The sequence below is a fragment of the Triticum aestivum genome, chromosome 6D, assembly GCF_018294505.1.
Source record: "Triticum aestivum cultivar Chinese Spring chromosome 6D, IWGSC CS RefSeq v2.1, whole genome shotgun sequence".
NCBI lineage: Eukaryota > Viridiplantae > Streptophyta > Magnoliopsida > Poales > Poaceae > Triticum > Triticum aestivum.
Genome location: NC_057811.1, coordinates 272846035 through 273134392, shown reverse-complemented (window position 1 = coordinate 273134392; position 288358 = coordinate 272846035).

Sequence of the window (288358 nt, the reverse complement as noted above, 5' to 3'; positions counted from 1 at the left end):
TGGGAGAGACACACATGAATCGGAATTTATTAGAATACTCTATGTGATTCACTTATATCTTTTGAGCTAGATAGTTTTGCTCTAGTGCTTCACTTATATCTTTTAGAGCACGGTGGTGGTTTTATTTTGTAGAAATTATTGATCTCTCATACTTCACTTATATTATTTTGAGAGTCTTTTGGAATAGCATGGTAATTTGCTTTGGCTATAAAATTAGTCCTAATATGATTGGCATCCAAGGTGGGTATAATAAAAACTTTCATATAGAGTGCATTAAATACTATGATAAATTTGATACTTGATAATGGTTTTGAGATATAAAGGTGGTAATGTTAGAGTCATGCTAGTTGGGTAAATGTGAAATTGAAAAATACTTTTGTTAAGGTTGGCAAGTCCCGTAGCATGCACGTATGGTAAACGTTGTGTGACAAATTTGAAGCATGGGGTTCTCTTTGATTGCTTTCCTTATGAGTGGCGGTCGTGGACGAGCGATGGTCTTTTCCTACCAATCTATCCCTCTAGGGGCATGCGTAGTAGTACTTTGATTTGAGGGCTAATAAACTTTTGCAATAAGTATATGAGTTCTTTATGACTAATGTGAGTCCATGGATTATACGCACTCTTACCTTTCCGCAATTTCCTAGCCTCTACGGTACCGTGCATTGCCCTTTCTCACCTTGAGAGTTGGTGCAAACTTCACCGGTACATCCAAACCCCGTGATATGATATGCGCTATCACATATAAGCCTCCTTATATCTTCCTCAAAACAGCCACCATACCTACCTATTATGGCATTTCCATAGCCATTCCGAGATATATTGCCATGCAACTTTCCACCGTTCTGTTTATTTATGACACCCTCCATCATTGTCATATTGCTTTGCATGATCATGTAGTTGACATCGTATTTGTGGCAAAGCCACCTTTATTTATAATTCTTTCATACATGTCACTCTTGATTCATTGCATATCCCGGTACACCGCTGGAGGCATTCACATAGAGTCATATTTATTGCATGCACCGATGACAACTTACTTGAAGGATCTTACTCAATCCATAGGTAGGTATGGTGGACTCTCATGGCAATACTGGTTTAAGGGATGTTTGGAATCACAAGTAGTATTTCTACTTGGTGCAAAGAATTGGCTAGCATGAGGGACAAAGGCAAGCTCAGCATGTTGAATGATCCATGACAATATACTTTATTTCGGATATAAGAAAACATAACCCATTACGTTGTCTTCCTTGTCCAACATCAACCTTTTAGCATGTCATATTTTAATGAGTGCTCAAAATCATAAAAGATGTCCAAGATAGTATATTTATATGTGAAATCTCTCTTCCCTCAATATTCATTCATGAATTGTTCAAGTGACCAATACAATGTTTGCTAACCTTCAATAAATTTACCACCTCTACTTCTTATATGTGAAGTCATTACTCCCCATGGGATAAGCATATAAAACATATATAATTTCAGATTTATGATATTCATATCATTCAACTATTTACTCATAGGATATAAGTGAAGCACATGAGTAAATGACAAACTACTCCAAAAAGATATAAGTCAAGATCAATGAGTAGTTAAATAATTATTTAGCTATGTGAAGACTCTCCCATTTAATAATTTTAGATCTTGATACTTTATTCAAACAGCAAGCAAAACAAAATAAAATGACATTTAAGAATAGCAAACATCATGTGAAGAAGCAAAAACTTAGGATCAACCGATACTAACCGGTAGTTGTCGAAGAAGAAAGGTGGGATGCCAACCGGGGCATCCCCAAGCTTAGACGCTTGAGACTTCTTGAAATATTATCTTGGGATGCCTTGGGCATCCCCAAGCTTGAGCTTTTGTGTCTCCTTAATTCCTCTCATATCACAGTCTTCCTAAATCTCAAAAGCTTCATCCACACAAAACTCAACAAGGACTCGTGAGATAAGTTAGTATAAACCAATGCAAAAACCTTACCATACTATATTGTAGCAAATCACTAAAATTATTATTCAACATTCCGCATATTTAATAGTCCTATCCTCAAATAAAATCATTAAACAAGCAAACATATGCATCGGAAGGCTTGGAACATAAAGCGAGTCCATCAACTCCAACGGCATCACTGAGTGAAAGACAACGACCTATGGCTCCACTCGTCGTGTGAAAAGTCTGCAACATGATATGTTGCAGCCCGAAAATGGGTCAGCACATGGAATATGCTGGCAATGTAACACAAGAGAATAATGAACAGAATAATGGCTATCACTACATGCATATATGGCTGGTGGAGGCTGTATTGGTTAATATGTTTTGCGAAAAGCCAATTTTTCCCTACAACAAAGGAATAAATTTTATTTAACTATCATGGTAGTTGTTAAACATTGAGAAGGTTCCTCCAACTCAATCCCAATTAATCATCATCATTAAACCCAATCAAATTATATTATGAGTGATGAGATCCACATGATAATCCAAGAACTAGATACTCAAGATGTCCATAACCGGGGACACGGCTAACGACGATTAGTTTGTACACTCTGCAGAGGTTTGCGCACTTTTCCCCACAAGACTCGAATACATCCAGGGTCGGAGATTTGAGACACAGTCTTTCTGAATCGTTAACTCACTACTCTGGATAGACAGTACCACCTACAACCCACTACATCTGCTAGTCTACCTCTTCAACAGCTTCACGCAACTTACTCAACTATGCCACAGCCCATAATTGTTTGTGGCTGCACGCGGAAGTTTCTAGCATGAATAATCTAATGATCCCTTTGAGCCTGGGTGGCAGGCCGTAGGATGATCACACGGGTCCTCCGGGATATCCTAGAACAACACTGGATTCTCCAGGTGCCCAAAAGTAATCCACCCAGATGTGTATTTAAGTAGCCACCTTAAGTTGAACCATTAGTTAACAAACTCATATCCGTCATGAATACACTCAAACCCAATCCACGTCTACGAGCATAGCATAGCAATATAAGCAACGTAGAAGTAACTCCCATAGGTTTGATAATAAACAGGTGAATAGGTACTACCTCATCTACTTCCCGAAACCCACAATTTCATCAGATCCTAACCATGCAATTGTTTGAAGATTGTTCTAATGCAATAAAACTGGGTAGTAAAGAGGTATGATCAAAGTGTTATTTGCCTTGCTGATGATCCGCGAAACCTAGAGACTCGTGGTAGCACGCTTCGCACTCCGGGTACTCTATCGCAAACAAACAAGCATACAATAAGCACTTAACTAGAAGCACAGGTAAAACTTCAAATAAGAGATCTAACTAGAATGTTCAACTTAAGAACTCCGGTTTGCAAAAAGAATCAAATCGAACGAAGCAACGAAACTCAAACTGCGAAGGAAACAAGATCCGTTTACTATTCTGGACTAAAGTCAAATTTTACAGTACCAAAATCTTGTTCAAGTTTGTTAAACAGAAAGAGGGCTTCGAGACAAAGATCTAGGCGCTTGAATCGCCTGATTCCGATAAACGAGCGAAAAGTTATACTAGAACGAAAATTAGGGCAGAAATCACGATCGAAAATAATCGCGGAAAAACCCTGGAAAAAGAAAACTGACGAACAGGCTAACGAACAAACGTTCGATGTCTGCGGTTAACCGGTGAAAACCGTTCGTTAAAACAAACGTTCGGATGGGCGTTCGCTAAATAACTAAACCGAAAAAAATCGATCTAATAAAAAAATGAGATCTAGGGTTTCGGGAAAAATATGATCGGTTTTCTCGCGAAAACCACCGGCGGCGGGAGGGCGGCGAGGCGGTGGCGCTGCTCCGGCAGGGCTGCGGTGAGGCGACGGCGGGCTGCGGCGGCGGCGGGGCGCGGCGGCGGCGCTTTCGGCGGCCGATCGGGGCGGCTGGGCTAGGGTTTGGTGGGGCTGGCGGCTCAGGCTCCCCGGGCTTTAAAGGCCGGCCGGGTCGGAGTCCCAGGCAGACACGGCCCGGTTAGGTCGGTTCGTTTTTTTAAATAATTCCGCTCAGAAAAACGAATAAAAGAAATACTAAACGGACTGCAAAAATCCTGAAATAAATTTTTCCCTGTCCTCTAAAAATCTACCGGACTAGGTGAACATTTATTTGGGCCTCTAATGCAATTTTGGAAAACGCATATTTTGCCTAACTCAAATAAAATGGTGATAAAACTCCGAATAAAAAAATCTTATTTGATTTTAATATTAAACCTCCAATATTTCTTTATTTTTGGGGAACTCATTTTATCCCCTCTCTTTTATTTTCATAAAAGAAATATTCAAAGAGAAAAATAATTAAAATCAAATGATCCTCTTTTCAAAATTTGAGAAAACTCAAATATGAAAATAACGAAATCCCCAACTCTCTCCGTGGGTCCTTGAGTTGCGTAGAATTTCTAGGATCAAGCCAAAATGTAATAAAATATGACATGCAATTATGATCTAATGCATAACATTCCAAATTGAAAATTTGGGATGTTACAAACCTACCCCCCTTAAGATGAATCTCGCCCTCGAGATTCGGGTTGGCTAGAAAATAGTTGAGGGTGATCCTTCCGTAGGTCTTCCTCTCGTTCCCAGGTGGCTTCATCCTCGGTATGGTGGCTCCACTGAACTTTGCAGAACTTGATAACCTTGCTGCGTGTGACTCGGCTGGCAAACTCAAGAATCTTTACTGGTTTCTCCTCATAGGTCAAGTCGGTATCTAACTGAATCGCTTCTAGTGGCAGTGTATCTCTCAGAGAAATGTTAGCCATCTCAGCGTGGCACTTCTTCAACTGAGAAACATGGAACACATCATGAACTCCTGACAATCCTTCAGGCAATTCCAACTTGTAAGCAACTTCTCCCATACGCTCCAAAACACGGTACGGTCCTACAAATCTCGGGGCTAACTTTCCCTTAGCTCCAAAACGCTTCACTCCTCGGAGTGGTGATACACGAAGATACACTCTGTCTTCGACTTCGTAAACTGTCTCCTTGCGTTTAGAATCTGCATAACTCTTCTGTCTGGACTGGGCTACCTTGAGTCTATCACGAATCAGCTTAACCTTCTCTTCAGACTCTTTAATTAAATCTAGTCCAAACAACTGACGGTCTCCAACTTCATCCCACAATAATGGTGTCCTGCACCTCCTTCCATACAATGCTTCGAAAGGGGCCATCTTCAAACTGGCTTGATAACTGTTGTTGTAAGAGAACTCTGCATATGGCAAATTGTTGTCCCAACTAGATCCATAGTCTAGCGCACAAGCTCTCAACATGTCCTCCAGAATCTGATTGACTCTCTCAGTCTGTCCATCCGCCTGCGGGTGAAAAGCCATACTGAACTCTAGCCTGGTTCCCAAAGTCTCATGCAACTGATTCCAAAACATTGAGGTAAACTGGGTTCCTCTGTCTGCTACAATGGTCCTCGGAACTCCATGTAGACATACGATCCTGGTCATGTATATCTTTGCCAACTTAGCACTGGTGTAAGTGGTCTTCACTAGGATGAAATGAGCTACCATCGTAGAACGATCGACTACAACCCATATCGAGTCATAGCCTGAACGAGTCCTGGGCAATCCCGTGATAAAGTCCATGGTAGTTTATCCCACTTCCATTCGGGTATCGGCAATGGTTGTAGCAATCCAGCTGGCTTCTGATATTCTGCCTTCACTCTCTGACATACATCACAAACTGCTACATACTCTGCAATATCCTTCTTCATTCTGGTCCACCAGAAACTATCCTTCAAATCCAAATACATCTTGGTATTTCCTGGGTGAATCGAATATGGCAAATCATGGGCCTCTTGCAGAATCAACTTCCTAATCTCCGGATCATTTGGCACATAAACGCGGTCCTCAAACCATAGGGTATCATGCTCATCCTCATGAAATCCTTTAGCTTTTCCTTTGCTCATTGTTTCCTTTATCTCAGCAATCTCCTTGTCCGTCTTCTGAGCTTCCCTGATCTTATCCATCAAGGTGGACTGAATCTCCAAAGCTGCTACATAACCTCTCGGAACTATTTCCAAACATAGCTAACGAAGATCCTCCCCTAACTCCTTGGGTAACTCTCCGGTCATGAGTGTATTGACATGACTCTTGCGACTCAATGCATCGGCTACGATGTTAGCCTTTCCGGGATGACAATGCAACTTCATATCATAATCCTTGATGAGCTCCAACCATCTCCTCTGCCTGAGATTCAGCTCCTTCTATGTGAAGATATACTTCAAACTCTTGTGATTCGTGTACACCTCACAGTGGTTTCCGATGAGAAAATGTCTCCATGTCTTCAACGCATGCACTACGGCTGCTAACTCCAAATCATGGGTAGCATAATTCAACTCATGGGGTTTAAGCTGTCGCGAGGCATATGAAACAACTCTTCCCTCCTGCATAAGCACTGCTCCAAGTCCTCGACGAGAAGTGTCGCAATACACCTGGTAATCCTTGCGTTGATCTGGAAGAATCAACACTGGAGCTGTAACCAAGCGTTTCTTCAACTCCTGAAAACTGGCCTCACATTCCTTAGTCCATTTGAACTTAGTGTCCTTTTTCAACAACTCCGTCATGGGCTTTGCAATCTTCGAGAAATTCTCAATGAACCTTCGGTAGTATCCTGCGAGTCTAAGAAAACTCCGGATCTCTCCAACTGACGTGGGTGCTTCCCAATTTGTCACATGACAACCTTGGTAGGGTCTACTTCTATTCCTTCTCCGGATATCACATGTCCGAGGAATCCAACTTCCTTCAACCAAAACTCACACTTGCTGAACTTGGCATATAACTGGTGTTCTCTGAGCTTCCCAAGTACCAAACACAAATGCTCCTTATGTTCCTTTTCATTCTTTGAGTAGACCAAAATATCATCAATGAACACCACGCCGAACTTATCCAAAAACTCCATAAACACCTTGTTCATCATGTTCATGAAATAGGCAGGTGTGTTAGTCAGACCAAATGACATAACGGTATACTCATATAGCCCATACCTTGTGGTAAAAGCTGTCTTAGGTATATCCTGCTCTCGAATCTTCAGCTGGTGGTACCCTGCTCGTAGACCGATCTTGGAAAACACCTTAGCTCCTTGAAGCTGGTCAAACAAATCATTGATCATCGTCAGTGGGTACTTGTTCTTGATTGTCACCTCATTCAATCCACGATAGTCAACAACCATCCTCAACGATCCATCCTTCTTCTCCACTAGAAGCACTAGTGATCCCCAAGGTGACGAGCTTAATTTCCTCTAAATCCTTTGCGGGCATCCTGTACAGTCTCTTAGATATTGCCCTGTGCCTGGCAAAAGTTCAATCCAGAACTTCAAGTCTCTATCCGGTAGCTTTCCTGGCAACTCTTCTGGAAATACATCCGAGAAATCCTTCACCACTGGTACTTCCTCCTGTACAACTCCTGATAAGGAATTTACTTGAGTCTTGTTCGGCACGTGCCGGGATACATACTTGATCCTTCTTCCTTCTGGCGTGGTTAGCAAAATCAACTTACTGGTGCAGTCAATGTTCCCTCCATACTTCGATAACCAATCCATGCCTAATACCACATCCAGTCCTTGTGACTCCAATACTATTAGGTCTGAGGGAAACAGGTAGTTACTAATCCTTAATGGTAACCGATCACACCATAGGCTAGCCATATACTCTCCTCCTGGCGAGGTTACTAACATGGGTGACCTAAGGCTTGGGTTGGCAGTTTAAACTTATCCACAAATCCCCTTGATATGTATGAATGCGATGCACCAGTATCAAAAAGAAGGATTGCAGTAAATGACTTAACCAAAAACTTACCTATTATTGCATCGGGTTGCGCTTCAACCTCCTCCACGCTAACGTGGTTCACTTGTCCCCTGTTGAAAGGGTTGGGCTTCTTCCCAGAGCTTCCATTGCCATTCCAATTCTTTGCTTTAGAACACTCCGTGCCATAATGTCCATTCTTCCCGCACTTGAAACAAGTAATGTGACTTAGATCCTTCTTGGCAGGCGTTGCTGGGTTGGAACAGTTCTGGCCGTTGCTTCCTCCGTTAACATTCCCGTTCTTGGGGCCACTATGGTTGTGCGACATCCCTCCATTGTGATTGTGACCTCCATGGTTATGCTAAAGGGGTCCTCCCGAGTTCGGGGTAAAACGGGGTCTCTACTGCGCTCCAGAATTGTACTTCCCTTGTCCATACTTCCTCTTGCGGTTGTCAATCAGCTGCTGCTTCCCTTCAATCATGAGAGCTCTATCTACCAACTCCTGGTAGTGATTAAAATTTTCCACCATCAACTGCATGCTCAGCTCATCATTCAGTCCTTCCAGAAACTTCTCCTGCTTAGTTGCATCCGTAGCGACGTCATCTGGGGCATAACGTGCTAGCTTACTAAAGTCATCCACATACTGGCCAACTGTGCATCCTCCTTGGCGTAAGTTGCGAAACTCATGCTTTTTCATGGCCATAGCTCCTGTTGATACATGGGTAGTGCGAGAAGCCTGCTGAAACTGGTCCCATGTAACAGTGTCGATGGGGTAAGTGGCTGTGAAATTCTCCCACCATGATGCTGCGGGTCCCTCAAGCTGATGTGCGGCAAAACGCACTCTCTCCGCATATGTGCATCCTGCAGTGGTCTACTCCCTTCCAATCTTGTGGAGCCAATCATCTGCAACTATCGGCTCAGTGCTACTGGAGAACACCGGCGGATTCAGCCTTAGAAAACGGGCTAAGTGATCAACAGGTGGTGGTGGTGGTGGGTTGTTGTTGTTCCCCTGATTCTGATTCTGGACTAGTAGCTGCATCAATGAATTCTGTTGTTGGATCAACTGAGTGAGCTCCGGTGGGAAAGCAAATCCATTGTCGCGTCTCAGAGGCATCTGCTGGGTTTAGAAGAGGTGAGAAAACAGAGTAGAATGAGGTCTAGGGGGAAAACACTACCCATATGCACATGAGACAAACACAAACATATCACTTCAATCAAATCAAACAAGGGCATACAATCGGTCTAACTATCGTTGCAAAAGTGCTCGGACTATACTATATACATGGGTGAATACTACTACTGATATGGTGGTCGACTAGAAAAATTGATTGGTGGAAGACTCCATAATATCTGCTCCAGCTTCATCAACAAAGTCATCATCGCTATCATCGGGGTCCGAGTCGGTGTCGTCGATGATGATGTAGTTCTCCGGGCAAGTGGAATCGTCGTCTTCTCCTCCTGGCGCGGGGTCTCCCATGAATACTCCCAGCTTCCTTGTCAGTTCATCATTCATCTCCACTAGTACGACGATTTCCTCCTCATAATCTTTGCGAGTAGCCTTGAGTTCTTCCTCCAGCTCCATGATCCTTGTCATTGCTTTCTTCAGATCCATCATACCTGCGCTCATTTGATTCTCCTGGCGACGAATGTGCTGGTTTAACTCCTGGATGAAAGCTGTAATAGATCTATCCTTCCTGGTGCTGATCATCTCCCATTGCTCATCTCAGTGCCCACAAATTTGTTAAATAGTATCCTTGAGATCCTTGTGGTAAACTTCTCCAATGCGTCCCATGGTGATGTGGGCTGCCATGCTCTTGCCTAGACTCCAGGTTGGTGCATCAAAGGAAAACTCTATGCGCTCAATGACTGGCGTGAAGGTCCTTCCTGGAACTTGAACTTGGATCATCCAGCACTCCTCTTCTAGTAAAGTGGCGTTGTAGGTCCCGGTGAAGCTTGGTATTCCGATGTTCAGGTACCTAGTGACTTCCTTCAAGTGTCGTCCAAAGGGGGTGTCTTCATCCGGTTGTGCAAATCTGTTCCTTGCATCCGTCATCCTAATGAGTAGAAAATGGGGAGAGGTCAAAAATGAGAAGAGAGTAGTGATCTAGGGCTTTAGCTTAGTGGTCGTGTCGTACATTCAGCGTGTGCTCTGATACCATCTTGTAGCGACCAGACCTCAAACAGTCTGATCTCTGTGCATCAGTGTCATCCCTGGATCGGTAATGCTGACACGCACAGTACTTGATGATTTATAACAGAGTAGCAATCACACACTTATTACAATGAATGTCTCAAAAGAGAACTTATTACAATAAATATGGCTTGAGGCCATCTAACACGATAACAACGGAAGGCTTGGAAGATAAAGCGAGTCCATCAACTCTAATGGCATCACTGAGTGAAAGACAACGACCTATGGCTCCACTCGTCGTCTGAAAAGTCTGCAACATGATACGTTGCAGCCTGAAAACGGGTCAACACATGGAATATGCTGGCAATGTAACACAAGAGAATAATGAACAGAGTGTGGAGGCTGTTGTAACGCCCATGACGCGGCTATATCTCCGACGTGTCGAGGCACGACTTAGAGGCATAACCGCATTGTAGGTATTGTTGCAAGAAGGGTCATCTTCACACAATCCCATGTAATGAACAAGAATGGGATAACGAGAGTTGGCTTACAATTGCCACTTCACATAATACATAAATTAATTCATACATCATCCAAAATCCACACATAGACCGACTACGGTCAAATCCAAATGGAAGGAAGATAACCCCAAATGCTAGATCCCTGATCGTCCCAACTGGGCTCCACTACTGATCATCAGGAAACGAAACATAGTAACGACCACGTTCCTCGTCGAACTCCCACTTGAGCTCGGTTGCGTCATCTGCACTGGTATCGTCGGCACCTGCAACTGTGTTGGTAGAATCTGTGAGTCACGAGGACTCAGCAATCTCACACCCGCGAGATCAAGACTATTTAAGCTTGTAGGAGGGATGGGGTAATGAGGTAGAGCTGCAGCAAGCACTAAGCATATATGGTGGCTAACATACGCAAATAAGAGCGAGGAGAGGAGCAACGCAATGGTCGCGAAGCTAGAAATGATCAAGAAGTGATCCTGAAACTACTTACGTTCATACATAACCCGAACCGTGTTCACTTCTCGGACTCCGCCGAAAAGAGACCATCACGGCTACACACATGGTGGATGTATTTTAATTAAGTCAAGTGTCAAGTTCTCTACAACCGGACATTAACAAATTCCCATCTGCGTCATAACCGCGGGCACGGCTTTCGAAAGATAATACCCTGCAGGGGTGTCCCAACTTAGCCCATTATAAGCTCTCACGGTCAACGAAGGATAAACCTTCTCCCGGGAAGACCCGATCAGTCTCGGAGTCCCGGTTTACAAGACATTTCGACAATGGTAAAACAAGACCAACAAAGCCGCCCGAATGTGCCGACAAATCCTGCTAGGAGCTGCACATATCTCGTTCTCAGGGCACACCGAATGAGCCGGACGTCGGGTTGGCATAGACCCTGGTTGCCCAGGGGGCGCCGGACATCGCTCGGTTTGCGCCAGCACTCGAAGGAGCACTAGTCCGGGGGTTTAAATAAAGATGACCCTTGGGCTCGCGAAAACCCAAGGGAAAAAGGCTTAGGTAGGCAAATGTAAAACCAAGGTTGGGCCTTGCTGGAGGAGTTTTATTCAAGGCGAACTGTCAAGGGGGTCCCATAAATCACCCAACCGCGTAAGGAACGAAAACTCCAGGAACATAACACCGTTATGACGGAAACTAGGGCGGCAAGAGTGGAACAAAACACCAGGCATAAGCCCGAGCCTTCCAACCTTTAACAAATATATAGATGCATTAATTAAATAATAGATATTGTGATATGCGAAAATATCCATTTTCCAATATGGAACCAACTTCAACTTCACCTGCAACTAGCAACGCTATAAGAAGGGCTGAGTAAAAGCGGTAACTTAGCCAAACAACAGTTTGCTAGGAAAGGATGGTTAGAGGCTTGACATGGCAATATGGGAGGCATGATATAGCAAGTGGTAGGTAGCGCAGCATAGCAATAGAGCGAACAACTAGCAAAGCAAAGATAGAAGTGATTTCGAGGGTATGGTCATCTTGCCTGCAAGGTTCTCAGAGTTGTCGAAAGCTTGATCCTCGTAAGCGTACTCAACAGGTTCCTCGTTCACGAACTCGTCTCCCGGCTCTACCCACAGCAAGAACACAAGCAATGGAACCACAATCAATCACGGGAAATGCACAAGCAACATGATGCAATACATGCATGATATGCGAGTTGTGATATGCGATGCATATGGGTGCTCCAGAAGAAAAAGGATGAACAAGGCATCAACTTGGCAAACCAAGTATGCCACTGGAAATATGAGATGATTTCGGTCGAAATCGATATAAAGATCACCGGAAACGGATACACGGTTTGCAAATGGCAAGCAAAACAAGAATGACACAATTCTGCGATTAACAGCATGATAGCACTTAGCATACATCAAGTAACTATGCTACAGCACCCCAACATAGCAACAAAGCATATGGCAGTGATCTACAAGAGATGCTTGACAAAAGACGAACACTGAGCTATGGCTAGATCACATAATAACTGGCTCAAACAAGCATGTCAAAAGTGCAAAAGATATCAGCTTCACAGACACAGTGAAACTACTGAACATGCCAGAAATAACATCAGGAAGCAATGTTCAGAGCAAGCCAAACACATGCTACAGGAACTTAATATAGAAAAACAAGGCATGGCATGAATGTAATAAATGCATAGAACAAAAGTCTCTTACTGATCATGAGCCAAAAAGGAACAGAAGATATGATGGCACCCATGTAAACATAGCAAGTTTCGTTAACAGGTTTCAGACTTAGCAGAAAATAGAGCATGGCATTAACAGAATTATGAAGGCATCTTCGTGAGCTCGATTCACTCATCACAAAGCAATGCATGACAAAACAAGCACACCTACAGCAAGATGGCATGTTCATGAAGCTAACCATGGCAAGATCAAGTTCATAGCATGTATGGATCAACTACAACAACCTTGGCAAAATTGAATATCACGTTAACATTCTGCCAGGAACATTTTATAGCAAAAGTAGAATAAGATTAAGACATGCTAGGGCACTCCATAATTGCAAACAGAGGCATGCATAGATAGAGCATAACCATATGTTCAAAACATCCTTACCTAAGTCCTTGAAAACAGAAACATCACGAAGCCTAGTTTGCATACTTGTGCTAGTCACCACATAGATCACAAAAATACATGGCATACACCCCTATAAAGATAGCATGGCATAGTTCAAAACACATGTAGAGCTCATGCTCATAAGATGCACACATCAAATGCAAAAAAAACATCAAGTTCTGATAAGTAACAGCAGTAAACAACATATAACACTTTTGCACCAGAGATTTGGGCCTCAAGATGGACTCACACGAGCATGGCACAATCGAACAAAATGAAGAGCATAACCTGACGAAAATTTCGATATATCGTGCGCATGAAACGGAGCAATATGCAAGGAGATATGGTGCGATGAACAGAGCCATGTAATATTAGAATTCCGGGGACTTAGAGGAATTTCACCTCACGGATCTGGGTTGACTTTGGCACGAATGCCGAGGCGGGGCTGGATCTCGCCGGAGTTGGAAGGAGATGGCCAGAGGGGACGAGGACGGGCGCCGGAGAGGGAGGAGGCCGCCGGGGTCCGTCGGAGGCGGCGGTGTGGAGGCGCTGGGCGGCGGCGGGTGCGGGCACGGGCGTCGGCGCTAAGTGCGCGGCGGCGGCGGTCGGCGGCGGCGGCGAGGCGCTGGCGCAGGCGGCGGGGGCACTGGCGCGGGCGGCGGCGTACTGGCCCGTGGGGCCGGAGATGGGCGTCGGCGGGCTGGCGGCGCGGGAGGCCGGGGTGCTGACGTGGCACGCCCCAGTTGGCTACGGGCGGCGGCGCGGGTTTGTCCGGCCGGACCGGACATGTCCAACGGCGGAGAGGGAGCAGGCTAGGGTTTCGGGACCCGGATTTGGAGGAGGGTGCATATATTTATAGGTAGAGGGAGCTAGGAGACTCCAAATGGACTGCGGTTTTCGCCCACACGATCGTGATCGAATGACCGAGAGCATGGAGGGGACTTAGATGGGTTATTGGGCTGTTTGGAGGGGTGTTTGGCTGCAACACACGAAAGGCCTATGCGGTTACCCGGTTAACCGTTGGAGCATCAAACGACCTCCAAATGGAACGAAACTTGACAGGTGGTCTACCGGTGGTGTACCAAGGCCACTTGGCAAACCTCGGTCCATTCCGAGAACGTTTACCACCCGCTCACGAAAAGAGACAAGAGGGGTGCGCCGGTGCGTGTGGGAGTGTCGGATTGCAAAACGGACAATGGGGAAAATGCTCGGATGCATGAGACGAACACGTATGCAAATGAGATGCACATGATGACATGATATGACATGCATGACATGAACAAAATGCAAAATGAAAGACAAAACCCGACCACGAATGGAATATCATAACACATAGCCGAAAATGGCAAGAGTTGGAGTTACAAATATGGGAAGTTACATCCGGGGTGTTACAACACTCCACCACTACGAGAGGATCTCGTCCCGAGATCTAGGACTGAAAGAACTCCGGATATTCGGAACGGAGGTGGTCCTCGCGCTCCCAGGTGGCTTCTCGATCGGAATGGTGCGACCACTTCACTTTCAGGAATTTGATTGACTTGTTGCGAGTCTTGCGTTCGGTTTCTTCAAGAATAGCAATGGCGTGCTCATGATAAGACAGACCTTCTTGGAGGTCAATCTCTTCAAAGTTGATGGTGTGCTCAGGAGTCTTGAAGCACTTGCGAAGCTGTGACACGTGGAACACATCGTGCATGTTCACGAAGTTGGAGGGAAGCTCAAGTTGATAGGCGAGGTCGCCTCTTTTGCCAATGATCTTGAAAGGACCCACATATCTAGGGGCAAGCTTCCCTTTGATACCGAAGCGACGAGTGCCTTTCATTGGAGAGATGTGGAGGTAGACATGGTCTCCGATCTCGAAAGCCAAGTCACGGTGCTTGCTATCATAGTAACTCTTCTAGCGCGATTGCGCGGCTTTGAGATTTTCACGGATGACTTTACACATTTCTTCAGCCTCTGTGATTAAGTCATTGCCAAGAAGTTGGCGTTCACCAGTCTCTGACCAATTGAGAGGAGTACGGCACTTTCTGCCATATAGAATCTCGAATGGGGCCTTGCGCAAACTCGCTTGGAAGCTGTTGTTGTAGGAGAACTCGGCATATGGAAGACAATCTTCCCACTTCATGCCAAAGGAAATGACACAAGCCATGAGCATATCTTCAAGGATTTGATTGACTCGCTCAACTTGGCCACTAGTTTGAGGATGGAAAGCTGTGCTGAAGCGAATGTTGGTGCCCATGGCCTTCTGAAAAGAGTCCCAGAACTTAGAAGTGAAGATGCTTCCACGGTCTGAAGATATCAATTGTGGAATGCCGTGCAAGGAGACAATCCTAGAGGTGTATAGCTCTGCCAGCTGAGCTGCTCTGATAGATTCTTTGATTGGAAGGAAATGAGCCACTTTAGTAAGCTTGTTGATGACAACGAAGATAGCATCATTTCCGTGCTTGGACTTAGGAAATCCAGTCATGAAGTCCATTACGATATGATCAAACTTCCATTCTGGAATACCAAGAGGTTGGAGGAGCCCAGCTGGTCGTTGGTGTTCTGCTTTCACCCTTCGATAGACATCACATTCATTCACGAATTGAGCGATTTCTCGCTTCATTCGAGTCCACCAATACGACTGTTTGAGGTCATGGTACATCTTTGTACATCCAGGATGAATGGAAAGAAGAGAATTGTGTGCCTCGTTCATAATGACTTTCCTTAGATCACCTTTAGGAACCATAATCCGGTCCTCGAAGAATAAAGTGTCTCTGTCATCAATGCGATAGCACTTGTATTTGGAAAGACCCTTGTCAATACCACGTTTCACCTTCTTCACCATGGTATCCAGGAGTTGTGCCTCACGAATTTTATCTTCCAAAGTAGGAGAGACGAGGAGCTTGGCAAGAAAGCCTTGAGGAAGAACTTGGAGATTGAGTTTGCGGAAAGCTTCACAAAGGTCTGGTTGGAAGGGCTTGAGGATTAAGCTGTTGCAGTAAGCCTTCCTGCTCAAAGCATCTGCAATGACATTGGCCTTGCCTCGAGTATATTCAATACTTGGATTGTACTCTTGAATCATTTTGACCCATCGAGTTTGCCTGAGGTTGAGGTTGGGTTGAGTGAAGATGTATTTGAGATTCTTGTGATCGGTGAATATGTCCACTTTTCTTCCCAACAAGAGATGTCTCCATGTTAATAATGCATGGACAACTGCCGCCAACTCAAGATCGTGAGTGGGGTAGTTCTTTTCGTTGGGCTTCAGCTGACGAGAGGTATAGGCCACAGCTTTCTTCTCTTGCATTAACACAGCACCGAGACCTTGAAGAGAAGCATCACAGAAAACTTCGAATGGCTTGGATTCGTCAGGAGGAGTTAAGACAGGAGCTGTGACGAGTTTCTCTTTGAGAGTGTTGAAAGCAACGTCACACTCAAGAGTCCAGACATACTTGACATGCTTCTGGAGGAGGTTGGAAAGAGGCTTTGCAATCTTAGAGAAATTCTCAATGAATCTTCGGCAATAGCTTGCAAGCCCAAGAAAACTGCGGAGCTGCTTGACATTCTGAGGAGGTTCCCAATTCACAATTGCAGACACCTTCTTGGGATTAACAGCGATGCCCTTGGCAGAGATGATATGACCAAGGTAAAGAACTTCATCAAGCCAAAACTCACATTTGGCAAACTTCGCATAGAATTGATACTCTCTGAGCTTGTCGGGCACCAATCGCAAATGTTTGCCATGATCCTTCTTATTCTTGGAGAAGACCAAGATATCATCGAGATACACCAGGACGAATTCATTGGTATAGGGGTTAAATATGAAGTTCATCATTCGAGAGAATGTTGGAGGAGCATTGACAAGGCCGAAAGACATGACAGTATATTCATAAGAACCAAAGCTTGTTCTGAATGTTGTCTTGGGAATATCTTCTTCACGAATGTGAATCTGATGATAACCCATTCGAAGGTCAAGCTTGGAGAAAACTTTAGCACATTTAAGTTGCTCGAATAGCTCATTGATGTTGGGAAGTGGATACTTGTTCTTGATTGTCTTCTTGTTCAATGGACGGTAGTCGACACAAAGTCGTTCCGTGCCATCCTTTTTCTGGACAAAAAGAACACCACAACCCCATGGAGATGAACTCGGTCTGATCAAACCCAGACGCTCTTGTTCATCGAGCGGTTTATTCAATTCTTTCAGCTCCTTGGGTCCAAGCTTGTAAGGACGCTTGCAAACGGGTTCAGTGCTAGGCTCAAGATCGATAACGAACTCGACTGGCCGGTGAGGAGGCATACTCGGAAGCTCTTCTGGAAAAACATCTTGGTACTCACAAACGACTGGAATCTCAGAGATTGCGTCTAGCTCACCCTTCTCATTAAGAGAGAATAACCGAATGGTCTCATCACGAGCGGCATATATGATAACATCCTCAGAAGAGTGTGTCAATTGAATTTCCCTGGCAGCACAATCAAGTTGAGCCTTGTGCTTAGAAAGCCAGTCCATCCCGAGAATTAGATCAATAGATGACTGTCTAGGCAAATCTTGAAAAACCAACTCATGCTTAGATGCAAAAGGTCTAGAGATGAAAGAAAGCGATGCACCAGTATCAAATAAAACTTTTGCAGGAAAATCGTTAACTGAGAGATTACCCATTATCACATCAGTAGATTCCTCCGCTTGAGCTGCATTCATCATGTTCACCTTAGCAGACTTGGGATTATGCTTGACCACTGCATTGCTGGAAGATCTCACAGGAGGAGGAGGCAGAAGGCGCCTTTGGTTGAAACACTTGTTAGCATAGTGACCTTTCTGCTGACACTTGTTGCAAGTCACCTCTGAGAGTGGACGATGAATCGACTTTGGAGCTTGATTCTGAGACTTGTTCTGATAGCCAGAGTTGGGTGGGTGGGAAGATCCATGGCCACCTTTGTTCTTCTGCTGGAGGAGGAGGAGGCAACCAAAACTTCTGTTGCTTAGCAGCCACTAGTGAGGAAGAAGAAGACTGAACTGCGTCCCTGACTCTCTTCTTAGAAGCCTCACACTTGAGCTGAGCAGCCTTTTGCTTCAGTGCCATGTTGTAGAAATCATCATACTTGGTCGGCTCAAAAAGAACGAGAGGTAATTGCAGATCTTCTCTGAGGCCACCTCTGAATTGATAGATCATACTCTTTTCATCAGGAACGTCTTGCTTAGCGAAGCGAGCGAGTTTCTGAAACTGGGTATTGTATTGATACACGGACATCCTGCCTTGCTTGAGATTGCGGAACTCCTCACGCTTGCTCTCAACAACACTTTATGGAATGTGGTGAGCTTTGAAGTCTCGGCAGAAATCATCCCAGGTAATCACACGACTTCCTCTGGAATCTTTGTATTGTTGATACCACTCGGATACTTGATCGTTGAGTTGAAAAGAAGTGAACTTGACAAAGTCCTCAGGCCTGACATTGCTACATTCAAAATGCTTGTTGATGTCCACGAGCCAATCATCGGTGTCTGTGGCCTCGGCACAGTAGCTGAAAGACTTCGGCTGATTTGCGAGGAACTGGTTGAGGGTAGCGAAGTGAGGCTGATTGTTGCCTTGGCCTTGATTTCCTTGGTTGCCTTGCCCTTGGGTGCGCTCTCGCAAGAGTTGCAAAATCATCTGAGCATTGGCGTTGGTGGCTGCCATGATAGCTTGCCATGCCTCCGGAGGCGGAGGTGGTGGCGGAGGGTTCGCCTGACTCCCATCATTGCGTTCCGGATTCTGATGCATTGGCGGAGCCATCCTGAAGAGGGTGACATCCGTTAGCATCTTGATAGACAGATAGACAAGTTGAATCAACGGATAGAAATTGCAACATATAGTCTTCACAATAAACATTCGAACAAGGATGATCGAATGAATTCCATAGTAAATCATCACACTTCCATAAGGTGAGAAGCCACTTGATAAAGGTTGATGAATAAAATAACAAGGTACGACTGGAACAAATAAGTGGTAAGGATTACCCAATCACAAACCAAATATCTGCGCGAAGAAATGCTAAGAGCTACTTGAATCCCAGCTATAAACTCCTGAAACTTTCTGGTTATGCAATCTGGTGTTGGGGATACAGGGGACACAAAATATATCACCCAAACTAGCAATCCCTATATCCAGCTGTATCCATCCGTCAACACATAACCAAGAAACCTTCGGAAATCGTGTACCTCAACCTTTGAAAAGCATCCGTTATGCGAGTTATGGCAATACTCCCGAACTCCCGCCCCAATACTGGGTGGCGTCGAGGTGATCTCACCAACAAATGCATAAAAGAGATTTTCGATGACGGCGAAACTCAGGTATTCCAGAACTGCAACGATAAAATTGTGACGCAACACCTCGGAGCTCAACTCCCCGGGACACTGCCACAACCCCTAAATGTTAGGAGGCACCAAGAACAATGTTCTCATCACAAAACCATCGGAACGATTCCAAGATACCCGCGTGATCCTAAATTTTTTAAATTAGAGGAGAGGAGAGTCAAAACTTCTACGTCAGGAGGCCTCACCAAGCGACGAAGGGACTGAGGAGTAAAAAGAATCCTACTCTCCGATATATATAATCCTAAGACTCAAAACATTTTTTTTCTAGACTCAACAATGCCAGCGATTCGATAAAGCAGGGGGCTCCTAAGTCGGGGATGGCTCTGATTACCAACTTGTAACGCCCACGATGCGGCTATATCTCCCACGTGTCGAGGCACGACATAGAGGGATAACCGCATTGTAGGTATTGTCGCAAGAAGGGTCATCTTCACACAATCCCATGTAATGAACAAGAATGGGATAACGAGAGTTGGCTTACAATCGCCACTTCACACAATACATAAATTAATTCATACATCATCCAAAATCCACACATAGACCGACTACGGTCAAATCCAAATGAATGGAAGATAACCCCAAATGCTAGATCCCCGTTCGTCCCAACTGGACTCCACTACTGATCATCAGGAAACGAAACATAGTAACGACCACATTCCTCATCGAACTCCCAGTTGAGCTCGGTTACGTCGTTTGCACTGGTATCATCGGCACCTGCAACTGTGTTGGTAGAATCTGTGAGTCACAAGGACTCCGCAATCTCACACCCGCGAGATCAAGACTATTTAAGCTTGTAGGAAGGATGGGGTAATGAGGTAGAGCTGCAGCAAGAACTAAGCATATATGGTGGCTAACATACGCAAATAAGAGCAAGAAGAGGAGCAACGCAACGGTCGCGAAGCTAGAAATGATCAAGAAGTGATCCGGAAACTACTTACGTTCATACATAACCCGAACCGTGTTTACTTCCCAGACTCCGCCGAAAAGAGACCATCACGGCTACTCACACGGTGGATGTATTTTAATTAAGTCAAGTGTCAACTTCTCTACAACTGGACATTAACGAATTCCCATCTGCGTCATAACCGCGGGCACGGCTTTCGAAAGATAATACCCTGCAGGGGTGTCCCAACTTAGCCCATTATAAGCTCTCACGGTCAACGAAGGATAAACCTTCTCCCGGGAAGACCCAATCAGTCTCGGAGTCCCGGTTTACAAGACATTTCGACAATGGTAAAACAAGACCAGCAAAGCCGCCCGAATGTGCCGACAAATCCCGATAGGAGCTGCACATATCTTGTTCTCAGGGCACACCGAATGAGCTAGACGTCGGGTTGGTATAGACCCTGGTTGCCCAGGGGGCGCCGGACATCGCTCGGTTTGGGCCAGCACTCGAAGGAGCACTAGTCCGGGGGTTTAAATAAAGATGACCCTCGGGCTCGCGAAAACCCAAGGGAAAAAGGCTTAGGTAGGCAAATGTAAAACCAAGGTTGGGCCTTGCTGGAGGAGTTTTATTCAAGGCGAACTATCAAGGGGGTCCCATAAATCACCCAACCGCGTAAGGAACGAAAACTCCAAGAACATAACACCGGTATGACGGAAAATAGGGCGGCAAGTGTGGAACAAAACACCAGGCATAAGCCCGAGCCTTCCACCCTTTAACAAATATATAGATGCATTAATTAAATAAGAGATATTGTGATATGCGAAAATATCCATGTTCCAACATGGAACCAACTTCAACTTCACCTGCAACTAGCAACGCTATAAGAAGGGCTGAGAAAAAGCGGTAACTTAGCCAAACAACAGTTTGCTAGGAAAGGATGGTTAGAGGCTTGACATGGCAATATGGGAGGCATGATATAGCAAGTGGTAGGTAGCGCAGCATAGCAATAGAGCGAACAACTAGCAAAGCAAAGATAGAAGTGATTTCGAGGGTATGGTCATCTTGCCTGCAAGGTTCTCAGAGTTGTCGAAAGCTTGATCCTCGTAAGCGTACTCAACAGGTTCCTCGTTCACGAACTCGTCTCCCGGCTCTACCCACAGCAAGAACACAAGCAATGGAACCACAATCAATCACGGGAAATGCACAAGCAACATGATGCAATACATGCATGATATGTGAGATGTGATATGCGATGCATATGCGTGCTCCGGAAGAAAAAGGATGAGCAAGGCATCATCATGGCAAACCAAGTATGCCACTGGAAAGATGAGATGATTTCGGTCGAAATCGATATAAAGATCACCGGAAACGGATGCACGGTTTGCAAATGGCAAGCAAAACAAGAATGACACAATTCTGCGATTAACAGCATGATAGCACTTAGCATACATCAAGTAACTATGCTACTGCACCCTAACATAGCAACAAAGCAGATGGCAGTGATCGACAAGAGATGCTTGACAAAAGACGAACACTGAGCTATGGCTAGATCACATAATAACAGGCTCAAACAAGCATGTCAAAAGTGCAAAAGATATCAGCTTCACAGACACCGTGAAACTACTGAACATGCCAAAAATAACATCAGGAAGCAATGTTCAGAGCAAGCCAAACACATGCTACAGGAACTTAATATAGCAAAACAAGGCATGGCATGAATGTACTAAATGCATAGAACACAAGTCTCTTACTGATCATGAGCCAAAAAGGAACAGAAGATATGATGGCACCCATGTAAACATAGAAGGTTTTGTTAACAGGTTTCAGACTTAGCAGAAAATAGAGCATGGCATTAACAGAATTATGAAGGCATCTTTGTGAGCTCAATTCACTCATCACAAAGCAATGCATTATAAAACAAGCATACCTACAGCAAGATGGTATGTTCATGAAGCTAACCATGGCAATATCAAGTTCATAGCATGTGTGGATCAACTACAACAACCTTGGCAAATTTGAATATCACGTTAACATTCTGCCAGGAACATTTTATAGCAAAAGTAGAACAAGATTAAGACTTGCTAGGGCACTCCATAATTGCAAAAAGAGGCATGCATAGATAGAGCATAACCATATGTTCAAAACATCCTTACTGAAGTATCTCAAAATAATCATGGATCTCACTGTAGCCACATGGAAACATGGCAACAAAATAACAACAGATTGAGGACTCAGCAAAATACTGTCCCTGAAAACAGAAACATCACGAAGCCTAGTTTTCATGCTTGTGCTAGTCACCACATTGATCACAAAAATACATGGCATACACCCGTGTAAACATAGCATGGCATAGTTCAAAACACATGTAGAGCTCATGCTCATAAGATGCACACATCAAATGCAACAAAAATAACAAAACATCAAGTTCTGATAAGTAACAGCAGTAAACATCATATAGCACTCTTGCACCAGAGATTTGGGCCTCAAGATGGACTGAAACGAGCATGGCACAATGGAACAAAATGAATAGCATAACGTTATGAATATTCTGATATATCATGCGCATGAAACGGAGTAATATGCAAGGAGATATGATGCGATGAACGGAGCCACATAATATTACAATTCCGGGGACTTAGAGGAATTTCACCTCGCGGATCTGGGTTGACTTTGGCACGGATGCCGAGGCGGGGCTGGATCTCGTCGGAGTTGGAAGGAGATGGCCGGAGGGGACGAGGACGGGCGCCGGAGAGGGAGGAGGCCGTCAGGGTTCGTCGGAGGAGGCGGTGTGGAGGCGCTGGGCGGCGGCGGGCGCGGGCACGGGCGCCGGCGCTAAGTGCGCGGCGGCGGCGGTCGCCGGAGGCGGCGGCGGTCGGCGGCGGTGAGGCGCTGGCGTGGGCGGCGGGGGTGCTGGCGCTGGCGGCGGGGCGCGGGAGGCGCGCTCGGGCGCGGGCGGCGGCGTACGGGCCCGCGGGGCCGGCGATAGGCTTCAGCGGGCCGGTGGTGCGGGAGGCCGGGGTGCTGACGTGGCACGCCCCGGTTGGCTGCGTGCGGCGGCGCGGGTTTGTCCAGCCGGACCGGACGTGTCCGGCGGCGGAGAGGGAGCGGGCTAGGGTTTCGGGACCCGGATTTGGAGGAGGGTGCACATATTTATAGGTAGAGGGAGCTAGGAGACCCCAAATGGAGTCCGGTTTTCGCCCACATGATCGTGATCAAATGACCGAGAGCATGGAGGGGACTTAGATGGGTTATTGGGCTGTTTGGAGGGGTGTTTGGCTGCAACACACGAAAGTCCTATGCGGTTACCCGGTTAACCGTTGGAGCATCAAACGACCTCCAAATGGAACGAAACTTGACAGGTGGTCTACCGGTGGTGTACCAAGGCCACTTGGCAAACCTCGGTCCATTTCGAGAACGTTTAACACCCGCTCACGAAAGGAGACAAGAGGGGTGCGCCGGTGCGTGTGGGAGTGTCGGATTGCAAAACGGACAACGGGGAAAATGCTCGGATGCATGAGACGAACACGTATGCAAATGAGATGCACATGATGACATGATATGAGATGCATGACATGAACAAAATGCAAAACAAAAGACAAAACCCGACCACGAATGGAATATCATAACACATAGCCGAAAATGGCAAGAGTTGGAGTTACAAATATGGAAAGTTACATCCGGGGTGTTACAGCTGTATTGGTTAATATGTTTTGCGAAAAGCCAATTTTTCCCTACAACAAAGGAATAAATTTTATTTAACTATCATGGTAGTTGTTAAACATTGAGAAGGTTCCTCCAACTCAATCCCAATTAAGCATCGTCATTAAACCCAATCAAATTATATTAAGAGTGATGAGATCCACATGATAATCCAAGAACTAGATACTCAAGATGTCCATAACCGGGGACACGGCTAACCATGATTAGTTTGTACACTCTGCAGAGGTTTGCGCACTTTTCCCCACAAGACTCGAATACATCCATGGTCGGAGATCCGAGACACGGTCTTTCTGAAGCATTAACTCTCTACTCTGGATAGAAAGTACCACCTACAACCCACTACATCTGCTAGTCTACCTCTTCAAGAGCTTCACGCAACTTACTCAACAATGCCAGAGCCCATAATGGCTTGTGGCTCCACACGGAAGTTTCTAGCATGCATAATCTTATGATCCCTTTGAGCCTAGGTGGCGGGCCGTAGAATGATCACACAGGTCCTCCGGGATATCCTAGGACAACACCGGATTCTCCAGGTGCCCACAAGCAATCCACCCAGATGTGTATTTAAGTAGCCACCTTAAGTTAAACCATTAGTTAACAAACTCACATCCGTCATGAATACACTCAAACCCAATCCACGTCTACGAGCATAGCATAGCAATATAAGCAACGTAGAAGTGACTCCCATAGGTTTGATAATAAACAGGTGAATAGGTACTACCTCATCTACTTCCCAAAACCCACAATTTAATCAGATCCTAACCATGCAATTGTTTGAAGATTGTTCTAATGCAATAAAACTGGGTAGTAAAGAGGTATGATCAAAGTGTTACTTGCCTTGCTGATGATCCGCGAAACCTAGAGACTCGTAGTAGCACGCTTCGCACTCCGGGTACTCTATCGCAAACAAACAAGCATACAATAAGCACTTAACTAGAAGCACGGGTAAAACTTCAAATAAGAGATCTAACCAGAAAGTTCAACTTAAGAACTCCGGTTTGCAAAAAGAATCAAATCGAACGAAGCAACAAAACTCAAATTGCGAAAGAAACAAGATCCGTTTACTATTCTGGACTAAAGTCAAATTTTACAGTACCAAAATCTTGTTCAAGTTGGTTAAACAGAAAGAGGGCTTCGAGGCGAAGATCTAAGCGCTTGAATTGCCTGATTCCGATAAACGAGCGAAAAGTTATACTAGAACGAAAATTAGGGCAGAAATCGCGATCGAAACTAATCGCGGAAAAACCCTGGAAAAAGAAAACTGACGAACAGGCTAACGAACGAACGTTCGCTGTCTGCGGTTAACCGGTGAAAACCGTTTGTTAAAACGAACGTACGGACGGGCATTCACTAAATAACTAAACCGAAAAAAACCGATCTAATAAAAAAAAGAGATCTAGGTTTTCGGGGAAAAAACCGATCGGTTTTCTCGCGAAAACCGACGGCGGCGGCGGCTACCTCTGGCGGCGGGGTCGGCGGCGGGACGGTGGCGAGGCGGTGGCGCTGCTCCGGCGGGGCTGCGGCGAGGCGGCGGCGGGCGGTGCCGGCGCTGGCGGCGGCGGCGGCGGATCGGGGCGGCGGGGCTGGCGGCTCGGGCTCCCTGGGCTTTAAAGGCCGGCCGGGTCGGAGTCCCAAGCGGACAAGGCCCGGTTAGGTCTCGATGGTTTATACCCTCCGATACTACTCATAGATTCATCAAAATAAGCAAACAACTCATGGAAAACAGAATCTGTCAAAGACAGAACAGTCTGTAGTAATCTGTATCAAACGTATACTTCTGGAACTCCAAAAATTCTTCCAAAATAGAACGACCTAGATAATTTGATTATTTATCTACTACAATTGGAATCAGTATTTTATCGCTTTCTGGTGATTTTTAACAATTGTTTTCGTGAGCAGAAAGTTTCTGTCTTTTTCAGCAAGATCAAATAATTATCATACAAGAAGATCCTATAGGTCCTACTTGTCACAAACACTAATTTAAACATAAAACCATATCTAAACAGAGGCTAGATGAATTATTTATTACTAAATAGTAGCAAAAATCAAAGAACAAAAATAAAATTGGGTTGCCTCCCAACAAGCGCTAACGTTTAACGTCCCTAGCTAGGCATGATGATTTCAATGATGCTCACATAAAAGATAAGAATTGAAACATAAAGAGAGCATCATGAAGAATAAGACTAGCACATTTAAGTCTAACCCACTTCCTATGCATAGGGATTTTGTGAGCAAAGAACTTATGGGAACAAAAATCAACTAGCATAGGAAGGCAAAACAAGCATAACTTCAAGATTTTAAACACATTGAGAGGAAACTTGATATTATTGCAATTCCTACAAGCATATATTCCTTCCACATAATGATTTTAAGTAGCATCATGAATGAATTCAACCATGTAACCAGCACATAAAGCATTCTTTTCATGATCTAATTGCATAGAAATTTTACTACTCTCCACATAAGCAAATTTATTCTCATCAATAGTAGTGGGAGCAAATTCAACAAAATAACTATCATGTGCAGCATAATCCAATTGAAAATTAAAATCATGATGACAAGTTTCATGGTTATCTTTATTCTTTATAGCATACGTCTCATCACAATAATCATCCTAAATAGGAGGCATGCTTTCATCATAATAAATTTGCTCATCAAAACTTGGGAGGCTAAAAATATCATCTTCATTAAACATAGCATCCCCAAGCTTGGGACAAACATTAATTGCAGCAAATATATTCTCAAACTTTTCATTCTCATCAAACATAGCATCCCCAAGCTTGGGCCTTTTCATATCATAAGAATAATCACTCTCATCATTAATAGTATGGATAGCACCAATAGTATAGCAATTATCATCATAACAATGAGTAATAGGAGCAACATCATTTGGGAGGGATACCTTTCTAACTTTGCTTCTCCGTCTTTTCTTTTTCTTCTTCACATCATGTGTGGGTTTAACCCTTTTTTTTAGCTCCTTATTAATGAGATTGGTTGAATAGAAGGCTCCTCCTCGTTACCTGATTCATCATAAGAAATAATAGGAGGATATTGGGAAGCCTCTTCCCTTTCATTAGTATTCTCTTCATCCTCTATTTGTTTTCTTTTGTTTATGTAATTGGCAATATAAGGATTTTCAATGCAATTCACCTCACAATACATAAAAATTTCTTCCAGATGAATATCGAGGAATTTCTCTAGGTTATATTCTGGAATATGCTTAGTTATACGTTTCATTTCTTCATAACCCAAAAGCAAACTAAGTTCATTATGATGTGCAAGGGAAATCAAATCATCACAATTTTTGTACACGATACGATCATGAAACAATTTTCATTGGAGATTTAAATGACCATGTTCATTGCAAAGTTCACAAGTATGGCGAAGAAATTTTAAATTTTCAGCACAAACATCTAGCCTCTCTTCCAACCATTTAGTTTCTAAATACTTATGCCTCTTGCAAAATCTATCTCCCCTATTTGGTGTGTACTTGCAAACTCTATGCACTCCACAAAAGTTGACATGCTTATAAGAGACATTTTCATCATGACTAGTGCAATCATCATTAGTACTATGGATATTTAAGGAGTTCATACTAACAACATTGCAATCATGCTCATCATTCAAAGATTTAGTGCCAAACATTTTATAGACTTCTTCTTATTCTAGCACTTGAGCACAATTTTCCTTTCAATCATTCTCACGAAAGATATTGAAAAGATGAACCGTATGAGGAAAACTCAATTCCATTTTTTTGTAGTTTTCTTTTATAAACTAAACTAGTGATAAAACAAGAAACTAAAAGATTCGATTGCAATATATAAAGATATACCTTCACGCACTCACCTCCCCGGCAACGGCGCCAGAAACAGCTTGATGTCTACTACTCAACCTTCTTCTTGTAGACATTGTTGGGCCTCCAAGTGCAGAGGTTTGTAGGACATTAGCAAATTTCCTTCAAGTGGATGACCCAAGGTTTATCAATCCGTGGGAGGCGTAGGATGAAGATGGTCTGTCTCAAACAACCCTGCAACCAAATAACAAAGAGTCTATTGTGTTCCCAACACACCCAATACAATGGTAAATTGTATAGGTGCACTAGTTCGGCGAAGAGATGGTGATACAAGTGCAATATGGATGGTAGATAAAGGTTTTTGTAATCTGAAAATATAAAAACAGCAAGGTAACTAATGATTAAAGTGAACGTAAACGGTATTGCAATGCGTTGAAACAAGGCCTAGGATTCATACTTTCACTAGTGCAAGTTCTGTCAACAATAATAACATAATTGGATCATATAACTATCCCTCAACATGCAACAAAGAGTCACTCCAAAGTCACTAATAGCGGAGAACAAACAAAGAGATTATGGTAGGGTACGAAACCACCTCAAAGTTATTCTTTCTGATCGATCTATTCAAGAGTCCGTAGTAAAATAACACGAAGCTATTATTTCCGTTTGATCTATCATAGAGTTCGTACAAGAATAACACCTTAAGAAACAAATCAACCAAAACCCTAATGTCACCTAGATACTCCAATGTCACCTCAAGTATCCGTGGGTATGATTATACGATATGCGTCACACAATCTCAGATTCATCTATTCAACCAACGCAAAGAACTTCAAAGAGTGCCCCATAGTTTCTACCGGAGAGTCAAGACGAAAACGTGTGCCAACCCCTATGCATAAGTTCACAAGGTCACTGAACCCGCAAGTTGATCACCAAAACATACATCAAGTAGATCACATGATATCCCATTGTCACCACAGATAAGCACATGCAAGACATACATCAAGTGTTCTCAAATCCTTAAAGACTCAATCCGATAAGATAACTTCAAAGGGAAAACTCAATTCATCACTAGAGAGTAGAGGGGGAGAAACACCATAGGATCCAACCATAATAGCAAAGCTCGCGGTACATCAAGATCGTGTCAAATCAAGAAAACGAGAGAGAGAGATCAAACACATAGCTACTGTTACATACCCTCAGCCCCAAGGGTGAACTACTCCCTCCTCATCATGGAGAACGCCGGGATGATGAAGATGGCCACCGGTGAGGGTTCCCCCCTTCGGCAGGGTGCCGGAATAGGGTCCCGATTGGTTTTCGGTGGCTACAGAGGCTTGCTGCGGCGGAACTCCTGATCTATTATGTTCCCCGATGTTTTTAGGATATATGGACATACATAGGTGGAAGAAGTCGGTCAGGGAAGCCACGAGGGTGGGGGGCACGCCTTCCTGCCTCGTGGCTTCCTCGAAGCTTCCCTGACGTCTACTCCAAGTCTCCTGGATTGCTTCCGTTCCGAAAATAACTCTCCCGAAGGTTTCATTCCATTTGGACTCCGTTTGATATTCCTTTTCTTCGAAACACTAAAATAGGCAAGAAAACACCAATTTGGGATGGGCCTCCAGTTAATAGGTTAGTCCCAAAAATAATATAAAAGTGTTTAGTAAAGCCCATAAACATCCAAAACAGATAATATAATGGCATGAATACTTCATAAATTATAGATACGTTGGAGACGTATCACCTGCAAGTCATGTACACTATACTGACAGTGGAACCCACAGAGTACTTAAAATACAAGATTAAGGATGCAATTAACTTTTTATAGAGGGAGAATCATACACGCAATTAACTCAAATTGATTGGACGTGACTCTATTATTCTCCAACGGCAACCCACAAATTTCCTCCCACGGGCCGGAGTAGGTTTCTCGGTTTGCATGCGGGTTTAACGGAGGGGTTTGATGGAGGCGAGGAGGCGTGTTCAGCCAGGCGTGCAGTGGACGGCGTAGTACTATTCGATTTGACAACTACAACTAGTATATTATAAAAAACAAAGAAGAGTAGTAGAGATAGAGATAAGCATAGAGACTAGGGAGGAGCACCATCTACTTCTTCGTGGGCTACTCCTGCGCTCCATTCGGAGGCCGCAATGTCCCCTACATCCACTCCCTCCTGCGCTCCATTCGGCGGGCGATGTTGAAATTTGGGGGGTGCACTCTCGCGACTGCTAGCAGCAACGACTTCACCGACGACGACTTCTTCCCCGACCTCGGCAACCTCTTCCTTAACGACATGGGCGACAACCTCAATGCCAATGGTACTGCTCCCGTTGCACCGTATGTGTTTATGTCCTTCCTGTTCGAAATCATGGTAGAATTCATGTTTCTAGTATGTGTCCTAGATTCGATCTGTTCATCTACTATGACAGTCCACATGATTAGTTTAATCTCTGTTATAGCTGTCATGATTTATTTTGGTGCTTATTCGGACTAAATCTCATAGTAACTTGCTCATATATTCAACTGGCGGAACGTCCCCTACAGCCACTCCCGTTTCATGGACAACCTGGTCGATGCCTCCAAGGAGCCCTTCGTCTACTGCTATGAGTGCCCGGTGCCGTTTTGGGGCTCGCCGACGGACATCGTGCATCACCTCACGCAGGCGTGCGGCAATCACTACTGGCCCTTGCCGAAGAACATCAAGTACAAGACGTGCTACCCGTTCACCATGCCGGAGTCGCTAGAGGATCACAGCCGCCTGCTAGTCTCGGAGGAGGACGGCAGCGTCTTCCTCTTGATCGTGGGCACCGGCGAGGCCCGTGCAGGCCGCCGCCCCGTCTCTGTAGTGTGCGTCAGGGGCGACGCCGTTGACGCTGACACTGACACGAGGCCGATGTACGGGTGCGTGCTCACTATTACTACCCCTCGGAGGTACGTGGGCGGCGACACTAGCTACGTCAAGCTGACTTGGACTCTGCCGAGCTGGGACCTTCCCGCCGATGTGGACATGGAAGACGCACGGTATTATTTGATCCCCAACAATGTGCACGGGGACTCCAAGGAGGTTCACCTGGACATCTGCATTATCAAGTTAAATGTTGATCATTACTCTTCGCTCAATGTAATCCGCTGTCTAAGCATGTGGAGACTTCCATGCATGATCTTTCTCTATTGGAGTATCGCGCATGAATAAAAGTGTATCCATTTATGGTTTAGTCTAGAATCTTCCATGTGTGATTTTTTACTACAGTACTGGTGAAAGACTTATGATGAACCATTTCTTACATATCCTCTGCCCCCTTCCAAGTCATCCTGATTTAATCCCTCTGTCTAGGTGTATAAGGGCATGGTTAATACTTAAATAGTATAGCCAACTGTTGACTATAAGAAAGTGCCATGTCATCTGTAGCCAACATGTATAACAATGGATACTCAAAAACTAATTCTTGAAGATCATTTCTTGCAAAGCACAATAAGAGTTATTTCTTCACAAGTTTTGGATGCAGGTTGAACAGTTGAATGCTTTTGTTTGCAAAAGATACTTTTTTATCTATTTCACCCGGATGTTTGTGAGCTCTAGATATGAAATAATATCCGAAGAAACCTATCGATACCCGTTACACATGAGATGACCCCCACATCCTTTGTCAAAATAAACAACTCCCCGATCAATGCATTTCACTCTTCCGTGCAATGGACGGGCACCTTACAATAGATTAGTACGACCAAAAATTGAACTAACATTATATATAGTACGATAAATGATGATGCATGTCACCTAAAATTATATCATTGAAAACTATGTTCATATACGAATCCGACGATATTGTTTTTGTTGACATTCACTAACATTTTGTCAGTTAAATCTTCAGTCAAATTCAATGGGGGATAAACCACGACCGATGTAGTACTAGTGTAGAGGGCGGTGCTGCACGGGAGTCTCACCCCGCTCGTGGCACGGCAGTAAAGCCGTCATATCACAAAACCCAACCACTCCCAGTAATAAGTGGCCTGGTAAAATAAACGGACAAGCAACCATCACATCCCTCCGTCTTTTTTGCATTTCATCTCTCTGCATTTACTTTCTCCGGTTCATCTCGCACACTCGATCCCTAGCTAATACTCCTAGTATCCCTAGCTACTACTCCTAGGGCCAGTTCTTTTGGCGGCTTCCCTAGCTTTTCCCATAAGACTAGTCACAGTGGAGAGTAACATTAAGGCGCCTCACACATTTATTTGGGCTTCTAAACTACTACTAGTACCTCCGTCCTGGTTTATTCGTCACCATTGTAATTTGTGCTAAATTTTGACCAAAGATTTAACTGATAAAATGTTAATGCATGTGACCTGCACTAACATTTCATTAGTTAAATTTATGATCAAAATTTGACACAGATTACAATGGGGACCAATAAACCAGGATGGATGTAGTATTTATGACATACTTAATTAAGGACGCTAATAATTCCTGAACATACGGGATTTATCATTTGCTTCCCAAAACTAATGAGATCGCCTTACGAAACAAAAATTATACTCCTACTAAAAGCCACGGCGCTCACAGGAGCGCTTGCGGCTTGCCACGAGTGCCCTGGTGCACGGCCGTTTCCCAGCGCACCGACACAACGCCTCTTCCTCAGCCTCGCAACTCGTGAGGTGCTGATTGGCGGCTTGCCGGCGGGCGAGCGCGATCTCATCGGTGTGGTGATCCGGCGCCAACTGGTACTCCTCCTCGCTGGAAGCGTGAACCCGGTCCACGTACCGCCAAGCGTAGATGAGGCGCTTGGGCCCGACTGCACTCAGGGCTTTGGCACGGGCGTCCTCCACCACCCTCACGGCCCTTGCACGAGCCTTCTGCCAAAGAGCCAATTGCCTGACTCTCTCGGACGCGACATAGACCTGCCAGGCAGCTTGCCCCATGGCGCGCTTCTCTTTCTCGGCCTTCTTCTCCGCCTCTATTTTGGCTTTCTCTGCCGGCGGCAAAGCCTCCCACATGGAGACATCCATTTCTTTCCAAAGCTCCTCAAGGCTGGGGGGCTCGGCGCGCAGCGCGGTGTTCTCCATGTAGCGGGAAGCTGACGCGAACTCCAACAAGCGTGCTGGCGAGATTGGGAACGCCGACGCGTCCACCTCGACGCGTCGCGGCGAGGAGTGGAACACCGACGCGTCCTCCTCGACTAGTGGCGGCGAGGAATGGAACGGCGATGCGTGACCGTCTAGGCGGTGCAGCGAGGGGCGCCTAGGTCTTGGGAGGGGCGATGCCATGGTGGTCGACGTGAGAGGGAGGGGGAGGAGATAGCGATGAACGTGAGCATTCTTCCGAATGCGATGGGAGGCGCGGTATTTATAGCGAGCAATGACACACCTACGTAAGATATGGACTGAGCTGCACTGACTTAACTTCAGGTCCAGTTGCGTCACTGACATCTGGGCCAGACCCCTGTTGGGCCCATATGTCAGTGACCCAATGCACCTGCAGTTAAGTAACTGAAGCAGTGTCCCGAAAGATATGTTGCGTGATAAACGTAACAGCTACGTGGGCATATTTGTTGGAGTAAATTACGGGGGAGGGAAGGGGTGGAAATATTGCTGGTCACAACGGATTGGACGAGCGCAGGGGGAGGAGAGTCATGCATGCTTATTTTTTCCGCACGGGGTGGAGTTGTGGGACCGCCGGAGGGAGAAGGAGAGTTTGGCAGGCATATTGTTTCCACACATGGAGAGGAAAAGATTTGGAGACGAACAGGCTTCCTGCAGGTATGGGGAACGGTGCATAATAAGTCTCATCTTGCATGCCGGGCTAGGTATAGTCTCAAGTCATTAAAAACATACACGCCCCACACATGTTCATATTTCAAGGTGCACTAAATTACTGCATGCGATGATTAAGGCTGGCCATAATGGTGGTATCTTAGCTGGTATCATGCACACGGGAATAGCAAACATGCTGATGTGGCAAAGAATTAAAGAAGAGAGGGGGGTTAGAGTAACTAGTGTTCATGCATGCATTGGTAAACACATTTTTTTATGAAGAACGACAACATTAGTTGAGTACTTTTGCAGACTACAAAAACTATTCCACCGCCTCTATCTTGCTAAGAGTAGGTGAAATTTTTGTTTGCGTGTGTCGTGTGGCCCTGTTTGGATCCATGTGTTAGAGTTAGTTTGGGTTAGTTTGAACTCAACAAACCCAAAAATATCCAAACAGGAGGGTTAGTTTGGGTTAGATGCATCTAACCCATTCAAAAAATCTAACCCACCCAAGAGGTGCTTATTTGGGTTAGTTCTTCTCGGGACACTAAAAAACACATTTTTCTCTCGCTCTCCCCGCAGAAGATCCCTCCCCACTTCCTTGAAGCTTCTCGTCATGTCCCTCCCTCCCTCCCTCTCGCACGGCCCATGAAGGCACCTCGCCGTATCCCGCTCCATCTAACCCTGTCATCCAAACACCTCTTTCGCTAGAGTTACTTCAGGGTTAGTTCAGGATTAGAATCTAACTCTAACCTTTAACTAAGTTAGAGTATCCAAATAGGGACAAGATAGGACATGGCACGCACCTGGACGGAGGAACTAGTCTGCATTGTGCATTTAAGTTTTGTCTGAAGTCAATGTACCTCTACTTTGACCAAACTTATAGAAAAATGTATCAACATTCACAATGTCAAATCAATATTTTTATACTCATTATATAACGTAGTTCTTATACTCATTATAATCAGTATTGTAGATATTGATATTTTTAGTATAAATTTGGTCAAACACTTTGCAAACGGTTGACGGAAGTAAAAAGGACCAGAGGGAGTATCATGCATGCGGAGTAGGCAAAAAAATTGCTCATTTATAGCCGGTCGAAGTCTCAAAGGGCGCGACCGCACGAGGGAGGCGAAGGTCGTGGGAGGCGCGGCGGTTGACGGAATTAAGTGAAGTTACCCACGTGCCGGCATGGCATGCGAACAGGCAGAAGCTATACCGTTAGGCCTACGATATGGGTCTAGTAGACATGACATCTAGTGGGTCCTGCATAGTTCTCGAGATCTCTTTGGGGGCTTGCAGCCGTTTATCCACCAGGCAAGCCAGCAACCCCACGCCGTTCGCACGCCCTACTCGTCCCTGTCTTCTACTAGTACAGTACCTTACAACAGTTCGCTCCTAGTCGTCCCGTCCTTTGACATTACACCAATTCAACTTCTCCTAACCCTCCTCCAAAATCCATGGCCTCCCAAATCTCCATGGTCGTCGCTGAGTACCAGGTTAGATCCATCACCAGCGATGAGTTCATCGTCATCTACACACATGGATCCGCGACGGTGAAAGCATGCCTTGCTCGCTTCCTACGCATGTTCAACAGTTCAACTGATGAGTGGGTCGCTGGGCTAGATGTTGAGTACACCACAGTCCTGCAAAGAGAGCAGATTCAAAAGGAGGCAGAGAAGAAGAAGCCCGCCATGATCCAGGTTTGTGAACATAACGTGTGCTTGGTCTACCACAGATGCCATGCCGACGTTGAGTGCCAGGATTTTAAGAACTTCCTCAAGGACGAAAGAGTGAAATTCGTTACTGTAGACTTTAGGAACGACAGGGATGTCCTGGGTCGGATAGGCCTCATTGTAGGCCAGCCCTTCGATCTCCAGAAGGCAAGCCTGGTGTCCTCCTCTAAGCCTTCAATGCTGACCCTGGAAGCAGCCATGATTGATCCTTCGTACGCTAAACTGAAGAAACCTCACCACGAGTTTCATCATGCATGGGAGTCGAAGACATCAGATGAAGATCACATCATGTACGCAGCAATGGATACCTACCTTTGTTTAAATATCTACAAGGGTTGGATGAAGAAGCAGAGCCAAGTGTCCGGTTCAAGAAAATAAGCGTCGGCGAAGAGGAAGAGGAAGAGGGACGAGGACGAAGTCGAGGACGTGGACTCGGACTCCGAGTAGGTGGCAGTGTCATTGCTCATGCTGGTTCTACTGCAGTGTCAAGCGGACTAGTTGCTTAGTTTATTTTCAAGGGTGTGTTGCGCTGAGGCCCTAGCAGAACTATGTTTATGTTCTTTCTCGTTATTTGAACTCTTTAGTACGTACAGTAGTACTAGTACTATGTCTTACTACTGTTCTTCTTGCAGTTGGTACTACTGCTCGTATCTTCGTGTTCCTATTGTACTTAATACGTTCGTACTGGTAGTATAATTTGGGTCAGTCGATTTGTGAAAGAAGTTCGACGAAGCGAATAAAGAAGACGGCAGAGAAGCTACCCCAGTATTTACATTAGGGTGGTGGGGTGCCCATGATCTATCTTATGAGTGTTGGGTGTGGAATGCAGTTCGCCAAAAAATGGATCGTGCTTGGGGTTAAACGGATGGTGGGGGTGGGGGGAGCATGGCGGTGGCAGGCGGTTCAGGGGAGGGCGCGGCGGCGGCGGCAGGCAGTTAGGCGTGCGGCGGGCTGAGAAGATGAACCGTGCATCAATTTCGGAGGTCGAAGAAGCCCTTCTAGCCATCCATGTTGCATCAAACGGCTCACAAGAGTCGACTGGCCCAAATTGCTCCTTCAGATTGCAGGATCCACGTGGCATTCAAGGTCTCGAAGGTAGATTCCGCGTCAGCACCCAGTTTGTGGGCTCGACGCGCGCGCGACCGGCTTCCGCCGCGACAGCCACCATGCGCGCCTCCTCCGCGCGGGCTGAGACGACAATGACACACTAGTTCCTCCTCGTCGGCGTGCTGGAGCACGCGCTCGTCCTCCTCTTCATACACTGCGTGCATAGACGCGGCTCCACCAGCTGCTCGCGTGCTTGGCAGCGCGACGGCATTGCGAGGAGGGACTGCAGACAACGTGAGCGGGCAAGCCTTCGGCTTCATGGCACAGGGATGGCGGCAACACGGCGGTGATGGGCGAGAAATTGTTGGCCGGAGCAGGCGGGCGCCGGCATGCGCAACGGCGGTAGCATATTGATGAGTGCGCATATGGGAGCTTAGTTTAGTTTTATATAGGGTTGGTCAAACTTAAAAGAAAACCGTACTAGTACACGTAAACATTAGACTTAGGCAGCGCTTTTATTAGTTACTACAGCCATGATACGGAATCCTGTGCAAGCGCGTGAACCGTGGCCGCGCGGTCGATCGAACGGCGTGTCACCATGTCGCGCTCGAAGGACATCCACCGAACCTTTTTGTGTGTGTGAAAACAAAATCCCCGAATATTAATCAACTTTTTTTCCTGGAAAAGTTCTTGACGCTACAATATTTCCATATATTTGAATTTAGCTCCAGTTCGGGTTTATTTGGATTTGGACGTTTTAGGTGCGCCCTAGTTTTTTTTAATAATGATTTTGTGTGTGTGACTGAGAGAGAACGTGTGTATGTGTCCATATGTGTGTTGTCGCGGAAGGGCAATGTGGAGACGGTGTGCATGTGATAGAGACATAGAGAGGTGTGAATGTGCAAATGATCATGCATGAGTGAGGCATAGACAGATGCCGATACGTTGTGTATACATGAGAGAACGGTCTTCTATTTTACTTGTGTGTGTGTGTGTGTGTGAGAGAGAGAGAGGAGCATCCGTAACACAACAACCATCTCTCTCGATTCGTCCGTTCCTCGCATGATCGCATGTAACACATGCATCAACGCGCACATTTTGACACCCTCACCCGGCCCCTGCCCACCTCAAGGCCCGCAAATCGCTCTCTATCTCGCACGCACAATCTCTTCATGAATACCCTGTTTAGCATGTAGCTTTCCGTCACATACACACACATTTCTCTCCTTAGGTTTCTTTTCTCTCAATATCTGACACACACACACACAGCACACAGCACACACACCCCCTCCCCCGAGCACACAATTGATCCCCATCCAAGGTTATATGGCGACCACTCTCGCTTGTGCTTCTCTGCACCCCAGCATGCACAACACCTCAATCTTCAAAGAGGGCATCGAGGAGATCGAAGACGGCGACCACAATGCGCTAGAGAATGTGGGGCCATTTGGAAGTAGGATGATGTGACGATAGCTGACTGACTCCTCCCCCACCCTCCCTCTCTCACACAAAATTACCAATCCCTCTCTCCCCCGCACAAATTTATCAATCCCTCAACCCACGAGATCCTTCCCCTCTCGTCCATGTTTTTCCAGCTCTCCATCAAACCTGTTGTCTCTTCTCCTTCCACGTGTACAGAATCCGGATGCACACGCATCTCACGTATAACATGTCTCCATCTTTCTCACAGACCTAACTTCTTCCACTCTCTTTCTCTCTCTATCTCTCTCTCTCTGTATCGTTAGGTTTGTCTCCTACTCTCTCGTCCACATACATACAATCTTTTCCCGCCCTATCTGCTCCATCTTCGCAAGCTCTCTCTGCATGTTTCATTCACACATTGGGATATGTTCAAAATGTTGCTTTTATAATGGCTGATGTAGAGTTATTGTTGGTTTTGTTGCATCCTACAAAGTAATAACTATGAAATGCATTTTGATTGTCATTTGACTGGGATTATGTGAGTTTGAGCATGTTGTGAAGTACTATAGACCTCGTATACATCTTGGAATTCGACAATGATTGTAACTATTGAATTGTATAGACCATTACATTCGAAGTCAGTAGCCTAATATATTTATTTCACAATTTCAACAAATGATTAATTCACTACATACTAATAAGAAAACAAATGTGTACACCCTACGTTTTTATTTAAGTCCGCGTATTAGCATTGGTCAAAGTCAAGTTTTGTAAACTCTCAGAAAGTTTATAACAAAAAATATTAACATATACAATAGCAAATAAATACGATTAGATTCATTATTGAATGTACTTTCACATCATACATATCTGTTATGGTAAATGTTTATATTTTTCTATAAACTTGGTCAAACTTTAGAAAGTTTGACTTCGGTCAACCCTAATATGCAGAGTTTACAAGTACTACTCGCTAGTTGCTTAGCCGAATCACCCAACACGCCACACGGGGAGTTCAGTGTCACAAAATTTTGAGGTCGGCGGGAAAATCTCCCGCGACCCTGATTCGAGTAGTGGGAAGTTACCATCATAGCCTTCGGAATAGGCCTATGGATGACGGTTGGTAGGGGGCTGTTTTCATAACTTCAGGTTCACCCTACCAAGCCAACCCACCCCGGCACCCAGAGTAGTACACCTGAATACTCCCCATTTTTTATCCCCACCGCAAAATAGACTTCTCCACGGCACCGCAGCCTTCGTGCTCCTCCCCTTCTACATCGGCGCACTTGTCCACCGCAACACATCTGCCTCATCGACGACCTCGTACGCCGCACTAGAGCCGGTCCACCGTCGTCATCGTACACGGAGCCTCTTCCCCGGCACCGTCTTCCACGGTCTCGGATCTACTTCTGGGAAGCCGACGCCAAGCGCAGAATCACCACCGTCGTGGACAATGAACTGACTCCCGTTGCCGACCATGACTCACAGAGGCCGCTGCAACCATCGTTCTCCTCCTCGATTGGTAATGTGTGTATTGAATCACTTAGCAGTACATGTGCAATTCCAATTTTGTTCATACCTACCCTTCAAATTTCCTGGGTGCTATTGTTCCCCTAAAAGTAATTGGTTATAGCCTCCATTATCCAACAGAATATCAGCTTGTAATTGTGCGTCGCTCCTGTATCGCGTTGTGCTTGGGTAGGTTTTTCATCTGCAACCAGTAGTGTGGCAAATGATGGAATTTTTTTAGAACTAGCAAGATGCCCATGCGTTGCACGCATCAAGATGCATTTGTATGAGTAGTTTATCTTGTGGGAGAAAAGGATGAACGAGGGAAGGCCTTATTTGCAAATCTGGAGAGGGGTGTGGGTATCTTTTTGAAAAATTGCCATTGTTTGCTTCCTATCTATCAGATATAAATCGGACGGCCTATATTGCAGGATGGCAGGCACACCATCATCACCAACTCTGTTTTTATAAGAAAACTAGCAAGATGCCCATGCGTTGCATGGAACATCAAGATGCATTTGTATGAGTAGTTTATCTTGTGGGAGAAAAGGATGAACAAGGGAATGCCTTATTTGCAAATGCGGAGAGGGGTGTGGGTATCTTTTTGCAAAATTGCCACAGTTTCCTTCCTATCCGCCGGATACAAATCGGATGGCCTATATTGCAGGATGGCAGCAACACCATCATCACCAACTCTGTTTTTTATAAGAGTAGAGAAAAAGTAGAGAAAAAAGTAGAGAGTAGAGAAGTAGAGATAACTATTAAATATAAAATAAATATAACAGTAGAGAAGAGAGTAGAAATAGGAGAGACGTCAGGAAAGGATTGCGCGCGCGCTGGAAAAAGCGGCCGGGCGTGCGCAGTTTTGGCGCGCGGCGTCCGGCGCGCTTTATAAAATCCAATGCCCTCCCACCGCTCTGTGCCTCGCCACTGCTCTCTCCCCGCTCTGTGCCTCGCCACCGCTCTCTCCCCGTTCTTTCTCGCCTCACCGCTGCCGCAGCATCATGCCTCCGCGTCGCGGGGAAACTTGGGGATACCGTGGCGTGCGCGCGCGCCCCTCTGGCGGCTTCTCCGCCGAGATCCGGTTCCGCGGGATGCGCCTCAGCCTCGGCAATTTCGACATCGCCAACGAGGCCGCCCGCGCGTACGACGCGGCGGCGTGGCGCCTCCGGTGGCCTCATAGAACATTGACCTTCCCCAACGTGCCGACGCGGGAGCGGGCACAGGAGCTCGCTCCTCTGCCACGGCTTATCACCGACGAGGATCATCGCGACAGCCGGAGGCGGGAGCAGTGTCTCGGCATCGCCGAGATGGACGAGGAAGCCATGGCGCTGTGGCGCCAACGCTTCCCGCAGGACATCATCAATGAGCGTGAGTTCTACGTGCAAAGGAGGGCAGAGAGGGATAAGAGGAGGGCGGAGCTAGCCACCTATCGCGAGGACAAGCGTAGGCGAAAAGCAGACGCTCAATTCAACATGACGCTAGGAGCAGCGTTGCCCTGGGAATCCGACGACGATCGGTATCTTCACGCCTATAGTCAGACGTCGGAGGAGGACATCACCGAGGAGGAGTCGGACGACGAGGAGTAGTTGAATAATCTATTTTTTTATCTATCTATGCTGAGAACTATCCTCTACTCTCTAGTCTCTACTCTCTATCTCTACTTCTCGATCTCAGCACTGTAAACGCTTTTTTAAAGTGCCGCGCGTTGCGATTTTGTTGGAGATGCTCTAACATGGCAGACGAGTGCTTTAATGTTGCCACAAAATGCACGAGTATTACTAGTAGTATATTTTTCTTGCCATGTTGAGATTTTAAAACCACGAGTGCGAACATGCAGAGGAGCAATGAAGACCAAACACGGGATATTGGGGACATCTTCAAGGAGCGTGGCAAGTTAAAGAGGAGCTGCACCGAACCTGTAAAACGAGCTTTGGTAAGTAACACCCTTTCAATTACTTTCGTTTAGCCTCATGTTCTTCGATGTGTATATGTTGTAGTTTCTGTTTCTCTTAAGCCTCGTGTTCTTCGATGTGTAATAAGAAGAGTCTTAATCGTCCTAATGCTTTCGTTTTTAGCTTGATGTAGGAAGTGGGTGTTCTCACCTTGTAGTCTGTTTTTATATTTTTTTTCCTTTTGAATTCACTTCTCCCAGTTCTGTTTATCTGGCTTCTACTAAATGGATCTGGGTTGCTCTGAGTATTGATCTAAAAAAGAAGTAACTTCATGTCAGGATGCAGTTCCTGCGAGGAGGGAAGTATGGTCAACCTCGAGATCATGTTTCCAAAATGAGGCTGGATTACACACAAGGTGCCAGTTCCCTAATGATGCTGGATTAGACACAAGGTGCAAATTCCCAGATGATGCTGGATTACACACAAGCCAGGTGGAGTCGTCAGCTGTTCGTGTCCTCGTGGCTCTAGTAAAGGCTGAAAGAAAGCGTGCAGCAGCCCTTGAGAATGTAGCTGAGTTCCTGAAGAAGCGAAAAGAGCAATCAGATGCTCTCTTCACCCATGCCAAAGAAGAGATGGAAGAAGCCAGAAATAAGCTAGCAGAGGCAGAGCAGGCTAGGCGTCTCCTGCTATCTAAAACTGTTGTCAATACAAAATTTCCTTCATAGTAGCTAGGTTCAAATGTTTATCCAGTCAGCATGCCTGTTGTGATGTCCGTGCATCTACTGATGTGGCACAAAATATATTTTTTCGGGTCATGTAATAACAGCAATTACTTTCCAAACAATAACAGACGAAGCATTGGACATGGTATAGTTCACGCGCAAGCCCGACATTCCAAGTTCAACTTCCACATCAAACTCATGTTCACAGATATCTGCACATTCATACATAATGTCCACAACCATGATTCACTTCAAAGCCAAAAAAATTGAGGAGAGTTATGAATAAAGAAAAACCTCTAGTTCCTGCTACCAGTGCGAGCACAACAAGTCAAGACCATGCGTAATTAATTATATTTTGGTCATTTTTTGTGTTCTAAAATGCCGGCCGGCTCGCGGAAGGACGTGTTGCCGGCACACGTGCGGATTCAATGAAGGCAGGCGGGGCAGTCTGAAGCCGGTTGCATGCGGCGAGGAGGCGTGTTCAGCCGGGCCTGCAGCGAGTGGGGCCCTCTTGGCCGGCGCGCCGGTTCAATGCCTGCGCTATGAGAGGTCGCGTCCGTGTCAGAGCAATCACTCCCTCCAGTCCTTTTTTGTTTGGGTATAACAAAATCTCGTTTTCCATTCACATTTTACAAGTAAAATTCGTGGACAAACTTTGACCCAAAATACGATGGGGACTAGTAAACCAGAACGGAGGTAGTAGTTTTTTTAATCAAAGAAGGGTTTCCCCCTTCCGATTTTCATTACTGAAAACCAACATCTAAATCTAAACCATAGTATTTGCCCTAGAACTACCAGGTTCAACATCTCGCAACATAAACCCATACAACCATACGCCAAGGAGGTACGTAGTACTATGAATTCCATTTTCGCTCCATACCAATCGTTCTAAAAACTACTTAGTACTTATAACGCGCCATTGAAAATCGGAACTCTTAACCCCGCTAAAAATGATATTTTAAACGTGGCTACTCGATCTGTGGCAACTGGCGAGCCACCGCCTCCAAGTCGTTCACCTGTGGTCCCGACCATCAACTCCTACGGATCAAATTATCACGCGAGCTGACTATTCCTACAAAGGTGCGCTCCACCACGTACCCGGTACCCGCGAATGCAGCAATCGTGCACCTAGGGTTTTAGGGTTTATTTGTTAACGTTGCCTTTACGTAACACTCATGTGTGCGAGACAGCGAGAGACCGACTGCGTGCGTGCGCCTCTTCTCTTCGTATATGTACTCCACCGTTTGTCTGGTGTCCAAAAAATTATAATAACTACTAGCAATGTGCCAATGCGTTGCCACACGATCAGAGTAGATTAATACATATTCACCGATTTGATAGAAAAAAAGTCTAGTTTTGAAATACGTATATCACTAAAAATATGTTATGTTTCACTCAAAATATATTCCTTTGGCGGTTTTGATGAGATAAGGGAGGAATGTTGTTGGTTTCAAGATTCGAGAAGTGGTATATGTCTAATTTCTACTCTTACTAGCAAGATGCCCGTGCGTTGCACGGAACATCAAGATCTTGTGGGAGAAAAGGATGAACGAGGGAAGGCCTTATCTGCAAATGTGGAGAGGAGTGCGGGTAAATTGCCATAGTTTCGTTCCTATCCGTCAGATATAAATCGGACGGCCTATATTGCAGGATGGCAGGCCCACCATCATCACCAACTCTGTTTTTTATCCCTACTCTTATAAAAAGCATAGTCGGTGATGATCGTGTGCCTGCCATCCTGCAATATAGGCCGTCCGATCTATATCTGACGGATAGGAAGGAAACTATGGCAATTTTGCAAAAAGATACCCACACCCCTCTCCACACTTGCAAATAAGGCCTTACCTTGTTCATCCTTTTCTCCCACAAGATAAACTACTCATACAAATGCATCTTGATGTTCCGTGCAACGCATGGGCATCTTGCTAGTTGTTGCAAAAAGCCCATGTGTGTGTGAGAGAGAGAGGGAGAGAGGAGGAGGACGGAGTGCATGTGTGACAAAGACACAAAGAGTGTGTGTGCGAGAGGTATCAGCTTAAAATGAGGCGATAGTGTGTGTGTGCATGATTGAGAGGGCGTGTCTGAAGAAGGGAAGAAAATCTACATAGATACAAGGAGCGGGAGAGAGACATGTATGCGATAGTGGAAGCACGAGTGTGCGGGTGTATAAACCTATCTAGAGGCTAGTCGATAAATGTTTGTGAGAGAAATACGAGTCAGGGGTGCGAAAGCGAGAGTTTTGTGTGTGTGAGAGAGAGATGGTAGTCGGGAAGGGGAGTGGAAGCAGGAGTTGTGTGTGTGTGTGAGAGAGAGAGAGGGGGAGTTTGTCTAATCGGTAAACAAATGAATAATGTCAGTCTGGGATGGAGACGAAAAGGAGACCGCAACAAATGTTGTGTCTACAGGAGAGAGAGAGAGTAATTTTAGTGGTATGATTCATATCTAGAGACATATAGGGTGTGTGAGAGAATCCCATAGAGAGAAAGACAAAGTGAAAGACGAGTGGAGACTGTGTGTGTGGCGGTGAAAAAGAAAGCTTAGGTACCTAGTGATACGAGAGAACGGTAGAGACGTGAGAGATAATGAAAACCGTGTAATGTATAATGATAGGGAGAGTGTGACACTTCTCAAGGGAGACGTCGAGAGACCATGTTTGCGAGGATAGGAGAAACATGAAGTGAGCGTGCGGGTGAGCTGGAGAAAAGAGAGTGATAGCTACATGAAGGAGCATGCATGCGAGAGAGATGGGCGTGAAAGGAGTGAACATAAAAGGGATTCAAATATTTGAATTCGAGATGATGATACATGTAATCCATACTCGAACCAAAATTGATCTATCAAACATGCATACTCATATGAATTCACGCGCATCTATGTTATTTAATATGTAGATATTACTGATCCATACATTTTAGTAGAACATAATTTGGTTTAATTTTTTGAATTCAACCTTATGATTTTGAGATCATTGTATTTGTAAATCATATTATACATATAAAGGAGCAGAATTCTTTGTTGTGCTTTTGAAAGTATATATAAAAAATGATGTATATAGAATTTTATTCCAATCGAAAATGGATCCCGCCCGAAAAAATAGAATACAAACGGGATTCGAATTGAGTTGGCACGGTAAACGTGCACTCTGCAAAATTTGAACGAAGCGGGGAAAGTCGCAGTAACCGCCCGAAACCAAAATCTGCGAGATGGAAATTACTACTGCCTATCCCTGCCACGCAAAGCCTATCTGCTCGATTTCTATAGGTTTCGATAGGGGTAGGTTTGTAATTTCACTCAAACGTGACATAACCGCCTCTCACCCGGATTCATACACGGTGGGCGCCAAAACACAGTGTGTCCTTGGCCGAAATCGACTCCCTCCCCGATTCATACACGGTGGGCGCCAAAAACAAACTCTCGTCGGCAAATATTCGGTGTATGCGAGATTACCGTCCTATCCCCAACCGACTAATTTTGCTGTGATGTAGGAAATTTGAAACGGGGGCTAAGTTTGTAAATTTCCTCGCATTTGAGACAAGCGCGCCCTGAAGACATGGTTCCCCCTTCCTCTCCACCTCCATTTCCCCATTCGTACTCCATGGGCGCCAAAACACCCTCTCCACCCTAGCCTCCTCCGTCTGCCACCCCATCCACCGCCGTCCTCCTCCACCATGCCGGAGCTGATACCCCGACGCCGCCGTCCATTACAAGAGATCGACCTCTCTCATCCACGGCTTCGGACCGGGATCCTTGAATCCCGTCCTCTCACTTCATCCCCGCGGTCGTCCATGTTGCCGGCGCCGCTCCTACGACCGTCTCGTCCACCGCGCCCCGCCGCTACCGTCTACCCTCCTAGATCTGCTTCCACGCTGCCGACGGCCATCGCGACCGCAGCACCGTCAAATTCTCAGCAGATGCATACACGGCGCCGCACCAGAGGCGGTACTCTTTCGTATCTGCTCAACTTATTTATCGCAGCAAGAAAATAGATCGCCACCGCTTTACTCTGATTTCTTGTCCATCACTTACTTGCTAGTTGAAATCAAACATTGGTTGCGAAGTTGCCTTTGTCCGGTATGCACCTTCAGATCTGCCATGGCATGCTCAACACTATACTCCCAATGCTTATGGTTTTCCCCTTTTATATTCCCTATTAGTTAAATCACAGTAGACTAAATTTCAAAATTGGGTCAGTCGATTTTTTAGAGCTCGCCGGAGTTCGCCGGTGCGAACGAAGGGGCTCGGGTGGGGACGGTGGTTGTGGGGGGGCGTTGGTGGGGCCTCGAGAACGAAGAAAACTTGACGCGGGTGGGGGCGGGGGTGGGGATGGGGGTGGCGGAGGAACACATGCGGTGGGGGCCGGTGGTCTGGCCGGCGGCCCGTGCGGTGTTCTGTATGGGAAGAATCAGAGATGAGGAAGAAGAAGGGTTAGGAGACGTAGGATCTTCATCCAACCGCCTGAAATGGTTGACTGACCCAAATGACAAAAGTCACGTGACTTGCATGCAGACATGCCTTTATATTCAGTACCATCATCGTACCTGCTTAGCACCTCTCCTGAATCCATCAAGCTAAACAACGTGCCACTCATAATTCCAAACTTGTTGCTCAAGTACGAATCTGATATGATGCTAATATTACTAAAAAAGATAACATTTAATTGGTCAGCTAATGTTCCTACTTTACTTTTGAAAAAGCACGTGCACCACATATAGAGAGACAGCAGGGAGTTGCTTTCTTAATGCGCTCTGGTTCATCATGTGTGGGCACTGCGCAATGAACATTTTATTATCCAAAATCTGCTTGCTCTTCTTTAGCATGTTCCTCTTCCATTCTTCTTTAATAAGTACTCTCTCCGTTCCTAAATACAAGTCTTCGTATAGATTCCACCATGGACTACATATGGAGCAAAATGAGCGAATCTACACTCTAAATGTATATGGATACATCTGTATGTGATCCATAGTGGAAATCTCTACCAAGACTTATATTTTGGAATGGAGGGAGTATGATAGTAGTACAGTATGTTCCTTGTAGTGAAGATGAGCAGGGACATTTGCAGTGTAGAGGTCTATACGGTCGGTTGTGATGGACACTTTGAACTCTTCGGGCCTCTTTGATTCGTAGGATTTTGTAAACATGGGAATAGGATTTGTAGTGGCCTGCCCACTTGAATCCTATAAGAATAGCAAGGAAATGCGGGGAGCTGTGTCGCCTTTGAGAGTTACACTGATATTAACAGTACCGCACCTTCAGTTGAAGAGAGCTGGTATCCGAAGCCTTTCTAGCCGTACCGGCAATACTAGCACATATATTCCAGCAAGTTCCACTTTGCTGATTTTACTCTGATGCTTACGGTTTTCCCGTTATATCTACACTATGATCTGTGTAGCTGCTTTGTGTCGCACTAGCAGCAGTCCACTCTTGAAGCTAAACACTGCAATGACTTACAAAATTGGCACCAAGGCATTGAGTGCCATTCTGGATGCAATGAAACTCATACGCTCCCCACCTGTTGATTCTTGTTCAGAATATGATCCTAATGACTATTCTAACCTCGAGGAGTCAAAGGCAGATGGCCTGTCCTGTTCACCCATCAAGGTGCCTGTTCTAATTTGGCAAGGTTTTATTGATTGCGCGTATCTTGCATATGTTGTCTTGCATTTCTTCTACTTTGTTGCACCGCCATCTGCTTAGTTTACTCATCATATATGTCGAGATGCCATGCCCATCCATTATCAATACATATTCCATCTGTCATCATACCATGTTTTTCCACTCAAATGTTGTTCTTGTGCATCAGACATCAAAAAGGAAGAGGGTGATTGCCGAACCTGAAGGAGCACCAGCAAAGTCCTTGAAAAACGTGGTGGTGCCGGAGAAATCAGACAGCACCCCACTTATATTGGCTGTACAACCAGTGACACAAAACGTAGGACCGACTCCAGCAGACTGTACCCATACTTCACTGGCCACACCACTAGCCCCACCACACAGGACCTACACTCCAGCAAAAGGTATACCGATTTCAGTTGCCATAGCACCAGCCGTACCACAGAAAAATCCCACTCCAGCAAAAAGTACGGCAAGTCCACCGGCCAAAGACCTATCCCAACTGCAGAGACGGCCAATTCCTGCAGATTGGAACCCCATTCCAGTTATTCCCAGTTTAAAAGACAATGCTTTCAATGTTGTTAGGGACTACGTGCATATATTCCCATCATGGGAAGATTATAGTGAAGACAAACACCATTTTCACATCTTCCTGTCCAACTTACGTGTAAGTGCTATTATTCATGGTTATTATTTTCCTGTTTTCTGCTTATTGAACACATCAATGATTTACATTACATTGTTGTAAGTGGGCGACGGTCAATCTCGATAGTCATGACGAGCAAAGCTTGCTTGTGCTTTTCAAGGAAGCATTGCAGCAGTATCGGTGTTATCTGAGGAAATCACACTTTGATGGCAAGTCTATAAACGAATTTCCGGTGAAGTCTCTTGTGCTAAATTTAGAAGACATTGAATGGAAAAACCTTGTTATGCACTGGCCTCGTTCCTAGGATGAGGTACTGTCTATGAAACCACATGACAATTTGAACTTCTACTTTTCCGCATGTGCCTTACGGATCTTTTTGCAGGAAATCTGCTCGAAGAAGAATTCCGGTTTGAAAAGAACGACAGGATATCGCAAATATGCTGCCCGCTGCTTTGCTCTTGTTAGTACCTCTTGTCCTGTATCACTGTACTTGCATACATACCTGGTTCATTATGTGACAGCAGTATGCATGATAGCTTGCTTATCAATTGTTTGCCCCAAATGATCTGATCTGTATAAATGGTTACATTAGTGTAGAATATATCCAATGCCAATGAATTTTTTTAGCTCTGCATTGTTCTTGTAAGTACTTGCTGTCCTTTATCAGTGTACTTATATTGACAGGTAGTTGTTCATGTACCATCACTCTGCAGCTTATTTTAAATTGCCCTCCATTTTCTACACATTAGATCTATATTTACTCTTACCATAAGGTTGGATAACACCGATGGTACTGAAGAAGTTTAGCTGTGCATTGCTCTTGGCTGTACCTTTTGCTTGTATCGTTGTACCTACATTTATAGCTACTTGGTTATGTAGCATCACTCTTCATCTTATCTTAAATATTCTCCATTTTTTCTTATATTATCACATCTATATTTACTCTTAACAAAATGTAGAATAAAGGCAATACTTATGAAGAAGATTTTGTGGTAAACTTCTTGAATTGCCCCCCCCCCCCATCAGCATGGACAACGGCTTTATAGAGCCTGTCTTCACCAATAATGTAAGTTTGTCCTTCTCAAGCCTTCAAACTTTGTTGTGTATATTTGGTTAGGCATGACTGCAACAGCTGTTTATTTTTGGTGTTTGCGTCAAATTGCATGTTTAAAGTTTATTATGTAGTTAATAAACAAAAGCTTGTCCTTCTCAATTAAACTATATGGAGCAAGCTTATGTTCTTGATCTGTAATCCAGTGGTGTGGTGAACCTACCCACTATAGCACAATGTCATATTCTGCAATACCTTAACTATGAACAATGTCATATCATTCTACTATTATTTAAACCGTCTCTTTATTTGGCAATCTGAAATGGGATAAATTGACAGCACACTAACCATTGATACTTATGACTTCTTGATCTGTAATCGAGTGGTGTCGTGAAGCTGCCAACTCCTTCACAATGTCATTTCCTGCCATGTCTTGACCTGAACAATAACATATTGTGTTAATGTAATTTTAAACTGTGTCACTTTATTCGTCAGTAAGAAATGTGATGAATTGTCAGCACTGATACTTTTATGTGCAAAACTTGTCATCCGTCTGCTTGTTTATCTTTCAGAGTGAGGAGGATATAAGTGTTAAACAAGCGCAGTCTCATCAGCTTGCTCAGCTGCTTGCACTGCAGCTCCCCGACAGGGCTAACCTTTCTTGAACTCTATTGAAGTGCTGTCGGTTTTGTATATTATTTGGTCGGCGTCTTTAGTTGCACTGGTGGCGATCTTTGATGCCCAGTGTATGTAATCTGCTGTCTGCTTGTGCTTTATTATCATAGTGGCGAACTTTGATGCCCAGTGGATGTGATATGCCGTCATTTGTTTATTGTATAGTCTAGGTTTTTTCTTATTCACGATCCTGCAGTTATTTTACTGGATATATATCCTGTCTTCGCAGTAAACAGCCAAACCGTAAAATTACGGTACATAATCGGGCCGTCATGCAATCATGATGTATGATCCGCATCATGGGCCCGTCATGTTGGTCCGTTAAAAGGCCTAAAAGTAAACTGGCCCACTAGTAGATTCGGGCCTTTAATAGGCCGAGCAAACCGACGGGCCTCTTTTCGCAAGAAAACTCAATGGGCTTTTAGGAGGCTAAGAAGTAGGTTGGGCTTGAAACGTGCCGAACAGCTCACGGGCCGACAGCAGCCCGAAATGGACCCTGGCCCATGATTGTGCCAATCAAATCACGGGCTTTTAATAGGCCAAAATTGTCTCGGTCCTTGTTTGGCCCAATCAGATTATCGGCTGCGAGCAGGCCGGATGCAATCCGGGCCATAGATAGGCCCAACTATATGATGGGCTTTTAACAGGCCAAAATTAATATAGGGCTGATGTCTACTACCTAACCTTCTTCTTGTAGACGTTGTTGGGCCTCCAAGTGCAGAGGTTTGTAGGACAGTAGCAAATTTCCCTCAAGTGGATGACCTAAGGTTTATCAATCCGTGGGAGGCATAGGATGAAGATGGTCTCTCTCAAACAACCCTGCAACCAAATAATAAAGAGTCTCTTGTGTCCCCAGCACACCCAATACAATGGTAAATTGTATAGGTGCACTAGTTCGGCGATGAGATGGTGATACAAGTGCAATATGGATGGTAGATATAGGTTTTTGTAATATGAAAATATAAAAACAGCAATGTAACAAGTGGTAAAAGTGAGCGTAAACGGTATTGCAATGCTAGGAAACAAGTCCTAGGGTTCATACTTTCACTAGTGCAAGTTCTCTCAACAATAATAACATAATTGGATCATATAACTATACCTCAACATGCAACAAAGAGTCACTCCAAAGTCACTAATAGTGGAAAACAAACGAAGAGATTATGGTAGGGTACGAAACCACCTCAAAGTTATTCTTTCCGATCGATCTATTCAAGAGTCCGTAGTAAAATAACACGAAGATATTCTTTCCGTTCGATCTATCATAGAGTTTGTACTAGAATAAGACCTTAAGACACAAATCAACCAAAACCCTAATGTCACCTAGATACTCCAATGTCACCACAAGTATCCGTGGGTATGATTATACGATATGCATCACACAATCTCAGATTCATCTATTGAAACCAACACAAAGTACTTCAAAGAGTGCCCCAAAGTTTCTACCGGAGAGTCAAGACGAAAACGTGTGCAAAACCCTATGCATAGTCTCATGGGCGGAACCCGCAAGTTGATCACCAAAACATACATCAAGTGGATCACGTGATATCCCATTGTCACCACAGATAAGCACGACAAGACATACATCAAGTGTTCTAAAATCCTTAAAGACTCAATCCGATAAGATAACTTCAAAGGGAAAACTCAATCCATTACAAGAGAGTAGAGGGGGAGAAACATCATAAGATCCAACTATAATAGCAAAGCTCGCGATACATCAAGATCGTATCACCTCAGGAACACGAGAGAGAGAGGGAGAGAGATCAAACACATAGCTACTGGTACATACCCTCAGCCCCGAGGGTGAACTACTCCCTCCTCGTCATGGAGAGCGCCGGGATGATGAAGGTGGCCACTGGTGAGGGATCCCCCCTCCGGCAGGGTGCCGAAACAGGGTCCCCATTGGTTTTTGGTGGCTACAGAGGCTTGCGGCGCGGAACTCCCGATCTATTCTGCTCTATGATGTTTTTAGGGTATATGGACATATATAGGCGAAAGAAGTTGGTCAGGGGAGCCACGAGGGGCCCATGAGGGTGGGGGCGCGCCCAGGGGTCAGGCGCGCCTCCCTGCCTCGTGGCCACCTCGTTGCTTCCCTGACGTACACTCCAAGTCTCCTGGATTGCTTCCGTTCCAAAAATAACTCACCCAAGGTTTCATTCCGTTTGGACTCCGTTTGATATTCCTTTTCTTCGAAACACTGAAATAGGCAAGAAAACAGCAATTTGGGCTGGGCCTCCGGTCAGTAGGTTAGTCCCAAAAATGATATAAAAGTGTAAAGTAAAGCGCATAAACATCCAAAAAGGATAATATAATAGCATGGAACAATCAAAAATTATAGATACGTTGGAGACGTATCAAGCATCCCCATGCTTAATTCCTACTCATCCTCGAGTAGGTAAATGATAAAAACAGAATTTTTGATGTGGAATGCTACCTAACATATTTATCAATGTAATTTTCTTTATTGTGGCAAGAATATTCAGATCCATAAGATTCAAGACAAAAGTTTAATATTGACATGAAAACAATAATACTTCAAGCATAATAACAAAGCAATCATGTCTTCTCAAAATAACATGGCCAAAGAAAGTTATCCCTACAAAATCATATAGTCTGGCTATGCTCTATCTTCATCACACAAAGTATTTAAATCATGCACAACCCCAATGACAAGCCAAGCAATTGTTTCATACTTTTGGTGTTCTCAAACTTTTTCAATCTTCACGCAATACATGAGCGTGAGCCATGGACATAGCACTATATGTGGAATAGAATGGTGGTTGTGGAGAAGACAAAAAAGGAGAAGATAGTCTCACATCAACTAGGCATATCAACGTGCTATGGAGATGCCCATCAATAGATATCAATGTGAGTGAGTAGGGATTGCCGTGCAACGGATGCACTAGAGCTATAAGTAGATGAAAGCTCAACAAAAGAAACTAACTGGGTGTGCATCCAACTCGCTTGCTCACGAAGACCTAGGGCATTTTGAGGAAGCCCATCATTGGAATATACAAGCCAAGTTCTATAATGAAAATTCCCACTAGTATATGAAAGTGACAACATAGGAGACTCTCTATCATGAAGATTATGGTGCTACTTTGAAGCACAAGTGTGGTCAAAGGATAGTAGCATTGTCCCTTCTCTCTTTTTCTCTCATTTTTTTATTTTTTTATTTGGGCCTTTTCTCTTTTTTTGGCCTCTCTTTTTTTTAGTCCGAAGTCTCATCCCGACTTTTGGGGGAATCATAGTCTCCATCATCCTTTCCTCACTGGAACAATGCTCTAATAATGATGATCATCACACTTTTATTTTCTTACAACTCAAGAATTACAACTCAATACTTAGAACAAAGTATGACTCTATGTGAATGCCTCCGGCGGAGTACCAGGATATGCAATGAATCAAGGGTGACATGTATGAAAGAATTATGAACGGTGGCTTTGCCACAAATACAATGTCAACTACATGATCATGCAAAGCAATATGACAACACTAGTAGAAAAAGGGTCAAATGTCAAGCACATTAGTGCCGGTTTGCTTTTGCGCCGGCACTAATGCGTGCATTAGTGCCGGTTCCAACGGCTAGCCAGCCACTTTCATTAGTACCGGTTCATGGCCGACCTTTAGCACCGGTTCGTGCCATGGACCGGTACTAAAGTGAGTGGTGGCAGGATGTTGTCAGTCCGGGGACCCTCCAGCATCTTTAGTACCGGTTCATGGCACGAACCGGTGCTAAAGGTCGTCCTACATAAGCCCTTCGTCCACCCGAGCTCGCTCTGTTCTTCCCCTCTTCCTCTCGAGCTCATCACACATTTTGCCCAAAATTTGTCAAGATTTGAAGGCCCCATCCATTCAAATGATCACAAAGGTTAGCAACTTTGTCCTTTCATCTCTCATTGCTAGATTAGCTCTTGCAATGCTTTGTATAGTGATTAATTTATGAGTTTAGTAATTTGGTAGAAAATATAGGTGCTAGTATTTGATTTATATGCAACTTGTGGTCAAAACTAACACTTAGTTTGCATATGTAGGTGTGGTTTACTTAGTGCCTTCTAAATCTCCGTCGTAACCACAGTCGATCGCCCGCACCGTTCCGTCGCCGGCACCACCTTGTGGTGAGCCTCTTGTTCATGAATGTTTTACATTACCAAATTGATGTTTGTGTGATTTGGATATATAGTTACTCGTATAATTATCTTACCCGTACGTTGTTTGTTATACATAGTGCCATGGTTTTGATATCCGTCCCCGTCGGTCCTCGTCCTTGTTATGATTCGGATGTGGTATATTCTCTTTTAAAACTAGTTGTTGCATTTCGTGTTTATGAAAAATTATGCCCATCAAGTGAACATAGATATTTTTGTCTAGGAGGTTTGTGAACCGGAAATTCCAACCGACCCTATTGTTGAGAGGTTAAATTTAGTTGAAAGAGAAAACGAGTATTTGAAAGAAAAATTGAAAAGAATTGAGGGGGAGAAGATGGAATTGGAGTTGCATGTTGCCGATGTCGTCGATGATCACAAGATCAAGATGGAGAAAATGCGCTTGAAGATTAGAAAGATTAGAAAATATGCCATTGATAGTGAGGCTTGGTACCATTATGCTGTTGGATCAATTGTTACCTTAGTTGCGATCTTGATCGCTGTTGGATCAATTCTTTAGTTAGAGAGTTATTTGTTTGTTGCATTTAAGTCTTGTATGAACTTTATGTATGAACTTGTATTAATTTGGTCTATTCGGTGTTGTGTAATGAAGATGAGCCGACAATGGATGTACGATGACCGATGCTCTCCCGAGTTCATTAATGGCATGCAAACTTTTCTGCTTGCGGCTGAGGCAAACAAGCGGGCGGATGGTTTTATGCCTTGTCCATGTTTAGTCTGTAAGAATGATCACAATTACTCTACGTCAAGAACCATTCACGTCCACCTATTTAAGTCCGGTTTCATGCCCCACTATAATGTTTGGACCAAGCACGGAGAAAGAGGGGTTATGATGGAAGACAATGAAGAAGAAGAGGACGACGACAACTATCCTGGCCATGGGTTCCCTGAATACGATGATACAACAATGGGGGAAGAAGCTGAGCCGGCAATGCGGGAAGAAGCTGAAGAAGAGGCATCAAATGAGCCCGCTGATGATCTAGGTCGGGCCATTGCCGATGCAAAGAGAAACTGCGCAAGTGATTTGGAGAAGAAGAAGTTGCAGCGCATGTTAGTGGATCACAAGAAATTGTTGTACCCGAATTGCGAAGCTGACAAGAAAAAGTTGGGCACCACACTGGAATTGCTGCAATGGAAGGTAGAGAATGGTGTATCTGACAAGGGATTTGGAAAGTTGCTGGTAATGATAAAGAATATGCTTCTGAAGGACAATGAATTGCCCGAGAGTACGTACGAAGCAAAGAAGGCTGTCTGCCCTCTAGGGTTAGAGGTGCAGAAGATACATGCATGCCCTAATGACTGCATCCTCTACCGCGGTGAGTACGAGGATTTGAACGCTTGCCCGGTATCTGGTGCATTGCGCTATAAGATCATGCGCGATGACCCTGGTGATGTCAAGGGCGAGCGCCCCAGGAAGAAGATTCCTGCCAAGGTGATGTGGTATGCTCCTATAATACCACGGTTGAAACGTTTGTTCCAAAACAAAGAGCATGCCAAGGCAATGCGATGGCATAGAGAAGACCGTAAGAAAGACAGAAAGTTGAGAGTACCCGCTGACGGGTCGCAGTGGAGAAAAATTGAGAGAAAGTACGGGAAGGAGTTTGCAGATGACGCAAGGAACGTATGGTTTGGTCTAAGCGCGGATGGCATTAATCCTTTTGGGGAGCAGAGCAGCAACCATAGCACCTGGCCTGTGACTCTATGTTTGTATAACCTTCCTCCTTGGTTGTGCATGAAGCGGAAGTTCATTATGATGCCAGTGCTCATCCAAGGCCCTAAGCAACCCGGCAACAACATTGATGTGTACCTAAGGCCATTAGTTGAAGAACTCTTACAGCTGTGGAATGGAACAGGTGTGCATGCGTGGGATGAGCACATGGGGGAAGAATTTGACCTAAAGGCCTTGCTGTTCTTGACCATCAATGATTGGCCTGCTCTCAGTAACCTTTCAGGACAGACAAACAAGGGATACCGCGCATGCACGCACTGTTTGGATGATGCCGACAATATATATTTGGACAATTGTAGGAAGAATGTGTACCTGGGACATCGTCGATTTCTTCCGAGCAGGCATCCCGTAATAAAGAATGGCAAGCATTTCAAAGGTGAGGCGAATCACCGGATGAAGCCTCGCCACCGTACTGGTCCTGATGTACATGATATGGTCAAGGATTTGAAGGTAGTCTTTGGAAAGGGTCCTGGCGGACAACCTGTTCTGAATGACGCTGACGGACGCGCACCCATGTGGAAGAAGAAATCTATATTTTGGGACCTGCCCTATTGGAAATATTTAGAGGTCCGCTCTGCAATCGAAGTGATGCACGTGACGAAGAATCTTTGCGTGACCCTGCTTGGCTTCTTGGGCGTGTATGGGAAGACAAAAGATACACCTGAGGCACGGGAGGACCAGCAACGTATGCATGGAAAACACGGCATACATCAGGGTCATGCCAGCTACGCTCTTACCAAAGAAGAGAAGGAAATCTTCTTTGAATGCCTGCCAGTATTAAGGTACCGTCTGGCTTCTTGTCGAATATAAAGGGAATAATAAACATGGCAGAGAAAAAGTTCCAGAACCTAAAGTCTCATGACTACCACGTGATTATGACGCAACTGCTTCCGGTTGCATTGAGGGGGCGTCTACCGGATAACGTTCGATTAGCCATTGTGAAGCTATGTGCATTCCTCAATGCAATCTCTCAGAAGGTAATCGATCCATAAATCATACCAAGGTTAGAGAATGATTTGGTGCAATGTCTTGTCAGTTTCGAGTTGGTGTTCCCACCATCCTTATTCAACATCATGACACACGTCCTAGTTCACCTATGCGAAGAGATTAGCGTTTTGGGTCCTGTATTTCTACACAATGTGTTCTCCTTTGAGAGGTTCATGGGAGTCTTAAAGAAATATGTTCATAACCGTGCTAGGCCAGAAGGAAGCATCTCCAAGGGCCATGAAAATGAGGAGGTCATTGAGTTTTGTATTGACTTTATTCCTGACCTTAAGCCGATTGGTGTTCCTGAATCGCGGCATAAGGGTAGACTGGATGGAAAAGGCACGCTATGAGGGAATCAAAAAATATGTATGGACGGACATTCTCTCACTGAAGCACACTACACAGTTATACAGAATTCCGCCTTGGTGGCTCCGTATATGGACGAACACAAGAATTTTCTACGCTCCAAACACCCGGAGCGGTCTGATGACTGGATTACACGTGAACAAACCAGGAGTTTTGCCGGTTGGTTGCAGACACGTACCATGCATGACGCCTCTATTGAAGATGACCTGTACTCGCTGTCCCAGTTACCATCTTCGAATATAATGACTTTCAAAGGGTACAAGATAAATGGTAATACATTTTACACGATCTCCCAAGATAAGAAGAGCACCAACCAAAACAGTGGTGTCTGCTTTGATGTAACAACCAAGACGGGAAAGGAAACATATTATGGTTACATAGAGGAGATATGGGAACTTGACTATGGACGTGATTTGAAGGTCCCTTTGTTTCGGTGCAAATGGGTCAATATGACACGATATGGGGTAACCGAAGACCCGCAGTATGGAATGACAACAATGGATCTCAACAATCTTGCGTATGCAGACGAACCATTCGTCCTAGCTAATGATGTGGCACAGGTTTTCTATGTGAAGGATATGTCTACCAAGCCGAGAAAAAGAAAAGATAAGGAAGCGAATGCATCATACGATGAGCCAAAGCGCCACATAGTTCTTTCTGGGAAGAGAAACATCATGGGAGTGGATGACAAGACAGACATGTCAGAAGATTATGAAAAGTTTGATGAAATTGCTCCATTCACAGTGAATATTGACCCGAGCATCCAGTTAAATGATGAAGATTTTCCATGGCTACGGCGCAAAGGGACATACGCGAAGAAAAAGTTTCACACCCAAAGATCTGGGATGTGATCGGCTTCACTATCATCACTTTCTTCTGTGTTTCACACCCAGGAGGGAATCTCTGTAATAGTTAGGGTAGTTATGTGTTTTGGCATTTGAAACGCGAAGAAATTTTATGTGCAAACAAATTCTTTCATGCATTTACTGATTTTTCAGCTAAACGACCCTGAAATTGAAAAGCATTTCAAATGAACTCAGAAAAGGTTGAAAGTTGGCATGGTATCATAATTTCACCCACATAGCATGTGCAAAATATTAGAGAGGGTTACCGCAAAAACTGGATGCACTTCGTGTATAAAATGGACAACCTCTTTCGAAGTATCAGGGTTTCGGACGAAAACTCATCCGTTACAAAGGGATTTCATTTTTTAAATAACCTAAGCATTACCAAATTGAATATAATGATAAAACACACTAATATTAAACATAAGAAAAAAGAATCACTGAAAATCTATTTTCAAAGTTAAGTTATTCACAAACTAGTGATTCACACAAATTTCAAATAATTCAAAATGTAAACTATTCAAATTTGTAAACTACCGACACTAACAGAAAGTTTGTAATTTGTTGTACCTAAAGCAAAAATATTCCCAAAGAAACTCTAAATACAGAAAAAAAACAACTCAAAAATAAATAAACCAAATATAAATAAAGCAAAAAAAAATAAGAAAATAAAAAAGCCCACCTACTGGGCCAGAGCGGCCTGCATACGACTAGAAACCCAACCTGTAGTTGGGCCAGGATGCAGGCCCACAAGCCCAGTAGGCCCACAGATAGAGTAGGAGAGGTAGGCCCAGAAGGCCTGCTATTGAGAGGAGCTCAATGCAGTGCCCGCGTCGGGGCTTATAAACTGGTCCTGGCGCTCCTCAACTAGCGAGGTGGGACTAAACTTCTGCGCCCCTCGCCTGGCAGCGCACACCCTTTAGTACCGGGTGGTGGCACCAACCGGTACTAAAGGGTGGGCCTTTAGTACCGGTTGGTGTCACCACCCGGTACTAAAGGTGGGCGCTTCTCGCCGCTTGGCCTGGCCAAAATCGACCTTTAGTACCGGTTGGTGGCTCCAACCGGTACTAAAGGACCATCCTATATAAGAAACACTTACAAAAATTTCGTCAGTTTCCTCCCACTTCTCTCTGCTTCATCGCCGCCGCCCCGTCCCGCGTCGTCGCCGCCGTCATCGCCCCGTCCCCGTCGACTCCGCGCCGTCCCCGTCGACTCCGCGCCGCCCCCGTCCTCGTCGCGCCGTCCGCGTCGCCGGCCCATCGCCATCCCCGCACCGGCCCGCGTCCCGGTCCCCGCACCGGCCCGCGCCGCCGCCGCCTCGACCTCGCCCGCGCTGTGAGCCTCTGTCCCCCCTCTCCTCTCCCTCCAATCGAAGCCGCCGTGCGCGCCGCCGGCGACGTCGCCTTGGCTCGCCGTCGCCGTCGCCTGCACACACAACACATGCACACACACACACACACACCATACACACACATACACAATTTTTGTTCTGTTTTTAGTTTTTAGTTTTTCTGTTTTTAGTTTTTAGTTTTTTTGTTATTAGTTATTAGTTTTTAGTTTTTTCAGTTTTTTCTGCATTAATGTTATAGAAATTTTAGTTATATAGAAATGTTAGTTATATATAGAAATGTTAGTTTTTTCTGTTTGAAATATGCCCTAGAGGCAATAATAAAATGGTTATTATTATATTTCCTTGTTCATGATAATTGTCTATTGTTCATGCTATAATTGTGTTATCCGGAAATCGTAATACATGTGTGAATACATAGACCACAACATGTCCCTAGTGAGCCTCTAGTTGACTACCTCGTTGATCAACAGATAGTCATGGTTTCTTGACTATGGACATTGGATGTCGTTGATAACGGTATCACATCATTAGGAGAATGATGTGATGGACAAGACCCAATCCTAAGCATAGCACAAGATCGTGTAGTTCATTTGCTAGAGCTTTTCCAAATGTCAAGTATCATTTCCTTAGACCATGAGATTGTGCAACTCCCGGATACCATAGGAGTGCTTTGGGTGTGCCAAACGTCACAACGTAACTGGGTGGCTATAAAGGTGCACTACGGGTATCTCCGAAAGTGTCTGTTGGGTTGGCACGAATCGAGACTGGGATTTGTCAGTCCGTATGACGGAGAGGTATCTCTGGGCCCACTCGCTAATGCATCATCATAATGAGCTCAATGTGACCAAGTGTTTGGTCACGGGATCATGCATTACGGTACGAGTAAAGTGACTTGCCGGTAACGAGATTGAACAAGGTATTGGGATACCGACGATCGAATCTCGGGCAAGTAACATACCGATTGACAAAGGGAATTGTATACGGGATTGATTGAATCCTCGACATCATGGTTCATCCGATGAGATCATCGTGGAACATGTGGGAGCCAACATGGGTATCCAGATCCCGCTGTTGGTTATTGACCGGAGAGTCGTCTCGGTCATGTCTGCATGTCTCCCGAACCCGTAGGGTCTACACACTTAAGGTTCGGTGACGCTAGAGTTGTAGAGATATTATTATGCGGTTAACGCAAAGTTGTTTGGAGTCCCGGATGAGATCCCGGACATCACGAGGAGTTCCGGAATGGTCCGGAGGTAAAGATTTATATATGGGAAGTCCTATTTTGGCCACCGGAAAATGTTCGGGATTTTTCGGTATTATACCGGGAAGGTTCTAGAAGGTTCCGAAGTGGGGCCCACCTGCATGGGGGACCCACATGAACGTGGGTAGTGGGGGCAAGGCCCCACACCCCTGGTCAAGGCGCACCAAGATCCCACCTTAGAAGGATTAAGATCATATCCCGAAGGGATAAGATCAAGATCCCTAAAAAGGGGGATAACAATCGATGGGGAAGGGAAATGATGGGATTTCTTTCCCCCACCTTTGCCAACGCCCCAATGGACTTGGAGGGCAAGAAACCAGCCCCCTCCACCCCTATATATAGTGGGGAGGCGCATGGGAGAAGCACCCCAAGCCCCTAGCACCTCCCTCTCCCTCCCGTGACACCTCTCCCTCTCGCTGAGCTTGGCGAAGCCCTGCCGAGATCCCCGCTGCTTCCACCACCACGCCATCGTGCTGCTGGATCTCCATCAACCTCTCCCTCCCCTTGCTGGATCAAGAAGGAGGAGACATCATCCCCAACCGTACGTGTGTTGAACGCGGAGGTGCCGTCCGTTCGGCGCTCGGTCATCGGTGATTTGGATCACGACGAGTACGACTCCATCAACCCCGTTCACTTGAACGCTTCCGCTCGCGATCTACAAGGGTATGTAGATGCACTCTTTTCCCTCTCATTGCTAGAAGACTCCATAGATTGTTCTTGGTGATGCGTAGAAATTTTTTAATTTCTGCAACGATCTCCAACATTTTCTGTATTAATGTTATAGAAATGTTTGTTATATAGAAATCTTAAAGAAAAATTAGTTATACAATTTTAGTTATAGAAATGTTAGAAATGTTAGTTTTAGATATGGTCGATTTTTTTTAGTTTATTATATTTTTAGTTATAAAATTTAGAATTTGCATATAAGAAATCACAATCCAATCATTTAAAAAATGTTACTTTACTTTTGCGGCATATAGTATTTGTTGTCGACGATGCCCGGCCCGCATCCTCGCCATCGACCCGTTCGCGACGACGTCCTGCTTCAGAGGACCCATGTCCGGGATTGGGCTCCGCCGGGCTGGCACTGGGAGGTGCTACCTAGAGGGGCGCGACGCTTGGTGAGGAACCCGGCCTCGGGTCCCGTCGTCGACCCTGATCTCCTTTGGTGGCGTTCGCGTGGGCCACATTCGGTGCAGAGGGAGCCGACCCCGCCGGAGGTGGTGCATCGTCGTGTCAGGGAGGAGGACGAGCACGTCCATCACTACATGGCTGCTATGGACGTCAGGTTCTCCAATACCTGGCAGGTTCTTTGGGCAGATGACCGGAGATATGATCCTCTGATGGTTGCTTGTCTTTGGGTGCCCACCGCCCGCGCCCCAGGAACCGCGAGTGGCCTAGATTCTTCTATAGTATTCGATCTTTATTAGCTACCTAGCCAGTGATGTATTCGAGATTATATATTATTTGAGACGATGTATTCGAGATTATATATTATTCGAGACGATGTATTCGAGATTATATATTATTCGAGACGATGTATTCGAGATTATATATTATTCGAGACGATGCATATTATGTACTATATGATTCAGTTTTTCCTTATTGATTGCATCCATGCATTGTAATTTGAATACTAAATTGTTTTATATTTCTTCTATATTAGTTAAATAAAAGCTATGGCGGACAATACCGGCAGAGAGGGAGAAGAGGCCCTGTTCGAGATCATACGCAGCCCTAGCAGGCCAGATGATCTGAATGAAGCAAATGACGGCTCCCAATATCTGAACAATACCGGGGAGGGTGATGATAAGATATTCGATCTCGACGACCGAGCTGATGAAGTCATGAACTATGATTATGATTATGATGACGCAGACAATGATTATGATGACGAATACAATGTTGATCTTGAAATAAAAAAGACTACTGGCGAGGTATATTTATATAAGCAGGCATCTAGTGATCATCACATGTTTTTTTATTTGAAGATATATTAACGAATCGATCTTTCTTCTTTCAGCCCTCCGGATCGAGCAAATCTGCTTCTACAGACAGCAGGACAAAGCGCGGCCCGAGCAAAAAGTTGAAGGAGGGTGTAAAGTACAACATCGATTCCATCAAAGCTAGTGGCGAACCCCTCACGCCTAAGAACATTGCGAGCAAGTTCGTTCGTCAGTGCGGAGTTCTTGTGAAGGACCAACTCCCGATCTCCATTCAAGAATGAAAAGAGCCAAAAACTAAACGCCCAGATGTTACTTGGGTCGACGACAGAGCAAAACAAAAGCTTTGGGAATCTCTAATGGAACATTTCACCCTACCAGATTATTTCACTGATGTAGATGTGCAGAAAGTCAAGGACGCTGCTCTTAAGAAGATGTCAATTGCATTCAACACCCACAAGAAAACTGTATGGGCCAACTACCTCGCTGCAGAAAGGAAGACTCCAGAATTCAAGGGAACACTGGAGAAGCAAAGAGAACACTGGCCCGCTTTCGTGAAATTCAGGGAATCAGAATTATCTAAGGAACGGTCGAGAAAAAACAAGGCCAATGCCGCAAAAAAGACGCAGTTCCATAGGCTGGGTCCAGGTGGCTACGCGGTGGCAATGCCTAAGTGGGATAAGTCTGAGCAAGAGATGGAGGATGCAGGGGTCACTCCGGTTACTAGGAGCTGCCCCCCCCAGGTGCAGAACTTGGTTCTATGCGCATGGGGGGGCGTTGGACCCGAAGACAGGCCTGGTTTCAAAGAAGGCAAGTCTAAAAGGAGCAGAACAAAAGTTACTTGACGCAATAGAAGATGCTCGAAAGGGGGTGTTCACGCCCAACAGAGAGAACGACGAGCTTACGCGCGCCCTGGGAAATCCTGAACACCCGGGAAGAACACGAGGCAAGGGCGTTATTCCCTGGCATGAGGGCTTTTCGGAATGGAACAACGACTACAGGACCCGTGCAAGAAAGAAGATGGAGGAGGAGAAGAAGAGGAAGCTGGAGGAGGAGCAGAGGAAGCAGGACGCGGAACGCCTTCAAGGACTAGAAGCAAGGCACACGGACTTGGCACTCAAATTCCAGCAGCAGCAGCAGCAGATCGACTCACTTAGCCAGGAAAGGGGGTCTCAGCAGCGGCAGCAGCAAGCGGATGATCATCCAGCATTGGATAGCACTGTCCCATCCATGCCGAGAAGCAGTGTTGCTTCCGCCCCGGGCGACGCACTGCTGGATACATACCCTGTGGATGACATCATAGAGAACACTAACTGTGAGCTACACTTCAAACTGAAGAACATATCCATGAAGGTGGCGAACGTCGTTGCTTTTACAATTACCCCCGAAGCAACCTTCCATTGCGCCCCGATTCCAGCGGGCTATGCTCGTGTCTTGGTTGATGAGGTGGTGGGCCCATATTCGGGGCTAGAGCTTCACATTCCTGGAGGTGACGACGAGCAAACACTGGGAGAGGCCATACATCGTTCTATCCTATGGAAAAAGGATTGCGTCATCTTTCGAAGTCCACCGACACCGCGTCTGCCGACTCCTCCTCGAAGTCCGCCACCGTGTCAGCAGACTCCCGCTCCTCCAAGTCCATGAACACGTGAGCAGACTCCTGCTTCAAGTCTGGCACAGCGTCAAGCCACTCCTCCTGTTTCAAGTCTGACACCGTGTCAGGCCACACCTCCTGCTTCAAGTCCGGCACAGCGTCAGGCCACACCTCCTGCTTCAAGTCCGACACCGTGTCAGGCCACACCTCCCGCTTCAGGTCCGGCACAGCGTCAGGCCACTCCTCCTGCTCCAACTAAGCCACGTTAGCCGTCTCTGCCGCCTAAGCAATCGCAGAAGAGACACGCCGCAGCTATGGTGCATAGCGGTACGAGTCAAGGTAGTACAGAAAGTACAGGCGGAGACAAGCGATATAAATATGGTCCAAGCAGCCTCACTCCTCTTCCTCAGAGGCCTTACGACATGACAGAGGAGCAAAACGATTCAATAGTGCGGGCCAAAGTGGACGCTCATTTTCGACCGAAACCGGCAACGCCGCCGAGGGAGAAAGTGCCTGAGGAAAAGATTGACCACTTCATTCGTATGGCTAGACCACCAGCTCCCAAGCCTGTTGACTCAGACTATGAGCGCCAAATCAGGAAGGCACATCGAGCACGACTAACGAAAGAAGCGAGCTCGAGCTCGAGCCAACAAGCAGCGGTCAAAAAATGCGGGAAAACCGTTCCCCAGCTGGGAGAACAGGCGGCGCAATCGACCCCCCCCCCCCCCCGCTTGTTGTGCCAACAACACATGAGAGTACTCGCGCCGAATTTTATTGTGGGCAAACCATTTACGTTCCCGAGCTGGGCGATGTGGTAATAACTGAGGAGCATATAATGCAGGCTGAAATGCTCAAGATCACTGTTGGACAACTCCTCGATATCGAGCCCATGCCTCCGCTTAGAGAGGAGGAAATAAAACAAAAATATGTCCGCGGTGAACCTTTGGTCGAGCCCGAGGAGGTCAAGAACCTTCCAACGAGAATGTATGAATTGCATGATTGGTACATGAAAATTACCAAGATTTCCAATCAAGAGTCCCTCATGGTGCAAGTCGAGGAAGATCATTACTTCCATAAGAAAGCTCTCGCCGTTGAGTATTCAGAACTATTTCAGTTATTCAATCAAGATGCACTCGACAAATCTATCGTCAGTTGCTATTGTCTGTAAGTGATTTCTTTCTGGAATATAAGTCTCAAGCTAGCTCTAGTGCTCATTGATTGATCATTAATTACCTGTAATTATATATCCTCACTATATATTCTTTTCTGTGTTATTATGTAGGATGAAGATGTATGAAATGAAAAAAGCTGGACGCTATGGCATTGGGTTCATTGACCCAAATACCGTTAATGAACACACATGGAAATTGGAATGGTGTAGACAAGATGTAGAGAAAAACATGGTAGAGTTCTTGAAGCGCCTCAATAGCAATCAAGATATACTACTTCCTTACAACTTCGAGTGAGTCACACTGTCTTGTACTACAAATTCTGTTTTTGCTTACTAGCTACATGTTAATAAGTGTATAGGGTTTAGGGTTATAGTTGATTAGTGTTATGCACATGACCGCTTAATTTATACATGCAAACGTATGCGCATGCAGCTTCCACTGGATCTTGTTAGACATTAAAGTTGACGAAGAAAAAGTTGAAGTACTGGACTCACTACTTAAAAAAATAGTGACTACAGCATCGTGAAGGGGATAGTCGACAGGTTATTTCAATCGTTATTAACTATATCTCGGCCTATTTAGTTCGTCATTTCCTGATATGAACTATTTTTAATAACTCCTTTATTAATTTTCTTTGCCGGCGGGTAGGGCTTGGGCAAAGTACATCAAGGTGACTCCAGGAAAATGGCGACAAAAGCTATGTTGGTATCGACCCAAGGTATGTAATTAAGTAGTACTAGCTAGCTAGCTACCATCTCTTTAATTCTTGTTTCAATACCATTAATTAATTAACATGCTTGATTAATTATTATCTGATTAAATTCTATTGTCGTAAAGGCCCTGAAGCGGGCGTCGGGGACTGAAGTGTGTGCATACTACGTTTGCGAGAACATTCGCTTGATGGCGTCCGAATGGAGCAGATCTGATAGACATGACTGGGTACGTTTGCCAGATAACTATTCACAAATCTTACATGATTGCCGATATCTAGTCAGACAACTAATACACATGCATATTGATCTCCTTCTTAACAGTTCAAAGAGGTGCGGGACAAGCTCCTATCAGAGGAGCGCATACAAGCACTTCAAGAGGAAATAGCGGGATTTTTGCTCGATCAGGTCATAGATCCCAAAGGAATGGTGGTAAGTTGCATGGCAATATATCTCGGAATGGCTATGGAAATGCCATAATAGGTAGGTATGGTGGCTTTTTTGAGGAAGATATATGGTGGGTGTATGATACTGGCGAAAGGTGCGCGGTATTAGAGAGGCTAGCAATGGTGAAAGGGTGAGAATGTGTATAACCCATGGACTCAACATTAGTCATAAAGTAACTCGCATACTTATTGCAAAAATCTATTAATTATCGAAACAAAGTACTACACGCATGCTCCTAGGGGGATAGATTGGTAGGAAAGACCATCGCTCGCCCCCGACCGCCACTCATAAGGAGGACAATCAATAAATAAATCATGCTCCGACTTCATCACATAACGGTTCACCATACGTGCATGCTACGGGAATCACAAACTTTAACACAAGTATTTCTAAAATTCACAACTACTCAACTAGCATGACTCTAATATCACCATCTTCATATCTCAAAACAATCATAAGGAATCAAACTTCTCATAGTATTCAATGCACTTATTATGAAAGTTTTTATTATATCCCTCTTGGATGCCCATCATATTAGGACCAAATTCATAACCAAAGCAAATTACCATGCTGTTCTAAATACTCTCAAAATAATATAAGTGAAGCATGAGAGTTCATCTATTTCTTCAAAATAAAACCACCATTGTGCTCTAAAAGATATAAGTGAAGCACTAGAGCAAACGACAAACTACTCCGGAAAATATAAGTGAAGATCAATGAGTAGTCGAATAATTATGCAACTATGTGAAGACTCTCTAACATTTAAGAATTTCAGATCTTGGTATTTTATTCAAACAGCAAGCAAAGCAAAAGAAATAAAATGACGCTCCAAGCAAAACACATATCATGTGGTGAATAAAAATATAGTTCCAAGTAAAGTTACCGATGAACGAAGACGAAAGAGGGGATGCCATCCGGAGCATCCCTAAGCTTAGGCTCTTGGTTGTCCTTGAATAATACCTTGGGGTGCCTTGGGCATCCCCAAGCATAGGCTCTTGCCACTCCTTATTCCATAGTCCATCGAATCTTTACCCAAAACTTGAAAACTTCACAACACAAAACTTAACAGAAAATCTCGTGAGCTCCGTTAGCGAAAGAAAAGAAAACACCACTTCAAGGTACTGTATTGAACTCATTCTGTATTTATATTGGTGTTAAACCTACTGTATTCCAACTTCTCTATGGTTTATAAACTATTTTACTAGACTCATCAAAATAAGCAAATGACACACGAAAAACAGAATCTGTCAAAAATAGAACAGTCTGTAGTAATCTGTAACTAACGCAAACTTCTGGAACTGAGAAAAATCTACCAAAATAGGAAGACCTAGATAATTTGATTATTGATCTTCTTCAATTGGAATCAGTATTTTATCACGTTCTGGTGATTTTTAACAATTGTTTTCGTGAACAGAAAGTTTCTGGAATTTTCAGCAAGATCAAATAACTATCATCCAAGAAGATCCTATAGGTCTTACTTGGCACAAACACTAATTAAAACATAAAAACACATCTAACCAGAGGCTAGATCAAATATTTATTCCTAAACAGAACCAAAAAGCAAAAACCTAAAATAAAAATTGGGTTGCCTCCCAACAAGCGCTATCGTTTAAAGCCCCTAGCTAGGCATGATGATTTCAATGATGCTCACATAAAAGATAAGAATTGAAACATAAACAGAGCATCATGAATAATATGACTAGCACATTTAAGTCTAACCCACTTCCTATGCATAGGGATTTTGTGAGCAAAAAACTTATGGGAACAATAATCAACTAGCATAGGAAGGCAAAACAAGCATAACTTCAAAACTTTAAGCACATAGTGAGGAAACTTGATATTATTGCAATTCCTACAGGTATATATTCCTCCCTCATAATAATTTTAAGTAGCATCATGAATGAATTCAACCATATAACCAGCACCTAAAACATTCTTTTCATGATCTACAAGCATAGAATTTTTATTACTCTCCACATAAGCAAAATTCTTCTCATTCGGAATAGTGGGAGTATCATAAGAGACTCGAATACTATAAATTGTTTCCACATTAAAAGAGTAATATTCAGAAAAAGGGTAATCATAATCATGACAAGTTTTATAAATATAATCATCACTACTTTTTATAGCATAAGTTTCGTCACAATAATCATCATAAGTAGCAACTTTGTTCTCATCATAATCAATTGAAACCTCTTCCAAGATAGTGGAATCATTACTAAATAAAGTCATGACCTCTCCAAATCCACTGTCATAATTATCATAATAAGATTCAACATCCTCCAAAATAGTGGGATCATTACTTCCTAAAGTTGACACTCTTCAAAACCCACTTTCATCAATATAATCATCATGAGTAGGAGGCATGCTATCATCATTATAAATTTGCATATCAAAACTCGGGAGACTAAAAATATCTTCTTCATGAAACGTAGCATCCCCAAGCTTCGGACAAACATTAATTGCAGCAAATATATTCTCAAAAACATCATCTTCATCAAACATAGCTTCCCCAAGCTTGGGCCTTTTCATATCATAAGCATAATCACTCTCATCATTAATAGTATGGATAGCTCCAATAGTATAGCAATTATCATCATCACAACGAGTAGTAGGAGCAACCTCATTTGGGAGAGATACCTTTCTACCTTTGCTCCTCTGTCTTTTCTTTTTCTTCTTCACATCATGTGTGGGTTCAATCCTCTTTTTGGAGCTCCTTACTAATGAGATTGATCGAATAGAAGGCTCCTCCCCGTTACCTGATTCATCATAAGAAATAATAGGAGCATATTGGGAAGTCTCTTCCCTTTCGTTAGTGTTCTCTTCATCTTCTATTTCTTTTCTTTTCTTTATGTAATTGGCAATATAAGGGTTTTCAATGCAATTCACCGCACAATACATATAAATTTCTTATAGATCAATATCGAGGAATTTCTCGAGGTTATATTCTGGAATAAGCTTAGTTTGACGTTTCATTTCTTCATAACCTAAAAGCAAACTAAGTTCATTATGATGTGCAAGGGAAATCAAGTCATCACAATGTTTGGACACGATTCGATCATGAAACAATTTGCATTTGATATTTAAATGACCATGTTCATTGCAAAGTTCACAAGTATGGCTAAGATATTTTAAATTTTTAGCACTAACATCTAGTCTTTCTTGTAAGCATTTAGTTTCCAAATACGTATGCCTCTTGCAAAATCTATTTTCCCTAATTGGTGTGTACTTGCAAGCTCTATGCACTCCACGAAAGTCGACATGCTTAGAAGAGACATTTTCATCATGACTAGTGCAATCATCATTAGTACTATGGATATTCAAAGAGTTCATACTAACAACATTGCAATCATGCTCATCATTCAAAGATTTAGTACCAAACTTTTTAATGCATTCTTCTTCTAACACTTTGGCACAATTTTCCTTTCCATCATACTCACGAAAGATATTAAAAAGATGAAGCGTATGAGGCAAACGCAATTCCATTTTTTTGTAGTTTTCTTTTATAGACTAAACTAGTGATAAAACAAGAAACTAAAAGATTCGATTGCAAGATCTAAAGATATACCTTCAAGCACTCACCTCCCCGGCAACGGCGCCAGAAAAGAGCTTGATGTCTACTACACAACCTTCTTCTTGTAGACGTTGTTGGACCTCCAAGTACAGAGGTTTGTAGGACAGTAGAAAATTTCCCTCAAGTGGATGACCTAAGGTTTATCAATCCGTGGGAGGCGTAGGATGAAGATGGTCTCTCTCAAACAACCCTTCAACCAAATAACAAAGAGTCTCTTGTGTCCCCAGCACACCCAATACAATGGTAAATTGTATAGGTGCACTAGTTCGGCGCAGAGATGGTGATACAAGTGCAATATGGATGGTAGATATAGGTTTTTGTAATCTGAAAATATAAAAACAGCAAGGTAACAAGTGGTAAAAGTAAGCGTAAACGGTATTGCAATGCTAGGAAACAAGGCCTAGGGTTCATACTTTCACTAGTGCAAGTTCTCTCAACAATAATAACATAATTGGATCATATAACTATCCCTCAACATGCAACAAAGAGTCACTCCAAAGTCACTAATAGTGGAAAACAAACGAAGAGATTATGGTAGGGTACGAAACCACCTCAAAGTTATTCTTTCTGATCGATCTATTCAAGAGTCCGTAGTAAAATAACACGAAGCTATTCTTTCCGTTCGATCTATCATAGAGTTCGTGCTAGAATAACACCTTAAGACACAAATCAACAAAAACCCTAATGTCACCTAGATACTCCAATGTCACCACAAGTATCCGTGGGTATGATTATACGATATGCATCACACAATCTCAGATTCATCTATTCAAACCAACACAAAGTACTTCAAAGAGTGCCCCAAAGTTTCTACCGGAGAGTCAAGACGAAAATGTGTGCCAACCCCTATGCATAGGTTGATGGGCGAAACCCGCAAGTTGATCACCAAAACATACATCAAGTGGATCACATGATATCCCATTGTCACCACAGATAAGCACGGCAAGACATACATCAAGTGTTCTCAAATCCTTAAAGACTCCGATAAGATAACTTCAAAGGGAAACTCAATCCATTACAAGAGAGTAGAGGGGGAGAAACATCATAAGATCCAACTATAATAGCAAAGCTCGCGATACATCAAGATCGTATCACCTCAAGAACACGAGAGAGAGAGAGAGAGAGAGAGAGATCAAACACATAGACCCTCAGCCCCGAGGGTGAACTACTCCCTCCTCGTCATGGAGAGCACCGGAATGATGAAGATGGCCACCGGTGAGGGATCCCCCCTCCAGCAGGCTGCCGAAACAGGGTCCCGATTGGTTTTTGGTGGCTACAGAGGCTTGCGGCGGCAGAACTCCCGATCTATTCTGCTCTCCGATGTTTTTAGGGTATATGGACATATATCGGCGAAAGAAGTCGGTCAGGGGAGCCACGAGGGGCCCATGACAGTGGGGGGCGCGCCTCCCTGCCTCGTGGCCACCTCGTTGCTTCCCTGACGTACACTCCAAGTCTCCTGGATTGCTTCTGTTCCAAAAATAACTCTCCCGAAGGTTTCATTCCGTTTGGACTCCGTTTGATATTCCTTTTCTTCGAAACACTGAAATAGGCAAGAAAACAGCAATTTGGGCCATAATTTAGCCCAACGCCTCTTAAAGGGCCGGACCTGATCTGGGCCGTAATTTGGCCCAGAACATGGTAGGATTTTAACAGGCCGGATCTCATATGGGCCATTGTTAGGCCCGGAACATGGCAGGCCATTAATGGACCGGATCAAATATGGGCCGGTATTTGGCCCAAAACATGACAGCTAGTTAATGGGCCGGCCTACTAGGGTCCTCAAAATCTTGTGGGCATACAGCTGGGCCGGCCCATTAATGTCGGCGAAATCTCTTGGGCCTTTAGCTGGGCCGGCCCATTATGGTCCACAAAAATCATGTGGGCCTTCACCTGGGCCGGCCCATTATGGCCCACAAAAATCTGTGGCCTTTACCTGGGCCGGCCCATTATGGCCCGCAGAATCTTGTGGGCCTTTAGCTGGGCCAGCCCATTATGGTCCACAAAATCTCGTGGGCCATTAGCTGGGCCGGCCCATTATGGTCCGCAAAATCTTGCGGGCCTTTAGTTGGGCCCGCCCATTTAAACTTTATGGGCCACTTTTGGGCCGGTCCACGTGTCAACATTTCATAGGCGCATCTCGCCCATTGGATGAGTGACACCTGTGCCAACGCGGAGCTGACACGTGTTTCCTCCAGCCAATGATGATTTTACACGTGGAAAATCCCCATTGGCCCAGGCTATTAACGGGTCATCGGATCCAAAACCGGACCCGATAGCTTAACGGCGTTCCGTTACGGTGGATGCCACGTGTCGGTCACCCTTGATGAAAGCACTTCTGTGACGAGTGATTTATCGTCATGGAAGTGGACACTTCCGTGATGATAATTTTGGTGATGTCATGGAACACTTCTACGACAGCACAGGTATGACTATCTTGATTCTGTCATAAAATCGTCATGGATGTACATGCATGACAAAAAACGCGACCTACTGTGACAAACACATATCATCACGGAATTGTATTTTTTTGTAGTGAATCCAGGAGACTTGGAGTGGACGTAAAGGAAGCAGCGAGGAAGCCACGAGGCAGGAGGGCGCGCCCCCCACCCTCCTGGGCCCCTCGCAGCTCCACCGACCTACTTCCTTCGCCTATATATACTCTTATACCCTGAAAACAGCCAGGGGAGCCACAAAGCCCTTTTTCCACCGCCGCAACCTTCTGTACCCGTGAGATCCCATCTTGGGGCCTTTTCCAGCGCTCCGTCGGAGGGGGAATCAATCATGGAGGGCTTCTACATCAACACCATAGCCTCTCCGATGATGTGTGAGTAGTTTACCACAGACCTTCAGGTCCATAGTTATTAGCTAGATGGCTTCTTCTCTCTCTTTGGATCTCAATACAAAGTTGTCCTCGATCTTCTTGGAGATCTATTCGATGTAATTCTTTTTGCGGTGTGTTTGTCGTGATCCGATGAATTGTGGGTTTATGATCAAGATTATCTATGAACAATATTTGATTCTTCTCTGAATTCTTACTAGGAAAATTGCCCGTGCGTTGCAGCGGGTAAAATTATGTAGCATACACACCTAGGATAATAATACACAAGATCAAATGAAGGAAAAGAGTGAGAAGAAAAACATAAAAGAATTACATACCATGTGGTCATTTAATAATTTATTCAATCAGTTTTTTCCTGCTTGTCTTATACTTATGCAAACATATGTAGACATGATACAACAACACATTCCCCGCAAAAAAAATACAACAACACATTAATTATTGCAGCGTTATTTCTCCGGCATCCGAAATTTTGTGGCAGTCATGATAGGGTCATGCCTCCCGCTCCACCTCCTATCACTTCATTAATGTATTGTCATGAACCTTTGGCCTGCATGAGGAAAAAACATTGTCATACTAATTTCATGATCCAAACGTACACATGATTGATCTAGGAAAATCTAGTTTAATGTTGGATTCATGATTAACGAAAAACTCTTCTGGTAAAACTATTTCATTTAGCTTATAAATACGTGTTAAAACTAAAATTGCTAACCCTGATTTGATTTGCTCGTACTAGTTTACGTTTCAAGTTCAACGCGTGCTACGCCCACAACCCAGATCCATCTCCTTCTCCTATATCCTACCTCTTATATCCATGTCTTATATCCTACATACCTACCTACTTTTAGCTAAGCATATAAGAAATATATACTACTCTACATTGTAAGGCTTGAAAAACAATTCGATCTGAATTTCGCATCCAAAATAAAGTTCAGTAACCAAACACATGCATGCAGCAATTTGCTAGCTTTAATTAACGAACAAACTACGTACCATGCATCTAGCCATCTAGCATGGCGTCGTGAAGCAGCCGGACCGCCAGCAAGAGCAGCAGTACAAGTGAGCCGCGCAGGCGCAGCAAGCGATCAGTGCTAACAGCACACTGGCGATCACCCACACCGAGCCGCAGGCCACAATCATGCCCTGGCCGTGGCTGAAAGCGCCGCGGGTATCCGTCACCGTAACCATGCCGCCGTCTTCCAGATTCATGCACGTACATAATCGATCGCAGGGCCAGCGAGGTGCGGTGCTAATGTACGTGAATTGCTCAGCAGCCCCAAGCCCAGCCGGTCCTCGCGAGTCTTCATGATGGCCCTGCCGGCACTGTCCAAAGCTCGTAGTACCCTGCTATGCATCCTGGTCCCGTGATCTGAACTCTGAACGGCCCTCAGGAATACAGGGCTGGTGCTGGGCGACAACGATGGGTTCAAGGGCCTGCCCTTGCAAGTCCTCTGGCCAGTAACATCTCGTGCTCCTACGAGAACATGATGCCGCTGCCGGCACCGTCCAAAGCTCGTAGTGCCTTGCTCTGCGTCCTCATCGTCCCTTGATCTAGCGCCCGCTCAGGAGAGGTGGCCGGTGCTGGGCTACAGCGATGGGTTCAGGGCCGATTGATTCTCAGCCGATGCCTCATGTACAGTTCCGGCGATTAAATTGACAGGTTGCAGTAGTATTCAAATCAGTATGCGGCATCGTGCCACCAGGTACATCTTGAGACATGGGACGTCTATTGGGATCCATGGTCTTATTTTAGATGAGGAACTCAACGTTGAAGCCCACACGAACCGTCAACTGCTCCATGAGGATGATGGTCCAGCACACCTTGTCGTTCGCCGCACGGGCGAGGTGGCTGCCAACGCATCCCTCACGTACTCGGTGCGGTACACCTGCACGGTGACGTGCATGTCTTAGTTGGACGTACATTGCAAAGCGGACCTCCAGGGCCGTGGTTCGACGTAGAGGAAGACTATTCGGATCGAGCATGTCGCGTAAGTGATGTCAATGATGTCGGAGCCATGGATTCCTAGCATCGTGTGAAGTGGCCACTCGTGACAAGGCAGGGTCGCTCCAGCTGGAACGGCTCGTTCAGGAAGACTGTGGCACAGCTTTTGGACGCGATGGTGGCCATGATGTTGTATCGTTAAATCACACATGTCGCTATTTATGGATGATAGACTTTAAAACTTCTAGACACCCAAGGCTTGTCTTGATCTCAGATACGATACGAGAGAGACATACAAAGCAAATGATTTTTCTTTTGGAAGCAAATAACAAGCATTGACCACATCGTTTGGTTTCTTTTTTCTTTCCTATATACACGTGTGTATCAAGTGTGGCTGCACAAGACGATTGTGTTATTCTGGTCTGAACAGTTATGTAGATCTATTTCTAAATCTCAGCCGTCAACCTTTATAATAAAATAAAATAAACTGATATCAAGAGGTGAGGTATGGTGAACTATGAAAGTCTCCATCCTTTAATATTAGGTAAAGATATGCATGATTTAATATCTTTGCAAGTCTCTTCGAATTATCAGTTTGGTTTGGCCTACTAGATTGATCTTTGTTGCAATGGGAGAAGTGCTTAGCTTTGGGTTCAATCTTGCGGTGCTCAATCCCAGTGACAGAAAGGGAAACGACACGTATTGTATTGTTGCCATTGAGGATAAAAAGATGGGGTTTATATCATATTGCCTGAGTTTATCCCTGTACATCATGTCATCTTGCCTATTGCGTTACTCTGTTCTTATGAACTTAATACTTTAGATGCATGCTACATAGCGGTCGATGTGTGGACTAATAGTAGTAGATGCAGAATCGTTTCGGTCTACTTGACACGGACGTGATGCCTATGTTCATGATCATGCCTAGATATTCTCATAACTATGTGCTTTTCTATCAATTGCTCGACAATAATTTGTTCACCAACCGTAAAATATGCTATCTTGAGAGAAGCCACTAGTGAAACTTATGGTCCCCGGGTCTACTTTCCATCATATAAGTTTCCGATCTATTTTATTTTGCAATCTTTACTTTCAATCTATACCATAAAATACCAAAAATATTTATCTTATTATCTTCATCAGATCTCACTTTTGCGAGTGGCCGTGAAGGGATTGACAACCCCTTTATCGCGTTGGTTGGAAGGTTCTTAATTGTTTGTGTAGGTACTAGGGATTTGCGTGTAGTCTCCTACTGGATTGATACCTTGGTTCTCAAAAACTGAGGGAAATACTTACGCTACTTTGCTGCATCACCCTTTCCTCTTCAAGGGAAAACCAACGCATGCTCAAGTAGTAGCAGCACAACACCTGGCTCCTCTCCAGGAGCACCCGCGCCACTTGTGGGGTCCCAAGGGCGAGGAGAACGACCTCCGGCTGTGCCCGGAAGGCTTCACGGATGAGGAGTTGAGCAAGGCCTTGCGCACCTTGCTTGGGAAGGACCCGGAGGCCCACCTCTCGTTGTACTACCGCGACAACGGGGCGGAGGTGGCCGCCGCCATGCCTGTCTTCATCGAGAGGGGGCTTGTACAGCTCCAGCACCCCAACTCCCTGGTGCTGGTGTCCTCTGGCGAGAACTCCTGGAAGGAGGGGGAGGAGGACTCGAAGGCGACCATGGAGGAGGTGGGCGAGACCTCTCCTCCGCGGCAGAGCGAGATCCTCCGTGGTCTCTCCGATGATGATGACGCCGCCGATTATCTGGCCGAGGGTTCCCCGCGCTCCACCGGGGTCGTCATGAGGTCCGGGGATGACATAAGGCAACTCATGAAAAGGTAAGGCCAGTTTCGATATATGTGAAAAATAATACATGCAGGGATGGACCCATATGGCTTGGGGATAATGCAGCCCAAGGGGCGCCCCCAACTAAACAAACCAAAAAGTGTCACCTGGCACCATTGCTGAAGAAGTGTTGGAGTAGCTGAAGACGCATGCCGCAGAAGTCGTTCCTCATGAGCAGTTCAACTCCCGAACCTCGTGCGGCTCCGGGGACCCGGGGGGCTCGCGAGGGTCTGTCACCTCCTCCGTCTGGACCGCCTCGCGTGGGCCTCATGAGTCTCTATAACGGCCCGCATGTGGAGTTGGTGTGCAGTAGCCACGCTCGGCAGACCGAAAGGCATGCTAACGTAGCCGTGAGGGGGGCCTTGCACCGGCCAATGTGGGATGGCCAGAAAAGATCCTGAGACGCGGCTCTGTCGAGCCCTGGGATGTTGATGCAGGCGCGCAGCTCACTGCCCTCGCTAGGGGAGGGAGCTGTGCTGGGTGGAGCGGGGCGACGCTCGCCCCACATGGATCTTGCTTCCTGAAGCTCCTTGATTGCCTTGGTGATGAACTCCTGAGCTCCTGGTGCCTCGCTCCCTGCACTCTCCTCACAGAGGCACGCGTTGAAGCACACCTCCAGATGGTGCCCGGAGGCAGCCTCCCTTGTGACGCTGGCCAGGACGGAGGCGGAGAGGGGCGCTGGGTGCACCTTCCTATGCGAGAGGCCAAGGCGCCCCGTCAACGGGCGTGAGACTAGGGGCACGATCTTTAGACGTCCCATACTCCTGAGATCCTCTGCGGAGCAGCTACTTCTTCTTCTTTGGAATGACCTCCGGGGGGTAGACGGTGCCTTCGTCATCTGGGTTCTCAACTACCGCAGCCTGGTAGGCATGCTCAAGGGAGCACACCATGTCCTTTTCATCGCAGGCGACCGTGATGATACCTCCGCTCACAGGCATCTTGAGAATGTTGTAGCCATGGTGATTCACGGCCATGAACTTGGCCAAGGCTGGATATCCAAGGATGGCATTGTACGGGAGGCGGATGTGGGCGACGTTGAAGTCGATGAGTTCAGTGTGGTAGTTGTCACGCTTGCCAAAGGTGACAGGGAGGCGGATCTGCCCTACGGGGACAGTGGAGCCGTCGATCATGCCAGAGAAGGGCCTGGTAGGCTGGAGCTGGTCGTACGGCACCTGGAGCATGTCGAACGTCTCGACGGAGAGAACGTTGAGCCCTGCGCCGCCATCGATGGGTGTCTTGGTGACAAGGACGTTGCTGATGGGGGGTGAGCAGAGCATCTGGAGCGTCCCGGCAGTGGCCACGAGCTGAAGGTTATGGTGTACTTGGACCACTTGAGCAGACGCGTTGCCTCGAGCTTGGGGAGGGCCGCGTTCACCTCACGAGCGAACTGCTTGAAGATGTGGTGGGAGGCGGGGGCCTGAGCATCGCCTAGGATGCAAGCAATGGGACGAGGCTCTTGGAAGCACCCAACCCCACATCTTGGTGGTGGTCGTCATTCCTCCTTGGTGGTGGTGGCAGTGGTGGAAGGCCAGCATTCCCCTGAGGGCGGTCCTCATGAGGCTGATCCCTCCAGGGGCCCTCATGAGGCTGGCCTTGCCAGCGATCCTCACGAGGCGGATCGCGCCAGTCCTGGCTGGGGTCGCGGTTGTCCCAGCGTCCCCCACCTCGGCCTCCTCTACGGCTGTAGCCGCGGTTATTGCGCTCGGGGCGCCGGCCAAGGCGCCCGTCCCGGATGGCCCTGAGCTCTTTTCAGTTGTTGGTTTTGTGGCTGTGCACGTTGTGGAAGACGCAGAACGGGCCGCTGCCCTTGGAACACTTCGGGTGGTCACAGCGCGCTTCATCTCAGGTTTGGCCGCGAGCACACTTGGGCCCTTGCGCTTCACATATTTGGCCTTGGCCTTCTTGTCCTCCAGGTCGGCCTCCGGGAGCTCAAGGAGGGATAGGCGTCCTTCCTTGGCCCTCGCGCACCTGGATGCCAGGTTGAACATCTCCAGAGCCGAGCACAGGTCCTCGTGTATGGTGAGCGCTTCCTTCATTTTGATATCCCAGACGCCATCGGTGAACGCCGAAATGATGGCCTCATCCGACACCTTGGGAGTCTTGAGGCGAATGTTGGTGAAGGGTTGGATATATTTGTGCAAGGTCTCCCTGGCTTCTGCTCGTAGGTCACCTGGAGCAGGAGCGCGGTCGCAAGTGCCATGGAAGTTGGCAATAAAGCGCTCTCGCATTTCATCCTGAAGGAGATCGATCCCACGGGGAGGTTCAGGAGCCATGAGCGTGCGCCATCCTTGAGGGCCATGGGGAACTAGTTCACCATGACCTTTTGTCGCTGCTGGCCGCCTCGATGCTCTGCTCGTAGAGCTGGAGGAACTCGGCGGGGTCAATGGTACCATCGTAGCATGGAGGCAGATCTGGCTTGAACTTCCTAGGCCAGACGACGCGGTGCAGCTCCGGGGTGAACACGCGGCAACCCACCGTGCTCACGGCAGCCCGCCGTAGAGGGGGGCCTCGTCTTGGTGCTCGCGCACCGCCACCTCGGGCGGCACGCGGTCTTGATGTGGCGGTGTTGGTAGTGCACGCGCTTCTCCTTGGGGCCGCTGCACCACCTGGCAGCTTTCTTCGTCGTGCGCTGGCGCCCTGTGCGGCGGGTCGCGCCGAGGGGCCTCACGCCTTGGCTCGAGGATGGCATCTTGTCTAGGAGGTTGAGGAGGCGCACCTTGGGCCACATTGCCCTCAAGAGGCGGCGGGGGTGGCAGCGAGTGAGACGGTGCAGGGGCCTCTCCAGGGGCGATGACGGAGTCGGCGATGCGGTCTAGCCAGTCCTCATAGAGGTCATCGGTTGGGCAACAGTGCAAAACCTCACGTGCCATGAGCAACGCAGCCTTCGCGTTCGCTGGCCCGCGACGAGCATGGGAAGACAAAGCAGCCACGGCGACGGAGCGGCGGTGCATCCATCACGCCGCACAGAAGGCTGCAGCAACGAAGCCTACTGCTCTTGGGCCACGGGTGAGGGAGTCCTGGACTAAGGGGTCCTCGGGCGTCCGGCCTGTTATGCATGGGTCGGACTGATGGGCTGTGAAGACACAAATACCGAAGACTGCACCCGTGTCTGGATGGGACTCTCCTTGGCGTGGAAGGCAAGCTTGGCGGCCAAATATGTAGATTCCATTCTTTGTAACCGACCTTGTGTAACCCTAGATCTTCCTGGTGTCTATATAAACCATAGGACTTAGTCCGGAGGAGGAGAGGGATAACCTTAGTCATACAGGCTAGACTTCTAGGGTTTAGCCATTACGATCTCGTGGTAGATCAACTCTTGTAATACTCATATTCATCAAGATCAATCAAGCAGGAAGTAGGGTATTACCTCCATAGAGAGGGCCCGAACCTGGGTAAACATTGTGTCCCTTGTTTCCTGTTACCATCGACCTTAGACGCACGGTTCAGGACCCCCTACCCGAGATCCGCCGGTTTTGACACCGACATTGGTTCTTTCATTGAGAGTTCCACTGTGCCGTCCTCAACAGGTTCGATGGCCCCTTCAATCGTCAATAATGACACTGTCCAAGGAGAAACCTTCCTCCCCGGACATATCTTCGTGTTCGGCGGCTTCATGATGTGGGCCAACTCGTTTGGCCTCGTGGAGCAGATTGATAGCTACGCCCCTGGACACCAGATCAGATTTGGGAGCTTCAACTATGTCGCGGACATCCGTGGAGATTTGATCTTAGCCGGATTCGAGAGCCGCGGCAACCGCTCCTGGTCACCTTGATGAATATGACCTAAATCTGTCGTCAGACCGCATCCAGGAGATAGCTCCTGTAACAGCTCTGGCCTTAGATCTGGAGCATACAGCGCCATCCAAGGATTGGAGGCTCGACCCCACCACGGAGGCCACAGATTCCCCGGCGTTGGAGTCGCACATAGACTTAACCTCACACAATATTTGTGTCACCGGAACTCCGGACTTGTCTCTGGGTGTAAGTTCCGAACCACGTGAGCCCGCGGATGCCGAACTTGATCGTTTATCGATCTTCGAGTTCAGTGCCGCAGACATCTTCCAACATTCGCCCTTTGGCGATGTGCTGAACTCATTAAAGAGCCTGTCCTTGGCGGAGGACTCACAGCCGAACTATGTTCGGTTCGAACTAGGGGCTGATGATGGAGAATCTTGCTTCCCACCCGCCACCCACTTCATAGCCACAGTCGAGGATTTAACCGACAGGCTTGATTACGACTCCGAAGACATCGACGGTATGGATGACGATGCTGATGAGGAGCAAAATCAAAGTCCACCATTCACTGGAGGCTGGACGCCCACTTCTTCGTATCATGTGTACAGGGTGGACACACCCAAAACAACCAACGACGATGACAAAGAAAATCCAGTTGAGAATAAAACTCCTGAGACACAACAAAAACACCGGCGTCCTTGGTGCCGCTCTAAGTCACGTCGTTCCAAAGACAGCAATACTGGCACTGGAGAAAATAATACTCCGGACGATGCCGAGAACAATGAAGACCCTACTGAGGTCACATCCGAGCAGGAGGATCAAGAAAACAAGCAAACTAGCCCCGACGAACAGGCCAGGCCCAACGACTCAGAGGACGGTAGTTATCGTCTGCTCTATGAGGATGAGGAAAGCCTCGGCAACGAAGATTTTATCATGCCTGAGGAACCTATTGAGCAGGAGCACTTCAAGCGCCAGCTAATAGCAAGTGCAAGGAGCCTGAAAAAGAAGCAACAGCAGCTTCAAGCTGACCAAGATCTGCTCGTCGACAGATGGACTGATGTCCTAGCAGCCGAAGAATAAGGCCTCAGACGCCCAGCAAAGAGTTACCCAAAGCGAAGGTTGCTACCTCAGTTCGACGAAGAGGCGCCGGAGCCCATACCTCCCTCGCGTAATGCGGCTGACCGAACACTACGCGGTCGGGACAGTGCGGCGGACTGACCACCTCGTGGTCAGGATAGAGCGGCAACTCAAGCCGAACAGCAGCCCGCCCCACCGCCACGAAAAAATAGAGACAAAACAGTTCGGGGTCATACATACGACCTCCCGCAAACCCTGGATAGCATAGCAAGATACACCCAATCGATTTACGGATCACGGGGACATTCGACACATGATGACGGCTATCTATTCGGACGTGACAAACCTAGTCATGCCCGGGCCAAAAACCGCAGACGGACCCCATCAGAGCTATATCGCGATGCGGCCCGATATAGAGGCACCACACATCCTCTTTGCTTCACTAACGAAGTAATGGATCATGAATTCCCAGAAGGATTCAAACCCGTAAACATCGAGTCATACGATGGAACTACTGACCTCACGGTATGGATCGACGACTTTATCCTCCACATCCACATGGCCCATGGAGATGACCTCCATGCTATCAAATATGTCCCACTAAAGCTTAAAGGACCAGCTCGGCACTGGTTAAATAGCCTGGCTAAAAATTCTATCGACGGCTGGGAGGACTTGGAAGAAGCGTTCCTTGACAACTTCCTAGGTACATATGTCCGGCCATCAGACGCCGATGATTTAAGCCACATAGTCCAACAACCTGGAGAGTCGGCCAGGAAATTCTTGACTAGGTTCCTAACCAAAAAGAACCAGATCGTCCACTGTCTGGATGCCGAAGCCCTAGCGGCCTTTAAACATAGCATCCGCGATGAATGGCTCACCCGCCACCTCGGCCAAGAAAAACCAAAATCTATGGCAGCCCTTACGGCACTCATGACCCGCTTTTGTGCAGGTGACGATAGTTGGCTGGCTCGTAGCAAAAACATAGCGAGCGAGGTAGGCCCCTCTGAGGTCAAAAACAGCAACGACAAGCTCCGACGTAACATACACAAACACCGAAACAATGGTGATAATACCGACAACACCACAGTCAATGCCGGATTCAGTGGCTCCATGTCTAGCCAGTGGAAGAAACCGTACAAAAGAAACAATCAGGGACCATCCAGCCTGGACCGCATACTTGATCGCCCGTGCCAGATACATGGCACCCCAGACAAACCAGCCAATCATACCAACAGAGATTGTTGGGTTTTTAATAGGCCAGCAAATGAAACGCCAAGAACAGGGAAAAGGGATCACAAAGCAAGGACGATGACGAAGAGCCCCGGCAACCGAACATAGGGGGACAGAAGAAGTTTCCCCTCAAGTGAAAACATTGAACATGATATATGCTATACACATCCCCAAAAGGGAGCGCAAGCGCGCACTAAGGGACATCTATGCGATAGAGCCAGTCACCCCAAAATTCAATCCATGGGCGTCATTCCTGATCAACTTTGATCGTCGGGATCATCCGACTAGTATCTGTCACGGCGGTTTAGCCGCACTACTCCTCGACCCAATCATTGATGGATTTCACCTGACGCGCGTCCTTATGGACGGAGGTAGCAGCCTCGACCTGCTTTATCAGGATACAGTACGAAAAATGGGCATCAATCCATCACAGATCAAGCCCACAAAGACTACCTTCAAAGGAGTCATACCAGGTGTGGAGGCCCGTTGCACGGGTCAATCACACTAGAGGTTGTCTTCAGATCTCCGGACAATTTCTGAAGTGATGAGTTAATCTTCGACATCGTCCCCTTTTGTAGTGGCTATCACGCACTGCTCGGACGAACCGCATTCGCGCGATTCAATGTAGTGCCACAGTATGCTTATCTCAAGCTCAAGATGCCCGGTCCACACGGCGTCATCACGCAGTCCACACGGCGTCATCACGGTCAACGGAAATACAGAACGCTCCCTCCGTACAGAAGAGCGCACAGCTGCCTTAGCAGCAGAAGTACAGAGCGGCCTTCTCAAGCAGAACCCTAATTCGGCTGCCGAGCCCACGGACACCGTTAAGAGGGTCCGAACTACCCTGCAGCAGGACAGCTCGGCTCGTCAGGAGCTCTACTAGCAATCCGGCCTCCGTCTCAGTCCCGATCAAGTGGTGGCATTCGTGTCGCGCGTACATAAGTACGCACTCAAAATTCCATGGGCATCGACGAAGGCATGGCTAGCTTGTGATCCACAGTGCGGCTCAACCGGCACCGCATACACACATACTTTGACTTTTACTTTTTCCTTTCAGGTCTCAATCCCGCAGGCCCCATCCGGTGGCCTGATCATGGGTCCTCTCGAAAGACAAACACACCAAGACGGCAAGAAATATAGACATATGGGGGACTTCTCTAGGTGGTTTCGTTAAACGATCACTCTACCTATTTTTCAGGACCCACATGCAGCTCTCTCTTGGTGAAGGCATAGTAAATAGCCTTTCTGCTTATTGCACTACTTGTATAAATGCGCTTTAACGCACCAATGAAATTATAATAGAAACAGTTTGCGGCCCAAATTTCCACGGCTCTAGCTTACCACTGGTTCTTCCTATTTCTTTCTTTTTGCCTTTTCCTTCCTGGTAATTTTATCAGATAACACCCGTACACTCGGTGTGTGCCACCTTGCCAGGGGCTTCATAGCGCCCCACAACATGGCAACAAAAGTCTGAACACTTTTACAATATAGTTCGGCATCCCGAATTTAGCACTATATGCATTGGCTCCGAATCATGTCTTTGGTCAATAGTTGGGTTGCCCGGCTCTTGTGCTTGCTACCTTACGTTCCGCTATATCGGCTAAGGTAGTAAAGGGAGAACTACTGCGATTGTGCCCTGGTTTATCCAAAGGAGCACCTCAGTAGAGAAAGCCGAAAACTGACTGTCATGATACGGCGAGAGCCGGTCAGCTATTCGGAGGTTGCAAATCATTGGAGGTTTCTCCCGCATTACGCGAAAGATCAGTACTTCCCGATCAGACGATGATAGCACTCTGGTTCAGAGATTAGGGGCTGCGCCCATGTTTTATTGTAAAACTCCTATGGCTAAGTGAGGGCATTCAAGTCGCATAGTATGATTGCCTGGTTCGTTGCGCTGAACAACTCCTTCAGGGACCATATAATCGGATCAAGATTGTTTAGATTCCATCCCGAACACCCCCGTACTACCTACGTGGGAGCAGAAGCCGACGATTGGCCAACCCTCAGATTTCATACAACACGGCCGCACAGGAGGAAAAAAATTAAAACATAACAAGCATTATACTAAAAACCGACTTTGTTTGGTCGTACAAGGCAAAGACAACATGAATGTATTCATTCAAAAATAATGTGTTGCCCACACTGCGTTGCTACAATGCGAGACCCCTCCAGGACGTCTCCAAAATACCGCTCGGGTGTGCGGTGCTCCTTGCCCTCGGGTGGCTCTTCGGTCGCTAGCTTGACGGCGTCCATCTTCACCCACCACACCTTGACATATGAGCAGGCTAGGCGCGCGCCCTCGATGCACACGGACCGCTTGACAGTGTCTAGCCGAGGACAGACATCCACCAGCCGCTTCACAAGGCCGAAGTAACTGCTGGGTATAGCTTCGGCTGGCCATAGCCGGATTATTAAATCCTTCATGGCCAGTTCGGCCACCCTATGCAGCTCGACCAACAGCATTAGCTGATCGCTGAAGGGCACCGGATGTTCTGGCGCAAGATATTGCGACCAGAACAGCTTCTCCGCGGAGCTCCCTTCTTCAGCTCAGAAAAACTCCGCGGCGTCAGACACACTACGTGGTAGATCAGCAAAGGCTCCTGGAGAACTCCGAATCCAGGTTAGTAAAAGATACTTCCTCTTCACATATTTGCTTTACATACTGAATGCCTTACCGGCCACGATCTTCCTGGCCTCCTGGATCTCTTAGAGGGCGCCCTGGCCTCATTTCGGGATGTCTCCGCGCTCTGGCGAGCCTTGGCGAGTTCGGTCTCTCAAGCCGACGCGTCGCCCTCCAAGGTCTCGCACTTCCTCACCACACCCTGGAGCTCTTGTTGGACCTCGTTGACCCGGGCCTTGAGCTTCTTACGGGCAGCCTGCTCCTTGTCGGCCTTCCCCTCGGCCTCGGCCAGGGCCTTTTTCAGGGTCTCGACCTCGGTCGTGGCTACTACACATATCATGATGCCCCGGTCAATACACATCATTTTACACTTTTCGAATATATAGCGGGTTATCACATACCTTGCTTCTCCTCGAGCTGTCTCCTCACCTGGCCGAGCTCCTCCTCGGCCCGCTCCAGTTTCTGCTTCAGTCCAGAGACTTTGGCAGTGTGTGACGCCGTGGCCAGCAGCGATGCCTATGTAGTCATTTAATACAAATTTCGTTAGTTCCCTGCAATAAAGGATTGATCCTCTATCCGGCCTTTCCGAACACTAGACAGTGTCTCAGGGGCTACTGACTATATTGGGATTTTTTACGTCGCTTACCTCAAAACCTGTTAGCAGGCTGCTGCAGGCTTCGGTCAGTCCACTTTTGGCGGACTGGACCCTCTCAATAACCGTACCCATAAGGATATGGAGCTCGTCCACAATAGAAGCGCCTCGAAGCACTTCCATCAGATTATCTGGTCCCCCTGGTTGGACAGGGGTCACCGGTGGAATTGGCGCACCCCCCTCTTTCGAAGGAGGTTGCTCGCTGGATTCCGGAGCCGTATTGGTCTCCAGAATCGTATCCGGCTGAGGACCAAGCTGAATACGACCCTCCTCGCCCATCTCCATGGGGATCTGTTCCCCCATGTGTCCGGCGGCAGACGTCTCGCCCTCTAGCGCCTCCCTGATAGCGGCCTGAGCCTATCGGACTGGAGTGGCCCTTCGGGACAACACCTCAGTGTCGTCCTTGGCCTTGGGAGAGTCAGCGGCCGGCGGAGACTCACTGGCCATTGCCTTTGAATCCAACGAACCTCCTGATGAGGATCGCTGGAAGTTGTCATGGGCCGGACTATAATAGCACAATTAACCATGTCAATACTTTGAAGAGGAGAGGCTGGACATATGGGTATGTGGGAGTCATAGCACTTTACGATGCAGCTTGAGGCTTAGTGCGGGGGCGTCGCTCCGGACTGCTGTCGACGTCCCACGCGGGGTTATCCGCGAAGGAGCCATTCCCTTTCTTGGACGCCCCCGCCTCCAGGTTCGTGGAAGCCGCCCTTTTCTTCCTTCCCTCATCAGGGGGAGGGTTGTCCTCCTCCTCCTCCTCATTGTTGTCATCTTCGGCGACGGAGGAACGGGTCTTGTCTTCGGACGTCGCGTCCAAAGCGCCCTTGCGGCGGGGGCCACTCCGGACCCCCTTGGCCTTCCCCGTGGCCTTCTTCGCCGGTGCCGTATAGGGCGCCGGCAGCAGCATCTTCGCTAAACGCGTAATGAGTGGCTCTTCAGGCAGCGGAGCCGGACACTGGATCTTCTTCGACCTCTCCATCCATTCCTGAAGAAGCAATGACATTAAAAGTCCAGATATCCTCCTTGAAACAAACAAGTAGAGGATGCATTAAAAACTTACCTCGCTGGCGGGGTGGTTAATATCGTGCCCACAGTCCAAATCCGTGGCTGGCGGTATCTCGTTGCCCTTGAAGAGCAACTTCCAGGCGTCTTCGTTAGTGGACTCGAAGAGCCTCTTCGGGGTATGGTGCTTCTTCCGATTGAACTTCCATAGCGGGGGGCTTCGGCTTTGGCACGGGAGAATCCGGCGAACTAGCATCACCTGGATTATATCGACAAGTTTGACATCCTTGTCCACCATGCTTTGACCGCGCGTATGTAGCGCTATCAGCTCATCTGGCTTACACCAGTTCAGGCTCTTCTCGACCCAGGAGGCGAGTCGCATGGGAGCGCTGAAGTTAAATTCGGTAGCCGCGGCCCAGTTTGTGTCGCGGGGTTCTGTGATGTAGAACCATTGTTTCTGCCATTCCTTGACAGTCTCCACGAAAGTCCCTTTTGGCCAGGAGACATTGGTCAGCTTACTCACCATGGCTCCTCCGCACTCCGCGTGCTGGCCATCCACCACCTTCGGCTTCACGTTGAAGACTTTGAGCCACAGCTTGAAGTGGGCTTGGATGCGGAGGAACGCCTCACACACGACGATGAACGCCGAGATATTGAGGAAGGACTTCGGGGATAGATCATGGAAGTCTATCCCGTAATAGTACATCAGCCCACGGACGAAAGGGTGGAGTGGAAACCCTAGTCCGTGGAGGAAATGAGGGATGAATACCACCCTCTCGTTGGGCTTCGGTGTGGGGACGACCTGTCCCTGGGCCGGAAGACGGTGGGCAATTTCCTTCGCCAAGTACCCGGCCGCCCGAAGCTCAGTAATGTCCTTGTCCTTGACGGAGGAGACCATCCACTTGCCTTGGCCTCCAGATCCGTACATGGTTGAGTTCTAACTTGAGTGGGAAGAAGATGAGAACTTGGGCGCTGGAGCACAAGAGTGGAGGGGCAGAGGAAGAGAGAAGGCGTGGGAGAAGAAGGGGGGATCCTTATCCCCTTATAAAGGCAGTGAATATCGAACGCCTCCCCACTCGCCCTAAAACTCGCCTATTCCCAAGGGCGGTGTAAACGGCACGGTTGGGTTACCCACGCCCGCATTGATGAAAATCCCGCAATAAGGGGACACGATCTCTGCTTTGACAAGACGTACCAATAGAAACCGCATCTCGAAACGCAGAACAGCGGACAAAAACGGTTCGATATAGTGACCAAACAGATGTGATGTCATCTTGCAAAAAGTTGTTAGCAGATGGGACTCGTGGGATATTATATTCCCTCTACCTTTGTGTGTGGTGCATGTGTTACAGGTCCGCACAAGATCAATACGTCCGAAGACTATCCTGGAGTTCGGAAGGAGGAACCCGCCTTGCAATGCCGAAGACAATCTTCGCGCCGAACACCTTGTCATTGAAGCCAGGTTCAGGGGCTACTGAGGGAGTCCTGGACTAAGAGGTCCTTGGGCGTCTGGCCTGTTAGCCATGGGCCGTACTGATGGGCTGTGAAGACACAAAGACCGAAGAATGCACCCGTGTCTGGATGGGACTCTCCTTGGCGTGGAAGGCAAGCTTGACGACGAAATATCTAGATTCCCTTCTTTGTAACCGACCTTGTGTAACCCTAGATCCTGCTGGTGTCTATATAAACGAGAGGACTTAGTCCGGAGGAGGAGGGGGATAACCTTAGTCATACATGCTAGACTTCTAGGGTTTAGCCATTATGATCTCGTGGTAGATCAACTCTTAAAATACTCATATTCATCAAGATCAATCAAGCAGTAAGTAGGGTATTACGTCCATAGAGAGGGCCCTAACCTGGGTAAACATTGTGTCCCCTGTCTCCTGTTACCACCGACCTTAGACGCACAGTTTGGGTCCCCCTACCCGAGATCTGCCGGTTTTGACACCGACAACGGGGCCGGTGGTGGCATTTGCCGCGGGCGACGGGGAACGGCGTGGGCGCCGTCGCTCGCAGGCGATGTCTGGGCAACATGGGCGGCGAGGGCAGCCCAGCGCTCAGCACGGCCTCGACGAGTGTCCGCCATGAGGACGGCGGAACGGTGGTGACTCGACCGATGAGAGAGAGGGTCCGACGCACCCCTACCCGGCGTGCCAAATATCGGATTCAGGGCTCCACAGACCCAAGAAAGATTTGAAATCTGGGGTCCACGCGAAGAAGTCAACCTCCCCAGCCTATTGACTCGTTGCTACCGCAGCCTAGCTCGATGAACGGGAAAGGAAAAGGACACGGCAGTTTGCCCAGGTTCGGGCCACCCTGTGGTGTAAGACCCTACTCCTGCTTTGTGGTGGATTAGCCTCGACGTGGGATGAAGATGAACTAGTACAGGGGAAGAACAGCTTCAGGAGGTCGGTTCTTATGTTGGTATGAGCTAGTGAGGGTTCGGATCGCTCGATCCTCCGATCCCCCCTATGGCGGTGGCTACGCTATATTTATAGTGGCCTTGGTCCTCTTCCCCCAAAATGGAGGCGGGAAGGGATCCCACAATGGCCAAATTTGAAGGGAGACAAACAGTACATCTTATCCTGACGAAAGGTGGTCTTTGCCTGCAAAGCTTCTGGTTGTGACGTTGTGGTGGGCTCGGCGATGACCTCTGTCCTGCCGTCATGACTGTCTTGGTCTTGTAGCATGGAAATGGAAACCTTTGGTTGATTCCTTGGGACGCCGCGCCTGTGCTTGCCTCTTTAGCACCAAAGAGGAAACATGCTGTACCGCGCCCACAAGTGCTCGCCTGGCCATGGTCGTCATGGCTTGTATCATCTTAACCTCACAAGGTGGGCACTTGGATTGGAATCTCCGCTCCTCGGGAGCCAGCCTGGAGAGGCCACTCCCTCGGGAGGTCTTGGTGTCGTCTGCCTCGTTTGGCTTGGCCCCTCGCGAGGGGCTTGTGTTGCCGATGCCGAAGATGGCCCATGCCAGGCCGCAGATGAAGCCACACCGCGGGCCTGTCTGGGTAGCCTAGTTCCCAGAACGCCGACAAGCTCGTTGTCTTCCTACGGGCGAATATCGATGTGTTTTCCTGGCAACCATCTGATAGCCCTAGTGTTCCCAGGGAGGTAATCCAGCACCACCTTGTTGTCTACCCACATGCTCGTCCTGTCAAGCACAAGGTCTGAAAGCAAGCTTTGGAGTGGCAGCAGTTCATTGCCGAGGAGATCAAGAAACTTGAGGCAGCTGGTCTGGTCAGAGGAGTACTGCATCCAACGTGGTTAGCAAATCCCGTGGTCGCATGCAAGGCTAATGGGAAATTGAGGCTTTGCATAGTTTTACAGATCTGAACAAGGCATGCCCGAAGGACCCATTTCCCTTGCCGCGCATCGACCAGATTGTAGATTCCACCTCCGAGTGTGACATGCTTACTTTCCTGGATGCATACTCTGGATACCACCAGATCTTTATGTCCATGGAAAACAAAGAGAAGATCGCGTTCATAACCCCGTGTGGCACGTACTGCTTTGTACGGTGTCCCTTCGGGTTGAAGAGCACCAGATCCACTTTTGCAAGGGCAGTCCATATTGGCTTTGAGTCCCAGCGGCACAGAAACATCGAAGCTTACATGGATGATATTGTGGTCAAGACCAAGGACAGATCAACCCTCATTCAGGATTTGGAAGAAACCTTCTCTAATCTGCGCAAGATTAATTGGAAGCTGAACCCATAGAAATGTGTGTTTGGTGTACCTTCCGGCAAGCTACTTGACTTCTTTGTATCCCATCGGGGGATAGAGGCCAACCCCAACAAGATCAAGGCTATCGAGCGGATTCAAGCACCCAAGACAGTTAAGGACGTGAGGCAATTGACTGGATGTGTTGCCGCGCTTAGCAAGTTAATTTCCCAGTCTACCGAGCGTGCCTTGCCGTTCTTCAAAATCTTGAAGAAGGCAGGACATGTGGAGTGGACCCCAGAGGCAGACGCTGCGCGGCAAGATTTGAAGGCCTATCTTTCTTCTATGCCCACTTTGGTCACTCCCAAATCACAAGAGTCATTGCTACTATACTTAGCGGCAACTAATCAATTGCTTAGTGTCAGTGTACTAAAGTTTGGGCTCTTTAGCACCCCATACTTGTGCACGGGCAGCGGTAGCCACTCCCGCGGTAAGGCCTGAAGGGGGCGATCAAAAACAAGATACGACGCAAAGAGAAGCTGCCGAACTAGAGACCAGAAGACAGAGGACGAGCTGGACCCCCGGCAAGATTCTTGCCGGGACGGCTTGCAAGACCTCTTGCTAGGACGATTAGCAGATCACTCGCAAGGGCACCCTTGAGGATGAGAGCTCTCACACCATCGACAATGTTAAAGCCAAGATCCAGGGGCACACGCGTCCTTGTATATCTTTGTAAAGGCTAGAAGACGAAGTACTTAGCAAGATCCTTGTCGGGGACGTCTGCGAGGCCCCGGCAAGATCCTTGCCGGGGACATCGGCAAGATCCTTGCTGGGGACATAGACAAGGCCGCGGCAAGGCTCCGCCATCCCATCACCGCTCCAGCACAGTGGCCGGCCCGCCATCCTGGGAAGCACCTGTGTGGTGGCATGCAGATCTTCATGAAGAACCTGCCACCTCTCCAGCGCAGCAGCTGGCCAGCCAACTCGGCACTGCATGCCTCGTCGGCATGGACGCGTGTGAAGACGGGGTGAGGCGGCAATGGACGGGACGGGCTCTCCTCCCGTCCCTGATAAAGCTAGAGGGCACGTAAGTAGCGCATTTATGGCCTTTGTCCTAAGACGTCGGCGATAAACATAGATACTGTAGCTACTTTACACCTCCCATGTGCCACTGTGGCAGCCCCTCGGACATATAAAAGGAGGCCCACGGCATACTCGAGGAGGATTCAGACTTTTGAACGGCTCAGCTTGCATGTGAGCAGCTAGCCAAAGCTCAAGAACACAGAATACACAATAAAGCAGGACTAGGGTCTTACGCTTCTTAGCGGCCCGAACCTGGGTAATAATCTGTCGCGTTGATCATTAGATCCTCTCTTTGCTCTACCCCTCATCCCTGCCGAACCGTAGAAGGGATCGACGTGATCCCAAAGGTGTCGTTTCGCCAACATCTTTGGCGCGCCAGGTAGGGGAGGGCTAGGGTTCTACAAACCCGATCTAGTGGTTAGAGCGTCATTTCCTCGATCACCATGGCTCCAAAGAATGTTAGAGTAAATGACCACGGGTAGCCTCATCTACTCCCCATGGTGATTCAAGACATCGGGGCCGGCTGCGCCCCTCAAGCCTCAAAGACGAAGGGCCGCCTTCTTAGGGCCGGCTCGACCTAGTGGGCGGCTGCTAGAGGGCGGCAGTTCCTAGAAGACAGCCATAAGGTGGGCCGACTCCTAGCAGGCGGCCTCCAAAGAGGCTGGCTCCCTTGAAGATTGTAATGATGAGACGGGGCATGGCTACAGTACAGACTGCTACCCTCGAATCCAGGACGGAACGTGGCCACAGTGCAGCATACTGGGCGGACATTCCTCGCCCGGCACGGCACTGTTGCCACGCAACCCATGACATCACCCATGGCAGAGGAGGCCATGCTCCCACTATGGGCTGTCCGTACGGCCCACAGGCGGCGGGCCCTATCTGTCTGTGAGACGCCAGAAGACAGCAAGCCCTGACCAGCCGGCACAGGGGAGGCCAACTCGAAGCAGGGGGCCCTCCCCCTCCCTCGGAGTCTGTGCACCATTAATCAGAAGAGAAGGGGAGTGGCTACAGTGAACGCCCACCAGGCGGAGGCATTGTAGCCATGCTGTCCCCGACAAAGCATGCATCATCAATGGCGTGGCCACAGTACTTAGCAGCCGGCAGGACCCGCAAGTAGCGGGTGCGGCCTGTCGGTGAAGTACGAGACAGCCAGCGGGCCCCAGCGGCCGGCGGAGAAGCCGGTGACCGTAGACACAGACAGTCGGGTCCTACACCCGGCATATGTCCCACGACACCCCCGACATTTCGCGCCCACCATGGGGCTAGGTGCACCGTTGTCCGAAGAACTGTTCTGGACGGGAACCCTTTTCCTCCCTAGCGAGCGCAGCCAGCCCGGCACGCCCGATGGCGTCTGCGCTGACGCACTGCATGGCGCGGAAGTCGCCTGCGCGGCGAGCTACCTCGCTGGTCTCATTGGTGTGGTCCGCCTCTCCGACGAGCCCGCGCCCAACGCCGGAGCAGCCAGCTCCGAGAGCTGCCTCGTCAACCTCCTTGGCAAGCTCGACATCACCAATCAGCCGGCCTTCGACCTAGAGTCGATCGGCTCCACCGACCCGATGCTTGTCAACTCCGACACGGCATCCCTCGACGCCTTCCGCACCAACGTGGTGATCATCGACGACCCGCTCCCTCGCGCGGACAGTGGTAGCAGCACCATCATAGAGGTGCTCGTCATCAGTCACGACAGAGCCTCTGGTGTGGTGGCCCAAGACCCGCTGCAGGCAGCACTTCGAGACCTGTCTGTGCCCATCACAGAAGTCACCAACGCCGAGATGCTAGAAGCCTGCCGCGTCTTGCTCGTTGAGAGCGCCAAGAAACTGGCCAGCATGAGACGCCTCTCCAAGGCCTAACAGCGCGAGATCAGTCGCTCTGTTGGCGGCACGCCGGCTGCTGGCGGGCCCAGCTGCATTGGCACGGTCCGATAGCGCGACGCTGATGTTGCCAGCATGTTTAGGGTAGACCGCCATGTCTATGCCACGCCCATGGAGAACATACGAGCTGCCCAGGCGGCAGCAGACGACCTGGATCGCCTGGAGGGTGACGAGCGACGATGCATGATGGAGTGCGTTCAGCAGCTCATCGACGCGGCTGCCGCACAGCAAGAAGCCGGCTGCCGCGTAGAAGAACCCGGCCAGCGGGTTGAGAACCCGCCCCCTCGCCGAGAGCAAGGCGCGACCTCCCGGACGCCGACAGGCGGCGTCCGCGATGGACGAGACCGAGAGCCGGCTGCTAGCCGCAGCTGCACACGCCTCACCATCGAGCGCGACCAAGATGGCCGCCCACGAGCAGTGGAACGATGGGACGACTTTCCGCCTCCTCCTCCTCCTCACAGGGAGAGGCGCGCCTCCCCGCCGCCTGTTGAGCACCCGACTCTCGGCAACTGGCTGGGCCGCCGAGGAGTCGGACAGAATGATGCCCGCCATCGGATCGACCGCGTCGCTCGATCCCTAGCGTTAGAAGAAGAAGACGCGATGGGCCCGCCATGTTTCGGCCCCCGCATTCGCGATGAGCCCTTCCCCAAAGGGTTCTCGCTCCCACGAGACATGCCCAAGTACAACGGCTCCGTGAAGCCGAAAGATTGGCTGGTCGACTACTCCACGACCGTCAACATAGCAAACGGCAACAAGCGCGTTGCCGTGATGTACGTTCCGCTCATGCTCCAGGGCACGGTCTGGACATGGCTGAATAGCCTGAAGCACTACAACATCAGGAGATGCTTGGGAGCCAGCATTATCCTTACCTCTCACAACGGCAACAAGCTCAGATACACACTGCAAATTCATTTTGCCGCCTCCAACAATGTGGCTGAGTATGAGGCACTAGTACATGGCCTCCGGCTGGCCAAAGAGATCGGCATCCGCTGGATCCTATGCTATGGCGACTCCGACTTGGTGGTCCAACAGTCGTCTGGTGACTGGGACGCCAAGGATGCAAACATGGCGAGTTACCGTTTCGTTGTTCAGCAACTCAGCGAATATTTTGAAGGGTGCGAGTTCCTTCACGTGCCACGGAACAAAAACGAGCCAGCTGACGCTCTGGCAAGGATCGGCTCCACCAGTCAAGCAATACCAGCCGGCGTCTCGCTTCAGTGCCTCCGCAAGCCATCAATAAAGCCTTCCTCAGAGTCCGAGTCCATCTTCGTGCCGGCTGCTCCCGAAGCAGTTGGATCCGACTTGGGGGCTGCAACAGCTGGCCCGGGGACTTCGGTAGGCGGCACGGGGACTGCAGCAGTCGCACCCGGCCTGGGGACTTCACAACCCGCCCCAGGGGCTGCGGCAGCCGGCCTGAGGACTTCACCAAGTGGCTCGGGGACTGCAGCAGTCGCACCCGACCCAGGGACTTCACAACCCCGCCCAGGGGCTGCAGCAGTCGGCCCGGGGACTCCAACGATGCAACAAGCGACAACCAATTCCAACCCACCACCTCCCAACCCAGCCGCCCTAGTACAAGTGGCCATGATGACAGTACATGAAATTCAAGCACCATCATGGGTGCAACCCATCCTCAATTTCCTGGTGAACAGAGAGCTGCTGGCTAATGAGATCTCGGCCCGACAGGTGCAGCGCCGAGCAGGAGCCTACACGATTGTAAACACAGAGCTTGTCGGAGCAGCGTGACTGGGGTCTTCCAGCGCTGCGTAGAACCATAGAAGGGCCAAGCAATCCTCAAAGATATCCACCAAGGCGAGTGCGGCCACCACGCGGCCTCCAGATCCCTTGTCGCCAAAGCTTTCCGCCATGGTTTCTTCTCGCTGGCTGCTTTGGAGGACGCCAATGATCTGGTCAAGCATTGCAAGGGGTGCCAGAAATTCAGCTCCAAGCAACATCTACTGGCTTCTGCACTCAAAACCATCCCCCTCACTTGGCCCTTTGCTGTGTGGGGGTTGGACATGGTAGGACCATTCAAGACAGCACGCGGCGGCAAGACCCATCTGCTTGTCGCCGTGGACAAACTCACCAAGTGGATTGAAGCGAAGCCAATCAAGAAACTGAATGGTCCGATATGGTGTACCACATAGCATCATCACCAAGAATGGCACGAACTTTGCCAAGGGAGCCTTGGCCCGTTTCTGCGTGATGCAGGGCATCTGACTGGACTTAGCGTCTGTTGCCCATCCACAGTCAAATGGCTGTAGCACCCCTGTAATCGTGCTACAGTAATCCCTGAGATCAAGGTAATCATTTTGCTATAACGATGCTTAGTTACTTTGATCAATATCCCATTTGAAATTCCAGTCAAATTCTAATTCAAATTCTAAGTGAAATTCTAAATTACTCAAGCTTGAAAACAAAAATGTCCATCATGTGGCAAATAATCAATTGTTAATGCTGGTGGTGAACCAACATTTTTTTTAAAAAGTATTTAACTGCCCTTAATAACCTAATTAAAACGGTGTGAGCAACATTTAATTAGGCCAAATAGATATAGGCCGAAAAATATAAGTTTGCAAGTGATCTGAAACTTTGTGAGCGTCATCATACGACTGTATTTCATTTATGTGCTAGGTCTCATAATTTACTAAAATCATCTAGTGCCCCAAATAAATAGAAGACATTGTTAGAAAAAGAAAAGAAGTATTATAAAAGTAAAATGGCAAGACCTCACTATGCACTTGGCCCACTTGCTATAGCCCAGCCTAGCCCACTAGTGCCTCATCCCTAACATCCTATTCATCCCCGTTGCCGTGGAGATAGGGCGCCCGTCCGCGACGCCGATTGTCACGGGGCAGCCATCCGAAGCCCCATGGCGGCTATAAGGGCCTCCCCGTCGTTGTTGACTAACCCTAGCCCATCTTCTCCCTCGCCCCCTCGCGTAGCTCCCACTGCCGGACCACCCGAAGGTTGCCGTCGCTGCGCCATTGTCGCCATCACGGCCATCGGCCTCTTTGGTGACTGGGAGGACATCCAGAAGCTCCGGCGACATCGACTACGCCACCTGCAACACCAGGGCGGAGCCAGGGACCACTGCTGACGTTGCCTCGACCGATCCCCTCCGCCGGCGTCCGCCTCTGCCTCGCCGTCGATCCGCCGCCTCCAGCCACCCCCCGACACGTCTGAGCACGCCACCAGCTCCGGGGTGAGCTCGTGCATCTCCTCCCCCTCTTCGTTCACTCGCACACGCAACGTAGGCCTAGGTCCGTCGAGCCCCGCCGTAGCCGCCGTCAGTCGTCGCCGCACCCGTCGCTCCGGTCCACCTCCGGCCTTCCCAACCTCGCCATCAAACTCACGATGACCATCTCGTCCGGTTCCCCCTCCTCCCGACCTCGATCTGTCGCCGTACAGCCCGGCATCGCGCATCGGATGCCATGGACAAATCTCGCATCACTCGCGCGACCTGCCTCACCTTGGGCCACGTTTGGCCGCGCCTGCCCGCCCAGTGCTGCTCCCCGCCATGCCCGGCGCTGGCCGCCACTCGCCCTGGCCGCGTCGAAGGCGCGCACCCGCAACCTCCGCGGTCCCTGCTTCGCCTACTGCCATTGCTGTTGCGCTGCAGCTCCTGCTGTTGCTGTTGTGCCGCTGCAGTTGCTCTGCTTACCACTGTTGGTGCTCTATGCTCCGCTGCCTTGGCCGCCTGTGCTCTCCTGCCGCTGCTCTACGCTGCTACCGCTCTCTACGCTGCTACTACTGCTGTTCGCTGATGCTTGCTAGCTAGGTGCTGTTGCTTTCCTCCATGGCCAGTGTGTGTGTGTGCGCCTTGTGTGTGTGGTGTGTGTTCGTGTGTGTAGCCGCCTAGGCCACTACTACCTGGGTCGGCCCCTGTTGAGATTAGGAAACTAATCCCCATTAGTGCTAATCACCCTAAGTTAACTAAATTGATTGATTTGGTCTAGACGTAGTCTATGTCATGTGGGCCTATCTTATTTCTTAAAAAAAGCCTAATTAAAAGTCTGTTTCAATGTCAAGTAGGCCCCACTTATACTATTCATTGGTTGACCGGTCAATTGTTGACTGAGTCAACCCAGCCCCTGACCCCATCGGTCATACATAGTGGGTAGGTGTTGTTGTATACAAAAGGTATTCAGTGTTTTTATTTTCGAATTAGAAAGGATTAAATTCAAGAAATCGTTTAAACTTTGAAAATTCATAGAAATTAAACCGTAACTCCGATGAAAATGTTTTCTATATGAAAGTTGCTCAGAAAAATCCAGCGAATCCGAATATGCAGTCCGTTCATCTGTCACATGACCCTAGCATGCTGAACATGGAAGATTCCCTCTCCGGTCATCTGTCTGACACAGGTCCGGAACCGGGAAAACATTCCCGGCTGACTTCCCGCTTCGCCTGTATCGTGTAGCACCGCGATAGAACACGTCTAGCTCTGCCTGTTGTCCTGTTATGCACTTGTTTGCTATGTATTTACTGTTTCTCCCCCTCTTCTCTTCTGTAGACCCCGTGATGATGTTGATGCCCCTGTGATCGACTACGTCACCGACAACCCCTCCTTGCCAGAGCAACCAGGCAAGCCCCCCTTTGATCATCCCGATATCGCCCATTCCATTCTCTCATGCTTGCATTAGATTTTTCTATTGTTATTGTTTGCTCGTATTCTCATGCATAGCCTGCTTTGTAACCTGCTTATTGTTACCTACCTGCTTATCCTAAACTGCTTAGTATAGGTTGGTTAGTGATCCATTAGTGACCCCCACCTTGTCCTTGGTGCCCCTGCTTCATCATCGAAGACCCGATCAACGGGATCGAAGACCAGGCCCCGGCACCGCACATCACTTTCCCCTTAGTTGCTCGATACTACTGGGTTACTATCGAGTATCGAGGGTGAGACCTCATCAGCACTTCTGATGTTAACCCTATAGTGTAGCTATTCGGTCGTGGTCATCGAGGGTGATTTCCTCCTTAACCACTTCCGATACGGCTTTGTCGTGCAACCCCTCAAGTGTGAACCTCGAGGGTACATCCTCTTACGTTCACCTTGATGATTACATCGAGTGGAATTCACCGGGGGTGATTCCTCGGGTTTTCCCCTTGATGTTTGAACACACAGATACTTGGACTTTACAACTGTTACTTGGAAAGGCGGGTCAACCCTAAGGGGTACCCATGAGTGATGTGGAGACAGGTTGACTAGGAGGGTGCCCGTGAGATAATTATGAGGCGTGGCCGGGCATTCTTACCCCTTTCCGCAAGTCCTCGAGACGGGGCGATGGGGTCACATTTTTCGTGAGTCTCTGCTTGTTACCGCGCGTTCCTAATCCACTACGATTTGGATATTTGATCCGAGGGGCCTCTCGCCTGATAGCACTAACCATCTCGTGGGCATAGTATGGGCGTTCTGCGTCGTATGCATCAGCCGAAGTTTAATAGACGTCAGCGACCGAGCGGCGCGCGCCGGGTTGGTCTGCTCACTAGCCGCCCTCACAACGTGCAGGAGTTCCCGGGGCGACGGCCCATGACCCCTAGGGGCATAGGTTTAGTCCGGCATGCTGACCTCTCTATTAAGCCTAGGTCGGGTTGCAGCGTATTGTTTGGCCGAGGCCGGGCATGACCCAGGAAAGTGTGTCCGGCCGGAGTTAATCGAGCGTGCTGGGTAAGTTGATGCACCCCTGCAGGGAAGAAAACATCTATCGATAGCCTGTCCTACGGTAATGGACACTTGGAGTTGTATCCCGATCGATACAACTGGAACTGGATACTTGTGATGATAATTGGATTGTGATGAGAATTGGATAGTATGGCTCTGGGATTGCTTTCTCGTAGGTAGTCGAGAAAGGATCTCTGGCCGAGGTTGATAACACTAATACTACTTTACTTTATGCTACTCTTATCTCTTATGATGCTGCAAGATACTTGGAGCTGCTTGAAGATGCTAGTCTTCGATAGGACTAGGCCTTCTCTCTATTCTGGCATTTCTTCAGCCCAGTCCACATATACAGCCTTCTGTTGATAATGTTGCATATGTAGTGTAGATCCTTGCTTGCGAGTACTTTGGATGAGTACTCACGGTTTTTTGCTGCCCCTTTTTCCCGCTTTCTTCTTCTTTTCGGTTGATGCAACCAGATGTCGGAGCCCAGGAGCCAGATGCCACCGCCGATGCCTACTACTACGTGGAGACCGCCGACGACCAGGAGTAGTTAGGAGGCTCCCAGGCAGGAGGCCTTGCCTTTTCTTTCATAGATGCTTTTGTGCTAGCCTTCTTAAGGCAAACTTGTCTAAATTATGTCTGTACTCAGATATTGTTGCTTCTGCTGACTCTTGTGTATTCGAGCTTATGTATTCGAGCCCTCGAGGCCCCTGGCTTGTAATATAAAGCTTGTATTATTTTAATTTGTGTCTAGAGTTGTGTTGTGATATCTTCCTGTGAGTCCTTGATCTTGATCGTACACATTTGCGTGTATGATTAGTGTACGATTGAATCGAGGGCGTCACAAGTTGGTATCAGAGCCGACTGCCTGTAGGTAGCCCCCTTTCCAACTCCTTGGCCGAAGTCGAGTCTAGTCACTACAAAAACTTTTACTAACATGGCTGTGTGGCTTACGGGCCCACGTTGCAATTGGGTGGTATTAGGATCTTTTATTTCTTGTCTATTCTCTGGGACTCTGATCTCTCTTCTATTCGGGTTAAACATTTTACTAACTCTGACATTAGGTTCTCGTACCCACTTCCTCCCGGAGAGCCCCAACATTATCGATGATTGCTTGCTTCGCCAGAAGATTCTCCGGATACTCCTCGATGTTTCCCGAGACCCTTGTGCCCTATGCCGTTGCAATTCCCTTCCACTGTTAACCCCTATGGATAACTACATACAATTGCCATTGTTACATTCGTCCCCAATTGCTCTTGCTACTACAAGATACCCGAAACTTCTCCCTATTATTTCGAGAATCCATTGTGCCTGCTGCGTTGCAGCTCCTTTTCCGCTTGAATACATGTCCGAATAATTCCTCACACTTATCGAGCAATGTACATTCCTAGTTATTCATGTGTTCCACAAAATACCCCAAAATGTTGTTCGACCTTCCGAGAATCCTTTGCAACCTATTGCTTTGGAAAGTCTTGTGTGCCTGCATTATGGTTAATTCCATATTTCTAGTTATGTCTGTTAACATCCTCTGTCACTATCGTTTCGAGTCCCATGATCCTAAATGTTGTGAATGCTGCAATCCTCAATCAGATCCTAGCATTCATCTTTCTGGCTTAGACGTCACTCCGAACTTGAGCTTGTTCTTGCCAAATCAAACCTTCATCGATTGTCGATCTATATCGATTCAACTCAATTATCTTTTGATCAGAGCCTCTTCTTCTGATCTTCTGATTCAAAATTTTTAAAACCTTTGTATTTAAGCTTTGAAGTTATCCAGATATATCTATAACCCGATGCCTTTGCATTCTTTCTTCTTATGGGTGAGTATCGATACTCACATCAGATCTTTTATGGACCGCCATATCCTTGCTTGGATTATTATCCGACAATGTCCTTCATATTCGTGAAACTTGTGAGTTTTGCCCTGACATATAATGCCTTTGGTAAATTCTATCATCTGCTTTTGTCAACCATGCTCTGTTTTCGAGCTGGTATATTTTAATCCTAAAGTTATTGGTATATGTTCCTAAGATACCCCTACGGGTTGAACCTATGCCTTCCCTAATCTGTGTGAACTCAAAAGTTATGCAGGTTATACTCTACTGGCGTTTCGTCAGATAAAATTTCAACACTAAAAATTCTTCAAAATCGAGAAGTGAATGAAAAGTTGTGTATTGGAGAAGTGGGAGTCTACCTTGAACCTCGCGTTCATGCCCATGGACAAGATGTCGATCTTATCATGGAAGCTTCTCATAAAAATAATTACCCCTTGGTAGAAGTTCATCTTATATCTGGGATTTGGGTTTCTGTAATCGTGGTTCCGGCCATATTGATATTCGTTGATTCCATTTCCCGGACAAGTTAAACTACTTGTCTTCTGCAGATCATTTCATCTGTCCAACCTCTATTTTGATCTACCTGGAGTATTGCCCCCTGTTATCTCGAGGATATTGTGTCATTGCACTACCTCTTATGAATTCTCATTGGACTGATACTCCATCACATCATTCCTATCATGATCGGCTATATCATTATCGAGCAAATTTTAACTGTGCTACCCAGTCCTTCTTCCCGGCGCAACTTTCGACGATGAGCGAAGCTTACGTCGATCTTCCTCATCTTAACATTCCACCTTGAACAACAAGCTTGAATCCGAGCTTCTGTCGTATACGTGGTTCCAATAGCCTTTGCTTCATCATTCCTTTTGCTTGATGGCATCTTCATAGAGCCTCTCGACAAAATTGGTCGTGATCACCATCAATATACTGCCTTGTTCTAAGATATCACTCGAATTCTCGAGGTGAAATACCATCCTTGCCCATCAATGATTGGTATTGTCATTGACACCATCCTTGACTTCCTGCCAATACAGACTTGGTCATGTTTTGATTATATCTTACATTCCTTGACATTCTTGGAATTGTTCCTTTGTACTTCTTTTGACCTACAGATTCAATCTTGCTTGAAACACCATGTTAATGTTAACTCGAAGCATGACTGTGGTACGCCAAACAACAGCAAGAACATTGGAAGTGCATTGCCAAATGTTTCTTGCTCTATTATCCAAACACTGTTGTATGGATAACATCATGTATTCCCTTGCCCCTTTATCCAAATGGTGATGTACTTGTTGATCTAACAGGTATATCATGCTCTACTTTTCCTTGGGAAAAGTTACACTCCTAAATCTTGTGTATAAACACATTTTCCTTTCCATTGGTTTGCTTAACCTTTCTTGTGATCTATATATGTTATAAGCAGAAATAATTCCCTGCTTATGGAAACACCTCGGTTTACAACTCTGTCAGTGTGACCCTGTTACTATTGCGAACGACATCCTGGTAACCCCCGATGGACGAGAACTTTGCCTATTGGTCCGCCTCGTTCAACGAGCAGGAAAATGGTTCTCTTCGTCCCTCGCCCTTGGTACCAACGTTGTTGCCAACATAACTGACAGACTATCCTCCGACAAAGCTTGCTATCATAACCGTGTTACATGTCACTGCACTTTCAACTTTTAACCCACATGGTGGGCCCATAGCCCACAGTTCCACATGATCGGAACTGACTCTCCTGTATATCCTTTATTCTGAAGTATCATTTTCTCTTGGCTTTGCATGTTGTCACGAGCCACCCTTCGAGAGATGATCTATTCCCGATGCTCTGAACCCACTTCTCACACTCTGTTCAGGTATCGATCGTTTGTCCATCCGCTTGAAACTTCGTATTCTACATTCATATTTTGCTCTTGATGTTTTCTTAAGTTTCAACTCGAGAGATACTTCTGCCACCTTCCCTGAATAGTTCACCAGATAATTAACCCTATAAGGGTCAGTTCTCCCGAAGTTACTCTTTACTTCCCCACTTAAATCTCGGGATGAGATTTCTTGTAGTGGAGGAGATTTGTAACACCCCGGTAATCGTGCTACAGTAATCCCTGAGATCAAGGTAATCATTTTGCGATAAAAATGCTTAGTTACTTTGATCAATATCCCATTTGAAATTCCAGTCAAATTCTAATTCAAATTCTACGTGAAATTCTAAATTACTCAAGCGTGAAAACAAAAATGTCCGTCATGTGGCAAATAATCAATTGTTAATGCTGGTGGTGAACCAACATTTTTTTGAAAAGTATTTAACTGCCCTTAATAACCTAATTAAAATAGTGTCAACAACATTTAATTAGGCCAAATAAATATAGGCCGAAATATATAAGTTTGCATGTGATCTGAAACTTTGTGCGCGTCATCATACGACTGTATTGCATTTATGTGCTAGGTCTCATAATTTACTAAAATCATCTAGTGCCCCAAATAAATAGAAGACATTGTTAGAAAAAGAAAAGCAGTATTATGAAAGTAAAATGGCAAGACCACACTATGCACTTGGCCCACTTGCTATAGCCCAGGCCAGCCCGCCAGTGCCTCATCCCTAACATCTATTCATCCCCGTTGCCGTGGAGACAGGGCGCCCGTCCGCGACGCCGATTGCCACGGGGCAGCCATCTGAAGCCCCATGGCGGCTGTCGGTGTCAAAACCGGCGGATCTCGGGTAGGGGGTCCCGAACTGTGCGTCTAAGGCGGATGGTAACAGGAGGTGGGGGACACGATGTTTACCCAGGTTCGGGCCCTCTCGATGGAGGTAATACCCTACTTCCTGCTTGATTGATCTTGATGATATGAGCATTACAAGTGTTGATCTACCATGAGATCGTAGAGGCTAAACCCTAAAAGCTAGCCTATGGTATGATTGCTGTTGTCCTACGGACTAAACTCTCCGGTTTATATAGACACCGGAGGGGGCTAGGGTTATATAGAGTCGGTTACAAGGGAGAAGATCTACATATCCGTATTGCCAAGCTTGCCTTCCACGCCAAGGAGAGTCCCATCCGGACACGAGACGAAGTCTTCAATCTTGTATCTTCATAGTCCAACAGTCCGGCTAAGGTATATAGTCCGGCTGTCCGAGGACCCCCTAATCCATGACTCCCTCAGTAGCCCCTGAACCAGGCTTCAATGACGATGAGTCCGGCGCGCAGATTGTCTTCGGCATTGCAAGGCGGGTTCTTCCTACGAATACTCCATAGAAGATCTTGAACACAAGGATAGTGTTCGGCTCCGCAAAACAAATTCCACATACCACCGTGGAGAGAATAATATTTCCACAAATCTAATCTGCTGACAACTTTTCATAACGTGACATCACACCACGGCCTGGTCATTATTCGAACCGTTTTTCTCAACCAGCTACTGCACATATTGCGAGGCGGTTTCCTTGGCACGTCTTGTCGAAGCAGAGATCGTGTCCCCTTATCGCGGGATTCTCATCAATACCGGTGTGGGTAACCCAACTGCACCATCAATTACGGCGCTTGGGGAATAAGCGAATTTACTAGGCAAGTGGGGAGGCGTATAGTTTCTTCCGCCTTTATAAACGGACAAGGATTCCTCTTTTTCACCCATGCCTTCTTCTTCCCTGCTCATCCATTCTTGCGCACTCGAGCTCCAGCACCCAAGTTCACATTTTCTTCTCAAACTACTCCAAGCATGTCCGGAGCAGGAGGCAAGTGGATGGTCTCCTCCGTTACGGAGGAGAACATCACAAAGCTACGGGGAGCAGGATATCTGGCCGCGGATATCGCACACCGGCTGCCAGATGCGGGGCAGATCGTCCCTACTCCCGAACCCCATGAGAGGGTGGTTTTTCTTACCCACTTCATCCGCGGACTGGGATTTCCCCTCCACCCGTTTGTCCGCGGGCTCATGTTTTACTACGGGCTGGATTTTCATGATCTGGCCCCCAATTTCATCCTCAACAGCTCGGCGTTTATCGTCGTGTGTGCGGCCTTCCTCCGCATCAAGCCCCACTTCGGCCTGTGGCTGAAGACCTTCAATGTTAAACCGAAGGTGGTGGTCGGCCAGCAAGCGGAGTGCAGAGGCGCCATGGTGGGCAAAATGCCTAACGTCACCTGGCTCGAAGGCTCCTATGTGGAGACCATAAAGGGGTGGCAATCGGGGTGGTTCTACATCACCGAGCCGCGTGACACCAACTGGGTGGCGGCCCCCGAATTCCGATCCGGAATCCCCATGTGGCTCACCTCCTAGAAAGAGAAGGGCTTATCCTTGGGTTCATCGGTGCAGTTGACCGTACTCCAGAAATGTATCAGGAACATGATGAGCAAGATAATCAAGCTCGTCAACGTGGTCCAGGTCATGCTCTTCCGCCGGATCCTCCTGTGTCAACGACGGGCATTCAATATGTGGGAGTTTGACCCGGCCGAGCACCAAACACTGCGAGAGCTTTTTGACACGACGCACAAGGACGTCTGGAAGGTGTTGTTCAAGGGCGCCGAGGTACCTCCTCCCCTTACCGAGGACCGCAGACTCAGCGCAAAGTGCCCTGCCAATCCGGTAAGTCTTTTATATTTCATAAGATGTTCGTTCTCCCCCGTTTAACCATGCGTGGGATCTAAGCCTCCACGCCCTTTAACATGACTGGGTAGCGACAGCGGAGCTGATCGACTGTCCAGCCCCCCTGCCCGAAGATCCAGCAGATGCTCTCCTAACAGAGATGCTGGTTCTTTGCGCCTTATGAGGTGCCGGCGAAGAAGGCCAAGAAGAAGGCCATGGGGACCAGGAAGGGTCTCTGGCGCAAGGTTATATCAGACTCATCATCCGAAAATACCGAGGCGCACTCCTCCCACAAAAACGAGGAGGAGGAAGAGGAAAGTTCTCCCCCCCTACCAGGGGAGACAAGAAAAAGAAGGCCGCCCCATCCGGGGAGGCCGAAGGGTCTAAGAAGGGGAGGACCCTCCTCCCAGACTGCTCCACGACAGCCGCCTATAGCGACGATGAGTGGTTGTCCAGGGACAAGCCCCTGGCGAAGTCGTCAGTATCCGGGCACCATAATAATTCTTGGTACGTCTTATTATACTGCTTCTCATCACGCCGAACATGATTATGCAGTCCGTCCCGAGCCCATATCGATGTATCTTCGTCGGATGGTTCTTTGGACCCGTCGGATATGAACAGTGATTCACTTCCGACCGCCTCCTCCCCTCGCCCTATGGACAACGTTGAGGTGTTGTCTCAGAGGGCTCCAAACCAAGGGGAGGTAGTCTTGGAGGTGCCTCAAGGCGACATTCCGGACACTGGGCGCAAGGGGAGCAAAACTCCCATGGGCTCCGATGATGGGGGCAGCAAATTTGGCGCCCAGCCGAATACTGCGTCGGAACCTCCAGTGGTTCCGGACTCTGTCAGGCGACCCCTCGCTAAGAGGGGCAAGCCGCCTGTGCCGGTGGCCTCTGACCATCCAGAGGCGCCGAACAACTTACTGGAAGCGCTTCGCGGCACTTCCATCGACGAAGAGCACCGCACTATCATGAGTGCGGTGATCGAGAAGGTTCAGTCTGCCAAAAGCGGACTGACTGAAGCCTGTGCCAGCCTCCTAACAGGCTTTCAGGTAAGTAATCAAATTATAAGAAAATGTTATAGCATGGATAGTAGCCCCTTATGCTCTGTTTGGCGCTCGCGAAGAAAGGCCGAGTAGAGGATCAAATAATAATCGTAGGAGTCTAATCGGAATATGTCTATGTGCATATGCAGGCTTCACTGCTAGCCGCTGCCGCACGTACTGCGGAGGTTGCTGCACTGAAGCACGACCTTGAGCGGTCCAAGGAAGAGCTCGGCCTTACCAAGAGGCAGCTCGAAGAGAACAAAGGTAAGTGATACCCCATCTGTACATTATAAAGAAAATTTGGTTTTAAAATAATAGGATCGTCATGAATTTGCTAGGGGCCATGACCGAAGTGGCGGCCCTAAAGAAGGCGCTATCCGAGGTCGAAGACAAAGCGGCCAAGGAGCGTACCGAGCGCGAGAAACAAGAGGCCCGAGTTGGCGAGGTGCAGCAAGAGCTCCAGGCTCTTGCCAAAAAACACGAGTCCTTGGAGCTTGACTTTAAGACGCAAGAGTCCGAGCTTGCGAAGGCCCTCGAAAGCACACAACATGCCAAGGCCGAAGCCCAAAAGGCCCTCCAGGAAATTGAGGCGGCGAAGAAGACAGCAGCGGGTAAGGCAGTCATTATGCAAAGCAAGCATGTGAAGGAAACTTTCCTTTTACTTACCCAAGTTCGGCGCTCTCCAGGAGCGTTCACAGATCTTCCCCGCAGTGTGTCGGATGCCGCAGAGTTCTACCGGGCTGAGGAGGGGAGCTCGACGGAGAAGTTGTTCTGGTCTCAGTATACTGGGACCGAACACCCAACGCCCTTGAGTGACCAGCTGAAGCAACTGGTCGAGCTCCACAAGGCGGCCAAACAGGCCACGAAGGGTCTTATAGTCCGGATGTGGCCTGGCGAGCCCCTGCCTGATAGCTACTTCGGTCTAGTGAGGCGGCTTGTGAATGCCTGCCCACGGCACGAAGTCATAAGGCGGTCCGTCTGCATCGAGGGTGCGCGCAGGGCTTTTGCCCGGGCGAAGGTGCACTGGGCGAAGATGGACGCCGTAAATCTGGTGAAGGAGGGGCTGCCGGAAGGCAAGGAGCAGCGCCACCCCGAAATGTATTATGACAGTGTACTGAAGGGTGCTCGCCTTGTGGCGGAGGAATGTGCTAAGGATGTAATATTTGAATGAATGCACTCATGTGATCCTGTAATATGAAACTAGTTCATTTGCGCTATGCAGCACGTGTTAATTTAAAATATTACCTTCTGTGTGGCCGTTTATGAAATCTGAGAGTTGGCAAGTCGTAGGCTTCTGCCCCCATGTAACTAGTACTGGGGTGTTGGGATAAACCTGAGCACTCTTTATCCCAATTTTGGGTCCTTCGAAGGAGGTGTTCAGCACAACGAACTAGGCAATCGGACTATAAAGCTTTATCACTCTCACTTAGCCATAGAAGTCTACAATTTTAAATTTTGGCGAAGCCCCTAGTATTTGGAAGGCCGAGTTTGGGGTGCTATATACGCCTAAGTCGGGAAAGGCCGACTCCTCGGCCGAAGCGGAAAAAGTCTTCAAGGACTTGAGACCTCTCGAACAGCGACCAGCTCTCGCCTCATCATGACAGTCAGTTTTTGGCTTTCTCTACTGAGGTGCTCGTCCGGAAGAACCGGGACACAGTCGCAGTAGTTCTCCTAGCGCTACCTTAGTCGATATTGCGGAACGTAAGGTACCAAAACATGGGAGCCGGGGAAACCCAACTATTGACCCAAGACATGATTCAGAGCTGATGCATATAATGCTATAAGTTCGGGATGCCGCACTGTCGAGAGTGTTCGGACTTCTCACGCTGTATTATGGGGTATACTGAAGCCCCCGGCGTACTGGTCGTACCAGAATGTACGGGTGCAATCTGTCGTAAATAAGCGGACAAGAAAAAAAGAGAAAGGGTAATGCAATAATAGGCTAACGCAATGCATTGTTATTTAGTAGTACGCCGAAGCGTACGGATACAAGTAGTGCAATAAGCAAAAAGTAGGACTATTTGACATGTCCTATTCAAGGGCAAGCTACATATGGGATCTAAAACAGGTATATCGATCGTTATCAGAGACCACCTGAGGATTCCCTTGTTCGTCAGACCGTCTTGCTTCCTTGGTATTTCCTTACCGCCATGAGTTCAACGATTAGACTGCCGGAAAGGGCTTCCAGAGAGTAAGGTCCTGAAAGAGAGAAAAATGATAAAGATATACAGCCCCTGGGGCGGTTGAGCCGCATTGTGGGACATGCCGTAGTGGTGCCTCCGCCCTATGCCCATGGTATCTTGAGTGCGTAGTTATGTATGCGTGGCACATATTTTGCCACTGGACTGGGACTAGGACGGAGGCCGAATTGCTAGTTGAGCTCAAAACGTGCCTGCCGATCTGCCTGCGGGGTACTCCGGACTCGCTTGAAGGCGTTCGGGGTCTTTGTCGCCGAATTGGCAGTTTGCCTAATAAGGCTGCTTTGCGCTTCTGCTCCGAGGGCCGCAGTGTGCTCCTCCGTGCGGAGCGAGCGCTCTGTGTTTCCATTAACTGTTATAACCCCGCGTGGTCCTGGCATTTTGAGTTTGAGGTATGCATAATGCGGTACCGCGTTGAATCTGGCAAATGCGGTTCGTCCGAGCAGTGCGTGATAGCCGCTGCGAAATGGGACGATATTGAAGATTAACTCTTCGCTTCGAAAGTTGTCCGGGGATCCGAAGGCCACTTCCAGTGTGATTGAGCCCGTGCAACAGGCCTCTACACCTGGGATTACACCTTTAAAGGTGGTTTTGGTGGGTTTGATCCTCGAGGGGTCTATGCCCATTTTTTGCATTGTATCCTGATAGAGCAGGTTCAGGCTGCTGCCGCCGTCCATAAGGACTCGAGTGAGGTGAAATCCGTCAATGATGGGGTCAAGGACCAATGCGGCAAATCCGCCATGACGGATACTAGTGGGGTGGTCCCTGCGATCGAAGGTGATCGGACAAGAGGACCATGGGTTGAACTTTGGGGTGACTGGATCCATCACATAGATGTCCCTTAGTGCACGGTTCCATTCCCTCTTGGGAATGTGGGTTGCGTATATCATGTTCACCGTTTTCACTTGTGGAGGGAACCTCTTCTATCCTCCTGTGTTCGGCGGCCGAGGCTCCTCCTCGTCGTCGCTATGCAGGCCCTTATCCTTGTTTTCGGCGTTCAACTTGCTTGCCTGCTTGAACACCCATCATTCTCTGTTGGTGTGATTGGCTGGCTTATCGGGGTTGCCGTGAATTTGACACGAGCGATCGAGTATGCGGTCCAAACTGGATGGGCCCGGAGTACTTCTTTTGAATGCCTTTTTACGCTGACCGGATTTAGAGCCACTGAATCGGGCATTGACTGCATTGTCTTCGGCGTTATCGCTGTTGTTGCGGCGCTTGTGTCTATTACGACATGGTCTGCCGTTAGTATCTTTGGTATCTGAAGTGCAAGGATTCCTTGATGTGTTGTTGCTGCGAGCCAGCCAGCTATCCTCGCCCGCGCAAAAGCGAATCATGAGTGTCGTGAGGGCTGCCATAGACTTCGGCTTCTCCTGGCCGAGGTGCCGGGCGAGCCACTCGTCACGGATGTTATGCTTAAATGCCGCTAAAGCTTCTGCATCCGGACAGTCGACAATTTGGTTTTTCTTAGTTAGGAACCTGGTCCAGAATTTCCTGGCCGATTCCCCTGGCTGCTGAATTATATGGCTCAAGTCATCAGCATCTGGTGGCCGCACATAAGTGCCCTGGCAGTTGTCAAGGAATGCATCTTCCAAATCCTCCCAACTGCCAATGGAGTCTGCTGGCAAGCTATTCAGCCAATGCCGAGCTGGTCCTTTGAGTTTTAGTGGGAGGTACTTGATGGCATGTAGATCATCACCACGAGCCATGTGGATGTGGAGGAGGAAATCCTTGATCCATACCGCGGGATCTGTTGTACCGTCATATGATTCAATGTTTACTGGTTTAAAACCCTCTGGGAATTCATGATCCATTACTTCATCAGTGAAGCATAGGGGGTGTGCGGCGCCTCTGTGCCGGGCTATATCACGACGCAGTTCGTACGAGTCTTGCCTGCTGTATTCGGCCCAGCCGGATATGCTTTTAGTATATCCGGCATGACGGTCATCGTCCCGCGTTGGGGCGCGCCCCCATGATCCGTAGATCGATCTTGCATGTTTTGCTTTGTTTTCCAATACATCTCGCAGGTCCCGCGTGTTGCCCCGGGCCTTGGTATTTTTGTTTGAGTGGCGATGGGGTGCAGGCTGCACTTCGGGCTGATATGCCTCTCTGTCTCGGCCACGGGGTGGCCGATCAGCCGCATCATACGCTGGAGATGTAGGTTTCAATGCTTTCTCCTCAAGTTGGGGTAGCAACCTGCGCTTTGGATAACTCTTGGTTGGGCGTTTGAGTTCGTATTCCTCGGTCGAAAGGACTTCAGTCCATCTGTCCGCTAGCAGATCCTGATCAGCTTGAAGCTGTTGTTGCTTTTTCTTTTGGCTGTTTGCTGTGGCTATAAGCCGGTGCTTGAAGCGCTCATGTTCGACAGGATCCTTAGGCACGATAAATTCTTCGTCGCCGAGGCTCACCTCGTCTTCGGAGAGAGGCATATAATTGTCATCCTCCGATTCTCCATCTGCTACCTGTTCCGGAGGGCTAGCTTGTTCATCCTCCCGCTCTAGGTCTGGCTGGAGGGGATTGTCATCGTCTTCGGCACTATCTAGAGCGTTATTGTCTCTTGTGCCGGTATCACTGCTTTTGCTATGGCGGGACTTAGAGCGGCGCCGCTAACGTCGGTGCTTGGATTGCTTCTTGGAGGGATTATCCTCTGCTGTCTTATCGCCATCGCCTTCTTTGGGGGTGTCCACCATGTATATGTCATATGATGAGGTGGCAGTCCAGCGCCCTGTGGGCGGTGGTTCTTGTTCGTCTCCTGCATCGTCGTCCATAGCGTCGATGTCTTCGGAGCCGAAGTCGAGCATGTCGGTTAAATCATCGACCATGGCTACTAAGTGGGTGGTTTGTGGGGAGCGAATTTCTTCGTCGTCCGCATCCCAATCTAGCCGGACATAGTTCGGCCAAGGATCTCCTGACAAGGAGAGAGACCTTAATGAATTTAGCACATCGCCAAAAAGGCGAGTGCTGAAAGATATCCGCGGAGGTAAACTCCGTGATCCGTGCCCAATCGGATTCGATAGGCACGAACGCAAGCGGCTCGGAGCCCGTGGCCGGGGACGAATCCAATGGTTCGGCAACACAGCTCTCGTAGGAGGTGAAGTCAGTATTCGGCTCTATCCCCACTAAGAGTGCGGCCTCCGTGGCGGGGTCTATCCACCCGTCCTCAGATGGCGCAATTTGTTCCGAATTGAGGGCCGGAATAGTTGCAGGTGTGATCTCTCGAACACTGTCCGACGGCAGAGTTAAGTCATGCTCGTCGTGATTGTGCGGCGCACCTGGCATGGGCTCGAATCCGTCGAAGATCAAGTCTTCGCGGATGTCGGCAGTATAGTTCAAGTTTCCAAACCTGACCTGATGGCCAGGGGCGTAGCTCTCGATCTGCTCCAGATGGCCAAGCGAGTTGGCCCGCAGTGCGAAGCCGCCGAATACGAAGATCTGTCCGGTGAAGAAAACATCACCCTGGGTCGCATCGTTGCCGATGATCGAAGGAGCCATCAAGCCTTACGGTGACGGCATAGTGGAGCTCTCAATGAAAGCACCAATGTCGGTGTCAAAACCGAGGGATCTCGGGTAGGGGGTCCCGTACTGTGTGTCTAAGGCGGATGGTAACAGGAGGCGGGGGACACGATGTTTACCCAGGTTCGGGCCCTCTCGATGGAGGTAATACCCTACTTCCTGCTTGATTGATCTTGATGATATGAGCATTACAAGAGCTGATCTACCACGAGATCGTAGAGGCTAAACCCTAAAAGCTAGCCTATGGTATGATTGTTGTTGTCCTACGGACTAAACCCTCCGGCTTATATAGACACCGGAGGGGGCTAGGGTTACACAGAGTCAGTTACAAGGCAGGAGATCTACATATCCGTATTGCCAAGCTTGCCTTCGACACCAAGGAGAGTCCCATCCGGACACGGGACTAAGTCTTCAATCTTGTATCTTCATAGTCCAACAGCCCGGCTAAAGTATATAGTCCGGCTGTCCGAGGACCCCCTAATGCAGGACTCCCTCAGCGGCTATAAGGGCCTCCCCGTCGTCATTGACTAACCCCAACCCCTGGCCCATCGGTCATACATAGTGGGTAGGTGTTGTTGTATACAAAAGGTATTCACTGTTTTTATTTTCGAATTAGAAAGGATTAAATTCAAGAAATCATTTAAAATTTGAAAATTCATAGAAATTAAACCGTAACTCCGATAAAAATGTTTTCTATATGAAAGTTGCTTAGAAAAATCCAGCGAATCCAAATATGCGGTCCGTTCATCTATCACATTCCTTAGCATGATGAACATGGAACTTTCCCTCTCCGGTCATCTGTCTAACACAGGTCCGGAATCGGGAAAACATTCCCGGTTGACTTCCCCCTTCGCCCGTATCGTGTAGCACCGCGATAGAACACGCCTAGCTCTGCCTGTTGTCCTGTTATGCACTTGCTTGCTATGTATTTACTGTTTCTCCCCCTCTTCTCTTCTGTAGACCCCGTGACGATGCTGATGCCCCTGTGATCGACTACGTCACCGAAGACCCCTCCTCGCCAGAGCAACCAGGCAAGCCCCCCTTGATCATCCCGACATCGCCCATTCCATTCTCTCATGCTTGCATTAGATTTTTCTATTGTTATGTTTGCTCCTATTCTCATGCATAGCCTGCTTTTGTAACCTGCCTATTGTTACCTACCTGCTTATCCTAAACTGCTTAGTATAGGTTGGTTAGTGATCCATCAGTGACCCCCACTTTGTTCTTGTTGCCCCTGCTTCATCATCGAAGACCCGATCAACGGGATCGAAGACCAGGCCCGGGCACCGCACATCACTTTCCCCTTAGTTGCTCGAGACTACTGGGTTACTATCGAGTACCAAGGGTGAGACCTCATCAGCACTTCTGATGTTAAGCCTGTAGTGTAGCTATTCGGTCGTGGTCATCGAGGTTGATTTCCTCCTTAACCACTTCCGATACGGCTCTGTCGTGCAACCCCTCAAGTGTGAACCTCGAGGGTGGATCCTCTTACGTTCACCTTGCTGATTACATCGAGTGGAATTCACCGGGGGTGATTCCTCGGGTTTTCCCCTTGATGTTTGAACACACGGATACTTGGACTTTACAACTGTTACTTGGAAAGGCGGGTCGACCCTGAGGGGTACCCGCGAATGATGTGGAGACGGGTTGACCTGGAGGGTGCCCACGAGATAATTACGAGGCGTGGCCGGGCATTCTTAGCCCTTGCCGCAAGTCCTCGAGATGGGTCGACGGGGTCACATCTTTCGTGAGTCTCTGCTTGTTACCGCGCGTTTCTAATCCACTACGATTTGGATATTTGATCCGAGGGGCCTCTGGCCTGGTAGCACTAACCATCACGTGGGCATAGTATGGGCGTTCTGCGTCATATGCATCAGCCGAAGCTTAATAGACGTCAGTGACCGAGCGGCGCGCGCCGGGTTGTACTGGTAAGCACCTGCCTTTTTTAAGGAGGTAGCTAGGTCTGCTCACCGGCCGCCCTCGCAACGTGCAGGAGTCCCCGGGGCGATGGCCCATGACCCCTTGGTCATAGGATTAGTCCGGTGTGCTGACCCCTCTATTAAGCCTAGGTCGGGTTGCGGCGTATTGTTTGGCTGAGGCCGGGCATGACCCAGGAAAGTGTGTCCGGCCGGAGTTAATCGAGCGTGGTGGGTAAGTTGGTGCACCCCTGCAGGGAAGAAAACATCTATCGATAGCCTGTCCTACTATAACGGACACTTGGAGTTGTATCCCGATCGATACAACTAGAACTGGACAATTGTGATGAGAATTGGATTGTGATGAGAATTGGATAGTATGGCTCTGGGATTGCTTTCTCGTAGGGAGTCGAGAAAGGATCTCTGGCCGAGGTTGATAACACTACTACTACTTTACTTTATGCTACTCTTATCTCTTATGATGCTGCAAGATGATTGGAGCTGCTTGATGATGCTAGTCTTCGATAGGACTAGGCCTTCTCTCTATTCTGGCATTTCTGCAGCCCAGTCCACATATACAGCCTTCCTTTGGTAATGTTGCATATGTAGTGTAGATCCTTGCTTGCGAGTACTTTGGATGAGTACTGACGGTTGCTTTGCTACCCCTTTTTCCCCCTTTCTTCTTCTTTCCGGTTGATGCAACCAGATGTCGGAGCCCAGGAGCCAGATGCCACCGCCGATGCCTACTACTACATGGAGACCGCCGACGACCAGGAGTAGTTAGGAGGCTCCCAGGCAGGAGGCCTTGCCTTCTCGATCGTAGATGCTTTTGTGGTAGCCTTCTTAAGGAAATTTTTTCTAACTTATGTCTGTACTCAGATATTGTTGCTTCCGCTGACTCTTGTGTATTCGAGCTTATGTATTCGAGCCCTCGAGGCCCCTGGCTTGTAATATAAAGGTTGTATTATTTTAATTTGTGTCTAGAGTTGTGTTGTGATATCTTCCCGTGAGTCCTTGATCTTGATAGTACACATTTGCATGTATGATTAGTGTACGATTGAATCGAGGGCATCACAACGGCTATGTCGAGCGAGCAAACAGCCTCATCCTCTCTGGCATCAAGCCCCAAATGGCCGAGCCTCTGGAGCGGTCGGCCGGCTGCTGGATCGACGAGCTGCCGACCGTCCTCTAGAGCCTACGCACCACTCCGAACAAATCAACCAGCTTCACTCCCTTCTTCCTGGTATATGGGGCCGAGGCCATCATCCCAACTGACATTGAGTACGACTCACCTCGCGTCACCATGTACACGGAAGCGGAGGCAACGGAAGCACAAGAAGACCGCGTCGATCTGCTGCAAGAGGGTCGGCTGTTAGCACTCAGCCGATCCGCCATCTACCAGCAGAGCCTGCACCGATACCACAGTCGAAAGGTCAAGACAAGATCCTTCCAAGAGGGAGACCTTGTGCTCCGGCTGATCCAACGAACAGTCGGCCAGCACAAGCTCTCGGCCCCTTGGGAAGGCCCCTTCATCATCAGCAAAGCTTTGGGCAATGACTCCTACTACCTCATCGATGCACAGAAGCCCAGAGGACGCAAGGGAGAGGACTCCGACAAGGAATCGGAGCACCCATGGAATGCAGTATGTACCACGCTACCTTTTGTATTAAGCGCTAAGACATCGGGTCCATCTAGGAGCACTCGAGGGCTGCCCTTTTACCTGTTTGATAAGTTCTATGCCTATGAATGTGTTACTTCTTTATTCTGCCAGGCACCGGGTTCGACCAGTCGGCCTGGGGGCTTGCCGCCTTGTACTATGTCGGTGCTACCAAAAGTTGGCCAAGTACTTGACCCAGCCATAGACCGCATAGCGGATGTCTGGCTGGCAAGGCGGAAGCTAAGGGGAGGCGGCAAAGGAAAAAGAGAAAAGAGCAGCGGATCTCGGGTAGGGGGTCCCGAACTATGCGTCTAAGGTCGATGGTAACAAGAGACAGGGGACACAATGTTTACCCAGGTTCGGGCCCTCTCTATGGAGGTAATACCCTACTTCTTGCTTGATTGATCTTGATGAATATGAGTATTACAAGAGTTGATCTACCACGAGATCGTAATGGCTAAAACCCTAGGAGTCTAGCCTGTCTGACTATATCTCCCCTTCGGACTAAGCCCTACAGTTTATATACACACCGGAGGGGACTAGGGTTGTACAAAGTCGGTTACAGAGAAAGGAATCTTCATATTTGGACGCCAAGCTTGCCTTCCACGCTGAGGAGAGTCCTATCCGGACACGGGAGAGAGTCTTCGGTCTTGTATCTTCACAACCCTCTAGTCCGGCCCATGTCCAACAGGCCGGATGACCGAGGACCCCTTAGTCCAGGACTCCCTCAGTAGCCCCTGAACCAGGCTTCAATGACGATTGTCGGGCGCGCAGATTGTCTTCGACATTGCAAGGCGAGTTCCCCTTCCAAATACTCCCAGATAGTCTTCGGACATAGCGAACGTATCCAGATCTGCAACACAAGTACCACGCACAATCGCAGAGAGTATAATATTTCACGAGTCAATCCGCTGACAACTTTTTGTAAGCTGACACCATGTCTGCCCAGTCATTATTTCGAACCGTTGCTTGTCCTGCCGTTCCATGTTTCGAGGCATGGCTTTTATTGGCACGTCTTGTCGAAGCAGAGATCGTGTACCCTTATTGCAGGATTCTCATCAATACGAGCGTTGTCACCACCGGATTTTTGGGATATAAATTCCCAGAAAAACGGCCTGTGTGCTCACCAGCCCCAGGATTACTGTTAGCTGATGAGGTACCAACTTGATACAAGAATTCCAAGCAAGGAACAAAATATGTAGTACAAGACCATTTAGGCCTGGGAGTACAACACTTGGTTTCTAATGGTTGAGGGCGGAAGCGGTTGGAAACATCTGCGTCTATGGGACTCCATTTCCCACAAGAACAGCTGACCAGGATAACTCCTATCTTCGCGAGGCTGCAAACGTCAACACGTAGGTTCCGAGGGTGTCACCGCGATGCATACCTCCACGCAAGGCAATCTGGCCAAGACAATAGCCAGGGACAAGCCAGTGAGTACGTTTGAATGTACTCGCAAACATTAAGAACACGGGTATAATATATCCAACATACTCCAGATTTAATAGACGATCATACATCCGTCACGAAAATATACGAAAAACCATGATGCACACATATGGATAAAAATATACCAAAATAAAATACTGGGTGCCAAACGAGTGTCTGAATGACTCCTCGAGCGGAAAATGCAGAATAGTAATGCTGGTGCCAACGAGTGTCTGAATGACTCCTCGAGCGGTAAATGCAGAAATAATAATACTGGTGCCAAACGAGTGTCTGAATGACTCCTCGAGCGGAAAATGCAGAAATAATAATACTGGTGCCAAACGAGTGTCTGAATGACTCCTCGAGCGGAAAATGCAGAAATAATAATACTGGTGCCAAACGAGTGTCTGAATGACTCCTCGAGCGGAAAATGCAGAAATAATAATGCCGCAGTCGGGCGTCGGGGCGACACCACATAAAGGGCTTATAAGAGAATAATCACAGTGAATATCCAGGAGGTAGAACCGTCCCAGGGATACTCAATAATATACATAAAATAAATGGTTAGTCCATACAATAAAGATCATAATCCAAAGGTGCCATAATCATAAACAATATTTAGTACAGTCGTTTCTCCATCCGAAAACCGATAATTCAGTCAAGTCGTATCTCCATCCGAATACCGTTACTGAGCTCTAGTTAAACCGTTCTCCATCCGAATACCGTTACAGAGTTCTAGTTAAATCGTTCTCCATCCGAATACCGTTACAGAGTTCTAGTTAAATCGTTCTCCATCCGAATACCGTTATCAAGATTTAACCCAGACTGTGGTCCTATACTCAAGAACATGACTATCCAACAGGATGTATCCTCTGCAGAGGGAGTACCATTTTCCACGAGTAACGGGATTACTCAGTCCCTCGGGACTAATTCCGTCTACGGTCTTTTGATTGAAAACACGCCTGACCTGCACACACCAGCTTAACTCACCAGTGCCTGGAATCACCCACGACACCTGCCAAGCAAAACTCTAAGTGGGGAGGCTACAACCTCGACGTAGCATGGGATCACAAAATTTATACCGCGCGCAAACTGGGGAAGCTATCCCCTTCGGCTACAACCGAAAACACCCATGCCCCCGGACCGAATGACAGGCTTTAATCCGTGGCCACGGGACCTTCATCACGGCCTCTCTGTACGGTGTGTGCTTTGGAAAGGGGTTGACAACCTACTGAACCATACCCTGTCCCCTGCAGGGACAAGTGGTGGTACCGACAAAAGGAAGCTACTGAACAAGACTCGGTCTACAACCGACTCAGGTGATCCAAGTATCCACCAACAATATTACCACTAGTGAAATAAATCACCACTCCTCGAGCCTCACCATGCTATGCCGGGCATACTCGTCACAACGAGGGATTAGGGACAAGCTCGTGTCTACCCAAGACCACGACTTTCCCGCTTCCTACCGGTGTGCAAGAGAAGCTCACGAGGGCGATCCAAATCCTCAGGGTATCCATTGCTGGCCACAAACAACTCCAAAGTGCACTCATGCACGAGACTACATCGATACATAAACTGTCACTTATACTCCAAGACAAAAGGTGCTGTGATCGTATCCAAACACCACAACAAATATTATGCCAGAGTTCAGAAATGCTTGCCTTCAAGAGTATGCAAAGGATGCACTTATTGGAAGCTTTCCTTTTCCTCCAAAAATCCTATTTTGCAAAATACACAAATACAAATATTTCAAACACAGTACCAAAACCTGTCTCAAATATTTTTGAAATAAATCTTAAAATAAACTAGATGAAATTTGAGAGAGGTAGGAAAAAGAATCAACTCATTTGGAGTTTTATTTTAAAAGTTATAGCCAGTCAAAGTTTGGTCAACTCTGTTTTTAAATAAAACCAGAAAAAAGGAAAACGCTTCAGCAGAAATACGCTTACGCAGCAGGGAAACGCACTCGGGGTTTGCGCCTCCACTTAAACAGAGAGAGGGCGCTGCGCGGGTCACTGACAGTGGGTCCAGAGGGCCCACTGGTCAGGTTTGACCGTTCCTTCCCTCCTTCTCTTTTCTGTGCCCGACGGTGAGCGGGGCTCCGGCGATCACCGGCGACGAACGGCGGCACCTCGAGGGCATCTGCGGGCGGGGATGGAACGGCTAGACCGAGGCGGTCCTTGGGGTGGGTTGTGGGTCGGAGGAGTGGCAGGAATCGCCGGCGGCGAGCTTCGCGGCGGAGGAAGGCTACGGTGGTGAAGTGACTATTGCCTCCGGTGGCTCCGATCGAGTTTGGGCAGCTGGGCAGCTCCGCAAGACTACGGGGAAGCTTCTGGTGGTGCTGGTTGGGCGAGAGGGTGGCCGGTTGCGACGAATCGCACCGGGGCTTGGCGGCGGCCGAGCTGGCCGGAGTTGAGGGAAACGGCCATCTCCGGTCGATCTACTGCGCGGGAAGCTCTATGGGGGAAGTCTAATGTCGCCTGAACGCTCGGAGGGGCTCGGGGTTCCTTTATATAGCGCTCGAGGCAGGTTCCCGCGGTGGCAGAGGATAGGATCGCCGGCGACAGCCGTTGCTGTAGGTGCAGGGCATCTTGGCGGCGACGAACGCGTTCCGACGAGCGGGGGATAAGCACGGCCTGTGCTCCGGGGCAGCTGTCGTGCGCTGGTGGCTTGGGCAGCGCCGTCCGCGGCGGAATCTGCTGCCGACGCCGGTGTGCCGCCAAGGGCGCGGCCAGCGGTGCAGCAGGACGCCAGAGGGATCGTGGAGCAGGGGGCCGGCTAGTGTGTGGCTCAGCGATGCAGAGGGAGCCAGGGTCGGGTCGCGTCGAGCGCGGCAGTGCGGCGTGTCGGCGTAGTGCGCGCGCGTGCAAAACGTGCGCTCTTGGGCGCGCCCAGAGCACGCACGGCACCTGTTCGACGCAATGCCAGCGCGCTCTAGAGCTCGAGGGTGGAGCTGGCACTGCACAGGACGAGGTAGGGGTAGCAAGGCACTCAGTGGACAAGGTTGATAGGCCAGGGGTTCAAGTCCACAATGCAAACCAGAGAGCTTGCCAAAACTGACTGTGCACCCCAGGTGTTCGACAGAATGTCAAGTGCACTTAGGCAACTCTTGGAGTGGCCAAAATCTCCAGATCAGTGTCTCTTTAGACACAGGAGATGGTGGTGAGATTAGTTTGGCAAAAACAGAAAGTTGATAGTGCAAGTTTTGCAAAACTCCAGTTTTGGGCAGAAAGAAAAGGGGTTTAGAACATGCACTTCAAAACCTCCAATGAGCCCAATCTCCTGGACTTAAGAGTTTGGTAGGGAGGGCTACAAGTAGGAGAAAGCTCAGGGTCACTAGAGCAAGGAAAAATATGGTTGCAGTACAAATCACCAAATTGGACCAGAATGCAAAAGAGGTTGATCCACTCAAATTTTCCAAAGAACATCATTGGGTTTTTGCTTGAAGATGAATTGTATGCATCCACTGTCATCTCCAAACACTTGGAAGAATTTTTGAAGAAATATTTAAATGGGTTGCAGTGCAAAAGTGCCTACTGGACCAGATTGGAAAAATTGGTGTAGAGCTCAAAATCTCCAATGGCCAGAAGGTATCTTTGCATAAAAGTGATGTGGAAACATCACATGACATCCCCAAATTTTGGTGGAATTTTTAAAAGCATTTGTCAAGTGGTTGTAGTGCAAATAGGCCCCAAATGCAAAAGGAATCATTTTAAAGAAAGAAAGCTTTTTGAATAAATAAATCTTGCAACATTTGAATCCACTGATAAATAAAGGTTTTATTATGGAGAGAAATCAAGTCCAACAATACCCTTGAAGGTTTCTCCCACTAGAGGCAAAAATCCAAAATCACAAAAGGTAAAACTTGACAAATTGGAAAAGTTTTATTTCCTGGCAATATTTTAATAAACAAAATAAGGCCAAAAATTTTGGGTGTCACAACACTACCCCCCTTAAGAAAAATCTCGTCCTCGAGATTTGTTAAAAGTTGTAACGATGATGCGCGAATAAAAGGTCTATGCCGGGAAAATGCATATATACGCAGCAATAACTCGGGGAAAAGAAATATCCTTGAAAATATGTTGCGAGAGAAGAAATAATTAAAACAACACTAACAGCAGTAACACTGCTCACAAAACAGGAACTAAAGAAAGTCGGATCCGTTGCACAAAGGATTTTACGAACATGCTGCAACACATAAATACAAGTACTGGGACAATAAATACATCGGAGGCGTTCACATGGAAAACGGTAAAGCGACAGGGTCCTGAGAAAACGCCTCTGGCACCGGGGCACACTCCTCTTCTATCGGGGGAAGCGGGTTGACCAGACGATGAATGCGCCCTTCTTGGTCAGGCCTCAGTGGTCTGCCAATAGCGATCCGAGGATTTAAATCAGCGAGGCTCTGGAGATAACCCATTACCCGCTGAGTTAAACGCTCTTGGGCGATGACGTACTGGGCAAGGTTGGCCAGTACTGGATCTCTCTCAATGCGCCCACCGGGGAAAGATGCAACTTCTCCGGGTGCTGCACGGCTCGGAAAATAATAGTACCCTCGCTCACTGGCATAGGGCACTGCGAATCGAAGGCGGGTGAGCGCCTCGTACGCAGCAGCTTCTATGGCCATCTGCGGCGTCGGCATGGATTTCCCCACGAAGGAGACTTCCGTGGGATCTTGGTTTGGGTAGGCGGGAGGGATGTGCACCACTGCCCAATATTTCGAGGTGGATGGAGTGATCCTCGATTTGAGCAACTCGTACTGGGGTGGACGGGTGGCACTCATAGTACTGCAGGTAAAGTCCCACAGTAATTTGACAAAGCTGCCGGGGGTTGCGTCTGGGGTTCTCAGATAAATGCTGGGGGTCGACATGGCAAGGAATGGCTGTGGGTGCTGCGCACAAAGGTGAGGGGTGCTCGGCAAGGTCACGGAGTGGCCTGTATATAGCACCGGGCTGGGATATCTACCAGGGTAAAAGGCGACTGGCTGACGATCCTGTACTCGGGTCAAAGCCACAGATATACATATCACATAAAGGTGACGCATTACTGTGGGCGTTGACGGGGTTGGTCTAGGTGGCTGCGCCCGAGAAAATAAAAAAAAATGCAATTGTACGCCAACGTACACATGCATAGCTACTACTCCAAAAATAAGAGCGCTCAAACAGACAGCATGCAACAAAAGCGATACAAGGCCACACATTACAAAGCGTAGGGAAACTAAGGCTCGATATAACTTTGAGCGACTTAGTCTACTTCGTTAATGTCCAAGTGGGCTGGCCTTGCGGACGCCGATGCTTCTCCACGGTTCTCACCGTCGGGATTTGCTGGTTGAGGCTGAGGTGCTGCAGGGTCGGGGAGATGGTGATGACCATCCCGGGGGTTGTTGGCCCAAATCCCGTTGGAATGAGTTTCCAAAAGGCGACGAAGCGCTTCTGGGGTCACCAAAGTGCTCTGGTGGATGGCTGGAGCAGACCTCGGGGATCGATCGGGTGTCCGAACAGCACGACTGGGTTGTCGGTGTCGGGCTCCGCTTCTCTCCTCGCCGGGGCTCGGCGAACCAGCTCTCCACGAGCTGCGATCAGATCCAGAGTGACCTGGTCGAACAGTTGCTCTAGTGCGCTTACATAGCGCACCAGATGCAACAGCGCAGGATCCGTCTCGTGGTCTCCGTTGGCAACTTGGGGCGGCCTACCATACCCGTCACGACTGGGGTAGTAGTAGAACGAGCGACAGTTAACTCTGGGCGACAAGTGCCGGAGTTGAACTATAGCTTCTCGGGCTGCCAGTTGGATGGCTTGTGGCTCAAAGGAAGTTGTCCTTCCAGTGAACCTGTAGGGGCGTTCTGGCGACAGACCCCTACCGTAGATGTGCACAGTGGCCCAGTACTGACGGCTTTCACCGTACATGGGTCCTTGGTACACAACATACTCAGGAGGCTCTTCTAACGCATAGGCACGGCGGGTGAGGTTTGCGAGCACGGTCACAAAACCTCCAAGGTTGGTTGCTGTGGTCTCGTTGTGAACAATGGGGCCAGGCATCGTGGCTGGGTTTGGGGGAAAGAGGCTGTGCTGTGCCGTGGCTAGCGTGCCCTTTTTATAGGAAAGGGGACGGAGTCTTCCTCCGCACGCTTGCGATAGAGACGGGTTGGATGTCGGTCACTGGCGCGTGATCGACGGGCTAGGTTGATAGGTTGGGCACCGTCCGCCGAAAAGGCGTCGGGTCACTGTGGAGCTACCTTACGCGGGAAGCTTGACCGGGGTCAGGCTAAGGTCTGATGGTTTGGGATAACCTGGGTTTATTGACCTGGCTAAGATAGGATTAGCCAATGGTCAGCCTGGCTCTGATACCAAGTCTGTCACGACCGGATTTTTGGGATATAAATTCCCAGAAAAACGGCCTGTGTGCTCACCAGCCCCAGGATTACTGTTAGCTGATGAGGTACCAACTTGATACAAGAATTCCAAGCAAGGAACAAAAATATGTAGTACAAGACCATTTAGGCCTGGGAGTACAACACTTGGTTTCTAATGGTTGAGGGCGGAAGCGGTTGGAAACATCTGCGTCTATGGGACTCCATTTCCCACAAGAACAGCTGACCAGGATAACTCCTATCTTCGCGAGGCTGCACACGTCAACAGCGTAGGTTCCGAGGTTGTCACCGCGATGCATACCTCCACGCAAGGCAATCTGGCCAAGACAATAGCCAGGGACAAGCCAGTGAGTACGTTTGAATGTACTCGCAAACATTAAGAACACGGGTATAATATATCCAACATACTCCAGATTTAATAGACGATCATACATCCGTCACGAAAATATACGAGAAACCATGATGCACACATATGGATAAAAATATACCAAAATAAAATACTGGGTGCCAAACGAGTGTCTGAATGACTCCTCGAGCGGAAAATGCAGAATAGTAATACTGGTGCCAAACGAGTGTCTGAATGACTCCTCGAGCGGAAAATGCAGAAATAATAATACTGGTGCCAAACGAGTGTCTGAATGACTCCTCGAGCGGAAAATGCAGAAATAATAATACTGGTGCCAAACGAGTGTCTGAATGACTCCTCGAGCGGAAAATGCAGAAATAATAATACTGGTGCCAAACGAGTGTCTGAATGACTCCTCGAGCGGAAAATGCAGAAATAATAATGCCGCAGTCGGGCGTCGGGGCGACACCACATAAAGGGCTTATAAGAGAATAATCACAGTGAATATCCAGGAGGTAGAACCATCCCAGGGATACTCAATAATATACATAAAATAAGTGGTTAGTCCAAAACAATAAAGATCACAATACATATGTGCCATAATCATAAACAATATTTAGTACAGTCGTTTCTCCATCCGAAAACCGATAATTCAGTCAAGTCGTATCTCCATCCGAATACCGTTACTGAGCTCTAGTTAAACCGTTCTCCATCCGAATACCGTTACAGAGTTCTAGTTAAATCGTTCTCCATCCGAATACCGTTACAGAGTTCTAGTTAAATCGTTCTCCATCCGAATACCATTATCAAGATTTAACCCAGACTGTGGTCCTATACTCAAGAACATGACTATCCAACAGGATGTATCCTCTGCAGAGGGAGTACCATTTTCCACGAGTAACGGGATTACTCAGTCCCTCGGGACTAATTCCGTCTACGGTCTTTTGATTGAAAACACGCCTGACCTGCACACACCAGCTTAACTCACCAGTGCCTGGAATCACCCACGACACCTGCCAAGCAAAACTCTAAGTGGGGAGGCTACAACCTCGACGTAGCATGGGATCACAAAATTTATACCGCGCGCAAACTGGGGAAGCTATCCCCTTCGGCTACAACCGAAAACACCCATGCCCCCGGACCGAATGACAGGCTTTAATCCGTGGCCACGGGACCTTCATCACGGCCTCTCTGTACGGTGTGTGCTTTGGAAAGGGGTTGACAACCTACTGAACCATACCCTGTCCCCTGCAGGGACAAGTGGTGGTACCGACAAAAGGAAGCTACTGAACAAGACTCGGTCTACAACCGACTCAGGTGATCCAAGTATCCACCAACAATATTACCACTAGTGAAATAAATCACCACTCCTCGAGCCTCACCATGCTATGCCGGGCATACTCGTCACAACGAGGGATTAGGGACAAGCTCGTGTCTACCCAAGACCACGACTTTCCCGCTTCCTACCGGTGTGCAAGAGAAGCTCACGAGGGCGATCCAAATCCTTAGGGTATCCATTGCTGGCCACAAACAACTCCAAAGTGCACTCATGCACGAGACTACATCGATACATAAACTGTCACTTATACTCCAAGACAAAAGGTGTTGTGATCGCATCAAAACACCACAACAAATATTATGCCAGAGTTCATAAATGCTTGCCTTCAAGAGTATGCAAAGGATGCACTTATTGGAAGCTTTCCTCTTCCTCCAAAAATCCTATTTTGCAAAATACACAAATACAAATATTTCAAACACAGTACCAAAACCTGTCTCAAATATTTTTGAAATAAATCTTAAAATAAACTAGATGAAATTTGAGAGAGGTAGGAAAAAGAATCAACTCATTTGGAGTTTTATTTTAAAAGTTATAGCCAGTCAAAGTTTGGTCAAATCTGTTTTTAAATAAAACCAGAAAAAAGGAAAACGCTTCAGCAGAAATACGCTTTCGCAGCAGAGAGACGTACGCGGGGGTTTGCGCCTCCACTTAAACAGAGAGAGAGCGCTGCGCTGGTCGCTGACAGTGGGTCCAGAGGGCCCACTATTCAGGTTTGACTGGTCTCCCTCTCCCTCCCTTTTCTGTGCCCGAACGGTGGCGAGGCTCCGGTGATCACGGCGACGAACGGCGGCACCTCGAGGGCATCTGTGGGCGGGGATGGAACGGCTATATCGAGGCGGTCCTCGGGGTGGTTGCTGGGTCGGAGGAGGTGGCAGGAATCGCCGGCGGCGAGCTTCGCGGCGGAGGGAGGCTACGGTGGTGAAGTGACTATTGTGCTCCGGTGGTCTCCGATCGAGTTTGGGCAGCTGGGCAGCTCCGCAAGACTACGGGGAAGCTTCTGGTGGTGCTGGTTGGGCGAGAGGGTGGCCGGTTGCGACGAATCGCACCGGGGCTTGGCGGCGGCCGAGCTGGCCGGAGTTGAGGGAGACGGCCATCTCCGGTCGATCTACTGCGCGGGAAGCTCTATGGGGGAAGTCTGATGTCGCCTGAACGCTCGGAGGGGCTCGGGGTTCCTTTATATAGCGCTCGAGGCAGGTTCCCGCGGTGGCAGAGGATAGGATAACCGGCGACAGCCGTTGCTGTAGGTGCAGGGCATCTTGGCGGCGACGAACGCGTTCCGACGAGCGGGGGATAAGCACGGCCTGTGCTCCGGGGCAGCTGTCGTGCGCTGGTGGCTTGGGCGGCGCCGTCCGCGGCGGAATCTGCTGCCGACGCCGGTGTGCTGCCAAGGGCACGGCCAGCGGTGCAGCAGGACGCCAGAGGGATCGTGGAGCAGGGGGGCGGCTAGTGCGTGGCTCAGCGATGCAGAGGGAGCCAGGGTCGGGTCACGTCGAGCGCGGCAGTGCGGCGTGTCGGCGTAGTGCGCGCGCGTGCAAAACGTGCGCTCTGGGCGCGCCCAGAGCACGCACGGAACCTGTTCGACGCAATGCCAGCGCGCTCTAGAGCTCGAGGGTGGAGCTGGCACTGCACAGGACGGAGGTAGGGGTAGCAAGGCACTCAGTGGACAAGGTTGATAGGCCAGGGGTTCAAGCCCACAATGCAAACCAGAGAGCTTGCCAAAACTGACTGTGCACCCCAGGTGTTCGACAGAATGTCAAGTGCACTTAGGCAACTCTTGGAGTGGCCAAAGTCTCCAGATCAGTGTCTCTTTAGACACAGGAGATGGTGGTGAGATTAGTTTGGCAAAAACAGAAAGTTGATAATGCAAGCTTTGCAAAACTCCAGTTTTGGGCAGAAAGAAAAGGGGTTTAGAACATGCACTTCAAAGCCTCCAATGAGCCCAATCTCCTGGACTTAAGAGTTTGGTAGGGAGGGCTACAAGTAGGAAAAAGCTCAGGGTCATTAGAGCAAGGAAAAATATGGTTGCAGTACAAATCACCAATTTGGACCAGAAAGCAAAAGAGGTTGATCCACTCAAATTTTCCAAAGAACATCATTGGGTTTTTGCTTGAAGATGAATTGTATGCCTCCACTGTCATCTCCAAACACTTGGAAGAATTTTTGAAGAAATATTTAAATGGGTTGCAGTGCAAAAGTGCCTACTGGACCAGATTGGAAAAATTGGTGTAGAGCTCAAAGTCTCCAATGGCCAGAAGGTATCTTTGCATAAAAGTGATGTGGAAACATCACATGACATCCCCAAATTTTGGTGGAATTTTTAGGAGCATTTATCAAATGGTTGTAGTGCAAATAGGCCCCAAATGCAAAAGGAAATCATTTTAAAGAATGAAAGCTTTTTGAATAAATAAATCATGCAACATTTGAATCCACTGATAAATAAAGGTTTTATTATGGAGAGAAATCAAGTCCAACAATACCCTTGAAGGTTTCTCCCACTAGAGGCAAAAATCCAAAATCACAAAAGGTAAAACTTGACAAATTGGAAAAGTTTTATTTCCTGGCAATATTTTAATAAACAAAATAAGGCCAAAAAGTTTGGGTGTCACAAGCGTGGGTAATCCAACCGTTCCATTGGGATGATTCCTTAGGAATAGGCAGGTTTTTAGGCTTAGGAGGAGGGGTTCGATACCTGTTGTCTTTATAACGGAGCCAAGGACCGTCTTCTTTTTACGCCGACTCTTTCCTCAGCCCTTCCAACTTCGAGTTCTAGCACCCAAGGTTCGACTTCATTACTTCAAGCTTCCCAATCATGTCCAGACCCGCCTTACAAGGCCGATGGGTGGCTTCCTATGTTACAGAGGAGGATATTGCGAAGCTTCGCGCGGCCAGATACCTTACCACAGAGATCCCCCACAGGCTTCCTGCTCAAGGACAGGTTATTCCTACTCCCAGATCCAGCGAGAGGGTTGTATTCATCTCCCACTTCCTCCGAGGGCTAGGATTTCCTCTTCATCCCTTTGTCCGGGGGCTTATGTTTTATGAAGGACTAGATTTTCACGATCTAGCCCCAGATTCTTTCCTCCACATCTCGGTGTTCATTATCACGTGCGAGGCTTTTCTCCGTATTCCCCCACACTTCGGCTTATGGCTCAAGACCTTTAGTGTGAAGCCGAAGGTAGTCGAGGGGGAACAAGCGGAGTGCGGCGGTGCTACAGTGATCAAGCTTACCAATGCTCTCTGGCCAAAAGGCTCCTTCACCGAAACTCCCAACCTATGGCAGCAGGAGTGGTTCTACATCACTGAACCCCGCGGTACCAAGTGGGCAGCTATACCTACATTTCGATTTGGCCCTCTGTTACATCTTGCATCATGGATTAATAAGGGGCTGGACTGGGGATCAATTGACGAGGTGCAGACTCTACCGAGCCGCACCCGGAGCCTCCTTGAGAAGGACATCAATCTTATCAACATGATTCAAGTAATGCTGGTCCGCCGGGCCCTGCCGTGCCAGCGACGGCCTCTCTGTATGTGGGAGTTTAATCTGGAAGGTCCACGAACCCTCCAATACTTCTTCGGCACTACGCACAAAGGAATGTGGAAGTTGTTTTTCAGGAAACGAAAACAGTGGCCGGACACCAGTGAGGACATCAGCCTTGACTGCCACCATCTAGATACCTCGGTAAGCGCTTGACTCTTGAACAATTTGTAGCTATGTATGCCATAACACGATACTGAGCAAACTATCTCCTTCCAGGGCTGGATAAAGAAAGTGGAGCGAATTAGGTGTTCGGCCCCCCTTCACGAAGACGCAGCGGATCCCGTACTAACAAGGATGCTGGCTCCGGCACTGTACCAGATGCCTGCGAAGGTAGACAAGGCAGTGAGCGGGAGGACCAAAGGTGGCCTCCATCTCGAGGGTATATCAGACACTGTGTCCGGGGAGATCAAAATTCCCTCGCCTGAAGACAAATGTGAAGGAGAAGCCAACATCCCTTCTCCCCATGGTAAGAAAAGGGCTGCCACCGAAGGTTGGGAGGGAAAGGCTCCTAAGCGAGGCAAGATGCCCCTGTCGGGCGGCTCTGGCTTGGAGGACGACGTCATCGCACCGTCCCACAGTGAGGACAAGCCTTTAGCCAAATCGTAAGTGAACAATCCTCTAGAATATATCCCATTCCTTTCCTGTTACCGACGTAACATCTAGAATATATGTTTTTTGCAGCTCGGCACACAGTCCTCTTCAACAATCCTCTTCCTCGGGGGATCTTCTCCCAGAGATGATGGAAAGCGAGATGCCTCCACCGGTCTCTTCGCCCAATAGGGCAGACGACTTCGAGGTGTCGTCCCGGAGGGTCTCTCCTTATCAACAAGTGGTGCAAGGGATGATGAAGACATTACCCGAAGGTGATACTTCGGTAGCCCAGGGTCCGGGGGTCAACAATGAAGGCCCCGGACTGTCCGGCTTACAGCCGTAGACGACTCTAGGGATGAACAAACGGATCCCTTCGAAGGGAGGCCGTACTCCTACAGCAGCTTCCGGAGAACCAGAAGCGCCGGATATATTGACGAACGTGCTGCTACAGGCGCCCGTCTCAGAGGAACATCGTACCTTGATGGGTACGGTGGTTGAAAAGGTTTTGTCTGTGAAAGGCGGATTGAATGATGCCTTCACAAGCCTACTAAGAGGTTTCGAGGTTTGTACTGTAATATTTTCCATTGTGTTTTATTCACAAAATGCACCTCTGTATAGATAGTAGTCCCTGAGACTCTGATTGGCTTCCCAAGGGAGGCGACCAGAGGGTCAAAAAAATATGCCCAGGAAATAATCGAATTAATTGGAACATAGGCTGCTACCTCCCTTGCTACTGCCCGAACTACAGAGGTTGCAGATCCGCAGCAGAAGATTGACGAGGCGGATGATGACATCACGCTTGTCAACAGGGGGCTTGACGAGGTGCAAGGTATGTTTTTGGTGCAGTCATTATATGCACGTGCTTATAATATAAGCATGACGCTAAGAATTGTATACTGAGATATGCATGACTGCAGATGGTGCCGCCGCAGTTTAGATCCTTCGGACTGAGCTAGCCCTAGCCAAGGAGCAGGCCCGCATTAGTAATGCGGCTGCCGAAAAGGCGTCTGCCGAGTTAAAGGCCGAACAGGCTGCTCGGCGCCAATATGAGGAGAGAATATCCACGATGGCGCTTGAGCGAAAGGATGCCGCTAGCCGCTGCGAATTTCTCGAGAAGGATAATAAAGCCAAAACGGTTGACCTTGACAAGGCCTTATGAGTGGTGAAAGAAGCGCGGACCGAGTCTAGAGCGGCCCGGGAGGAGATCCGGCAAGCTAGGGAGATTGCGGCTGGTAAGCCCTTTTTGTTACAAACTAAGTTCGGCTATCCAAATTATGCCCCGCTTAATCAAGTGTGGAGTTCTCCAAACACATTGTTGGACTTGTCGAAGAGTGTCTCTGATGCGACACAGTATTTCCAAGCGCAAGAAGGACGTGCAACAAAAAAGCTGTTCTGGTCGCAGTTTAGCATGCCGAAGCGTCCGCTGTTACTGAACGAACAAATGGCCCAGTGGGTAGGGCTCCACAAGATATCCGGATCTGCCATGAAGGACGTCGTAGTCCGGCTGTGGCCGACCAAGCCAATTCCGGATAGTTATTTCGGTTTGGTGCGGCGACTTGTTGATGCGGTGCCGCGTATCGACGCCGTTAAGCGATCAACGTGCATTGAAGGTGCACGGATAGCCTTTGCCCGTGTCGAGATATACTGGGCGAAGATGATGGCCACCGACATTGCAGCGAAGAGTTCACCCAAGGGCAAGGACCACCATGCCCCAGAGCATTATTTCGAGGATGTCTTAGAGGGTGCCCGTTTGATAGAGGGTCAGTGCTTGAAAGACATGATATTCGAGTGAAATGTATTGAAATTGTAAAAGACAATATTATGATATAATAAAGCTATTTTTGATTTTAGTGTCACCTAAAAGCTTTGGTTCCTCCTGTGCGGCCGTTTTTGTATAATCTGAAAGTTTTCCAGTCGTCGGCTTCAGCCCCATCGTAGAAAATACAGGGGTGTTCGGAAAAGCAATTGATCACTCTTAACCCAACGTCTTGCTCCATGAAGGAGGTGTCAATGCGGCGAACTAGGCAATTGGACTATAGGGTGTTAACACTTTCACTTAGCCATAGGAGTTTCACAGTGGGTCTACGATATAGACCATGGTATGTACGTTGTTGTCCAAATACATTATGCTACATGTATGACCCGAAGAAAGGTCCTTCGTGTAATACGGAGAGAATCGCGAAAGATTCCGCTAAGTCATCGAGTGGTTAACCAGCTCTCGCCGCATCATGATAGTCAGTTTTCGGCTTTCTCTACTGAGGTGTTTCACCAGATGAACCGGAAACACAATCGCAGGAGTTCTCCCTTTACTACCCTAGCCGATAGAGCGGAACGTAAGGTAGTAAGCACAGGAGCCGGGCAACCCAACTATTGACCCAAGACATGATTCGGAGCTGATGCATATAAGGCCAAACTCGCGACACCGAAGTATGCTGTAAAGTTGTTCAGACTTGTTGGCAACTCATTTTGTTCCCATACCGAGCCCCTGGCAAGTTATGTCGGGGTGCGTGTGTGAAATAACCAAAGGAGCAAAATTCAGTTCTTTGAAGAAAAGTGAATACTGGATACGGATTATGTTCAATGGGACCTGAGTCATATGCCAATCGTTATTTTATAGATAATAACGCCACAACCCCGGCTATTTGACATGCCAGGGGTCGACGGCTGAGGAAAAAGGCACTCTACGGGCTCACAAAATAGAGAGTGCGGTCTACAAAAAGTTGTTTTGGATCTCGTATCGCACGTCTGCGCCGCCTTTCCTCGGTGATGGGGCTCCGTAATAGGAGTAGCCTTTGGGTGAATGTACAGACCCGAACTCCGATAGAGTCAGTGAGATGACCAACCTTTGAGCCACCTGTGGTAAATGAAAAAGAAATAGTAGTTAGGAAAGAAAAAGAAGGAGGTCATCGGAGTACTTGTAGGCCCGTCCATATTGTGCTCCCGCCGGTGCCCAGGGTATTTTAACTGCATAGTTATGTATGCGCAGTACGGATTTCGCAGGTATATGAGGCGGATGGTGGAAGCCGAACTACTAGTCCAGCTCCGAAATTGGTCGGTCCTGTTGAATGGAGACCGGCGGCTTAATGGCCGACAAGGTATGAGGTTTAATAAGACCACTTTGTACTTCGGCTGAAGTCACCGTAGTATGATCCTTTGTCTGGAGGGAGCACTTCTAATGCTCCCCTGTAGAGGTGTGTTTCACGTATACCATGTTCACTGTTTTTACTTTGGGGGGAAATTGCTTCTGACCCCCGGCATTTGGTTGGTGAGTTTCTTCGTCGTCTCTATCACTGGGCGGCCTCTTCCCCTTGTGTTCGGCGTTGAGTTTGCCGGCCTGTTTGAAGACCCAACAACTTCTGTTGGTGTGATTAGCTGGTTTATCGGGGCTTCCATGAATCTGGCAGGGCCGATCCAAGATCTTGTCTAAATTGGATGGTCCGTCTCTGTTTGCTTTGAATGGCTTTTTCCGTTGACCGGATTTGGGGCCGCTGAATCTGGCGTTGACCGCCGTGTCGTGTGTTCCCTCATTATCATTGCGATGTCTGTGTTTACTGCGTCGTGGCTTGCCGTTGCCGTCTCGGGCTTCGGAAGTGCCTGGATCGCTGGCGCTATTGCTTCTACGTGCGAGCCAGTTGTCTTCTCCCGCGCAACAGCAGGTCATCAGAGCGGTAAGGGCTGACATGGATTTTGTTTTTTCTTGACCGAGGTGGCGGGCGAGCCACTCATCCCGGATGCTGTGTTTGAAGGCCGCTAGGGCTTCCGCATCTGGACAGTCGACAATTTGGTTCTTTTAACTAAGAACCTAGTCCAGAGCTTCCTGGCTGACTCTCCGGGCTGCTGGACGATGTGACTTAAGTTATCGGCATCTGGTGGCCGGACATATGTACCTTGGAAGTTGTCGCGGAAGGCATCTTCCAGATCCTCCTAGCTGCCAATGGAGTTTTCAGGCAGACTGTTTAACCAGTGCCGAGCTGGCCCTTTGAGTTTTAGTGGGAGGTATTTGATGGCATGAAGGTCATCTCCGTGGGCCATATGGATATGGAGAAGGAAATCCTCGATCCATACCGCGGGATCAGTTGTTCCATCATATGATTCTATATTCATGGGTTTAAACCCTTCTGGGAATTCATGCTCCATTACTTCGTCTATGAAGCAAAGAGGGTGTGCGGCGCCTCTATATCGGGCTACATTGCGACGTAGCTCTGATGGAGTCCGTCTGCGGTTTTCGGCCCGGGCGTGACTAGGCTTGTCACGTCCGAGTAGATAGTTGTCGCCGCGTGTCGGGGCACGTCCTCGCGATCCATAGATCAATCTCGTATGTCCTGCTCTACTGTCCAGGTCCTGCCGAAGGTCATATGTATAACCCCGAGCTGTTTTATCTCTGCCATTACGGTGAGATGGGGCGGGCTGGTGTTCGGCTTGAGTTGCCGCTTTGTCCCGACAGCGTGGTGGTCGGTTAGCCGCATTTTCTGATGATGGTATGGGCTCCAACGCCTCATCATCGAACTGAGGTAACAATTTGCGCTTCGTGTAGCTTTTGGCTGGGAGCTTGAGGTCGTATTCTTTGGCTACTACGACATCAGTCCATCTATCGTTGAGCAGATCTTGGTCAGCTTGAAGCCGCCGCTGCCTCTTTTTCAGGCTCCTTGCAGTGGCTATTAGCCGGCGCTTAAAGCGCTCCTGCTCGAGAGGTTCCTTAGGCACGATAAAATCCTCGTTGCCACTGCTCACCTCATCCTCAGAGAGTGGAAGATAATTACTGTCCTCCGAGTCGTCGTTTATGGCCTGTTCATCAGGGCTAACTTGCCCGTTTTCCCGTTCCTCCTATTCGGAAGTTATCTCAATGTGGTCTTCATTATCTTTGGCATATTCTGGAGTATTGTTTTCTTCTATGCCGGTATTGTTGTCTTTTCCATGATGTGACTTGGGGCTGCGCCGCTGACGCCGACGCTTTGGCTGTATCTCAGGAGGTTTATCCTCGACTAGATCTTCTTTGTCATCGTTGTTAGTTCTTTTAGGTGTATCCACCATGTACACGTCGTAAGAGGAGGTGGCTGTCCATCGTCTGGTACATGGCGGGTTTTGGCCCTGCTCCTCATCCGCATTGTCATCTATACCGTCGATGTCTTCGGAGCTGTAATCGAGCATGTCGGTTAAGTCTTCGACAGTGGCTATAAAGTGGGCGGTGGGTGGGAAACGAAATTATTCGTCATCAGCCTCCAGTTCAAACTGGAAATAATTCGGCTATGAGTCCCCCGCTAAGGATAGTGCTTTTAACGAGTTTAACACGTCGCCCAAAGGCGAGTGCCGAAAAATGTCCGCGGAGCTGAATTCAACGATCGATGAATGATCGAGCTCAACGCACGTGGACGCACATGGTTTGGAGCCTGTAGTGGGAAACGTGTCAGAGGCTCTAGTGACATAGACTCCACTCAAGGTTGGGTCTGTGTGCGGCTCTGACGCCGCTGGGACTGCGGCATCCGTGGTGCGGTTGAGCTTCCCATCTTCAGATGGCGCGATCTACTCCAGATCTAAGGCCAGAGCAGTTACATGTGCTATCTCCTGGGTATGGTCCGATGACAGATTTAAGTCATGTTCATCATGTAGACGGGGAGCGGCTGCCACGGTCTTGAATCCGTCGAAGATCAAGTCACCGCGGATATCCGGGACGTAGTCCAGGCTCCCGAATCTGACTTGACGGCCAGGGGCGTAGCTTTCGATCTGCTCCAGATGGCCAAGCGAGTTGGCCCGCAGTGCGAAGTCGCTGAACATGAAGATCTGTCGGGGAAGGAAGACTTCTCCTTGGACAGCATTGTTGTAGATGATTGAAGGGGCCATCAAACCTTTTAAGGACGGCACAAAGGAACTCTCAATGAAAGCACCAATGTCGGTGTCAAAACCGGCGGATCTCGGGTAGGGGGTCCCGAACTGTGCGTCTAAGGTCCATGGTAAGAGGAGACAGGGGACACAATGTTTACCCAGGTTCGGGCCCTCTCTATGGAGGTAATACCCTACTTCCTTCTTGATTGATCTTGATGAATATCAGTATTACAAGAGTTGTTCTACCACGAGATCGTAATGGATAAAACCCTAGGAGTCTAGCCTGTCTGACTATAACTCCCCTTCGGACTAAGCCCTCCGGTTTATATAGACACCGGAGGGGACTAGGGTTGTACAAAGTCGGTTACAGAGAAAGGAATCTTCATATTTGGATGCCAAGCTTTCCTTCCTCGCCAAGGAGAGTCCTATCCAGACACGAGAGAGAGTCTTCGGTCTTGTATCTTCATAGCCCACTAGTCCGGCCCATGTCCAACAGGCCGGACGCCCGAGGACCCCTTAGTCCAGGGCTCCCTCACCCTCGGCCAGCATTAAACAGAGTTTGAATACACCCCCAGCGGGTGGAACTGTGCAAACTTAACAATTTTGTTCAAGAGATTACAAAAACAGGAAAGAAAGATAACTTGGCCGCCTAGGCCAGAGGAGTAGCAGCCGAATTGGAGGGGTCGGCGGAGGTCGAGGCTCCGGGTGGTGGAACGGCTGTCTGGTTGGTCTCGTCCTGGTCAGCACCAGCAGCAGTCGGCTCGCCGGCACGTAGCTCGTTGGTTGAGACTTGGTCGGGCTGAGGCCGGCTGTCGGCTCCATCATCCGGCGCATCGTCTTCGCCGTCCTCGCCGTCCTCTTCCTCGCCCTCATCGCTGGAGGCGATCTCCTCCACCGAGTCCTCGCCGTCTGCCGGGTTCAGACCGAACAGTTGGGCTGCACCTCGACACCCTCCTCGTCAAGCTCGGGGAGGAAGACACTGGTATTAGTGTACTCGGCGATCGCTACAGCACGATGATAGAGCGCGGGCGCCACCACCGCCAGCTCTTCGGTGGCTTCCACACCGGAACGTGGCCAACTGGGCTAGGTTCAGCCCAGGATACCACGCCTTGACGAACTCCAAGGCTCGCCATGCGCCCGCCCGGGCCACGGAGCGCTTCCACGCCTCGAAACAGCCAACAACCACCTCTAACCAGTCGGAGGTCCGACTGGGGGTGCGCGGAGCTAGAACGCCTGGCCAGAGTGCGGAAACCACCTGGGCTCCGGCGCGTTGTAGATGGCGGAGCGCCCGATGAGCCGGCTGGATTCGAGCTTGAATGGCGAGAAGCTGCTCGCTGAGGGTCCGAGGGGCGTTGGGCGCGATATCTGCCAGCTAGCCTTCGCTCGTCGTGGTGAGCCTCGATGGCTTGGCTGGCGGAGACGGCGTGACCGGGAAAATACTCTGCACAAGAAGGAAAAAGAAGTATGAAGTCGGAAGTCGGCTCGTATGAGAAGTCAGCAGGCAGAAGAAAGGGAAGGACAACTCACCATCGAGCATGTCCTCGATCTCGCTATAACCGTCGGCCAGAGCCTTCTCCCTCTCGACCCAGTTCGAGCGCTGAGTCTCGAACTCGGCCTGGAGGGCCTCCTCCGCCTTCTTGAGCTTCCGGAGCTCCGCCTTGTGCTGGTCCGCCTGGTCCGCCAACTCCTTGACCAGGCGGTCGCGCTCCTGCGCCGCCTAGCTGCACTCCTCCTCCTTAGCACGCGGCATGTTTTGGGCTTCGTCCAGCTGCTACTGCAAGGTGGTGTTGGCTCCCGCAGAAGACAAGAAAGAAAAAACAGTCAGCAAATCAACAAAATAAAAAACTAGTTGCTGGAAGATCCGGCCCGACTGCTCAGCAGTCGACCCCAATCTCGGGGGCTACACCCCGCGGGTGCGCTGGCGTGCCCCCGCGAGAATAAGGACGGAGTGCTTACTCCGGCTGTCGAACATGTCGGCGGTCTGCTTGGCCAGCTCCCGGACATGGGAGTTGAAGGCGGCCACACGGATGTTGTGGTAGTCCTACAACAAAGACAACAGAAGAGAAAAGAAAAAGGTCAGCACTCAGAACATATCTTTAAGTTTCGAGCCGCCTGCTCAGCAGCCGGCCCGGAGCTCACGGGCCACACCTAGTGGGTGCGCTGGCGCGCCCCCACGGAAAATTTCAAGAAGATTGCAAGAATTAAAAACAAGCAATCAAGAGACATACACAGATGGCTGTACGCGTCGCCAAGAACTCCTTTGTGTATTGCTAGAGGGCGGTGCCTTGGGCCTGAAGATGGGCCTGGACGTCATTCGCGGCCCGACTCAGCACGCTCGTCCTGCCCCCAGGAGTCCACTCTGGTGGTGTGGTGCTGCTGGCCTCGGCATCAGGGGCCGAACAGCTTGCGGCCCCGAAGTCCAGCGGCCTTGGTGCTGACGCCGCCATCTCCGAACAACGGTGCCCTGTAGTGCGGACCACCGGAGTTGAGCCCACCACCAACTCATTGTCAGCTGGTGGTGCCGGTGGCACTTCAAGCCGACTGCTCTGTGCGTCAGCAGTCGGCACTTGCGCCCCGGCCTGTGGCGATGTCCCCTCGGACGCGTGGGCTGGCAGGCTGGCCCTGCCTGCGGGCGCCATGTGGCTGGCAAGCAACGGGCGGAAGGTCAACCATCCGGCTGGCATGCCGCCAGGCTCATCACAAATGTCTCGAATTCGCCAGGCGGCCTGCCTGGTCACGGCCGACTCCTAGCAGTCGCCACCTCAGAAGACGGACGAATCACAGCAACCAAACCACTCGGTGTAGGAAGCTGCTCAGGCTCCTCGCCCTCTCAGCGGTGGCGCCCCACCAGCTTCGGGGACTACTGTCGGAGTATATGACCATGGGTAGCCTCATCTGCTCCCCATGGCGATTCAAGACATCGGGGCCGGCTACGCCCCTCAAGCCTCGAAGACGAAGGGCCGCCTTCTAAGGGCCGGTTGGACCAAGCAGCCGGCTGCTAGAGGGCGGCAGTTCCCAGAAGACAACCATGAGGTGGGCCGACTCCTAGCAGGCGGCCTCCAGAGAGGCCGGCTCCTAGCAGGCGGCCCCCCTCTGCTCCCTTGAAGTTTGCACCGCATTATAACGACGAGACGGGGCGTGGCTACAGTACAGACTGCCACCCCTGAATCTAGGGCAGAGCATGGCCACAGTGTGGCGTACTGGGCGGACATCCCTTGCCCGGCATGGCACTGTTGCCACGCAACCCATGACATCACCCATGGCAGAGGAGGCCATGCTCCCACTACGGGCTGTCGGTACGCCCCACGGGCGGCGAGCCCTATCTGTCTGTGAGATGCCAGAAGACGGCAAGCCCTGATCAGCCGACACAAGGGAGGCTGACTCCCAGCAGGTGGCCGTCCCCCTCCCTCGGAGTCTGTGCGCCATTAATCAGAAGAGACGGGGAGTGGCTAAAGAGAACACCCACCAGGCGGCGGCACTGTAGCCATGCTCTCCCCGACAAAGCATGCATCATCAGTAGCGTGGCCACAGTACTTAGCAGCCGGCAGGACCCGCAAGCGGCGGGCGCGGCCTGTTGGTGAAGTACGAGACAGCCGGCGGGACCCACCAGGCGGCAGGCCCCAGCGGCCGGCGGAGAAGCCGGCGACCATAGACACTGACGGCCGGTTCCTACACCTGGCCAGATTACCAATGTACCCCTGGGGGGTAGGCCTATACAAACCCCCCAGGGCACACATGCAAAGGGTTCAGCCTCTTAGAGACCACACACACACATAGAGAGAGTGAAGCTAGGGCTAGCCTTGTTCTTCTTCCCCCTCTAGAGAAGCGGCTCAGGGAGAAAGCTTGTAGCCACCATTGTTGAGATAGTGATCATGCGGAGACCCCGCAGAGCAGGACTAGGGGTGTTATCCCCTAGGAGAGCCCCGAACCTGGGTAAGATGCGTCGGCGTACATGTCTACGCCTTATCCCGTTTCGAGGCACCGGCGATGTCTTACTCTCCCCCACCATGACAAGCCATCCTTTGGCATATCTCGCACGACACCCTCGACAAAGAAGAAGGGGATCATGGCGATTGGTTCTTCTTGAGCCGAAGCATCCGTGCCAACGCGGACGGGCGATGGGGTAGTTGCGGATGGTGGCCGAGGTGCGGATCACGACCATCCACGACACTCCGGCAACCGCAGCCAGGTGAGCGGCGTCGTTCGTGCCCAAGACGATGAGCCACATGCCGCCGCGTCCAAGAATGGAGCTGTGCCGCATACGGGCAGCGCGGGGACCTCCCAGGGCGGAGCCATACTTCCTACGGGCGGCGCGGCGACCTCCAAGACACCCCCGCTGGTGCCCGCGCCGCGGTGCTCTCAAGTCGTGCGCGACGAGCAGCGCCGCGATGTTGGTGACACCGGGCGCCGCCGTGGGAAGAGCCCTCTGCATCATTCCCGAGATGCGCAGGGCCGACATGCACGCCATGATTATAGTCAAGATGGCGGACGGCCGCGGGACCGTGACGGCTGCTTCTAACATGGTTAGAAGTCCGAGCACCTCCCGTTCCTCGCGCTTATCGCTGCCACCTATGCCGGCGAAAGAATTAGCGCGAGTACAGCTACTCCTCGAATTACCTCCTGCTGCGAAGAAGCAAGAAGAGTGGAGGGCTGTTATCCAGAGCCTTATTGGCCACGCCAATAAAGATCAGCACCAGGAGGCAGGCCCCTCGCGACGTCGGTCCACTGAGTCGGCATGTGCCGACGGCGGAAGGGCCGGATGCGCCGCAACCACGGTGTACTCCCCTCCACCACGACAGCAGTAGTCGCCAGCTCGGCGGGTCGACGCCCGTGATGATGGATCCATGGCTTCGTCCGACCCACGAGCTCACCGCGACAAACGTCAAGTTCTTCAGGAGCGCGTTAATGAAGACGCTCGAACTACCATCGAGCGGCGGCAGGAAGCACGCCATCAGTCTGATAGGCATGCAGGGCCCACTGCATGCAGGCCTGCGCTGGGGGATTCTGGAGACCTGCCTTACGAGGTAGGTTGTCTAGCTTTTACCCGTGAGCTACGGCAGTTCCAGTGGCCCACTACCCACACGTTCAACCTGAAGTCCCGGAGAAGTACGATGGCAAGACCCATCCGTCCGAGTTCCTGAGCGTATACACCATTGCGATGCAAGTTGCCAGGGCTCGGGACGGTAAGGTGCTCGGCAACTACTTCCCGTTGGTGCTCAAACCCAACGTCAGGTCGTGGTTGATGCACCTACCAGTAGATTCCATCTCCTCTTTGTCGGACCTATGCCACGAGTTTGTTGGCACCTTTTCCGGCGGCCATCAAGCTCCTGGCCAGGCGAGTGATTTGCATCTCATCCCCCAGAAGGATGGCGAATCCTTGCGCAAGTACATACAGAGATTCAGCCGTGTGTGGTACAACATCCCAGATGTTCATCCTGCCGCTGTCATCAGCGCGTTCTATCAGAACGTGCGCAACCGCAAGATGCGTGAAGAGCTGGCCATGAACAAGGTTAGGGATGTTGCCGAACTGTATGTTCTGACCGACAGATGTGCTCGTGGAGAAGAAGGAAGGAAGTACCTCGGCGAATACGCCGGCACGGGAAGCGATTCCGGTGACAAAGACGCCGTCGCCCTAGCAAAGAAAGGCCGGCGGCACAATAGAAAGCGCAGGGGAAACACCGTGCTTGCCGTCGAGGAATCCGGCAACCCCGGCACCGCCAAGAAGGCTAAGGTTGACAACCCCGGCACGGAAGTTGCTAGGTGTGCCGCCTCCCAGGACTTGGCGGCCGCCGACAAGCCGGAGGGCTCCGACAAGCAATATTGCAAGATCCATCGCACCAAGGGCCATGACCTTCAAAACTGTCGGCAAGTTGAGCAGCTTGTGGAGAGGCAGAATGCTGAGTATGAAAGATGGGACAAGGAGAAAGGCCAAGATGGCGCTGAGGGGTCTGGCAAGAAGTGCGACGGTCATGGGGGGCACCGCGGCAAGGAGAAGCAACAAGAGAGACCTTCTCGAGGCCGCGACAAGAAAGAGGGGGATGACGACCACGAAGAGGACGACGAGTCCAGTGACCAAGAATTTCAAAAGGCCACAGAAGGAATGTGCATCGATGGTGGCGCCTCGTTGCATTCTTCTCACCGCCAGCTTAAACAGTGGGCGCGCGAGATCAATGCGGCAGAGCCATCGATCGACACCCAGAAGCCACTGAAATGGTCCAGCACGCCTATCAATTTTGACACCAAGGATCACCCTGATCGCACAACCGCGGTCGGGTGCTTGCCGTGGTTGGTTTCGCCAACAATTCGCAACCTCAAGGTGACGAAAATGTTAGTGGACGGTGGGGCCGGTCTGAATTTGATCTCGCCCTAGGTGATTAAGAGGTTGCAAATCCCAAGAGGAGATCTCGAGGAGACGGTCACGTTTCAAGGGATCAATCCCGGGAGAATCCAGCCCAAGGGTAAGATCACACTACCAGTTACATTTGGTGGTGAGTTGAACTACAGGACAGAGAAGATCGTTTTTTATGTAGCCAAGATCCTGTTTCCATATAACGGGATCCTTGGCCGTCCAGCACTGGCCAAGTTTATGGCAGCATCACACTACACTTACAACACGCTGAAGATGCCCGGCCCGATGAGCATCATCACTGTAGGCTCCGACAAGAAAGACGCACTGATTTGTGCCGACAAGCTCTACCGGGAGGCGGTGGTGGCGCCCCCCACCAAGGCACCTGCTCCTGCCGCTGGAGCCCCCAAGGGGAAGAATACCAGCAAGACCTCAGTCGCCGGCAAGGCTTCTGGCCCGGCCAAGCCTCTTGCACCCACTCCGGCAAGCGTGCCTCCTCGGGGTGCTGCGTTTCCGTTGAGGACGTGCCAGAGAGCTCCACCGGCAAGAGTAAGGAATCCAAGGCTGCACCACCACAAACCAAGAAGGTGTCCGTCAAGGAGGATCGCACGGGCGGAGATTTTACTGTAAGCTCCACCCGCGACTGCAAATAGGAAAGCGCACTCGTCGCCTTCCTGCGGTAATGTCGATGTGTTTGCATGGCAAGCATCTGACATCCCCGGCGTTCCCAAGGAGGTGATTGAGCACGACCTTTCTCTCTGTCCTGATGCGCGGCCCGTCAAGCAGAAGGTCAGGAAGCAAGCTTTGGAGCGGCAAGAGTTCATTATCAAGGAGATTAGGAAGTTGGAGGTGGCAGGCTTGGTCAGAGGAGTGATCCACCCAACATGGTTGGCCAACCAGGTCGTGGTGCGCAAGGCCAATGGGAAGTCGAGGCTGTGCACTGATTATACAGATATTAATGAAGCCTGCCCAAAGGATCCTTTCCCTTTTCGGCGCATTGACCTGATCATGGACTCCACTCCCGGGTGCGACCTGCTGTTGTTCCTTGACGCCTATTCATGATACCATCAAATCTTTATGACGAAGGAAGACGAAGAGAAGACCGCCTTCATCACCCTATGTGGTACGTATTGTTTTATACGAATGCCTTTCGGGTTGAAAAGTGTTGGTTCAACATTTGCAAGAGCAGTTCAGATTGGTTTTGAGCCCCAGCTCCATAGAAACATGGAGGCTTACATGGATGACATTGTGGTGAAAACCAAGGATAGGGCAACCCTTGTGCAAGATTTGGTGGAAACATTTGCAAATTTGGGCAAGATCAATCTCAAGCTCAACCCTGAGAAGTGTGTGTTCGGTGTTCCATCCGGCAAACTTCTCGGGTTCTTTGTGTCTCAGCGCGGGATCGAAGCAAACCCCGACAAGATCAAGGAAATTGAGTAGATTGAAGCACCAAGGCGAGTCAAAGATATACGTCGGCTTGCCGGCTGCGTTGCTGCTTTAAGTAGGTTCATCTCCAAATCTGCTGAGCATGCCCTCCCCTTCTTCAAGATTTTGAAGAAGGCAGGGCCCATGAAATGGAACCCAGAGGCCGAGGTAGCATACCAGGATTTGAAGAGGTACCTCTCCTCTACGGCAATACTAGTTGCGCGCAAACCGCAAGAGTCGTTGCTGCTATATCTAGCGGTAACGAATCAAGTGGTCAGTGTTGCGCTAGTGGTGCAGAGGGAAGTTGACGAAGAAGCGGTAGAAGTGGCAAGGCTGCCGGACGACGAGCCAGAGTTCCCCCGGCAGGGTCTGGTGCCGGCAAGGCAGGACCCCCAGAAGAGTCTGGCATCGGCAAGGCAGGACCCCGGCAGAGTCTGGCATCGGCAAGATAGGATCCCCTACAGAGTCTGGCGCCGGCAAGGCAGGATCTACACAAGAAAACGAAATGGTACAGATGAACAAGATGATGCAGCACCCCGTTTACTTCATCAGCTCCCTCTTGCAAGGGGCTAGATCGAGGTACTCTGGTGTGCAGAAGTTGCTCTTCGGCCTCCTTATGGCCTCAAGGAAGCTGCACCATTATTTTCAAGCACATGAGATCACCATCATCACTCGCTTCCCGTTTCAACGGATCTTGCACAACCCAGGTGCAACCGGAAGGATTGTGGAATGGGTGTTGGAACTGTCAAGCTTTTGTCTCTGGTTTGAAAGCACTTCGACAATCCAGAGTAGGTCTTTGGCGGAGTTCATTGCAGAATGGACCTCAACGCCTGACGAATAAATTCAAGAGACCACTCTCCCCGACAAGGAAACAAGCCGCAACTGGATTATGCACTTTGATGGGGCTTTCTCGCTGCAAGGCGCCAGTGCCGGCGTGTTTCTTGTCGCGCCCACCGGAGAGCACCTCAAGTACGTAGTCCAAATGCATTTTCCCAGGGAGAGATCGACGAACAACACCGCGGAGTATGAGGAGCTGCTTGCCGGTCTCAGGATCGTGGCAGACCTTGGGATAAGAAAGTTGATCGTCCGTGGGGATTCGCAACTCATGGTGAAGCAAGTGAACAAGGATTATCAGAGCCCGCTGATGGAAGATTATATAGATGAAGTGAGGAAGTTGGAAGAGTGTTTTGACAGTCTACAAGCAGAGCATGTTCCTTGAGCAGAGAAAAGTATTGCTGATGACCTATCGAAATGTGTTGCCCTCAAGTTACCTGTGGAACCAGGGACCTTTGTGCTCCAATTGACTCAGCCATCCATTGAACCATCGGCAGGACAGGATAAGCGAAGGAAATCAGGCCCCGGCTAGTACTTTCCCGCCGAGCTCTCAGGAGCCGCCGGCAAGGATGTTGCCGGGGACGCCAAGCTTGCTGGGGAACAACATGCTCCGGCAGGGCCTCAAGCCCTTGCCGTAGAGATAACCGCTCCCACGACAGAAGACACGCCTCTAGTCCTTGCCGTCGAGCCTCAGGCTCCAACATGGGCGCAGCACACCGTTCAGTTCCTCCAAACAAGGGAACTCCCTGAGGAACAGGAGGAAGCGGAGAAAGTAGCCCGTCAGTCTGCCATGTACTAGTTTGTGGACGACGTCCTGTACAGGAAAAGACCGAACGATGTGAAATTGAAGTTCATTCCCCGGGAGGACGGATTGGAGCTATTGGCAGAGATACATGGGGGCGTATGTGTCTCTCACATAGGATCAAGAGCCCTTGCAGGCAAGGCGTTCCGGCAAGGTTTCTTCTGGCCCACTCCTCTCCAAGATGCAACTGCACTAGTAACCAAGTGTGAAGCGTGTCAGTTCCATTCGAAGAAACTCCATCAACCAGCTCAAGCTCTTCAGACAATCCCTCTTTCCTGGCCATTTTCGATCTGGGGGCTCGACATACTGGGCCCCTTTCCCCGTGTTGTGGGGGGCCTTGAGTACTTCTACGTTGCGATCGACAAGCTCACAAAGTGGCCAGAAGTGGAAGTAGTGAGAAAGCTAACAGCACAATCAACCGTCAAGTTCCTCAAAGGACTAGTTTGCCGTTCTGGTGTCCCAAACAGTGTCATCACTGGCACGCAGTTCACAAGCCGCTCCTTCATGCAACACGTCCAAGACCTTGGCAGCAAGATATGTTTTGGTTCTTCTGCACATCCACGAAGCAACGGCCAGGCGGAAAGGGCAAATGCTGAAGTGTTGCGGGGCCTCAGGATGAGGACTTTTGACAGACTTCACAAGTGCGGAAAGCGTTGGATTGCCGAGTTGCTGGCGATTCATTGGTCAATCAGAACAATGCCAAATCGAGCCACCGGCCAGACACCCTTCTCCCTCGTGTACGGGGCAGAAGCAGTCCTCCCCACAGAACTCACATACAGGTTGCCTCGAGTGCTCGCTTATGATGAGCTTGAGGAAGAGCAGTTGCGGCAAGATGACACTACACTCCTTGAGGAAGATCGTGTTCGGGGTGCTATGCGAGCTGCGCGCTAGCAGCAACTCTTGCGCCGCTACCATAGCCGCAAGGTTCATGCCCGAAGCTTTGAGGAAGGCGACCTTGTTCTTCGGCGCGTTCAGTTGGCCAAGAATTCCAACAAGTTGACGCCAAAGTGTGTAGGCCCTTACTGGGTAATACGAGTCACCAGGCCTAGCGCAGTCCGCCTAGAGACCAAAGATAGTATCCTAGTGAGCAACTCCTCGAAAATCGAACATCTTCGCAAGTTTTACCCATGAGGTGTGGTTGCCTGGCCCCCCGGCAGACCACCTTTTGTACAAGCCTTGCCGACAAGGCATGTGACCCTTTGTACAAAGCCAGGCGCAGACCCTGAGCAATAGATGAATAAACGAAGCACTGGTGCCCTTAGAATTGATATGCATGTTAGATTGAGATTTTCTCCGATAGGGTTGATAGTGCTTAGCGGCAACTAACCCCTAGCATAGAGGTCGAGTGTGTCTTTTTGCCCCTTCCCGTCCTTTTTGGTTCGCAGGCCGCACGGGCGCTTCAGCGGAACCCTTTGGAGGAAACGAGACGAACTGACACCCCGACCCCGGCAAGCGAAGGCTGCCGGGGGCAGCAGATCCACATAACCCTTTTTCCCTGCTGCGTACTTGCATATGAAACTTGAGTGTATGAAACTTCTCTCAATTCCATGCCACCGTGCTCCCTCCTTCCTATGCCCAACACCCCGTTTGGGCTGGGATTTGGTCGTAGTTGCGGTGGAAGGGGGACGAACGAAGGGCCTAATCCTACTTTGCCCCTACCTCCGCCAAGGGCGCGACGATAGCTATGGTGTGAAGCTGGAGGGCGGCAAGGCCTGTTGCCGGGTGGTGTTGTTTACTCGAGAAGACGACAAGGACTCGTTCCTTAGTGTGAGCCTCGCTCACGCATAAAAGAACCCGGCAAACACCTTTTTTCATTAATACGTTAATTAACAAGTACAATTCATACGGAATGTAAGCATAAGCTAGGGGTTATAGAGTTTAAATTTGACAAATGCCCACGGGCTTGAAATCTAAAAAAACAATAAGATGCCCGTAATCCTTACTTGTCCCTCTCCTCGAGAAGTGGATCAAGATAGAGGGAGGGCAAAAGGAGTGCCTAGGCAAGGTACACGCGGCAGAAGACACCAAGAGAACATCCCGGCAGCCGTCCAGAAGAAGGCTGGTGATGACGGTGCCGGGGTAGAAGCCGAAAGATGAGGCAGCGGGCCGGCGATACGCGACGAAGGCGTCGATGCCATCATACTCCGACTTGACGGCCCGCCACCCACTTTCTTCGTCTTCTCTGGCCTTCCAGCACCAGCCGCCGGTGTCGGATTACGGGTTTCGACAAACCCTTGAGGTTCGAACACTGGGGTGCGCACGAAGATCTCTCTCTCCCTAGCTCGCTCTCGCAACGATCTCAAGGCCTAGCTCGACGAACCCAAAGAACAAGAGATGCGGGAGTTTATACTGGTTCGGGCAACCGTTGCGGTGTAATACCCTACTCCAGTGTGGTGTGGTGGATTGCCTTGTAGGCTGAGGATGAACAATAGAAGCTAAGAACAGCCTCCTAAGGAGAAGTGTTCTAGAGCTCGGAGAGCTGGTGAGTTGGCCTTGGTGGAATGAGTCCAGTCCAAGATCCCCCTCCCTATGCTGGTGGCTAGTCCTATTTATGGAGGCCCTGGTCCTCTTCCCAAATATTAGGTGGGAAGGGATCCCACAACGGCCAAGTTTGAAGGGAGACAACTAGTACAAACTATCCTGACTAAACGTGGTCTTCGGTTGCCAAAGGCTCTGGTGGTGACGCTGTCTTGGGCTCCATGGTGACCTCTGTCCTGCTGGTCTTAGTCTCATTGCACTGATATGGAAAACTTTTCCTAATGCCTCGGGACCCCTCGCCTGCGCTTGCCTCTTTAGCACCAAAGAGGAAACAAGGACACTGCGCGCGCTGGCGCCCGCCTGGCCCCGGTCTTCATGGCTTGCGTCACATGAACATCGTGAGGTGCCCCTTGCCTTGATCTATCCGCCCCTCGCGAGCCTGACTAGTGAGGCCGCCCCCAAGGAAGTCTTGCGTCGTCCGCCTCGCGAGGCTTGGCCCCTCGCGAGGGTGTTTAGTGTTTGCTGGTGAAGATGGGCCATACAAGGCCGCTGGTGGAGCCACGTCGCGGGCCGCAGGCAGGCATGTCTGGGGACCCCCATTCCCAGGACGCCGACTGTAGCCCCCGGGCCCAAGGCGCTCTCGGACATGGCTTCGAGGCGAAGCCAAGGGGCAAGTGCGGAGCGCCGCAGGCCCCAACAACCTGCGGCCCTGTCTGAAGCGTGGCGAGTGATTGGACGTTGGCGTCTCCGCTTCCCCACGCTGCCTCGGCAACTGCCCGACTTGACGAGTCCCTGCCGCATGCAGAGAAAAATCATCATTACCTGTGATCGTGGGGATCGCCGGTTGGCCTTCTGCCGCTATAAATGAGGAGGGGGGGCAGAGCCCCCATCGCTTATCTCTTCCTGCTCCGCTCGCTTCTTCTCCCTTGCTTCATTGCTAGTAGCGACACCCATGGCGCCCGCGACGAAGTTCTCAGCTGCAGAAAAGGGGAAGGCCCGCCAGGAGGGGCCCGGCTAACCGCCGCCTAAGAGGGGGCGCGGCCGTCCCCGCAAGCACACCGCGGCCCCCGCTGTGGCCCTTCGCAGCAGCCCCGTCGATGAGGGAAGGCGCACCATGGTAGCGCGGCCTCCCCGTCCATGCTTCCACTTGGCGGAGGTACTGCCAGAGTTTTTCGTGTGGTCAGAGAACCCATCGGGCACCTGGCTTCAGCTCCCGCGCTTCTTTGCCAGCGAGCTGCCAGCCACGGGTCCTGGCGGTCTCTGGCTGCAGGCGGACGGCTGCTGCAGCAAGGCTTCATGGGTCGCGGTCGAGGTCTCCATTGCGAGCAATGCAGCCCTGGCCCGCGGCTGGCAGACGTTTGCCCGTGCGCGCGGCCGGGGCCGTCGGTGCACCCTCCACTTCAAGTACGATGGCAACGCGACCCTTTACATGAGGGTGTTCGGGGAAGATGGTCGCCGCATCGGGTGCTGCCCTGAGGACAACGACGGTGGTCAGGTGCTCAGCCTCGGCGACGACCGCGACGAGGGTGAAGGCGGGCTTGTCCTTGGCGCCGGCCATGGCTCGTCCAACTACGGCGACTCTTCTTCCAGCGATAGCTCCAACAGCGGCGGCTACGACCAGCCGCCGCGCCTGCTTCGAGGGTGGCAGCGGTCGTCTCGTCGCCGTGCCCCAGTGAAGTGCGAGGAGGGGTCTGGCTGAGCCCAGGAGAGCGCCATGGGCCCATCCTCGTGAACTGCTGCAGGAGCACGCTCCACTTTTGTTTCGTTCTTCCTTTTCTTCCTGCATTAAGAGAGAGACAAGTACGGGGCCCCGCAGGGGCATGCAACGAACAATGATTTCCAAGTTGCTATGCTATGTTTATCGTTCCTATGTCATGTTGCAGCATCGACGTCTAATGTAGGCGCGTAGGAATAACTTAACTTGACGCGCTTGAAGTAGTTTCCGCCTCATGAGGCACGCATTTCCCAGTACCTGGCGAGGCCTCCTTGGCTTGGGAAGCATCTAGGAACTACAAAAATTCGTTAGGAAACTCTTATTCTTCCAAGCCCTGGTCGCAGGCGCAGCCGGCCACAACACAGCGCTTTACATCGCGGTACCCGAGGGGCACGGATTGATAGAGGTGCGCCAGCTTGCGAGCTCGAGCGCAGGTGCCTCACGAAGAATAGGAAAAAACGCTCATGAGGGCACCTGTCCAGCTTCCTCGTGAGGCATGCGGGGGAGAGTATGGGTCAAAACGAGGGACCGAGGGCAGAAAAGGAGGCAAAAGGCGATGGAACCAAGCCGGCAAGGAACACGAGAAAGCAAATTTTCATTAAAGAGGGGCAAGCCAACTGCGGAAAGCAAATGAAAAGCCACGTCCGGCACCTAGTCTAGTCTTCTCACCAGCGCGGAGCTAAGTGCTGCCACTAGGACGTGGGAGGGAGCCCCCGAGGCCCGAGGGCGGCACTCCTGAGACTCCGGGGCGTGTACAGCCCCACTCATTATTATGTGAGGGTGTCACGAGCGGAGACCTTCATAGGCATTGGGCCTTGCTTCACAGGCGCCGGGCCTTGCTTCATGGGTAGAACTTCCGGAGGTGTTGGATGGTCCAGGCGTTCTGGATGGAGACCCTGTCGTGCGTCTCTAGGCGCATGGCGCCAGGACTGGAGACGTGGGTGACCCTAAACGAGCCCTCCCACATGGGTGAAAGCTTATGCAGCCCTTCCCTGGAGAGCACCTGCCTTAGGATGAGGTCACCCACCTCGAGCGTCCTGGAGGGGATGCTACGGCAGTGATACCACCACAGCGCCTGCTGGTATCTTGCCGCTCGAAGCGTGGCTTCGCGGCGGCGTTCCTCCCCCAGCACAAGGTCCATCCCCCGCATGGCGTCCTGCTGCGTCTCGTCAAACGCCAGGAACCGTGCGGAGCGATGCTTGACCTCGTGAGGGAGAACTGCTTTCGCTCCATAGACGAGGAAGAACGGGGTCTCGCCCGTTGGCTTGGTGGCGGTGGTGCAGATGGACCACAACACAGACTGGAGCTCGTCGTGCCAGCCCCTGCCGCAGGCCTCAAGCTTCTTCTTGAAGGTCATGGTGTTGAGGCCTCTCAAGACCTCCGCGTTGGCGCGTTTGGCTTGACCATTGCTCCTGGGTGTGCCACCGAAGCGTAGCAGATCTATGTTCGAAGGTTAGCACAATATGTCTTGAAGAGATTGCTAGTGAACTGCGAGCCATTGTCGGTGATGATGTGATTGGGGACCCCGAACCGTCTCACGAGACCCTTGATGAACTTGACCGCAGATCCGGCCGGGATGGTGCGGACAACTTCTACCTCCGCCCACTTGGTGAACTTGTCGATGGCGACGTAGAGATATCCAGCCCCCAGACTACGAATGGTCATGAGAGCGGGATGGTCTGGAGGCCCTGAGCCGGCTGATGGATCTGCTTGGCGTGGAATTGGCAGGCCTCGCAGGACCTCACCAGCTCGGTTGCGTCGTTGAGCGCCGTAGGCCAGTAGAACCCGTTGCGGAATGCCTTGCCGATGAGGGTTCGTGACAACGAGTGGTGTCCGCAGTCTCCGCCGTGTATGTCAGCTAGCAACTCGTTCCCTTATTCTGTGGAGATACAATGCAAGGAAACATCATTTGGCCGCTTCCTGTATAACTCACCATCCTGGATGCAGTACGCCATAGCCTGTCGGGCCACGCGCTCCGTGTCCTCCTCCTTCTCCGGCAGCGTCCCTTGTGTCAGGTATTCCTTGAACTCCTTGGTCCATCACCCATCCCGAGGCTCGAGCGCCAGGAGTAGGCACACTCCCAAGGTTGGGCCGCAGGCCGGGGCTCTTGAGGCAGGTGGTTGGGGAGTTCCTCCCGAGGCGGTGCCGGTCCTGAAAGCGGAGGTGCTGCCGAAGGCTTGAAGAGCCGCTCCTCAAAGACGCCAGGCTCTTGGGGTAGTCATTTGGATGCTCTTTTGGCGATGTCGTCGGCCTCCTTGTTGGTGCCACGGGGTGCGTGCTGCAACTCTAGACCCAGGAAATGCTTTTCCATTTTGCGTACCTCCGCGAGGTACGCCTCCATGTGCTCGTCCCTTGGCTCGTATACCTTGTTGGAGAAGTTGACGAGGAGCTGCGAGTCACCCCTGATGGTGAGGCGCTTCACCCCCAGGGCCACCGCAGCCTTAAGGCCAGCGATGAGGCCCTCGTACACCACAATGTTATTGGAGACCTTCTCGCCTTGCTGGAAGCAGAGCTGTACAGCGTAGTAGAGCTTGTCCTGAGTAGGCCAGGTGAGCACTACTCCAGCTCCCGCGCCCAGGCGTGCGAACACGCCATCGAAATACATGACACAGCCATCTGGTGCTTCACTTCTTGGCGAGAGGGATCAGTCCTCGCCTGCTTCAATCCCCGGAGCGCCTGTCCATTCTGCTACGAAGTTGGCGAGCGTGGCTCCCTTGATGACCCTCGTTGTGCTGAACTCCAGCTGGAATGCATGCAGCTCAATGTTCCATTCAACGACTCTTGCCGCAGCATTGGGGCTCCTGAGTACCCTCTCCAGCGGGTAGGCCGAGATGACCTTGATTGGGTGGCCTTGGAAGTAGTGTCTCCGTCTACGCGAGGCCACCAAGAGCGCGAGCAAGAGCGTCCGAGGCATGGGGTACCGCACCCTTGCATCCCGCAGTATTGTGCTGACGAAATACACTGGGTGCTCGACGTGGGCGGGCGCTGAGGGAGTCCCGGATTAAGGGGTCCTCGGGCGTCCGGCCTGTTATCCATGGGCCGGACTGACGGGTTGTGAAGACATGAAGACCAAAGATGGTACTCGTGTCCGGAGTGGACTCTCCTTGGCGTGGAAGGCAAGCTTGGTGACCAACTATGAAGATTCCTTCTTATGTAACCGACTCCATGTAAACCCTAGATCCCCCCGTTGTCTATATAAACCGGAGGGGTTAGTCCGGAAAGGATAGGCTCATTACCATATTCATATAGGCTAGACTTCTACGGTTTAGCCATTACGATCTCGTGGTAGATCAAATATTGTAATACTCATATTCATCAAGATCAATCAAGCAGGAAGTAGGGTATTACCTCCATAGAGAGGGCCCGAACCTGGGTAAACATCATGTGCCCCGTCTCCTGTTACCATCGATCCTAGACGCACAGTTCGGGACCCCCTACCCGAGATCCGCCGGTTTTGACACCGACATTGGTGGTTTCATTGAGAGTTCCACTATGCCGTCGATGAAAGGGTCGATGGCTCGCCTCATCATTAAAGACAACATTACCGCCGGGGTAGTTCTCGCCCGGGGCCAAACCCTCCGGCTGGGCGACTTTACTATGATCGCCCGTTCGGCGGCGGAGCCGACGATGACCTCTTGGGCCATCGAAAATCCCCTTCGCATCAACTCCGGGTACTCCAAGCAGATGGATCCGGTTGAGTTTTCATCCTTAAACGAGCTCCTGGATCGCATCGCCGCTTTGGGAATCGCCACCGATTACGGTCAGATCGGGCCTAAAACCGATCAAGGAGAAACCAAAACTCCACCAGTCACCCACCAGATTGCGGTGGTCGTGGAGTAGGACGGCGAGTCTTCTTCTATATCAAAGACGGACTATGTTCGGATCGCCGTTCATGAAGAGCCGGATACTCACCCGCGAAAGGATGCAACCAGCCCTCTGGACATAACATCGGACGGCGGCCCCAAACAATCAGAAGATATTTCGGAACCTGGACTGTCCAGTCCGGAAGGTCGTCAGACTCCGGACAATCGGTTAGGTCGGGGTTCGGATTTAGTTCCACCCACCCACCCAGACATAGAGGCTCTCATGAGCATAAAACAGCAGTCTCAGGAAAAGGTCCACCACTTCTGGGCCAGATTCCTCCTTGTCAAGGACAAGGTAAAAGATTGCCGTGAGAGGACGCAATATCGGCGTTCTGCAAAAATTGCACGGACGAAGGAATCCTTAACGCCATCAATCACCGCCGCATACTGAAATTTGCTGACTTAGTAACCATCGTACAAAAGTACTGCACGATGGAGAGCACCTGGGAAACTCGGACAGCTCGCTGGGAACCACCAGCCCCAACCCAACTCCCCCTATAGGCGAAAAGGGTGTACCCTCGTGGCATGCCCAGTCCAACAGTCAAAAAACACAAAGCCGCTATACGGCACGACACCGTTCTGGAGGGGTGGCTCGATGGCCCATGCGAAATACATACAACAACAGATACCGTGGCAACCCACAGCCTTAGAGCATGTTGGATACTACGACAGGTAGCCAAGAGCGGCGAGGACATCCTTATCAAGGACGCCCCGGAACAGCACCCCCCCAGAAGACGACGACCCAAGAGTATTGATAGTCTTTGAGACATTCGCTTCAAATAACAAGCGCAAAAGGGCACTTCGCGAGCTTGACAAAGTCTGCCAAATTGCTGTAATAAACCCATGGAACGACACAGCTATAACATTCAACGCCGGTGACGAACCAAAGCACAGAACAGTACGAGCACCGGCCGCGTTAGTCCTCAGCCCCATCGTGGATGGGTTTTGACTCACCAAGGTCCTCATGGACGGCGGCAACGGACTAAATCTCATTTATGAGGACACACTCCATAAAATGGAAATATACAGGATCCGCATCAAACAAAGTTACACAACCTTCCAGGGAATTATTCCTAGTCGGGAGGCGCGGTGCGCGGGCAAAATAACACTTGACGTGGTATTCGGCACGCTGGAGAACTATCGGTCCGAAGAAATAACCTTCCAAGTGGCCCGTTTTAGCAGCGGATATCATGCCTTGTTGGGGCGGGATGCTTTTACACGCTTCCAAGCTATACCTCACTACGGATATATGAAGCTCAAAATGCCCGGACCAAACGGTATTATCACTCTCATCAGTGATCTGGACATAGCACTTCGCGCTGAAAACAAAAACCCATCCCTGGCCCTAGAAGCGCTATCCGAAGCCCTCGCGGCCGAAGAATTAACTGCACTACGCTCCATAGTGGATAAGGACGATGTGATCCTCGACAAACGCCCCAAATCCACCTCATTTAAACCAGCAGAAGAAATAGTCAAATTCCAGGTCCACCGAACGTATCCCAAGAAGACAGCATATATCGGAGCCCAACTGACACCAATAGTTGACGCCGCACTACGAGAGTTCCTGCGCGAAAATTGGGACATATTGGCCTCGCACCCTTCGGATATGCCAGGGATCCCACGCAAGTTGGCCGAACATAGCCTCAACATATTAAAGGGATTTAAACCAGTCAAGCAAGCACTGCGGCGCTTTTCCGAACCCAAGCGACAAGCCATGGGGGAGGAGCTATCCAAGCTCATCGAGGCCGGATTCATTAGAGAAATCAAGCATCCGGACTGGCTGGCAAACCTGGTGATGGTACCAAAGAAAGATAAATCATGGCGCCTATGTGTCGATATCAAGGATCTCAACAAGGCTTGCCCTAAGGATCCTTTTCCCCTTCCCCGCATTGATCAAATCATTGGCGCCACCGCAGGACACGACTCATTGTGTTTCCTCGATGCATATTCCGGATACCATCAAATCAAAATGAAGGAATCCGATCAAGCTGCAACGGCATTTATTACCCCATACGGGCCATTCTGCTTCAATACTATGCCCTTCGGGCTCAAGAACGCCGGCGCGACATACCAATGCATGATCCAAACATGCCTGGAGAAACAGATCGGCAAAATGGTAGAAGCTTACGTTGATGACGTTGTCATTAAGACTAGGCATGTCGAAACACTAATAGCTTACGTCTTACGTTTGACAACCTCCGGGCATATGACATTAAGCTCAACACGGAGAAGTGTGTCTTCGGCGTCCCCGCTAGAAAACTGCTAGGCTTCATAGTTTCCAATAGAGGAATCGAAGCAAATCCAGCTAAAATCCGAGCTCTGTCACAGTTGGCTACACCAACAGACCTCGAGCAGGTCCAAAAACTGGCAGGATGCGTGGCAGCACTAAGCCGCTTTCTCTCCAAACTTGGAGAAAAGGCACTACCACTCTATCGGCTCTTACGGCGCACGGATAACTTCGAATGGACAGACGCGGCGACTGCCGAACTGGAGGAAATAAAGACCCTCCTAGCAAGCAATCCAATCCTGGCAGCACCAAACGCAGGTGAACCCATGTTGCTATACATATCGGCAACACATCAAGTGGTGAGCACCGTGCTCATCGTCGAACGAGAACAGGACGGACAAAAAATTCCCACTTCAAAAGCCAGTATACTATGTATCCACTGTCCTCACACCATGAAAATCTCGGTACCCCCACTACCAAAAGATAGCATACACGGTTTTCATGGCATCCCGCAAGCTACGACACTACTTCCAGGAGTGTTCAATCACGGTGGCTTTCAAGGTCCCACTCAATGACATAATAAACAACCGTGATGCCACGGGATGTATCGCCAAATAGGCCATAAAGCTACTTCCATTTGACATAACATACAAGCCGCGTCGAGCCATCAAATCTCAAGTGCTGGCCAACTTCGTCGCCGAATGGACAGAGGCCGAACTCCCTAAAGAGTACGGCGCATACTCAAATTAGGTCATGTATTTTGATGGCTCCAAAATGATGGCAGGAGTAGGAGAGGGAGTCGTATTAACATCCCCTACTGGAGACGTCGTCCAGTATGTACTCCAAATATTATATACAGACTCCAACAACGCAGCCGAATACGAGGCCTTGCTACATGGCCTTCGGATGTCCGTATCAATGGGCGTACAATGCCTGGAGGTGCGCGGGGATTCAAACCTCGCAATATCCCAAATTAATGGAGACTTTGGCGCCAAAGATCCAAAGATGGCAGCTTATCGCAATGCCGTCTTAAAGATGCCGGCTCGGCTCGAGGGGCTCGAATTTCATCACATCGCCCGCAAAAGTAATCAGCCGGCAGACGTCCTTGCTCACATCGGTGCTAAGGGCGACCCCGTCCCACCTAACATCTTCCCCGAAAGGCTCTTTAAGCCATCTGTGGTGTGGCAGGGGGATAGCAACGATAGTCCCGTTCCGAACACAAACATAGATAGCGAACACGCCGATATCATCGAAGGCTCTGCCACCAAAATAATACCATCGGCCCACCTCATCATGGCAGTAATTGCCCCGTGGACCGAACCTTTCTTGGCCTACTTTCACAGGAAGGAGCTCCCAGAAAATCAGAACAAGCCTTGCCGCATTGTCCGGCGTTTGAAGGCCTATACAGTTCATGAAGGAGAGCTCTACAAGAAAAGCACTACCGGAGTCCTTCAAAGGTGCATCTCCGAGGAGGAGGGGCGACAACTCTTGGCAGAAATTCACGCCGGTCTCGGTGGGCACCACGCCGCAGCCCGGGCACTTGTCAGCAAGGCCTTCCAGACAGGATTTTATTGGCCTACGGCTCAACCAAACGCGCAGGACCTCGTCCAGCGCTGCGTTGGATGCCAACTCTTCGCCAACCAAAGCCATATGCCCCCAACCGCCCTACAAACTGTGACACCCAAAATTTCATTTGGATTTTTCAAAAAATTTATTTGACTTGAGGGAGGTGATTTAAATTTTTCCTTGAAAAGAACCCTCCCTTTCAAAATATTATTATGGCAAGAGTTTTATTTGGTTTCACCCAAGACTTGATTCTTGGTCTTGGAGATTCTTTCTTTTATTTGGACTCAAACCAAAATACTTCTCTCTTTGGAAAAATGCCTTTTGGAAATTTCTTTGAAAATGCCCTAGGGCTTTTGGAATGGTGTCTTTCTCCTTTCAACAATTCTCTCTTGCCATGGCCTTAGTGCAAATCGACTCTCCTAAACCTTCCCTCATCTTTGGATCATGTTTTGCATCAAATCCAGCAAGTTGAACCTCCCCATATGATTATTTTTCCATTTAAATCTTATCAAAACAATTTCTGATTTCTATTCTAGCCCTTGGAGATTTACAAAGGAACTACCATCTCTGTTTTGATTTTTGCCCCCAAACCAATTTCCCCTCCTAGTCCTTTGAACCCTCAACCAAGATCCATGAAGATCCACTGGTCTCCAGTTCAAACTTTTCAAACTATACTTGCTGCAAGTTTGGACCAGATTTGCCAAATTTGATGAAATTCATTCAAATCCTCCTCCAAAAATTCTGAGTAAAATCAGGCAGCCCCTGGGTGCATTGAGAGGTCACCTCACCAAGTCCCAGCTCCAGGAAAAATTTTCTTCACACCAAATCATTCTGTCGAACACCTGCAGAGCATTTTCAAAATCAGGGTCAGTCAAAATTCAGAGAACAGTTTCAGTGCACTGTCGTTTTCTTCAGTGTTCGATCTCAATCTCGCCAGTGCCTCGGTGTCGCCTTGCTCCCCGTCCCCTCCCCCTTGTCCTCTGCAGTGCACGAGCGCCTGGATGCTTGCGGGCATCGGCGACGAGCTGGAGGAGGTGCGCCGCCCCGTGACCGACGCCAGCGGCGGCTTTGCGGCCGCCAGAGAGAGGCGCAGCGCCGACGGCGCCACTCAGCCCCGCCCAAGCCCCCGGAGGCCGCCGCGTGGTCTTCCACTCCCCAGTGCGCGCTGCCACCCTCGTCGTGAACCGCTGGGCGTGGAGCGCGCTCTCTGCCGCCGTCGTGCCCGTGCAGCCACCCCACCGTGGACTGGCACCATTACGCCATGCCCGACCGAGTTTAGTAGTGGAACAGGACCAGTAACTCCCACTGATGCTGCCCGGCCACCTAAACCCCCTGCCAATCCACTGCCTCGCCGTAATTGCTCGCCGGAGATTCTCCGTTCACGGCCACCCCCTCGATCCGCCTATAAATAGAGGCCCCGAGCTTCAACTCGAACCCACACCACCTCTGCACTCCACCTAGAGCACGCCTAGCCACTGGTAGAGCCACGGGAGAGCTTTCTTCCCCAACTCCGGCCGTCGCGACCCGCCACGGGATCCAGCTCGATTCACTCCCGTGCGTGCACCTCTGCCTCCCATCTCTTGCCAGTAGCTCTCTAGTGCATCCCTCCTTCTGACCCGCGCTTCAATTCGAAGTTTGCAGCACCCACCGGAGTTCTCCACCATCACCCGAAACGCCGTCCGCCGGAGAAAGTGTCGCCGTCGACATGTTGCTTTCCGTCGGTCGAGTCCACCACCCACCGACGCGGAAGGACACGCTGAAGCTCTTGGTACACTCCGATCTCCCTGTCTCACCGTGGTTCGACGCCGGCGACCACCGCAGTCTTCGGGCGCCGGCGAACTTTTTAAACCTGACATGTGGGACCCCCCATGTCAGCCTCTCTTCTTCTCTCCCTCGAACGTTTTCTGTTGGCGCCTTCGGGCAAATACGTTTTCCCTTTGAGCTGGCGCGTTTCTTTCCGAAGCGTTTTCTGTTTTCCCAGTTAAGCCCCTGGAACTTTTCTGTTTCATTACAGATGAGTCCCTGGACAGAAACCTTTATAACTTTTTAATAAAAGTGTTTTTGAGTGATTCTTTTTCTGACAGTCTTATAATTTTGTCTAGTTTTTATGGGATTTATTTGGAAAAATTTTGGAACAATTTTATGCACGCGTTGGTTTTCACGTTAGTATGCCTTTTCGCTATGCCGTAGGTTCCGGGAGAGGTGACGGAGCCGCGAACTTCGCCGAGCTAGACTCCGACTTCTCCGAACCAGGCAAGCATGTTTGAAACTTTGATATGATGGGTGTTTTGCATGTTTGCTTGAATGGTTTGTGCATGGCATATGAGCATCGGTGAGCATCTCGTTGCATGTAAGGCAACTATCTGTGTGCTCCAAAGTTACTATGATCTCTGATGAGAGATGGCCTAGTCATGTGGTGACATGAAAGGCAGTAAGGTGGTATTGTTGTAGCATGCCAGCCTTACGATATCCGATAAACTCCGACGTTAACGTGAACTGAGTCACGTTATCGTTCTTCCCCTTTCCGTGCCGCCACATGTTTTCTGCCAGGATGCGGTTTAGTAAGTTGGTAACTTCTTTCCATGTACACACCAAACAGAGGGGCCGGGATGATGGTTCCATGGCCCTGGATTAAAGCCAGTCATCCGGTCAAGGGGCATGGGTGTTTCCGGTTGGGACCGAGAGGGGGGCACCCCTTAGAGCGCGCGTATATAAATTTGATCCATGCTACGCGAGGTTGTAGCCTCCCCGTCTCAAGGTTTTTCTTGAACGTTGCCGAGGGTGATTCTTGGCTTCGGAATGTTGAATGGGTGTGTACTGGTTAGACATGTTTCTTCAAAAACACCGTAAACGGAACTAGTCCCCGTGACTACTGAAATCCGTTGGCTGTGGTTAAAGTACAAACTCTGCAGAGTCAAATCCTTCCGAGTCATCGTATCCATGGTCAAGTATCGTGATCAGTATATCCTTATCTATGTCAATCCTCGGGGTAAATCCCCGATGAACAAGCTTGAGTGGTAAATCCAGTTCAATTGTTATTCCTGTGGATGGACTAACCTTTATTTACCTTGTACTTGTAATGATTTATATTCTTGTGTTACTGAATTATTGAGTTAAGATATAAGCCCTTTATGTGATGTCGCTTAGGCGTCCGACTGTGGCACGCACTGTCTTTTATTTCTGTTATAAGCCCTTTATGTGGTGTCGCCCCGACGCCCGACTGCGGCATTATTATTCTTGCAGCTTCCCCTCGAGGAGTCATTCAGACCCTCGTTTGGCACCGGCATTATTATTCTTGCAGCTTCCTCTCGAGGAGTCATTCAGACCCTCGTTTGGCACCGGTATTATTATTCCTGCAGTTTCCTCTCGAGGAGTCATTCAGACCCTCGTTTGGCACCCAGTATTTATCTTGGGATTTCGGGAGGACTACCGCCCGACTTCTCTATTATTTCCCCATGCATTATTGTCTCTATGTCTGAACGCACTTGTTATTCTGTTCTTATGCTTCATGTTTGCATTCGTTATATCTTATGTCCGAACTGTCTTGCGAGTACTTTCATAGTACTCACCTGGCTTGTTGATTTGGCCAGATGTTGACGAAGGCGATCTCTTGGATGAAGAGTTTGATAGTGAGTCCGACGCCTAGAGGAGTCCCAGTCAGTCCCGTGCGATCCTGGATATTGGTCACTTGTATCATATACGCTTCCGCCACCCGCAATAAGTCTCCTCGAGCCTCACTCCGACGCTCGAAGAGCTGTAGTTTTCAGGAGTCATATCACCCACTTCGCTGTGATATTTCCACCACCGTTGTTATCGTGAGTTAGTAGTTATGCCACCCTATCCGCCGTTATGTTTTATCGGCGTTCATGTAATAAATTGTTGAGCAGTCTCCGCTCAACCTTGTATTATATTCAGTACTCCTGGTATTTTTCTTCTGTGACCAAGATATTGTCTACCAGTGAGAAGGAATTCTTCCTTACTGGTCCGTAAAAGGGATTGGTCTCTCAATAAATATTTTATTGAAAAACCGGTCGTGACAAGCTTGGTATCAGAGCCAGGCTGACTGTAGGAAGCCACTAGGTGCGATCGCTAATCGGTTATTAGCGTCTTTTGTGCTTTTCAGCATTTTGCAATTGTAGCTATTTTCTGTTGGTCATCATAAATTTATGACATGACTACTCAGAATTTTTGCCTACTTTTGTAGATGGCTGGCAGCAACTGCGAGACTCGAGTGTTCACGAACGTGCCCGAGGGGTTTGTCAAACTCCTCGTCTCCATCACCAAGCTCGCGATCGGGCCAGCGACTCGTCCGGAGTTCACGCTTTATCAGCACAAGCTCAGCGACGACGTGTCTATGCACCAAGCCGTGGTGCAATTCAAGGGAGGACGTTCTGCGTCTCGCCACTTCCGTTTTGTGGGAAGGGCCATGCCTACGGAGAGGCATGCCATGCAGATGGCTGCCCGTGAGGCGATAGCTCGCCTTCGGGACATCCTTCCTATGATGAAGACTCGTCGCTACCGCTACCTCCCATGCCATGTGCCATACACTTGTCACTATGCATTCGCCTGCCATCGGGGAGAGCGAGATGAAGCCATCGAGATGGTTGTGGAGTATCTCAAGGCTCTGGAGGAATCCTTCGACAACCTCGTGGACGATCTTGTGGCTGCCCGCATGGACTTAGTCCGGGGCGGTCCTGCCAGCAGGAAGGAGCTTCTCCACACGGCACCGCCTCTGACATTCGTCTCGTCTTCAGCCTCTTATGCACCGGCCATTTTGGCTACTGCTCGCCGTCTGCCTACCACTGAGGAGTTCGACCGAGTCATCGCTTCTACTCCAGTCAGAGCGGCACCGCCTGCCACTCCCGCACTACCGCCTGTCGCTCCCGCGCCATCACCTCAGCGCAGTGTTACGCGTCAGGAACCAGCTAGAGAGGAGGTGGAGGTTGAATCTCCTGCACCGCTGAGCCTTGCCCTCGGCAAGGGAAAGGACATCGTCACCATCTCCAACTGAGAGCGCCGACTGGCCGCGCGTTATGTCTGCTTGTATGATGTGTTTTATCTGTACGCTAGTTTGTATTAGTGTGGTCGCTGCTTTCCGGAGTAGTATGCTAGTCTTAATAACATGTCAGGATTGTGTACGCACATCCTGAGTGCTGTATCGTGTGTTTGCTTTTCGCGTGTAAAATTTGTGTTTAAGCAGTCATTTCCCCGAGCAAAATCGTTTATGTTCTCTTGAAAAATCTTGAGGTCCTTTAAATTTTTGCCTTTGCAAGATTTTCCTTGTGCCACACAGTTCTTCTCATGAGTTTTGCAAAATAATACCCCAGACTGGAAAAATGTCTCGTCCATGGACTCGTTCCATGCCCAATCAGCCAGAAGAAGTTTATGGGACACAGACTAGCAACAACTTTCACTCAGGGTCAGTCCAGTCAACAGGACAGCGAAGCAGCCTTGTCTCAAGTATGCCGTCTCTTCGAACAAAGCCAGCAACAGCACCAAGAGATGATGAATCACGTCATCAATATGGGAAACCACCGTGAACCCTATCAACCACATTCCAAATTATCTGCAGTTACAGAAGACTCGCCCTTCAACGTTTGCTCACACCGATAGGCCACTTGAAGCCGATGATTGGCTTCGTGACATCGAAAGGAAGCTGATTATTGCGCAGTGTTCAGATCATGAGAAGGTGCTTTATGCACCCCACTACCTTACTGGAGCAGCTGCAGCATGGTGGGAAAACTTCCTACACATGCATCCCAGTGAACACAACATCACCTGGGAAGAATTCAAGGAAGGCTTTCATGGGGCACACATCCCCAGGAGCATCATAAAAATCAAGAAGAGGGAATTTGACGATCTCAAGCAAAGAGGCATGTCAGTGACAGAATACAACGGTCAGTTTACCCAGCTATCTCGTTATGCCTACGACGAGCATATGACTGAGAACAAGAGGATGGAGAAATTCTTGGACGGCCTGGCACCGGCGTTAAGATGCCAACTAGTCGTGCACACTTTCCCGGATTTTAAAACTCTGGTTGACAAGGCCATTACCTTGGAGAATGAGCGCCGCAGCCTGGAGGATATCCGTAAGCGAAATAGGGACAAGACGACTCTTGCTCGCAACAACCGAAGCAGAACTGAGGTCCCGAGGACTGAAGCAAGGAAATCCACAACTACTAATCTCAGGCCAGTCAGACAGTTCCATTCAAGGGACAAGGACTTCACGTACCGTCTAGGGGTCACATGCTATGCTTGTGGAGAAGAAGGGCACTATGCTAAACAGTGCCCAAAACCGAGGAACTCGGCCCCCAAGCCGAACAATGGTGGAAACAATCCAGCCCCAAGCGCAACAATTTCAATCCCAACAACAACCACAGGAAGGGTCACCTGAACCATGTGACCAGGGAAGAAGCGCAGAATGCCCCAGACATCATGCTCGGTACGTTCCCTGTCAACACAGTACCTGCCACGGTTTTGTTTGATTCTGGAGCTTCCCATTCGTTCGTTTCGAAGAGTTTTGTTTTACAACATGGTTTTCCGATACTTCCCTTGGAAAAATCTATGATCATCAAGTCCCCCGGAAATAAGCAAATCGCTCAGAGTTACTGCCAAGGAGTGATCATTGAGTTCGAAGGACTACAGTTCCAAGCAAATCTCATCGTGTTGGAAAATAAAGGACTGGATGTCATTTTAGGGATGGACTGGTTGACCACCAACAAAGGATTCATTGACTGTTTCAATCGGACCGTGATTCTCACTCACCATCACGGCAAGACAATAAAGGTTACAGCTCAAAAAAGGCCACGGTCACGGCAACCAAAGCTGAACAAAGTGGACATTTCAGAACTGAGAAAAGTTCCAGTGGTATGCGAGTTCCCTGACGTATTTCCTGAAGAACTACCAGGCATGCCACCAGACCGAGAGATAGAGTTCAGCATCGAACTAGCACCTGGCACCGCTCCCATCTATAAGAAACCTTATAGAATGGCACCCTCAGAATTGGTGGAGTTGAAGAAGCAGATAAAGGAATTATTGGACAAAGGCTTTATTCGAGCCAGCTCCTCACCATGGGGTTCGCCAGTTTTATTCGCCAAGAAAAAGGATGGGACACTGAGATTGTGTATAGACTATCGAGCTCTCAACATGGTCACCATCAAAAACAAATATCCGATGCCACGGATAAACGATTTGTTTGACCAGCTCGCACAAGCCAAGGTGTTCTCAAAATTGATTTGAGATCGGGATATCATCAATTGAAAGTACGGACAGAAGATATCCCCAAGACAGCATTCACTTCCAGATATGGGTTATATGAGTTCACAGTGATGCCTTTTGGTCTAACAAACGCCCCCGCATATTTCGTCCACCTCATGAACAAAGTGTTTATGAAATTTATGGACAAATTTGTTGTGGTGTTCATTGACGATATTCTGGTATATTCAAGGACACCAGAAGAGCATGCTGAGCATCTCAGAATTGTTTTGGGAGAATTGAGGAAACATCAGTTGTACGCCAAATTTAGCAAGTGTGAATTTTGGCTAAGACAAGTTGGTTTCCTAGGCCATATATTGAACCAAGAAGGCGTGGCCGTAGACCCAGATAAAGTCAAGCCATACTTGACTGGAAGCCACCCGCCAACGTGACAGATGTGCGGAGTTTCCTGGGAATGGCCGGATATTACAGAAGATTTATTGAAGGATTCTCCACTGTGGCAAAACCAATAACACAGTTGCTCAAGAAAGACAAGAAATTTGTATGGACGGAAGCATGCGAGAAAAGCTTCCAAGAACTCAAGAAGAGACTGACAACCGCACCGGTCTTAACTGTGCCAGACATACACAAGAGTTTTGAAGTGTATTGTGACGCGTCCCGAAAAGGCCTCGGATGTGTGCTAATGCAGGATGGCAAAGTTGTCGCGTATGCCTCCAGGCAGCTACGGAAAGCATGAGGAAAATTACCCAACACATGACTTGGAGCTAGCAGCAGTCATACATGCACTCAAGGAGTGGAGGCACTTTCTGTTGGGAAATCGCTGTGAAATATATACGGACCATAAGAGCCTTAAATATATTTTCACACAACCAGAGCTCAATTTACGCCAACGACGCTGGTTGGAATTGGTCAAGGACTATGATGTCGGTATTCACTACCATCCAGGGAAAGCAAATGTAGTGGTCGATGCCCTTAGTCGAAACCCCAGCCCGGACAATGACAGTCCGCAAAACTTGAGGCCTGAGTTCCAGCAGGAGTTTGCAAGACTCAACATGGTGTTGGTCACTGAAGGCACCGTATCGAATCTGGAAATACAACCCACCCTAATGGAGCAAATTAAGAAGGCACAGCAAGGGCACCCCAACATCGAAGGAATAAAGAGAAAAATGAGCCTTGGCAAGGCTTCAGAGTTCATCACAGACAGTGAAGGAATATTATGGTACGGGGACAGACTTTGCGTCCCGAACATTGAGGAACTCAAGCAACAAATCCTAACCGAGAGCCACACCGCTCCATACTCGATCCACCCTGGAGGAACCAAAATGTACAAGGACATTCAGGAAAGATTTTGGTGGCACGGTATGAAAAGGGATATAGCCACATTTATTGCTTGTTGCGATTCATGTCAGCGCATCAAGGCTGAGCATCAAAAGCCAGCAGGGCTGCTACGACCAAACAAGATACCGGAGTGGAAATGGGATGAAATAGGAATGGACTTCATCGTTGGACTACCTCGATCGCAACGCGGAAATGATGCCATATGGGTCATCACAGATAGGCTAACCAAGGTAGCCCATTTCATTCCCGTAAAGACGACCTACTCCACACAAAGGCTAGCCAAGCTTTATCTCTCTCGTATAGTCTGTCTGCATGGAGTCCCAAAAACTATAATATCCGACCGAGGTACTCAATTTGTCTCCAAATTTTGGGATCACTTACAACAAGCTCAGGGCACGCAACTAGCTTTCAGTACAGCGTACCACCCTCAGACTGATGGACAAACAGAATGTGTGAACCAAATCCTAGAGGAGATGCTGAGAGCCTGTGTGCTCACCTATGGATCCAGTTGGGAGGAGAGTTTGCCGTATGCCGAGTTTGCTTACAACAACAGTTACCAAGCCAGCTTGCAAATGGCACCCTTTGAAGCATTGTACGGACGGAGGTGTCGTACCCCACTAAATTGGTCAGAAACAGGAGACAGTCGTATCTTCAGCCCAGACATGCTCAAGGACGCCGAGGAGAAAGTTAAACAGATCAGGGACAGACTCAAGACAGCACAGAGCCAACAAAAGAGCTACTACGATCAAAAACATCGTGAGGTCAGCTTTGAACCCGGTGATTCTGTATACCTACGAGTGTCCCCTATGAGGGGCCTGCAACGGTTCAAAATTAAGGGGAAGCTAGCCCCGAGATTTATTGGACCATTCTGTATAATTGCACGAAGAGGCACGGTAGCCTACCAACTAGACCTACCCAAGGAGCTGTCAGACGTCCATGACGTGTTCCACGTATCACAATTGAGAAAATGTGTAAGTAACCCGGAGAAGCATGTATCTCATGAGAGCATCGATGTGCAACCAGTCCTCACCTACAGAGAGAGGCCAGTAAAGATATTGGAGGAGTCTGAACGGAGGACCCGACAGAAAACAACAAAAAATTTCAAAGTTCAGTGGAGCAACCACACTGAGAATGAAGCGACATGGGAAAGCGAAGATTTTCTCCAGGCAGAGTATCCATATCTATTCGAGGATCAGCTGAAATCTCGAGGACGAGATTTTTCCTAAGGGGGTAGGTGTTGTGACACCCCAAATTTCATTTGGATTTTTCAAAAATTTTATTTGACTTGAGGGAGGTGATTTAAATTTTTCCTTCAAAAGAACCCTCCCTTCCAAAATATTTTTATGGCAAGAGTTTTATTTGGTTTCACCCAAGACTTGATTCTTGGTCTTGGAGATTCTTTCTTTTATTTGGACTCAAACCAAAATACTTCTCTCTTCGGAAAAATGCCTTTTGGAAATTTCTTTGAAAATGCCCTAGGGCTTTTGGAATGGTGTCTTGCTCCTTTCAACAATTCTCTCTTGCCATGGCCTTAGTGCAAATCCACTCTCCTAAACCTTCCCTCATCTTTGGATCATGTTTTGCATCAAATCCAGCAAGTTGAACCTCCCCATATGATTATTTTTCCATTTAAATCTTATCAAAACAATTTCTGTTTTCTATTCTAGCCCTTGGAGATTTACAAAGGAACTACCATCTCTGTTTTGATTTTTGCCCCCAAACCAATTTCCCCTCCTAGTCCTTTGAACCCTCAACCAAGATCCATGAAGATCCACTGGTCTCCAGTTCAAACTTTTCAAACTATACTTGCTGCAAGTTTGGACCAGATTTGCCAAATTTGATGAAATTCATTCAAATCCTCCTCCAAAAATTCTGAGTAAAATCAGGCAGCCCCTAGGTGCATTGAGAGGTCACCTCACCAAGTCCCAGCTCCAGGAAAAATTTTCTTCACACCAAATCATTCTGTCGAACACCTGCAGAGCATTGTCAAAATCAGGTTCAGTCAAAATTCAGAGAACAGTTTCAGTGCACTGTCGTTTTCTTCAGTGTTCGATCTCAATCTCGCCAGTGCCCCGGTGTCGCCTTGCTCCCGTCCCCTCCCCCTTGTCCTCTGCAGCGCACGAGCGCCTGGATGCTTGCGGGCGTCAACGACGAGCTGGAAAAGGTGCGCCGCCCCGTGACCGACGACAGCGGCGGCTTTAATGCCGCCAGAGAGAGGCGCAGCGCCGACGGCGCCACTCAGCGCTGCCCAAGCCACCGGAGGCCGCCGCATGGTCTTCCACTCCCCAGTGCGCGCTGCCACCCTCGTCGTGAACTGCTGGGCGCGGAGCGCGCTCTCTGCCGCCGTCGTGCCCGTGCGGCCACCCCACCATGGACCGGCACCATTACGCCATGCCCGACCGAGTTTAGCAGTGGAACAGGACCAGTAACTCCCACTGATGCTGCCCCTGCCAATCCACTGCCTCGCCGTAATTGCTCACCGGAGATTCTCCGTTCATGGCCACCCCCGCGATCCGCCTATAAATAGAGGCCCCGAGCTTCAACTCGAACCCACACCACCTCTGCACTCCACCTAGAGCACGCCTAGCCACTTGTAGAGCCACGGGAGAGCTTTCTTCCCCAACTCCGACCGCCGCGACCCGCGTGCACCTCTGCCTCCCATCTCTTTCCAGTAGCTCTCTAATGCATCCCTCCTTCTGACCCGCGCTTCAATTCAATGTTTGCAGCACCCACCGGAATTCTCCACCATCACCCGAGCCGCCGTCCGCCGGAGAAAGTGTCACCGTCGACGTGGTGCTCTCCGTTGGTCGAGTCCACCACCCACCGACGCGGAAGGACACGCTGAAGCTCTTGGTACACTCCGATCTCCCTGTCTCGCCGTGGTTCGACGCCGGCGACCACCGCAGTCTTCGGGCGCCGGCGAACTTTTTAAACCTGACATGTGGGACCCCCATGTCAGCCTCTCTTCTTTCTCTCCCCCGAAGCGTTTTCTGTTGGCGCCTTCAGGCAAATACGTTTTCCATTTGAGCTGGCGGGTTTCTTTCCGAAGCGTTTTCTGTTTTCTTAGTTAAGCCCCTGGAACTTTTCTGTTTCATTACAGATGAGTCCCTGGACAGAAACCTTTATAACTTTTTAATAAAAAGTGATTTTTGAGTGATTCTTTTTCTGACAGTCTTATAATTTTGTCTAGTTTTTTATGGGATTTATTTGGAAATTTTTTGGAACAACTTTTATGCACGCGTTGGTTTTCACGTTAGTATGCTTTTTCGCTATGCCGTAGGTTCCGGGAGAGGTGACGGAGCCGCGAACTTCGCCGAGCTAGACTCCGACTTCTCCGAACCAGGCAAGCATGTTTGAACGTTTGATATGACGGGTGTTTTGCATGTTTGCTTGAATGGTTTGTGCATGGCATATGAGCATCGGTGAGCATCTCGTTGCATGTAAGGCAACTATCCGTGTGCTCCAAAGTTACTATGATCTCTGATGAGAGATCACCTAGTCATGTGGTGACATGAAAGGTAGTAAGGTGGTATTGTTGTAGCATGCCAGCCTTACGATATCCGATAAACTCCGACGTTAACGTGAACTGAGTCACGTTATCGTTCTTCCCCTTTCCGTGCCGCCACATGTTTTCTGCCAGGATGCGGTTTAGTAAGTTGGTAACCTCTTTCCGTGTACACACCAAACAGAGGGGCCGGGATGATGGTTCCATGGCCCTGGATTAAAGCCAGTCATCCGGTCAGGGGGCATGGGTGTTTCCGGTTGGGACCGAGAGGGGGGCACCCCTTACAGCGCGTATATAAATTTGATCCCATGCTACGCGAGGTTGTAGCCTCCCCGTCTCAAGGTTTTTCTTGAACGTTGCCGAGGGTGATTCCTGGCTTCGGAATGTTGAATGGGTGTGTACTGGTTAGACGTGTTTCTTCCAAAACACCGTAAACGGAACTAGTCCCCGTGACTACTGAAATCCGTTGGCTGTGGTTAAAGTACAAACTCTGCAGAGTCAAATCCTTCCGAGTCATCGTATCCATGGTCAAGTATCGTGATCAGTATATCCTTATCTATGTCAATCCTCGGGGTAAATCCCCGGTGAACAAGCTTGAGTGGTAAACCCATTTCAATTGTTATTCCTGTGGATGGACTAACCTTTATTTACCTTGTACTTGTAATGATTTATATTCTTGTGTTACTGAATTATTGAGTTAAGATATAATCCCTTTATGTGATGTCGCTCAGATGTCCTACTGTGGCACACACTGTCTTTTATTTTCTGTTATAAGCCCTTTATGTGGTGTCGCCCCGACGCCCGACTGCGGCATTATTATTCTTGCAGCTTCCTCTCGAGGAGTCATTCAGACCCTCGTTTGGCACCGGCATTATTATTCTTGCAGCTTCCTCTCGAGGAGTCATTCAGACCCTCGTTTGGCACCGGCATTATTATTCTTGCAGCTTCCTCTCGAGGAGTCATTCAGACCCTCGTTTGGCACTGGTATTATTATTCCTGCAGTTTCCTCTCGTGGAGTCATTCAGACCCTCGTTTGGCACCCAGTATTTATCTTGGGATTTCGGGAGGACTACCGCCCGACTTCTCTATTATTTCCCCATGCATTATTGTCTCTATGTCTGAACGCACTTGTTATTCTGTTCTTATGCTTCATGTTTGCATTCGTTATATCTTATGTCCGAACTGTCTTGCGAGTACTTTCATAGTACTCACCTGGCTTGTTGATTTGGCCAGATGTTGACGAAGGCGATCTCATGGATGAAGAGTTTGATAGTGAGTCCGACGCCTAGAGGAATCCCAGTCAGTCCCGTGCGATCCTGGATATTGGTCACTTGTATCATATACGCTTCCGCCACCCACAATAAGTCTCCTCGAGCCTCACTCTGACGCTCGAAGAGCTGTTAGTTTATCAGGAGTCATATCACCCACTTCGTTGTGATATATCCACCACCGTTGTTATCATGAGTTAGTAGTTGTGCCACCTTATCCGCCGTTATGTTTTATCGGCGTTCATGTAATAAATTGTTGAGCAGTCTCCGCTCAACCTTGTATTATATTCAGTACTCCTGGTAATTTTCTTCTGTGACCAAGATGTTGTCTACCAGTGAGAAGGAATTCTTCCTCACTGGTCCGTAAAAGGGATTGGTCTCTCAATAAATACTTTATTGAAAAACCGGTCGTGACACAAACAATCCCCACTACATGGCCCTTTGCGGTCTGGGGCTTGGACATGGTTGGACCCCTTAAAGGGGGAAGCCATAAGAAAAAATATCTGCTGGTCATGGTGGACAAATTCACCAAGTGGATAGAGGCTAGACCAGTTAAAACGGCCGAGTCCGGACCGGTGATTGCATTTATATCCGATGTGGTGCACCGTTATGGTGTCCCGCACAGCATCATCACTGATAACGGTTCCGATGAGGTGATAACCTGGTGTGCCAATCTAGGCATTAAGCTAGATTACGCCTCTGTCTACCACCCTCAAACAAACGGCCAAGTCGAGCGAGCCAACGGTCTTATTATGAGCGGCATCAAACCCAGGCTAGTGCGGTCTTTAAAAGAATCAAACAAGCACTAGGTCGAGGAGCTCGACTCCATACTCAGGGGGCTGCGGCCTACGCCCAACCGTACTACTGGATACACACCTTTTTTCATGGTGTACGGTGCTGAGGCCGTATTGCCCTGTGATATTATTCACGACTCACCTCGAGTGCATATGTATGAAGAGAGAGAAGCCGAGCTCGATCGGCAGGACAACCTAGATGCCCTGGAGGAGGAATGCGATGTCGCAAAAGCCCGTTCAGCATTCTATCAATAGCAGGCTCGAAGATACCAAAGCAGAGAAGTACGGGGCAAGACTTACAATGTTGGCGAACTAGTTCTACGCCTGCCGGAGAAAAAAAAGGACAAGCTCAAGCCCAAATGGGACGGTCCCTTCATAATTGACGAAGTTCTCACCGGAGGAGCGTACCGTCTTCGTGATGCATCAGACAATCGCCTCGAGCCGAACCCCTGGAATGCGGCCAGACTCCGAAGGTTTTATGCCTAGCGCCGAATTCTTTGTTCGTCCCCTTCTCCCCTATAGTTTCCATTACTTTTTCTCTCTTTTCCACCTTTATTTTTTGCTTTAAAGCTCTCGTATGGCTCGATCAAACTCCGCTAACATACACATCTTTACATATGTACGTCCACTATACCTGGGGGCTTCTTGAACAGAAGCTTGTTAACATTATTTGCCGAGCATTAAGCTCATCATACATACGCGTTTTTCCCGTGTGTCTTTTCTTCACCATTATATGCATCGATATGACTTAAGTTTTGGCCAAGCTGGGTTGCCTGGCTCCTGTGCTTACCCCTACATTCCCGATTGTTCGACTAGGTGGTAAAGGGAGCACCTCTGCGATTGTTACTACTGGGTCATCCGGATAAGTACCTCAGACTAGGTGAAGCCGAAAGCTAGCATTCTTAAGGGAATATTCGGTCGGTGGATGAAAAATACTCTTTGCACTCACTCTATTGTGAAATCCCCAGAAACTATACACACTGTGATTTTTACATCACAATTCGGACCTGTCTACTAATGCATGCACGCCCATGGAAAGGAACCCTTAACGGAGCTATTCTCCCTGGAAGATGTTTCTTACAATCTCAATGTAATATAACATAACTAGCTGGATACAACTTGTCTGTTCAAGCAACTATGACCCCTACGCTTAGTTTTCCACGCATACCCCGGCCCGTTCGGCCATGACGGTATTCGGAAACACTCCGCACCTTCGGGTCCGGAGGTTGAAGCGAAAAGGTCTGCCATGACAAATGATATACAATTCAGCTAGAATTCCACATGGTGAGGAAAGTACATAGTCACTTGGACTCAAACACTTCCTCCTCTATACCTTCTAACAGGCAGTCTAGCTTACAATCCTGTTGGGAATATTTGGCGGCCACCTCTACTTGGTCATATACTAAACTAACATGAATTTCTTCCCCATTTGACCCTAGTGGAATGACCCTAGCCATGTGATTCGGGTCTAGCTTGGTATATCACGTTTTCACCAAGGCCCAGGCTTCCCATGCACCCTCTCGGCAGGCCGATATCTTCCATAGTCGGATACACCGCCGCGCTCCCTTGAACAGCTCTACAAGCTCCTCCATACTTCCTGGAGAGGAGTTGGACGGTCATAAGGCTTTATCCACACTCCGCATGGCTAGCCGAGCATGCTCGTGCACTTCTGACAGCCTCTGCAGCAGATCACTTGATGATCCGGACGCCTCCCCTTCAGGACGACCCGTCAGTACACTTGCAAACATGACTATATCAGTCCCATTTATCTCTGAGCTAATTCACAAATAGTTCGGACACATACTGAAGATACCGCCCCGTAGTTCTTTGTTCTCCTTCACAGAAGTGGCTAGCTGGTCTCGAACATCTTTCAATTCTGCACCCAATGCAGTGTTGGAATCCTGTAGCTTGTTCTTCTCATCTCTGACGCGGGTCAGCACACGCTCGCCTGTGGCGTGTTGGCTTTTCGCCTCTTTCTCTCCCTCTTGGGCGACCTTCAACTTCTCTTCAAGTTGATCAGACGACCCTATTATGCGAAATCAGCAGCAACATTAGCACAGTGGGTACACAATTATTGTTCCTTGGTGGAAGGAAACAATACCAGAGGACGACTTCTTCAAGTCTCCCAGTTCGGCGGTAGCAGCTTTTAGCTGCGCCCGACACTGCTCCAGCTCTTGGGCTAGCAGACTATTATTCTCTACGAGGACCTGGTTGTCCAACGATCCTTAAATAAGTTGTGCCAACTGCTTTCAGTCTCGGGGGTACGGGTATATGGCTATCCTTTTTTGACAAAGAAAACTTACCTGCACATATGTCAGATATTGCCTCGTGGCTTTTCTAAGCCCGTCTCGAGCAGCTCGAATGTATGCGGCGCCCGAGCTAAAGATATTGCCTCGTGGCTTTTCTTTGCTGGCGCGGCCTCCTTAGCCCCGGGGGTGGCCTCGGTGGCCGGCCGCGTTGCCGTGGCGGTTTTGAGGGCAGATTTGAGCGCCGCCAGAGCCTCCTTGGTGTCTCCAACCACGGTGAGGATGCCCTTGCTCTCGGGCATCTTCTTGAGGTTGTAAGCCAGATGCGGGCGATGTCGAAGTCGATCAGCTCGGTGCGGTAGTTGTCGCTGGTGCCGAAGGTCACGGGAAGACGGATCTGCCCCAGGGGGCTGGCGGAGCCGCCACCAACCCCGGAGAAGGGCTTGCTAGGGCGGAGCCACTCGAGTGGCACATGAAGGAGGCTAAAAGCCTCCACAGAGAGCACATTGAGGCCGGCGCCGCCGTCGATGAGGGTCTTCGTGACAGCTACGCTACAGATGGTGGGTGTCTAAAGCATTGGGAGCACGCTCGAGCCGACGGTGGTGACTGGGTGATCCCCGAGTCGAAGGTCAGGTCGTCCTTGGGCGCTGCCCAACCCGGGGGAGCTCCCTGCCACGTTGAAGCAGCGCCGATCTGGCGAAGGAACGACTTGGTGTGACGGCCCGAGGGTGGCACTTGCGAGCCGCCAAGGATGGCCGCGACGGCGAGGGGCGCCGGTGCCGCGAAGCGCGCAGCGAAGAGGCTGCGCAGCTCTTCCCAAGATGCCACCGTGGATCCTGGGAGGTTGAGCAACCAGGAGCGCGGTGCGCCAGTGAGGGCCATGGGAAGCCAATTGTCCATGACCTTGTCGTCGCCCCCAACCTTCAGGACGGCCTCTTCATACGCTAGCAGGAAGGCTGACGGGTCTGCCGCGCCGTCGTAACACGGCGACATCTCTGGCATGAATTTGGGTGGCCACTGTACCCGCCCCAAGGCGGGGGCTAAGGCTCGGAGCCCCCTGGCCCCGCCACGGGCATCTGTCATCGCAGCCGGAAGAGCAACGCCAGCCATGGGGCAAGGCGCGGTGATGGCGGAGCATGGATCGGCGGAAGGAAGGCTTCGGCGCACCCCTACCTGGTGCGCCAAATGTTGGATTACGGGTTCCGGCAAACCCTTGAGGTTCGAACACTGGGGTGCGCATGTAAATGTCTCTCTCCCTACCTCGCTCTCGCAACGATCTCAAGGCCTAGCTTAACGAACCCAAAGAACAAGAGACACGGGAGTTTATACTGGTTCGGGCCACCGTTGTGGTGTAATACCCTACTCCAGTGTGGTGTGGTGGATTGCCTTGTAGGCTGAGGATGAACAATATAAGGTAAGAACAGCCTCCTCAGGAGAGGTGCTCTAGAGCTCGGAGAGCTAGTGAGTTGACCTTGGTGGAATGAGTCCAGTCGAAGATCCCCCTCCCTATGGTGGTGGCTAGTCCTATTTATAGTGGCCCTGGTCCTCTTCCCAAATGTTAGGCGGGAAGGGATCCCACAACGGCCAAGTTTGAAGGGATACAACTAGCACAAGCTATCCTGACTAAAGGTGGTCTTCGCCTGCCAAAGGCTCTGGTGGTGATGCCATCTTGGGCTCCACGGTGACCTCCGTCCTGCCGTCCTGCTGGTCTTGGTCTGGTTCAACTGATATGGAAACCTTTGCCTCATGCCTCGGGACACCTCGCGTGCACTTGCCTCTTTAGCACAAAAGAGGAAACAAGGACTCCGTGCGCACTGGCGCCCGCCTGGCCCCGGTCGTCATGGATTGCATCACAGGAACCTCGCGAGGTGCCCCTTCCTTGATCTCTCCGCCCCTCGCGAGCCTGCCTGGTGAGGCCGCACCCAAGGAGGTCTTGCATCGTCCACCTCGCGAGGCTTGGCCCCTCACGAGGGTCTCGAGTGTTTGCTGGTGAAGATGGGTCGTACAGGGCCGCTGGTGGCGCCACGCCGCGGGCAGTAGGCAGGCAAGTATGGGGACCCCCGTTCCCAGGATGCCGCAACCGAAAGCGACAGCCCCGAGAAGTTCAAGGAGCTGGCTTGAGGAGCCACCGCCATGAACTACCCCCGGGAAAATCGCTCTGCCGGGGAGAAGGCCAGGTGCAAATGGTGGTGCCGCCGGCGTCGCCTGGCGACGAGGTGCCCGATGTCTATTCGGACCCGTCCCCGTCGTCCTCCCAACCGGTCTCCTCCTCGTCGCTATCGCTCGAGGAGGAGATTTCGTCGTTGGTCGAGCTCTCCGCGCAGCACCCTAACCGGATTCCCGAGCGCCCAAAGACCTTGACGGAGAGCAGGTCGGCCTCCACTAGTTTGAAGCGAAGGACGTGCCCCTCCTTCCGGCAGTGGGTGCGTGCAAAGGTTTACCAGCCATGACGAAGAAGCATCACGTGAGGGACGGGGAACTTTACGTTCGCCCACATCTCACCGTCGCAACATCGCTTCATGTGAACCCTCAACCTCGACGGCTGGCCTACTTCCTGCTTGATTAATTATTTCTTGAGATCTCGATTACAAGGGTGCGACTTTGGCTAGCCTAGTATTCGAGAGCTTGTAACTTAGTCCTTTCTGTCCTAGGGGCTCCCCTTTATATACCAGGTGAATCCCCGGGCTTACAATTGACCCATAATCGTAGTACAACCTATGTATTAGTCTATTTCCTACTTATCTTGTGCCTCACGTAAGGGAGATTCCTTCTGGCTTCCTTCTTGAGCCGGTCCTGCCATACTGCGGGCTGTGAGCCGGCCTTCTCCTCAACCAGCCCCCTGGGCATTGAATCTTGTTGCTCGTCACAGCCCAAATGGTCGGGTCATCTTTAAGCCACCACATGACTTCTGGGTCATATATGTGGCTGGGTCATACCGTGGGGTATATCCCCAACACCGTCGCCCACGGCCGAGGCAGAGAAGCACCGACCCAGTGCCGTCTGATACGTCTCCGACGTATCTATAATTTTTGATTTGTTCCTTGCTATTATATTATCAATCTTGGATGTTTTATATTCATTTACTAGCAACTTTATATCATTTTTTGGGGACTAACCTATTGACATAGTGCCCAGTGCCAGTTGCTGTTTTTTGCTTGTTTTTTACTTTGCACAATATCAGTACCAAACGAAGTCCAAATGCCATGAAACTTTTTGGAGATTTTTTCTATCTAGAAGACACCCATGGAGCCAAAGGAGCACACTTGAAAGGCCCATGGGCCCCACTAAGCTCCAGGGCACGCCAGGGGGCCCAGGCGCACACTGCTGGGTAGTGGAGCCGACAGGCACCCTCTCAATAGACCTCCAACTCTATAAATACTCTAAAATCCCAAAAACCCTAGGGGGTCGAGGAAATACAGTTTTCGCCGCCGCAAGTTCCCGAACCACGAGATCCAATCTAGAGGCCTTCTCCAGCACTCTGCCAGAGGGTGCAACGATCACGGAGGGGTTCTTCATCATCCTTGTTGCCCCTCTGATGATGCATTGATACGTCTCCAACGGATCTATAATTCTTTTATTGTTCCGTGCTATGATATTATCTGTTTTGGATGTTTCATATGCATTAATATGCTATTTTATATTATTTTTGCGACTAACCTATTAACCTAGAGCCAGTGCCAATTTATGTTTTTTCCTTGTTTTTGAGTTTTATGGAAAAGGAATACAAAACGGAATAAAACTTCCACGATGATTTTTCTTGGACCAGAAGACACCTAGAGGACTTGGGGAGGGGGCCAGAAGGTTCCCGAGGAGGCCACAAGCCTTTTAGGCGTGCCCAAGGGGGGCATCCTGAGGGCTTGTGGGCCCCTCGGGAGTCCTCCAACCCTAATCTTTGCACTATAAATTCAGAAATATTCCCCCAACATCAGAGGCGTCCACCAAAATACTTCTCCGATGCCGCAAGCTCTGTTTCCCATGAGATCCCAACTTGGGGCCTTTTTCGGCACCCTGCCGGAGGGGGGTTCGATCGTGGAGGGCCTCTACATCAACCTTTTTGCCCTTCTGATGAAGCGTGAGTAGTTTACCACAGACCTACGGGTCCATAACTAGTAGCTAGATGGCTTCTTCTCTCTCTTTGATCTTCAATGTTCTCCTCGATGTTCTTGGAGTTCTATCTGATGTAATATTCTTTTGCGGTGTGTTTGTCGAGATCCGATGAATTGTGGATTTATGATCAGATTATCTATGAATATTATTTGAGTCTTCTCTGAACTCTTTTTTGCATGAATAAATATCTTTATATTTCTCTTTCAATTATCGGTTTGATTTGGCCAACTAGATTGGTTTTTCTTGGAATGGGAGAGGTGCTTAGTTTTAGGTTCAATCTTGCGGTGTCCTCACCAAGTGACATAGTAGGGGTAGTGAGGCATGCATTGTATTGTTGGCATCAAGGATAAAAAGATGGGGTTTTCATCATATTACTTTAGTTATCCCTCTACATCATGTCATCTTACTTAAGGCGTTATTCTGTTCTTATGAACTTAATACACTAGATGCATGCTGGATAGTGGTCGATATGTGTAGTAATAGTAGTAGATGCAGAATCGTTTCGGTCTACTTGTCCGGACGTGATGCCTATATTCATGATCATTGACTTAGATACCGTCATAACTATGCGCTTTTCTATCAATTGCTCGACATTAATTTTACCCTCCGTGTGTTTTCTTTCAAGAGAGAAGCCTCTAGTGAAAGCTATGGCCCCGGGTCTATTTTCCATCATATATTTTTAGATATATAAACAAAAAAACTGTCGTGGTATTCTCACGGGGGGCTTGCAAGTCGACAGATGCCACAAGGGCTCAGTGTGAGGGTAAGACTGCCGCTGATAGGACCGGGAGCGGGTATGCGAGTAGCACGCGCTAGTTTACCCAGGTTCGGGTTCTCCGGAGAGATAATACCCCTACTCCTGCATGTCTGAGTATATATATCTGGGGTGTACATCGGGCAGTACAAAGTGCTCCTGGAGCTGTATCTGGGATTAGTGCCATAGGCATCTGGCTTTGCATATGTATGTGGCATGGTGGCCGTTGCCTCTGGCCGTATGGGTGTGCTTGGGCATACTTGCTGGGAGTGGATGGATGGATGGATGGCTAGCTAGCTCTCTTGCTAGCTAGCTTGCTTGTGGTTGTGTGCGTGAGAGTCCAAACTGGATGGATGGATGAGGCCTCCTTTTATAGTGTGAGGTAGCTTAGGATGTAAGCTAGGTAGTGGCATGGGCTAGGCATGGTGGGGTGTCACACTTGTCCCCTGGGTCACTTCATAAATAGTGCCCAGGGACAAGTGTCACTGTACATGATGGCGTCGTGGTACAGCTGTCTCGTCCACGGTATGGCCGTCTCGTCGGGGTCTTGTCGGTGTCAGGTCGGGCTGCAGTCCGCAGCCGGCTGATTGGCGCAGTCGGCAGCCGGCCGGGCAGAGCAGTCGGACGGGGAGCCGGCAGGAGCAGCCGGGCAGTCGGACTGAGGGGCTTTGCTAGCCCCGATGTCTTGAATTATTGTCTCGCCGTCTTCGTGGTATCTTTGGCCAATTACTCCGACAAAAACCCAAAAATACCTTGTTGCACTTTATTCATATTTACTTTAGTTTGCTCTTTTATTTATCTTTTATACCTATTTCTATTAGATCCCATTCTTGTTTGTGACCGTGAATGGATTGACAACCTCTTTTTAGCATTGTGTGCTAGTATTTGTTAGTTTGTGCAGGTGCATAGATTGAAGACTTGCTTGTGCCTCCTACTGGATTGATACCTTGGTTCTTAACTAAGGGAAATACTTATCTCTACTTTGCTGCATCACGCTTTCCTCTTCATGGGAAAAATCAATGCAAACTCAAGAAATAGCAGGAAGAATTTTTGGCGCCGTTGCCGGGGAGGTTCTACATCAAGCCTACCAAGTACCCATCGTAAACTCTCATCTCTTGCACTTACATTATTTGCCAATTGCCTCTCGTTTTCCTCTCCCCCACTTCTAACTTTTTTTTAGGAAAATACAAAATATTTTCCTTTTTATTTGCCTTTGTCGGCGTCCTAGGATCGGGGGTGCCCAGACTTGCCTGCCTACGGCCCATGATGTGGCTCCATCGATGGCCTGGTACGGCCCATCTTCAGGATCAACAACCCAAGACCCTCGCGAGGGGCCAAGCCTTGCGAGGCGGACGACACCAAGACCTCCTCGAGGGGCGGCCTCCCCAGGCTGGCTCCCGAGGAGCGGAGATATCTATTCAAGATGCACCTCAAGAGGTTCAGATGACGTGAGCCATGACGACGAAGGCCAGGCGGGCGCCAGTGGGCGCAATGTACCAGTTTCCTTTTTGGTGCTAAGGAGGCAAGCGCAGGCGCGGAGTCCTGAGAAATCAAGCAAAGGTTTCCATTTCGGTGCAACAAGACCAAGACCGCCAGGATGGCAGAGCGTAGGTCATCGCCGAGCCCACCGCGGCGTCACGACCAGAAGCTTTTGGCAGGCGAAGACTACTTTTGTCAGGATAGCATGTACTAGTTGTCTCCCTTAAAATTTGGCCGTTGTGGGATCCCTTCCTGCCTTACATTTGGGAAGAGGACCAAGGCCACTATAAATAGGACAAAGCCACCACCATAGAAGGGGATGGATCATCCTCTCACCACCACCTGTGACACCCCAAAATTTTTGACCTGGTTTTATTAATTAAAATTTTGCCAGGAAATAAAACTTTTCCATTTGTCTAAATTTACCCTTTTAATATTATGGGATTTTACCTCAAGTGAAAAAAAACTTTCCCAAAGGAATTATTGGACTTGTATGCCCTCTTTATAAAAACAATTCTTTATCAGTGGATTTATTTGCATAATTAATTTTCATGAGCTTTATTCCTTTAAAATGATTTTTCATAAGTTTGGAGTATGTTTTGCACTGCAACCATTTGACAAATGCATTTAAAATTTCCACCAAAATTTGGGGATGTCATGTGATGTTTCCACATCACTTTTATGCAAAAATATCTTTTGGTTATTGGAGTTTTTGAGCTCTACATCAACTTTTCAAATCTGGTCCAGTGGGTATTTTTGCACTACAACCTATTTAATTATTTCTTTAAAAATTCTTCCAAGTGTTTGGAGATGTCAGTAGATGCATACAATTCAACTTCATGCAAAAACCCAGTGTTGATCTTTGAAAAATTTGAGTGAATCAACCTCTTTTTCATTCTGGTCCAGTTTGGTGATTTGTACTGCAACCCTATTTTATTTTGCTCTAGTGACCCTGAGCTTTTTCCTGCTTGTAGCCCTCCCTACCAAACCCTTAAGTCCAGGAGAATGGACTCATTGGAGGATTTTAAGTGCATGCAATGAGACCTCTTTCTTTCTGTCCAAAACTATAGTTTTGCAAAACTTGCACTAGCAAGTTTCTGGTTTTGGCCTAATGACCTGGCCAACATCACCTACATCCAGGGAGACCCCGATCTGGAGATTTTGGCCACTCCAAGAGTTACCTAGAGGCACTTGGCTTTTTGTCGAACACTTGGTGTGCACGATCAATTTTTGACATGAGTTTTAGTTTGCACTGTGATCTTGTTCCACTGACCCAGCAACCTTGTCCACTAAGCTCCTAGCCATCCCTACCCTAGTCCTGTTAATTGCCAGCCTCACTCCTGCACTCTAGGCTGCCCTGGCATTTCGTCGAGCATGTCCCGTGCGTGCTCTGGGCGCGCCCAGAGCGCACGTTTTGCACGCGCGCGCACCGCGCCACCGCGTCGCACTGCCGCACTCGCCGCGTTCCGCCCCTGGCCCTTGCTCGCCTGCAGAGACGCGCACTAACCTCGCCTACTCTCCACGCCACCTCTGGCGCCCTACAGCACCGCCGTCAGGGCTTTTGGCGGCACGCCGGCGTCGGCAGTGAGCCTCTGCCACGGACGGCGCCGCCCAAGCCACACCAGCGCGCCAGCTGCCCCTGTGAACAGCTCGAGCTTATCCCGAAGCCCGTCGGCACGCGCTCGTCGCCGCCACGTCGCCCTGCAGCTACAGCACCGCGGTCGCCGGCGTTCTTATCCTCGGCCACCGCGGGACCGACCTCGAGCTCCTATTTAAGGGATCCCCGAACTCGTTCAAGACCTCAAGCGACCTCATGCCTTCCCCCTAGTTCTCCCCTAGCCGTGGATTGACCGGAAGAGGCCATCTTCCCCAACTCCGGCCGGTTCGGCCGCCGCTGCCTTCCGGTGCCATTCGTCGCAACCAGCCACTCCCCTGCCCATCCAGCGCCACCACTCGCTTCCTCTTGTCCTTGCGGAACTGCCCAGCGCCTCAACCTCGATCGGAAACCACCGGAGCCCAAAACCCACTTCACTCCCGTAGCCCCCTCTGCCGCGGAGCTCGCCGCCGGCGACTTCTCCCACCACCGTCGACCCGACGACCGCCGAGAGGACCGCCCCGGTCTAGCGGGTCCATCCCTGCCCTCAGGTGCCCTCGAGGAGCCGCCGTTCGTCGCCGCCGATCGCCGGAGTCCCGCTCCCGTTCGGGCAGAGAAGAGGAGGGAGAGGGAAGAATGGTCAAACCTGACCAGTGGGCCCTCTGGACCCACTGTCAGTGACCCCCGCGCCACCCACGCTGGCTTAAGTGATCGCGTAAAACCCCGGAGTACGTTTCCTATGCTTCGGAAGCGTATCCTTCCCCGAAACGTTTTCTTTTTCTGGTTTTTATTAAAAACAGAGATTTGACCAAACTTTGACTGGCTATAGCTTTTAAAATAAAACTCCAATTGAGTTGATTCTTTTTCCTACCTCTCTCAAATTCCATCTAGTTTATCTTAAGATTTATTTCAAAAATATTTGGGACAACTTTTTGTACTGGTTTTGAAATATTTGTTATTTGAACATTTCTCAAAATAGGATTTTTGGAGAGAAGGGAAAGCTTTCAAAAAGTGCACCCTTTGCATACTCTTGAAGGCAAGCATTCTGAAACTCTGGCATAATATTTTTGTGTGGTCTTTTGATACAATTACAACACCACTTTGACTTGGAGCATACGTTATTTTTATGTAACGGTTAAGTCACGCACCTGAGTGCATATTGGAGGTGCTTTACTGTTAGAGATGGACATGCTGTGATAGTGATCATCCTCGTGAACTTTTTATGCATACCGGCAGGAAGCCGGGAGAGTCGTGGTCTTGGGTAGACACGAGCTTGTCCCTAGTTCCTCGTCGGGACGAGTGTGTCCGGTATGGCATGATGAGTTTTGATGAGCGGTGATTCTGTCTGTCAATGGAAATATTTTGGTTATGCTATCTTTCGGAGAATACTTGGACCGCCTGAGTCGGTCATAGGTCGAGTCTTGTTCAGCTACTTCCCCTACTTGTTTTTGTACTACCACTTGTCCCTGCCGCAGGTAGGGTATGGTTCAGTAAGTTATCAACCCCTTACCAAAGCACACACCGTACAGAGAGGCCATGGTGGAAGATACCGGATGCATCCGGTAGGCATGCCACCTGGTCCGGGGGCATGGGTGTTTCCGGTTGGGACCGAGAGGGGGGCACCCCTTAGAGCGCGCGATATATATTTGATCCCATGCTACGCCGAGGTTGTAGCCTCCCCACTTAGAGTTTTGCTTGACAGGTGTCGTGGGTGATTCCAGACACCGGTAAGTTAAGCTGGTGTGTGCAGGTCAGGCGTGTTTTCAACTAAAAGGCCGTAGGCAGAATTAGTCCCGATGGACTAAATAAATCCGTTACTCGTGGGTAAAGAGTACACCCTCTACAGAGGTCATATCCATTTGGATAGCCATGTTCATGGGTAAGGATTTCAGTCTGAGATGGATCTAGTGACGGTATTCTGATGGAGAAACGGCTAAACTGGATCATAGTAACGGTATTCGGATGGAGAACGGCTAAACTAGAGCATAGTGACGGTCTTCGGATGGAGAAACGGCTAGACTAGATTTTGTTTATGACCTGTGACCCATGAGGATTATGATTATTATTATTGTGGACTAACCAGTTACTTTGTTTGAATTTATTGAGTATCCCTGGGACGGTTCTACCTCCTGGATATTCACTGTGATTATTCTTATATAAGCCCTTTAGGTGGTGTCGCTCAGATGCCCGACTGCGGCATGTTTGCGATTTATTCATCCTTTATAAGCCCTTTATGTGGTGTCGCTCAGACTCCCGACCGCGGCATGTTTGTTATTTATTTATCCGTTATAAGCCCTTCATGTGGTGTCGCTCAGACGCCCGACTGCGGCATTGTTATTTTATTTGCAACTTTTCGAGGAGTCATTTCAGAAAATCGGTCAGTGCATTCTATTTTTACTCCCGTATTGCATGTTCATATTTTTCCTGCATGCGTACATCACAGAGTTTCGTATAATTCGTGACAGACGTTATGATCATAAAATATTTCGGAGCATGATTACCCCTTGTTATATTATACCCGTGTTCATAATGTTTGCGAGTACATTCAAACGTACTCACTGGCTTGTCCCCGGCTATTGTCTTGGCTAGATTCCTTGCGTGGACAGAGAGTTACGACGACAGCCCCGGAACCCCTGTAAGGTGATAGCAGCCTCGCGAAGATAGGAGTTATCCTGGTCAGCTGTTCTTGTGGGAAATGGAGTCCCATAGACGCAGATGAACCACAAACCGGTTCCACCATCAACCACTAGAAACCAAGTGTTGTACTCCTAGGCCACAATGGTCTTGTACTACATATTTTGTACTTTGCTTGGAATTCTTGTATCAAGTTGGTGCCTCATTAGCTAACAGTAATCCTGGGGCTGGTGAGCACAAAGGCCGCTTTCTGGGAAATTTACATCCCGAAAATCCGGTCATGACACCACCTCATCGAGCACAAGAACACCTCTCCTCCTAAGGTTGTTCTCCACTGTAGTAGTTCATCCTCTAACCCTCGAGGCCAATCCACCGCAAGGTGGCCCGACACTCGGTAAATTGTTGTGTACCTTGTCCATTCGGTTCATCGAGCTAGGCCGTGGGATTAGCGAGCAGGCAGACTGGGGAGGGCGAGTTCATCGTACGCAGCCCAGAGTTCGAACCTCTCAAGGCTCTACAGAACCATGAATCAGACATTTGGTGCGCCAGGTAGGGGTGCCTCGGAGCCTCTCTTCTTCACCTTGCGGTTCTGATGGCTGACGATCCGAGGGCTCACACCAAGCACTGGCTCCTTCGCCCGCACTGGCGGTGCCGTCCACCCAAGAAGACCTCCACACCGCGCTCCAGGAGGCCCACACGCTGCCCAACACCGCCGGACATGGGCGGCGTGGGCCAGCGCCATCCGCCCTCGCGCCACGACGTACACGCGGCACCAAACGGTCTTTGGGCTACGCCGCGGCGACGGCACCACACACTCGTCGGGAGCAGGCGAACATGCGAGCCGCGCTCATCGCGGCGCGAGAGTTGCTGCGTTGAAGTTGGCGGAGGGCGAGTCGTCGAGCTGCCTGATGCCGCTTGTAGGGGTGTGGCACCCTTTTGCACCCTTCCCACGTCGCAGGTTGTGGCAGGGGCGCGCACCGGGCCCCAGCGCGCCCGCGCGCCCCCTGGAGCGCCTAGGTGATTCGGCAGCATCAACAGGGCCTGCAACACCGCTCGTCCTACCACGACTGCGCCGCCTCCAGGCGAGGCAAGCTTAGGCGGTCCCTGGCGGGGCCGCGCCGGGATGTCACCCCACAGTCATCAGAGCCTGGCACCGGACCTGGCGGCCCACCACACAGGGCACCCAGGCGACGGCCCCGAGGCGGCAATCTCAAACGTCTATGTGCCTCTCATGGTGGACCTGATGTACACGCCGAGAGGGGGCCATCGCCCGCTCTCCGAGCCAAGCTGGGTAGCAGGGACGCAAGAGGCTAAGGCTTTCCACGAACCGCTCGGAAGCTTCACCGACCCTTCAACGATGACAGATGTTGGGTACAACCGATATCTTAGGAGCATGATTACGCTAACCGTGGACCAGAGGTGCACCAGGCCACGGCGGCGGCTAGAGACCCTGAGGACACGGCCGTTTGCTTTCGCCCCTCTTTCTGCAAAATCGACTCGCCGCCTTTTTGGACTGAGATTTGAAGTTCCTTGTGTTTATCAAAAACGGGGGGAATTTTCTCTTGATATGTGTCGGTTGCACATTTTTCTGAGGGGCTCACACCTGCTACCCCCTGCAAGCGCCCCGCGAGCGGTGGCTGGGCATGGTATGTGCGCGTCAGGCACGTTCGGGCCAGCCCGGGCGGCGACAGTACCCCTCTGGGGTCAAAGATGCAATCGCCGCAGGATCACCGCGCGCATACCTTGCCGTAGTCCAGAATTCACTCCTCGCGAGGCTCTCTTGGACAGACAGTAGGCTTCTGAGGAGACCTGGAACCTAGCGCGGCCCTGAAGGGCTCACCTCAGGAGGAAAGTTCAACCAGGACGTCAGGGCTCGTTCAAGACCTGCAGAACCAGGATAATTGGCAACAGTTACCCGCTCGGGGGCCAGCGGGCCCGTGATGGCACGTCGTAACTCCGTCCTTAAAAGGCATTTCGCGAGTTTCTACATTTCATTTCATACATTATAAGGGGCCCCCCTTCAAAAACTGCATTCACACCCCGCGGGGCCGCGCCCAAGGTTTTTCTTTCATATAGGTTAAGGCAAAAGGAAATACAGGTCTAGCCGGAGCCACTGCCTTCCACGCCATCCTCGCCGTCTTCATCCACGCCATCTGCATCATCACCATCACCATCCCCATTTTCGCCCTCCGCATCATCCCCATCAGTCGCGATCACGGGCGCATCATCCTCAGGAGCGAACTCCGCGTCCAGCGCGTCCACATTTTCATCCACCCAGGTCGTCAGGTTCTCCTGGATGAGCCCGGGCACGGGGGCTATGGCGGCATCGAAGTTGAAGTGGGGATTGAGGTTCAGGAGATGACTGAAGACGCGCAAGAACGCGCGCCCAAGAAGGCCCCGGTTTCTCTCCTCAACAAGCTCGCGAGCCCTCGCAGCCCGACCCTCCTGGCGGGTCACAACCTCGGTGAAGAAGCGGAGGTGGCTGGCATAATCTTCCTCGCGCGGGTGAGGGGCGCTCTCCTCACAGATGGTGCTCAAGTCTTAGTTCGCTCTCACCCTGAGGGCCTGCAGCATAGAAGCATGCTCGCACTGCAGCGTCTACCGACGACATGCCTCATCTGCATTCTTCTTCATGAGGGACACGGCGCCATCGATCTGCTGCTGGAGTGAGAGCAAGTCGGCATGGGTGGAAGCCAAGACAGCCTGGGCGGAGGCCTGGGCTGCCTTGGAAGCCCCCTCGTGCTGCTCAAACTCGTCCAGCTTTATCCTGAGGGCGGCGGTCCTACCCTTAACCTCGGCTTCTAGGAACTCCAGCTTCAAGCGGTGCTCGTCGGCAAGATCCGCGCGAGCGTTCGCCACCCTCCGATCGACCTCCTGTTGGATCTTGGCTTCCCGCACGGTGACAGCGTCCTTAGCCATGGCCACCTGGCACTCCCTCACCTCCAGCTGCTCAAACTCCAGGTTCTGCTCCAAGGCCTCCAGCAACAGTGCCTCCTCGCGTTTCCGGATCTCTTCCTCTTTGAAGGTGCTCGCCTCAGTGATGTGGTCAAGACGGCCCTGCGTGCTTCAATCCGTCGCTCAAGGCCAGCGTTCCAGGCCTAGAGTTCCCGCTCATGCTCCTTGACAGCCTCACGGTGATGGTCGGCTGCTCTGGCCTCCTCCAAAGCCCGGGCACAAGCCTCGCACGAGGTTTCAAGGGACACCGCGCGGCGCGCTCGTGGTGAAGATGACCAAGGTTGATGGCGACTTTCAACTGGTGCCACTCATGCGCCAGGCAAAGGTCCTCCGTCACAACACGGGCGTAAACATCAGCAAGCTCTTCTCCAAGCCGGCTCAGTGCACCCATCGCCTCCCAGAAAAGCTCGTGGCGTACAATGCCGCGCCCGCGCGGGAGCTCCAGCGCATGGCCAAGCCCATCCTTCGCATCGATGGTTGTTCGTGAAGCTTGGGGTGGCTCACCTGCCCTTGCAGGGGGCTGAAGGCCGGTGCCTTTCGTGCCAGCTTTCGGGCCTCGGCGGAGGTGCTCGGTGGCGTGGCCTTGCTGCTTGATGAAGAAGCTGGTGCTGGGACTACCCAGCCACCAGCGATGACCAATGGAGGAGCCCTTGGCACGCCTTCTACACCCCAGGCCGGACCATGAAGGAAGGGCGACAGGAACGCAGGATCGAGACCCCCCATCGGCGCATCTGCCTCTTGGACAGGCCCCGTGCCTCGCGCAGTGCTCCAACATGGGGAGCGTGAAACCAAGAGTGGGCCAAGGACTGGTGGAGGCCGCTCCTCCGGAGACCTCACCGTCTTAGCCGAAGGGATCCTAAAGAGCCACTATTAGGAAAGGACGCGACGCGCAGAGAATCACGAAAATAAGGTGCTTACTCGTCTATGGCTATGTACTTCCTTTGCTTTAGCGGTCGATATGCACCACCATTACAGCTCGGAGGCCCCTTCCTCTTTCAGAGTACTTCAAGGTTCAGTCAAAGATGGCTGAAGTATGGAGCGTGGTTGTCAGCATCGGGGACACTCGGTGGGGCCACTGAAGCGGCGGCCTCGGGAGCCTCGGATCGCGCCAGCTCTCCGGCTACCCCCTCAGGGCAGCTCGCCCGAGCCTCGGGGGCTGCCATCTCGGGAGCTCCGGACTGCCTCATCTCTTCAGTAGACGCCCCGGCAGCACTCGGCGGCGCTCGCCCGCCTGCATCCACCTCTGGGGCGCGTGCTGCAGGGTCGGCGGGCAAAGGGACCACGAGGACGGGGTTCTCGCAGGGCCCTTCAAGGCCGGTCGGGCACAACCCCCACTCATCAAAAAGGGGCATCTGCCTCACGAACTCCTCCATGTTCGAGCAACAATACAGGAGGCAGCCCTCCTCCGGAAGCATGGCTGACGCCGGATCGCCCGTCAAGAGCTTGAGCACCATGCACAACGTCTCAGGAGGAAGCACAGGCACCTGGAGCCTCATGGGGCCCCCGCGGCCAGTGAGGGCCCACATTTGTTGAGAATGACACTAAAGCGGAGCAATGCAACACCGGACGAACTCCTTCACCACCATGGGCGCCGTCACCCCGAGCTTCTACAACCTGGCCAGCAGCCGCCAAACGTGAGCAAGCCGATGGTCCACGAGCTTCGCGTGCCCCCAACCAGAGCTAGATACGGCCGGCGCCCGTGGGAGCAAGAGCAGGGAGCTGAGCACGCCGGCATCCACGAACACGCACCGCTTCCGGAATCCACTTACAACCAGTGAGAGCTCGAAGTTGATGCCTGAGCCGGCCGTCGCCGCTACGGCCTGAAAGGCCACGCACCCCGAGCACTGGCGGGCGTTGAATAGGTGAAGCGAGAAGAAATGGCGAAACAAGGCCACGGAAGGGGCAATGCCCACCATGGCCTCGCAGACGAAGGCGAAGACAGCAAGGAGAATGATGGATTGAGGATCCAGATGCAACGCGTGGATTTGGTAATGCAAGAGTATGGCGTTGAAGAAATCGTAGAAAGGAGGGATCATGTCGTCCAAGAGGGCGTGAAGATGGACGGGGATCTTTGTGGCTGCCATGTCGACTATGGCCCGAGAAGCAGGCCAGACCACCGTCACCTTGCATTCATTGGAATCGGGGCGAGCACCGGACGGATCTTATCCAGCTCCTCTTGGTTGACCACCGTCGACCGCTCAAGGGCGGGCTCGAAGGCTGGCGGAGGTTCGACAGGAGCGCAGGTTTTCCCCTTCTACCTCGACTGCGCTGCATTAGCAGCAAGGGAAGACCGGCGCCGGCGTCAAATCCGGGAAGTGGGCCGCTGTCTCTTGGATAGATGAAGAAACCAAGGGTGAGCGTAGCAAACGACGAAGGCAGGGCTGCGTTGGCAACAGGCGGCCGCCGAGCCAGGCGGATATCAAGGCTACATGGGGAAGTGGAGGCACCCATGTCCCATCAGTTGCCATGCGTGAACCGAGGCTGCATGCCGTTAGGGCCCGCGGCGCTCTCCACATGCCCCTTGGCTTCGCCTGGAAGCCAAATTCGAGCACGCGTTGGGACCGGGGGCTACTATCGGCGTCCTGGGAATGGGGGTGCCCAGACTTGCCTGCCTGCGGCGCATGACGTGGCTCCATGGACGGCCTGGTACGGCCCAGCTTCATGATTAACAACCCAAGACCCTCGCGAGGGGCCAAAGCCAGGCGGACGACACCAAGACCTCCTCGAGGGGCGGTGTCCCCAGGCTGGCTCCCGAGGAGCGGAGATATCTATGCACGATGCACCTCGCGAGGTTCAGATGACGTGAGTTGTGATGACCATGGCCAGGCGGGCGCCAGCGGGCGCACTGTACCAGTTTCCTCTTTGGTGCTAAGGAGGCAAGCGCAGGCGCGGAGTCCCGAGGAATCAAGCAAAGGTTTCCATTTCGGTGCAACAAGACCAAGACCACCAAGACGGCAGAGCGAAGGCCATCGTCGAGCCCACCGCGTCTTCACGACGAGAAGCTTTTGGCAGGCGAAGACTACTTTTGTCAGGATAGCATGTACTAGTTGTCTCCCTTCAAATTTGGCTATTGTGGTATCCCTTCCCGCCTTACATTTGGGAAGAGGACCAAGGCCACTATAAATAGGACTCAGCCACCACCATATAAGGGGACGGATCATTCAGATCATCCTCTCACCACCAGCTCATCGAGCACAAGAACACCTCTCCTCCTCAAGCTATTCTCCATTGTACTAGTTCATCCTCAGTCCCTCGAGGCCAGTCCACCACAAAGCAGGAGTAGGGTTTTACACCGCAAGGTGGCTCAAACTTGGGTAAATTGTTGTGTCCCTTTTCCATTTGGTTCATTGAGCTAGGCTGTGGGATTAGCGAGCAGTCATACTGGGGAGGGCGAGTTGTTCGCACGCACCCTAGAGTTCGAACCTCTCAAGGGTCTGGAGAACCCTGAATTCGACAGCCTTGATGTCTTACTTGGTTTGTTTGCTCGCTTGCTTGGTATAATTGTGTGTTTATTGAAAATCAAAAGCAAAAAGTTTATGGATCCTCATCCACTTGCTAATCTTTTTAAGAGATCCAGTTATGATGAACCAATTGCTAGTGAGTTGGGTGCACTAGATTATCTTTATGAAGTTTTGGTTGAAATTCGTGAATCTAAAAATTGTGATGAAGTGTTAAAGAAGAAATTTATGAAGTGATTCAGGATAGCTCCTTGAAAGAAAAGCACGATTGCTAATAATATGCAAAACACCAAGCTTGGGGATTCTAGTTTTTCTATGTCTACTACTTATTGCAATGATCATGATTGGGGTGATAATGCTTTTTATGATCTTGAAAATTTATTTATCCTCATGACAAATATGATATTGATAGTAGTGTTTGCAATAATATTGAAACTAGGTTTGGAAGAGTGTCAACTCTAGGTAATAATTGTCCCACTACTTTGGAGAATGATCAATCTTTTGGAATTTTTGATAAAAATGGGCTTGGAGAAGTGATGACTTTATTTTATTTGAATCCCACTATTTTGGAAGAGTGTCAAATTTGCATGCATGTTGATCATGAAGAGAATATTTTATGTGATAGCTATATTTTTTAATTTGATTGTGATCCTACATGTAATTATTATGAGAGAGGAAAATATGGCTGTACAAATTTTCATGTTACTAAATTACCTCTCGTTATGTTAAGATTGCTAGTGTTTCTTTCTTCTTCCTTGCATATGCTAGTTTTTGTGTCTTGATAAATCTTTCCCCTATAAAATGCCTATGCATAGGAACTATGTTAGACTTAAACTTGTTTGTCACATGCTACACGATGCTCTCTTCGTGTTTCAATTGCTATCTTTCATGTGAGCATGATTAAAATTATCAATGCCTAGCTAAAAGGCTTTAAAGAAAAGAGCTTGTTGGGAGACAACCTAATATTTTTCTTTTCTATTTTTATTAAAATACACATTATTACTTCTGTAGTAATTGTTTTCGGTGTTTTATTTAGTGTTTGAGCCAAGCAAGACCTTTGGGATGGTCTATGGTGATAGTTCATTTGATCTTGCTGAAAACAGAAACTCTTCCTCATTGCCAGAATTTTAAAAAATCATAGAAATGTGCTTTTGATCTGAATGTTTTACACAAGATTGATATACAAATTTCCCAGATTGTTCTAATTTTTAGACTTTTTGGAGTTACAGAAGTATACTAAGTTTTCAAATTCCTATAGACTCTTCTGTTTTTTACAGATTCTGTTTCAATGCATTGTTTGCTTATTTTGATGAATCTATGGGTAGTATCGGGGGGTATGAACCATGAAGAAGTTGGAATACAGTAGATATGACACCAATATAAATTTAGAACGAGTTCACAATAGTACCTAAATTGGTGAAGTATTTTATTATACTAAGGGAGCTTATGAGTTTTCTGTTGAGTTTTGTGTTGTGAAGTTCTCATGTTTTGGGCAAAGATTTGATGGACTATGGAATAAGCAGTGGCAAAAGCCTTAGCTTGGGGATGCCCAAGGAACCCCAAGGTAATATTCAAGGACAACCAAGCACCTAATCTTGGGGATGCCCCGGATGGCATCCCCACTTTCGTCTTTGTTCCATCGGTAAATTTACTAGAGGCTATATTTTTAATCACCCCACTTCGACGGAAAGGACATTGAGCCCTGCGCCGCAGTGGATGAGGGTCTTGGTGACGAGGACATTGCTGATGATGGGAGAGCAGAGCATCGGGAGGGCGCCGGCAGTTGCCGCGCACTTGAGCTGGTCGGATGAGCTGAAGGTAATGGTGCACTTGGACCACCTGAGCGGGCGCATGGCCTCGAGCCTGGGGAGAGCCGCATTCACCTCGCGGGAAAACTGCTTGAAGATGCTCTGGGAGGCTAGGCCTGAGCGCCACCCTAGATGCAGGCGATGGCACGCGGCTCCTGGAAGCCCCCAGCCCCCACGTCCTTGTGACGGTCGTCATTCCTCCTCGGTGGTGGTGGTAGCGGAGGGAGCCCAGCCTTGCCCTGCGGACAGTCCTCATGAGGCTGGTCTCTCCAGGCGCCCTCGCGAGGCTGGTCCTACTAACGATCCTCGCGAGGCCGGCCGCGCCACTCCTGATGGGGGCCGCGGTTGTCCCAGCGTCCTCCACTTCGTCCTCCTCCTCAGCCGTAGCCCCGGTCGTTGCGCTCGGGGCGTCGACTGAAGCGCCCATCACGGATGGCCCTTAAGTCCTGACAGTCGTCGGTTTTGGGGCTGCATACATTGTGGAAGGCGCAGAACGAACGGCTGCCCTTGGACGACTCCGGATGGTCGCCGCCGCGCTTCATCTCTGGCTCAGCCGCAAGCATGGCCGCTCCCTTGCGCTTCACATCCTTGGTCTTGGCCTTCTTGTCTTCTGGGTCAGCAGCTGGAAGCTCGAGGAGGGAGAGCGCCCCTCCTCAGCTCTCGCCCACTTTGTTGCCATGTTGAACATTTCCAGAGCCGTGCATAGGTCCTCGTGGATGGCCAGCTCCTCCTTCATCTTCACATTGCGGACGCCATCAGAAAATGTTGAGATGATGGCCTCGTCCATTACGTTGAGGATCTTGAGGCGAATGTTGTTGTAGCGCTGGATGTACTTCTGCAGGGTCTCCCCTGGCTGCTGCTTGATGCGCCGCAGGTCACCAGCGGCAGGCGGGCGGTCGCGAGTTCCCTGGAAGTTGGCGACAAAACGCTCGCGCATCTCGCCCCAGGAGGAGATCGATCCCGAGGGCAAGTTCGGGAGCCACAAGCGTGCGCCATCTTTGAGGGACATGACTTTCTCGTCACTGTTGGCTGCCTTGATGCTCAGCTCGCAGAGCTGCAGGAACTCAGCGGGGTCGGGGGTGCCGTCGTAGCATGGAGGCACGTCAGGCTTGAACTTCCCGGGCCAGATGATGCTGCGCAGCTCGGGAGTGAAGGCACAACAGCCTGCTGTAGTAACTAGAGCCCGTCGTGGGGGCGGAGCCTAGTCTTGGTACCCACGCGCCGCCAGCGCGGTCGGCACACGTTCTTGAAGTGGTGGTGCTGGGAGTGCAGGAGCGTCTTCTTGCGGCCGCGGGATTTCTTGGCAGCTTCCTTCTTCATGTTTGAGCGCCCTGCGCGGTGGGTTGCGTCGCGGGGCCGCGCGTCTTGGTGCGAGGGCGACATCTTGATGGGGAGGTGGTGGAGGCGCTCCATGGGCTACGTCACCCGCAGATGGAGGCAGCGAGAGGGATGGTGCAGGAGAGCCCCCAGCGGCGCTGACGAGCTCGGCGATGCAGTCTAGACAGTCCTCGTAGAGGTCGTTGACTGGGGGGTAACGCAGGAGCTCGCGTGCCATGAGAAGCACGGCTTACGCGTCCGTGGGTGCACAACGAGAGTGGGACGACGAGCTGACCGGAGTCAGCGACGGGGTGGCGGTGCGTCCGTCCCGCCGCACAGAGGGGTGCAGCGACGAAGCTTGCTGCTCGTTTCCCGCCAGGCAAGTGGCGGTGTTGGCAGCAGGTGATGGAGAGCGATGGGGAGGGCCGCCGACGGGTGCCGTCTTGGCGACGCGAGCGTTGAGAGCGGCCCTCAGCGCGGGCTCGACGAGCATCAGCCATGTAACTGGCGGAGCAATGGAGCGTGGATGGACGGAGGAAAAGCTTCGGCGCACCACTACCTGGCGCACCAAATGTCGGATTACGGGTTCCAGCAAACCCTTGTGAGGTTCGAACTCTGGGGTGTGCATGAAGAACACTCTCTCACTAGCTCGCTCCATCAATGATCCCACAGCCTAGCTCGACGGACCCAAAGAACAAGAGACACGGGGGTTTATACTAGTTCGGGCCACCTTGCGGTGTAATACCCTACTCCAGTGTGGTGGTGGGTTGCCTCGAGAGCCGAGGATGAACTAGTACAGTGGATGAACCGCCTCAGGAGGAGAGGTGTTCTTGAGCTCGATGAGCTGGTGGATGTGAGGATGGAATGGATCCAATCCAAGATCCGTTCTCTCCTATGGTTGTCACTAGTCCTATTTATAGAGGCCCTAGTCCTCTTCCCAAATGTAGGTGGGAGGGGATCCCACAACAGCCAATTTTGAAGGGAGACAACTAGTACAAGCTATCCTGACAAAAGTAGTCTTTACCTGCCAAAGGCTCTGGTGGTGACGCTACTGTGGGCTCTGCGGTAACCTCCGTCCTGCCGTCCTGGCGGTCTTGGTCTTGTTGCACCGATATGGAAACCTTTGCCTGATGCCTTGGGACCCCGGGCCTGCGCTTGCCTCTTTAGCACCAAAGAGGAAACTGGTGCACTGCGATCGCTGGCGCCCGCGTGGCCTTGGTCGTCAGGGCTCACGTCATGTGAACCTCGTGAGGTGCCCCCTGCATACATATCTCTGCTCCTCGGGAGCCGGCCTAGTGAGGCTGCCCCCAGGGAGGTCTTGGTGTCGTCCGCCTCGTGAGGCTTGGCCCCTCACGAGGGTCTTGAGTTGTTGATGCTGAAGCTGGGCCGTACCAAGCCGTTGGTGGAGCCACGCCGTGGGCCGCAGGCAGGCAAGTCTGGGTACCCCTGTTCCCAGAACGCCGACAAATTTTCATAGGTTATGAATTTAGTCCTAATATGATGGGCATCCAAGAGGGGTATAATAAAAACTTTCATATAAAGAGCATTGAATACTATGAGAAGTTTGATTCCTTGCATTTGTTTTGAGACATAAAGATGATGATATTAGAGTCATGCTAGTGAGTAATTGTGGATTGTTAGAAATACGGGTGTTAAAGTTCGTGATTCCCGTAGCATGCACGTATGGTGAACAGTTATGTCATGAAGTCAGAGCATGATTTATTCTTTGATTGTCTTATGAGTGGCGGTCGGGGACGAGCGATGGTCTTTTCCTACCAATCTATCCCCCTAGGAGCATGCATGTAGTACTTTGTTTCGATAGCTAATAATTTTTTGCAATAAGTCTGTGAGTTCTTTATGACTAATGTTGAGTCCATGGATTATACGCACTCTCACCCTTCCACCTTTGCTAGCCTCTATAGTACCGTGCAACTTTCGTCGGTGCATTAAAACCACCATATACCTTCCTCAAAACAGCCACTATACCTACCTATTATGGCATTTCCATAGCCATTCTGAGATATATTGCCATGCAACTTTCGCCGTTCTGTTTTATTATGACACATACCATCATTGTCATATTACTTTGAATGATCATGTAGTTGGCATAGCATTTGTGGCAAGACCACCGTTCCTATTTTTTACACATGTCACTCTTGATCATTGCACATCCCGGCACACCGTCGGAGGCATTCATATAGATTCATATTTTGTTCTAGTATCGAGTTGTAATTCTTGAGTTTTAAGTAAATAAAAGTGTGATGATCATCATTATTTTAGCATTTTCCCATGTGAGGAAAGGATGATGGAAGCTATTATTCCCTCACAAGTTGGGATGAGTCTCCAGACTTTATAAAAAACTAAAAGAGGCCAAAGAAACCCAAATAAAATAAAAGAGGCCAAAGAAGCCCAAATAAAAATAATGAGATAAAAAGAGAGAAGTGACAATGTTACTATCCTTTTCCACACTTGTGCTTCAAAGTAGCACCACGTTCTTCATGATAGCTAGAGCGTCTCCTATTTAGTCACTTTCATATACTAGTGGGAATTTGTCATTATAGAACTTGGCTTGTATATTCTAATGACGGCCTTCCTCAAATTTCCCTAGGTCTTCATGAGCAAGCAAGTTGGATGCACACCCACGTAGTTTCTTTTTGAGCTTTCATACACTTATAGCTCTAGTGCATTCGTTGCATGGCAATCCCTACTCACTCACATTTATATCTATTGATGGGCATCTCCATAGCCCGTTAATACGCCTAGTTTATGTGAGACCTTCTCCTTCTTTTTCTATCTTCTCCATAACCACCATATTCTATTCCACCTATAGTGCTATATCCATGGCTATCGTGGCGGAACATGATCACCTATGGGGCCATAAGCTCCTTGTGGTTCGGAAAGGGGGAGGGGCACATTGCACAAAGAGCGGAGACCGTAAGGCAGCACGACAATGGTGACGTGGGTGGTTTTTACACTACAAAAAAATACACTTCCGTGATGATACATGTTTGTCACAGTAGGTCACCTTTTCTGTCATTATGTACATCCATGACGATTTCACGACAGAATCAAGATAGTCATACATGTGCTATCATAGAAGTGTTCCATGACAATACCCAAATTATCATCACAGAAGTCTTCACTTCCATGACGATAAATTATGTTTCATGGAAGTGCTTTCTTCAAGGGTAACCGACACGTGGCATCCACCGTAACGGGTCGCCATTAAGCTATCAGGTCCGGTTTTGGATCCGATAACCCATTAATAGCCCGGACCAATGGGGATTCTTCACGTGTAAAATTCTTATTGGCTGAAGGAAACATGTGTCAGCTCGTCATTGGGTCATATAGGCGCCTATGATATGTCGACAAGTGCAACAGCCTAGCTTAATAAGGCTGACCCGTTTGACTTGGTAAAAAGTTAGTGGGCCGGCCCATGAAAAGCCTGTTAACGGTATGTTCACATATAGCCCGTTTTACGGCCTGGTAACTCATGACCCGTTAGGGCCTTCCCGAAATCGGCCCAATAGCATCATGTGGGCCGTCAAATATAACACGAGTCCGTTTCACTTTCAGCCCATGTATAGCCCACGACGTATTTCGGCCATACGAGGCCTTTCATATCTTTAGGCCCTTTAGTGGCCCACGGTGACTCTAGCCCATAATGAACAGTCAATTTCTTTGTACCCATCAACGACCCATGATTCAGATGGGTCGTTTCCTGCCCGTGTTAGCTTTCGGCCTACTGACGGCCCATACATTCTTGGGCTCCTTCCCGGCCCTCGATTACTTCCGGTCGGTTACTGGCTTGTTCCCCTAATGGGCCAAATTCCGCCCGTGGTTAGAATCGGCCCGTTTGTGGCATGTTAACCCGTTGCACCGTTTCTAGCCCGTCCTATATTCTGGCCCATTAATGACCCATTATGCCTGTGACAGAATTAAGCATGTGTTGTCTTCCGGCCTGTTAACGGCCCGTTACCGTGCTGGCTCGAAACCAATTACGCCAGTTTATGGCCCATGTGGATCCATTTACCACCGATTCTACGGCCCGTTGGAGGCCCGTTTATCCGACGGCCCGTAGGAGGCCCATGGATCCTACGGCCTGTAGCAGGGTCAAGGTTACCACGGTCCGTTTATGGCCCGTGGTTGTTGCGGCCACTAGCAAACCAGGGAAAAAGAAGACTAGGAAATAAATAAGCCCGAAACTAATGCTAGGCTATTAAGGCGATTGCAAAGATTACATCCACTGGGCATCAAAGTTCGCCACCAGTGCAAATATAGGGAACACCCTACACTATGCAAAAATGGCTTGCTGTTTTTTTCAGTCGGTGGCTGCAAGTTAAGAATCAATTTTGTATCACAACAAAACAAATTACAACCATAAAACAAAAGGAAGGTTGGCATAAAAGTTAACAGTATGGCCGATAAATGCACCATCAGAAGTTCAGAAGCTCAGTTCATTTGACCTGACTGTTACGTTCTCATGTTTTATTGTTTGATGGAGTACCATAACCTTCGCCTTCCTTTCTCCTAGGCTCCTGAACAACATAGCAAATGTCTGATAGTTTGGTTTCAAAACCATGGAGATCTTGATGACTGTCGGATTCTGGGTTCTGGCAAACCCTTGAGGTTCGAACACTGGGGTGCGCATGAAGATCTCTCTCTCTCTAGCTCGATCTCGGAATGATCTCAAAGCTTAACTCGTCGAACCCAAAGAACAAGTGACACAAGGGTTTATACTGGTTCGGGCCACCGTTGTGGTGTAATACCCTACTCTAGCATGGTGTGGTGGATTGCCTTGCAGGCTGAGGATGAACAAGTACAAGGGAAGAACAGCCTCCTAAGGAGAGGTGTTCTTGAGCTCGGAGAGCTTGTGTGGTGGCCTTGGCGGAATGGATCCAGTCCAAGATCAGATGCCTCCCGCGGTGGTGGCTAGTCCTACATATAGAGGCCTGGGTCCTCTTCCCAAATATTAGGCCGCAAGGGATCCCACAATGGCTAATTTGAAAGGGGACAACTAGTACAAGTTACCCTCACAAAAGGTGGTCTTCGCCTGCCAAACATTCTGGTGGTGACGCCGTCGTGGGCTCCGTAGTGACCTCCGTCCTGCCGTCCTGCTGGTATTGGCCTCGTTGCACCAATATGGAAACCTTTGCCTGATGCCTCGGGACTCCTCGCCTGCGCTTGCCCGTTTAGCACCAAAGAGGCAGCGAGTACACTGCGCCCGCTGGCGCCCGCGTGGCCTTGGTCGTCATGGCTCACGTCATGAGCACCTCGCGAGGTGCCCCTAGCCTTGATAGCTCCGCTCCTCGGGAGCCAGCCTAGGGAGGCTGCACCTGAGGAGGTCTAGTGTCGTCCGCCTTGCGAGGCTTGGCCCCTCGCGAGGGTCTTGAGTGGTTGTTGATGAAGATGGGCTGTACCAGGCGGCTGGACGAGCAATGCCCCAGATCGCAGGCAGGCAAGTCTGGGTACCCCCGTTCCCAGGACGCCGACAGTAGCCCCCGGGCCCGAGGCGCGCTCGGACTTGACTTCACGGCGAAGCCAAGGGTCAAGTGCAAAGCGCCGCGGGCCCCAATAGCCGGTGGCACTGATTGCCGCACGGCGATTGACAGGATGTGGGTGTCTCCGCTTCCCCACACTGCCCCGGCAACCGCCCGACTGACAAAAAGGCTGGCGCGCGCCGTCTTGCCTTCATTGCTCCTCTTCGTCTTGCTCTAGATCCCCTTTCTTGCTCCTTGCTCCCGAAGCCTCCAGTTCCGCACCAATCCTCCTCCAAGCCCGCCATCGATGGCGCCCAGCAAGTCAAAGGCCGCCCTTTTGGCCCTCCTGGTAAGAGCCGGCTCTGAACGCGCCCAGCATCTCGGAGAAGAACCTCGCCACCACGCTCCTGACGACGGCGAAGGGCAGCGATGAGAAGAGAAAGACCATGCTCCGGGCTGGCTCCGCTGAGCCGGAGGCCTCAGGCAGCACCTTCTATCCCTTCTTTATGAGCAGCGTTGTCACGGGGCTGGTTCCCCCCTTCTTCGATTTCTTCTACTCCGTCCTCAGCCATTACAAGCTGCGGGCCCTCTATCTTCATCCCAATTCCGTCCTTCTCCTGTCGATCTTCGCCTTCTATTGTGTCGCATACGTTGGGGTGATGCCGTCCATGGCACTTTTGCATCACTTCTTCTACCTCCGAAACAAGGACGGCATTGCTCGGGGTGCGCCAACTTCCTTGCGGCCAACAAGACCAACGCGGTCTCGAAGGCCAGGAAGAAGGCCGAGAGCTTCAGGAGCAAGTGGGTCCTGATGGACGCCAAGTGTGCCCACCCTTGGCTGGTGCTGCCAACGGGGGCGCCCACGCCTCACGACAGATGGTTCCGCGCGAAGCTCGCCGACCCCGGGCGGAGCGTGTGCTGGAGAAGATGACTGCCGACATGAAGCCTGACGACCCAAATACGGTGAAGCTGATGGGGGCCATGATCGTCAAGGAGTTCCTGTCGCAACGCATGGCTCCTCTCCACGCGCGCTCACGCCCCTTGTGGAAGCTCGGGGACGAGAATGACGACCTCCGTTTTCGTCCGGAAGCCTTGTCTGACGAGGAACTGGGCACGGCTCTCCGCCTCCTAGTCGGGGACGACCAGGGGTACCCTCCGGACACCTTCGTTCCCTTGTACCGCCGCCCCGATGTAGCGAAGGCTGCCGCCGCCATGCCTGTCTTTGATGGGCGTGGGATCGTGCCGCCGGCGCCCACCGAGGCCCCGGTGGCGACGGCTCCGGTGGTGGTGTCCTCCGACGAATATGACGGGAAGGAGGAGCAGGACTCGGAGGCGACCCGAAGGGGACCGGGAGAGCACCCCTCCGTGCAATGCCGATCTCCTTTGCGCTTTGCCAGATGATGACGACGCCGGCGACCACCCGGTGAGGGAGGTCCTGCCCCCTGCTGGGGTCACCACGAGGTCCCAGGTCACCCCCTCGAAGAAATCGCCGGCGATGGTCCGGACGAAGAGCAGGTCGGCGCTGGTCTCCCGAGGCGATGCTCCTGCCCTGACGCTGCCCGGCGACACCGCCGGGCTGGCTGCCGCGGCCTCATCTGCTCCGAGGGCTCGCACGCCGGTGCCCCATGATGCGAGGCCCCTGGGCTCCGCGCTTCTGAAGAGGCCGCGGGACTACGCCGCCATGGACCAATAAGCGCCTCATCCTGACTCTATCCTTGCTCCTGCTTCTGTTGTTGCTTCCTGATGTTCTCTTCTTGCCCTGCCAGGCCGACTCTGTCGGCGAAGAAGAAGAGAGAGAGGGCGGCCGCATCCTCGAGAGCCCAGCAGCCTGGCCTGACCGCACCTCCTCCGGCACAGAAAGGCGGTGAAGGGCTCCTACTTCTCTTGCTCGGTCGTCCTCGCGGGGCCCAGTGGACCACCCTCAGGAGAAGGAGGCCTCCTCGGCCGAGCCGGCTCCGGAGGTGCCCATCTCCAGCTCACCCGCGGGTGTTGCCAAGGCTCAGAAGCTCCCTGCTTCTCTTCCCGCTGTCATCAGCTTGCAGGCCTTGGCCATGACGTAGCCTCTTCTTCCAGTCGCACCGCTGGCTCGCGACCCTTCCGCTTCGCCCGACGCCCTGGAGGAGGCCCTTTCCGCACTGACACGGCTTCGTTGCAACCATCAAGGCGCCGACCGCCGCCTTGTGGCAGGGCGCCTGGAGCTGACCTTGGGTTGGCTGCAATCTAACATGTCTGTCAGGGCGGCGTTGGGCCAGGTGGTGGCAGCTTCCGAGGAGGACAAGCGAGCCGCCGACCAAGCCACAGCCGCCCGCAAGATGGTGCTGAAGGACGCCGAAGCCGCCAAGGAGCGCTGCCGGTCAATGGAGGACGAGCTGGAGACCATACGCAATGAGCGCACGGCCGAGTCTCGTAGTCGGAAGGTGGAGGAGGAGAAGTTGAAGGCCCGACAGGACGCCGTCACCGGACGCGATGTTGAGTTGGAGCAGTTGGCGAGGGTGCACCCCGCAGAGCGCAGCCGTCTGGAGGAGCTGGAGCGGAAGGTGGAGGCAGAGAAAACCCAGCTGGAATCCAAGGCGAAGCTTCTGGCTGAGGATCGTGCGGCCTTCAAGTCCCTTGAGGAGAGATCCCACGAGGCGCTGGGGGCACTCTACGAGAAGGGCTTGGAGAAGCCGCTGGTGACAGACGACGAAGGCCCCGCCTAGCTGCTTCCTTATCTTGTCGTGGCGCTCGAGGGTGTCGTCGACGGCATCGGCCCCATGGCGGAGGGGGAGGCCCGCGTGCTTTCTTCTTCAGCTCTGATGCGCGTCTTCAGCCATCTACATCTTTGCAACCCCGGCCTTGACCTTGGCGAGCTGCTCGAGCCCGTGGAGGAGGAGCAGTGCGCAGCTCCTGCCGTAGCCGTGGAGGGCCAGGTGGAGGCCATGCTGAAGAATTTCCTCGCTGTCGAGCCTGCACCTTCAGCCGACGGCGCCGCCAATCCCGCGACCAAGGCCAATGATGCGGCTGACGGTGACTCTGCCGACGGGAAGGCGCTCCCTGACAACGGCGCCCAAGGCTGAAGACAAGGCTTGCTGGTGAAGGACGGCGCTCCTCCCGGTTTATTTTCGTGCGAACTTCCCTGTGACATGAGACGTGCCTCGTGGAGGCGTTAAAACTCTGTTTGATGCTTGGAGGACAATATGTTGTGTAATAATTTATTTAGGTTCCGCGATTTCCTTCCTGTTTGCTTGATGTTCTACGTCGGCAGGGCCCGACCCCGTGCATACCTCAGCCGCCGTTGGGTGGTCCGGATCACTAGGACGGGACCAAGGGGTGAGGGGCTATGTGGCTAGTTAGGCTCCTGAGTCGCATTGCAAAGGAGTCCCCCTTGACGTGCAAACGGCCTGCGGGGAGGCGATGCAAAAATAGGCCTTAGGGTTCTACGTCGACAGGCCCCGACCCCGCGCATACCCGAGCCGCCGTTGGGCCTTCCGGATCACCAGGACAGGACCAAGGGGTGAGGGGCTACGTGGCCAGTTAGGCTCCTGAGTCGCGATGCTCAGGAGCCCCCCTTGACGCTCAAACATACCTTCACACCTATCCTCGCCGAGGTCCCGCTCGTGAGTGGTGCGCGATGACCAGGTCCGAGGGACCTGGCAGGTGGTGTACGCTACGCGAGGCCTGAGCGTAGCCCCTGTGCCCAGTCCCCTCGCGCAACTCTCCCGATGGGAAAGCGTTGCGGTGAGGCTGGACACTGAGCCGGGTGGCTCCCTAAGGTTGGTACGGCCGTGGGGCTGCCCTCAGTTTTTTATCACCAGCGCAGAGCGTAGCGCTTCCGCACTTCCACGGGCATAGCCGCTCCTCGACCGTGTCGACTGCCAGCGCGGAGCATGGTGCTTCCACAGGTGCGTGGGTGAGGGCTCCCTCTGAGTGGAGCCCCCGAGCCTTGTACAGCCCCGCCCTGACACGTGGCTTGCACGACAAGGCTAGACGAGGTGTGTCTGGGAACCCATGAGCCAGCGCGGGACTCACGAGGCCCTACCTCAAGGCGGGTTGCGCCTGGTCTTGGTTCTTGATAGCTTCAGTGGTCCTGTGAGATGGTTAGGCAACCTGCACCGGACGAATTTCTTGACACGAACGGGGCTGGCCCGCCAGACAGAGCTCAGTCGTTGGGTTTATCGACGCTGCAGGGATGGAACCGAGCACAGACGTCGTGCCTAGCCTACTCATGCGAGGAATCTTAAAGAAAGACAACCGGTGCGCGGCTCCCGTGGTAACGAGGGCGGTCGCGGGTGGGGTATCGTAGTACCGGGTAAGCAGGTGACAATCATAGGACAACTCAAGCAAAGAGGTAGGTTAGCTCAGATAGATGCAAGAATGATACATGCCATCGGGACGGGCCCGAGCAGCCTGGGGAAGATGCAGCCCGAGGGGCGCTCCCAGCAAAGTAAGCTAAATATGCAAAAGGATACATGTCGCAGGGGCAGACCCGTGCGACTTGGGGATAATGCTGCCCGAGCGGCGCCCCTGTAAGTGCATCTAGTGCCACCCCTAGTTGGTTTTGGAGTATTGACGACAAACTTGGTTGTGGGACTAATGTGTTTGTGAGAATTGCAGGATAACACCGGTAGTAGTCCCATATTGATTCGGTTTACCTACCAGAGATGACCCCTAAAAATGTGTCAAGACATTGAAGACAATGGTGGTCTGTGAAGAGATTCACATTGAAGAATATGACATGAGAATACATCGCGTGAAGACTATGGAGTGCGAAGACATAGTTGTTTTGTAGTTTCCTTTTCTTCTTCGTTGAGTCATAGGAACCACCGTACTGTTAAGTGGGGTCCAAGTGAACAAAGTCAGAGTAACTGATGTGATGCTCAACGAAATCCTATGTCTTCGAGCGAAGACAATGAGAGTAAATCTTATCCAGAGCTGGCTGAGTCAGCTTTACTTGTAGCCCAAGTCAAGCCGCCGCGTGTGTTTGAAATTTGACCGTTGGACACGTGTCAGTTCCTTAGTGACCCAGGGTCATTTTGGACAAATCAGGTCGGGTTGCCTCCTGGCTATAAATAGCCCACCCCCTACACCATAAATTGGTGGCTGCTCAGAGTTAGTGCACGACTTTTGTCGTTTGAGAGCAACCCACCTCTGAAGCATTTGAGAGAGAGATCCTTGTTAGGACAAAGCCCAAAACACTTAGAGCCAAAGAGTGTTAGGCATCACTGAAGTCTTTCTGTCCGCGTGATCTGAAGACTTGTCACACTTGAGGACTGTGAATCCTCCAGCTGGTTAGGCGTCGTGTTCTGAGCATCCAAGAGCCATTGTGGATTGCCGGTGAACGAACTCTGTGAAGGTTTGGAAGTCTACCTTGAAGACTTACCAGAGTGATTGGGCGAGGACTGCGTGTTCTTAGCTCAAGGGGAATAACTGAAGACGCGGTCTTCTAAGTTCTCAGCCTCCCTAACCAGACGTACAGTTGTCACAGCAACTGGAACTGGTCTACCAAATATGTGTCCTCTCCAAGCTACTGGTTCTATCCTTCTCATCTCTCTACTTTCAGTTTGTATTCGTGAAGTCATTGCCAGATTGCTTGAACTGATTGGCTTCACAGTGCACAGACCGTTTTCTGTTTGGCTTCATACTTTCTTCCATCCAGATCCATACTACCTAGCTGCAGATAGTCTTCGTGCTTTCACTTCATTGCTTACTTGACTATGGCTTGTCTAGTGTAGTCTACCTTCCACTGCATATCAATAGGTTCATTTCTACTGTTTGTCTTCAAAGCCCCCACGTTTGGAAGACTTTCATAAAAATCGCCTATTCACCCCCCTTCTAGTCGATAACTAGCACTTTCAATTGGTATCAGAGCAAGGTGCTCCCTTGTTCTGTGTATTCGGTTTAACCACCTGGAGTTTTAGCTATGTCGACTGCAGGGATAATCAAAGTCTCTGCTGCGTGCCCTATCTTCGATGGTACTCATTACCCCTACTGGAAGAATAAGATGCGTATACATCTTGAAGCCATTGGCGTCGACCTCTAGTATGTCATCAAGAACGGCGTTCCCAAGGTCGGTGAAGGTGTCACTGCTACTGATGTCAAGAGGTTCATTCAACTAGACTCGACTGCCAAGAACATCATCTTTGGTCATCTGACCAAAGGACAGTATGGTCGTGTGAGTGCTCTGGAAAATGCGAAGCTAGTCTGGGACTGGCTCTGCAAGGTCAACGAAGGCGTCTCAACCCAGAGAGACTCAAGGATCAGTGTTCTCCGCAACCTCTTCAACCGCTTCAAGAGAAATGACAATGAGAATGTCCAGCTCACATTTGATCGCCTCACTGATATCACAAATGAGCTTCACGCACACGGCGCCACTGAGATCACCAAGCACGAAGTCGTCAAGACATTTCTGAGATAGCTTGACAGCTCATTCGACACCCTGGCCCTAATGATTCAAGAATGACCTGACTTCAAGACTCTCGATCCGTCTGACATACTTGAGAGGCTCAACACACATGAGTTCCAGCTATCTGAGAAAAGAGATATCTATGGTCCCAACTATGGCCAAACTCGTGCTTTGAAGGCAAAGGTTGTTTCCTCATCTGAAGAAGAATCTGACTACAGTTCTGAGGATCCTGAAGACATTGGAAACGAGCTTGATATGCTTATGAAGAAGTTCCAGAAGTTCACTAAGAACAAAGACTTTAGAAAGTCTTCAAGATCCAGCTCTAAAAACGATGAAGCTTCCACTCGTGATCACAATAAGAGAACATGCCACAAGTGCAAGAAACCTGGTCACTACATCTGTGAGTGTCCACAGTGGGATAATGAGACCAAGAAGAAGAAGAAGAGCAAGGAATATAATTCTGATGACAACAAGAAGAAGAAATCCTTAGAGTCTTCCTCAAGTCTTCGTCGAAGTCTACATCACACAAGAAGAGCTCATCAAGCAAGGCTCATGCGTTTGTTGGTAAGGAGATGGATTGAGAGAAGGAGTCTGCATCTAAGGAGGCAGAGGTGGAGTATGAAGAGGAATATGATTCAGGCGTGGCAAGCCTGGCACTAGCTTCAGCATACGTCGCCAAGTCCATCTTCAACACTGAAGACAAGGGCCTCATCACCAACGCTGATGCTAATTGTGAGGATGACTCTGCTCCCACCTACTACTTCATGGCACGTGGTGGCAAGGTAAAATCACGTGATGCTTACTTTCAAACATCAAGTGAACATGACTCTAAATGAGAATCTAAACCTAGCTACAAAACACTTCCTGAAATTGCAACTGAATAACAGAATGCTATGGAACATATTCAAAAATTGCTAGACAAAAGCGATGACCTGTTGGACGAGGAAATGACCCGAACTCAGTCCTTAATTGAAGACATTAAAAATCTTCATGTTAAGTATGAGGAACTTGAAAGTCGTCATGATACGCTCTCAACTACTCATGAAAAGCTCTCCTATGATTATCTTCAATGGAAGCAAGAGCTTGAGAACTTGAGATTGGCTCATGAAGATCTTCAAAAGGAGAAAGAGTCACTCCACGCTCAAAAGATCAGTTCCGCTCAGGAAGGATTTGAACCACCATGTCTAAAATGCCTTGAGCGTGATAACGCTGTTTCTGTTGCTGAATGTTCTGCTCCTGCTACTGTTGCTATATCTTCAACTGCTGATGTGGTAACTAACCCCTCTACTGAGTATACCACTACTATTGCTCATGGGAATGCCAGGTTGAAGACATTTCTTGAAACATGAATGTGCAAAAGTCTCAAAGGGCATCAGACACTATGTGATGTCCTCAAGAAATAGATTCTGAACAGAAACCCTAGGAAAGAGGGTGTTTGCTTCGAGAGGAAAATGAATGTTGATGGCTCTTACTGGAAGCCTGAGCAGTACCCCAAAACCACATGGGTTGCTCCAAGGGGACCTCCAGTTGATCCATCTACCCTATCTGGCTTCACTTGTGCTAACCCGATTATCATTGATGAATCCTTTGATGCAAACTACAAACTATTTAAGAATCAGAATGGTGAAGTGTTTGCCAGGTATATTGGTACTAACTGGAGGAATGGACCCCCTTTGAAGAAGATCTTGGTGCCCAAGAGTTGTCTTGAGAATCTTCAGGTGAATGTCATCATGACACCACCTGGGAAGAAGACAAACCCCAGACCCAAGGCTTCATATTGTCCAAAGGCTTCATACAGACAGAGGACTCACTAGAGTCACCCTAACGCCAATGTTTTGCAGGGAAACCATACTCAGACTTATCAATAAGAGTGTGTTTCATCAAACCGCTATGTTCATAATACCAAGAACTTTTCTGCTTATTCTTATGAGTATTATTCACCTCCTACAAGGCTATTTGCTAGGGCTCCAAAGCCGATGTTCTCAGATGCTGCACTTAGACTCATTGCTTCGAAGCCACCCCTGAAAATGTGGGTGGTTAAGAAAACTTAACTCTCTTTTGCAGGGACGGGTCTCCAGCCCGAAATCAAAGGCGTCTGATGCTTATGCTGGGGACCTAAAACATCTTGTGGGGCGCAAGATAAAATGTCCAAATGGCCTTACTATGTATTTCGTCCTAGTATTTCTTGACAAACATCCTATCCACCCTAACCGGGATTTTGAAGTTTGATAATATGCTTGTTCCACAAATTTTTATGCTTCACATTTCCCTTGGTGAAGCCTATCCCCCTAACTGCACTGTAGGGTACGACACGAAAGGCTTCTAAGTGGATTATGGACAGTGGATGCACTAAACACATGATTGGTGATCGAAGTCTTCTCATGGAGTCAACCTTACGTCCATCTGACAAGAGTCACATCACATTTGCTGACATTGGTAAAAGCAAGGTATTGGGTCTAGGTAGAGTTGCAATCTGATCTGAACATGATTGTGATATTTGGAAAATATCGTTGCCTTGTGCATATGGAATCTGACAAATCTCTAGTCTTTGAAAGGTATCGAAAAGATGATTTGTACATGGTAGATTTCTCAGCACGACCACAGTAGGCAGTATGTCTTCTAGTAAAAGCTTCAGAGTGCTGGCTCTGGCATCAGAGGCTAGGGCATGCTGGCATGAGGAACTTGTACACTCTCGCGAAGAAGAAGCATGTTGTAGGCATCGAGGGCGTCAAGTTCAAGAAGGATCATCTGTGTGGTGCCTGCGAAGCTGGAAAGATGACAAGGGCCAAGCATCCCTCGAAGACAATCATGACGACATCACGTCCCTTCGAGCTGCTTCACATGGACTTATTTGGCCCTACTCATTACTCTACTCTTACTACCACTGCTTGCCTCTATGGCTTCGTCATTGTTGATGATTACTCAAGATACACATGGGTACACATAATTGTCTATAAGAATGAAGTGCAGGATGTCTTCAGAAGATTCGCCAATCATGCCATGACGAACTATGGCATCAAGATCAAGCACATCAGAAGTGACAATGGCACAGAATTCAAGAACACTGGCCTCGACACTTATCTTGATACATTGGGCATCACTCATGAGTTCTCAGCTCCTTACACACCTCAGCAGAATGGCATCATGGAGCGCAAGAACAGAACCGTCATTGAGATGCCTCGGATGATGTTCGATGAGTACAAGACTCCAAGGAAATTCTGGCCTGAAGCCATTGACACAGCATGTCACATGATCAACCGTGTTTATCTTCACAAGCTTCTAAAGAAGACATCATATGAGCTACTAACTGGTAAGAAGCCAAACGTCAGTTACTTCAGAGGATATGGTGCTAGGTGCTAGATCAAGGATCCACATCACACTTCCAAATTTGCATCGAAAGCACATGAAGGTTTTATGCTTGGCTACGAAAAGGATTTGCACTCCTACAGAGTCTTCAACCTCTTTCACTACAAAGTGGTTGAAACTCTGGATGTGCGTGTCAGATTTCGGGTTCCGGCAAAACCCTTGAAGTTCGAAATCTGGGGTGCGCACAAAGATCTCTCATCCCCCAAGCTCACACTCTCACTACGATCCCAAAGCTTGGCACGTCGAACTCGCAGAACAAGGCACACAATGTTTATACTGGTTCGGGCCACCGATGTGGTGTAACACCCTAATCCAGTATGGTGTGGTGGATTGGCTCTTGGGATGAGGATGAACAAGTACAAAGGAAGAACAGCCTCCTGAGGAGAGGTGTTCTTGGGCTCGATGAGCTTGTGTGTGTGAGGGTGGAATGTATCTGATCCAAGATGAGTTGGCCCCTACTTTGGTGGCTAGTCCTATTTATAGAGGCCCTGGTCCTCTTCCCAAATGAATGCGGGAAGGGATCCAACAACGACCAAATTTGAAGGGAGACAACCAGTACAAGTTATCCTGACTAGAGGTGGTCTTCTCCTGCCAAGGCTCTGGTTGTGACGCCGTAGTGGGCTCCGCGATGACCTCCGTCCTGCCGTCCTGCTGGTCTTGGTCTTTTTGCCCCGATATGGAAACCTTTGCTTGATGCCTCGGGAGTCCTCGCCTGCGCCTGCCTCTTTAGCACCAAAGTGGAAACAAGACACTGCGCACGCTTGCGCCCGCCTGGCCTTGGCTGTCATGGCTTGCATCATAGGAACCTCGCGAGGTGCCCCTCGCCTTGATCTCTCCACCCCTCGCGAGCCAGCCTGGTGAGGCCACCCCCGAGGAGGTCTTGCGTCATCTGCCTCGCGAGGCTTGGCCCCTCGCGAGGGTCTTGAGCATTTGCTAATGAAGATGGGCCGCACAGGGCCGCTGGTAGAGCCACGCCGTGGACCGCAGGCAGGCAAGTCTGGGGACCCCCATTCCCAGGACGCCGATAGTAGCCCCCGGGCCCAAGGCGCGCTCGGACTTGGCTTCGAGGCGAAGCCAAGAGGCAAGTGGCGGAGCGCCGCGGACCCCAACAGCCTGCCTTGATTGACGCGTGGCGATTGAAGGGACGTGGGCGGCCCCGCTTCCCCATGCAGCCTTGATATCCGCCTGGCTTGCCGGCCATCGTGACCTACACAGTTATTCCCCCATTGCTGGCGACACACTCCTCCAACTCTTCCGCCTTCCCGAAACAATAACCTCCTCTCCCAATCCGACCTGAGCTCGGCCCTCCCCGTCGCCATGGCGCCGAGCCGAACGGAGAAGGGGAAGAAAAAGTCCCAGTCTTCAGCCGAACCTGCCGTGGGTCGGTCATTGGTGCTCAACCAGGAAGCCATGGACAAGGTCCGCCCAACGCTCGCCTCCGGCTTCAACAAATGGGGGAAGACGGTGGCCTGGCCTACATCCCGCGCCTCTGTTGATAGGATAGCCACCGAAATCCAATTCTTCATTGACGCCCTGTGGGCCGGCCTGGTTCCTCCTTTCTCCACCTTCTTCAACGCCGTGCTTTCCCACTATCAAATCCATATGTTGCACCTAGATCCCCAATCTGTTGCCCTTCTTGACGTCTTCGCCTTCTTCTGCGAGGCCATGGTGGGCATTGCTCCTTCCGTGGCCCTACTACGCCATTTCTTCTCGCTGCACCTGGCTGACCCTCGGCAATGCTCGGGATGTTTGAGCTTCCAGGCCGTCGCTGCGACGGCCGGCTCGGGGATTGACTCTAAGTTCCCACCGTCTGCGAGCGGGTTTCGGACACGGTGGGTGTTTGTGGACGTCGGCGTGCTCAGCCCCCTGCTCTCGCCTCCGCTGGCGCCCGCCGTCCCCAGCTCCGGCTGGGGCCACAATAGGCTAGCTGACCCATGCCTTGCCTTCGTCTGGCTCCGGTTGAAGAGGCTGAAAGATCTTGGCGTGACCGGGCCCATGGTGATGAAGGAGTTCTTGCGACGCCGCGTCGCCCCGCTCCAGTGCCATTCTCAACCGATGTGGGCCTTGTCCGGCAGCAAGGATCGTATGAGGCTCCATGAGTCCGGGCTTCCCCTCGAGGCGCGCCGAACGGTGCTCGAGGTCTTGACGGGCGTCCCTTCGCCAGCCGACATGCTGCAGGAGGGTTGTCTTTTGTACTGCTGCTCGAACAGGGTGGAGTTCGCGATGCGGATGCCCCATTTCGATGAGTGGGGGCTGCGTCCAGCCAGCCTTGAAGGGCCTCGCGAGAACCCTGTCTCCGTGTTTCCCCTTCTTGCCACCAGCGCCGAGCTCACCCCAAGAGTGGGCGGGGGGGGGGGGGCGAGCGCTGCCGACACTGCTCGAGGCTCCCGAGGCACCATCTCCTGGGGCTCATGACCTCTGCCCTAAGCTGACGGTTGAGGGGGCGACACGATCCACTGCTCCTGCGGCCGAAGCCCCCGAAGCCCCTACGGGTCACCATGAGGCTAAGCCCGAGGGCTCCCCTCAGCCCAGCACTCCCGAGGTCGTCCCGTCAGGAGCCTCACCAGGCATGCCCAGCACTGGTGGCCGCGTCCAGGGCTTCGGTCGGCTCCGGCTGGACTTCGATGCACTCCGCAAGCGGAAGGGGTGTTCAAGCTGCAGCGGTGATGCCTTCCGGCCATTGCAGTAGAGGAAGTATATTTCTATGGACGAGTGAGTACCTTATCTTTGTAATTTCTTGGGTCCCATCTTCCCTCCTGATCATGGTTTCTTAGGCCCCCTTTCGCCAGGGTGATGAAATCTCCCGAAGAGCAACCTCCTCCTACCTCACACCATTTGTTGACTCTGAGTGCCTCACGCTAGCCCGCCGCGCTCAGCGCAAGATCAGCGGGAGAGATGGGCGTGCCGGCCTGGCGCCTTGGTGCTACGCTCCTGCTACCCTTCCTTCGCGGCCCGATCTGGGGCGCGGGAGGTGTGCCAAGGGCTCCACCTCTGGTCATGGACGGTGGCTGGATGACCTTGATCCTGGCTTCTTCTTCGAGCAACGAGCCCCTACCCATCCGGGCCCCCACCGAGGCCCGGACGACGACTGGGGAAGCGCCGGCCTCCAGCCCCCTGCTAGGCGGGAGCGAGCTGCTTCGAATTCCTTCAGCAACCCTGTTGTGGGGGATGGACCTGGTCACGCACTCAAGTTTGCGCACGAGTGGGGTGTCGTCCGCCACGAGCTCTTCCAGGAGGCGACGGGCGCGCTGAGCCGACTCGGCGGAGAACTTGTGGATGTTGACGCTCGCCTTGAAGCCGGGGGTCTCCGACTGGTGTAGGAGTCGAATCAACTGAATGTGGATATCAACCTCGGGCGCCTCCAGCGTGAGCACGCAAATGGGAAGGCTGAGGCATCCCTGGCAACCTCGAGCGAGGCCAGCACCCGAGCCTTGGAGGAGGCCAGGGAGGCAGACCAGTGCTGCGCGGCCGCCGAGGAGCACAGGCGGGAGCTCCAGGCCTTGAACGCCTCCATGGAGCAGCAGGTGGAGGCGCGTAGGGTGGCCTTGGCGTTGATGAAGGGTGCACCGTACGACGAGGAGGAGATCTCGAGGCACGAGGAAGCACTGTTGCTGGAGGCCACGGAGCGCAACCTCGAGCTTGAGCGGTTGGGTACGAGTGAGCGCCATGTCGCCCAAGCAGAGGATGTTGTCGGCGCGCGTGAGGCCAGGGCCCAGGAGGAGGTCGACCGCAGGGTGGCCGAGGCTCGCTCGGACCTTGCTGGCAGGCATGACCATAAGCTAAAGACCGTGGAAGCCGAAGCTATGGGCAGGACCGCTGCCCTCAGGTCAGGGCTGGCTGAGGCGGAACAGCGCGAGAAAGCCGCCGCAGCCGCCCCGATCTCAGTGCAGGCCGAGCTGGCCTGCGCCCGTGCCGAGCTGCTCTCACTTCAGCAGTGGGTTGCCAGCGCCGAGTCCTTCACGCAGCAGAGTAGGGAAGAGGCGCTTCACCGGCAGACGCTACTGCGTGAGCATGTTCCCATGCTTCGGGACCTCAGGACGAGGGCCAATTAGGCGCTTGGTACCATCTGCAATGAGCACACTCCCCACCCACACGCCGAGGACTATGCCGGCCATCTTCACTTCTTAACCGATGTCGTGACGCGCCTGGAGAACCGAGCTGAGAGGGCTCGCGAGCTTGTGGACGAAAAGAGTCGGGGCCTCCTCGGGCGCGCGTTCTCCCGCGTCTTCAGCCACCTCCTAAACACCAATCCTAACTTTGATTTTGACGCCGCCATTTCCCTAGTGCCTGAGGTCATCCGAGACAACCTATCACACTGGTTGGACGACAATGTGGATGCTTTGGTTAGAGCCTTTGCTTCTGATGACGACGCGGTGGTGGTTAGGGCGGATGAGGGCGACGTGGTTGATGGCAATGAAGACAGCGCCAGCGACGGCGCCAGTAGCCTATCCGGAAGCGACTCGGGAGACGAGGCGAGCGACATGTCTGACTCAGCCCGCACTCCTTTATTTTGAACCTGCACGCAAAAGCTTGCGTACAGCCCCTCATGATGTAAGAGCATTTTGGGGAGGGGGAGCCCCTCATGTAAATAGACTACCACTTTATTCCCTATGCTAGGCTTAAAACGCGCTTTTGGGTGCTTGCGAGCCCCCTTGCGGGCTTGTTGCCGTAACTTACTTTGGTTCAGTCGGGCTTCAAACTGACTTGGCAGCTGCGGATGCGCATTCCTTCTGAGCGGAGCCCCTCACGAGCTCGCGAGGTTTAGGTTTCCTCAGGGGTCCACCGGTCCAACCGAGAGGGCCTCGCGAGAAGCGAGCGCCAGTAATGGCGAGGTGCGCACGTAGTGCGTGTACGTGGCTGCCAGCCGCCGTTCGCGAGGTGCTCAGAAGGGGGGAGCTAGCGGATGCAAATCTCAAACAAAACATGAATCAAGAAACTCATGAAATCAACACAAACAAGAAAGGATGCCCCCCATGATTGCCAATGAAAATACAACTTCAAATTCAAGATCAAAGGCTGCAAGTCTGAGCTATACAAAACAGGTCAAAAGCAAATGGCCGCGGCCAGCACCTAGCTAGTCTTCTTGTCTTCCCACCAGCACGGAGCTAAGTGCTTTCACTGGCTGTGAGCATAGTCATTGGGGGATAGTGTCGACGGCTAGCGCGGAGCATGGTGCTTCCACTAGGACGTGGGCGGGAGTCCCCGAGGCCCGAGGGCGGCACTCCGGAGACTCCGGGGCGTGTACAGCCCCACTCATTATTACATGTGAGTGTCACGAGCGGAGACCTTCACAGGCGTGAGCCTTGTTTCATATCGCCAGACGACGGCCTCGCCTTGTGCCGCCCTTGACCATCGTTGGGGCGTCCGGAAACCAGGACGATGCCAAGGGGCAAAGGGGACGCTAGCGGCACCCTCGGCGACCACGGGCCCTCTGCCGGGGGGAAGGCTCGCCAGTGCCTCCCTGGTAGAGGACCTACCTCCACGCGACGCCTTGCTCCACGTGGTGCGAGGAGGGGCCTTGCTCCCGGCTCTTCCCACACAGCCCCCAGTGCACTTCCCCTGGTGGAAGGGGGGTTGCCGTACTGGGGCCATCGTCAACCACTGCGACCTGATTCACTTGCGACCCATGGTTAGCATAAGCCTGCTCCTGAGAGTTTAGTGGTACCCTGCAGCTGTTGTCGCCGGCGGGGTTGGCGAGGCTCCCAGGTGGCTCCTGGAAGGCCTCAACTTCCAGCGTCTCCTCTTCCCAACCCGGCTCGAGGAACGAGCCGGGTTCATCTCCCAGCGTGTACTCCTGGTCCATCATGCGGGGCACATAGGCCTCCGGAGCCGCTACCTCAGAAACCCTGCCAAAGTGCCATGCGCTCCACGTCATCAGGCCCAGTACGCTGCCACGAGGATGGAAGGGTAGCATCCTCCCAGGGCCGTAGGGCGCAACACTCAGGACTGCGCCCACCGGGGGAGGCACATGTGTGGCCTAGTTCCCGGCTCCACTGGCTCCGTCGCTGCTGATGAGCCCTCCTGGTGCGTCTGGGAGCGTGCGGGCATGGCGAGGCCCACCGTGTGATCTGGCCACAGCTTCAGGCGTAGGTAGGGAGCAGAAAGGTGGCGTACCCCTGGTCGCAGTGTCCAGCAGCTCAGCGACGTGTTCCAGCAATGCATCGCGGCTGCTCTCTGCCAGTCGGCACTGCAGCAGCTCCTGCGCCACTATGAGTGCGTCCCTCATGTTTGCTTGCTCCCGTCGGGTGTGCGGCACCATCGCCGCGGCATAGCTCGAGGCCCTTGCGGCAGCCCGCGCGCGCCGTGGGGTAAGGGTGGAAGGCGTCGGACCGCGGCGCCCGCGCCCCGCGGTGTTTGCCGGTGCACGTGCCGCCTGGAGCGCGGAGCTGAAGTCCTCTTGGGCGGACGATGCCGCCCGGGCAGGCCAAGCTGCCCAGTGGTCGGCGTTGGCCCTCGGGTATCCGGACATCGGCGCTGCAGAGTGCTGGCGAGTCTACTGATGGAAGAGAGGCTCTGGCGCACCCCTACCTGGCACGCCAAATGTCGGATTTCGGGTTCCGGCAAGACCCTTGAGGTTCGAACTCTAAGGTGTGCACGAAGATCTCTCCTCCCCCTAGCTCACGCTCTCACTACGATTTCAAAGCTTAGCACGTCAAACTCGCAGAACAAGGGACATAGGGTTTATACTAGTTCGGGCCACCGATGTGGTGTAATACCCTACTCCAGTGAGGTGTGGTGGATTGCCTCTTGGGCTGAGGATGAACATGTACAAAGGAAGAATAGCCTCCTGAGGAGAGGTGTTCTTGGGCTCTATGAGCTTGTGTGTGTGAGGGTGGAATGGATCTGATCCAAGATGAGTTGCCCCCTACTTTGTTGGCTAGTCCTATCTATAGAGGCCCTGGTCCTCTTCCCAAATTTAGGCGGGAAGGGATCCAGCAATGGCCAAATTTGAAGGGAGACAACTAGTACAAGTTATCCTGACTAAAGCTGGTCTTCGCCTGCCAAAGGCTCTAGTGGTGACGCTGTCATGGGCTCCGCGATGACCTCCGTCCTGCCGTCCTGCTGGTCTTGGTCTTGTTGCACCGATATGGAAACCTTTGCTTGATGCCTCGGGACTCCTCGCCTGTGCCTGCCTCTTTAGCACCAAAGAGGAAACGAGTACACTGCGTGCGCTGGCGCCCGCCTGGCGCCTGCCTGGCCTTGGTCATCATGGCTTGTGTCACAGGAACCTCGCGAGGTGCCCCTCGCCTTGATCTCTCCGCCCCCAAGGAGGTCTTGCGTCGTCCGCCTCGCGAGGCTTGGCCCCTCGCGAGGGTCTTGAGCATTTGCTGATGAAGATGGGTCGTATAGGGCCGCTGGTGGATCCAGGCCGTGGACCACAGGCAGGCAAGTCTAGGGACTCCCATTCCTAGGACGCCGACAGTGCGGTTCGATGAGACTAACGGCTCGCAAAGAGAGCGCCTGTCAAATGTGCTAGATGAAGCCTCACCAAGTGAATCTATCAAGCTTATGGGTATTGGCGAAATCATACCTTCAGAGGTTCAAGCTGAAGAAGAAATCGTCATTTCTGCACCTAATCAACCCGAAGGCAATGCTCAGCCTGAAGTCAATGCTGAAGCTAAAGACAATGATCTGCAAGGGCAAAATCTTCGTCCAGTTCATCCTCCTATTGCACATGAAGTACATATTGAGAAGATAATCGATAGCATCAATGCACCTGGTCCGCTCACTCGTTCAAGAGCAACACAGCTAGCAAATTTCTGTGGGCACTTTGCATTTGTCTCTATATCTGAACCCAAGAAAGTTGTTGAAGCCTTCATGGAACCGGAATGGATTCAAGCAATGCAAGAAGAGCTTCAACAGTTCAAGCTGAACAATGTGTGGGAATTGGTTAAGCGTCCTGATCCTTGCAAGCATAACATCATTGGCACCAAATGGATCTATCACAACAAACAAGATGATCATGGTCAAGTGGTCAGAAACAAGGCTTGTCTCGTTGCTCAAGGATACACTTAAGTAGAAGGGATTGACTTCGATGAAACTTTTGCTCCCGTGGCTAGGTTTGAAGCTATTCGCATCCTGCTAGCCTATGCCAACCATCACAACATTCTTCTGTACCAAATGGATGTGAAGAGTGCCTTTCTCAATGGCAAGATTGAAGAAGAAGTGTATGTTGCACAACCACCTGGCTTTGAAGATCCAAAACATCCTGACATGGTATACAAGCTCAACAAGGCACTGCATGGCCTCAAACAAGCTCCTCGCGGTTGGTATGAAACACTCAAAGACTTCCTGAAGAGCAAAGGCTTCAAACCTGGTTCTCTAGATCCTACTCTCTTCACGAAGACATATGATGGAGAACTGTTTGTGTGCCAAATCTATGTGGATGACATTATCTTCGGCTGCACTGACAAGAGATACAGTGATGAGTTTGGACATATGATGCAAGAGCAATATCAGATGTCCATGATGGGTGAGCTGAAGTTCTTCCTCGGTCATCAAATTCGTCTGCAGAGCAACAACATCTTCATATCTAAAGAGAAATGTCTCAAAGATTGCCTAAAGAAGTTTGGAATGCAATACTGCAAAGGATACTGTCGGAGTAAATGGCCACGGGTAGCCTAACCGACTCCCCCTGGCTCTTCCAAAAATTATCAGGCCAATCGAGCCTTCAAGCATCCAGAGCATGGGGCCGCCTTCCTCTGGCCGGCTATCCCCAAGGCCGACTACCAGAAGGCGACCCGGCCTCAAAAACCTTCCCGAAGAAAGCTACGGGATAGCCGACTCCAGGAAGCCGGCCCCAAGAGGACAGACTCCCAGAAGCCGGCCATGAAGAGGACCGACTCCCAGAAGCCGGCCATGAAGAAGACCGACTCCCAGAAGCCGGCCAAGACTGCACCCACCAAGGCGGCACCCACATAACGGTGATAAGACGGGGCGTGGCCGCAGTACAGCCCACTACCCCCGAATCCCGGAACATGCATGGCCACAGGGCGCCGTACGGGTTAGCCATCCCCCGTCCGGCGCGGCACTGTAGCCATGTTGACCTCAACATCACCCACGACAGGCGCCAGTACGGCCCATGGGCGGCGGGCCCCTTTAGCTAGGGAGACGCTCGAAGGAAGCCAGACCGCCCCTAGTCGGCCCGGGGCATAGCCGGCTCCCAATAGCCGGCTACCTCCCTCCCTCGAAACATGTGCATCATTAAGGAGACAAGACGAGGTGAGGCTACAGTGAGAGCCCGCAAGGCGGCGGCACGGTAGCCACGCTTACCTCGACAAAGCCCTCGTCATCAGGGGCGAGGCAACAGTAACCAGCCGCCGACAAGGCCCCCAGGCGGTGGGGCCGGCCTGTCGGCCAAGAGGCCGGTAGCCGGCGGGACCCACCAGTCGGCGGGCCCTAATGGCCGGCGGAGAAGCCGACGAGCACAGACACTGATGGCTGGGACCCGTGCCCAGCCGGATTACAATTGTACCCCTGGGGGTAGGCCTATATAAATCCCCTGGGACACCCATGCAAAGGGTTGATCTCGTAGAGTTTTACGCACCACATAGAGAGAAAAGGAGAGCTAGCCTTGCCCTTCTTCTTCCCCTAGCCAAACAGCTCAACCAGCACTTGTAGCTACTTTTGTTGATCTAGTGATCATGCGGAGACCCCGCAGAGCAGGACTAGGGGTGTTATCTCCACGGAGAGCCCCGAACCTGGGTAAGATTCGCCGGCGTGCATGACTTCGCCTTATCCCATTTCCAGGCACCGGCGATGTCTTACTGGCTCCCACAATGATAAGCCACCCGTTGGCATATGTCGCACCTACCACCCGACATTTGGCGCCCACCGTGGGGCCAGGTGCACCGTCTTCCGGAGACCTGTTCGGGACGGGAACCCTTTTTCTCCCCCGCGAGCGTAGCCAGCCCGCTACGCCCGATGGCGCTTGCCCTGACGCGCAGCAAGGCGTCGACGACGCCTACGCAGCGAGCTGCCTCGCCGACCTTCTCGGCGAGACTCGCATCTCCGACGAGCCCGTGTCCGACGCGGGCACAGACTACCCAGAGAGCCGCCTTGTCGGCCTCCTCGACCAGCTCCATGTCTCCAGCTAGCTTGCTATGGACTTGGAGTCGGTCGGCTCGACTGACCCGATACTTGTCGACTCTGACACGGCATCGCTTGACGCCTTCCCCACCGACGTGGTAATCATCGACGACCCTCTCCCTCAAGCCGACAGTGGCAGTAGCGCTGTCACTGAGGTGCTGGTCATCAGCCACTGCGCCGAGTCGGGCGAGAACACCCACGACGCCCTACAAGCGGCGCTACACGACTTGTCCGTCCCCATCCCGGCCGACACCGACGCCGACACTCTGGAGGCACGCCGCCTCGCCCTCATCGCGGAGGGCCAGAAGATAGCATGCATGAGACGCCTCACTGAGGCTCACCAGTGCGAAGTCGACCGTGCCGCCTTTGGTACGCCGCCCCCTGGCGGGCCGAGCCGAGACGGCCTCGTCAAGAAGCGCGGCGCGGCCATCGCCAGCATGCTGGGAGCAGACCGCCCAGTCTACGCCACGCCACGCGAGAACCTGCGTGCCGCTCAGGCGGCCGCAGAAGAGCTGAACGGGCTGGGGGCTGATGAGCTCCCCTACATGACTAGACACATCCAGCAGCTGATCGACGCGGCCACAGAACGGCAAGAAGCCGGCGCCCGCGCTGAGAGTCCTCCCCCGCGCCGAGAACACGCTGCGACATCCCAGACGCCGACTACAAGCGGCGCCCGCGCAAGGAAAGACAAGGGGCCGGCTGCTAGCCGCAGCCGGACTCGGGTCACCATCGAGCGCGACGCAGAAGGCCGCCCCAGAGCGGTGGAACGACAGGGCAATCCGACTGGCCGAGTCCCTCGTGGTTGCTGAAGAGAAGAAGATGCTGGATCGAGTCGTGGCCATGGCCGGCAAGCAGCCGGCCCTGTCCCCCAACCCCAAGGAATATGATGCTCAGGGCTCCTTCCAGCCGGCCAAGGAGACAAAGAAGATACCTCTAGACCCGGAGAACCTGGAGAGGTTTGCTGTCATTGGTGCAAACCTGGACAGTAAATAGCAAGGCGAGCTCGTTGACTTCCTCCGTGAGAATCGAGACATCTTTGCATGGTCCCCAAAGGACATGCCGGGTGTTCCGAAAGATTTCGCCGAGCACAAGCTATATGTCCGAGCGGACGCGAAACCAGTCAAGCAGCCTCTCCGCCGACTGTCGGAGGAGAAGAGAAGGATTGTAGGAGAAGAGATAGCCCGGCTCCTGGCCGCCGGCTTCATTATGGAGGTGTTTTTTCCAGAGTGGCTTGCCAACCCGGTCTTAGTGTTGAAGAAGAACAACAAATGGCGTATGTGTATAGATTACACCAGCCTCAACAAAGCCTACCACAAAGATCCGTTTGCCCTACCACGGATTGATCAAGTGATAGACTCCACAGCCGGATGCGAGCTATTGAGTTTCTTGGATGCATACTCAGGATACCACCAGATCAAGTTGGACCCAGCCGACCGCCTGAAGACCGCCTTCATCAGACCATTCGGAGCTTTCTACTACCTGACTATGACATTCGGCTTGAGAAATGCCGGTGCCATCTTTCAGCGTTGCATGCAGAAATGCCTCCTCAAGCAACTTGGCAGAAATGCCCACGTCTATGTAGACGATATTGTGGTGAAGACGGAGAAGCGCGGTACCCTGCTGGAAGACCTCAGAGAAACATTTGCCAACTTGCGCCGATTCCAAATCAAGCTCAACCCCGAGAAATGCGTGTTCGGAGTACCAGTCGGCCAGCTTCTAAGCTTTTTGGTCTCCGAACGCGGCATTGAGTGCAACCCAGTGAAGATCAAGGCCATAGAGAGAATGGAGATTCCTACCAAGTTGCGAGATGTTCAGAAGTTTACCGGGTGCCTGGCCTTCCTAAACCGCTTTATCAGCCGGCTAGGGGAAAAGGCTCTCCCCCTGTACCGACTCATGAAAAAGTCCACCCACTTCGAGTGGAATGACCAAGCAGACCAAGCTTTCCACGAGTTGAAGAAGATGCTGACCACACCACCTGTCCTGGCAACGCCGACTGAGAAAGATCTCATGCTCCTTTACATTGCTGCGACTAGCCGAGAGGTCAGTACAGTCATCGTGGTCCAGCGCATATGCGTGCTCCGGAAGGAGACGCATATCATATCTTGCATATCATACATGTTTTGCATCATGTTGTTTGTGCATTTCTCGTTGTTGATTGTGGTTCCGTTTGTTGGTGTTCTTGTCTTGGGTAGAGCCGGGAGACGAGTTCGTGAACGAGGAACCTGTTGAGTACGCTTACGAGGATCAAGTTTTCGACAACTCTGAGAACCTTGCAGGCAAGATGACCACCCCTCGAAATCACTTCTATCTTTGCTTTGCTAGTTTTTCGCTCTATTGCCATGCTGCGCTACCAATCACTTGCTATATCATGCCTCCCATTTTACCATGTCAGCCTCTAACCATCCTTTCCTAGCAAACCGTTGTTTGGCTAAGTTACCACTTTTGCTCAGCCCCTCTTATAGCGTTGCTAGTTGCAGGTGAAGTTGAAGTTTGTTCCATGTTGGAACATGGATATGTTGGGATATCACAATATCTCTTATTTAATTAATGCATCTATATATACTTGGTAAAGGGTGGAAGGCTCGGCCTTATGCCTGGTGTTTTGTTCCACTCTTGCCGCCCTAGTTACTGTTATACCGGGATTATGTTCCTTGAGTTTGCGTTCCTTACGCAGTCGGGTGATTTATGGGACCCCCTGGACAGTTCGCCTTGAATAAAACTCCTCCAGCAAGGCCCAACTTTGGTTTTACCATTTGCCGCCTAAGCCTTTTCCCCCGGGTTTTCGCGAGCCCGAGGGTCATCTTTATTTTAACCCCCCCCCCCCCGGGCCCGTGCTCCTTCGATTGTTGGTCCGAACCGAGCAGCCTGCGGGGCCACCTCAGGGAAACTCGAGGTCTGGTTTTACTCGTAGCTTGACTTATCCGGTGTGCCCTGAGAACGAGATATGTGCAGCTCCTATCGGGATTTGTCGGCACATTCGGGCGGCTTTGCTGGTCTTGTTTTACCATTGTCGAAATGTCTTGTAAACCGGGATTCCGAGACTGATCGGGTTTTTCCGGGAGAAGGTTTATCCTTCGTTGACCGTGAGAGCTTATGATGGGCTAAGTTGGGACACCCCTGCAGGGTATTACCTTTCGAAAGCCGTGCCCGCGGATATGAGGCAGATGGGAATTTGTTAATGTCCGGTTGTAGAGAACTTGTCACTTGACCCAATTAAAATACATCAACTGCGTGTGTAGCCGTGATGGTCTCTTCTCGGCGGAGTCCGGGAAGTGAACACGGTCTGAGTTATGTATGACGTAAGTAGGTGTTCAGGACCACTTCTTGGTCATTGCTAGATGACGACCGCTCCGTTGCTTCTCTTCTCGCTCTCTTTTGCGTATGTTAGCCACCATATATGCTTATTGCCGCTGCAGCTCCACCTCATTACCCCTTCCTTTCCTATAAGCTTAAATAGTCTTGATCTCGCGGGTGTGAGATTGCTGAGTCCCCGTGACTCACAGATTCTACCAAAACAGTTGCAGGTGCCGACGATGCCAGTGCAGCTGATGGGGTCGATCTCAAGTGGGAGTTTGAAGAGGAACGTGGTCGTTACTATGTGTCTTTTCCTGATGATCAGTAGTGGATCCCAGTTGGGACGATCAGGGATCTAGCATTTGGGGTTGTCTTATTTTCATCTGGATTTTGACCGTAGTCGGTCTATATGTTTGTATTTTGGATGATGTATGAATTACATTTATGTATTGTGTGAAGTGGCGATTGTAAGCCAACTCTTTATCCCATTCTTGTTCATTACATGGGATTGTGTGAAGATGACCCTTCTTGCGACAAAACCACTATGCGGTTATGCCTCTAAGTCGTGCCTCGACACGTGGGAGATATAGCCGCATCGTGGGCGTTACAGCGAGTTCCTCCATGTGCCACGGACGGACAACGAGCAAGCAGATGCCCTGGCACGGATCGGCTCACCCCGACAAGCTATACCAACCGGTGTCTCTCTCCAGCGCCTCCTCAAACCGTCTATCAAGCCGTTTCCAGAATCGGACTCTATCTTCGTACCACCTGCCCCTGATGCAGTCGGATCCGACTAGGGGAACCCAGCAGGCACCTCGGGGACTTCGACAAGCGGCCTGGGGACTGCCGTAGTCGCACCCGGCTCGGGGACTTCAGAACCCGGCCCGGGGACTACAGCAGTCGGCCCGGGGACTACAGCAATCGGTCCGGGGACTGCAACAACACAACAGGCGGTGGCCGACTCCAACTCTTCACCACCCAACCCACCCACCCGGGTCACAGTAGCCGTACTGACAATAGAAGAAGTCACAACTCCATCATGGGCCCAGCCCATCCTCAACTTCCTAGTAAACAGAGAGCTGCCGACTGATGAGATCTCGGCATGACTAGTTCAACGCCGAGCCGGAGCATACGCAATCATAAACAGAGAACTTGTTAAGCGTAGCGTCACCGGAGTCTTCCAGCGCTGCGTCGAGCCAGAGAAGGGCATAGCAATCCTCAAGGATATCCACCAAGGCGAATGCGGCCACCACGCGGCCTCAAGATCACTTGTCGCCAAAGCTTTTCGCCATGGTTTCTTCTGGCCGACTGCTTTGGAAGACGCCAAGGAATTAGTCAAATGCTGCAAAGGATGCCAAGTCTTCAGCTCCAAGCAACACCTGCCGGCTTCTGCACTCAAGACCATCCCCCTCACCTGGCCCTTTGCCGTTTGGGGGCTGGACATGGTGGGCCCATTCAAGACAACACGCGGCGGCATGACACATCTGCTTGTCGCCGTGGACAAATTCACCAAGTGGATTGAAGCAAAGCCAATCAAGAAGCTGAACGGGCCGACTGCCGTGACATTCATCGCAGATATCACTACTCGGTATGGTGTACCTCACAGCATCATCACCGACAACGGCATGAATTTTGCCAAGGGAGCACTCGCACGTTTCTGCGCGACACAGGGCATCCGACTGGACTTAGCGTCCGTTGCCCACCTGCAGTCAAACGGCCAGGTCGAGCGAGCAAACGGCCTCATCCTCTCCGGCATCAAGCCCCGACTGGTCGTACCACTGGAGTGTTCGGCCGGCTGCTAGCTCGATGAGCTGCCGGCTGTCCTCTGGAGTCTCCGTACTACCCCGAACAAGTCAACCGGCTTCACTCCTTTCTTCCTTGTATATGGTGCCGAGGCTATCATCCCAACTGACATCGAGTTCGACTCGCCTCGGGTCACCATGTACATGGAGGCGGAGGCCAAGGAAGCGCGAGAAGACGGCGTCGACCTGCTGGAAGAAGGCCGGCTGTTAGCACTCAGCCGGTCCGCCATCTACCAGCTGGGTTTGCGCCGTTACCACAACCGGAAGGTCAAGCCAAGATCCTTCCAGGAGGGCGATCTTGTGCTCCGGCTGATCCAGCGAATAGCCGGCCAGCACAAGCTCTCGGCCCCTTGGGAAGGCCCTTTCGTCATCAGCAAGGCCCTAGGCAATGACTCCTACTACCTGATCGACGCACAGAAGCCGAGAGCACACAAGAGGGATGATTCCGGCAAGGAGTCGGAACGACCATGGAACGCCAATCTCCTGAGAAGATTTTACAGTTAAAAGCAGTATGTATCATGCTACCTTTTTGTATTAAGTACTAGACAACTGGCCCACCGAGGCGCACTCGGGGACTGCCCTCCTTTATCTATGAATGACGAGTGTCATACCCCTGAATGTACTATCACATTTGATTCTCTATCTGGCACCGGGTTCGACTAGTCGGCCCGGGGACTGGCCGCCTTGAGTTATATTAAAAGTTCTACCTGAAGTCAGACAAGTAGTGTGCCAGCACCCGAGCCCTCTCTTGTTGTAAGTCGCAGCTCGAAGAACCGACTGTCCGACTGGATAGAGCCAAAGGCAGGAAAGGATGCCCACACGAAAAACGGCTAAGGACTAACGAACTTATATAACACAACGGCCTCCAACCACGCCTACCGGCTGTCAGAATAGCCGACTGGCCGGCTTCCCAGTCACTTCGCTACAATCCAAGAAAGCTAGAGTACTTGCCCTCCCAACCGGCCAAGCACCTCTCCAGCCACAGACTGCAGAGCAGCTGTCTGGCTGAGAAGGCGGCAACCAAGGGAGGGCGGCAAAGGAAACAACCAAAGGATGAAAAGCAAGAACAATGGAAAGCCAAACACATGCATGATTATATTTACACATAAGGCCTTCAACAGGCCGGCAGTCAATATAGTTTGAATACACCCCTAGTGGGTGGAACTGCGCAAACTTAACGAAATATTGTTCAAAGAGTAATCAAACAGGAAAGTAAAGGCGGCAGATCAGACTAAGGGCGCAGCAGGGGAGCCGGGCTGGTCAGTGGAGACGGCAGCGCCGGCTGGAGGAGTGGCCGGCTGGCGAGTCTCGGCTTGATCATCGTCGGCTGCAGGCGGTGTGCTTGCACGCGCCTTGTTGCTGGAGGCACGGTCAAGCTGAGGCTGACCGGCTGCTCCACCATCTGGCATGGCGTCTTCACCCTCCTCCTCCTTGCCCTCGTCGCTGGAGTCGTTCTCCTCCGCCGAGTCCTCGCCATCTGCTGGGTTCAGCCCGAACCACTCCTCCGGCTGGGCAACACCATTGTCATCCACCTCACGAGCAAAGGCGCTGGTGTCGGTGTAGTCGGCGATCGCCGAGGCACGCTGGATGATAGCCGGCCGCACCGGCTCCAGCTCCGTGTCGGCCTCCTGCCGCCAGGTTGTAACTTAATCACAGAGGCTGAAGAAATGTGTAAAGTCATCCGTGATAATCTCAAAGCCGCGCAATCGCACCAGAAGAGTTACTATGATAGTAAGCACCGTGATGTGGCTTTCGAGATTGGATACCATGTCTACCTCCGCGTCTCTCCAATGAAAGGCACTCGTCGCTTCGGTATCAAAGGGAAGCTTGCTCCTAGATACGTGGGTACTTTCAAGATCATTGGCAAAAGAGCCGACCTCGCCTATCAACTTGAGCTTCCTTCCAACTTCGCGAACGTGCACGATGTGTTCCACGTGTCATAGCTCCGCAAGTGCTTCAAGACTCCTGAGTGCACCATCAACTTCGAAGAGATTGACCACCAAGAAGATCTGTCTTATCATGAGCACCCCGTTGCTATTCTTGAAGAAACTGAGCCCAAGACTCGCAACAAGTCAATCAAATTCCTAAAAGTGAAGTGGTCGCATCATTCCGACCGAGAAGCCACCTGGGAACGAGAGGACCATCTCCATTCTGAATATCCGGAGTTCTTTCAGTCCTAGATCTCGGGACGAGATCCTCTCGTAGTGGTGGAGTGTTGTAACACCCCGGATGTAACCTTCCATATTTGTAACTCCAACTCTTGCCATTTTCGGCTATGTGTTATGATATTTCCTTCGTGGTCGGGTTTTGTCTTTCGTTTTGCATTTTGTTTTCGTCATGCATCTCTTATCATGTCATCATGTGCATTGCATTTGCATATGTGTTCGTCTTTTGCATCCGAGCATTTTCCCCGTTGTCCGTTTTGCAATCTGGCACTCCCACCTCCTCTGGCGCACCCCTCTTATTTCTTTTCATGAGCGGGTGTTGAACATTCTCGGAATGGACCGAGGCTTGTCAAGTGGCCGTGGTATACCACCGGTCAAGTTTCGTTCCATTTGGAGGTCGTTTGGTACTCCAACGGTTAACCGGGTAACCGCAAAGTCCATTTGTGTTTTGCAGCACAACCCCTTTCTAAACAGCCCAACACCCCTCTAAGTCTCTTCCATGCTCTCGGTCGTTCGATCACGATCGTGTGGATGAAAACCGTGCTCAATTTGGACTCTCCTAGCTCCCTCTACCTATATATACACCTCCCCCTCCGAAATTCGGGCGAAACCCTAGATCATTTTCCCCTCCGCGCCGCCAGACGCGTCTTCCTCAGCTCCGGACACGTCCGCCGCCGCCTCCTCGCCCAATCTCATGCTGCCACGGCACCCGAGCCGCCGCCCGCGGCCTGCCGAGGCCCGGGGCCGGCCCTCGCGGCCCACGACGCCTCCCCCCGCCGCGCTGCCATCAGCGTCCCCCGCGCGCCGCCGCCCTCCGTCCGCCGCCTCGCCGGCGTTGCCACCTCGTCGCCGGTGCCGTCCGGCCGCGAGCCCGCGGCGCCCCGCCGCCGCACGCCACCCCGCGCCGCCGCCCGAGACGCCGCCTCCTTCCTCCGCCGTTCGCCGGAGTTGCCGCCCCACCGTCTCCCTCCTCCACGCCGGCCGCCGGCGACCTCACCCTCTGCTCCGGCGAGCCGCCTCGGCGTCCGAGCCCTGAGCCCCGATCCGATCTGAGATCTCGAAGGGTTGACTTCTTCCTCCCTCTCCCCGAAAATATCCTAAGTCCTAATATTTTTGCAATATGTGCACCTGTTCATCGCATCGTAACTCTCTGCATATAGCTCCGTTTCGCGCGTGTAATATATGCAAATGTTCGTCTCGTGATTCTCTACATTTTGTTCCATTGGGTCATGTTCATTTGAGTCCATCTTGATGCCCAAATTTCTGGTGCAAGAGTGCTAGTTGTTGTTATCTGCTGTTACTTATCACAACTTGAGGATTTGTTATTTTTGTTGCATTTAATCTGTGCATCTTATGGGCATGAGCTCTACATGTGTTTTGTTGTATGCCATGCCATCTTTACAGACATGGATGCCATGTATTTTTGTGATCTCTGTGGTGCCTAGCACAAGCATGCAAACTAGACTCCGTAATGTTTCTGATTTCTGGGACTTCGTGATTTGTTTCTGATTTCAGGGACTTAGTGATTTCTCTCGAGTCTGTGACTGCTGTTATTTTGTTGCTATGTATCCATGTGTCTACAGAGAGATGCATGCTTATTTTTGAGATGTTCAGTAAGGATGTTTTGTAGATATTGTTGTAGTTGATACATTCATGCCCTTGTTTGCAATTATGGAGTGCCATAGCATGACTCAATATTGCTCTACTTTTGCTATAAAATATTCCTGGCAGATTCTTAGCTTGATACTCAATTTTGCCAAGCTTGTTGTAGTTGTTCCATACATGCTATGTACTTGCTCTTGCCATGGATAGCTTCATAAACATGCCATATTGCTGTAGGTATGCATGTTTTATCATGGATTGCTTTGTGATGAGTGCGTCAAGCTCACTAAGATGCCTTCATATTATTGTTTCTGCCATGCTCGGAAACCTGTTAATGAAATTTGCTATGTTTACATGGTTGCCATCATATCTTCTGCTCCTTTTTGGCTTATGCTCAGTAAGGGACTTTTGTCATATGCATTTAGTAGATTCATGCCATGCCTTGTTTTACCATGTTAAGTTCCTGTAGCATGTTGATTTCGTGCTCTGAACATTGCTACCTGATGCTGTTTCTGCCATGTCCAGTAATTTCTCTCAAGTCTGTGAACCTGATATCTTTTGCACTTTTGCCATGCTTGTTTGATCCTGCTTTGTTGTGAACTAGCCATAGCTCAGTGTTCGTCTTTTGTCAAGCATCTCCTCTAGATTACTGCCATATGATTTGTCGCTATGTTGGAGTGCTGTAGCATTGTTACTTGTTGCATTCTAAGTGCTATCATGCTGTTAATCGCAGATTCGTGTCATTCTTGTTTTGCTTGCCATTTGCAAACCGTGCATCCGTTTCCGGTGATCTTTATATCGATTTCGACCGAAATCATCTCATCTTTCTAGTGGCATGCTTGGTTTGCCAAGTTACTGCCTTGTTTATCATTTTCCTTCCGGAGCACGCATATGCATCGCATATCATATCTTGCATATCATTCATGTTTTGCATCTTGTTGCTTGTGCATTTCCTGTGATTGATTGTGGTTCCGTTGCTTGTGTTCTTGTTTTGGGTAGAGCCGGGAGACGAGTTCATGAACGAGGAACCTGTTGAGTACGCTTACGAGGATCAAGCTTTCGACAACTCTGAGAACCTTGCAGGCAAGATGACCATACCCTCGAAATCACTTCTATCTTTGCTTTGCTAGTTGTTCGTTGTATTGCCATGCTGCGCTACCTACCACTTGCTATATCATGCCTCCCATATTGCCATGTAAGCCCCTAACCATCCTTTCCTAGCAAACCGTTGTTTGGCTAAGTTACTGCTTTTGCTCAGCCCTTCTTATAGCGTTGCTAGTTGCAGGTGAAGTTGAAGTTTGTTCCATGTCGGAACATGGATATGTTGGGATATCACCATATCTCTTATTATATTAATGCATCTATATATTTGGTAAAGGGTGGAAGGCTCGGCCTTATGCCTGGTGTTTTGTTCCACTCTTGCCGCCCTAGTTTTCCGTCATACCGGTATTATGTTCCTTGAGTTTGCGTTCCATACGCGGTTGGGTGATTTATGAGACCCCCTTGACAGTTCGCCTTGAATAAAACTCCTCGAGCAAGGCCCAACTTTGGTTTTACCATTTGCCGCCTAAGCCTTTTCCCCCGGGTTTTCGCGAGCCCGAGGGTCATCTTTATTTAAACCTCGGGCCAGTGTTCCTCTGAGTGCTGGTCCAAACTAGAGCCACTTGCAGCGGCACCTTGGGGAAACTCTAGGATTGGTTTTAGTTGTACGTAGTGTTCATCCGGTGTACCCTGAGAACGAGATATGTGCAGCTCATATCGGGATTTGTCGGCACATTCGGGCGGCTTTGCTGGTCTTGTTTTACCATTGTCGAAATGTCTTGTAAACCGGGATTCCGAGACTGATTGGGTCTTTCCGGGAGAAGGTTTATTCTTCGTTGACCGTGAGAGCTTATAATGGGCTAAGTTGGGACACCCCTGCAGGGTATTATCTTTCGAAAGCCGTGCCCGTGGTTATGAGGCAGATGGGAATTTGTTAATGGCCGGTTGTAGAGAACTTGTCACTTGACTTAATTAAAATACATCAACCGTGTGTGTAGCCGTGATGGTCTCTTCTCGGCGGAGTCCGGGAAGTGAACACGGTTTGAGTTATGAATGACGTAAGTAGGAGTTCAGGATCACTTCTTGGTCATTACTAGATGACGACCGTTCCGTTGCTTCTCTTCTCGCTCTCTTTTCTGTAAGCTAGCCAGTATATATGCTTATTGCCTGCTGTAGTTCCACCTGATTACACCATCCTTTCCTATAAGCTTAAATAGTCATGATCTCACGGGTGTGAGATTGCTGAGTCCTTGTGACTCATAGATTCTACCAAAACAGTTGCAGGTGCCGACGATGCCAGTGCAGATGACGCAATCGACCTTAAGTGGGAGTTCGATGAGGAACGTGGTCGTTACAATGTGTCTTTTCCTGATGATCAGTAGTGGAGCCCAGTTGGGACGATCGGGGATCTAGCATTTGGGGTTATCTTATTTTCATTTGGATTTGACCATAGTCGGTCTATGTGTGGATTTTGGATGATGTATGAATTATATTTATGTATTGTGTGACAAGGCGATTGTAAGCCAACTCTCGTTATCCCATTCTTGTTCATTACATGGGATTGTGTGAAGATGACCCTTCTTGCGACAAAACCACTATGCGGTTATGCCTCTAAGTCGTGCCTCGACACGTGGGAGATATAGCCGCATCGTGGGCGTTACACAGGTGGCCAGCTGGTCCAAACTCAGCTCAGGATACCAGGCTTTGACGAACTCCAGCGCCCGCCTGGCGCCTGACCGAGCCGCAGAAGCCTTCCAGGCCTTGAAGCGGCCGGCCGCTACCTCCAGCCAGTCGGCAGTCCGACTGGGGGTGCGGGGAATCACCTCGCCGGGCCACAGAGCGGCCAGCACCTGCGCCCCAACACGCTGAAGCCGGCGGAGCATGCGGTGAGCCGGCTGGAGGCGGGCTTGAATTGCCAGGAGCTGTTCCTCAAGCGACCGGCCAGCGTTCGGCGCGATCTTAGCGCCAGCCTGCCTTTGCGCCTCGCGGTGGGCCTCGATGACCTGGTTGGCGGCAATAGAGTTGCTAGGGAAGTACTCTGCACAAGAAAGAAGAGAAAAATACAAAGTTAGAGAGTGAACCAAACGGCAAGCGGTAAGCAAGGAACGAAGAAGAGGGCGGCCTACTGTCAACCAAGTCCTCGATCTGGCCGTAGCCGTTGATCAACGACTGCCTCGCCTCAGCCCAGGTCGCCGCCTCGATCTCATATTCAGCTTGGAGGGCGGCCTCGCTATCCTGCACCGCCTTCAGGGCCGCCTTGTGGCTCTCCTCCTGGTCGGCCAGCTTCTTGACCAGGCGGTCACACTCCTGAGCCAAGGCGTCGAACTCGGCTTCCTTAGCGCGAAGGGCAACCTGCGTCCCACCCAGCTGCTCCCTCAGTTTGGCATTGGCCGTTGCAGATATGGCAGAGAAGAAAAGAGCAATAAGAAAGAAGTCGTCAAGAAAGATCCGACCCGACTGCTCAGCAGTCGGCCCGAATCTCAGGGACTACACCCAGTGGGTGCGCTGACGCGCCCCCACGTGAGATAAAAGATGAAGCACTTACCCCGGGTCTCAGCTAGATCAGCAGTCTTCTGGGTCAGCTCCCGAGCCTGGGAGTTGAAGGCAGCCGCACGGAGGTTGTGCTAGTCCTGCAAGTTGGACAGAGAAGCGAATGAGAACAAGATAGCAAACAAAGCCTACTAAGAAGTTCCAAGCCGTCTGCTCAGCAGCCGACTCGGAACTCAGGGACTACACCCAGTGGGTGCGCTGACACGCCCCCATGGAAGAAACCAAGATCAAAAAGCAAAAAAGGGAAGACTTACCCGAATGGCTGCCCGTGTCGCGAGGAACTCGTCATTATACTGCCTCAGTACTGCGGCCTGGGACTGAAGCCGGTTCCGGACTTCTTGCGCCGCCACATTCACCACGGCCGTCCCACCACCTGGCGTCCACCCCGAGCTGGCGCTGGCCATCTCCACGTCCTGGGCCGACGAGCTGGGGCCCGCGGTCTTCTGCGGGTCCGGAGCCGAAGTTGCCTTCCCCACGCGCTGGCGCGATGGCGACCGGACCACCAGGTCCGTCCTCACAGCAGGCTCGCCTCCAGCCGATTGCGCAGGCGGCGCGTTAGGCCGGCTGCCTTGGGCCGCCCCAGTCGGCGAGGGCGGTGCCGCCTCCCTCTCCTGGACGACGACATCGTCCTCCCTCTCCAACCCCGGCAGGTCGCCGCCAGCTTCCTCCGACGGGGGCTCCGGGATCTCGGGCGCCGTGACACGCAGGGGGTGACAAGCAAGGCCCCCTCCGCTGCCGCTGCGGCTGCAGCCTCCGCCTAGGCCTTAGCCGCCGCGTCGGCTCATGCCTTCGCCGACTCCTCCGCCTCCTCCTCCGCCGCCTTGGCGGCAGCCGCCCTCAGCTCTTCCGCCTCCCGCTCCTCCTGCGCCCCCCCGCGCGTTTCGCTCTGTCGCCGCTTGAAGCTCGGCATGGGGGTCCACACGGCGGGTGCTCCCGGATCCTCCCGGCGATCCAACCACGGAGGCGGCAGCAACCCGCTCAAGAGAGCCCTGATTTTTGAGAAAAGACAAGGATTCAGAAATAGACAAGAAAAGAAGAAAGAATATGCAGAAGAATCCACACTTACGCCGAAACCGTTTGCGGCTGCTTCACCACCTTGCGGAAGCGGGCCGCCTTCGCAGCCGCCTCATCCCGTCTGGTCACCGCCGCCCTGCCATTGGGCTTCTTCGGCCGACTGCCGAACAAGCCCGACGCGGCCCGGCGCTTTTGCGCGACGCCCCGAGCAGGCGACGCGGCGGAGGAACCCGCGCCATGGTCGGACGCCGGCTGGAACGTGGGACGATTTCCGCATCTTCGTCATCCGGCCAGTCGTCGAAGCTGGCTCCAAGCCCGGAGCCGCCTGCTTCGCCGCCTCCCGCCTCGGTGTTGTCGTCCATGGCGGCCGTCCCCAAGTCGGGGTCCTCCAAGTCATGCTCCGCCCGGTCGGGGAGAAATCGGTGATCCGCCCCTGTTGTCGCGGCCGCAGGTCGAAGGAGAGGGCTCTGCCAAGACATGCCGACTGGTCAGAGTCGACCAGGAAAAACTTGGTGACAAAACTAAAATAAGAAAATATAGAGAAAGCATACCGTAGGCGGGGGATGAGGGCAGGAGTACGGCTCCTTGCCAAACCGCCACTCTGCGGAGAGCTTGCAGTTCGCGAGATAATTCACCATATGAGCCAGCTCGTCATGAGGCATCTCCTTGGTGCACATCTGACTCGGATCAAGTTGGCCGCTCATCTGACAGATCAGATGAGGGCGGCTTTGAAGCGGGAGCACCCGGCGCGTGACGAAGGCGGCCAGCAGGTCGGACCCAGTCAGGCCCTCCGACTGGATCATTACCCGGAGTCGGGCGACGGCTGCGGTGCCAGCCGGCGATAGCGTCGCGGCCCGATAGGACCACTGGGGCCGCCTCCCAGCCGGCGGGCCGGCTACGTAAGCCGGCAAGTTGACGTTCTTCACGTAGAAGTACGACTTCTGCCAGCGCTTCACCGACTGGATGAGCATGATGACAGGGAAGGGGTTGTCGGCTGCCGGCCTCCGCATCGCGATGAAGGCGCCGCTCTGAGCCGGCATGCCCTGCATGCGGGTGTCGAGCTTGGTTTGGAAGAACTCCCCACAGAGCTCGAGGGTGGGAAGAACGCAAAGAAAGCCCTCGCACAGAGTGACGAAGGCGGACAGCAGCACCACCGTGTTTGGAGTCAGGTGGTGCGGCTGGAGTTGATAAAACTCGAGGAAGGAGCGGAAGAAGGCGCTCGCGGGCAGACCGAGGCCGCGCAGGAAGTGCGAGCGAAAGATTACCCGCTCGCCTTCCTCCGGCGCCGGCGTGATCTCCTTCTCCGGCGTGAGACAGACCCGCACCTGATCCTTGCCGGGCAACCGCCGCGTTTTGCGGTGGAAGTCGATGTGGTCCATATGGACGTTGGAGCCGTCCCAGTCTCCGCCGTACTGCATGATGGCGAGAAGCTGGCGAGAAAGGGTGCAGCGGCGGAGAAAGCACGGCCCCGCGGCGGCGAAGCTGCGGGGTGGTGCGAAGAATGGTGGGACGGCGGGGCGGCAAGATGTTGTTGCGACGGAAAGGAGGAGGAAGAAGATGGCGGGGAGAGGACGAGCGTGCGAGCGTCTGCCGCTTCCCCTCCTCCCCCTACTTATAGCCTCGTGCGGCGAAGCCGAGGAGGCGAGGCGTGGGGGGAACGTGGGATTAACTGCGCCCACTCCCCCACGTCCTGCGATTATTGCGCCCTAACGATGTGCAGAAACTGCCGCCAGAAGGCGTGCGGCCCGCTTTGGGCCACAGAGAATCCGCGCCTGGGCATAGGCGTAGGAGTGGTGAGCCCCCGGCCCGCGGCGACGTCCTGTCACGCGCATGGGTTGGCAGGCTTTTTTCAGCCGGACGATGCCACGTGGTTCGCGGGCGGCGAGCGGCCGGCCCGCGGCCCGGCGCGCGCACCAACCGACTCCCGCGTTCAGACTTCAGAAGTTTCGCCAAGACGGAGTGCCCAACCGAAGCCGGCTCCCAGCTGCTGGCTCGTCAAGATAAGAAGTTGACCGAGCTTCTCGACCTCCTCTCAGCCTTGAAGCCCAACCAGCTTCGGGGACTACTGTCGGAGTAAATGGCCACGGGTAGCCTAACCGACTCCGCCTGGCTCTTCGAAAAATTATCAGGCCAATCGAGCCTTCAAGCATCCAGAGCATGGGGCCGCCTTCCTCTGGCTGGCTATCCCCAAGGCCGACTACCAGAAGGCGACCCGGCCTCAAAAACCTTCCCGAAGAAAGCTACGGGATGGCCGACTCCAGGAAGCCGGCCCCAAGAGGACAGACTCCCAGAAGCCGGCCATGAAGAGGACCGACTCCCAGAAGCCGGCCAAGACTGCACCCACCAAGGCTGCACCCACATAACGGTGATAAGACGGGGCGTGGCCGCAATACAGCCCACTACCACCGAATCCCGGAACATGCATGGCCACAGGGCGCCGTACGGGTCAGCCATCCCCCGTCCGGCGCGGCACTGTAGCCATGTTGACCTCAACATCACCGACGACAGGCGCCAGTACGGCCCACGGGCGGCGGGCCCCTTTAGCCAGGAGATGCTCGAAGGCGGCCCGGCCTCCCCTAGTGGGCCCGGGTCGTAGCCGGCTCCCAATAGCCGGCTACCTCCCTCCCTCGAAACATGTGCATCATTAAGGAGATAAGACGAGGTGAGGCTACAGTGAGAGCCCGCAAGGCGGCGGCACTATAGCCACGCTTACCTCGACAAAGGCCTCGTCATCAGGGGCGAGGCAACAGTAACCAGCCGCCGACAAGGCCCCCAGGCGGTGGGGCCGGCCTGTCGGCCAAGAGGCCGGCAGCCGGCGGGACCCACCAGTCGGCGGGCCCCAATGGCCGACGGAGAAGCCGGCGAGCACAGACACTGACGGCTGGGACCCGCGCCCAGCCGGATTACCATTGTACCCCTAGGGGTAGGCCTATATAAATCCCCCGGGACACCCATGCAAAGGGTTGATCTCGTAGAGTTTTACACACCACATAGAGAGAAAAGGAGAGCTAGCCTTGCCCTTCTTCTTCCCCTAGCCAAACAGCTCAAGGAGCACTTGTAGCTACTTGTGTTGATCTAGTGATCATGCGGAGACCCCGCAGAGCAGGACTAGGGGCGTTATCTCCACGGAGAGCCCCGAACCTGGGTAAGATTCGCCGGCGTGCATGTCTTCGCCTTATCCCGTTTCCAGGCACCGGCAATGTCTTACTGGCTCCCAGAATGATAAGCCACCCGTTGGCACATGTCGCACCTACCACCCGACAGATACACGACGACAATGCCAACCAAAGGTCAATTGGGTCTCGACGACAATGGTAAAGAGTTTGATCAAAAGGTATACCGCTCCATGATTGGTTCTTTACTCTATTTATGTGCATCTCGGCCAGATATAATGCTTAGCGTTTGCATGTGTGCCCAATTCCAAGCGGCAACAAAGGAATCGCATCACTTAGCTGTGAAGTGAATTCTTCGATATTTAGCTTACACCCCAACTCTAGGATTATGGTATCCAAAGGGCTCAGAGTTTGATCTAGTTGGATTCTCACATGCTGATTATGCTGGTGACAAGGTTGATCGCAAGTCCACATCAGGCACATTTCACTTTCTTGGACGATCTCTTGTCTGTTGGTCTTCAAAGAAGCAGAACTGTGTATCCCTCTCCACTTCTGAAGCTGAATACATTGCTGCTGGATCTTGCTGCGCTCAGCTTCTATGGATGAAGCAAACTCTCAAGGACTATGGTATCCACTTGATGCATGTGCCACTCTACTGCGACAATGAAAGCTCCATCAAGATTGCCAACAACCCAGTTCAACACTCGAAGACAAAGCACATTCAAATCCGCCATCACTTTCTCAGAGATCATGTCATGAAGGAAGATATTGATATCATTCACGTCAACACTGAAGACCAATTGGCAGATATCTTCACAAAGCCCTTGGATGAGAAAAGGTTTTGCAAGTTGCGGTGTGAGCTAAATATCTTCGAATCCTCAAATGTCATGTAATTGGACACACATCCTAACGCTTATGCATGTTGATGACTTTGATGTGCAACACACAAAGTAACGTATATCTTCAATCAATAAAGACATACACTCTAAGTGTGAATACATTAACGCGGATTTTGACTTCGGTGCGCCACGATAATTGTGCGCCGTCTCTTGGTCTAATACTTCCTATAAGGTGGGTAATGCTACCACCAAATTCTTATTGAAGTGTTCCGTTTGGCTTCATGATTGCATAGTCTTCACATGTGGTTTGTCTTCAACATTGATTTGGCTTCAAGGTTTATCTTTGCGATGTTGAGTTGGTCTGATATATATATATATATATATATATATATATATATATATATATATATATATATATATATATATATATATATTTGTGTTTTGTCCTCTACAGCATTCACTTATAGCTATGTCTTCATACTTGAATCTTTATTGATCTAAGTGAATGTGATCGGACCCTAACCTCCTCTCTGCTTCTTCCTCAAGCTCTATCTGTCCAAATCATATGCATTCTATTGAAACCTGTCGATTGTATTCTTTGAGTCCTTGTCAGCAGAAGACAAAGAGACAAACATTTAAATCTGTTTTTAATGCCATATCCTTTTTGCCTGAATATCGGAGAAGCCAGAACGACCACTCAATAATCCAGGCGTGCATGGAAACGTGGAACAACTTTCAATAAGTTGCATGCAAGCCATGTGTCCTCTAGATGTGAACCGCCAGGGGCACCTGCGTAATTACGCTGTGCTGCCCCCTTCCTTATAAGTACAATCACTGCGGTAAAATCTTTTCTTCCACCTCGCCACCTCGCACAAACCCTAGCGCCTCCGCTAGCTCGCATCGACACTGGGGACGAAGCGCTTAGCTGCCGCGACTTCTTCGACGTCGTCCTCACACCGGCAGCGGACCTCGTCTTCTTTGCCGCCGCCGTAGGTGTCTTCTGCCGCCACCGTAGCGCGCGGAAGATTGAACTGCTCGGCCTCTAACTCCGTCTCGTCTAGCAGTTCATCATCGGTAATTAAATCTCACTTTTTACTGCCTTTTTGATCCGTCAAATCTATCCACTTCAACCAAAAGTGGTTTCTACACTTCCAAGTATGGATCTATCCCTATCTGCATCTCATATCCTGCTAAGTATATTCACTTATGCTTCATAACTAGTTAGATTCCTCACTTGTACTTAGTCTTGGATTCGTACAAATCTGGAACCAAGTCTCTCCAAATAAGTGAATGTCTTCGCTCTATGAGGTCAATATCTTCAAACAGATTTATCTTCAAAATCTTCTAAGAATGCATATGACCTCTTCCCCTTCCTCCCATCTCTAATGCTGTCACAGGTACATGTCCGTGGGAGAATCCCTTGGTTCTCATAGTCTGCATTCATTTGCAGAGTTCTTACAGCGTCATATACACTCTTCTGAAGCCAGCTCCTGTCTGACCAGTAGAAGGAAGCCATTCACTGTTCTGAAGCCATTCGGTCTGAATACAATGGCAACTGAGAAATCAGCAAGAAAAGGTGGCAGGCAGCACCGTGGAGATACAGCTAAGGATTTACCTCCAGATCTGTTTGAAATGTACAAGTCAGATCTAGAGGAAAGCTACAACCAGCGCAAGACCCGAATCCAATGGATTCGAAGATATTGGGCAGAGCAATGGTTCAAGTACAACTTCGTCACTGCCGAATATGCAGAGAAGAATGCTATCAAGTGCCCTTGGGGAGATATTCTGTACTGCAATCTTCAGCCCAAGTCCAAGTCTGAAGCCATTGCTCAAGGCTTCTACCCATGCATGGTCCATGGACCGAAGCCAGAGAATGCCGACCCATCATCTATGCTATAGTGTCATGAAGACAATCTATTCAAGCGCAACTATCAACTTGCCAAGGAGTCAGCTGTCAAGAACAAGAAGGAGTTTGGCCTCAACTTCAACCCTGGCCCATCTGCTCCAAGGGCTGATGGCACTCGCGATGCCAATCCAAATATCATCGGCCCCTTCGACAACTTTGATGGGCTCCTCTCCCACGTTTCTGCACAGCGGGCCACTATGGATCACTCAGCTGATGACGCTGACTCTGAAGAAGCGGCAGCTCCACCAAAGCCGCAGAAGAAGAAGAAGAACAAGGCTTCAAAGCCCTCTGCCTCACCAAAAGCTTCGCGTGTGAAGCCATTGGCCACTGCACCTCCTGAACCCAGTGTGCAATCTGAAGATTTGTCTCGTGTCTCCAAGAAGACCGAGAAGACAAAGAAAACCAAGAAGCCCAAGAAGATTTCTGGGCATGAACTAACCCCTACTGCCCTTCTGCGCAATAAGGATGATACCATTGATCTGTCCAGCAATGAAGATCTTGGTGATGATGCCCTTTAGTTGCTGATCAAGAGCAAGAAAGAGGCGAAGATCTTCAACGATCTGCCCCTCTTTGACGTTGATATACTGAACAACTTCATCGATGAGTGATTCGACGACCAGAGCATTAGCATTGATGATCTTCATCTTCCTGTGGACATAAGCGTCATATTCCATGGAGCCATTGCTAATGAGTTGGCCTTGGCTCAGAAGATTGTCGAGCTCAAGAATAAAATTGACTATGAGAAGGCTCACTTCAAGAAGAACATGGCCAAGCTTAGCATGGCAGATGTTCAGATCTTCAAGAAGATGTTGCATGAGCTCAAGGAACAGTTTCACAAGAAGCATGAAGAAGCAAAAGGTTCAAGAGAGCACATGAAGTACTTTGCGCAGAAATGTGTTCAAGCACACAATGAGGCTGAGAAGCGCAAGGCTCTTGCGCGTCCTGGGATCAACCCCAAGATGGCTGCCAAAAAAAAGAAGAAGTCTGTTGAAGCCCAAAGTGAAGCATCCAGGCAGGAAGAACCTCGCATTGTCTTCCCTGCCAGCATGACAGGTCGAAGCCTAAGGTCCCCTCAGCAGCTTCAGAACTGAAGAAGACAAGGGTAGCTGAAGCCGAAGCCAAGAAACGCAAGCATAAGAATGCTTCTGATGATGCACCATCGAAGAAGAAATTGAAGACAAAGTCTTCAAAGAAAGAGCGTGCTGCGGCCTCTCAGCCCCTTGTTGTTGAGCCCATTTTTGTTGCCCATCCAGCCTCCACCAACCAAGAACGTTGCCTTGTGATCCACGAGCCTGCTTTCACAGAGGCTCCTGAAGATGAAGAAGTTCCAGCTGTTGACCCCACACAGCTGAAGACATTGGTCGTGAAGGCAATGTTGAAGATGATGAAGTCCTTCCTCAAGTTGAGCACCAATTAGTATCATCGCCTGTTCTTACAAACAGCAAACTCACCAGCATTGGTCGTCTCTTGACGCCAATCGCTCAAGATGATTCATGGGTCGATCGCCCTCAACCAGACACCCCCACTCATGATGAGACACCGAGAACTCCACCACCTCAAGTCACCACTCCGGTGCTTGACGACAACAACTACATGGTATAGACCACTCCATCACCAAAAGCGTCGCCCGCTTTCCGCAGGCTTCGCAAAGGCCCCAGGCCACAGGTCACCATCTCGAGCATTCCTGAAGGAGACGTGCAACAAACCTTAGTAGCACGCCAAGTGTTTCCTGAAGCCACCCCTACTGTTAATGTCTCTGAGTCTGAAGCCAAAGCTGCTGAAGACATTCCGGCTGCATCAGTCGATGAAGATCAAGGAGAAAGAGAAGAAGAACGAGTTGCCACACCCCCTGCTACTGATCAAATCATTATCGAGGAGAATGTGACTGTGCCCGACCCTGTTGTCATTGAACGAATGGAGGTTAACACCACCGAGGCTTTCACCAACAATGATGATGAAGCCAATGACGTTGTCATGGCCGAAGCTAATGTGGTGCCTGAAGCTCATGTGCAACCTGAAGACAATGTGCATGCTGAAGCCACTGTTCCACCTCCTAGGCCTCACACAACTGAACATGCCTTCGATCATGGATAGCTGGTCACTATGAAATGGCCGATCTAGGTTCCTCCCACTGCTCCCGGGCCACAGTATGACTACCATGTGGAGCAGAGGTCTCAGGTTCAGAAGCCAAAGCCCAGGCTGCCAAGGCTTCCAGGTGCTGCTACATCGCCAGGATCTTTCAACATCAACAGCTTCAGAGCACACAACACCTTCTTCAACAGCGCCAAGAATCCTTACTCGAAGCCAAAGATCTCTTCTGGTCGATTATGGAGCTATCAGCAGCGCAACTATTACTCCTGCATTTTATATAATCAAGGGCGAATCTTTCCACACATGTGCCTTGATTGTGAAGCTATTGATGGGCTGCCCTATCTAGAAGAAGCTCTTGAGTGCTTTAGGAAGTTGGTCTTCTGCCGTTCGTTACGGACAAGGAGCACTCGAATGAAGAGCTTCTGCTGCAGTTCTATGCCACTCTTCACATTCGTGGCTACAGTAGGGATCCCAAGACATGGATCCTTGAGTGGATGTCAGGAGATATACATCATGAAGCCAAAGCTCAAGAAATCATCGAGCTTACCTCCCTGCCCACTCCAGGTGAGCTATATGAACCTGGTTGTCAGCTTCACGAGAATGAACTGCAGAGCATTTTTAGAGACCTGAACCCAATATGAGCGAGATGCTCAGCCTGATGAAGCCACTGCCCCAAGATGTTGCATACCTCAAAGAGTTCTTCGTCAAAGACCTCGAGTACTTGCCCCGCACAGTTTATCATATTCTGAGGCGTACTCTATGGCCAATCAAGGGATATACTTCTGAAGCTAAACTTGAAGGAGCCATGAAGACTTTGGTATTCTATATCGTCAATGGCATCAGATTCAACACCCGGGATTTCTTCATCAGACAACTTGCTGCATCTGTGATTGATTTGTTTGGCCTGAAGTTCTATGCTCCGTGGGTGATGCGCCTGATCAAGCTCGACTCTTCTGTTGACTACAGCCGTCAGCGCGCAACCATCTTGTCTTTCTGCCTGAGGTTGATCTGTCTGTTGAAGCCATCTACCTCGAGCCTGCCAAGGAGCCGCTATATCTTCATAATGCTGATCACCAAAGCTTCTCGCAACCAATGGAGGGTATTCTTGTTCCAAATGCTGCAACTCGATCCTATCCTATGGCTGGCAATATGCGTGTGCCTCATCGTGCGAACACCGAAGCCACTGACAGTACAATTGCTCAAAGGCCTCGGAAGCGTTCTCGTGTACTCAATGATCGAGAGCTTCTTGTGGCCTTACATCAGAAACAAGATAAGCATCATGACTGGCTCAAACGTCAGATGCAGAGTATCTTGTTGGATGTCAATCGCATTCGAAACATGGCCACCAATAACTCGTTTGTTGCCCATGAAGCCTGTCGGCGGTCCTAGAAGAGTCTCACTCTACTCTGTCCTGAAGATGATCTTCGCGAAGATGGCTTCACGGAGGACTTCAAGTTTGATTCCAGACCTCCCGAGAATGCAAGCTGGAGTCACACTCCCTCAATAGAAGATTCTGAGTATTCATCTTCGGCTGCAACTGTTGTTGCGAGAGTCGTCGATGAAGAAGACGATGCCACTTCACCAACCATGGCTTCACTGCGTCTCGACACTGCACCAGGCCCCTCTGCACCACCAAACTGCAATGTTGACCCTGCACCTGCATCTACTCCTGATGGGAACGAGTAGATACTCTATGTCTTCAAACCTTTTTGGTCAGTACTGACAAAAGGGGGAGAAGCTTATGAGTTGATAGTCTTCAAGCGGGTCCTTATGGGTGGTTGCATTATTTTTGGCTAAGTTTTTACAACTCTCTTCTTTTGAAACATTTGGTTCCCTAAGTTGTAACACTTAAACTTGATGGTCGTCTGCTACCTTTTCTGCCACTTTGTGATACGATGATAAATCCCGCATGAAGCCATTCCGCATACGTCCATTTTTCATTATGCATGTCATTATCTTCGTTATATTTTTATATGCATGATGAATTGTGTTCATAAGTTGAAGAGGATCTCCATAAAGTAAAACCTACCATGTGTATTTGCATTCAAAAGCAAACTACCTATATGCACATCTTCAGGGGGAGCCTTTTGCTACATATGAAGACAATGCCGTAATTCTCAACTTTCACACACTTTTATCCCCGTTGAAAACTTCAACCAGTTTGTCATCAATCACCAAAAAGGGGGAGATTGTAAGTGCATCTAGTGCCACCCCTAGTTGGTTTTGGAGTATTGACAACAAACTTGGTTGAGGAACTAATGTGTTTGTGAGAATTGTAGGATAACACAGGTAGTAGTCCCATATTGACTCGGTTTACCTACCAGAGATGACCCCTATAAATGTGTGAAGACACTGAAGACAATGGTGGTCTATGAAGAGATTCACATTGAAGACTATGACATGATAATACATCACGTAAAGACTATGGAGTGCGAAGACATAGTTGTTTCATAGTTTCCTTTTCTTCTTTGTTGAGTCATAGGAACCACCATACTGTTAAGTGGGGTCCAAGTGAACAAAGTCAGAGTGACTGATGTGATGCTCAACTAAACCCTATGTCTTCGAGCAAAGGCAATGAGAGTAAATCTTATCCAGAGCTAGACGAGTCAGCTTTACTTTTAGCCCAAGTCAAGCTGCCGCGTGTGTTTGAAATCTGACCGTTGGACACGTGTCAGTTCCTCAGTGACCCAGGGTCATTTTGGACAAATCAGGTCGGGTTGCCTCCTGGTTATAAATAGCCAAGCCCCTACACCATAAATTGGTGGCTCCTTAGAGTTAGTGCATGTCTTTTGTCATTTGAGAGCAACCCACCACTGAAGCATTTGAGAGAGAGATCCTTGCGAGGACAAAGCCCAAAACACCCAGAGCTAAAGAGTGTTAGGCATCACTGAATTCTTTCTGTCTGCGTGATCTGAAGACTTGTAACACTTGAGGACTGTGAATCCTCTAGCTGGTTAGGCATCATGTTTTGAGCATCCAAGAGCCATTGTGGATTGCTGGTGAACGAAGTATGTGAAGGTTTGGAAGTCTACCTTGAAGACTTACCAGAGTGATTGGGCGAGGACTATGTATTCTTAGCTCAAGGGGAATAAGGTGAAGATGCGGTCTTCTGAGTTGAATCTCAACCTCCCTAACCAGACGTACAGTTGTCACAGAAATTGGAACTGGTCTACCAAATATGTGTCCTCTCCAAGCTACTGGTTCTATCCTTCCTATCTCTCTACTTTACAGTTTTTCTTCACGAAGTCATTGCCTGATTGCTTGAGCTGATTGGCTTCACTGTGCAAAGACTGTTTGTTGTTTGGCTTCTTCTTCTCTTGTTTCTCGATTTTCTTCGGCTGATGCAGCCGGAATGTCTTCATCAGCTTTTGCTTCAGACTCAGAGACATTCACAGTAGGAGTGGCTTCAGGAAACACTTGGCGTGCTAATGAGCTTTGTTGCACTTCTCCTTCTAGAATGCTCGACATGGTGATCTGAGGCCTAGGGCCTTTGCGAAGCCTGCGGAAAGCGGGCAACGCCTATGGAGATGGAGTGGTCTGCACCATGTAGTCGTCTTCAAGCACCAGAGTGGTGACTTGAGGAGGTGGAGTTCTAGGAGTCTCATCATGAACGGGGGTGTGTTGTTGAGGGCGATCAGCCCACGAATCATCCTGAGCAATTGGCGTCAAGGGACGACCAATGCTGATGAGTTTGTTTTTCGTAAGAACAGGCGATGATACCAGTTGGTGCTCGAGTTTAGGAAGGACTTCATCATCTTCAATATTGTCTTCTCGACCAATGTCTTCAGTTGTGATGGGGTCAACAGCTGGTACTTCTTCATTTTCAGGAGCCTCTGTGAAAGCAGGCTCGTGGATCACAAGTTGACGCTCTTGGTTGGTGGAGGCAGGACGAGCAACAGATATGGCCTCGACAAAAAGAGGCTCAGAGGCCGCAGCACACTCTTTCTTTGAAGACTTCTTCAATTTCTTCTTTGATGGTGCATCATCAGAAGTATTCCTGTGCTTGCGCTTCTTGGCTTCGGCTTCAGCTGCCCTTGTCTTCTTCAGTTCTAAAGCTGCTGTGGGGACCTTAGGCTTCGAGCCTGTCATGCTTACAGGGAAGACAATGCGAGGTGCTTCCTGCCTTTGATGCTTCAGCTTGGGCAACAACAGTCTTCTTCTATTGTTTGGCAGCCATCTTGGGGTCAATGCCAGGATGCCCAAGAGCCTTGCGCTTCTCTGCCTCATTATGTGCTTGAATACATTTCTCTGTGAAGTATTTGATCCACTCTCTTGAACCTTTTGCTTCTTCACGCTTCTTTTGAAACAGTTCTTTGAGTTCATGCATCATTTTCTTGAAGCTTTGAACATCTGCCATGCTGAGCTTGGCCATGTTCTTCTTGAAGTGAGCCTTCTCATAATCAATTTTGTTCTTCAGCTCGACAATCTTCTGAGCCAACACCAACTCATTTGCACTGGCTCCATGGAAGGTGACGCTGATGCCAACTGGCAGCTGAAGATCATCAATGCTGAGGCTAGGATTTTCAAACCACTCATCGATGAAGTTGTTCAGAATATCCACGTCAAAGAGGGGCAGATCATTGAAGATCTCCGCCTCTTGCGTGTTCTTGATCAGTAGCTCAAGGGCATCATCACCAAGATCTTCATCGCTGGACAGATAAATGGTTTAATCTTCGTTCCTCAGAACGGCAGCTGGAGTAAGTTCATGCCTAGAAATCTTCATGGGCATCTTCTTGGGCTTCTCCTTCTTCTTGGAGACACGAGAAAGATCTTCATATTGCACACTGGGTTCAGGAGGTGCAGTTGCCAATGGCTTCACACGTGAAGATTTTGGTGTGACAGAGGGCTTCGTAGCCTTGGTCTTCTTGTTCTGCGGCTTTGGTGGACCTGGCGCTTCGTCAGAATCTGCGTCATCAGCTGAGCGCTCCAGGATGGCCCCCTGTACAGCTATGTGAGTGAGAAGACCATCGAGGTTGTAGAAGGGGCCGATGAAATTTGGATTGGCATCATGGGTGCCATCAGCCCTTGGAGCAGATGGACCAGGGTTGAAGTCGAGTCCCAGGTCCTTCTTGTTCTTGACAGCAGACTCCTTGGCAAATTGATAATTGCGCTTGAAGAGATTGTCGTCGTGACACCATAACAGTGATGATGGGTCGGCATTCTCTGGTTGTGGCCCTCGGAGCATGCAAGGATAGAAGCCTTGAGCAATGGCTTCACACTTGGACTTGGGCCGCAGATTTTTGTATAGAATATCTCCCCAGGGGCCCTTGATGGCATTCTTTTCAGCATATTCAGCAGTCACAAATCTGTATTTGTACCATTCCTCAGCCCAATATCTTCGAATCCATTGGATTCGAGTCTTGCGCTCACCGTAGGTTTCTTCAGGATCTGTCTTGTACATTTCAAATAGATCTGGTGGCCGATCCTTGGCTGTATTCCCACGGTGCTGCCTGCCGCCCTTTCTTGCTGACTTCTCTGTTGCCATTATATTCAAGCTGAATGGCTTCAAGACTATGAATGGCTTCCTTTTGCTGGTTAGATAGGAACTGGCTTCAGGAGAATTGATGTGATGCTGTAAGAACTCTACAAATGAATGCAGACTATGAGAACCAAGGGATTCTCCCATAAACATGTACCCGTGACAGCATTAGAGGTGCGAGGGAAGGGGAAGAGGTCATATGCATTCTCAGAAGATTTTGAAGAAAAAATCAGTTTGAAGACATTGACCTCATAGTGCGAAGACATTCACTTATTTGATGAGAGTTGGTTCTAGATTTGTACGAATCCATGAATAAGTACAAGTGAGGAATCTAACTAGTTATGAAGCATAAGTTAATATACTTGGCATGATATGAGATGCAGAACAAGTTAGATCCATATTTGGGAGTTAAGAAACCACTTTTGGTTGAAGTGGAGGGATCTGACGGATCAAAAAGGCGGTAAAATGTAAGTTTTAACTACCGCTTGACAAACTTCTAGACGAGGCAAAGAGGGAGGCCGAGCAGTTCAATCTCTCGTGCCATAACTTGGCGACGGAAGACACCTACGGCGGTGGCGGAGAGGACGAGGTCCGCGGCCGGCATGAGGATAGTGTCGAAGAAGTCGCGGCAGCTAAGCGCTTCGTCTCCGGCATCGACGCGAGCTAGCAGAGGCGCTAGGGTTTGTGCAAACTGGCGAGGTGGAAGAAGAGATTGTGACCGCGGAGAGTTGTGTATTTATAAGTAAAGGGACTACACAGTGTAATTACTCATGTGCCCCTGGTGGTTCACATCTGAAGGACACGTGGCATGCATGCAACTTATTGGAAGTTGTTCCATATTCCCATGCACGCCTGGATTGTCGGGTGGTCGTTCCGGCTTCTCCGGTGTTTAGTCAATCAGGATATGGCATTAAAATAGATTTAAACATTTCTCACATTTGTTGGGGAGCGTAGTAATTTCAAAAAATTTCCTACGCACACGCAAGATCATGGTGATGCATAGCAACGAGAGGGGAGAGTGTTGTCCACGTACCCTCGTAGACCGACAGCGGAAGCGTTATCACAACGCGGTTGATGTAGTCGTACGTCTTCACGATCCGACCGATCAAGTACCGAACGCACGGCACCTCCGAAGTTCTACACACGTTCAGCTCGATGACGTCCCCTCGAACTCCGATCCAGCCGAGTGTTGAGGGAGAGTTTCGTCAGCACGACGGCGTGGTGACGATGATGATGTTCCACCGACGCAGGGCTTCGCCTAAGCTCCGCGACGGTATTATCGAGGTGTAATCTGGTGGAGGGGGGCACCGCAAACGGCTAAAATATCGTATATCAAGTGTGTCTAGAGGTGCCCCCTGCCCCCGTATATAAAGGAGCAAGGGGGAGGCCGGCTGCCTATGGGCGCGCCAGGGAGAGGGGGGAGTCCTCCTCCTAGTAGGTGTAGGACTCCCCTTTCCTAGTCCTACTAGGAAAAGAAGGGGGAAGGAAAGAGAGGAAGAGGGAGAGGGAAAGGGGGCTGCGCCCCCCTCTCCTAGTCCAACTAGGACTCCTCCTGGGAGGGGGCGCACCACCTCCTGGCTGCTGCCCTCTCTCTTCCCTCAAGGCCCACTAAGGCCCAATACTTCCCCGGGGGTTTCCGGTAACCCTCCGGCACTCCGGTTTAATCCGAAACTTCTCCGGAACACTTCCGGTGTCCGAATATAGTCGTCCAATATATCAATCTTTACGTCTCGACCATTTCGAGACTCCTCGTCATGTCCGTGATCACATCCGGGACTCCGAACAACCTTCGGTACATCAAAACATATAAACTCATAATAAAACTGTCATCGTAACTTTAAGCGTGCGGACCCTTTGGGTTCGAGAACTATGTAGACATGACCGAGACACCTCTCCGGTCAATAACCAATAGCGGGACCTGGATGCCCATATTGGCTCCCACATATTCTACGAAGATCTTTATCGGTCAGACCGCATAACAACATACGTTGTTCCCTTTGTCATCGGTATGTTACTTGCCCGAGATTCGATCGTCGGTATCTCGATACCTAGTTCAATCTCGTTACCGGCAAGTCTCTTTACTCGTTCCGTAATACATCATCCCGCAACTAACTCATTAGTCACAATGCTTGCAAGGCTTATAGTGATGTGCATTACCGAGTGGGCCCAGAGATACCTCTCCGATAATCGGAGTGACAAATCCTAATCTCGAAATACGCCAACCCAACAAGTACCTTTGGAGACACCTGTAGAGCACCTTTGTAATCACCCAGTTACGTTGTGACGTTTGGTAGCACACAAAGTGTTCCTCCGGTAAACGGGAGTTGCATAATCTCATAGTCATAGGAACATGTATAAGTCATGAAGAAAGCAATAGCAACATACTAAACGATCGGGTGCTAAGCTAACGTAATGGGTCATGTCAATCACGTCATTCTCCTAATGAGGTGATCCCGTTAATCAAATGACAACTCATGTCTATGGCTAGGAAACATAACCATCTTTGATTAACGAGCTAGTCAAGCAGAGGCATACTAGTGACACTCTGTTTGTCTATGTATTCACACATGTATTATGTTTCCGGTTAATACAATTCTAGCATGAATAATAAACATTTATCATGATATAAGGAAATATATAATACTTTATTATTGCCTCTAGGGCATATTTCCTTCAACATTGTCTTCTTCTGACAAGGATTCAGAGAAGACAATTGATAGGTTTCAATATAAAGCATACGATTTGGATAGGTAGAATTTGAGGTAGAAGCACAGAAAGGGTTAGTGTCCGATCACATTCCCTTAGATCAAGAAATTGCAAACATGAAGACATAGCTATAAGTGAATGTTGTAGTGGACAGAACACGAATATATGTATCTATCAGCATAAGACCAAATCAACATTGTGAAGATAAACGCGAAGATAAATCAATGTTGAAGACAAATCAAATGCGAAGACTATGCAATTGTGACGCCAATTAAAACACTCCAAACAAGAGTTTGGTGGTGGTGTTACCCAACATATAGGAAGTATTAGACCCAGACACGACGCACAATTATCGTGGCGCTCCGAAGTCAAATTCCGCGTTAATGTATTCACACTTAGAGTGGATGTATTCATTGATTGAAGATATACGTTACTTCATGTGTTGCACATCTAAGTCATCAACATGCATAAGCATTAGGATGTGTGTCCAATTACAGGACATTTGAGGATTCTAAGATATTTAGCTCACACCACAACTTGCAAAACCTTTTCTCATCCAAGGGCTTTGTAAAGATATCTGCCAATTGCTCTTCAGTGTTGACATGAATGACATCAATATCTTCCTTCATGACATGATCTCTGACAAAGTGATGACGGATCTGAATGTGCTTTGTCTTCGAGTGCTGAAATGGGTTGTTGGCAATCTTGATGGCGCTTTCATTGTCGCAGTAAAGTGGCACTTGCTTCAGATGGATGCCATAGTCCTTGAGGGTTTGCTTCATCCATAGAAGCTGAGCGCAGCACGATCCGTCATCAATGTATTCAGATTCAGCAGTGGAAAGAGACACGTAGTTCTGCTTCTTTGAAGACCAACAGACAAGAGATCGTCCCAGAAAGTGACATGTGCCTGATGTAGACTTGCGATCCACCTTGTCACCAGCATAATCAACATCTGAGAATCCAACTAGATCAAACTGTGAGCCCTTTGGATACCATAATCCTAGTGTTGGGGTGTAAGCCAAATATCAAAGAATTTGCTTCACAGCTAAGTGATGTGACTCCTTTGGTGCCGCTTGGAATCAGGCACACATGCAAATGCTAAGCATTATATATGCCCTAGATGCACATAAATAGAGTAAAGAACCAATCATGGAGCGGTATACCTTTTGATCGAACTCTTTACCATTGTCGTCGGGACCCAATTGACCTTTGGTTGGCATTAGCGTCGTGTACCCTTTGCAGTCTTGCATTCCAGACTTCTTCAGACAATCCTTGAGGTATTTCTCTTGAGATATGAAGATACTGTTGCTCTGCTGACGGATTTGAAGACCGACGAAGAACTTCAGCTCACCCATCATGGACATCTGATATTGCTCTTGCATCATGTGCCCAAACTCATCACTGTATCTCTTGTCAGTGCAGCCGAAGATAATGTCATCCACATAGATCTGGCGCACAAACAGTTCACCGTCGTATGTCTTCGTGAAGAGAGTGGGATCCAGGGAACCAAGTTTGAAGCCTTTGGTCTTCAGGAAGTCTTTGAGTGTGTCATACCAAGCGCGAGGGGCTTGTTTGAGGCCATACAGTGCCTTTTTAAGCTTGTATACCATGTCAGGATGTTTCGGGTCTTTAAAGCCAGGAGGTTGTGCAACATATACTTCTTCTTCAATCTTGCCATTGACAAAGGCACTCTTCACATCCATTCGGTACAGGAGGATGTTGTGATGGTTGGCATAGGCTAGCTGTATGCGAATGGCATCAAGCCTAGCCACTGGAGCAAATGTTTCATCGAAGTCAATCCCTTCAACTTGAGTGTATCCTTGAGCAACGAGACGAGCCTTGTTTCTGACAACTTGACCATGCTCATCTTGTTTGTTGCGATAGATCCATTTGGTGCCTATGATATTGTGCTTGCGAGGATCAGGACGCTTGACCAGTTCTCATACATTGTTCAGCTCGAACTGTTCAAGCTCTTCTTGCATAGCTTGAATCCATTCAGGTTCCACAACAACTTTCTTGGGTTCAGATATAGAGACAAATGCAAAGTGCCCACAGAAATTTGCTAGTTGTGTTGCTCTTGAATGAGTAAGGGGACCACAGAAATTTGCTAGTTGTGTTGCTCTTGAATGAGTAAGTGCCCACAGAAATTATCTTCACAATATGTACTTCATCTGCAACTCGAGGATGAACTGGACGAAGATTTAGCCCTTGTTGATCATTGTCTTCATCTTCGGCATTGGCTTCAGGCTGAGCTGTATCTTCAGGTTGACTTCGTGCAGAAATGATAAGTTGTTCTTCAGCCTGTGCCTCTGAAGGTATGATTTCTCCAGTTCCCATAACTTGATGGATTCACTAGGTGTGACTTCATCTAGCACATTTGGTAGGTGCTCTCTTTGTGAGCCGTTAGTCTCATCGAACCGCACATCCACAGTTTCAACCACTTTATAGTGAAAGAGGTTGAAGACTCTGTAGGAGTGTGAATCCTTTCCGTAGCCAAGCATAAAACCTTCATGTGCTTTGGTGCAAATTTTGAAGTGTGATGTGGATCCTTGATCCAGCACCTAGCACCAAATACTCTGAAGTAACTGACATTTGGCTTCTTACCAGTTAGGAGCTCATAGGATGTCTTCTTTAGAAGCTTATGAAGATAAACACGGTTGATGACGTGCTACGAAGTATCAATAGCATTAGGCCAGAACTTCCTTCAAGTCTTGTACTCATCAAACATCATCCGAGCCATCTCAATGAGTGTTCTGTTCTTGCGCTCCATGATGCCATTCTGCTGAGGTGTGTATGGAGCTGAGATGTCACATCCCTAGCTTCTGACATTGCACTAGGCTAACTTCATGTGTGCATCATGTTTAAACTTTGAAAGAAACTTGAAATGGGGATTGCCTAAACCCTAGCATTAAAGGAATTCACTAGGTTCAACCAAAATATTTCCAGTAAATCCAAATGGCTTTCAAAAATGTTCATCATTCTTGGAAAATGCTGGAAACAGTAACCAGAGGTGATGCACATTTTTCCATGACATATTTGGGCTCTGATTTAAATCATATGCTATTTGCAATTGGGCATTTAAATGCTGTATATTATTTTAAGTGCTCAATTAATTCTGAACTTAAGTGAGGGCTGTTAGGAATAATCCAAACAGAGCCCACAATTAATTTTCAGGATTTTTGAAAACGTTTTGGTATTTTTAATAAAGCCCCGAAGTTACAGAAAAAATAGAAAAACATTAACATAAAAAAAGAGAGAATACCTGGCGCTTACCTGGCCGGCCTGGCACTATAGCAGCCCACCAGGCCCATCTGCCAGTCGTCTCCCACCCCGCGCCAGAAGGACGCGAGGCGTGTGTTCGCCGCACGCCGGCACGCGCCCCGGCCACCTCCTGCTTGCCGCTTCCCCCTGGACGTCCCCGGAGACGCCACGCACTCCCTCTCGACCCCCTCGCTCTCTCCCTGGACCCCCTCCCCTCCTCTGCTCTCTCCCGCAGCAGCACCGAGCGCGTTCGCCGCCGCCGCTCGCCGTAGCCATGACCACCATGCTCCCCTCGCCTTCCCGTGCTGTCCAGCAGCACCGCCATCGTCTCCTACGTCCCCTCGACGAAGGAAGCAAGCCCCGACGCCCGGAAGCGTCGCCATCGAGCTCGTCGCCGCCGCCTCTGGTCGGAGATCGCCGGCGTCGATCCGCCTCGTCCAAAGCCGTCCCCGAGGCCACTGACCTACCCTACGGAATCACTGTGAGCCCCTAAACCGTTTCCCCTACTCCCGTGCTCGATTTCGAGCTCTAGCTAGACTAGCCACCGTGCCTGAAGCTCGCCGCCGCATAAGCTCGTCGCCGCCGTGGCTCCGGCGACCAAATGGCCACGTGCGTGCGTCCGTTGCACTCGCGACGTCCCGTAGAGCAACGCTAGCATGATAGCCAGTTTGTTTGCAAGCCGCAGCGCTAACCCCGCACCCACCCGAACTCTGGCGGCCGCAAAAGAGCTTGCCGCCGTCGACTCCGGTCACCACAAGCCCAGCCACCACCACCATTCGACGCGCACCGGCAAGGGCTCTCCAACGCGCCCAGCCATGGCTCGAACCGTGCCTCGTAGCGCGATCCCGAGCACCAGCTTCGCCTCTGGCCTCGCCGGCGATTAGCCGCCGGCCTAATCCCGGTGCTTAGCGCTAATGACACCTGGTTAACCCCCCTATCTCACTGACACCTGGGGCCCACGCCCTAATTAACCCGGGGTTTATTTTTGTCTAGTTTAAACTAACCTCGCGGGTCCCACAGGTCAGGTTGACCTGGCCACGTCAGCGTTGACCTGGACCCACTGGTCAGCCTCTGTTCCTGCCTTGTCACACTGACATACGGGACCCACGCGTCAGGTTTGACCTGGACCGTGGCCCGTTGACCTGCTGACGTCAGCATGATGTCATGCTGACGCAGTATTGGTTTTCTGGATTTAAAATAATTCAGAAAATTCCAGAAAATAGTATAAACTTCTAAAAATCATATAAAATCAACCGTAGCTCAGAATGAAATAATTTATATATGAAAAATTATCAGAAAAATGCAATCTATCCATCTGTATCATTTTCATGCATGTCAAACTAAGTTATACCTGCTGTATAGGTGAAAACATGATAATGACATTATAAATGCTAAATATGGAGTTTGCATATGAACCCTTAGTTCATATGGACCTCATTTAAACTGTTGCTAGATGCATTAGTGTAAATCATAACATTCTTGACATGTCATGATCATGCATCATATTGTGCATTGCATTGATTGTGTTCTTCCTTGTTTGCCGGTATTTGTCCCCTCTCGATAGCCGTGATTCCGACGATGAGTTCGATGACACCGATGAAGAACTATAATATCTTCAGAAGTGCCAGGCAAGCAAAACCCCCTTGTCCATTCCGATACAAACCCACTCTCTCGCTCCTGCTCTCTTTTACTGCATTAGGACAACAACGATTCATCTGTTACTTGCTGCGGTAGTTGAACCCCTTATCCTCTGCATGACCTGTCATTGCCACAGTAAATAGATGAAACCCACTAGCATGAGTAGGAGTTGTTTGAGCCCTGATGTGCCTACTCATTCATGCTTGTTTGTCATGCCTGCTACTGCTTAGAGTTGTGTCAGGGTCTGATTCATCGGGGATGAGTTGGAATGGTGATGAACATGTCCTACTGTGTGTGAGCTAAGTGTGTGAACACGATTTGGTAAAGGTAGCGGTGAGAGGCCATGTAGGAGTACATGGTGGGTTGTCTCATTGAAGCCGTCCTCAGGAACTGAGTTCTGTGTTTGTGATCCATGATACAGTTACTACCACGCATTGGGCCCGAAACCAATGGACCCTCTCGGCTTCTTAATCACCCTTGTCCTCTGTCCAGGAGTTGCAAGTAGTTTCTGGTGTTTGTAGTATGCTGGAGGCCGTGGGCAGCGCTGACCCGAGGGGTGGGCTGTGATGCGGTAGGCACGTGGCCGGGCATGCCGGGCGCCCGTTTGGTGTCGCGGAACCCTGTACACATCGTTCGGGGCCGTATGTGGAAACCTCGGCCGGACTCCCTGCGGATGGAACCTGAATAGGCGATAAACCTGGACTAGAGACTTGAGTGTTTAGGTAGGCTGTGGCCGACACCCACGTTGGGCTTCCGCTTGAAGGTTGCCGAGTACATGCTGTGTAAACGGCGGTAAGTGGTGAGAGCGTGTGTGACGAAGTACACCCCTGCAGGGTTAACATCATCTATTCGAATAGCCGTGTCCGCGGTAAAGGACTTCTGGGTTGCCTATAACAGTTCATAGACAAGTGAAAGTGGATACTCTAAAATGCGCAAGATAAGCGTGAGTGCTATGGATGGCGTTCTCGTAGGGAGACGGGAGCGGATCCATAGTGGAGTATTGATATGGTGAATATGTGGACTCGTGTGCGCCACCTCAAAAGAGTTACTTGCAGTCGTAGTTTAGGATAGCCACCGAGTCAAAGCTGGCTTGCTGCAGTTAAACTCCACCACCCCCTTTGTTGATACCGATGCATATGTAGATAGTTCTGATGTAAGTCTTGCTGGGTACATTTGTACTCACGTTTGCTTATTTTATGTTTTGCAGAGAGACGTCAGTCTCGCTAGTAGTTCCGTGTGGACTTCGACGTTTAGCTTGTTACCTCAGCTACGATCTTGTGCCCTCGGCAGGATCTAGTAGATAGTCAGGCTTCTCAGCCTTTTTCATTTGTAGATGTCTGTACTCAGACATGTTAAGCTTCCGCATGTGTTTGACTTGTATGCTCTGAATGTTGGGTCATGAGACCTATGTTTGTAATATCTCGCTCCTCGGAGCCTAATGAATAAATACTTGAGTCGTAGAGTTATGTTGTGATGCCATGTTGTATTTACACATATCGAGCATATTGTGTGTATGATTGAAATGCTTGGTATGTGTGGGATCCGACAACCTAGTTGTTTATCCTTGGTAGCCTCTCTTATGGGGAAATGTAGTCTTGTGCTTCCATGAGCCATAGTAGTCCGCTACAGCCCGGTTCACCGGAGTCCTGCTAGCCCAGCACTACTGCTCCGGAACACTTGACTGGCCGGCATGTGATTCACTTCGTTCCTGTGTCTGTCCCTTCGGGGAAATGTCACGCGGTGACATCCGGAGTCCTGCCTAGCCTGCTACAGCCCGGGTTCCCGGAGTCCTGTTAGCCCAGTGCTACAGCCCGGATTCGCACGCTGCTGACCGACATGCTCGATGTTGATTCACGTATGCCTGTCCCCGTAAGTTAGTGCCACTTTGGGTTCACGACTAGTCATGTTGGCCCGGGTTCTCTGTCATATGGATGCTAGCGACACTATCATATACGTGAGCCAAAAGGCGCAAACGGTCCCGGGCCATGGTAAGGCGACACCCGTGGGAATACCGTGCGTGAGGCCGCAAAGTGATATGAGGTGTTACAGGCTAGATCGGTGTGACTTAGAATCGGGGTCCTGACAGCGTTGGTATCAGAGCCTGACTGCCTGTAGGATTACCAAGCCAAACTGGTCGAAGTTGAGTCTAGAAATGCTTTAGTTATATAAGGGAATTGATTGTGGAAGGGAACGTAAGGCTCTTTTTACTCCTTTACCTTATGCCCTTCTGATCTGAGTCACCCTCTTCTCTTCTATGGGGATTAAGAACTAGGCCTTCTCATCTATCTATCAGGATGACGTGTTACTAATCCATAGACTTATAGAATTGATAGTTTCAAGTCTCAGCTCAGTTTCTACTACTTCCGTATGTTCATAGCTGGCCTCAGAACCTTGATATTGTGATGTTGAGTGGTGATGCCACTATTTTGCAGGATGTCTCAAGTATTTTTGAGCATTTACAGTCGTTATGCTAACCGAGTCATCCCAGGTTTCTAAACTATCTGATGCATTTGCAAAATCATCTGCCTCTGGTTTCGATGTTCCTTTAGGCCAGGTTAATCACACTAATTGCTGAGTTGAGGTACTCTATTGCCTCGACATATATGTTGGAGTTATTATTATGACCCTAGGTGTCTTAGAGGACCACTTAGTAATCTAGCAATGCTTGCATCCCCGGTGTGATGATTCTGGCCATTATTCTCGAAAGCATCCCGTGATGCCATTTAGTTAGTAGGCATTCTATTTCTGGGTTCTTGAGCCCAAGATTCACTCCACTTACCTCCTGTTGATAGTGTTTGCTCGTTCCATTAGGTTATCAGTAAACTTTGCATTAGTCCTCGAGGTCCGTGGTATTTCATTCTTCCAAATACCATGAACCATCATGGCAGAAGTTCTTTTAACCAAAAGATCACAACCAGGGCGCTCTTGAGGAGTACTCCATTCATATTGTGACTCTGCCAGTCCTTCCTCCTCTGCATGGGTTATCCGAAAGAAATATGTTGAATTTGTTCGACATACTAATCCATGCATCCACAACTCAGAAAAACATATGTTCCTTTGGGTTGTCCCTATTTAGTTATTTTCTGGCCCTCGTCTATCAATTGATAGTCAGGAGCAATTGTGCATTTGTGTTATCGATGCCTATTATTCTTGTGGTCTATCAAGCCATTCTAATCCGGAATGACTAGCAGAAACAAACTCTAGTACCTCGTCCATCTCTGGGATTGGGTCAAAGTAGTTGTATTCCACGGATCAAAATGCCAAACCAGTTTTTGTTCTGTTCTACCTTCGAGTATTACCCCCTTTATGTCGAGAATATCGTAGGAATTGCACCACCTCTTATGAATTCTTGACGTAGTGATACTCCTCGCCATCATCACTCATTTCTTGGTCCCGTGTTGTTGCAACCGGAATGCCGACAAGTGAACTGTGATGTGTGAAATCAATACTCCTAGCAACTCCGTTGCTTGGTAGTTAAAGGACAATAATTTCATCCTTAGCGTGTTGGTTACTGAATCACATCCTAAGGTTGATCGTGCTACCTAGTCCTTATTTCCGGTGCACTTTTCGATCAATGAGTTAGGATAGTGTCAGTCCTTGCTTATTCGGTCATATCGTCTTGCTCTGAAAGGCGAGATTGTCCTCGAGCCTAGTAACATATCGGTGGTTCGTGATTTCCTGAATATCTTCTCGGAAGTATCACCAGGTTGCTCCCTGACCGTTATGTTGAGCTCGTGATCAAGTTGGTTTCCTATAAACCACCCCTTCTCCAAGAATCCGTGTTGGATACCCCTGAGCTAGTTGGTCAAGCTAAACAACAACTTGGAGAGTTGGAAGATAAAAGCTTTGTCTGACTTAGTTCATCATTAAGGGATATCTTGGTGTGTGTGTGTGTGTGTTAAGGAAAGATGATATCTTCATTGATTGACCCTCGTGATCAGTTGTTGGATCTATTATCTTACCAATCTTTTGATTTGAGTATGGGCTATCGTCAAGTCAAATCAGAACCAACGATGTTCGTAATGTTGTCTTACTCGTGGTTGATCCCTCGAGCATACACCATTACATCTTTAGGTCTGACCAATGCTATCACCGTGTTCACACGATGGTGGAAGTCCAGTGATATGGAAATTCCGATGAGTTGCTGTTGAGCCCATCAGCAGCATCTTGTTTTCCCCATGATTCGTGTTAAACATTAAGCTAGTGTTGGAAACTTTGTAAACAATGCCTTCATGTTCCGTTCATGAAGCATATGTTTGGATGAAAGTAGTGACTTCCTCTAATTCACGTGCATCTGATGCAAGTTGCCGTCGTGGATTTGAGAAAGTCAATGTTGCTTCTTTTGGAATCATCCCAAAATCGGTCATGCATACGTGCGAAGTATTCTGTGGTTCGGAGACTTGCAACCTTCGTTCTATATGTGTTCCTAGCACACCAAGCCACTGATTGATTTGTTCAAGGAAAAGGAGTTGTTGTGCAAATCCTAGGTCATGCACAAGACTTCGTTACCCTAGATGATGGTTCCCCACCTGAACTCGGTAGTGTTTTATCATAAGACTACTATGTGGTCATGCTTGTCTGGGACAGCGTGTTCACATGTGTTTAGCAGAACCAGCTCATGTTTTGGAGCTTGCTATCTTAGTTCATTCCTCGAGAATCTCGCAACGCCATCTCGTCGAATTGTGTTGCAAACTTTCTTTTCAGACATGCTGAGTCTGAAGTATCCTATCACCAATCGGATCTGAATCTCAGGCAGATATGATGGTTGGAACATTCCCAACGGTTGCATTTTGTTCCCAGCTTGCACCCCATCGTGCCAATTTTCCATGGGCTGCCCTTCTCAGCAGTTGCTGTCCAGGTCCATCTTCAAAGGTGGACTTACCATGAGTCCCATTCATTTCCGATGATAAGCAAAAATCATTCCTTACGTTGTCTTCAACAAGGTAGTCCACATCGTCCATTCTAGCCCGAGTGTGTCGTTCTCCCGAACTCCCTCGAACGATCGTTTGTGATTGCCTTAGGCTGGCATAAAGAGTTTCAATGATATTTATATCAAAAGTAATTCTTTTGCCACTTGAGGGAATAATTCTACGAGTCACCTTTCCCAAGGTGCCCCATTATGGAATCATGGCAATTTTCCTCGCTGCTTTGAAACCTTCGTCAAATTGTTTCTTCCGTCCCTCCTGATGCATGTTTTGCCTCTCAGCTCCAGAGATGTTTCTATGTCCCACTCCGTGAATTGATCTTGTGATCATTAAGATGATCCTAAGTTGCTCGAATCTCAGAAAGATCGATTCTTCTAAAATTCTCCCTTTCTACTCGTTGTCATGTTGGATGTAGTCCTCAAAGCAAGACGTTGAGACGAAGATGATGATCGAATCAACGTTCTTATGAAGTGCAACCTGGATCGTGAAGATTGTGTTAGCTTGTGTCCCTCTGTCTTCTTACCTCACGACTTGAATCTCGGGACGAGATTCTTGTTTAGTGGGGGTGAGTTGTCACATCCCTAGCTTCTGACATTGCACTAGGCTAACTTCATGTGTGCATCATGTTTAAACTTTGAAAGAAACTTGAAATGGGGATTGCCTAAACCCTAGCATTAAAGGAATTCACTAGGTTCAACCAAAATATTTCCAGTAAATCCAAATGGCTTTCAAAAATGTTCATCATTCTTGGAAAATGCTGGAAACAGTAACCAGAGGTGATGCACATTTTTCCATGACATATTTGGGCTCTGATTTAAATCATATGCTATTTGCAATTGGGCATTTAAATGTTGTATATTATTTTAAGTGCTCAATTAATTCTGAACTTAAGTGAGGGCTGTTAGGAATAATCCAAACAGATCCCACAATTAATTTTCAGGATTTTTGAAAACGTTTTGGTATTTTTAATAAAGCCCCGAAGTTACAGAAAAAATAGAAAAACATTAACATAAAAAAAGAGAGAGAATACCTGGCGCTTACCTGGCCGGCCTGGCACTGTAGCAGCCCACCAGGCCCATCTGCCAGTCGTCTCCCACCCCGCGCCAGAAGGACGCGAGGCGTGTGTTCGCCGCACGCCGGCACGCGCCCCGGCCACCTCCTGCTTGCCGCTTCCCCCTGGACGTCCCCGGAGACGCCGCGCACTCCCTCTCGACCCCCTCGCTCTGTCCCTAGACCCCCTCCCCCTCCTCTGCTCTCTCCCGCAGCACCACCGAGCGTGTTCGCCGCCGCCGCTCGCCGTAGCCATGACCACCGTGCTCCCCTCGCCTTCCCGTGCTGTCCAGCAGCACCGCCATCGTCTCCTACGTCCCCTCGACGAAGGAAGCAAGCCCCGACGCCCGGAAGCGTCGCCATCGAGCTCGTCGCCGCCGCCTCTGGCCGGAGATCGCCGGCGTCGATCCGCCTCGTCCAAAGCCGTCCCCGAGGCCACTGACCTACCCTACGGAATCACTGTGAGCCCCTGAACCGTTTCCCCCTACTCCCGTGCTCGATTTCGAGCTCTAGCTAGACTAGCCACCGTGCCCGAAGCTCGCCGCCGCATGAGCTCGTCGCCGCCGTGGCTCCAGAGACCAAATGGCCCCGCGCGTGCGTCCGTTGCACTCGCGACGTCCCGTAGAGCAACGCTAGCGCGATAGCCAGTTTGTTTGCAAGCCGCAGCGATAACCCCGCACCCACCCGAACTCCGGCGGCCGCAAAAGAGCTCGCCGCCGTCGACTCCGGTCACCACAGGCCCAACCACCACCACCATTCGACGCGCACCGGCAAGGGCTCTCCAACGCGCCCAGCCATGGCTCGCACCGTGCCTCGTAGCGCGATGCTGAGCACCAGCTTCGCCTCTGGCCTCGCCGGCGATTAGCCGCCGGCCTAATCCCGGCGCTTAGCGCTAATGACACCTGGTTAACCCCCCTATCTCACTGACACCCTGGGGCACACGCCCCAATTAACCCGGGGTTTATTTTTGTCTAGTTTAAACTAACCTCGCGGGTCCCACAGGTCAGGTTGACCTGGCCACGTCAGCGTTGGCCTGGACCCACTGGTCAGCCTCTGTTCCTGCCTTGTCACACTGACATATGGGACCCACGCGTCAGGTTTGACCTGGACCGTGGCCCGTTGACCTGCTGACGTCAGCATGATGTCATGCTGACGCAGTATTGGTTTTGTGGATTTAAAATAATTCATAAAATTCCAGAAAATAGTATAAACTTCTAAAAATCATATAAAATCAACCGTAGCTCAGAATGAAATAATTTATATATGGAAAATTATCAGAAAAATGCAATCTATCCATCTGTATCATTTTCATGCATGTCAAACTAAGTTATACCTGCTGTATAGGTGAAAACATGATAATGACATTATAAATGCTAAATATGGAGTTTGCATATGAACCCTTAGTTCATATGGACCTCATTTAAACTGTTGCTAGATGCATTAGTGTAAATCATAACATTCTTGACATGTCATGATCATGCATCATATTGTGCATTGCATTGATTGTGTTCTTCCTTGTTTGCCGGTATTTGTCCCCTCTCGATAGCCGTGATTCCGACGATGAGTTCGATGACACCGATGAAGAACTATAATATCTTCAGAAGTGCCAGGCAAGCAAAACCCCCTTGTCCATTCCGATACAAACCCACTCTCTCGCTCCTGCTCTCTTTTACTGCATTAGGACAACAACGATTCAACTGTTTCATGCTGCGGTAGTTGAACCCCTTATCCTCTGCATGACCTGTCATTGCCACAGTAAATAGATGAAACCCACTAGCATGAGTAGGAGTTGTTTGAGCCCTGATGTGCCTACTCATTCATGCTTGTTTGTCATGCCTGCTACTGCTTAGAGTTGAGTCGGGTCTGATTCATCGGGGATGAGTTGGAATGGTGATGAACATGTCCTACTGTGTGTGAGCTAAGTGTGTGAACACGATTTGGTAAAGGTAGCGGTGAGAGGCCATGTAGGAGTACATGGTGGGTTGTCTCATTGAAGCCGTCCTCAGGAACTGAGTTCTGTGTTTGTGATCCATGATACAGTTACTACCACGCATTGGGCCCGAAACCAATGGACCCTCTCGGCTTCTTAATCACCCTTGTCCTCTGTCCAGGAGTTGCAAGTAGTTTCTGGTGTTTGTAGTATGCTGGAGGCCGTGGGCAGCGCTGACCCGAGGGGTGGGCTGTGATGCGGTAGGCACGTGGCCGGGCATGCCGGGCGCCCGTTTGGTGTCGCGGAACCCTGTACACATCGTTCGGGGCCGTATGTGGAAACCTCGGCCGGACTCCCTGCGGATGGAACCTGAATAGGCGATAAACCTGGACTAGAGACTTGAGTGTTTAGGTAGGCTGTGGCCGACACCCACGTTGGGCTTCCGCTTGAAGGTTGCCGAGTACATGCTGTGTAAACGGCGGTAAGTGGTGAGAGCGTGTGTGACGAAGTACACCCCTGCAGGGTTAACATCATCTATTCGAATAGCCGTGTCCGCGGTAAAGGACTTCTGGGTTGCCTATAACAGTTCATAGACAAGTGAAAGTGGATACTCTAAAATGCGCAAGATAAGCGTGAGTGCTATGGATGGCGTTCTCGTAGGGAGACGGGAGCGGATCCATAGTGGAGTATTGATATGGTGAATATGTGGACTCGTGTGCGCCACCTCAAAAGAGTTACTTGCAGTCGTAGTTTAGGATAGCCACCGAGTCAAAGCTGGCTTGCTGCAGTTAAACTCCACCACCCCCTTTGTTGATACCGATGCATATGTAGATAGTTCTGATGTAAGTCTTGCTGGGTACATTTGTACTCACGTTTGCTTATTTTATGTTTTGCAGAGAGACGTCAGTCTCGCTAGTAGTTCCGTGTGGACTTCGACGTTTAGCTTGTTACCTCAGCTACGATCTTGTGCCCTCGGCAGGATCTAGTAAATAGTCAGGCTTCTCAGCCTTTTTCATTTGTAGATGTCTGTACTCAGACATGTTAAGCTTCCGCATGTGTTTGACTTGTATGCTCTGAATGTTGGGTCATGAGACCTATGTTTGTAATATCTCGCTCCTCGGAGCCTAATGAATAAATACTTGAGTCGTAGAGTTATGTTGTGATGCCATGTTGTATTTACACATATCGAGCATATTGTGTGTATGATTGAAATGCTTGGTATGTGTGGGATCCGACAACCTAGTTGTTTATCCTTGGTAGCCTCTCTTATGGGGAAATGTAGTCTTGTGCTTCCATGAGCCATAGTAGTCCGCTACAGCCCGGTTCACCGGAGTCCTGCTAGCCCAGCACTACTGCTCCGGAACACTTGACTGGCCGGCATGTGATTCACTTCGTTCCTGTGTCTGTCCCTTCGGGAAAATGTCACGCGGTGACATCCGGAGTCCTGCCTAGCCTGCTACAGCCCGGGTTCCCGGAGTCCTGTTAGCCCAGTGCTACAGCCCGGATTCGCACGCTGCTGACCGACATGCTCGATGTTGATTCACGTATGCCTGTCCCCGTAAGTTAGTGCCAGTTTGGGTTCACGACTAGTCATGTCGGCCCGGGTTCTCTGTCATATGGATGCTAGCGACACTATCATATACGTGAGCCAAAAGGCGCAAACGGTCCCGGGCCATGGTAAGGCGACACCCGTGGGAATACCGTGCGTGAGGCCGCAAAGTGATATGAGGTGTTACAGGCTAGATCGGTGTGACTTAGAATCGGGGTCCTGACATGAGAACTCATGAGTGATGCCCAATGTATCATGATAAGTGTCGAGGCCTGTGTTTTTGAACTCTGTACCGTTGTCACTTCTGATGTGCTTGATCTTGATGCCATAGTTCGTCATGGCACGATTGGCGAATCGTCGGAAGACATCCTGCACTTCATTCTTGTAAAGGATTATATGCACCCATGTGTATCTTGAATAATCATCAACAATGACGAAGCCATAGAGGCAAGCAGTGGTAGTAAGAGTAGAGTAGTGAGTAGGGCCAAATAAGTCCATGTGAAGCAGCTCGAAGGGTTGAGATGTCGTCATGATTGTCTTCCAGGGATGCTTAGCCCTTGTCATCTTTCCAGCTTCACAGGCACCACACAGATGATCCTTCTTGAACTTGATGCCCTCGATGCCTACGACATGTTTCTTCTTCGCGAGTGTGTAGAAGTTCCTCATGCCAACATGCCCTGGCCTCCGATGCCAGAGCCAGCACTCTGACGCCTTTGCTAGAAGACATACGACCAACTGTGGTCTTGCTGAGAAATCTACCATGTACAAATCGTCCTTTCGATATCCTTCAAAGACTAGAGATTTGTCAGACTCCATAAGCACAAGGCAACAATATTTTCCAAATATCACAATCATGTTTAAGTCACAAAGCATGGAGATGGACATTAAGTTGAAACCAAGGGATTCAACAAGCATCACTTTATCCATGTGCTGATCTTTTGAGATTGCAACTCTACCTAGACCCAATACCTTGCTTTTACCAGTGTCAGCAAATGTGATCTGACTCTTGTCAGATGGACGAAAGGTTGAGTCCATGAGAAGACTTCGATAACCAGTCATGTGGTTAGTGCATCCACTGTCCATAATCCACTCAGAAGCCTTTGGTATCGTACCCTACAGTGCAGTTAGGGGGATAGGCTTCACCAAGGGAAATGTGAAGCATAAACATTTGACGAAAAAGTATATTATCAAAGTTCAGATCCTAGTTAGGGCAGATAGGATGACTGTCAAGGAATCCAGGAACAAAATACATAGCAAGACCATTTGGGCATTTTATCTTGCGCCCCACAAGATGTTTTAGGTCCCCAGCAAAAGCATCAGACTCCTTTGATTTCCGGCTGGAGACCTTTCCCTGCAAAAGAGAGTTAATTTTTCTTAACCACCCACATCTTTAGGGGTGGCTTAGAAGCAATGAGTCTAAGTGCAGCATCTGAGAACTTTGGCTTTGAAGCCATAGAAAATAGCCTAGGTGGTGAATAATACTCATAAGAATAAGCAGAATAGTTCTTGGTCTTATGAACATAGCGGTTTGAGGAAACACACTCATATTCACAAGTCTGAGTATGGTTTCCCTGCAAAACATTGGCGTTAGGGTGACTCTGGTGAGTCCTCAGTCTGTATGAAGCCTTTGGACCATATGAAGCCTTTGGTCTGGTGTTTGTCTTCTTCCCAGGTGGGGTCATCATGACATTCACAGGAAGATTCCTGCAGTTAGTACCAATATACCTGGCAAAGACTTCACCATTCTGATTCTTAAACATTTTATAGTTTGCATCAAAGGATTCATCAATGATAATCGGGTTAGCACAAGTGAAGCCAGATAAGGTAGATGGATCCACTGAAGGTCCCTTTGCAGCAACCCATGTGGTTTTGGGCTACTGCTCAGGCTTCCAGTAAGAACCATCAACATTCATTTTCCTCTCAAACCCAACACCTTCTTTCCTAGGGTTTCGGTTCAAAATCTGCTTTTTGAGAACATCACATAGCGTTTGATGCCCTTTGAGAATTTCGTACATTCCTGTCTCAAGAAATGTCTTCAACCTAGCGTTCTCATCGGCAATAGTAGTGGTGTCCTCAGTAGAGGGGTTAGTTACCACATCAGTAGTTGAAGATATTTCAACAGTAGCAGCAGTAGAACATTCAGCTATAGAGACAGCGTTACCACGCTCAAGACATTTTAGACATGGTGGTTCAAATCCTTCCTGAGCAGAACTGATCTGTTGAGCGTGAATTGACTCGTTCTCCTTTTGAAGATCTTCATGAGCTGATCTCAAGTTCTCAAGCTCTTGCTTCCATTGAAGATAATCATAGGAGAGCTTTTCATGAGTAGTTGACAGCGTCTCATGACAACTTTCAAGTTCCACCTACTTAACATGAAGATTTTTCATGTCTTCAATTAAGGACTGAGATCGGGCCATTTCCGCATCCAATAGGTCATCACTTTTGTCTAACAATTTTTGAATATATTCCTTGGCATTCTGTTGTTCAGTTGCAATTTTAGCAAGTGTTTTGTAGCTAGGTTTAGATTCACATTCAGAGTCATCTTCACTTGATGTTTGAAAGTAAGCATCGCGTGAGTTTACCTTGGCACCGCGTGCCATGAAGAAGTAGGTGGGAGCAGAGTCATCCTCATCATTAGCATCAGTGTTGGAGATGATGCAATTGTCTTAAGTGTTGAAGATGGACTTGGCGACGTATGCTGAAGCTAGAGCCAGGCTTGCCACGCCTGAATCGATTCCTCTTCAGACTCCACCTCCGCCTCCTCAGACGCAGACTCCTCCTCTAAATCCATCTCCTTGCCAACAAACGCACGAGCCTTGCTGGATGAGCTCTTCTTGTATGATGAAGACTTAGACGAAGACTTGGAAGAAGACTTTGAGGATTTCTTCTTATTTTTGTCATCAGAATCATATTCCTTGCTCTTCTTCTTATTGTTGGTCTCATTGTCCCACTGTGGACACTCAGAGATGTAGTGACCAGGTTTCTTGCACTTGTGGCATGTTCTCTTCTTGTGATCACGTGTGGAAGCTTCATCATTTATAGAGATGGATCTTGAAGACTTTCCGAAGCCTTTCTTCTTGGTGAACTTCTGGAACTTCTTCACAAGCATAGCAAGCTCCTTTCCAATGTCTTCAGGACCCTCGGAAAAGCAGTCAGATTCTTCTTCAGATGAGGAAACAACCTTTGCCTTCAAAGCGCAAGTACGGCCATAGTTCGGACCATAGATATCTCTTTTCTCAGATAACCAGAACTCATGTGTGTTGAGCCTCTCAAGATTGTCAGACGGATCGAGAGTCTTGAAGTCAGGGCGTTCTTGAATCATCAGGGCCAGGGTATCAAATGAGCTGTCAAGCGATCTCAAGAGTGTCTTGCCGATTTCATGCTTGGTGATTTCTGTGGCACCGAGTGCGTGAAGCTCATTTGTGATATCAGTGAGGCGATCAAATGTGAGCTGGACATTCTCATTGTCATTTCTCTTTAAGCGGTTGAAGAGGTTGCGAAGAACACTGATCCTTGAGTCTCTCTAGGTTGAGACGCCTTCATTGACCTTGGAGAGCTATTCCGGGACTAGTTCACAGTTTCTAGAGCACTCACACGACCATATTGTCCTTTGGTCAGATGACCACAGATGATATTCTTGGCAGTCGAATCCAGTTGAATGAACCTCTTGACATCAGCAGGAGTGACACCTTCACCGGCCTTGGGAACGCCGTTTTTGACGACATACCAGAGGTCGACATCAATGGGTTCAAGATGCATACGCATGTTATTCTTCTAGTAGGGGTAATCAGTGCCATCGAAGACAGGGCACGCAGCGGAGACTTTGATTATCCCTACAGTCCACATAGCTAAAACTCCAGGTGGTTAAACCGAATCACACAGAACAAGGGAGCACCTTGCTCTGATACCAATTGAAAGTGCTAGTTAATCGACTAGAGGGGGGTGAATAGGCGGTTTTTATGAAAGTCTTCAAAACACGGGGGCTTTGAAGACAAACAGTAGAAATGGACCTATTGATATGCAGCGGAAGGTAGACTAAACTAGACAAGCCATAGTCAACTAAGCAATGAAGTGAAAGCACGAAGACTATTAGCAGCTAGGTAGTAAGGATCAGGAAGGAAGAAAGTATGAAGCCAAACAACAAGAGTCTTCACACAGTGAAGCCAATCAGATCATGCAAGCAGGCAATGACTTCACGAAGACCAACTGTAAGTAAGGAGAGGTAAGAGATAGAACCAGTTGCTTGGTGAGGACAAGGATTTGTTGGACCAGTTCCAGTTGCTGTGACAACTATACGTCTGGTTAGGGAGGCTGAGATTTAACTCAGAAGACCGCGTCTTCACCTTATTCCCCTTGAGCTAAGGACACTTAGTCCTCGCCCAATCACTCTGGTAAGTCTTCAAGGTAGACTTCCAAACCTTCACAGACTTCGTTCACCGGTAATCCACATTGACTCTTGGATGCTCAGAACGCGACGCCTAACCGGCTGGAGGATTCACAGTCCTCAAGTGTAACAAGTCTTCAGATCACGCGGACAGAAAGACTACAGTGATGCCAAACACTCTTTGGCTCTGGGTGTTTTGGGCTTTTTCCTCGCAAGGATCTCTCTCTCAAATGCTTCGGAGGTGGGTTGCTCTCAAACGACAAAAGTTGTGCACTAAGTCTGAGCTGCCACCAATTTATTGGGTAGGGGTGGGCTATTTATAGCCAGGAGGCAACCCGACCTGATTTGTCCGAAATGACCCTGGGTCACTAAGGAACTGACACGTGTCCAATGGTCAGATTTCAAACACTCGCGGTAGCTTGACTTGGGCTACAAGTAGAGCTGACTCATCCAGCTCTGGATAAGATTTGCTCTCATTGTCTTCGCTCAAAGACATAGGATTTGGTTGAGCGTCACATCAGTCACTCTGACTTTGTTCACATGGACCCCACTTGACAGTGCGGTGGTTCCTATGACTCAACAAAGAAGAAAAGGAAACTACGAAACAACTATGTCTTCGTACTCCATAGTCTTCACGTGAATGTCTTCTCAAGTCATAATCTTTGTTGCGAATATCTTCACAGACCACCATTCTCTTCAATGTCTCTACACATTTTTAGGGGTCATCTCTGGTAGGTAAACCGAATCAATGAGGGACTACTACCTACGTTATCCTGCAATTCTCACAAATGATACATCTCCAACATATCTATAATTTATGAAGTCTTCATGCTATTATATTATCAACCTTGGATGTTTTATATGCATTTATATGCTATTTTATATAATTTTTGGGACTAACCTATTAACCTGGAGCCCAGTGCCAGTTTCTGTTTTCTCCTTGTTTTAGAGTATCGCAGAAAAGGAAAACCAAACGGAGTCCAATTGACCTGAAACTTGACGGAGCTTATTTTTGGACCAGAAGAAGGCCAAGGAGTCAATGAGTTGGGCCAGAAGAGTCTCGGGCTGCCCACGAGGGTGGGGGGCGCGCCCACCCCCCTAGGCGCACCTCCCTGCCTCGTGGACAGCCTGGAGACCCCCCTGACTTGTTCTCGATGCCAACACCTCTCATATATACCCAAACTTCCAGAAAGAAACCTAGATCGGAAGTTCCGCCGCCGCAAGCCTCTGTAGCCACGAGAAATCAATCTAGGCCCTCTCTGGCACCCTACCAGAGGGGGCCATCATCACGGGTTGGCATGGAGGAGTATCCCGGAGAGGCCATCATCTCCATGAAGACCAAGGACCAGAGGGAGAACCTTTCCCCATCCAGGGGGGAGGCCATGAAGGAGGAAGCACAAGGGGGAGAACCTCTCCTCCTCTCTCTTGGTGGCACCGGAGTGCCATCGAGAGGGGAATCATCGTCTTGGTGATCGTCTTCATCAACATCACCATCATCATCACCATCCTCATCTCTTTTATGCGGTTCACTCTCCCGCACCCCGCTGTAATCCCTTCTTGAACATGGTGCTTTATGCCACATATTATGATCCAATGATGTGTTGCCATCCTATGATGTTTTGAGTAGATATCCTTTGTCTTTGGGGTTGATTGATGATCTAGATTGGTATGAGTTGTATGTTTTATTTTGGTGCTGTCCTATTGTGCCCTCCGTGTCGCGCAAGCGTGAGGGATTCCCGCTGTAGGGTGTTGCAATACGTTCATGATTCTCTTATAGTGGGTTGGTGAGTGACTGAAACACAAACCCGAGTAAGGGGGTTGTTGCGTATGGGAATAAAGAGGACTTGATGCTTTAATGCTATGGTTGGGTTTTACCTTAATGATCTTTAGTAGTTGCGGATGCTTGCAAGAGTTCCAATCATAAGTGCATATGATCCAAGTAGATAAAGTATGTTAGCTTATGCCTCTCCCTCATATGAGATTGCAATGACGACTACCGGTCTTGTTAACAATTGCCTAGGACAATTCCGCACACCGATCCATCATTATTCCACACTCGCTATTTATAATATTTATTAATATATTCTAACTTTATGATAACAGCATCTACTTTTATGTTTTAGCTCTCCGATACCATGCAAAGTTATCCTCTTCATACCCACAACGTTGTTTTATTTCTCGTTTCTAGTTGGAAGCAAACGCTCGGTATATGTAAAGTCGTATCAGTGGCAGATAGGGCTTGAGAGAATATTGATCTTACCTTTAGCTCCTTATGGGTTCGACACTCCATACTTATCACTTCCACCTTTGGAAATTGCTATGATGATTCCCTGCACTTGGGGATTATCAAGCTCTTTTCTGGCGCCGTTGCCGGGGAGCAATATCGTGGGGTTGGTATTCTCGTGTGTGCTTGTTTGCTTTCTTCACTAAGTAGATTTTGTTTTTCCTTTTTGTTTATTTTTAGTTGTGGGTGGAACATACAAAAAAATTAAAATAATGAAAATACAAAAAATTTACTTGCCTCTCATGCCTAAAAAGTTTTTCAAAAAGAGAAGTGATTGGAAAGTTATGCATTGAAGAAGTGAGGGTCGACCTTGAGCACTTGTGTTCATGCTCACGGAAACAATGTAAAAAAATTCATGGAAGTTTCTCTGTAAATAATTATCCCCTTGTGTATATCCATTGTATTATAAAAATAATGTGCCAAGCTTTGGTTTTAGGACGATTAGATTGCTTGTTTACTATGTGCAGAACAAAAACAGAAACTTTGGCTGTCGTGCGTGATTTTACATTTTTTACTGGAAAGTCAAATGGGTCTGAAACTTTTTAAAAGTTACTTATGTACAAATGTTTCAAATTGTCAAATTTATTTCATAATTTGTGGAGTTACAGAAGTTTACTAAACTTCCATATTACTACAGACTGTCCTGTTTTTGACAGATTCTGTTTTTCGTGTGTCGTTTGCTTATTTTGATGAATCTATGGCTAGTAATGGAGTTTATGAACCATAGATAAGTTGGAATACAGTAGGTTTAAAACCAATATAAATAAAGAATTAGTTCATTACAGTACCTTAAAGTGGTAGTTTGCTTTATTACACTAACGGATCTCACAAAGTTTTTGTTAAAGTTTTGTGTGGATGAAGTGTTCGAAGATCGAGGAGCTATCAATATGAGAAGAATAAAGATAGGCAAGAGTTCAAGCTTGGTGATAACCAAGGCACCCCAAGTAAATATTTCAAAGGATACTCAAGCATCTAAGCTTGGGGATGCCCCGGTTGGCATCCCATCTTTCTTCTTCAACAAATATCGGTATACCTCGGTTTTTGTTTTGTTCACATGATTTGTGTCCTTTGTCCTTTTCTTTTTCTTCAAGAACCATGCTAGTGTGAGATGTCCCTTCATCAATTTATATAATACTTCATGTGCTTCACTTATATCTTTTAAGTATGATCTTATAGAATTACTCTTTGTGCTTCACTTAAATCTTTTGAGTATGGTTTTATAGAATGCTTCGTGTGCTTCACTTATACATTTTGAGCTTGGATATTGGTTAGCCTATATTAATTGTAGAATGCTCCATGAACTTCACTTATATATTTTGGAGTGTGAATAATACTATCGTCTAAAGTGGGTTTGGAAAAGTGTCAACTTTAGGAATTAGTGATCCCACTATTCTGAATGAGAAGAATTTTGCTTATGTGGAGAGTAGAAAAATTTCTATGCTTGTAGATCATGAAAAGAAAGCTTTATGTTATGGTTATATTGTTGAACTCATTCATGATGCTACTGAAAATTATTATGATTGAGGAATATATGCTTGTAGGAGTAGCAATAATACCAAGTTTCCTCTCTATGTGTTTAAAGTTTTGAAGTTATACTTGTTTTGCCTTCCTATGCTAGTTGATTCTTGTTCCTATAAATTGTGTGCTCACAAAATCCCTAGGCATAGGAAGTGGGTTAGATTTAAATGTGCTAGTCATATTCTTCATGATGATCTCTTTATGTCCCAATTCTTATCTTTTATGTGAGCATCATTGAAATCATCATGCCTAGCTAACAGGCATTAAAGAAAATCGCTTGTTGGGAGACAACCCAATATTTACCCTTATTGTTTTTGTCTGTTTACATGATTAAGCTACTGTAGTAATCATGTTTTATAGCCATTGTTTTAATAAAGTGCCAAGTAAGACCTTTGGGAAGACTTGGGTGAAAATTAATGTGATCTTGCTGTAAAAAACAGAAACTTTGCGCTCACGAGATCAGCTGTAATTTTTTACACAAGAGTGCTTTTGAGTTGATTCTTTTTGCATAAGATTAATAGACAAATTACTAACGTCCACCAATTTATTTAATAATTTTTGGAGTAGGATACGTATGGTTTCTGTTCAGATCATTACAGACTGTTCTGTTTCTGACAGATTCTGTTTTCATTGCATAGTTTGCTTGTTTTCTAGTTTCTATGGCTTATATTTCTCAATATAAATTGTAGAAATGATATGGTACAGTAGAAATTGTGTGGGAACAATTATGAACCTTGTCTTAGACAGTACCAAAGTGAATGGTTTGCTCTTTATCATACTAACCTATCTCACGAAGTTTTGTTAAGTTTTGTGTGATTGAAGTTTTCAAGCTTTGGGTGAGATATCGATATGAGGAGAATAAGAAGTGGAAATACACTAAGCTTGGGGATCCTAAGGCACCCCAATGTAATATTCAAGGAAGACTCAAGCGCCTAAGCTTAGGGATGCCCAGGAAGGCATCCCCTCTTTCGTCTTCAAAACTATCAGTATACCTTACTCAGAGCTATATTTTTATTCGTCACATGATATGTGTTTTGCTTGGAGCATATTTTCAATTTTACTTGCTGTTTGAATAAAATCATTGGATATGAAATCTTGAATGAAAAATAATCCTCCCATGGCTAGTTAATCATTTGACTACTCAGTGTTCTTCACTTATATCTTTTTGGAGTAGTTTGTCATTTACTCATGTGCTTCACATATATCTGATGAGTAAATGGTTGAATGAATTGAATGTCATAAATCTGAATTTATATATGTTTCATATGCTTATAACATGGGGAGTAATGACTTCACACATAACAAGTATAGGTAGTAAACTAATTGAAAGTTTGCAAACGTAGAATTGGTCACTTGAACAATTCATGAAAGAATATTGAAGGAAGAGAGATTTCACATATAAATATACTATCTTGGACATCTTTTCTAATTGTGAGAACTCATTAAAATATGACATGCTAAAAGGTTGATGTTGGACAAGGAAGACAACGTAATGGGTTATGTTTTCTTATATCCGAAATAAAGTATATTGTCTTGGATCATCCAACATGCTGAGCTTGCCTTTCCCCCTCATGCTAGCCAAATTCTTTGCACCAAGTAGAGATACTACTTGTGCTTCTGAATATCCCTTAAACTAGTTTTTCCATGAGAGTCCACCATACCTACCTATGGATTGAGTAAGATCCTTCAAGTAAGTTGTCATCGGTGCATGCAATAAAAATTACTCTCTAGATATGTATGATCTATTAGTGCGAAGAAAATAAGCTTTATACGAACTTGTGATAGGGAAGAAATAAAAGCGACGGACTGCATAATAAAGGTCTCTATCACAAGAGGCAATATACACTAGTAGAAAACAGGGCTTTGGTTTGGCCAAAAAAGAGCATTAATCCCGGTTGCATTATGAACCGGGACTAATGCTGACTAACGTGAGCATTAGTCCCGGTTCGAGCGGCTAGGGCACCGTACAGGCATTAGTCCCGGTTCAAATGGGACCTTTAGTCCCGGTTGGTGCCACGAACCGGGACTAAAGGGTGCGATGCCCATTAGTACCGGTACGTGGCACCAACCGGTACTAAAGGTTAGACCTTTAGTCCCGGTTCGAGCCACCAACCGGTACTAATGGGGTTTGAGGCATTAGTACCGGTTCGTGCCACGAACCGGTACAAAAGGTCCCATTTCCAAACTCTACCCCCCCCCCCCCCCCCGCGGATCGCCTTTTCAGTTTTTTAAAAAGCAAAAGAAAATGATAAAAACTTCAAAAATTAAAATCCTTCCAGATGTAGTTATGTTACTACATGTACTAGTTAGGAAAATTTAAAAACTTAAATTTGGATAGGTTTTGCAAAAAGTGTAGGGAAAATGTAAAACGGCTATAACTTTTGCATACGATGTCAGAAAAAACGTATAATATATCAAAATGTTCAGCACGAAAATCCGTATCCGATTTTGACAGTTTGCAAATTTTTAGAATCCTCAAATTCTAAAAGGAAAAAAAGTTATGCTCAAATTTCATTTTTTTTTGAATTTTTGTTAAATCTGGTCAAACTATGGTCAAACTACTTATTTAAGAAGTATTGGTGTTACTAAATAATTATTCAAGAATATCAGTGTTACTAAATAATTATTTCTGTTTTTTTGAATTTTGGTCAAATCTGGTCAAATTGTGGTCAAACTGTGGTCAAACTAATTATTCAAGAAATATTAGTGTTACGAAATAATTATTTCAGTTTTTTTGAATTTTGGTCAAATCTGGTCAAACTGTGGTCAAACTATGGTCAAACTACTTATTCAAGAAATATTAGTGTTACGAAATAATTATTGTTTTTTAGAAAATAGTTTCAAACTCAAACAGTGAAATGTGTGACTTCATGCTCAAGCTAAATTCCTGAGGGTTAATAGGATTGACATCTTACTATTGTCAGGAAAACAACAAGTGCAGACTTGGAAACGAGGGAGAATAGAACCCAGAAGTTAAGCGTGCTCAGGCTGGAGTAGTGAGAGGATGGGTGACCGTCCGGGAAGTTAGATGATTTGGAATGATGAGGGGTGATTAGAGATTAGAGGTTAAATTGAGTAGTGATGAGGGGTGATTAGAGATTAGAGGTTAAAATAATTCAGAAATTTGAAAATCAAAAAAAAATTCAAAAAAAATTCAGAAAAAAATCATAAAATTTCCTTTAGTACCGGTTCGTGTTACCAACCGGGACTAAAGGTGGACCTCCAGGCAGCGGCCACGTGGAGGGCCTTTAGTCCCGGTTCGTGTAAGAACCGGGACTAAAGGGGAGGCTTTAGTAACGACCCTATAGTCCCGGTTCCAGAACCGGGACTAAAGGCCCTTATGAACCGGGAGTAAAGGCCCTTTTTCTACTAGTGATAAAGTGACGTTCTTTTGCATTAAGATTTTGTGCATCCAACCATAAAAGCGCATGACAACCTCTGCTTCCCTTTGCGAAGGGCCTATCTTTTACCTTTATTCTTCTACCTTATGCAAGAGTCATGGTGATCTTCACCTCTCCCTTTTACATTTTATCCTTTGGCAAGCACATTCTGTTGGAAAGATCCTGATATATATATCCAATTGGATGTAAGTTTTCATGAACTATTATTGTTGACATTACCCTTGAGGTAAAAGGTTGTGAGGCAAAACTATAAGCCCCTATCTTTCTGTGTGTCCTATTAAAACTTTGAACCCATAAATATCACGTGAGTGTCAGCAATTGTGAAAGATTAAATGATAGTTGAGTATGTGGAGTTTGCTGAATCAAAGATCTGACATAGACCCTTCCTGAAAATAAGATGAATTGCAATTGTTTGATGACTGAGAATATAGTTTGTTAGTTTCAAGAAAGTTTCTGATCTATGCTTTAACATGTGAATAGCTTGTTACTTGATCATGAAAAGTTTTATGAGAGGAGCTACTGTTATGACATATAATGATGCTAGAAAAAGTGATTGAAACTATCATTGATCAAACTTAAGCACTTGCTAGCATTCACACTTCATAAATTATTTCTTTTATCATTTACCTACTCGAGGACGAGCAGGAATTAAGCTTGGGGATGCTGATATGTCTCCAACATATCTATAATTTATGAAGTCTTCATGCTATTATATTATCAACCTTGGATGTTTTATATGCATTTATATGCTATCTTATATGATTTTTGGGAGTAAACTATTAACCTAGAGCCCAGTGCCAGTTTCTGTTTTCTCCTTTTATTAGAGTATCGCAGAAAAGGAAAACTAAACGGAGTCCAATTGACCTGAAACTTGACGGAGCTTATTTTTGGACCAGAAGAAGGCCAAGGAGTCAAAGAGTTGGGCCATAAGAGTCCCGGGCTGCCCACGAGGGTGGGGGGCGCGCCCACCCCCCTGGGCGCGCCTCCCTGCCTCGTGGACAGCCCGGAGACCCCCCTGACTTGTTCTCGATGCCAACACCTCTCATATATACCCGAACTTCCAGAAAGAAACCTAGATCGGAAGTTCCGCCGCCGCAAGCCTCTGTAGCCACGAGAAATCAATCTAGGCCCTCTCTGGCACACTGCCGGAGGGGGCCATCATCACCGGTGGCCATGGAGGAGTATCCCGGAGAGGCCATCATCGCCATGAAGGCCAAGGACCAGAGGGAGAACCTTTCCCCATCCAGGGGGGAGGCCATGGAGGAGGAAGCACAAGGGGGAGAACCTCTCCTCCTCTCTCTTGGTGGCACCGGAGTGCCATCGAGAGGGGAATCATCGCCGCGGTGACCGACTTCATCAACATCACCATCATCATCACCATCCTCATCTCTTTTACGCGGTCCACTCTCCCGCACTCCGCTGTAATCCCTACTTGAACATGGTGCTTTATGCCACATATGATGATCCAATGATGTGTTGCTATCCTATGTTTTGAGTAGATATCCTTTGTCTTTTGGGTTGATTGATGATCTAGATTGGTATGAGTTGTATGTTTTATTTTGGTGCTGTCCTATTGTGCCCTCCGTGTCGCGCAAGCATGAGGGATTCCCGCTGTAGGGTGTTGCAATACGTTCATGATTCCCTTATAGTGGGTTGGTGAGTGACTGAAACACAAACCCGAGTAAGGGGGTTGTTGCGTATCGGAAAAAAGAGGACTTGATGCTTTAATGCTATGGTTGGGTTTTACCTTAATGATCTTTAGTAGTTGCAGATGCTTGCTAGAGTTCCAATCATAAGTGCATATGATCCAAGTAGAGAAAGTATGTTAGCTTATGCCTCTCCCTCATATGAAATTGCAATGACGACTACCGGTCTTGTTAACAATTGCCTAGGACAAATTCCGCACACCGATCCATCATTATTCCACACTCGCTATTTATAATATTTAGTAATATATTCTAACTTTATGATAACATGATCTACTTTTATGTTTTAGCTCTCCGATACCATGCAAAGTTATCCTCTTCATACCCACAACGTAGTTTTATTTCTCGTTTCTAGTTGGAAGCAAACGCTCGGTATACGTAGAGTCGTATCAATGGCAGATAGGGCTTGAGAGAATATTGATCTTACCTTTAGCTCCTCGTGGGTTCGACACTCCATACTTATCACTTCCACCTTTGGAAATTGCTACGATGATTCCCTGCACTTGGGGATTATCAACAAACACATTAGTCCTTCAACCAAGTTTGTCGTCACTACTCCAAAACCAACTAGGGGTGGCACTAGATGCACTTACAAGCACAGCCTGTGCATCTGTGGGCGCGCGACAAGCATGGGACGATGAGCCAGCCAGAGTCAGCGCCGGGGTGGCGGTGCGTCCGTCTCGCCGCACGGAGGGGTGCCGCGACGAAGCTTGCTACTCGTTCCCTGCCGGGCCGGTGGTGGCGTTGGCAGTGGGCGATGGAGAACAGCGGGGAGGTCCGCGACAGGCACTGCCTGAGCAACGCAGGCGGCGAGGGCGGCCTGGCGCTCAGCACGGGCTCGGCGGGCATCCGCCATGGATCCGGTGGAGTAGCGGAGCGCGGATCGACAGAAGAAAGGCTTCGGCGCACCCCTACTTGGCGCGCCAAATGTCGGATTCTGGGTTCTGGCAAACCCTTGAGGTTCGAACACTGAGGTGCACACGAAGATCTCTCTCTCTAGCTTGCTCTCGCAATGATCTCAAGGCTAAACTCGTTGAACCCAAAGAACAAGTGACACAAGGGTTTGTACTGGTTCGGGCCAGCGTTGTGGTGTAATACCCTACTCCAGTGTGGTGTGGTGGATTGCCTTGTAGGCCGAGGATGGACAAGTACAAGGGAAGAACAGCCTCCTGAGGAGAGGTGTTCTTGAGCTCGGTGAGCTTGTGTGGTGGCCTTGGCGGAATGGACCCGGTCCAAGATCAGATGCTCCCACGGTGGTGGCTAGTCCTATATATAGGGGCCCGGGTCCTCTTCCCAAATATTAGGCGGGAAGGGATCCCACAACGGCCAATTTGAAGGGGGACAACTAGTACAAGTTATCCTGACAAAAGGTGGTCTTCGCCTACCAAAGACTCTGGTGGTGACACCGTCGTGGGCTGCATGGTGACCCCCGTCCTGCCATCCTGCTGGTCTTGGTCTTGTTGCACCAATATGGAAACCTTTGCATGAGGCCTCAGGACTCCTCGCCTGCGCTTGCCCCTTTAGCACCAAAGAGGCAGCGAGTACACTGCGCCCGCTAGCGCCCGCCTGGCCTTGGTCGTCATGGCTCACGTCACGAGCACCTCGCGAGGTGCCCCTTGCCTTGATATCTCCGCTCCTCGGGAGCCAGCATAGGGAGGCTGCCCCTGAGGAGGTATATTGTCGTCCGCCTTGCGAGGCTTGGCCCCTCGCAAGGGTCTTGAGTGGTTGTTGATGAAGATGGGTCTTACCAGGCCGCTGGAGGAGCCACGCCCCGGGCCGCAGGCAAGCAAGTCTAGGTACCCCCGTTCCGAGGATGCCGACAACGACATCGAACAATGGCTGTCCTTGTTTCACAAAGAGTCTCTGTTAGGGAATGGACTTATGTCTGGAGCGTAGATATAACATTGTTCTGATCTTGCATATCTTGATCATGAGGCAGTTTGGACAAGATTGCCTTAACAACCAACCCAGTATTACGCAGGAACGTGCTTTTGGCACTGTTAGTGGACAGGTACTGACCCACTTCAGCAAGAGGTGACATTGCGGTTATAGTTGCCTCGTCACCTTCAGAAGGTGGCGGTTCCACCATTTTTTCCATTGCTTGCTGAAAAGTTGAGTTTTTACATTAGTAGTACCAGAATAGAAGATATTAAGGAGGCAGCAAAACTAAACAAATACTTAGGTCTATATACAGAACTTATTCTGGTGAACCCGTGTAAAATATTAGTTGTATTTTAATGCCAAGTACATAATAAAACCATGTTCCAAACATATGACCATGTACCATGGCTAATGTATTGTCTATTTCTTAACATTGTATTCACAGCTAAGGATAAAGAGACAAAGTTTATAATACGGTAAGCATAGTATGACATCATTCATATCATAAAACAACTGAGAACAGACAAACATGCAATTGTAACGTTGTGTGGGCAAGTCCAGCATGGAACTAGATTACAAATCGAGATCAAAGGAACATCACTCCTCTCTTTTAAACCTTGTAAGGTGCAATGATACACTAAGACAATTGTGTATAAAATTGAAAAGAGTAATAGACACTGGCTGCAAACCATGCAGTTCAGTGCACGAGTTAGAGTAAGTAGTAGTTAAAAGGCATGAGGATTAAGGACATACAACAACGACTTTGACTGGTGTAGTCATGCCCTTCGTCTTGCTGGTGTGATAGTCCTTGAAGATTTCCACAACATTTGGTTCAGGTACTTTTTGGTCCTTGTGGGCTTTCCTCTGCATTTGGAACAAGTCAATATAGATCTGATAATATGGCACAGCAAAAAGAGTGAAACAACAGCTAATTACAAGAGCCTCGCAGTGTGCAATATAGCTACGAGATCCTGTCGTCTGTTGGAATTTCACTTTCGTACGGTTGGCCTTGTTCTTTCAACAGTTCACCTACAAGAAGATAGATTTGTGAGGCACATGCGTAAATAGGAGTTCAACATGTGATCTGATCACATACATATAACGTACCTGATACTTTGGATCATACCAGTGTTTAACGAGGCCTCTCCAGTCTTCATCCGATATATTTTCCACTGGAGATGTTTGGGCAAGTTCACTGTTAGCCTTGCCTTCCAAGTGAGTTTTCCTCAAGTTATACCGATACTGTCGCAGCGCAGACTTGAAAACATGGGTGCAAGCTTGTCTGGTTGTATCATCTTGGCTATCCATCTTGAACCTCATCTGTTGAAAATTATGGGAGTCTCATTATCAGCAACCTAGAAAGTATGGGACAGAGCAAGACGATATTACTAGTTTCCATACATAACCATACTTACAGATAAATGGTCGAGGAAGGTGTTGAACTAGGTTTCGTCTTTGTCATTCCTATATTGAATCCATGTTGGGAGGATACGTGCATGACACCTAACAACAACCGCTGCCTCTAATACTAACTTGGCTGACTCTGTAGCATCACGTGGCCCTTTTAAACCTGCCTCAAGACGGATCTCCATTCTTCCTCCTCTAGATTTAGTTAACCTATCAAGCATTATCCTTGATGTTTGTTTCCACTTGCGCCTAGGTGCTAGTCCAACAACGAACATAGAAGTGTTAGTGTACATCAAACTGTGAGACTACATATAAAGAAGCATGCAACTGTAACTTGACTCCAGCAACTACCTTCTTGATGTTGAAGCTCACAAGGTTCATCTGATCTTGCCAACTCATCTTGTGTCAAGAGTGCTTCGGAAGTAGTGTCAGGTGGCAAGGGAGCTTGGGAACGTGCTGCTAGCTAAGTTGACAAACGAGTAACTCGTGTAGCTGGTGGTATTGTGGAAGGTGTTGCAACAACTAAGGTTGCCTCTGCTTGTTTGGTGGCAGCTATTGGTTTATGTTTGGCTTGTTTTGCAGCTCGTGTAGCACGGGATACCCCGTTTGTACAATTTTCTGCTGGACTTTGACCTTCTATTGCACCATCTGTACCAGCAGAATCTACATAACTGTTCTGCTTTCGTTTCTGTGTGTCCTTAGTACTAACACTATCCCCTGTCATTATGTGTTCCTTTCTCTTTCTCCGTGCCATGTTAAGTCAAGCCGACAAGAAAAAGGAACAGAAATTTAGTTCTTCATAACAAATTTAAGGCGTGATATAGACGAACTGAACTTTGATGTTAGACAACCACTTGATCGGAGGATGTAATATGTACGTAAAAAAGGACGGCATGAGATAATCAGAACTATGATGTGTAAACTAAGCACAAGGCATTTCACTAAATTAGAAGCAATGCAACGAAAGGTAGACACCATATGAAATATGCTACAAATATCGCTCTGCCAAGTTAACAATGTCTTGTCATAACACTACTGGAATTAGGATCTTTGTCGTCAGCTAGCTGGCGGAAAAGGAGGTCTTTGCCATTAGTATACAGAAAGCTGGTAGCAAAGAAAGAGCGGGCAACAAAGATGGTGTTTGCCGTCAGCCAGCTCTTTGCCGTCCCTAGCGGACGGCAAAGAGGGAGGCTGGCGTACCAGCGAGAGCCTCCTAACGACCACTTTCTTTGCCGTTAGATAGCGGATGGCAAAGATTCTTTGTCGCCGGCTAGCGGACGGCAAAGAAAGTGGCCAACTAACGTCCGTTAGCTAGGCTCTTTGCCGTCCGCTAGCAAACGGCAAAGAGGTATGACCTAAACTAAAAAGCCGCCAGCCCCACGTCCCTCTCTCTCTCCCCTCTCTCTCCCTCCCTCATCACACCCGCGCCGCCGCTCCGGCGCCCCGGCGCACCGGCCGCCCCGCCCCGCCACCCTGGCGCCGCGAGGCGCCCTGGCCAACCCGGCACCCCGCCCCGGCCCCCCTCCTCCATCCGGCACCCCCTGTCGCGCCTGAAGGTGATGAGACATCCCTCTTTTTCTTTTTTCTGTTTTTCTAGATTTATATTAATTAGGTTTAGTTTAATATAGTCTTGGCTTAGTTTAGGTTTTGTTTCTGTTTTTTAGGTTTAGATTTAGTTTGGTTTAGGTTTAGTTTAGGTTAAGAAGAAAGATGAAAAAAATAAGAAGAAGAAGAAGAAAAGGAGGAAGAAGAAGAGGCGGAGGAGGAAGATGAAGATTAGGGGTGCATCACCGACGAAACCAAGTCGAGCGGGTTACGGGGTTCCTCGGTGTCGATGGAACCGTAAATAGCAAGTATCGTCTGTGCGAGATACATGTGGCTGTCGGTGTCGAACACTACATCCACGTCCCACAAGTGATGCCGGCGTCCGGCGTCCCACAACAACAGTTCTCAGCGTCGGTGGCGGTCGAACACCATTGAGAATTTTTCTGGCAGCCTCTGCAATGACGATTAAAAGGCAAGTGGTGAAACTTGAAACACCCAAACTGACTCAAGTCGGTTTGGTTGTTTGAACTTTCAAAACTTGGCTTTAACCCTCATCGCAAAGTCTGCCAGACAAATTCGCCAAGGTGTTCGACCGTCATCGACCACCAGAACTATTGTTGCGGGACGCCGGGCGCCGGCTTCAGTTGTAGGATGTGGATCTAGTGTTCAACACCGAGCGCCACATGTATCTCGCACCGATGATACTTTCTATTTAGGGTTCCATCAACGCCAAGGAACCCCCTAACCCGCTCATCCTGTTGTAAATATTTAGTTAGGTCGACGGAAAAAACAAAATTGCTATGTTACTCATCTTTCGATTTAAATGTGCAGTTTTTTCGTTGCTGCGAGGGTCTAGTGTTCGACGAGCTCTTCCCCTGCGTTCGTGGGTGGGCACAAATGACATCTCCTCCTCACCCTTCATTTGCTCTGTTCCGGTCTTCGTGCCGATGAAACTTGCTAGCTATAGGTGTCTTTAGTCATCAGTATGCGTGACCACTATGTGTCTCCCGTTCGAAAGGGTTACATCTATAAGTATGCATGCATTTGCATATTTATAACCATGATTCTTTTGAATTGTCCAACGTTATTCATGGACAGCCCGAGTATGTGTAGATTGGGTTCGTTTTCCCATATGCTCTGCTCCGGATCCGATGCCGAATTTTGTCAGTGCCTCCCTGTTGTTCTCCGGGTACACATCCTCTCTGCTTATTGCTGAGACGTGTATCAGGAGAATAGCGGGGAGGTGCTACCGAAATTTTGCGTCGGATCCGAAGAAGAGCATGGGAAAACAAACCCAATCTACACATACTCGGGTCGGATTGGGACCTATCTTTACCTATTAGCGTCTAGGTTGCATGGACGCAATAAAAGTGACAAACTCCATTAACTGATGAATATATACATCCTGATATATATATATATAGACACACACACACTAGCAAAAGAGCCCGTGCGTTGCAACGGGAGAGAAAACATAACACACGCTCTTAACCCAACAACCATCACTCACCCTCGCTGGCGATGGCCTCGGTGTTCAACAAAACATAAAAGAAACGTGTTTGCATATGGCTAATTCTAAGGCGCCTCTCTCTCCCACCCTCCTCCCTTTCCCTCTCTCTCTCTCGCTTTCTCTCACTCTCGCGATGAGAAATCTGTTGTTTTCCCCTGCGACATTTTTCAGAGGTATGCATGTGTAGTTATCGATGTTTTCTTCTCCCTAGATGGTTATAGTGGGTGTTTATTTGAAATCCGGATCGCTGCCGGTACGAACGAAAAAGGATCTTGTGCTATAAATTATAAGTTTGCTTTCAAAACAATATTTTAAAATATTTAACAAGTAAAATTAACATCATATTTAGGTTCCACGCATTTTTCTTACAAAATTTCATATATAATATGTTAAAATCGAAGTTACGGTTTAAAAGATACGTATAATTTAGAAATCATTTGTTTGACTTAAATATATTCGAAAATAATATTTAAAAATACTTAACATGTAAAAATAATCTCATATTCATATTCTACATATTTTTCTAATGAAATTTCATGTATAACATGTTCAAATTGGAGCTACCGTTTAAAAGATATGGATGATTTTAAAAAGCATTTATTTGACTTAAATATGATCTGTGGATGAATTACCTAAAACATCAGGGTTTTTTTTCAAAAAATATAAAATAACGTTCGGGTGTGACTTAAATCCGGATTGCAGGTTGATTTCAAGAAAACACAGGGACTTTTGTGTAAAATATGAAAAACGATTCGTTTTAACTTAAAACAAGATTGTGGGTTGAATTCTCTGAAATAGATGGACTTTTCTGAAAAATGCCATGATGGACGACGAGAAACCCAATTTACTTTATTATTAGATAAAGACCTAATATTAAAGGATGGAGACTTTCATAGTTCTTCATACCTCACCCCTTTATATCCGTTGCTTTTGTTTAATTATAAAGATTGACGGCTGAGATTTAAAAATAGATCTACATAACTGTTCGGACTAGAATAACACAATCGTTTTTTGCGGCCACACTTGATACACACGTGTATATAGGAAAGAAAAAAGAAACCAAACGATGTGGTCAATGCTTGTTATTTGTTTCCAAAAGAAAAATCATTTGCTTTGTACGTCTCTATCGTATCGTATCTAAGATCAAGACAAGCCTTGGGTGTCTAGAAGATTTAAAGTCTATCATCCATAAATAGCGACGTGTGTGATTTAACGATCAACATCATGGCCACCATCGCGTGCAAAAGCTGTGCCACAGTCTTCCTGAAGGAGCCGTTCCAGCTAGAGCGACCCTACCTTGTCACGAGTGGCCACTTCACACGATGCTAGGAATCCATGGCTCTGGCACCATTGATATCACTTACGCGACAAGCTCGATCCGAATAGTCTTCCTCTACGTCGACCCACGGCCCTGGAGGTCCGCTTCGCAATGTACGTCCAGCTAAGACATGTACGTCACCGTGCAGGTGTACCGCACCGAGTACGTGAGGGATGCGTTGGCAGCCGCCTCGCCCGTGCAGCGAACGACAAGGTGTGCTGGACCATCATCCTCGTGGAGATTTGACCTATGGACGAAATCAAATCACAAAATGAATTGTCCATGAAACTATTTCACGTGGCAGACCTTTTTGTGTGGCGCCCGACACGAAGGCGCCACACTACACTGTGCAACGCCTCACAGATAGGCGCTACACGGGCAGCGTCGCATCCGTGTGATCCGAAAATTACTAAGTCAGTGTGCAGCGCCTAAGAGCTAGGCGCCACACTATACAGTGGAGCGCCTAGCTCCTAGGCGTTGCACTAGTGCAGCGCCTGAGAGTTAGACGCCACGGGTCAGCCGCGTGAAATAGTTTCACGGACAGTTTATTCTGTTATTTGATTTCGTCTATAGGTCAAATTTGTCAAATTAGTTCGTGTGGGCTTTAGCGCTGAGTTCCTCATCTAAAATAAGACCATGGGTCCCAACAGACGTCCCATGTCTCAAGATGTACCTGGTGGCACAATGCCGCATACTGATTTGAATACTACTGCAACCTGTCAATTTAATCGCCGGAACTGTACATGAGGCATGGGTTGAGAATCAATCGGCCCTGAACCCATCGCTGCAGCCCAGCACCGGCCACCTCTCCTGAGCGGGCGCTAGATCAAGGGACGATGAGGACACAGAGCAACGCACTACGAGCTTTGGACTGCGCCGGCAGCGGCATCATGTTCTCGCAGGAGCACCAGATGTTACTGGCCAGAGGACTCGCAAGGACAGGCCTCTGAACCCATCGATGCCGCCCAGCAATAGCCATGTAGCCCTGAGGGCCCTTCAGAGTTCATATCACGGGACCAGGACGCATAGCAGGGTACTACGAGCTTTGGACGGCGCCGGCAGGGCCATCATGAAGACTCGCGAGGACCAGCTGGGCTTGGGCTACTGAGCAATTCACGTACATTAGCACCGCACCTGGCCGGCCCTGGGATCGATTATGTACGTGCATGAATCTGGAAGACGGCAGCATGGTTACGGTGACGGATACCCGCGGGGCTTTCAGCCACGGCCAGGGCTTGATGGTGGCCTGCGGCTCGGTGTGGGTGATCGCCATTGTGCTGTTAGCACTGATCGCCTGCTGCGTCTGCGCGGCTCACTTGTACTGCTGCTCTTGCTGGCGGTCCGGCTGCTTCACGACGCCATGCTAGATGGCTAGATGCATGGTACGTAGTTCGTTCATTAATTAAAGCTAGCAAATTGATGCATGCATGCGTTTGGTTACTGAACTTTATTTTGGATGTGAAATTCAGATCGAATTGTTTTTCAAGCCTTACGATGTAGAGTAGTATATATTTCTTATATGCTTAGCTAAAAGTAGGTAGGTAGGATATAAGAGATGGATATAAGAGGTAGGATATAGGAGAAGGAGATGGATCTGGGTTGTGGGCGTAGCACGGATTGAACTTGAAACGTAAACTGGTACGAGCAAATCAAATCAAGGTTAGCAATTTTAGTTTTAACATGTATTTATAAGCTAAATGAAATAGTTTTACCAGAAGAGTTTGTCGTTAATCATGAATCCAACATTAAACTAGATTTTCCTAGATCAATCATGTGTACGTTTGGATCATGAAATTATTATGACAATGTTTTTTCCTCATGCAGGCCAAAGGTTCATGACAATGCATTAATGAAGTGATAGGAGGTGGAGCGGGAGGCACTGAACCTATCATGACTGCCACAAAATTTGGGATGCCGGAGAAATAACGCTGCAATAATTAATGTGTTGTTGTATTTTTTTTGCGGGGAATGTGTTGTTGTATCATGTCTACATATGTTTGCATAAGTATAAGACAAGCAGGAAACAAGTGATTGAATAAATTATTAAATGACCACATGGTATGTAATTCTTTTATGTTTTTCTTCTCACTCTTTTCCTTCATTTGATCTTGGGGAACGTATCCTGTGAAAATGAACTGATGGTGAAAATCTGAAAAGTTTGCCCATGGGGCGTTGGATCCAAAATCAACACATCTACTCAGAGGTGGGAGGGCTCGAAAGATAACTAAGAACACTTTCACACATAACCCCCTACACGTACGAACCAAGAGTCAAGTCCTCCATCCCTAGGCTTCTGGTCGTCATGCCAAACACATAACGGAGATCCATCCATGCAAAGCGCTGCCATCGACCCTAGACTCCCATGTATGTGTGACGGTGCGCCGCTCCTTATCACCGCCCGTACCTAGCGGCGGCGAGTATGGATCCATCAACTTCCGATAAAGCACCAAATCAATCTCCTGGTACCCTTGTAGCGGTATGTGGTACATGTCTCTGATGAATTCTGTTAGTTCTTTGAGCAAACGTGAGCAAGATGATGTTTTGATAGGTATCCGTACCGGCTGTTGTTGAACTACAGATGGAGCCTAGGCTCCGTTGTGAATTTCATTGCAAACCAATGATGCCAATAATAGACAACCAGAAATCAATCTCCCTCCAGTCGTCCAGGATAGCTTCAGCACACCCAAGAAAAGATCTAGCAGCGGGCCTTTTTGTGCGAGCATCTATTTATCCTCTAACCAATTCTAATTTCTGATGAACTCCGTCCTGTAATTTTAGGGTTCATCTCGTGTACACCGGAATGTGATGAGTTGCTGCGGCTGCTCATACGAGATGATGGCATCTTCTTCGCATCAGCCCCCGGTTGGGCATCCACGTCCCCCGCCTCAAAGGGAGCATCAGGCAGCGTTATGGCTGGTTGCGCTAGACGAAGACGGCCTCGCCTCCGCATCCGGCCGGCACTAGATCGGGGCATCGGGCATCCTCGTCCAACGTCGCCGCCTAGAAAGGAAGTGGCAGAGCGGTACTGCAGCTGCCTGTAAGGTGGAAAGGAATGCTTGGCCGCGCGTGAGATGGTGGCCGCAGGGGTAAATGGAGGGCGCATATGGTGCAGCAGGAGCGGGTCGAGCAAGCGCCGACGGCCTATCCCAGAGTCGACGAGGATAAAAACGAACGAACGGGGGAAGGCTTTGAAGAATTTTAGGCAGACTTTTTTGATAAATGGGGGGTTATGTGTGAGAGTGTTATTAGTTATCTTCCGAGCCCTCCCACCTCTCAGTGGATGCGTTGATTTTGGATCCAACGCCCCACGGGCAAACTTTTCAGATTTTCACCACCAGTTCATTTTCACTGGATACGTTCCCTCGATCTTGTGTATTATTATCCTAGGTGTGTATGCTACATAATTTTACCCGCTGCAATGCACGAGCAATTTTCCTAGTATATATATATATATCTTATGTGTCCAGTAGCTAGGCAAGATTACTGATCGTGTGTGGATGTACAGCAGTCACACTGGTCAAAAAGACATGACCATTCAATGGTTAACAAAAACCAAGGGATTTCTGAGAGCCGAATTTGTAAATGGCCCGAGGACAACATGGTGCCCCTGTGCCAGGTGCAACAATTGACACAAGAGGACAGAGGATGAAATGGGAAAACACCTGCAGAAGTTGGGCTTTATGCCAGATTATACGGTGTGGACATTTCATGGCGAGTCTGTCCAACGTGCTAGAGCTGAGGTGCTTCGTCGTCGCACCGACGAGCATGTTACCGGGATGCAAGATATGGTGCAAGACTTTGATGATGCTCGGGACTAGGACGATGAGATGGAGGAATCAATGAAATGTTAGAGTCTTCAAAACGTCCTCTCCTCGAGCACACTGAGCTTTATCAGCTGGAAGCCATCTCACAAATACTGGCTCTGAAGGCTCAATTCAACTTGGGCAGAGAATGCTACAACGCAATGATGACAGTATTTGGACGTTTTCTACCCAAATGCCATGTACTACCTGCAAACATGTACGTGCTCTTAAGATGCCCTATGAGAAGATACATGCCTTTGAAAGGATGCGCCTTATTTAGGCTTCAGTATGCAGACTTGAACTATTGTCCCATTTGCAAGTCATCCAGGTATGTTGTGGTAGACAACGGTATGGGTGAGAAGACGCAGACCAAAATCCCCATTAATGTTCTTTGGTATACGCAAATCGTACCAAGACTTCAACGTCTTTTCATGGTCGAAGAGACAGCCAGACAGATGACATGGCACAAAACGGGCAAAAGAACCCAACTAGATGCAGATGGGAAGCTGATGATGGTGCACACATCGGACCGTGAAGCATGGAAGAGCTTCGATGCATTACATGATGACAAAGCGGCAGATCTGAGGCATCCGAGTTGGCATCAGCATGGATGGGTTCAGTGTGTTTGGTCTGATGGCAGCCCAATATAGTTGTTGGCCCGTATTTGTCTTTCCATTCAATCTCCCCCCAGACAGATTATGCAAAGAAAGAACATTTTCCTGACATTGATAATTCCAGGGCCCAACTATCCGGAGAAGAATATGAATGTGTACATGCAGCTACTGAAGGACGAATTGGAAGAAGCCTGGGATAATGGGTTCAAGACATACGACGCCTTTAGCAAATGGAACTTCATAATGCGTGTCTGGTACATGTACTCGACGCATGACTTGTCGGCGTATCTGTAACGCCCACGATGCGGCTATATCTCCCACGTGTCGAGGCACGACTTAGAGGCATAACCGCATTGTAGGTATTGTCGCAAGAAGGGTCATCTTCACACAATCCCATGTAATGAACAAGAATGGGATAACGAGAGTTGGCTTACAATCGCCACTTCACACAATACATAAATTAATTTATACATCATCCAAAATCCACACATAGACCGACTACGGTCAAATCCAAATGAAAATAAGATAACCCAAAATGCTAGATCCCCGATCGTCCCAACTGGGCTCCACTACTGATCATCAGGAAACGAAACATAGTAACGACCACGTTCCTCGTTGAACACCCACTTGAGCTCGGTTGCGTCATCTGCACTGGCATCGTCGGCACCTGAAACTGTTTTGGTAGAA